Here is a 271,815-nt window from a genome sequence, read left to right as displayed (position 1 = left end):
ACACTTGTCTGCTGTATAACCTTGGGCAAATAATAATAATAATGACATTTATTAAGCGCATACTATGTGCAAAGCACTGTTCTAAGCGCTGGGGAGGTTACAAAGTGATCAGGTCGTCCCATGGGGGCTCACAGTCTTAATCCCCATTTTTCCAGATGAGGTAACTGAAGCCCAGAGAAGTCAAGTGACTTGCCCAAAGTCACACAGCTGACAATTGGTGGGGCTGGGATTTGAACCCATGCCCTCTGACGCCAAAGCCCGTGCTCTTCCCACTGAACCTCGCTGCTTCTCATTTGCAATGAGATGCAAATCATTTCACTTCCCTCATCTGTAAAATGGGGGCTGAGACTGCGAGCCCCACTTGGGACGGGGTCTGTGTCCAACCCGACCGGCATGTATCCACCCTAGCGCTTAGTCAATCAATCAATCGTATTTATTGAGCGCTTACTGTGTGCAGAGCACTGTACTAAGCGCTTGGGAAGTACAAGTTGGCAGCATATAGAGACAGTCCCTACCCAACAGCGGGCTCACAGTCTAAAAGGGGGAGACAGAGAACAAAACCAAACAGACTAACAAAATAAAATAAATAGAATAGATACGTACAAGTAAAATAGAGTAATAAATATGTACAAACATCTATACATATATACAGGTGCTGTGGGGAAGGGAAGGAGGTAAGATGGGGGGCATGGAGAGGGGGATGAGGGGGAGAGGAAGGAAGGGGCTCAGTCTGGGAAGGCCTCCTGGAGGAAGTGAGCTCTCAGTAGGACCTTGAAGGGAGGAAGAGAGCTAGCTTGGTGGATGGGCAGAGAGAGGGCATTCCAGGCCCGGGGGATGACATGGGCCGGGGGACAATGGCAGGACAGGCGAGTGCCCTGGCACATAATAAACGCTTAACCACTACCACGACTATTATTACTAAGCCGGACCCCTCTGCCCAGCACACATACACGCAGCATAGTCGCTCCCCGTGCCAGCCACCTCCACGTGAGGTCGCGGCCGAGTGACGGCTCTCCCAGCCCGGGAGGCCAAACGAGACCTCCCGCGGACGGTCACGGCGTCTGGCCCCCAAACTCCGGGTGACCAACTCCCGGGCCAGTAGGACTGGGCCCACCGTGGGCCCCGGACGACTGAGGCCGCCCCCGCCTTCCTCCATCTGCCGGCGGGTGGAAGGGAGGGAGGGAGGCGCCCCGCACCCTGAATCAATCAATCAATCAATCAGAAGCAGATGGCCGCAATGGAAGCAGAGAAGCAGCGTGGCTCAGTGGAAAGAGCTCGGGCTTTGGAGTCAGAGGTCATGGGTTCAAATCCCGGCTCCGCCACTTGTCAGCTGTGTGTGACTTTGGGCAAGTCACTTCACTTCTCTGGGCCTCAGTTCCCTCGGCTGGAAAACGGGGATTAAGTCTGTGAGCCCCACGTGGGACAACTTGATTACCTTGTATCTACCCCAGCGCTTAGAACAGTGCTCTGCACATAGTAAGCACTTAATGAATGCCATTATTATTGTTATTATTATTATCAATCGTATTTATTGAGCGCTTACTGTGTGCAGAGCACTGTACTAAGGCTCCAACTTCCCACCCGACGCTGCTTCACCGAGGCCCCACACTCCGCCCCACGGCTCTCCGACCAAGTCGCTACAGCGGGGGATCCCACTCACCCACACAGCGACCCCCAACAGAGACAGGAGTGGGGGTTGGTGAAGAGGGCTCGCTTCAGCCAATGCCAGCGACGACTACTTTTAGACTGTGAGCCCACTCTTTTAGACTGTGAGCCCACTCTTTTAGACTGTGAGCCCACTGTTGGGTAGGGACTGTCTCTATGTGATGCCAATTTGTACTTCCCAAGCGCTTAGTACAGTGCTCTGCACATAGTAAGCGCTCAATAAATACGATTGATTGATTGACTACTGTTTACATGCCCAGACCGCCAGGGGAACCGACGAATGAACGCAGCGTGGCTCAGTGGAAAGAGCCCGGGCTTTGGAGTCAGAGGTCATGGGTTCGAATCCTGCCTCCGCCACTTGTTAGCTGTGTGACTTTGAGCAAGTCACTTAACTTCTCTGGGCCTCAGTTGCCTCAACTGTAAAATGGGGATAAAGACTGTGAGCCCCCCGTGGGACAACCCGATCACCTTGTAACCTCCCCAGCGCTTAGTACGGTGCTTTGCACAGGGAAGCAGCGTGGCTCAGTGCAAAGAGCCCGGGCTTTGGAGTCAGAGGTCATGGGTTCGAATCCCGGCTCCGCCACTTTTCAGCTGTGCGTGACTTTGGGCAAGTCGCTTCACTTCTCCGTGCCTCAGTTCCCTAATCTGTAAAATGGGGATTGACTGTGAGCCCCCCGCCGTGGGACAACCTGATCACCTTGTAACCTCCCCAGCGCTTAGAACAGTGCTTTAAGTAAGCACATAGTAAGCGCTTAATAAATGCCACTATTATTATCAAATGAATAAATAAATTATTGATAATAACATTATTAATAAATTAATAAATTTGTTATTGATAAATTAATCAATCATCAATCGCATTTATTGAGCGCTTACTGTGTGCAGAGCACTGTACTAAGCGCTTGGGAAGTACAAATTGGCAACACATAGAGACAGTACCTACCCACCAGTGGGCTCACAGTCTAAAAGGGGGAGACAGAGAACAAAACCAAACATATTAACAAAATAAAATAAATAGAATAGATATGTTCAAGTAAAATAAATAAATAAATAAATAGAGTAATAAATATGTACAAACATATATACATATATACAGGTGCTGTGGGGAAGGGAAGGAGGGAAGATGGGGGGATGGAGAGTAAGCTTTAAGTAAGCACATAGTAAGCGCTTAATAAATCTCATTATTATTATTAATAAATGCGATCGTTATTGTTATTATTATTATGAACGCCGCGTCCCTCTTCACGTGGGACGGGCGGGCGAGTCCAGCCCCGCCCCGCCCCTTGGGACGGCGGGGGGGGGGGAGGGGGTCCGGGACACCCAATGGGACGGACGGACTCTGCAGTCACGTGCGCTGGCTGCCCGGGCTCCGCGCGCATCACGTGGAGGGGGTCGGCGGGGCGCCTCCGCCAATCGTAGAGCGGGCGGACGAGCAGGGGCGGGGAGACCCGGCCAATGGGGTGTGAGCGGGGGGGGGGGGGGGAGAGGCGGGCTCTCTGGTCACGTGCGCCACCGGAGAGGGGCGGGGCGGGGAGGGATGTCACACGACGGGGAGGCCGGGGGCCGCGGCGCGCAGGCGCACTGGAGACCCGGTGGCGGCGGCGGCGGCGGCGGCTTTGGCGTTGGCTTTGGCGTTGGCGTTGAGCGGGGCCGGGGTTGGGCCTGGGCATGGCGGCGGACGGGGAGCGGTCCCCTCTGCTGGCCGAACCCGGCGAGGGCGGCGGCGGGGGCGGGGGCGGCGGCCTGGCCGGTGGCGGCGGCGGCGGCGGCGGCGGCGGCGGCGGCGGGAACGGGCTGGTGGGGCCCGGAGGGGGCGGGCCCGGCGGGGGCCTGCTGCCTTCCGCGCCTCCCTACGGGGCTGGAAAGCTGGCCCCGCCCCAAGGTGAGCGGCCGGGCCCGGGCCGGGAAGGGGAGCAGCCCGGGGGCGGGGGGCGGGGCTTGGAGGGAAAAGCCGCCTTCCCCCTCCCGCATCCCGGCGGGCCCCCATCCCACCCCACCCCATCCCACCCCATCCCATCCCCTTCCCTTCCCTTCCTTTCCGCCAGCGTTCCCCCCTTTCCCAGAGGGGCACCCGGCCGTGCTGCCCGGGGAAGACCCTCCCCCGTACTCGCCCCTGACCAGCCCGGACAGCGGCAGCGCCCCCATGATCACCTGCCGCGTCTGCCAGTCTCTCATCAACGTGGAGGGCAAGATGCACCAGCACGTGGTCAAGTGTGGCGTCTGCAACGAGGCCACCGTGAGTCCCCGGATCCGCCCGGCCACCCGAGGCCCTCCCTCACCACCGGCCTCTTCTCCGGGCTCGATCGTCATCATCAGTCCTATTTATTGCGCGCTTACTGTGTGCAGAGCACTCTACTGAGCGCTTAATGACTCGATCCAAGCCCTCGGTGCCCTCAGTCCCACCCCCATCTCACTCTTCTCTTGAATCCCGCGATTCATTCAATCGTATTCATTGAGCGCTCACCGCGTGCAGAGCACCGTACTGAGCGCTTGGGAAGTACAAGTTGGCAACATAGAGAGACGGTCCCTACCCAACAGTGGGCTCACAGTCTAGAAGAACAGTTCATCATTTAATCGGTAGCACCCATCATGGACAAGCCCTGCACGTAATAATGTGGCATTTATTAAGTGCTTACCATGTGCAAAGCACTGTTCTAAGCGCTGGGGAGGTTGCAAGGTCATCAGGTTGTCCCACAGAGGGCTCACAGTCTTTATCCCCATTTTACAGATGAGGTCACTGAGGCCCAGAGAAGTTAAGCGGCTTGCCCAGAGTCACACAGCTGACAGTTGGCAGAGCTGGGATTTGAACCCCTGACCTCTGACTCCAAAGCCCGTGCTCCTTCCACTGAGCCACGCTGCTTCTCTAGTAGTAAGCACTGAATAAATACCATTAATTTAGTGATGTGCCGAGCACTTTGCTAAGGTCCTTGGAAAGTATAAGAGTTTGTAGACATGATCCTTATAGTCGAGTTTAGCAGAGGAGACGACGCTGCCGTAGGTAAGAAGTAATAAGGCATAAAGATATATACGCAGTCACCGAGCGCTTAGGAAGTGCTATATGGAGGGGCAGTTGGTGGAATCGGAGGTGCGGAGAGTGAGTTAATGGGGGAAGGCCTCCTGGAGGAGGCCGGATCTCAGAAGAACTTTGAAAGTGGGGAGGGATGTTGTTTTTCCAGGGTGACGAGGGAAGGGAGGGAGGTCCGGGCAGGAGGGAAGATGAACTCTATCCGAAGTACCCAAAGTGGTTCCTGTTCTGTCCCTTGAAAATCGAAATCCCCCCATTCCCCTGCAGCGCTTACTTACTGATCGCACGGGGCGGAAGGGGAGCCCCGGGTCCTCGATCAGCCCCGTCCTTCCGTTCCCCCTTCCCCAGCCAATTAAGAATGCCCCCCCCGGGAAGAAGTATGTGCGCTGCCCCTGCAATTGCCTCCTCATCTGCAAAGTGACATCCCAGCGCATCGCCTGCCCCCGGCCTTACTGGTGAGTCCCGGGGAGGAGCGAGCTGTGGGTGCCAAGGTGGGGGCTACGGTGGGCGTGGGCATCCCCCTGAATGGTCTTGGGGTTGGGGTCGGATCCAGTCTGAGCCTCCCTGTTCTCTCCTGGGCAGTAAAAGAATCATCAACCTGGGCCCCGTGCACCCGGGCCCCCTGAGCCCAGAACCGCAGCCTCTAGGTGTCAGGGTCATCTGTGGCCACTGCAAGAACTCCTTCCTGGTGAGCACCGGGGACGGGGAACTGGGCAGGGAGCGGGGCTGGGCCGCTGCTGAAAGGAATTGGGGACCAGGGGTGGGTGGGGCATCGCTGCCACGGGATACTCGGTCTTGCCCTCCTCCCTCCTCCTCCATCCCTTCCCTCAGTTGCCTTGGGGGACTGACCCACCCTCTCCCTCCCCAGTGGACAGAGTTCACCGACCGCACTCTGGCTCGTTGTCCGCACTGCAGGAAAGTGTAAGTGGTCCGAGGGCAGAGGTCTGGGGAGGTGGGCAGCGATGGGCTGGCTGCAGGTGGGCCTGGGGTCGGGGGAGGGAAGGGGAAAAGGGGTGCGTGGGATGGAGTTGCGATAGACCCAGGCCTCCCTGTCCCCCTCACAGCTCATCCATTGGGCGCCGCTACCCCCGCAAGAGGTGCATCTGCTGCTTCCTCCTGGGGCTGCTGCTGGCCATCACGGCCACGGGCCTTGCCGTGAGTGACCCCACACCCAGGCACCCCATCCCTCTGGCCCCTTTTCCTGCTCCCCTGCCTGAGGGAGGGAAGGGCAGCAAAGGAGCAAGGTACGGGGGACAGACAAACCCCAACAACCGGACTGGGAGCCTCAGTGTTCTAAAACGGCAGCAGGAAGGATGGTGGAAGGCACCCGGAAAGGGCTGGGAGAGAAACACTGACCTAGGCATTCTGGGAGGCCAGCCCTGATTCAGATGCTCCTCTGGTGCTTCTCCAGGGGTCAAGGCTCTGGCTCCGGGCATCTGAAACTGGGGGCGGTGGGGGCCTAGGTGCCCCCACGTGCACAGTGTTCTCTGGTCAAGAAGTACCCAGGCTGGGGCCTCTCAAAGAGTCCCTGAAGGGGCTGGGGGAGGATGTGGGCATAGTGGGGGTAGTCAGTGCTGAGGGAACTCTTCTCCTCCCCCCCCCCCCCCCTCCCCCTACCCGTCCCCTTCCCCCAGTTTGGGACATGGCAGCATGCACAACGGTACGGGGGCATCTACGCGTCCTGGGCCCTGGTCATCCTGCTGGCCGTGCTCTGCCTGGGCCGGGCCTTCTACTGGGCCTGCGTGAAGGTCAGCCACCCCGTCCAGAGCTTCTCCTGAGTTTGCCGCCCCGGCCCACGCCCGCAGACTCCCTGTGGGCCACGGAAACACTACAGCCCCCCCCGGGGTGTGGGGGGCCGGAAGCTCTCCGCTCCCCAGGGGGCCGGGGGGCAGGAGCCAGGAGGCTTCCACTGGTGAGCGGGGAAGGGAGGGGCCTAGGGCCCGGAACCACTAAAACTGTGGTGGGAGTGGGGGATTCCTAGCTGTCCAACCCCTGCTCTGCCCCACCTCATCCCTCACACATTCCCAGCTGGAGGGGGGCTTGGGGTTCACCACCCTCCCCTTCTCTCCCCCCCCCCCCCCCCCCCCCCCGGCCCTTACTGCTGCTATTGCACTTGTTTGGACGGTGACCTCCCCCTGCCCCCTCCACCCCCCATTCTGGTGTGGGGCCGGCTACCGCTTTGTACAGAATCACAGGAATTAATGTGTGTATATAGCTATTTAAAATGGGGTTTCCCCACCCCAGCTTTCTGTGCTTTCCTTACCCCACCTGCCCTGGGGTTGACACCCCGGTCCTATGCTTGTAAATAAATGAAGTTGTGATTCCATCCTACACTGCCCTGCCTCAGTCATCTGTGGAGCGGAAAAGCTGGGAGAATCGCAGCCTGGTGCCGTCTGCCCTTGACAGTTTGCGTGCGCACGCATACACACAGCAGGATCCTAGTATTCTGGCTTTTTATTCGGATCCCGCGCGTGGGCGCTAGCAACTCTTGCTTTAAAAAATACATCATCAAGAAACCAACACACAAACTGCAGGGGGTCGGGGTCAGAGGGCAAGGTAGAGCGTGATGGGGCAGTGGTCGCTGCCCAGGGCCGCCGAGCGGATCTTGCTGTCGCACAGGGAGGGGAGCAGGGCCCGGGACAGCAGGAAGTAGTCGAGGCGCCAGCCCACGTTCTTGCTCCGTGCGTTCATCATGTACGTCCAGAAGGTGTAAGCGTAGGCGGCCGCAGGGTACAGGTGTCGGAAGCTGTCGGCCAGGTCCACGGCCCCCAGCAGCTCCCCGAAGCCCTGCCGCTCCTGCGCCGTGAAGCCCGCGTTCTTCTTGTTGCCCTTGGGGTTGCGCAGATCGATCTCTTCGTGCGCCACGTTCAGGTCTCCGCACAGCACCAGGGGCTTGCGGGCCGCCTGCGCCTGAAGGAAGCGGCGGAAGGCCTGGTCCCAGCGCTGACGGTAGTCCAGCCGCACCAGGCCCCGGCCCGAGTTGGGCACGTAGACGGTCACCAGCACGAAGGCCTCGAACTCCGCCACGATCACTCGGCCCTCCTGATCGTGCTCCTCCTCACCTGGGGGGTGGGGAGAGGGTGACGGAGGGAGGTGGGGGGTGGGGGAGAAAGATGCCTGGAACTCCCTCCCGGCCAATCAATCAAGCAGTCGTATTTATTGAGCGCTTACTGTGTGCAGAGCACTGCACTAAGCGCTTGGGAAGTACAAGTTGGCAACATGTAGAGACGGTCCCTACCCAACAGTGGGCTCACCGCCACGGCCCCCAGGCAAGGAGCGGGAAGGGGGATCGCGGACCAGACGGACGGCTCCTACCGATGCCGTAGGAAACAGTGAGCGGGCGCTGGCGGGACAGCAGGCCCACGCCGCTATAGCCTTCCTTGTCGTTGGGAGCCGCCCAGTACCGGTGGGGGAAATCCGACAGGTCCTTCAGCTCGGGCGGCAGCTTGCCCTCGGCGCACTTGGTCTCCTGGAGGCAGAGGATGTCCGGGGCCTCCTCACGCACCCACTGGCCGGGAGAGAGGAGGCGGTCGAGTCAGCGAGGGGTGGGGCCGCCGGCTGGGCCGTGGCGGGCCCGGGCCCCCGCTCCCCCGCTCCCCCGGGCCCCCGCTCCCCCGCTCCCCCGGGCCCCCGCTCCCCCGCTCCCTGCTCACGTCCAGCCCCTTCTTCTTGACCCAAGCGCGGAGCCCGTCCACATTCCAGGAGCAGATTTTGAGGGTGGCGGGCCGCCCGCTGGCGGAGCTGCGCCGGTCGGGGGGGTCCTCGTACAGGCCCGCAGCCTCACCCGACGCCGCCGCCGCCGCCGCCGCCGGTTTCTCCTTCGGCTCCTTTGGCTCCTTGGCTCCCTTCTTCCCCTTCTTGGCCTTGGGTTCTGTGGGGGACACGGGCCTCGGGGCTAGGGGGCCCCCGTCCACCCACCCCACCCACCCTACCCCCCACTTGGGCCCGGCCCCGGGCGCTGCCTTCCCCCGCCCCCCTCCTGTCGTTCCTGCCCCTACCTGGGGCGGCCACCTCCTCCCCGCCGCCTCCGGCCTCCTCCTCCGCCGCCGCCGCCGCCGCCGCCTTCGCCTCCTTCTTCCCACGCTTCGGCATGGCCGCCGCCGCCGCCGCCGCCCGGCCCAGGCCCAGACCCCGCGCCGCCCAACGCAGCACGATCCCCCCGGCCCTAAAGCCGGAGGGGGACACGGGGAGGAAGGGGAAGGGGAAGAAGAAGGGGCTGATGTCCGCAAGCTGGAGCCCCGGGGCCTCTCCCCCCGCCCCCCCCCCGCCCCCGATCGATCGATCGATCGATCGACCGATCGGCCGCCTCGGGCTGGTCCCTTCCAGCCGGGCGGACCCGCCGGTCGCGACCCCCGACCCTGAGGCGGGGGAGGGGCAGGCGGGGTGCGCACCTGTCCCCTCCGGCTGCAAGGGCTCCCCGGCACAAAGACGGCGGCGCGCTCGGCTCCACCACGTGGGCGGCGGGGGGACCCGTCACGTGGTACAAGCACGCCTCCCGTGGCGCCGCCGGCCCCGGCGATTGGGGAGCAGCGGGCCCGATCACGTGGCGGGGGAGAGCGGCGACTGGCTGTCGCTGTCACGTGACGGGGGTCGTTCCTCCGGCGCGGTGGGGGAGCGGGGGCTGCAAAGTCCCGGCCTGTGGGTTGCGCTGCCCCGGCCCGCCACGCGGTGGGGCTGTCGGCGCCTGTCCCCGACGCGCCTGCCTCTAAGGGGCCGCGCGCAGCGAGCGGGAGAGGAGGGGGCGGAGGAGCGAGAGTGCGAGCGCGGGGAGCGCGGGCCGCCGAGGCCGAGGGGCGAGGGGCGCTGTGGAAGGCGCGGGTCTTGTGGCCCCCGACTCCTTGCCGCCCCCCGACCCCTTGCCGCCCCCCGAGGCCGGAGCCTTCCCCGCTCCCCGGAGGGTCCCGGCCATGCCCACCGTGCTGGGGCTGGAGGGCAGCGCCAACAAGATCGGCGTCGGCGTCGTCCGGGACGGGGTGGTGCTGGCCAACCCGCGGCGGACCTATCTCACGGCCCCGGGCACCGGTAACGGACCCCGAGCCCCCCGAGCCCCCCCCGGGCCCCGGGCCCACCGTGGCCCCCCCCACCTCTGACCCGTGACCCGTGACCCGTGACCCCTGACCCCGTCCGCAGGCTTCCTTCCCGGAGACACCGCCCGGCACCACCGGGCCTGCGTGTTGGACCTGCTGCAGGAGGCCCTGACCGAGGCCGGACTGGCGCCGCGGGACATCGACTGCGTCGCCTACACCAAAGGTGAGACCAGGCGGTTGCGGGGGGGGGCGGGGGAGACCCCTTGGCCCCCTCCCTCCCTCCCTCCCTCCGGCCCCCTCCTCCCCATCCTGGCGCCATTCCTCACCCCTCGATCCCCAGCCCGCGTTGCCCGGGGCCGCCCCCTGACCGCTGCCCACGTATCCCGGCCCCGACTTGACCCCAGGCCCCGGGATGGGCGCCCCGCTGGTGTCGGTGGCCGTAGTAGCCCGGACGGTGGCCCAGCTGTGGAACAAGCCGCTGCTGGGGGTGAACCACTGCGTGGGGCACATCGAAATGGGCAGACTGATCACCGGAGCCCACAGCCCCACCGTTCTGTACGTCAGTGGCGGAAACACTCAGGTACCACGGCCCCGAGGGCAGCCCACGGGGCCGCCAGGGACGGGGGTCTAGCCCTGGGTTTTGCAGCTTTTGGCGGAGGCCGGTGGCCTTGGCCTCAGAGCCGGAGACAAGCGGGAGACCCATTCCCCTGGTCCCCGAGCTCGGCGTGGCTGGGCCCGGTGCGGACGTGGGGAACAAGGAGAAGGATGAAGAGACTGTGAGCCCACTGTTGGGTAGGGACTGTCTCTATATGTTGCCAACTTGTACTCCCCAAGCGCTTAGTACGGTGCTCTGCACACAGTAAGCACTCAATAAGTACGATTGATGGTTATACAGTGCCTCATAACCGCTGGATTGCACGGGACTGGGAGGCGGGAGGGCCTCTTGCTAGACTCACAGACTGAGCACGGTGTCCGCCCGCCGGTTCTCCCCAGCAGCACTTCTTCTCCCCCACCCCTTCTCTCTTTCCTAGGTGATTGCGTACTCTGAGCGTCGCTACCGCATCTTTGGGGAAACCATCGACATTGCTGTGGGCAACTGTTTGGACCGTTTTGCCCGGGTACTCAAGGTGAGAATGTCTGAGAGTGGAGGCAGGGAGAGGGAACCATTTGCAACCCACCCCCGCCTTTTCCCCTCTCTCAGGACTGAGTTCCGATCCCCCTCTCCCAGATCTCCAATGATCCCAGCCCTGGCTACAATATCGAGCAGATGGCCAAGCGGTGAGGGATGTAGGGGATGGCAGGGGGAGGTGCTGAGTATTAGAGACGGTGGGGAGGGGGAGGATGGGAAGGACAAGAGGGGAGGACCTGGGAGCAGCGAGAGATGATGGGTACCCCTCCTTAGGTTATTTCTCTAACCCCGCAGGGGTCAGAAACTGGTGGAGCTGCCCTATACTGTGAAGGGAATGGACGTGTCTTTCTCTGGGATCCTCTCATACATTGAGGTGAGGACGTGGTTCGGGGCCGATCCTCTGTGGTCCTGCAGGTCTTGAGGGGAGTGAGGCATGACAGGGGAAGTGCTGGCCCTGGGGCTCCCCGGACGTATGATCTCTCCTTGTGCCGTCACTCTGTTCATTTGGACCAATTAGTCTCTGACTACCCCCCAGTTAACCCTTCTCCTGCTCTGTCCTTCTGTCCAATCCCCCGCAGGAAGCTGCTCACCGGATGCTCGATGCCGGCCAATGTAGCGCGGAAGATCTTTGCTTCTCCCTTCAGGTGGGGGTGGGGAAAGGGCGAGAGTGGGTGAAGGTGGGCAGGGGGATTCGTCCGGGACTACTTCTGATAATGGACCCTGATGCCCTCCAGGAGACGGTGTTTGCAATGCTGGTGGAGATCACCGAACGGGCTATGGCGCACTGTGGCTCACGGGAAGCCCTCATCGTCGGCGGTGTAGGCTGTGAGTGTCATGGAGAGGGTGGGGGCCACCGCCTGGACTCAGCTTCCCTCCCCTTGCCCCGGGGGTGAGTGAACCCCAGCTGGAGTGGAGGGAGGGAGAGCCAAACTGATCTGTCATCTCTCTCCTCCCACTCCTGCCCTGGGCCAGGTAACATGCGGCTGCAGGAAATGATGGGGACGATGTGTCAGGAGCGCGGGGCACGGCTTTTTGCAACGGACGAGAGGTGAGGACCAGGGTCTGTCTCCCAGGCTCCCCCTTCCTCCTGCCCTCTACCCTGAATGGGATACTCCCAAGCTCCCCCTACCCTCCTTGACCTACCCCATCCTGCATCCTGAGTATGGTATTGATGAGCTGGTCTCCCCGCCCTGGGCTCCAGGTTCTGCATTGACAACGGGGCCATGATTGCCCAGGCCGGCTGGGAGATGTTCCGTGCAGGACAACAGACGCCACTCAGTGACTCCGGGATCACCCAGAGGTGGGGACACTTCCTTGGTGGGGAGGAGGGGCCTAATGGCAAAGCCGAGTTTTAGGGACCTGCCCCCATCACCCCCTTGCTCTCATCTCCCTGCAGGTACCGCACAGATGAGGTCGAGGTGACATGGAGAGACTGACCGGCCGGGAATGGACAGGGCCCCGGGGCACTCCCCCATTCCAGCCAGGCTGGACAGGACAATAAATGGGATTTTGGTTTTGTACATTTGTCTCCTCAGCTTCCTCTGGAGGAGCCACTTGGTCCCTCCCAACTCAGGCGTGGAAGAGACTGGGCTTGTCTGGCCTGGGGAGGAACAGCCTGAAGGCTGCCTCTTTCCGGGAAGGCATCTCCTGCTGCTGCTGCTGCTCTTCTTCCCTGGGCAGTCCCAGGGGAAGGGAGTGGAGGCTGCAGCGGGAAGGAGAGAGGTTACCCAGCTGGAAGAACTTCTTAGTAGCACAGGTAGAAGAGGCTGAAGAAGGAGGAGAAGAGGTGAGGGTGTTCGGGACACAGCCCACAGTGGGGTTTAAATAGTTTATTATGAGGGCCATGGGGCAGCCCCTCTGGATGAGTGGAGACCAGAGTGCAACCAGGCAGAATAATCGAGCAGGCATCCCCTGTCTCCTTCCATCTGACCCAAAAGTGCAGGCCTTAGCAGGAGAGGGTCAGTGAGTATGAGGTTCAGGAGACAGAAGCCAGGATAGTGACATTGACGGTGGAGAATAATGATGATGGTATCTGTTAAGTGCTTACTATGTGCAAAGCACTGTTCTAACTGCTGGGATAGATTCCAGGCAATCACATTGTCGCACATGGGGCTCACAGTCTGAATCCCCATTTTACAGATGAGGTAAGTGAGGCCCAGAGAAGTGAAGTGACTTGCCCAAAGTCACACAGCTGACAAGCGGCGGAGGGGGGATTAGAACCCACGACCTCTGACTCCCAAGCCTGGGCTCTTGCCACTGAGCCACGCTGCTTGAGAATCACAGCGTACAACAACTGCAGTACAGTTGCTGGTGGTGGAGAGTCAGGGTGTTTGCAGGACAGTCACTGGCAGTGGAGAGTCACGGCGTCTGCGGGGCCGTCACTGGCAGTGGACAGTCATGGAGTCCGTGAGACCTTCACTGGCAGTAGAGGGTCAGTGTGTCCTGCTGGTTCCCTCGGATAAAGGCCACAGGGGGGGCGAGGCCCCGGGACAGCATCTCCAGCCAGGCCATGTATAGGGCTCCCGGGCAGGCAGTGCGTGGGGCCACAGGCAGGCTCCTGGGGGAATATTGGGTCAGGGGCTGCAGGACCTTCACCCTCCCCTGTCTAACGGCCCTCACCCGCCTCCTGACACTCACAGCACGATGAGGGCTGCTTCCCCCGAGTGCTGCTGCAGGACCTCATGGAGCCTCATCTGGCGCTCCGACTGCAGGAGGATGGGAGGGGGGAGGTGAAGTGGGGGGCACAGGGAGAGAGGAAGCTGAGTGTACTGTGCTGGGGTGGGGGTGGGGGGCTGTCAGCAGTGAGGACCGGAAGGAGGGGAGCCAATGGGGAGCTGTAAGCTGCCCCCCGCTGCCCCCTGACCCAGCTCCTTACCTTCCTCTGGTTGAACTGCAGCTCCTGGTCCGAGATGCTCCCGGCAGGGGGTGGAGGGGGAGGAGGGGGGGCAGGCTCTCCCTCCCTCTCCCCTTGCTCCTCCAACTCTTCAGGTGGCTCTTGGCAGCGGTGTGGGGCAACCAGGTCTTCAAAGGCTTTCTGGCTGCAGAGGCGGGGCGGTCAAAGCTCTATCTGACCCTTAGTCCCTCTGGGCCTGTCCATTCCGGAACAGTCCTGTCCACCCCACCCCCCGCCCAGCCAGGCTCGCAGGGACTCCCCCCGACCTCTTCTCCTGGGGCCTCCCACTGAGGTCGGGCAGTACCGCCACATCCTGGAAGCCGAGGCGGAACCTGGTCAGGAGGGAGCGGATCCTGGGTGGGGGGGAAGGGGGAGAGAGGGTCAGAGGGGAGTAGGACCCCTGCCTTGACCCTGGTCCCTGGCTCCCAGCCTTCTATGCCCTAGCAGCCGGTGCCCTTCTCCACTCACTCGTTGCGTTTTTCCTCCAACTGACCGGGGGTGCTGCTCACAAACACCCGCACGGGGCAGCGGGCCCACTTGTTCCGCCGTGTCAGCAAGTAGGGGATGAGGACGGTCAGCCCTGGGCAAAGGGGGTGAGGATGGTCAGCCCTGGGCAAGGGGGGTGAGGACGGTCAGCCCTGGGCAAGGGGGGTGAGGGCGGTCAGCCCTGGGCAAGGGGGGTGGGAACAGCTCTGGGCAACGGGGGTGAGGATGGTCAGCCCTGGGCAAGGGGGGTGGGAACGGTCAGCTCTGGGCAACGGGGGTGAGGATGGTCAGCCCTGGGCAAGGAGGGTGGGAATGGTCAGCCTTGGGCAACGGGGCTGAGGACGGTCAGCCCTGGGCAAGGGGGGTGAGGACGGTCAGCCCTGGGCAAGGGGGGTGAGGACGGTCAGCCCCGGGTGGGTGGGATAGGGCCAATGAGGATCGGGATTGTCAGTCGAGGGCTGGAGAGAAGCAGACCGGGGATGGGGTGGTCAGCCTTGGGGAAGGGAGGAGGAACAGCCGGTGTCTGGAGGAGACAAAGCTGCTGAGTGGAGGGGGAGGTCTTTACCCCCGTCATCGCTCAGCCAATAGACGTCCACTGTCCGACGACCCTGCTTGAACTGGAACGGAGTGCGAGGCTGCTGGTCGGGGGGCACTTCGGGGGCGGGGCAGGACAGACGGCAGACTGAGATTTCCCCCGCCCCTCCCGGACCATTTCCAGTTCCGTGTCCGCCCCCCCCGCGCCTTCCCGCCCGGTGAGCCGCCCCCCTCCACACACACACCCACCCCCACCTAGCCCGTACCTGTCCTGCGCTCCGGGCCCCCCTCCCCTCGCTCCCGGCTCACAGCGCGGTCCGAGTCCAAGAAAAGCGGGTTCACTGCGGGCGGAGGCGGCTGTAACGCGCGCTGACCGCCAGGGGGCAGCCCCGGCCCCGGCCCCGGCCCCAGCCACTCGCCCTGGTCGGAGCCCCTGCCCCGCGGCCCGTGGCCCTTGTCCCGTGGCCCTTGTCCCGTGGCCCGTGGCCCTTGTCCCGTCCCCAACCGAGCACCCCCCCGCACGCACCGTGGGCGCGGGGTCTCAGGGCGCGGCTCAGGCCCCCCGGCATCCTCAGCACGCACACGCCGTAGTTGGAGTCCAGGGCGTCACTGGGCAGGAGAGAGGGATGGGGCTGGAAGAACTGCCCCCTCCCTCCGTGCTCCCTCGCCCCGGACCGCCTCGCCCCTCGTCCCCACTCACTGGATCACGCCCACATACTCCTCCACGGCCACCGACGGCTCCTCCTGCCAATCGTGCTTGTAGCCCAGGACCAGCACGTTGGGCTTCAGCCGGCCCAAGCCGGACACCTGGGGGGGGGAGGAGGGGGGGGGTCGTGGGAGGCGGCGAGGCTGGAGGGCTAGAGAAAGGGCGGGGAGAGGGCAGGGCCCCGTCGAGGGAGGGGCCAGGGGGCAAGGGGCTTGGTCGGGTCTGCACCACCGTCCGCAGGATTTGGGGGCGGGGGGGGGGGAGGGAGAGGGGGGTGCGGAGCGGGATGCTCTTCCCCTTTTGCGCGCCCCGTCCTGACTGACAGGTCCCGCAGGTCGAGCCGAGGGGGGCGGGCAGAGCACCACCTGCATGAGGCTCTGGGCGCCGGCGCGAAGTGTCGGGGCGGAGATGACCGTGTAGAAGGAGCGGATCTTGCGACTGTTGAGCCACTTGACGTGGTCCTCGGAGTCCCGCACGCCCTGGGGCTCCTGGGGGCAGAGGAGTGGGCGGGAGGAGGCGGGGGCGCGGGGGGGGAATCAGTCCCGTCACCCTTCCTCTTCTCCCCTCACTTCCCTTCACCTCCTGGCCCACCCCCACGCCCACCCTTTTAGAGAGAGAATGAGCTCACCGCGGTCACGTTTCCACAGATCATGAGGCTGATGTGTTTGGTGAAAGCCCCCACAAAGTCCACCAGGGCGGGGCGCTGGACGGGCGGCCCGGTCAACACCAGACACTGGGGTCTAAGACGGAGGTGGATGGGGGCAATGGGGAGGACTGGGGGGTGGAGGGGCTCAGAGCCCGGCCTGGGCCGGACCAGCACGGGAACCCCGGCTCCGGGCCCTGGGGGTCTCACCGGAAGTTCTTGACGTGGTCCTGGACGCTGGTCAGACTGACCGAATAGGACAGCGCCATGTGATAGGAGCTGGCCTGGACGGAGGAGCCCCAGTTGACGTCTGGGAAGGGGGTGGGAGGGGAGGGTAGAGTTGGGCCGGCCCCATCGCCCCCGGCCCAGCTCCAGGGTCTCCTCCACAGTTGCCCTCACCCCCTTGCCCCCCGGCCCAGCTCCAGGGTCTCCTCCTCCACCGCCGCCCTCACCCCCTTGCTCCCCAGCCCAGCTCCAGGGTCCCCTCCACCGCCGCCCTCACCCCCTTGCTCCCCAGCCCAGCTCCAGGGTCCCCTCCACCGCCGCCCTCACCCCCTTGCCCCCAGGCCCAGCTCCAGGGTCTCCCCCACCGCCGCCCTCCTCCCCTTGCCCCCCGGCCCGGCTCCAGGGTCCCCTCCACCGCCGCCCTCACCCCCTTAACCCCAGGCCCAGCTCCAGAGTCCCCTCCACCGCCGCCCTCCCCCCCTTGCCCCCCGCCCCCCGGACCGGGCTTCCGGTAGGAGCTGTAGAGCAGCAAGAGCAGCACGAGCAGCACCGCGGCCAGGGCCGCCCACCAGGTGAGCAGGAACATGATGAGGAGACACAGGAGCGAGCCGGCCAGGGACAGCCACGGGCTGAACCAGCGGAACGACGGGCGCCAGCCTGCGGGGGCCACGCGGGGCCGGTCAGGGGGGCTCGGGACCCCCTCCCCGAGCCCGTGCCCGGGGGCTGGCCTCACCCCACCCCCACCCCCACCGCCAGCCTGGCCGCCCCGCTGACCGGGAGAGTGGGTGAGCGACGCGTGGAAGCAGCTGAAGTTGACGAGCGCGTAGGAGCAGAGGAAGAAGTTGGAAATGATCGGGGCGATGGAGTTGAGCTCCGCTGCGGGCAGAGCGCAGCCAGGCCTGAGGCCCCGCGGGCGGAAAAAGCGGGGGAAGGTGGGGCGGGGGGCGGGAAGGGCGCGACCGAAGGAGCCATGGTCGCGACGTTGAGGGGGGCGGGGGCGGGGGCGGGCGGGGTCCCCACCGATGAGGATGAAGCCGATGGCGATGAGGAAGGTGAGCAGGTACCCGCGCAGGGGCTCCTGGTTCCGGCCGTAGCCTTTGCCGAAGAAGCCGATGAGTGGATACAGCTTGTCCTGGCACAGGCACTGGAGGCCGGACACCGGTGTCTGTCAGGGGCGCGCGGAGGGCCCGGGGGGCTCGCGGAGGGCCCGGGGGGCCCGGCCAGGGCGGGGGATGGAGAGAAAAGGGCCGGGAGGGAGGCTCGGGGACAGGGAAGGAGGAGGGGTTCGTGGCGTGGGCCGAAGGGGTGGAGAGAAGGGGCCGGGTCAGAGGCCCGACAGGCGGATCCAAGGCACGGCAAGGAGGACGGGACCCCTGGGCGGCCCCCGCCCCGGCCGCGGACGGACCTGGAAAACCTTAGGGGCGGACACGAAGCAGGACAGCGCAGAGGACAGCGAGGCGCTGAAGATGCCGGCGAACAGCAGCGGGCTGAAGGCGGACACCAGGCTCATGGTCTGGGGGGACAGAGGGGCCCTTCACTGAAGGCGGACACCAGGCTCATGGTCTGGGGGGACAGAGGGGCCCTTCACCGGGTGTCCCGAGGCCCCCAGGCCCCAAACCGGCCTCCCCGCTCCTCCGGACCCCCCAGGCTCCCGGCCCCGTACCTGGTAGTGGTTGGCCAGGCCGAAAGCGCAGGCCCCTCGCTCCCGGCAAGCGCTGAAGTCCCAGCCGTAGGGGCATTCGGGACCCGAGCAGCTCCAGTTGCCGACACCCATGTCCGTCCGGTTCCCCGACGCATCGCGGACCACGCAGGAACCTGGGAGAGGGACGGGGAAGACGGGAGGGGACCTGAGGAGTCCGGGACAAGGGGACATGGCCCTTCTCCCCCGCCCCCGAAGTTGGGGGAGGTGACTGGTGGGACCAGGGGAGGGGACACCCGGACCCCGCCAGGTGCCCGCCTCGCCCACGGGACGGACGAGGGAGGTAACAGTCGGACGCCCGGCCCGGCATCTGTCTCCGCCCTCTGAGAGGAGGGGGGAAGACGAATGCGTGAGCCGTACCGATGGTGGCGGAAACGACCAGGTAAGACAGGGTGGTCCAGAAGATGGCGAGCAGAGTCCCCTTGGGGATGGCCGTGGCAGGGTCCTGGGGAGGGGGTGACATGGGAGAGGACGGTTAGCGCGCTGCAGCTGACCCGCCCCTGCCCCGGCCCGAGCCCCTCCTCACCTTGAGATCCCCGGAAATGTTGGCTCCGGCCAGGACCCCGGTGGCCGAGGGGAAGAAGATGGAGAACATGGTGAAGAAAGTGCCTTCAGAGCCTCGCCACTGCGGGCTCAGGTTCTCCAGGAAGATGTTCCCTGCGGGCGGCGGGAGAGGGGGATGGAGGAGGAGAGGGGGGATGGAGGAGAGGGGGTGAGACCCTCTCCCAACTTCCCTCCGCATCAGCCCCCCGCGCCCGACTGGGCCCGTCCCCTTCCCCCTAAAAGAGCAGGGGACAAACCTAGGGCTCACAACAGGCACGCGAGCGTTCCCGGGTCGGCAGCCTGGGCACAGGGAGAAGGGGGCTATCCGCCGCCGCCCTCGCCCCCGCCCCCGCCCCCGCTCACCCCGGTAGCCGAAGAAGCCCATAGCCTGGCGGGTGGGGTTCGCGGGGAGCAGCGTCCCCACCAAGAAGTTGAGAAAGGAGACGAGGATGAGGCAGAAGAAGACGATCTGGGCCTGGGTGGGAGGGGAGGGAGAAGGGACTCGGCTCTTCGGCCCCTTCTTCGAGCTAGACACCCCCAACCCCACCACTACCCCGCTCCAGCGCGTTGGCGATACCTTGGATTCCCACTCCATGCCGGCCATGGCCACGCCCAGCAGGACGGTCACAGTCACGACGCCCACGACCCGCAGCTCGTTCTGGGGCTCCATCTGCTGCAGCTGCACCCCGTACTCCTGGGGGGACCCGGGCGGCTTAGAGCGACTACACGGGGAAGGGGGCCGGGGGCCTAGAGCCGGAGGAAGGGGAAGGAGGCACGGGGCGGGGGAAAGGGGAGCGGTCCGCACCCGGAGCAGCTCGCACAGCGTCTCCGAGAAGCCCACTGTGTGCATGGCCACGGCCACGGCGTTGGCGAAGGCGAAGATGAGCCCGATGGAGCCGCCTAGCTCGGGCCCAAGGCTGCGGGAGATCAAGAAATAGGTCCCCCCTGGGAGGGGGAGGTTAGGCCAAACCAAGCCCCGTTTCCCGGGGAAGGGGACTGGAAGAAAAAGAGAGTGGGGGGTGGGAGCAATCAATCAATCAATCAATCAATCGTATTTATTGAGGGCTTACTGTGTGCAGAGCACTGTACTAAGCGCTTGGGAAGTACAAGCAAGGAGAGGAGGGATTTAGAAGTGGGGGGTAGGGCGGGCCAGGAGTCCGGGGAAGAGGTCAGAGGCTACAACGGGAACTTTCCGTGCTCCCCAGCAGATGGTCAGCCTTGGCCGTTGGCGGGGGGGCGACGCGAGGCGACCTCACCGGCTTTGACCTTGCCGTTTGTGGAAATGGCCGAGATGGACAGGCCGGTAATGGTGGTGACCACGGCAGAGAGCAGGACGATGGCCCACGTGAGTCCTGGGAGGGAGGGAGGGAGGGAAGGAAAGAGGGAGGAAGAGAGGGAACGGGGTGGGGGGGGGAGAAGGGAGAAGGGACGGGGGAGCGGGGGTGGGACGTAGTCAGGGTCCCTGGCCTGGTCCGCCCCGCTCCGCCTCCGGGCCATGCCCCGCCCCCGGCCCCCTGGCCCCGCTCACCTATGCCCGCCTGGGCGGTGATCCAAGGCAGCCGCAGGTAGAGAATGACGCCCCAGATGTTGAGCATGCAGCGCACCTGGCGGGACGGAGGGAGGGAGGGAGGGAGGTGGGAGCCGTGAGTTGGGGGGAGGAGGGGTCAGCCCCTTCGAGCTCGCCCGCGGCCCCCCGACCCCACCGTCCTCCGTTACCATGACTCCCATGACCCAGCCAAAGCGCACGGGGGCCTGGCCGCCCCCGGCCTTCTCCGGGTCCTCCTCGCTTCTGGGGTCCGGGTCCCCGCAGCCCTCCTCGGGGCTGCCGGGGGCCGCCGCCGCCGTCACCTCCGCCTGCAAAGACACGGCCCCGCTGACGGGGAGACACCGCCGGGCCCGGGCCGGGGGTTGGGGTGGAGGCAGAGGCGTTGGAGCCGGGGAGGGGGCCCGGCGGGGCTCCTGGGGCAGGGAGCTGGGGAGGGTCTCACCGCGCCGGGGCTGCGCAGGGCTTCCAGGGACGGGCGGCTGCGGCGGAGCCGACCGGGGGCGGCCGAGTTGGCGTAAAACTCGTAGCGGGGCCCGGTGTCCTGCGCCTCATAAGCCGGGGGCGCTCGGGGCCGGGCCGGCCGGGGAGGGGCTTCTTCCAGGGGACCCAGGACCAAGGGGGGGCTGAGGCGCCGAGGAGAGGCCATGGGCGGGGATCCGGGCTCCCTGGGGGCCGAGAGGTCCAGTCAATGTCCCGCGGGGGTCAGCCACTGGCAGACCGAACGGTCCTCGAAACCGGGAGAGGGAGGGGGCTGGGGGAAGCGGCGTGCGAGGGAGGGGACGACGGCTCTGGGAGCCGAGCCTCCTGACCGCCTCGGCCGCCACCTTCACCTGAATGGGAGGCGCCGGACGCTCCCGTCTCCCCCGGCCAACCGCCTGCCCGTCGGGCTATCGGTCCGTCTATCCGGTCTACCTGCGCAGCCCAACCTTGTCCGTCGGTCCGAGCGACCCTCCGGCCCAGCCTGGCCCTATCCGCCGCCTGCCTGGCGGGCTATCGGTCAGTCTATCCGGTCTACCTGTACAGCCCAACGTTGTCCGTCGGTCCGAGTGGCCCTCCGGCCGAGCCTGGCCCTGTCCGCCCGCGCCTGGCCCTGTCCACCCTCGCCTGGCCCTGTCCGCCCGCCTTCTTGGTCCACCTGCCCAGCCCAGCCCAGCCCCGTCCCTTTAGGCTTTATAAGGCAGAGTGTCCGGTCCCGGCAGCCCCCGGCCGGTCCAGCAGAGCCGCAGACACGGGGAGGGGCGTCCCCGTCTCCCTCCCTCCCTCCCTTCTTCCCCCTCCGCCTCCCGCAGGGACGGCCTCCGAGGGCGATGAGGCTCACGAGGGTGGGGGAGGGGGCTGACCCCTGGAGTCCTGGGCCCAGCTGACCGCTCCCCCCCGCCCGGGGGAGAGGGGCAGCGACTCTGTAGGGAGGACAGCTCTGGGTCACCTTGGGTCTCCAGCTCCAGCTCCAGCCCCCACCCCACCGCCCCCCGCCCCCCGGCAGAGATAGTGGTCGCCCTCCCTCATTCTCGTCTCCTTCCCCTCGGCTTTATCGGGACAGGAAAAGTCAACAGTCGGGTGGGGGCTGAGCTGAATTGTCCAGCCCACGCCCCCCTCCCCTAGTCCCCTTCCTCGGCCACCTTCCGTGGCCCTCCTCGCCCAGCCGGGGACTCCTCACAGTCTCAATCCTCTCAATCTTGTCCCGCCCGAGACAAGCCCCCCGCCCGCTCCCCAGCTCCTAGCCTGAGGCCCATGTCTTCCCTGACGGGGTACTACTTTGTTCTCTGTCTCCCCCTTTTAGACTGTGAGCCCACTGTTGGGTAGGGACTGTCTCTATGTGTTGCCAACTTGGACTTCCCAAGCGCTTAGTACAGTGCTCTGCACACAGTAAGCGCTCAATAAATACGATTGATGATGATGAGGATTATAGGGAGGGGAGGTCTCGGATTGGAGGCGGGGGGCGGGGGGCTCCACAGGTGCCGCCCGGACGAGGCGCTGCAGCTGCATAACTTGAGCGCCTGCACTGTGGGACTCCTGCTTCGGGCCTGGGCAGGGGGCGCGGCTCAGGGGGCGGGGCTCGGAGGCGGAGGACCCGGGCTTTCGTCGGGGGAACCGGGGCGGGGCGGGGCGGGCCGGTACCGAGCTCGGGCCCTGGAGCCCACCCTCGCCTCCGGGGGGCCGGGGAGGTCCCGCCTGGACCGAGGCTCCGCGCGAAGTCATCATCATCATCATCAATCGTATTTAGTGAGCGCTTACTATGTGCAGAGCACTGTACTAAGCGCTTGGGAAGTACAAATTGGCAACATATAGAGACAGTCCCTACCCAACAGTGGGCTCACAGTCTAAAAGGGGGAGACAGAGAACAAACCCAAACATACTAACAAAATAAAATAAATAGGATGGATATGTACAAGTAAAATAAATAAATAAATAAATAGAGTAATAAATATGTACAAACATATATACATATATACAGGTGCTGTGGGGAACGGAAGGAGGTAAGATGGGGGCCACGGCCCAGTCCCGCGGCCCAGGTCGGTGGGACGAGGCCTGGCCGGGGAGCGGAGCGAGAACCCGCCAGTCGCCGAAGCAGGTGGGCGCAGGCCGAGCCAAGGGGCTGGAAGAGGAGTCCCGCGCGCCGCTCGGGATTTGCGTGCGCCCCCAAAATGCCTTCACGGACAGAGAGCGCTCGGCGCACAGAGGACACCCAGTAATTAGCTAATCTCGCTTCTCGGACGCCAACCTGCTCCCTGTACCTCGATCTCGTCCGTCTCACCGCCCATCTCTTGCCCGCATCCCCACTCTGACCTACAACTCCCTCCCCCTTCATCTATTCGTTAATCCGGTCGTATTTATTGAGCGCTTACTGTGTGCGGAGCACCGCTCTCCCCACCGTCAAAACCTTATTTAAAATCACATCTTCAAGAGGCTTTCCCCGTATGGAGAAGCAACATGGCGTAGGGGCCTGGGAATCCGAAGGTCATTGGTTCTAATCCCGCTTCGCCACTTGTCTGTTGTGTGACCTTGGGTAAGTCACTTTACTTCTCCGTACCTGTAAAGTGGGGATTGAGACTGTGAGCCCCACATGGGATAAAGGACTGTGTCCAGTGAGATTTGCATGTATCTACCCCGGCGCTCAGTACAGTGCCTGGCCCGTAGTAAGCACCTAATAAATACCATCATAATTTCCCCTACGCCCTCCCCCTTCTGTGTCGCCTATGCACTTGGATCGGTATCCCTTAAGCACGTGAAAGTCACCGCACCTTCAGCGTCAGAGAACATATGTCCATAGCCCTAATTTATTTTAATGCCCGTCTTCCCCTCTAAACTGCAGGCTCCTTGTGGGCAGGAAACGTGTTTACCAATTGTGTTGTACTCTCCCAAGTGCTTAATACAGCGCTCTGCACAGAGCAAATGCTCGGAAAATACCGATTGATCGATCAACCCTAGAGATTGGCACATAGCCAGTGCTTAACAAAGACCACGATGATGATGATGATTAGAGTGCCTGACACAGAATACGGGGTTAACAAGTACTATTATAAAAAAAAAAAAAAGACGAGATTAGTCACCGTCCCTGCCTCCCTCTCCCGGCAGAGCGCAGCGGCTCCGGCCCCGCCCCACTACTTCCTCGTCCTCCCGGCCCACGGCGGCTCCTGCGCCTGCGTCCCCGGTTTCCAGCCTCACTTTCCCCCCCCGCGACCGGTCTTGCCGCCCGACCCCGCCGCCAGGTAGCCCCGGCCCGGCCCCACGAGCCCCCTGGGCGGCTTTGCAGGCGACGGGAGGGGGCTTCCCCGCTCCTGGGCCTGGACATTCCGGGACGGCCCCTTCCCTGCTCCTCTCCCTCGGGGCGGCCCTGGGGGGTGGGGTGGGGGGGGCGGTGTCAGCCCCCTGGCCCCGCATTCGGGCACCGGGAAGCCCCGCTCCCCGCCCCGTCGCCCCCTCCCTCCGGCCCCTTAATCCGTTGCTCCCCGCAGGAGCGAGCCGAGCCGAGGCTCCGACCATGAAGGCGCTGTCGCCTCCCGTGGGGCCGGACCGCCCGGCCGTCCTGTCCCTGGAGAACCGCCTCCTGCCCCCGGGTCCTCGCCTGTTGCCCTCCAGCCTGGCCAGCGCCGACGGCGGCCGGCCCCTGCCCCTGCCCGCCTTGGTCCAGGCCGCCCTGCGCGGGCCCGACACGCGCAACTCTCTTCTCCCGCGGAGCGGAGCGACGGCTCCCCTCTGGTGCCGCTCCGCAGGCCCCTCCAGCATCCCACCCCCCGGCGCCCCCATTCAGGTACTGACTGTGAGTCCACTGTTGGGTAGGGACTGTCTCTATATGTTGCCAATTTTGTACTTCCCAAGCGCTTAGTACAGTGCTCTGCAAACAGTAAGCGCTCAATAAATACGATTGATGATGATGATGACCCGGAGCCCCCATTCGGGCGGGGGGCCCGGAGGGAGGGTCGTCTAGACTGTGAGCCCACTGTTGGGCTCCCCCTCGTCCCCCTCTCCATCCCCCCATCTTACCTCCTTCCCTTCCCCACAGCACCTGTATATATGTATATATGTTTGTACATATTTATTACTCTATTTATTTTACCTGTACGTATCTATTCTATTTATTTTATTTTGTTAGTATGTTTGGTTTTGTTCTCTGTCTCCCCTTTTTAGACTGTGAGCCCACTGTTGGGTAGGGACTGTCTCTATATGTTGCCAACTTGTAACTTCCCAAGCGCTTAGTACAGTGCTCTGCACACAGTAAGCGCTCAATAAATACGATTGATTGATTGATTGTTGGGTAGGGACCGTCTCTATGTGTTGCCAACTTGTACTTCCCAAGCGCTTAGTACAGTGCTCTGCACACAGTAAGCGCTCAATAAATACGATTGATTGATTGATTGATTGATTGATTTGCCCCTCTCCTGGAGGAGAGGGTGCCGGGGTTCTTGCATGGGCAGTATTGGCCGGGCGGGGCCGGGCGGGGCCGGACTCCGGACCCGGATCATCCAGGCCGGTACCCGCTCGGTGTCCTCCAGCCGGCGGGCACATTCACCGCCATATGGGCGCTCGTGCCTGTGCCCGGGCACCCTGGAAGGCGGAGAATGGGTCTTGCAAGATTCATTCAATCGTATTTATTGAGTGCTTACTGAGTGCTGAGCACTGGACTAAGCGCTTGGGAAGTACAAGTCGGCAACAGAGACGGTCCCTACCCAACAACTGGCTCAAAGCCTAGAAGGGGGAGACAGACAACAAAACAAAACATGTAGACGGGTTTCAAAATCGTCAGAACAAATAGAATTAAAGCTTTTCGCACATCATTAGCAAAATAAACAGAATAGTAAATAGATAAGTAGCGTGGCTCAGTGGAAAGAGCGTGGGCTTCGGAGTTAGAGGTCATGGGTTCAAATCCTGGCTCTGCCAATTGTCAGCTGTGTGACTCTGGGCAAGTCACTTAACTTCTCTGGGCCTCAGTTACCTCATCTGTAAAATGGGGATTCAGACTGCGAGCCCCCCGTGGGACAACCTGATCACCTTGTAACCCTCCCAGCTCTTAGAACAGTGCTTTGCACATAGTAAGTTCTTAAAAAATGCCATGTAGTAGTAGTAGTAGTAGTAGTAGTAGTAGTAGTAGTAGTAGTAGTAAATATGTACAAGTAAAGTAAATAGAGTAATAAATCTATACAAATACATATACAAGTGCTGTGGGGAGGGGGAAGATCCTCGTGTCGTGCAGGGAATCGCGTTATAGAAACCACGAAGGGTTCCACTATCCCACCATGACTGACATTTCTCCGTACAGATCCCTGCATTGTATTGTGTTCGCCACAAACGGAATGCTTTATAGCCCCCTACTTCCTCATTGCTGTTTTCTGCACTAAATAATGTAAAACTGCCGAACTCCAGAGTTCTTGACAGTGTAGTAGGTTCAGGCTGAGGCAAACACTGGGAAGCGTAGCTCCATCTCGCCTAGACCTACGCCACCCTCCTGGGTTCACGTGTTTTCTCCCGCACTGAATCTACTCGCGCCAATATGTAGATTGTACTGAGGGAAGAGCGGTCTCCTAGTCCACCATCGTGTTATATAATAATAATAATGTTGGCATTTGTTAAGCGCTTACTATGTGCCAGGCACTGTGCTAAGCATGAATTGAAAACACATTATTGCAGTTTGAGGTGCATGTACCCATGCGCATAGGACCCTGTGCCCGCCAGTGCACATATCCAAAGGCCCAGACAGGGTGGACTAGTTGCACTGATCTCGGAGTTCGCGTCTGATTTCTTCAGTCTGGGAATGCTTCCTGGAGGAGGAGCGAGAGGGGGCCCAGGGGGTGTCCCAGGGAGGGGGCTGGCAGTCTTCCCCCTACGTGGGAGATGGGGAGGGCAGGGAGCAGCCTCAGCCCCTCCACCTTGCACCTCCAGTAGAGTCATCCTGGTGAGGGACTGCCCCCTCCCCCCTCAATGGCTGTCACCCCTTCTCAGGACCCTGGAGTCCACCCTGTTGCAGAGGAGACAGCGGCATCTGGCGAGTCGCTGCCTCGATACAGTCTCAGTCTGGAGGAGGAGGAGGAGGAGAAGGAAGAGGAGGAGGGAGAGGAAGGAGTTGAAGGGGAGCGGCAGCCCGAAGCGCCGACTGAGGACTCGGACCAGACCCTTCAGAAGCAGAAGGTGAAGGGCTACGGAGAGCAGAGGGGATCCGGGGGCTGTTTGGAGAGGGGCAGGGGTCTCGAAGCGATGGGGATGCTGCCCCCTCCCGCAAGGCCTCAAGGTCCTGAGTCCTCTGCTTCTCCATGTTCCCTGCAGCTGGCCCTGCTGACCCTCCTGTGCAGCTCTCTGGTCTCGGGGGGCACCCTGGGAACTGCGGGGGACCCCACGCGGGAAGCTTTGCTGCGTGTCTGCACTGACCTTGCCCTGAAGGAACCCGAGTTCATCCTCAAGGTACCTGGGGGAGCTGGGGACTGGCTTCCCGGACTCGGGGGTGGAGGGCGGCAGTCGGGGCCTCTCCCCCAGTGACCGCCCCCCACCCCCGCCCCCCACCATTCCAGGCAGCCTTGTACACCAGGCAGGAGCTGAATGTCCGTGTCTCGGCGAACCTACTGTTGGCCATTGCCGCCTTCCTGCCCGCCTGCCGCCCCCACGTGCGCCGCTATTTCTCCGCCAGCGTCAGATTGCCCTCCGACTGGATCCAGGTGGCCCGGCTCTTCCAGGTATGCAGGGTGCAGCCGTGCCCTCCCCGCCTCCCCCCGGGGCACCCGGGGCTGAGGACTCAGGAAGGAGCCATTGTGGGCTCCTTCCATCCCACTCCTTCTGCCCCAACTCGCATTTCCCACCCCGTCCTACCTAACCTTGCTCCCTCCCACTGCAAACTCAGCCCATTTCCCCGCATTCTGCTCTCAGGGGGCTCAAAGGGCGAGCTCTCCCTATCCCCCCTTGCCCCAGTGAAATGGGGAGGGGGCTGCTGCCATCTGTCCACAGTCTGACAACCCTTCCCCTTGCCCTGCAGAGTTTGGCAGGCGACCCTCGGGGCAAGCTGGTCCCCCTGCCAGCCTGTCTCCGAGCTGCGATGGCCGACAAGTTCACCCAGTTTGATCAGTACCAGCTGCGCAAATACCTGCCCCGCGCCCACTGTGCCAAAAGCCGCCATCGGGCCCCCCGCCACTTGGTCAGTGATCCTTTCTCATCCCTTCCCTGGGCTCGGGGCATCTTTCCTTGGGGGAGTGCATCTGGGAGAAAGTCCCCAGGGGCTGGGGGGTGGGGGAGTTAAAGGGGGAGGGAACCTTGGCTGAGAGGAGGACCTGCTATTTCTCCCCCTCATTGCCCCCCCTCCCCAGCATTGTCCCCCTCTCCCGCCTTGATTTCTGTATCGGCCTCCTGCTGACCTCCCTGCCTCCTGTCTCTCCCCACTCCAGTCCTTACTTCACCCTGCTGCCCAGATCATTTTTCTATAAAAAAGTTCTGGTCATGTTTCCTCACTCCTCAGGAACCTCCAGCGGTGGCCCAACCACCTCCGCATCAAACAGAAGTTCCTTACCATCGGCTTTAAAGCACTCAATCACCTTGCCCCTCCTACCTCACCTTGCTTCTCTCCTACTATGACCCAGCCCGCGCACTTCACTCCTGTAATGCTTACTTTCTCCCTGTACCTCCATCTCGTCTATCTCACCGCCGATCCCTCGCCCGAGTCCTGCCTGTGGGCTGGAACCCCCACCCTCTTCATATCCGACAGACAATTACTCTCCCTCCCTTCCAAGCCTTATTGAAGGCACATCTCTTCCAAGGGGCCTTCCCTGACTCAACCCTTTTTTCCTCTTCTCCTATTACCTTCTGCGTCGCCCAGACTTGCTCCATGTATTCATCACCCATTCCGCCCCTCAGAACTTACGTGCATATTTATTTATTTATGGTCTGACTCCCCCTCTAGACTGGAAGCTCCTTGTGGGCAGGGAATGTGTCTATTGTTACATTGTACTCTCCCAAGTGCTTAGTACAGAGCTCTGCACACAATAAGTACTCAAGTAAATGCGATTGACTGACCGACTCTCCCCGCTCAGAAATCTAAGCCACCATCCGCTCAGGCCTGGAGGAAGGTGGGGTTTCTGATGCAGAAGTTCGGGAAAAAGCAGAGCGAGGTGAGCGCTCCCCGCCCGTCTTAGCGAGGGTGGGAGTGGCCACGGGGTCTCTGGAGGTGTGCGGGGCTCCGGGCTTTTAGGGGCGGGGGTGGGTGGCGGTGGCACCGTCTGACAGCGCGGGGCCGGTGTCTGTGTCCAGTTCGAGGCGACGGCGGGTGGCCCAGGCGTGCGGAAGAAAGCGCCTCGGGAGCAGTTCACCCTGAAGAAGCTGGTGCAGCGCCTGCACCTCCGGGAGCCGGCAGAGCATGTTTGGGCATTGCTGGGCTACAGGTGCCAGATGGGGAGCCCCTCCCCCAGTCCACCCCCACCCCATCCTCTAATCCCACTCCATCCTTGTTGGACTCTTCCCACCCTGCGCTCTGCCCCCCCGCCGACCCCTGGAACCGTCCAACCTCTCACCCTCCCAGGTACCCCTTGGATCTGCAGTCCTTCTCCCGCAGCCGCCTGCCGGGCCCCTGGGACCCCCACCGTGCTGGGACTCGCATGAAGCTGCCTCCGCTGGACACATGGGAGCGGGAGCTGAGCTGCCACGGGAACACGGGGTCCTCCTGGGAGCGGATCATCGGTACAGAGTGCTCCCCATCCCTTTGAGCGTGAAACCCGCCCCCTGGGTCAGCGCGGCCCCTCAGACCCTCCCGGTCACCGCCCCTCGGACCCCCTGTGAGCGATGGAAAGGTCCAGCGGTGGGGATCTCATGGCTCCTTCCCCCACAGACAGTGGACAGCTGCCCTACATGGCCCTGCTGAGAAATCTGCGGAACGTGCTTCGGGCTGGGGTCAGCGCTGGACACCACGAGCTCCTCCTGAGGCGGCTAGGACACGCGGTGAGGGGCCGGGGCAGCGGGGAGCCACGGGATGTGTGGGGCTGGCTCCCTGGATCGCTGGGGAAGGGGATGGAGGAAAAGGAACGGGAGGGAGGAGGAGGAAGGGGAGGGGGACGGCGGAGTGGCGCCTTGTCTCAGGCCTCCGCTCTGGCCCCTCAGGAGTCTGTGATCCGGAGTCGCCAGTTCCCCTTCCGCTTCCTGTCAGCTTACAAAGTGATCACCGACCTGGAGAGCCAGCTGGAGCTGAATGGTAGCAATCAATAGTATTTATGGAGCGCTTACTGTGGACAGAACGCTGTGCTAAGCCCTTGGGAGAGTACAGTATAACAGCCGGGATACACGTTCTCTGCTATCGCCCCGCGACCTCCTCGAGTCCCCCATGCTCCCCCGTAGACCCCCATGTCCCCCGACGCCTCCTCCAGCCCCCAATCCAGTGGTTGTGGGGAGCTGGTGGATCTCTGAAGAAAAAGCAAGTTTACATCTTCTCTTTCCCCCACTGACCCCAGAAAAGCCGCCCCCCTCCAATGCGGCCCTGCTGCGGAAGCTCTTCCCCGTCCATTTCCGGTGGGTCCGAAACCGTCGAAAACTGCGGGCCGCCCTGGCGATGCCGGTGCTGTTCGAGCAACTGCAGCGAGAGAAAGCGCGCCTGCGCAAGGCCAGGTGCCGGGGAAGGGGGCAAGGGGGGAGGGGCCCGTCCATCCATCCGTCCGTCTATCCGTCCGTCTACACTGAGGTGGAGCGGGAAGAGACAGAGAGATCCTCATTTCTGGGCCTTTTTCTCCCCTCTCTGGCCGAACGTGTCTCTGTCCATTTGTCCGTGTCTAGGCAGAGAGTACGGCCCTATGGGCTGCTGCTGCGGGAAAGGGGATGCCGGGTCTGGGGATGTATGTGACCCCCGGGTCTTCCGCCTTGTTTCTTCCCCCTCCCGGTCCCCAGGCTGCTACGGAGCGACAAAGCCACACTGGCACGGTACCGCGACACCCTCCAGGCGGCCATGGAGCTGTCCGTGCGGCACACGCTACCCCCACTGCTGGGCCGGACTTTGGTCATCTGCTGGACAGGCTACAGCTCGCTCTTGGCCCTCCCCAAGGGGGCCGAGGTCTGCTGCCCCAGACCGGAGGGAAACCGGTCTGAACCCATTACAGTGAGGACCGGGGGGACGGGGGACTGGTTCCCTCCCTACACCCTCCAAGACAGACGCCACCAGCCCAAATACAAACCCCAGGGAATTCGGGGAGGACCCTGGCTCTCTTCTGCCACCCCTCCCCACCCTACCACTGCCCCCTCCCCACTCTTACCGGGCGTTGATGCCTCTCTCCTCCCTCCTCCCCCCGCAGATCCTGGAAGCCGGACTGCTGCTGGCCGTGATGGTGACGGCCCGGGCGGAGTGGGCCCGAGTTTTGCTCTGTGCAGAGTGTGCCTTCAGCGAGGAAGAGGTCGGGCCAGGGAAGTCTGTCCTGGACTCGGTACTCCAGCTCCAAGCCAAGGCTCAGGTGAGCCCCCCTGCCGAGGAGGGGCGGAGGGGCTCGGGTGGGTCCTGGCGGGAGTGGATGGAGTGATCAGATGCTCCTTACCCAGGCCTTGCCGAACGGAAACGAGCCGGGCCCCAGACAGGCCGCCTCCTACCTGATGGATTTAGTCACGCAGCAGATGCAGGTGAGTCCGGCTGTGGCCTGGGGCCCTGATCTGCCCTGAGCCAAGTGGGGGGTTCCTGCTCACGGGGGCCCCTCCCCTCTCCCCAGGTGAACACAGTCCTCTCCTTCGGGCTCCTCCAAGACCCGGAGTTTGAGGCCGCGCAGCAGCTGGTGTGGCAGCGGTTGAATCCATCCTGTCTGTTCGTCAGTGTGGACTTGGCTGGGAAGGGCCAGAGGTGTGTGTGTGGGGGCGAGCTCTGGTAGAGACGCGGGTGGCAGGGGCCAGCCAGAAACGGTGGGCAGGGGGGGAGGGGGTCCCCCGTCCGTCTTCCTTTCCATCTGCATACACCCTCATTCATTTCCCTCCCTTCCATGTCCCCATCGATCAAGTGCAATTAATCGTATTTATTGAATACTTACCGCATGCAGAGCGCTATACTAAACACTTGGGAGAGTACAGTATAACAGAGTTGATAGATACATTCCCTGCCTTCAACAAGCTTACAGTCTAGAGAGCGGAGGCAGACTTTAATATAACTGAATTAGGGATATGTACTTAAGTGCTGTGGGGCTGAGGGAGGGATGAATAAAGTGCAAAAGCCTCCTCTGCGGCCTCTTCCTCTGAACTCCAGAATGCACCCCCAGTCCCTTGTTGTCACTCCCCTCCCCTTACAGTATCTTCCCCGACAGGTCACCCAGCGACAATCCCAATGACGTGAGACTGAACGGCTGTAGTGACCAACTACTCAAGTAAGGGGGCTAGGGAGGAGGTTTGCTGGGGCCCTGGGGGAAATCAAGACACGATTGATTCATCAATCAATAGCATTGACTGGCACCTAATGTGTGCAGAATACTGATCTGAGCACTTGGGAGAGTGCCATAATAATAATAATAATAACGTCATTTGTCAAGCGCGGCGTACTATGTGCCAAGCACTGTTCTAAGCGCTGGAGTGAGTAGGCATAATCCTTGCCCTCATGGAGTTTATAATTTAGCGAGAGAATTTAGCGAATAGAACATATCTATTCTATTTATTTTATTTTGTTAATATGTTTGGTTTTGTTCTCTGTCTTCCCCTTCTAGACTGTGAGCCCACTGTTGGGCAGGGACTGTCTCTATATGTTGCCAACTTGTACTTCCCAAGCGCTTACTACAGTGCTGTGCGCACAGTAAGTGCTCAATAAATACGATTGATTGATTGAGAGCCTGTCTCCTCTTCTTCCCTGTGATCCTGGAGCCTTCACCCAGGTACACCTCTTGCTCAGGGAAGCCCTCCAGCACTGAGCAGCGCAGGGATGCTAATTACTTGACCCTTGCCAGAGCCTCCCGAGATTTGTCAAGCCTCAGGAGAGGCAAAGGGAGGGAGGAAGGAAGTTTGCATCTTGGGCCCCTCTGATTCTCCTGGAAGTCCATTCCTTTAGAGCCGGCAGCCCCAGCCTTCTCCCCTAATCCTGGCGCGCACCCCCGATGCCCAGCTCTGCTGCCCGCGCTCCCAGGGAAGTCCCTCCCGAGATCTGACTTCACTCCGTCCTGCCGCGGCCGGTTTGTTTCAGGTTCATTGCAGAGCGCGGGGCCTCCCGCCTGCTGGACCACGTGGGCCATATAGACGAGGCCTTCCAACTTCCTTCGCCCCGTAGTGGGGACCAGCGCCGCCCCCGCCCGCCCCTGGAGGACAGCATTCCGGGGCCCCTGCCCCCCGCCGGCCAGCACAGGTTGGGGGGGGGGGCGTGTGTGTGTGTGTGTGTGTGTGTGTGTGTGCGGCCTGGGGTCCCCGGACTCTCAGGGTTTCACGAGGAGCTGGCCTTCCCTGTGTCCGACGGGCTGACCCTCGCCCTGCCCTCGCAGCTGGCGCAGTGTCCGGCTCTTCGTCTCATCCACGTTCCGGGACATGCAAGCTGAGCGGGATCTTCTGCTGCGCGCCGTGCTCCCCGCCCTGCAGGCCCGAGCCGCCGCCCACCGCCTGCGCCTGCGGCTCATCGACCTGCGTTGGGGGGTTCCGGAGGAGGAGCAGCTGCGGGGCAGGTGGGGCTGGGCAGGTGGGCGGACTGGACGTGCCCTGGGGAGGGATGGGGACCCTTCCCACCTCCCAATCTCCACTCCGGGAGCCTCCCAGCCTCTGGGAGCTGCCCTACTCGCTGGACCTTGGCCACCCCTATGCGGCCCCCAAGGCGCGTCCTTCCTCCCGTGACCCCGACACTTGCTGTCCTTGCTGCATGCCCGGCAGGGCCCAACCCTGACTCTGTGCCCTGCAGGCAGCTGGAGCTGTGCCTGGGCGAGGTGCACAACTCTCAGCTGCTTGTGGCGATGCTCGGCACCCGCTACGGCCACGTCCCCAGCACCTACAGCCTCCCGGCCCTGCCGCATTTCCACTGGGTGAGGGGCTGGGAAGTCGAGGGGACTGGGGAGCCGAGGGGGCGGGACCGGGAGGAAGAGGGTGTGAACGGGGACTGAAGCCAGACCCTGGCTGGGTGGGGGGCGTGGAGTGCAAACACCCAACTCCAGGGATCTCTGGTTCTTTTGTTTTTAAATGGTATTTGGTAAGCACTTGCTATGTGTCAAACAGTGTTCTAAGCGCAGGGGTAGATATGAGGGAATTAGGTTGGACACAGCCCCAGTCCCGCTCACGGTCTAAGTAGGAGGGAGAACAAAAGAACTGAGGTATGGGGAAGTTAAATGCAAGCATTTGACAGATTAGAACCCAGTTCCTCTGACTCCCAAGCCTGTACTCTTTCCACTAGGCCACACTGTTGGTTCCTTCGGAGGACTGTAGTGGAGTGGGCTCCTTGGCTGAGATTCTCTGCCCCCTCCCCATCTTTCCTCCCCTCCCCTCTGCCCAGGCTCAGGATTACCCCGCCGGGCGCTCGGTGACGGAGATGGAGGTGATGCAGTTCCTGAGTGTCCCCCAGCGGGCCCCCGCCGCCTTCGTCTACCTGCGGGATCCAGACTTCCTCAGGTTCTCTGCCCCCAGGTCTTGGGCCTGTCCCCTTGTTCTGGCCCCGGGCCCTGGCCCTGGCCCCGGCCCCACCTCCTTGTCTGGCTCCCGGACCCATGCTCTGACCTAGCCCCCGTGACCTGGCCCCATCCGTCCCTCTCGTTGTGGGTTTCCCCCCGGTGTCAAAGCTGAAGCTCCTGGCGGATGGGGATGGAGGAAGGGAGGGGGACTCGGCCTTACCGGACAGTGTCCGGGGGTCAGCTTGGTGCCAGATGCTTGGAGAGAAGACTTTGCTCCCGAATCGGAGGAGGCGGCGCGTCGGGTCTCCGAGCTGAAGAGTCACCTGGAGAGGCGGAAAGGGGTGACCTGCCGCAGGTGAGGGGGTTGGGCCAGAGGGCAGATTGAGGTCTGTGGGCAGGGCGGGGATAGTCTCTGAGCACGTGGTCATGTCCACCCCTTGTGTCCACATGTTACACAGGTACCCGTGCATGTGGGGTGGCACGGCTGGGGGGCGACCAGTCGTGTCCGGCCTGGAGCAGTTCGGGCAGATGATCCTGAGGGACATGTGGATGGCCCTTCAACGGCTCTTCCTGCAGGTTCAGAAGCACCACAGGATCGTGGGGGTGGGGGATCCTTGGCTCCTTGGATGGGGGGTTGCCTTAGTGTTAGGGTTCACTTGAACCCCTTCCTCTCCCTTCTGTACATTCCCTTCACCTCTCATACCATTCCCCTCTCCTCCTACCATTCCCTTCTCCTCCTACCATTTCCTTCTCCTTTCTCTCCCCCAATCACGACCCCCTCTCTAGCACAACTTCCACCCGGAAGCCCCCTTCCGCACTATCAGTCAACCCCCCTACTTGCCCTCCTCCCTGCCACCCCACTCTGAGCATGGTCCCTCCCTGCAGCCAGAGTCAGGGTTGGATGGCCAGCGCCCAGCCGACACTGACCCCGTCAAAGCCGAGGACACCTTGCAGAATGCCTTCCAGCAGCTGCAGAGTCCGCCCAGCCCAGCCCGGCCCGGCCTCCTCCAGGACACTGTCCGGCGGCTGCGGCGCCATAAGGGGGTGCTGAGTGTGGTCAGCGGAGAGCCCGGCCAGGGCAAGACAGCCTTCCTGGTACAGCTGGGGAGCACGGGGAGGTCCAGAGGGATCGGAGGAGTCACATGGGGGTTGATCCTGAGTGGTGACGATTGCCTTCCCAGGCATCTCTGGTGTCGGCGCTGCAGGCCCCAAGGCAGGGGGATGCTGCCCCACCGCTCCCCATTTTCTTCCATTTTGCGGGAGCCCGGCCTGACCACCGTCGCCTATCTGTGATGCTGCGCCGGCTCCATGCCCACCTGAGCCGCCTGCTGGGCCGCACTGTTCCGCCCCCCTCGGGCTACCGGTGAGGAAACCCTGAACTCCGGGTGGGAGGGGGCAAGGCTGTTGGTAGCTACTACTGCTACTAATAAAAATTGTGGGATTTGTTAGTGCTTAGGCACTGTAATAAGAGCTGGGGTGATAGATACAAGCTAATCAGGTTGGACCCAGGCAGGCACCGCCTCCAGAAATTTTTCCCTACTACTGCCCCCACCATACAAACTGCCATCCTACAGGCACCCTCCACTCGTGAGGGTTTCTGTGTTCATTTTTGCTCCCTCCAGGGTTTGTGGGTTGCATCTATGTTTCTGTTTTATCCTCCTGTGAGTTCCCATTTGGAATTTCTTGTCGCCATTAGGCTGCGAGCTCCTCGAGGCCCGGGTCCCCAGGGTCCCCTGGGCCGTGGTCACTGTGACGCTGCCTCCCCTTTCTTCCCCCCTCACCCCCCCCCCCCCGCCCCCAACCCCTGCAGGGCCCTGCTGTGGTCAGTCCAGATGCTGTTGCCGGAGGCTGCCGAGGCTCTGCCCCCAGGCCAGACTCTGGTCTTGGTCATCGATGGGGCCGATCGACTGGAAGAACGGAGTGGTCGACTGAGTGCAGACTGGATTCCTGAGACCCTGCCCCAGGTTGGGGGCACCAGAGGGACGGTGGGGGCCAAGGGGTTGCGGGAGGGGCCTGGGTGGGGCATGGCCTCTTTGGAGGCTCGCAGATCCATCCCTCAGCCTCTCCCCACTCCCCCTTGAAGCGGGTGCACGTGGTGCTGAGCCTGGCGGCCCCAGACCCAGAAGACTCAGCACTCGGAGTGACCCTGCTGCGCCGCCTGGACGCTCATGCTGTGGCCTTGGGGCCTCTGGAGCCGGCAGCCCGGGCGCGCCTCGTCAGGGAGGAGCTTTCACTGTATGGAAAGCGGCTCGAGGAGTCGCCTTTCAACAACCAGGTGTGTGTCTTTGGGGAACGGGCACAGATTTGGCCCACTCACTGTTTCACATGGGCTGACATTGTGGGGTGAGCATGGGTTTGGCCCACTCGCTGTTTGGCATGGGCTGGCCCTGTGGGGTGGGCACAGGTTTGGCCCGCTCATCATTCCATACGGGTCGACACTGCAGGTCAGCCTTGTGAGCTTTCAGACTGTGAGCCCACTGTTGGGTAGGGACTGTCTCTATATGTTGCCAACTTGTACTTCCCAAGTGCTTAGTACAGTGCTCTGCACACAGTAAGCGCTCAATAAATACGATTGATTGATTGAGGCGGTCATGGGTTTGGTCTGGTTGGCACTGTGGGGTGGAGGTGAGGAGCAATCGGCAGGACTCTAGGGTCCCCACACCCCACATGGGACTTTATGACCAGGGTGGTTGCCTGCGTTAGTGTCCCAGATTTTGGGGTCCCCCGATGGACACCCTCGCTTCCACTAACCTTTCTGCAGATGCGGCTGCTGCTACTGAAGCGTGGGGCGGGGCTGCCTCTCTACCTGACTCTGGCTGCCGACCATCTTCGGCTGCATGCCGTGTTTGAGCAGGTGAGCCCTGCCCTGCTCCCCTGCAGCCCACCTCTCCTATCTGCCTTGTACCCCCGTCCTCCCTGCCAACCCACTTCTCTGCTCTTCCTCACCACCCTCTCTCAGCACATCCCAATCCCCTTCCCCATCCCTCAACACTGGGTCTGAGAGGCCTAGCACCCCCAAACCCGACCCCCAACTCAGCTCTGGTGCTGGGCGTGATTGGTGCCCTCACCCCCCTGCCCACGGTCCAGGTGTCCGAACGCCTCCGGACTCTGCCGGCCACGCTGCCCCTGCTGCTGCAGCACCTGCTGGGAGACCTGGAGCGGGAACTGGGGCCAGTGGTGCACCGTGCCTTGGCTGCTCTCCGGATCACCCGCAGTGGTCAGTGTGGCCTGGGGCCCTGCGGAGAGGGGTGGCGGGGGCGGTGTCCAGCCGACCAGAATTTGGGGCACTCGAGGCTAGGGGGCTTCCTTAGGGCGGGAGCTTGGGGTCTTGGGGTTGCTGTCTGAGACCCCATGTGCTTTCAGGGCTGACGGTGGAGGAGCTGCATGGAATCCTAAGCGCCTGGGCCGCGCTGCCCCAGGGGGCCGGGGGCTGGGCTGAGGCCATGGCTGCGGGCAGCAATGGGGAGCCCCTCCCTCTGGGTCCCTTCACCTATCTCGTCCGCAGCTTGCGCAGGTGACTTGTGGCCCTGCTTCGGGTCTGGGGGTTGGGGTGGGCTTAGCCCTTAGAGCTGGGAAACTGGGTGTGGGGAGGGGCCTTGTCCCTGGGAATTCAGCAGGACCCCTGCCCCCGTCCTTCTCCCACTTGGCCGCTTCATCTCGATGCCGCCACCCCCTGCCTCCCACGCCCACTAATTGCCAGCTCAGCCTGCAGGGCACGGGGCTGCTGGAGGCCCCCGGGACCCGGCTGTGTCTGCCACCCGGACCGCTCAGAACGGCAGCTGAGCAACGGGCCCGCAGGGAGACTGGGCTGGATCGCACCGCACACACAGTCATTGCGGGTGAGTGGCCCATAGCCCCGGGGGTGGGAACACCAGGGTCAGTTTGGAGTGCTGATACCCCTCTATACACCCCCCCATCCCCCCGCAGCTCAGCTCTGGGCCGCTTGTGACCCGGACGCCTCGGACACGTTCCAGGGCCGCCGACCCGAAGCCCTGGTGGACCTGCCTTACCACTTGGTGAGCCCCAACCCTCCCCACCGCCCCCTCCTCATTCTTTTCCACCCCCTCTTGGGCTCCCCCCTCCCTCATCTTAGGAGGCAGTGCCCATTACCCTCTGCCTTCGTCTCTTGTCTGGAAGATGGATCAGATGGTCAGGGCTTCCCCTTCACCACTCACCCCGCAGGTACAGGGAGGCAACCGTGCCCTCCTTGCCCGGCTCCTCACCAACCTGTACGTCTTGGCGGCGCACGCGGAGCTGGGTCTTCTGCCAGCCCTCGGGGAGGCATACGCGCTCTATGGTGAGGAGGGTAGGAGGCAGGGGGGTTTTCTCTGGGCTCTAAGGGGCCGTAGGGTGGGGAACACCACAACTTAGGTGACCCTGACTCCCTGTGTGCCCCCGGACAGAAGGCTCAGAGCCCCCAGAGTCCCCAGAGCCCCCGGATTCGACGCTGGTGGCTTTCCGCAGCTTTATGCAGTCCGAGGCGGCGCTTCTGGCCCGGCACCCTGCGCTCCTGGTGCAGCAGACAGCCAACCAGCCCCCAGACTCGCCCCTGTGCCTCCAGGCTTCCGGGCTGGCCTCCTCCCGGGACTCCCGGGAGCCCCGCCCCAGGCCCGGGCGCCAGTTCCGCTGGATCAACAAACCTCGTAGTCTGAAGGCCCAGAGGAGGTACCAGAGCCTGGATCCCCCACCCCCTTGAGCCCCAGGCCCCCTGTCTTCCTGTCTCCTCCACCTTCCTCATCCCCAACCCCATCCATGTCCCTGTTTATGGTCACAGCTCCACGTGCTATCCTCTTCCATACTCAACTCCTCCATCCATGAAAACCGTGTGTGTGTGTGTGTGTGTGTGTGTGTGTTCACAGCTCACCCCTGACGCTGGCGCTGCCCTCCCCTGCCACAGCCCTGGGCATCTCCCCCAACGGGCGCTGCGCGGCTGTGGGGACTGCTGACGGAGTCCTTCGTCTGCTGGACCTGCGCTCCTGGCAGGTGCGGGCCGGGCAGTGGGATGGGGCAGCTAGCTGAGTAGCTGGGCAGGGGCCTGGGTCGCCATCTAGGCTGACTCTCCCTTCCCACTACAGGAAGAACAGTCATTGGTCAGCGGCTGTGATGGCATCTCCGCCTGCATCTTCCTCTCAGATTCCACCATTTACATTGCTGCCTTCGATGGCGTCTTGGAGCTGTGGGACCTGCAGGGCAGCGGCTGCCGGTAGCCCCGTCCCCACACCCTATCCAGGGACCCAACCCTTAGGCCGGTTACCCATTTTCAATTCACTTCTCGGGGACCCCTCCTCGATAACACTGCTGATTCACTAGTGTCCAATAGGCCCTTTGGTCTCCCACTTCAGCCCTTGCCATTCCCTGTGGGGAAGGGGACAAGGGAGGGGCGAATCTGACAGGTAGGGTCTCTGGGGCCAGGATCCAGAGGACCCAAGCCCACCAGCTGCACATCACCGGCTGTGGCCTGAGCCTTGACCGCAAACTGCTGGCCACTGTGTCCCTGGATGGAGCCCTGAAGGTGAGGAGAAAGATGGGAGTGAAGAAGGGAAAAATCAAGGGATCTGAGTGGACTCCAGAAAAACCCTGGTCTCTGGGGGAACCCCCTCCATGGTTGGGGGTAATGAGAACCTGGCAGAGGGTGGGAGCAGGAGAGTGTTGGGTAAGGGGTTGAACAGCTCGGAGTCAGGGGAATGGACAGATCGAGCTGGGGTACAGGTTGGGGTAGATCTGTTGCTCAGGCTCCATGGTCTCTTGCCACTTCTTCTCTCTCTCCTTCTCTCCCTTTTCCTTTCCCTGTCCTTCTCCCCGCCTCTCCTTCCAGCTATGGGACACCACAGGCGGGCGCCCGGGCCTCCAGCACACTGCCCCCGGACCCCTCAGCTGTGTGACTTTTCACTCCAAAGAGCAGCTGGTGGCCACAGGAGGCTGGGATGGGAGCACCAGTGTTCTTCGGCTGGATGACCTGACCGTTTACTCGGTCAGCACCGGCCGGGGGTGGAGGGGCAGGAACTGGGGGTTGGGATTGGGGAGGGGCTGGGGGCAGGGTGGCAAGGAGATTTTGTCACTGGTGGTCATTGTTGTGCAGGTGCTGGGTGCCCCTGGTCCATCGGTCCAGGCTGTGACCTTTGCCCCTTCTGGACTGGGGCTGGTGGTCGGCCGTCTGGATGGAGCCGTGGAGCTGTGGGCCTGGAGGGAGGGGGTTCAGCTGGCCACCTTCTCTGCCCACTGTGGTGGCATAACAGCTGCCCTCTTTCTGCATGCTGGACGCTGCCTGCTGACCACCGGAGAGGATGGCAAGGTCAGAGCAGAGGGTGGAGGGAGGAGTGGGTTTGGGATTCCAGAGGAAGGAACATAAAGGGGACCCCTGGGGGATGGGCAGGGGTCTCCACCTCTGGTCCAGCTTTCCCTCCTGGTTTTACAGGTTCAGGTGTGGTCAGGATCCCTGGGCAAACCCCGGGGGTCCCTGGGGTCCACCCACCTGTCACCTGCCCTCGCTGTGGCGCTCAGTCCGGATGGAGCACATGTGGCTGTGGGACACCAGGCTGATGGGATCAGAGTCTACACTGTCTCAGGTAACTGTCTAACTATGGTACTTGTTAAGCACTTACTTTGTGACAAGCACTGTACTAAGTCCTGGGGTAGATAGAAGATCATCCGCTTCTACAGTCCCTGTCCCAGAGTCTACACTGTCTCAGGTAACTGTCTAACTATGGTACTTGTTAAGCACTTACTTTGTGACAAGCACTGTACTAAGTCCTGGGGTAGATAGAAGATCATCAGCTTCGACAGTCCCTGTCCCACAAAGGGCTCACAATCTAAGGAGGAAGGAGTAGGATTTAATCCCCATTTTACAGATGATGATGATGGTGGTGGTATTTGTTAAGCGCTCACTATGTGCCAAGTGCTGTTCTAGGCGCTGGGGTGTTCATTCATTCAATCGTATTTATTGAGCGCTTACTTTGTGCAGAGCATTGTACTAAGTGCTTGGGAAGTACAAGTTGGCAACATATAGAGACGGTCCCTACCCAACAGTGGGCTCACAGTGTAGAAGGGGGAGGCAGACAACAAAACAAAAACACATTAACAAAATAAAATAAATAGAATAAATATATACAAGTAAAATAAATAGAGTAATAAATATGTACAAGCATGTACAGGTGCTGTGGGGAGGGGAAGGAGGTAAGGCGGGGGGATGGGGAGGGGGAAGAGGGGGAGATGAAGGAGGGGGCTCAGTCTGGGAAGGCCTCCTGGAGGAGGTGAGCTCTCAGTAGGACTTTGAAGGGAGGAAGAGAGCTAGCTTGGCGGATGTGCGGAGGGAGGGCATTCCAGGCCAGGGGGAGGACGTGGGCCGGGGGTCGATGGCGGGACAGGCGAGAACGAGGCACAGTGAGGAGGTTAGCAGCAGAGGAGTGGAGGGTGCGGGCTGGGCTGTAGAAGGAGAGAAGAGAGGTGAGGTAGGAGGGGGGCGGGGTGATGGAGAGCCTTGAAGCCGAGAGTGAAGAGTTTTTGCGTGATGCGTAGGTTGATTGGTAGCCACTGGAGATTTTTGAGATACAAGGTTATCAGGTTGTCCCACGTGGGGCTCACGGCCTTAATCCCCATTTTACAGATGAAGTAACTGAGGCACAGAGAAGTGCAGTGCCTTGCCCAAAGTCAAACAGCTGACAAGTGGCGGAGCCGGGATTAGAACCCATGACCTTTGACTCCCAAGCCCTTGCTCTTGCCTCTAAGCCATGCTGCTTCTCAGACAAGTGGCAGAATTGGCCATGCTGCTTCTGGTACTGAGTCTGAGGGGCGTGGGGTCTCCCCACTCCCACATATCTCCCTCTCTCCTGCCAGGCACGGAGGTGGTGCGATGTGCGGTGTCGGATGTGTCCTTGGAAGCTCTGGGCTGGCTGAGCCCCTCCGTGCTGGTCGCTGGGGGGTCGGACGGAGCCCTGCGTGGCTGGAGTCTTGGTGGTGGGAAGCTCCAGGCCCTCTGGCTGCTGCATGGACATCAGGGGCCAGTTCTGGGCCTGGCCACTTCCTCCCAGCTCCTCGCCTCAGCCTCAGGTACAGTTCTGGGGTGGGGGGGGGGTCGTCTCACACCCCCACCCCGTAGACCCGCTTCCATCCCTCGGCCTGCCCAAGGCTCTCCACCTCCCCACTCACCAGGGCTCTGCCTTGGCCCCTTTAGACCCACCCAGCTCCATTGCTGACCCCCAGCCCCCACCCTCACTTCTCAGGGACTCCGCCTTCTCCACGCAGGCGACTTCACGGTTCGCCTGTGGCCAGTGGGCGGGCTGCTGGAGGCCCAGGGGGCTGCAGAGCTCCCCACCGGCTTGGTACTCCGCTGCCACACGGGCCCGGTCACCTGCTGCAGCTTCAGTCCCGACGGGCAGTACCTGGCCAGTGGAAGCCGTGATTGGGTGAGTGCCCGGCCCGGACGCCAGACGGGCTGCCCTTCCCTCCCCTGCCTCTGGGTCTGTCCCCTCCTCCCTGACCGTGTCCTATGCCCCCCATGGATGCAGAGCCTCCTTTGCTGGAAAGTGGACAGTACCGGAACCGCCAGCCTGACCCACTCCTTCCCTGCCTGCCACCGCGATTGGATCACCGGCTGTGCCTGGACCCCTGATTACCTGCTGGTGAGCGACCTTGGTGTGGGGGGGAGCGGAAGAAGGTGGGGAAGGGTGATGAAGCCCCCACCTTCTTCAAGGGCCTAGAATTCCCTCCTCTCTGGAATGGGGAAGGGTTAGTATGACCCTAAGAGCAGAGAGGTAATCAGTCCTGGGTCTCAGCTCAGGGCCACCAGAACCCTCAAGGATGAGTCTGGGGCAGGAGGTTCCCGCTGCTGCCATCACTATTTGCCTCCCTAGACCGACGCAGGTTGGGGTAGAGGGCGTTGGAGGGCTGAACCTGGGCTGTCTCAGCAGGGGCTCTTGCCCTTGGTTCCCTGACCCCATGCTCCCCCAACCCCAGCTCTCCTGCTCCAATGATGGCTTGGTCCAGCTGTGGTCACCCACATCTGGTCAGCGGCTCGGCCAGTTCCAGGGGCATCAGGGTGCCGTGAGCGCCGTGCTATCTGTGGTGAGGCATGGGGTGGGAGGGGCAGTTTGGGCTCTGGCCTTCTGGGGAGGGGAGTGGGGGCTGGGGAAGGGTTGAAGTGGACAATGTGGGTAAAGGGTCTGGGGGAGGAGGAGGGAGGGTAAGGGGGTGATCGTGGGTCATGGTGGAGTTAAGGAGGACCCATAGATGGCCAAGTGGTGAGTAGAAGAGGGAGGATCGGGGGTCTAATGCCAGTTTTGGGGTTGGGGGGGCAGGAGGACCATGTGGTTTCTGTGGACCGGGATGGAATCTTGAAGGTGTGGAACAGGATGGGGGTGGAGCTGACCAGCATCCCTGCCCACCCCGGGCCCATCAGCCAGTGTGTAGCGGCCCTGAAGTCCCACTCGGGTGAGGATCTCCCCCACCTCCCATCTCCCCTCCCCCATCCGTAACCCTGACTCTGCCCTCCTCGGGCCCATCAGCCAATGGGCAGTGCTCTGGAGCCCTGGTAGAGGAAGGCTTGTCCTTCTACCCCCCCATTTCCCGGCCCCAAATCTCTTCAATGACCATGAGAGGGAATGGAGATACCGGAAATCTAACCTTGGGGGTACCACCGGTCGGTGGTCGGGGCCTCTCATCTATGTGTGATGGGCAGCAGATGGTCAGACTGGGTCGGAGCTGCTGGTAGTGACTGCTGGGTTGGATGGAACTGCCCGACTCTGGTGTCCACTGCTGGTGAGTGCCGTGGGGAGGGGGTTCAGCCTGGAGCCGGGCAGGGCCCCCGCTGACTGGCCCTCCTCCCACCCCTCCATAGGTGTCCCAGACCCAGACCCTGCTGGGCCACAGTGGCTCAGTTGTCGCTGCAGCTGTGTCCGAGGCTTCGGGCAGCCTGCTGACCACCTCGCGGGATGGGTCCGTGCGCCTCTGGACGGTGCCAGAGGAGACAGGTTGGCCAGGGGAAGGGGAGGTGGGCAGAGAGCAAAGGTGGGTGGAGGCTTGTACCTCTACCAGAAGCCATGGCCTGAAGCCCTGTCCATGTCTGCAGAGCAACCGAGTGAAGCCAGGCAGCCCCCACGGCCAATCACGGCTGTGTCCTGGGCCCCCGATGGGGCCCTGGCTGTATCCGGCAACGAGGCTGGGGAGCTGATCCTGTGGCGGGAAGCAAGCCCTGTGGCCTCAGCCCAAGTGAGTGGGGAGTCTGGGGCTGGAGGTGGGACCCTCAGCTGTCTGCCCCCACTAGGGAGGGAGGAGGGGGAGTGAAACCTTAAAGCGGGGAGCCTGACCCCCTTGCTCCGCCTGGGCCTGCCAGGCCCCTGGCCGTGTCTGCTCGCTGAGCTGGGTCTCCAGGCGAAGCTTCGTGCTGCTGAGCGATGACCATGATGTCAGCGAGTGGGAGGTGGCGGAGGAGGCTGCTGCTGAAGGGAGTCTCAGGTGAGGGGACCCGGTCCTTGGATCACCATCTTGTCAGTCCCCTCGGCGGGGGTGGGGGATAGGGTGTGTGTTTGGGGGTGGGGTGTGTGTGTGGGTGTGTTGGGGGGGGTGGCGGTCTGCCCCGGATGCAGGAGGGAAGGGTGGCAGGAGGGGATGCGAGGCCATTATGTTACCATCACTATTGGTTCATCCCATCTGGGCCCAAAGCCTACAGCTCTGCCACAGCCGACAGCGCCCAGCTCCCTTCATCTCCGGACTGGAGCTGACCCCCGATGGCCGGACCCTGCTCTTGGGGAAACCTCCTGATCAGCTGCTGCTGCTGGAGCCGGGGACCACCTCCAGCAAGACGTTCCAGTGAGGCCCCCCTCAGGAGCCAGGAACTGGCCCTAAAACTCCATCTATCAGTGGCATTTACTGAATGCTGTGTGCAGAGCACTATCCCAGTGGTTGGGAAAGTATCTTTAGTCCAGACTGCCCGCTGCCTCTGGTGGGGGCGCCGGGAGGACGTGGGGGAGAGGGAAGCAGGCTGGGGGCGGGGGGGGGTGGCGGCAGGGGGAGCGTGGACACGACCTTGTCTGGACCAGAGGGGTGGGAAGCTGTTCCAGGAAGAAAGCCTGCCACTTCCCTGTCCAGAGCGCTGTGGGCCAACGTCAGGCTGGGCTGATCCCCAAGGGCCTAGTTCACCCTTCTCCTACTTGGCTCCCCCAGGCTCCCATGCCAGCACAACGGGCTCAGTGGCTTTTCCACACACAAGGAACACGGTGTCTTTCTTCTGAAGTCCCTGTCCCCCTGCCTTCTATCGGTCCTGGTAGGCCCTGTTGGGAGAGTGGGGATGGGGTGGGAAAGGGACATGGAGCTCGTGGCCCTTGGGGGTGGGGCCAGTGGTGGGGGAGCGCTTGACCCCATCTTTCTTGCAACCCCCCTAGACTGTAAGCTCATTGTGGGCAGGGAGTCTGTTGTTATATTGGACTCTCCCAAGCGCTTAGTACAGTGCTCTGCACACAGTAAGTGCTCAATAAATAAGATTGAATGAATGAATGAAGGAAGGAGCCCAGGGCCAACAGGCTGAGTCCCATCTGTGCTGCCTGTGTCCATGCAGAAGCAGAGTGAGTCCGGGGAGATGGATTCAGGCCTGGAGTTTGAGCTGGAGTTGGAGCGGCCCCAGCCGCCGGTGCTGTGGGTGACCCAGGCGGTGCCCGAGTCTGGTGAGCTGGGGCCGATGGAGGTGGGCACTGCTGGGCTGAGGGGACTGCTGGGCGAGGGTGCCCCTGGGGGGCACAGCCTCTGACCGTCCTCTCTCCCTGTGGCTGGCAGGCTGCTCCTTCCTGTGTGCCAGCTCCGAGGGTCTGCTGTGGCGCTTGGGGGAGCGAGACCCTGATGGGGAATGGGCTGAAGGTGACATCTGGCAGCAGCGGCAGGACTGTGGCAAGAGGAAACTGGAGCCGTGTCTGCGCAGGAAGGTGGGGGTGGGGGCTGGGTGGGTGTGTGTGTGTGTGTGGGGGGGAGATGGGATGCAAAAGGTGGGGAAGGGGAAAGATAGAAAAGGGAAAGAGCATGGGCTAGGGAGTCAAGAGGACCTGGGTTCTAATTCCGGTTTTGCCGTGTGGCTGCTGAGTGACCTTGGGCAAGTCATTTAACTTTTCTGTCCTCAGTTTTCTCATCTGTAAAATGGGGACTAAATCCTATTCCCTCCTACTTAGAGGGAGTGCCATCAATCAGTGGTATTTACTGAGTGTTTTCTATGTGGAAAGCACTGTACTAAATACTTGAAAGAGTACAATACAACAGTTAGAAGATATGTTCCCTGTCCCAGGGACTGTCCAGTCTGATTACCTTGTATCTTCCCCCATGCTTAGTACGGTGCTTGGCCCACTGTAAGCGCTTCAGAGGTACAATAATTAATTAAGTGAGGGGGAGCACAGGCTGGGAACCCCAGTGGAGAAAGGCCATGCAAACCCACCCCCTACGGCCCCCCAACCCAGATTCACGCAGGAGCAGTCACAGCCCTCCACGTGCTGCCTGGCCTCCTGCTGACTGCTGCAAAGGATCGCGATGTGAAGCTGTGGGAGCGGCCCAGCCTGAGGCTGGTGAGACGTGGGGCCGGGCTGATGGGGGGTGGGCAGGGGAAGGGAGCCAGGCAGGACAGCCCTCACCCGGTCCTTCCCGTCTCCCTCTGACCTTTGCAGCGGGGCCTGTTCCGCTGCGAGGGGGCTGTCAGCTGCCTGGCACCCCGTCCTGGCCCTGCGCACGGGCTACAGCTGGCCGTGGGGGACGCGATGGGCAACATCTACTTCCTGGCCTGGGAGTGAGGAGCAGAGCGTCCAGCTGTGGGGCCCGGGTGCCGGGAACAGAGGTGTGGGGCAGGGGGGTGTTTACTACATTAAAACTTAGAGAGAGTCCCAGTGTGGTCTCCGTGTTTCCAATGCAGCCCTCACCCGCATCATCATAATCATCGATAGCCTTTATTGAGAACTTCCTGGGGGCACAGCACTGTACTGAGCGCTCAGGAGAATAAAAATCGAAGGAACACCTGCCTGTCCCTGCGTAGCTTCTGGTCTCACCAGAGCTGGGTGAAGCTGAAGTGGACCTGGAGAAGATATCGCATGCGGACCTGGCTGGGGTCGTAGACGACGAACTCATTGTAGTTAAGGGTGTAGCCTTGGGGATTCTGCACCCCCGTGTCAGCCGGCGGTCCCAGTGGCACGGCCGCTCCATTCCTGCCAGGGAGGGAGACGTCAGTGCCTCTCCCGGGTCCTGCCTCCCCAACCAGCCCCTGACGGGCAGAGTGGCCAATCGGTACTCACAGAGAGATGCAGCGGCTGGGCTCGGGGGCCTTCCTGCCGAGCCCCTTGGTGCTGTGCCGCCCCTGCAGCAGCCCCTGGGCCTCAGGGTTGGCTTCCAGCAGCTCATTCCACTCCCCCAGGGCCACCTGCAGGATGAAAAGAGCTGGCACTGGGGCCCCTCCCTGGTCCCTAGCCCCCCACCCCTGCCGCCCTCCTCACCTCTGCCAGCAGCAGCAGTCCTGTGTCATGGAGGCGGGAGGCGAAGCAGTAGTTGGCACTCTTGGAAGACATATCGGCAAAGTAGATGCCTTTCCCAAACTGGCATGGGCACAGACTCAGGCTCAGGCACTAGCATCCAGGTACCCCCCAACCTTCACTCCCCCGAGTCCCAGGGGTAATGCCACTGCAGTCCTAGCCTCGTGCCTCCCGGGGCAGGAGCAAGCCAAGGGCGCTCTTGGAGGGCTGGGGAACCCAGGGAGAGGCAGGGACTCTTGCCCACAGGCCAGACTGGGGGATGGGGAGCTCACCCTTTAGTTAATAATAATAATAATAATGATGATGGCATTTATTAAGTGCTTACTATGTGCAAAGCACTGTTCTAAGCCCTGGGGAGATTACAGGGTGATCAGGTTGTCCCACAGGGGGCTCACAGTCTTAATCCCCATTTTTACTGAGGCACAGAGAAGTTAAGTGACTTGGCTGAAGTCACAGCTGACAATTGGCAGAGTGACTTGCCCGAAGTCACAGCTGACAATTGGCAGAGCCCATGACCCATGACCTCTGACTCCAAAGCCCATGCTCTTTCCACTGAGCAACGCTGCTTCTCAGTTCACCCCACTTGTGGGATTCTCAGTCTGGGCCCCCAGGCCTCCTGGCAAGGAGACTTGCACTTCCATGCCCCGCCACTCACCATGTAGCCTGTGATGGGAGCCTCGGGTGGGGCAATGCGGAGCCCCTGGCTCAGGATCCCTGCCCAGTTGCCCAGCCGGGAGCCATGCCACAGCAGCATCCTGAAGGAAGCCCAGGGGTCATTAGAATGGGGGCCAGCCGGGCCCAGGAGCCCTGCTCAGCGCCCCCAGCTCTTCCCTCCTCTCCGACCCAAGACCGTACCTGTTGCTCAGTTCTTCCCTGAAGGCCATTGTCTCACCCTCCTTCTCCACCTCGAAGACCTCCAGCAAGGTCATGGTGTAGTCATTGTGCGTGGGCGCGTGTGTAGACTGCAAATACTGGGAGATGACCTGGGCAAGAGGCGGGAGGCGGTGAACTGGGCTCAGCTCCCGGCCCCTCTATTCCGGTCTCCCCCAGGGTGGCCCTGACAGCCCCTCACCTTGAACTCATGGCAGGAGTGGTCCAGCGGGCGCAGGGCACAGTGCAGGTTGCGATAGTGCTGGTCCAGGGGGTGCTCCAGGCTATCCTGTTCTGATTTTACCAGCTTGATGGCAATTTCAATGTCTCCCAAGGCCTGGATGGAACCACAAGCACCACAGCTGGGCTCGGACAGTGCCGGGGTGTGAGGGTGCCCGGTCCCTGCTGCTCCCTCCCCCCCAGCCTCCTTGGCCCCCTCACCTCCAAGAGCTGCACTTTGGCACTCAGCTCTGCCTCTGTCCGGATGAGTGGTGGGGGGCGGAGCCTGCAGAAGGTGCCACCAGATTTGGGGGCCCGGTAAGAGGGGGGAAAGTGGGGGACACAGAGTGAGTGAGCCCAGGGGTGAAAGGACTGGGAACAGGAATCACAATTTTAGCTTGGAGAAGGGCAGGCTTGAGGGACAGTGTGGTATGGGAAGATATGGTGACACACTGCAGCTGGTTAGACTTGAGGCAGGCTCTCCTGGTGAAGTAGCTGGTACAGGCAAGGTGGTTGTAGAACTTTTTTCCTTTGCCAGAGGCAGGGGGCTGGCCCAGCTGATCAGGATCCCAGGGTGCAGTGGGAGGGGGGTCAGGGATGAGCACCAAGTTAGGGCTGGTGGGCTCTAGATTTTGGGCCGAGCCACGGTATCAAGCAGCAAAGGTCACGGCAGGCCCACAGAAAGCCCCAGGCTGGCCTCTAAGGGCACAAACAACAGCAGAAGCCTCTTTGAGATGCCCAGTGAGAGTGTGGGCAGGAGGACAGGTGGAAAGGCAGGGGGCAGAGAGGGAAGCAAGCAGGAAGCAGCTCTGTGCCTTCTGGAGTGCCCTGGCTCAGAGATGGGGGCGACGGGGGCAGGACATACCCAAAGCAGAAGAGGCGGGAGGCTCCCGGCGTTCCAGTAGCAGGGACCAGAGAACATGGACATTATGCCCTCTCCCAGCATTACAGATGCCCTGATGAGCACACCCCATGGGCAGTCCCCCACCCATCCCCGAGGCCTGGAGGACAAGACTGACAGTAAAAGGCCAAAGGAACTGGGCCCTGTCCTCACCCGAAGTCGTGTGGGATCTTGGTGTAGAACTCATTGCACGCCTCCACAAGGGCACGCCCACCCATCCTGGCTTGGATACAGGCTTCAATCTTCTTCAGGGATTCGTATCCTGCCCGGATCTGTGCCACTGTCAGCTTCCCTGTGGGCAGCCCGAGTGGAGAATAGTGTACATAGGTAGGCACACCCTATCTGGGCACTCACCCCTGCCCCCCCTATTCAGGAAAGCCCCGTCCAGAGCCACAGAGTCAGAGCAGGTATGGGGACCGGGGGAAAGGGCAGGGCTGGGAGGGGGCCATACCCAGCGGGGCCTTCTTGGTGTCGTATTTCATCTCCACCACCATCTCCTCCATGGCCTGCACGTTGCAGATCAGCCTGAGCAATGCCTGCACACGGGGGTCCAGCTGCGACTCTGGCAGGGGCCGGGGTGTGGGTGTGGGGAGTTCCTCTAGGCCCTGATGCAGAGGGAGACCCCCGTGAGCTCCAGGAAACCCAACACCCTACTCGTCCTTATCCTTCCAGCTCATCTCCCTCTGCTCCAGGGTCCCTCCTGCCTGGCCACCATGGTTTGGAAGAGCTAGTCCCAAGTTCCCACAGCAGCCAGACCTGGCTTTGGCTGGTGTAGTCTGTCTGAAGCAGATCGTATTTGCCCGCGACCTTCTGAAAGCAGCTCCGGTCCTCCCAGTGGTTCTTTGTCTTGTCAAGAAACCTGCAGAGCCCCAGGACAGTGGCCTCAGGGGACAGTGGCCTCGGGGGTGGGGTGGGGACCAGGCCTCAGGGGATGAGGCACCTCCTTCCGGGCCCCCTCCTGCCTCACCCTTTTCTAGCTCAGCATTTCACACATACTTTACCCACAGCCCCTCCCGGCATTCCAGAATACTAATAAAGACACTCCCTTTGGTTTCTGGGCTCTATCCCTAGTAACACAGAATTCCCTGCCAAAGAGCGCTCTCTCCCCTCCTTCCATCCCCTCATCCTCCCCCTACACACACACACACACACACACACACACACACACACACACATATTCATTCAATCGTATTTATTGGACGCTTACTTTGTGCAGAGCACCCACCCTCTCCCTACCCAAGTCCCCCAGGTCTGGAAGAGACTGAGGCCTCCCTTGGGCCAAGTCCAGCAATGTAGAGAAGTAATAATAATAATAATAACAATGATGGTATTTGTTAAGTGCTTACTATGTGTAAAGCACTGTTCTAAGCGCTGGGGGGGGATACAAGGTGATCAGGTTGTCCCACGTGGGGCTCACAGTCTTAATCCCCATTTTACAGATGAGGTAACTGAGGCACGGAGAAGTTAAGTGGCTTGTCCAAGGTCACACTGCTGACAAGTGGCGGAGCCAGGATTCAAACCCATGACCTCTGACTCCCAAGCCCGCGCCCTTTCCACTGAGCCACGCTGCTTCTCTAAGTAGTGTGGCCTAGTGGATAGAGCATGGGTCCAGGAGTCAGGAGAACCTGGGTTCTAATCCCAGCTTTGCCACTTGTTTGCTGTGTGACCTTGGGCAAGTCACTTAATTTTACTGCACCTCAGTTACCTCATCTGTAAAATGGGGATCTGTGAGCCCCTTGTGGGACATGGACTGTGTCCAATCTGATGAACTTGTACCTTTCCCAGTGCTTAGTATAGTGCCTGGTACAGAGTAAGTGCTTAACAAATACTACATATATACTACTATATATATATGCAGAGCCCCTGGCTCTTCCTGGCTGCAGCAGGCTGTGCCTCCTTCCCCAGCCCCACCTCCCAACCCAAAGCACTCAATCCAGGATCCATTTGAATTCTGTGGTCAGCTCTGTGGTGGACTTGACAGGCAGAAGGCAGAGTTGAACTGAGAGGGAAACTCCTGGGCTGAAAGGAGAGCCTGGATATGTTCAGCCCTGCCCAACCCAGTGCTGCTCTGCCTAGCTCTTCCCTGCCATGCCCTGCTCTATCCAACCGGACACTCACTTCTTGTGGAATATCTCCTTGGCCTTGCTGAGATCCCCGGCACAGGCCATGAGGCAGCGCTGTCCAGACTTCCCCACTGAAAAGGAAATGAAACAGCCTTATGAGACACCCCTCCTCGGGGGAGGGGCAGTCCCCGGTCATCCCCTAGAAATGGTCATCATTCGATCCGCTGGAAGAGGCAGGAAACAGGCTTAGGTTATGTCTGGGATGAGAGGAGCGGGGGCTGACCAGCCAGGGACGATGCCCTCTCAGGTTGTCCAGAGCCTAACTGCAGTGCCGCTTGGCCAGTCCCTGCCCTGTACCCACTTGGAGGGTGCCAGAGTCAGCCTTGACTCACCTCAGGTGAACTGCCTCTGGGCCCTGCTACAGTTCTCTTCCTGCCCCCTCCGCAGAGATCCCACCCTTTCCAGGGGAGGGAGGTGGTGGGGGTGGTCCAGCTCCTCAGAAAATCCAGCCTGAGCCCTGGGTTCCTCCGTTCTCAACCAGCCCCCACAGAGAGCTGGACTGGGCCCTCCCCAGCTCCCGGTAGCCCCTGTCACCTCGCCCCCATCTCATCCAGACACTGAAGATTTTTTGGCTGTCGTCTTCCAGCAGCTGGATGAGGTAGTACTTGTTGTTGTTGAACTGGAGATTGGTCTGCAGCAGGGCGAGAGAGCAGGAAGGGGTGATCAATCCCAATTTGGGGTCTGGGGCCTTGGGCCTAGGAAGGTGCACTGGCCCCCCCAGCTCCTGGTCCCAGGGCAGTGGGTGTTGACCCCAAAGGAGCTGGTGGAAATGAGGCCAGCAGCTAACTGGCTCTTGCAGGGCCCCTGGAGCCCAGGAAATCCATTTCTGGCTCCACTCTCACCCTTATCCCAACACAGAGCTTCAGAACAGACCCTGAGCTCCAGCTCTGGCCCCAGGACTGGGACCCCCATTGTGTTTCTGTAACAAAGAAAAGAGTGTCCCCCACCCCAGGCTCCAGGGTCACCGCCGGGAAATTCTTCCCTCCACCTTTGGTCTGTGCGGCCTGGGCCCCTGGCCCATTGCTGCAGCAGAGAACAATGTGAGGAGAGGGCAAAGGGCAGGGTTTCTCTAGATGGAGGTGGGGCCCAGGCAGGCCGGCCAGCCAGCCGGATCTGCCCAAGAAACAGGACTGGAGTAAAGGTGGCTGAGAGGTCCTGGGAGCAGAAAGGGGTCGGGGAATGGGGAGGGGAGGGAGAAGACAGGAGAAAACATGGTTTGGGGTACTGGGAAGATGGATTTCTGGGGGTGCCTGCAGCAGGCGTTAAGCATCGTGGTAAGGAGGGTGGATGGGCCCCAGCCTCCTTTCACCCTCCTGCTCCCTCCAGCCCCCCTGCTCAGCTTACCTGGCTCAGCATGACATCATACACGTCGTCCCCTTCACAGTACACATGGGCCTATAGAGAGAGAGACAGCAAAGGCCAAGAACAGTCAGGGCTGCAGTTCTCGTGAACCCACAGGGAAGGAACGAGAGCCTGGCTAGGCCAGCTCCTCCTTGAGGGGCCCCGGCTTTGGCAGCAGCTCTGGCCGGTACCTGGCCACCCCAGCCTACGGCCTCAGGCCTGAGAATGCCGTGTGGTGGGGAAGCTCTGGGATTGATAGACTGGCTCTCCTTTTCCTGCATTCTGTGCACCCTGCCCCTAGCCCCGTCTGGATGGTCAGTGCCCCAGCTCCCACTTCTCCCTTCAGAACCAAGGGAAGATGAAGAAGTGCTCTAGGCAGAGGGGATTTCTTTGGAGGCCACACACTATTAGGGAGTCCTACTAGGGGAGGCATGACCCTGGAGGGTTCTGTGAGAAAACCAGGATGGTGAACCTTCCGGCTACAGCCTGATGCCACGCCCATGGCTGAATCTCACCAGGGTAAGGAGTCATTCCCGGAAGCTTTGGGAGAGAGGTAAGGGAAACCCCAGTGGGCATCCCCAAGGAGTCAGAAGACTGTGACTGCTCACCCTGCCTAGTTTGGCTGTGCACTCTGGATCCACTGGAGCCTTCCCCTTCAGAAGCAAGGTCTTCACAGCCTCTGTGCTCATGTACACGTTTGCGCGCACACACACACACACACACACACACACACACACACAAAAAAAAAAAAAAAATCATGTCAGCAGCTGCTCTTGACAGGGTACCACCCACATGGCAGTCCTGCCCTTGGCCCATGACCCGATCTGCCCAGCCCAGGAATCTTGCCCATGATACAGCCCTAGATTAACCCTGACCAGGCTGGGGCCACGGGCCACTTCTGGCCATTTCAGAGTCAGCAGGCATCCCTGGTACCTCGCAGTGAACTACCCTCGGCAACTCCCTGTCTGCCGGCTGGAGGTTCCAGATCAGTTTGTCCCTTGCCCATCCACACTTGGATAGGGCAAGGTGTTGCCCCTCTCCACCTGTTCCCATCACTAGTGCTCGAAGATACCCCTGGTGGCTGCTGGGCTAAGCTTAGCTGCCATTTCCAGAGTGGCACTCTGTGGGGCCCAGGAGGCCAATGCCAGCCTCATCACCCCTTATCTACCTCTTTCTCCCCAACCCACTTCCCGAGGCTCTCACCATTGCTCTCTCCTTCTCTGGCATCTCCTTTTGCATCTGCTTCTGACCCTGCCTCTTGTTTCCTACCGCTGGCATCCACGGGCGTTCTTGGCTGCTGGCACCCACGGGCCCTCTTGACCACAGGAGGCCCGTCCGATGAGATTTCACAGGAACCGCCGGCTCCATTTAGTTCCACAGCAACTGAGCAAAAGAGGAAACAGAAAGCAGAGAAGGGAGGTCACAGGGAGCATTTGTTCAGAGAGAACCTGGGGTGGGGGTGGGGGTGGGGGGATGGACCAAGGAGAGTTTGAGAAAGAGGGAACACAGACACCAGGATCTACTCTAGAGGTGCTTATCAACATAACTGGTCACCCCTGGCTGGCCCTGTCCAGCCCACGGTGGACCTCGGTCCATTACAGAACCACGGCCATGGCTGTCCATTTTGACTTTGACTTTGCCCGGTTTAGACCAGGATTCCATTCACGGTGATGCTCAAACACAGAGCTGGCAGCCTTTACCCTAGCCTACCCAAACCGTGACCCGGTCCACCTCTCCCCTCCCTCAACACAAATGAGTTTTCTCTGGATCCCCGGAACCCTACTTAACCCCCAAATCTATCTCTCCCTTCTCCCTCACTCTTACTACGCCCACTGGGTTGTGGTCCCTTCGGCCTGCTTTCGCCCACCCCCAGCCCCCGGAGGGGCCATACCCGAGGGCCGGCGCTCCATCTGGCGCTGGAAGCCGCTCCTGCGGTTGGTTTGAAGCATGTTGTCTGGGTCCAGGCTGTAGCGGGTGCGGCCAACTGCTAGGTCCACCTTCGGTTTGCTGCCACCCCCTCCTTCCCGGGCTGCTTCCAGAGCCAGGCAGGTTTCGGGTGGGTATGGGATCCACTCCTCCTCTTCCTGCCACTGCCAGACATAATCTGTGGGCCAACAGGGATCGAGAGGGGAGGTTGTCGGAGCAGGGAGGGGCTCTGTACCACACATCTCCCCTCCTGAACCCGCCCTTCAGGAGGCCGAGGGAAGACGAGAGATTCATGGCCTCTCGGTGTCCCTCCAGTCCAAAGAACTCCAGATGCCCAACACCAGGCCTGGGGCCCACGCCTCGATTCCCTGGAAGGGTCAAATCCCACCTAGGCTTAGCCCTCTTGGCCTTAGCTGGCTACCAGGCTGAGGGCTGGGGTTGTTGCTTCGGGTAGGGAAGTTAGGAGTCTGCCCCTAGGAGGAAGGCCCACCCACGCCCACAGGGACACTGCTGGGCCCTCACAGGAGCCGGGCCCTCCGACTGCAGCGGCGACCCGCTGCTCCACTCCGGTCTGCACGTTTCTCTGGACCATCCTCTTCAGGTCCACTTGCAGCTTAGTGTCTCCCCCGTCAGGTGAGATGTTCACCAGAATGTCTCCTGCCCTGAAATACAATTCCCAAAGTCAGTAAGAGAACAGAACTTGCCCAGTCCTGCCTAGTCCAGCCCACCGGCCACAGTGGAAGCAGCTCCACTGAGCCAGCCGGGCAGAGGTCAGAGGAAATGACCTTGTATCTTGCCCTTGAAGAGCTCATATTCTAATGGGGGAAGGTGAAGTAAACATAAAGATATAATGGATACAGGGGAAATTCCTTACAATATGGACTCCTGAGAAATGTAACATTCTTAAAAGACTTACACGGAGAAACATATCACACATCTCTCCACTCCTTAACACTCTTCGTTGGATTTCCATTTCTTTCCACAACAAAGAATTCTAGCAATCAGCTTCAACTCTTAGTGCTTAGCACAGTGCCTAGCCTATAGGAGGCACACAACAAAATATAATTTAAAAAATTCTTCCCATCCTTACCTACGCGCTCCCTCCGCCTGCTACTTCTTATCTGCTCTCTCTCTTCACTTCTCCGAAGCTCACCTTCTCATTGTAACCTCCCTTTTGGCTCTCCTACTTCCATTTCCTTGCTCACTCTGTTCCCCAGGAACTCCCTAGAACGCCCTCCCTTCCTCCCCAAATCTGTCAGACCATCCATCAGGAAGCAGTGTAGCCTAGTGGAAAGACCATGGGCTGTGGAGCCAGAAGATTTGGGTTCTAATTCTGACACTGCCACTCTCCTGCTGTATGACTTTGGGCAAATCACTTAACTTCTCTGTGCCTCAGTTTCCTCATCTGTAAAATGGGGATTCAATACCTGCCCAATGCCTGTGAGCTCTATGTGGGACAGTTACTGTGTCCAACCTTATCTTATAAATACCCCACTGCTTATTTCAGTGCTTGGCATATAGTAAGCACTTGGATACCACAATTATTATTTTTATCAGCTAATACCTCTCCTCTTCTTCAAAGTTCTCCTGAAGTTCCTCCTCCCCCGGAAGTCCTCCCAGATTTGTTTTGTTCTCTGTCTCCCCCGTTTAGACTGTGAGCCCACTGTTGGGTAGGGACTGTCTCTATATGTTGCCAACTTGTACTTCCCAAGTGCTTAGTACAGTGCTCTGCACACAGTAAGCGCTCAATAAATACGACTGATGATGATGATGATGATGATGATGATTAATTTCCAACCACCCACACAGTACAAACCCACTGGTCACTACTAGCAGTTAAACATTTTTTTACACCCATCCTCAGCACTGGTTTATTAAATGGCACATTACTGATTAGACTACTCTGTTGGTAAATACCTTTATGTTTGGGGAGTCCCTATTAAGAATGCAAATTTCTTGTGATCAGGGAACCTATCTCTTTGTGTTGCTTCATTTGATGCACTGCATCCATTGAGAGCTCAATAAATATTACTGTCCTCCATCACAGGTCCCTTCAGTTTCGTTTACTGTACATGGAAAATTCAAACAAGAATTTTGCAACAGAAGGAAAGAAATAACTGAAACACACAGGCCTGGACTAAATGTTACAAGGGCTGAGGATTAGGGAAACCACTGGGTCTCACCAAATACACAGGAAGATTTTGCTCCTTGAGGGCACAGATTACCATTATTATTATTATTGTATTTGTTAAGCACTTACTATGTGTCAAGCACTAACCTAAACCCTGGGGCATATACAAGCTAATCAGGTTGGACGTAGTCCCTGTTCTACATGAGGTCACAGTCTAAGTAGGAGGAGAACAGGTATTTATAATTCCCATTTTACAGATGAGGAAACTGAGGCACATGACTTGCCCAGGGTCACAAGGTAAGCAACTTACAGAGCTGGGTTCAGCACCCAGGTCCCCTAACTTCCAGGCCCTTGCTCGTTCCATGAGGCCACGCTGCTTCTACAGAAGATTATATCTGCTAGAGTTAGAACAGTTCTCTGCCCACAGTAGACGCTCAGGAAACACCACTATCTGAAGAGGTAAGTCCCCAAGAGGGAACTGTGGAGTGAAGGGGAGCCAAGGAAATAAAATAAAGTGTGCAAAGGCACAAGGGAGAGAGTGCGGGACGGGGACAGACTGCTGGGTGCCGTCACTCGCATCAGCAGCAGGTACACTCAGGGAACAGTTTCTGGCTGTCGTGGTCAGAACTTCCCTACTTCACCTCCCTTCTTTCCTTCTGCAGCCCAGCCAGCACCCTCCGCTCCTCTGCTGCTGACCTCCTCTCAATGTGCCTCGTTCTCGCCTGTTCCACTGTCGACCCCCAGCCCACGTCCTCCCCCTGGGCCAGAATGCCCTCCCTCCGCACATCTGCCAAGCTCGCTCTCTTCCTCCCTTCCAGGCCCTACTGAAAGCTCACCTCCTCCAGGAGGCCTTCCCAGACTGAGTCCCCTCCTTCCTCTCCCCCTCCTCATCCCCCCCGCCTTACCTCCTTCTTCTCCCCACAGCACCTGAATATCAATCAATCAATCAACCGTATTTATTGAGCGCTTACTGTGTGCAGAGCACTGTACTAAGCGCTTGGGAAGTACAAGATGGCAACACATAGAGACAGCCCCTACCCAACAGTGGGCTCACAGTCTAAAAGGGGGAGACAGAGAACAAAACCAAACATACTAACAAAATAAAATAAATAGTATATGTACAAGTAAAATAGATAGAGTAATAAATATGTACAAACATATATACATATATACAGGTGCTGTGGGGAAGGGAAGGAGGGAAGATGGTGGGATGGAGAGGGGGGCGAGGGGGAGAGGATATGTTTGTACATATTTATTACTTTATTTATTTTACTTGTACATACTTACTATTCTATTTATTTTATTCTGTTGTCTCTCTCCCCCTTCTAGACTGTGAGCCCACTGTTGGGTAGGCTCCGTCTCTATATGTTGCCAACTTGTGCTTCCCAAGCGCTTAGTACAGTGCTCTGCACACAGTAAGCGCTCAATAAACACGATTGAATGAATGAAAACGAACGAACTTCTCCTTGGACGGGGTGGGGGGGGCGGGGGGGGAAGGAGAGGCAGGGTGGGTTTTTCAGCAGGAAGAGAGGTAGTAATCAAAAAACAAAATCGAGCTGCAGTGGCCAGGGTGGGTGGCCCGGAGCGGGAAATCAATCAATCAATCAATTGTATTTATTGAGCACTTATTGTGTGCAGAGCACTGTACTAAGCGCTTGGGAAGTACAAGCTGGCAACAGACAGAGACAGTCCCTACCCAACAGTGGGCTCACAGTCTAGAAGGGGGAGACAGAGAACAAAACCAAACATACTAACAAAATAAAATAAATAGAATAGATACATACAAGTAAAATGAATAAATAGAGAAATAAATATGTACAGGCATATATACATATATACAGGTGCTGTGGGGAAGGGAAAGGACAGGTGGCAGGGGACTTGGAGTGCGTGGGGAGGAGGTGGGAGCAGAAATCATCATCATCAATTGTATTTATTGAGTGCTTACTATGTGCAGAGCACTGTACTAAGCGCTTCGGAAGTACAAATTGGCAACATATAGAGACAGTCCCTACCCAACAGTGGGCTCACAGTCTAAAAGGGGGAGACAGAGAACAAAACCAAACATACTAACAAAATAAAATAAATAGAATAGATATGTACAAGTAGAATAAATAGAGTAATAAATATATACAAACACATATACATATATACAGGTGCTGTGCAGAAGGGAAGGAGGTAAGATGGGGGGATGGAGAGGGGGACGAGGGGGAGAGGAAGGAAGGGGCTCAGTCTGGGAAGGCCTCCTGGAGGAGGTGAACAGAAATGTGAAATGTGCAGAAATGAGCAGAGGTGTGCTCACACCCTTAGACCACCATCTGCGGGTCGCCTGAGGGGCCACGCCGCCGCCGAGGGAAATCATTTCGGCTTTCCTCCTCTTCTACGGGCCTCGTCCTGCCACCCTGTCAGTGAGCGGAGGGCTCCAGGTTTGTTTGTTTGTTTTGTTCTCTGTCTCCCCCTTCTAGACTGTGAGTCCACCGTTGGGTAGGGACCGTCTCTAGATGTTGCCAACTTGGACTTCCCAAGCGCTTAGTACAGTGCTCTGCACACAGTAATTGCTCAATAAATACAATTGATTGATTGATTGAGCGAGGGGGGCGGGCTGGGTCTTCGCCCTCAGGCCGAGCTGCCGAGGGGGTCGGGGTACGTACCTGAAGGCTTGGGAGATGTCCATGTCCAGCGGTGGGGGGTAAAGGTGCCAGGAGCCGCCTTGGTCCTGCCATTCCCAGCGCATCCCGCCCGTGGAATTCGCTCCCTCGCTGCTTCCCGGCTCCGGGGGCCTGCGGGCCGGGCGCTGCGGCCGCCTGCTCCCTGCGTCGGGGGAAAACGGCCTGGGTCGTCACCGGGCCTGGACCGCCTCCTGCTCGCTGGAGCCACCACCCCCCTCTCCGACGGGGGCCAATCAATCAATCAATCGTATTTATTGAGCGCTTACTGTGTGCAGAGCACTGTACTAAGCGCTTGGGAAGTACAAGTTGGCAACATATAGAGACAGTCCCTACCCAACAGTGGGCTCACAGCCACTGGCCTGCTGTGCATCATCATCATCATCAATCGTATTTATTGAGCGCTTACTGTGTGCAGAGCACTGTACTAAGCGCTTGGGAAGTACAAGTTGGCAACATATAGAGACGGTCCCTACCCAATAGTGGGCTCACAGTCTAAAAGGGGGAGACGGAGAGCAAAACCAAACATGCTAACAAAATAAAATAAATAGAATAGATATGTACAAGTAAAATAAATAAATAAATAAATATTTATGACAGGGCGAGGGGTGCGTGGTTGGGGAGAGCGGGGAGCTGGCGGGAATTACGGGTGAGAAGGAATGGAGGGGAGGGTTGAGGGGAGCCGGCGGGACGAAGGGATGCGGGCGGGGGAAGTGGGGAACCCCCCTAATTCATCATCATCAATCGTATTTATTGAGCGCTTACTATGTGCAGGGCACTGTACTAAGCGCTTGGGAAGTACAAATTGGCAACATCTAGAGACAGTCCCTACCCAACATTGGGCTCACAGTCTAAAAGGGGGAGACAGAGAACAAAACCAAACATACTAACAAAATAAAATAAATAGAATAGATATGTACAAGTAAAATAAATAAACAAATAGAGTAATAAATATGTACAAACATATATTCCGCACCTCGAGAGGCCCCGTGACTCCTCGTCCGCCCGCGAGCCGCCATGGACTTCCCAAGCGCTTAGTACAGTGCTCTGCACACAGTAAGCGCTCAATAAATACGATTGATTGATTGATTGGAGTAGGGCTGGAGACGGCCGGGCGGAAGCCGAAGCAGGACTCCCCGATGGACAAAAGGGAGGAGCTCTGGAGACCGTCGTCACGACCTAACGGACGTAATTTGCATCTCGCTCCGCCACTGTACCTCATGGGAAGTCGTCATAAGGTAAAGGCAGGGATGTTTTCGGACCTTATATAAGGAACCGCAGAGGCGCTTGGACACGTGGCAGTGGGAAGCTCAGCGGAGGGGCCACGGGCGGAGTGCGCATGCGTCACTCTCTGGCCAGCCCTTGGGAAGGTCTGAGACGGGGGCCAGGAGCGGCCCTAGCAGGGCCCTCCCTGAGAGGCGGGGAGGTGAGTTCCCAGAGAAGGGGGCCTCGTGCGGGGGTAGACCGGGCAGGAGAAGCCGCCCCCCCGCCCGCGGGAGGGTGGCGGATGCCCCTCCCAACGGGCTTTGGAACAGACTCACGGCCGGCTCACTGAGTGCAATGGCTGAGGCGGGGCACGGATCCACCGGCGGCCGGCCCCGTAACCCAATTCAGACTACTCTTCCCTGCCACTTTTCATTTTTATTCATCCCTGCTCCCCGGATGAGGATCCCTGTTCCGGTTAGGGGGCGGGGCTTTATCTTCCTAGCCAATCAGACTCTTTCTTGCCCCCAAAAGCATTGGCCGCCGCCCCACCGACCCTCTTTTCCTGCAGCGGGGGGTCGCCGAGTAGGTCGTGGGCATTCCATTCCATTCCATCCGCCGCCATCTGGGATTCCAGGCATTCATTCAATCATTTTTTTTAGACTGTGAGCCCAGTTGGGTAAGGACTGTCTCTACATGTTGCCAGTTTGCACTTCCCAAGCGCTTAGTACAGTGCTCTGCACACAGTAAGCGCTCAATAAATACGATTGATGATGATGATTTATTGAGTGCTTACTGTGTGCAGAGCACTGTACTAAGCGCTTGGGAAGTACAAGTTGGCAACAGAGACAGTCGCTACCCAACAGTGGGCTCACAGTCTAGAAGGGGGAGACAGAGAACAAAACAAAACATATTAACAAATGAAATAAATAGAGTAAATATGTACAAATAAAATAGAGTAATAAATATTAAGAGCTTACTGTTAGCCAAGCACCACAGTGGATACAAGCGAATCAGGTTGGACACAGGCTGTCATTCATTCAATCGTATTTATTGAGTGCTTACTGTATGCAGAGCACTGGACTAAGCGCTTGGGAAGTACAAGTCGGCAACATACAGAGACGGTCCCTACCCGACAACGGGCTCACAGTCTAGAAGGGGGAGACAGACAACAAAACAAAACATGTAGACAGGCAGCCTGGAGGAACAAGGATGGGTTGAGCCCTTTCCATCCCCCCCATCTTACCTCCTTCCCTTCCCCACAGCACCTGTGTATATATGTTTGTACATATTTATTACTCTATTTTACTTGTACATATCTATCCTATTTATTTTATTTTGTTAGTATGTTTGGTTTTGCTCTGTCTCCCCCTTTTAGACTGTGAGCCCACTGTTGGGTAGGGACTGTTTCTATATGTTGCCAATTTGTACTTCCCAAGCGCTTAGTACAGTGCTCTGCCCATAGTAAGCGCTCAATAAATACGATTGATGATGATGATGATGAGCCTGCAAACTTCCCTGCCACTTTTAACTTTTAATTCATCCCTGTTCCCCGGATGAGGATCCCTGTTTCCGGTTAGGGGGCGGGGCTTGGCCTTCCTAGCCAATCAGACTCTTCCTTGCCCCCAAAAATCACTGGCCGCCGCCCCACCGACTCTCTTTTCCTGCAGCGGGGTCGCCGAGTGGGTGGTGTGTATTTCATCCGCCACCATCTGGGACTCCAGGCAGGCTGGAGGAACAAGGATGGGTCGAGTCTGCAACCTTCCCAAGGTCTCTAACAGCCGAGTCGAGTTGGATCTGGGTCGCCCCCCGCGGGACCGTAAGAATGTAGGGGGCAGGTACCGTGTTTCCGTTTACATTCCCAAACGCTTAATATTGCGCCGAATGGGTGTTAAATTTTAGGTCTCTTTATCACTGTTACTTTGCCTGGCCTGATTGTGAAGGAAGGGTGGGAGTTTCTCCTTCGGCCACGTGTGTGGGTTGAGGGGAGAGGGAATTTCGCACTGGTATTGCTCCCAGTTCCCAAACCGGTCCAATCTCTTGTGATTTTTGACGGCAGAGGCTGGGGGTGGGAGCAGTGATCTGCACTTATACCCTTCACCGCAGAACTCATTGTTAAATAATAATGGCATTTATTAAGCGCTTACTATGTGCAAAGCACTGTTCTAAGCGCTGGAGAGGTTACAAGGTGATCAGGTTGTCCCACGGGGGGCTCAGAGTCGCAGTCCCCATTTTCCAGATGAGGTCACTGAGGCCCAGAGAAGTGAAGTGACTTGCCCAAGGTCACACAGCTGACAAGTGGCGGAGCCGGGATTTGAACCCATGACCTCTGACTCCAAAGCCCGGGCTCTTTCCACTGACCTACGCTGCTTATTAAAATAATCCCTTGCCGGTTCCTGGGAACTAGAGTTACCCCCTCCTGCCCCTTTGGACAAAATGGCACCGCCACAGTCTAGTCCAGGCTTCTCTTGGTCTAATTCTCCCCGGAGCAAGACACTTCCCCCTCCCCCTCCAACTTGCTCAGAGAAAGGGGCTACCGCAGACGGCGTCTAACACGTTCCTGGGCTTCTGTGTATTTTCAGCTTTTTCGGTGTATTTTCCGGTACCCTGATGCTTCACCAGCTCCAGCCCGGTGAAGGAGCCACGAGGGTCTTCAGTATTCTCTCTGGCGGCCAGAACAAGCTGCCCAACATGGAATGGGGACCAGCGTCAGGACGCGCCTATTTGGGAGAAGGTATAAGTCAGGCAATCAGTCGTATTTATTGAGCGCTTACTGTGTGCAGAGCCCTGCACCTAAGCTTGGGAGAGGTATAAGCCAAGGAAGGAACCGTAACTTGTCTGGGAATGTAGCCCGCCCAACCCATAGTGGGGGTGGGAGATTTGTGCCCTGCCCCTTCGACTGGTTCACCTGGAACCAGCCGTCAGTGACCAGGACGAAGTGGCCGAGCCGTTTGGGTCCGGGGGGTGAGACAGGAGTAAGCGAGTGGAGCAGGCGGAGAGATGGTTAAGATGGTGGGTTCGTTGCCACTCTTGCCTGTTCACGTATGGTTGATGGAGATCCAGGGCCAGTGGCTGTCTGCTGGGATGAACTGCATGTTCAGTCCGTGTTTCACCTGATTCCTGATTACACACATGCACTGAGCAGGGCCCCAACTCCGTGACTTTTCTGAAATGGGATTGCTGGGGGAGAGGGGACGGGGAAACAGGGTCTTCCAGCTTTCATGTGGATCTTGTTCCTTAGAGACTTGAGGTGGTGGCAAGGACCCCGTGATACCTGTTGTTTGGCCATGCCCAGGCTGGAGCTGCCTTGGAATCGGCGATGAGGGTAAGGTTCAACTGGCTGCATCCATGCCGCCTGTGGGTGTTAAGGGTAGAGCTTGAACAAGTGAGGCACCCTCAGTCAATCTGGAGGAGCCCACTTAATGGGAGCAGTCCATGATGTACCAACTTGGGCTGCCCCTTAAGGATCACATGCCCCCCTTCCCCCTGCCTTGATGAAATGCATGTTTAGTCCGTGTTTCAGCTGACCACCCTGATTATACACATGCGCTGAGCAGGAGGGCAGGGGTCCCTTGTCTGAGACCTACTTCCGGCCCATGGATGGAACTGGGCATGTTTGGTCACTGGGGCTGAGTAGGGAACAGTCTGTAGGACCAATCCATACATGTGTTGCACAGTAGACATACAGTAGCATGCTGGCTAGGAGTTCTGGTCCCCACTGACAGTTCCTGAAAGAGGGCTGGATTTAGGTGGGGCCCAGGGGTTTTCAGGCCTGATCCCAGCAACCCTAAGGGAGCATCATTGTCTCCTTGCAGGGAGCCCCAGAGAGACCCTTCCTCAGGAGGAGCAAAACCCCAGCTGAAGTTCATCTTGTCTTTTTCAGCCAGCACTTCAGGATGGTAGAAGTCTCAGGGGTAAGTTCTTCTGGGAGAGTGGCAGTCTGAGTTCTGAAGTCTTCGATAAGGCTCCCAAAATGCTATTATAATTATCTAGTTACTATGGTAAATGTGGACAAGCAAGCCAGGTAGATTTTTAAATGGATTCAGGTACTTAGTATAATGATCTGCACACAGTAATTAATCAATCAATCAATCAATCGTATTTATTGAGCGCTTACTATGTGCAGAGCACTGTACTAAGCGCTTGGGAAGTACAAATTGGCATCAATAATTATACCTTTGATTCAAGTTATAACTTCCTTTGGATTGACATAGCCTAGAATAGCTGTGCCTAATGGAAAAATCAGCTGCTTGCCTGTTGTCCCCGTCATCTGGAGCAGTGCCAGCACAGCCCAAGCACTGCTAATGGGGAGTGTCCAGTCCAGTGTCCAGCTATTAACAAGGCTACAGCACCTGCCTCTTGCCCATCTCCTTGCTCTGTGGTTTGTGTACGTGTCTGTGTGCATGCCCGTACCTCCCAACCTCCTGATGGCTGTTCCTCCTGCTGTCTGGAGCTGTGGCAGTGGGATTTTAGTCCATCACAGAGAAAAGTGGCCTGTCTTCACTCGGGGCACCATGAGATGGGTCGGCCATCTATTCGTGCCTCCGAACTTTGCGGGGTCAGACAAGCATAGTTTTTTTAAAATAAAGCGTCCCCCTGTATATAGCATTAGAATGACTCTTCCTATCTGTTCACAGGCCCTGGTCTTTGCTCGAAGAGGTCAATGAGGCTGGAGAAGTGGGTCTGGGACCCAACCCCTGAAGTCTGGAATTAGAACAAACCCCAGCAATATTTAATCCCTTTAATAAAGTGAGCCTGAGTTAATCTCATCTCTTTGCACAAGGGCATTGAAACTGCACATGGCATAGGGGGAGGAGTTATTACTTTAAGTGGCTGCCAGCAATCTAGGGCAGTTTCAATCAAAGGGTATTTCATAAGTGCTCATTGACTGCAGAGCCCTATGGGAAAGTTTCCAGAAGAAAATCCCACATTCTCTGTCTTCAAGGTGCTTACAAAATATTTGAGTGAATGAATATGTAAGGTTGAATAAAGAACTTAAGATATAAACCTGTCTGGTTCCTTTGTGTAATTATAATTGTCCTGGGTTCTTGGGTTGATGTAAATAAATCAGACTCCCAAGAGGAGGGGAGAAGTTCAGGCAAGGGAGAGAGGACCCTCATCTGTTAAATGGGGGTTAAGGTTGTGACTGGTAGGGGCTGTCTATATGTTGCCAACTTATACTTCCCAAGTGCTTAGTACAGTGCTCAATAAATACGATTGATTGTGAGCCACATGTGGGATGGACTGTCGAACTCTGCTTTGATCCACCCTGGTCCTTAGAACGGTGCCTGGCATATAGTAAGAATTTAACAATACCACCAAAAAAGGCAGTTGCAGGCTTGGGGAGCAGGGCTTGGCGGTGGGACTATAAACTCATTGGGTAAGGATTGTGACACATTGTTGAATTTTCCCAAGTGCTTAGTATGGTGTGCACGCATTAAGGCCTCAATAAATTCGGTTGATTGTGAGAGGGTCGAGAGTGATAGTTCATCAATCGTATTGAGCGCTTACTGTGTGCAGAGCACTGTACTAAGCACTTGAAGTACAAGTTGGCAACATATAGAGACAGTCCCTACCCAACAGTGGGCTCACAATCTAAAAGGGGGAGACAGAGAACAAAACCAAACATACTAACAAAATAAAATGAATAGATAGGTACAAGTAAAATAGTAATAAATATGTACAAATATATACAGGTGCTGTGGGGAAGGGAAGGAGGTAAGATGGGGGGATGGAGAGGGGGAGAGGAAGGAATGGGGCTCAGTCTGGGAAGGCCTCCTGGAGGAGGTGAGCTCTCAGTAGGGCCTCGAAGGGAGGAAGAGAGTTAGCTTCGTGCACACATTGAGGCCTCAATAAATTCGGTTGCTTGTGAGGGTCGAGAGTGATAGTTAAGGGAGGCAGGGGGAGCATGAAGTCACTGGTAGGGTGGTTATTTTTCCGAGGCGGAGGGAAGCTTTGTGAGAGGGAAGGCCGGCGGAGGGCTGCGTTGGGGGCCCCCGCGGATGTTCCGCGCAGCCTCCGTTTCCCCCTTGGCCGTTGTCTGTGCGGGGGCCGCGGGGGGGGGGGGGGGGGGGGGGGGGAAGGAGGTGGGCCGAGGGCGCGCGAGGAGCAACGACTTCAGAGAAAGGAGGGGCTACGGCGCCTGCGCGGTGGAAGGGTCGCGCATGCGCAGGGAGGCAGCGCCGCTTTCCCGCGTTTTCTCCTCGCTCCGCTCTGGCCGTGGGCACTGAGGCGGCCTCAGGCCCCGGCTCCGTGGCGCAAGTGAAGGCCTGAGGCTCCCCGGAACGGACCCAAAGAGGTCTCTGAGGCGGGGGCCCCTACAAAATCAGCACGGGGTTTTCTTTCTTTCAATCGTATTTATTGAGCGCTTACTGCGTGCAGAGCACTGTACTAAGCGCTTGGGAAGCCCAAGTCGGCAACATAGAGAGACGGTCCCTACCCAACGATGGGCTCACAGTCTTGAAGGGGGAGACAGACAACCAAAGGAAACACGTGGACGGGTGTCGAGCCGTCTCCCTCGGCCCCCGTCCCGATGGTTTTTCTCGGGGAGTTTCTGCTCAAGTGCGGTGATGGGGGGAGTAGGACAGGAGCGGGTAGTGCTGAGGGTCAGTCTTGTTTGGTGGGGGCCGAATCCCCACCTCCGCAATAGTGCCCCACCACAGCTGCCCAGACACGGTGTTTTGGGGGCCTGCCAGGTCCACAGGCAGGACGAATGCCCAATTCTGGGCTGAAGCAGTCCAGGTGCCCACCCTAAGTTTGCCCAAGAAATGCCACTTGGGGAACCTTGAGGAACCCGGATTTCTGCATTCCACAATCTGGCCTCCAGCCTTCCAGTCTACAAGGACGGGCCTCAGGCGGCAGATGTGAACACGTAGGGAAGCACATTTGTCCGCCGTGAGACCTCGTCCCGACGACCTGCCTATTGGAACTCCCACGTGGGGTTCGCAACCTGCCAAGGTTGTGAGCCCCATGTGGGACAGGTATTATAATAATAACCATGGCATTTGTTAAGCGTTTGCTATGTGCAAAGCGCCGTTCTAAGCACTGGAGAGGATACAAGGTGATCAGGTTGTCCCACGTGGGGCTCACAATCTAAATCCCCATTTTACAGATGAACTGAGGCACAGAGAAGTTAAGTGACTTGCCCAAAGTCACACAGCCGACAAGTGGCGGAGCCGGGATTAGAACCCACGACCTCTGACTCCCAAGCCCGTGCTCTTTCCACTGAGCCATGCTGCTTATGTCGTACTTATGTCATTCAGGTGCTTAGTACAGTGCTCAAGCGCTTAGTACAGTGCTCTGCACACAGTAAGCGCTCAATAAATATGATTGATTGATTACTTGACTATCTCGCACCTTCCCCAGTGCTACGGGCGTGGGAGTCAGAAGGTCATGCGTTCTAATCCTGAATCCGCCACTTGTCTGCTGTGTGGCCTTGGGCAAGTCACTTCACTTCTCTGTGCCCGAGTTACCTCATTCGTCCATAAAATGGGGATTAAGACTGTGAGCCCTATGTGGGACAGGGGCTATACCTAACCCAATTTGCTTGTGTCCACCCTAGTGCTTATTACAGTGCCTGGCACATAGTGAGTGTTTAACAAATACCACTATTATTATTATTGTTATTAATAATAAAATAACAATAATAATAATAATAATAGAGCAAAACTTGTAGTCCTTTCGAGCCTAGAGTGATTCCAAGTGGCTCCCTGAGTAAATGGAATAGGCAATTTGTGCTTTGCTTAACTACCTGAGCCCTGACACCCTTCTGATCAGCAACCGAACTTAATCAGAGTCCCCTTTATTTCCCCAACTTTTAGGCTTCCCACTGGGCCGGATGCCCCCTTCTCTGGACCATGTCTTTGTGTGAAGACATGCTGCTCTGCAATTACCGCAAGTGCCGCGCCAAGCTCTCGGGCTATGCCTGGGTCACCGCCTGCTCCCACATCTTCTGCGACCAGCACGGCAGTGGGGAGTTCAGTCGCTCCCCGGCCGTCTGCCCTGCTTGTAGCAGCACCCTTTCCGGCAAGCTAGACATCGTCCGCACGGAGCTCAGCCCTTCAGAGGAGTACAAGGCCATGGTTCTGGCCGGGCTGCGACCAGAGATCGTGCTGGACATCAGCTCCAGGGCCCTGGCCTTCTGGACGTATCAGGTATCCTTCCTCCCCGTGGGCTGGTTTCTTAGATTGGGAGCTCCTGGAGGGATTGGCCGGGCTTTTTGAAAAAGTTGAGCATCCTGTGCCTTAGGTAGCTGGGTGGGGTGGTGCTGCTGCAACACTGAACTGTGGGGGGCATTTGCTATCTGATGACACATCCGAGTGGCAGTTGAATTGATGCCCCATTAGAACCAAAAGGGTAGTGGTCTAGTGAGCCTTCCTTTCGAGTCCATGAATTTTTGTTTCGCTGCTCATCTATTTTTATTTATTTATTACGTTACAATGTGCCAAGCACTACTGAGCACCGAGGAAAGGTATGCTACAAGGATATGGGTTTAGACACAGCCCTGGCCCACGGGGGGTGCAAATCTAAAGAGGGGAGAGGACCGGACCGACACCCTGGGGCAGAAAACAACCAGGTAAGTTCAAGAGAAACCATAGGAGAAGTAGCAGGACTTCCCTACTCGAGGGAACTGCTCTCAGACTTGTCCCTACTCCAGCCAGAGCCCTCCAGAGCTTAGTACAGTTCCTGAGACAGCGTTTTTATTATTATTGCTATTGTTATTCTTAACTGTAAAAGCCTTCCCAGTGGCCAAGATATTGTCAAAGAGGGCTTGTTTCACCCACTTGTTCTAGTAGGATGGGCTTTCTGTTCAGCAACGTAGCCTAGTGGCAAGAGCTTGCTTCTGGAAGACAGAGGATCTGAGTTCTAATTCCAGTTCCACCACTTCCCTGCTGTGTGACCTAGGGCAGGTCACTTAACTTCTCTGTGCCTCAGCTTCCTCATCAGCAAAATGGGGATTATGTACCTGTTAATAATAATAATAATAAAATAATAATAATAATAATGGCATTTATTAAGCGCTTACTATGTGCAAAGCACTGTTCTAAGCGCTGGGGAGGTTACAAGGTGATCATGTTGTCCCATGGGGGGCTTACAGTCTTAATCCCCATTTTACAGATGAGGTAACTGAGGCACAGAGAAGTTAAGTGACTTGCCCAAAGTCATACAGCTGACAATTGGCGGAGCCGGGATTTGAACCCAAGACCTCTGACTCTAAAGCCCATATTCTTTCCACTGAGCAACGCTGCTTCTCTCAGGATGGGGAGCGTAGTAGTCTATCATATGAAGGGGGAGGGAGTTCCAGGCCAGAAGTAATAAGAAAATATTGCTTCAAAGATGCCTATCATGGTGGTAACTTTGAACTGTTTAACCCAATTTTCCCAAACCATAATTTTTAAAGAGCAGTGTCCCTGCATTTTAGGACCACTCCCTGAATTCAGTTTCATCACAACTTGGGATAAAATCCAACCTGAGGTTTATGACAACTTGTGATGAACCTGTTCTCCCCCCTACTTAGACTATAAGCTCTATGTGGGACAGGGAAAGTATAAGACCTGATTAACTTGTATCTAGCCCAGCACTTTGTTCAGTGGTTGGCACACAAAACAATGCCACAATTATTATTATAAATAAGAGCAATAATAATGATTTTTGTGATGATGGGTGGTGAAGGAGGAGGAGGCGGCACCGGCGGCCCCTGAAGCCAGATGGCTGGGGTGCTGCAAGCCCTGGGAGTCTCATACCGCTACGGCTCCCACCCTCTCAATCTTGAACCTGAGTCCCTGTGCACTCCCCGCTCCCAAGCTTTCCAGTCCTCTTTCTTGGGCTTGGTTTTCCAAGGACCAGAGGGTCCTGCTCCCAGGACCGTCAAGTCTCCTTTCATGCTCCTCTGGACCAGGTGCACCAGGAACACCTCTATCAGGAGTACAACTTCAGCAGGGCCGAGAGTCATCTGAAGCAGATGGAGAAGGTGTACACGCAGCAGATCCAGAGTAAGGATGTGGAGCTGACTTCCATGAAAGGGGAGGTCACTTCCCTGAAGAGAGTGCTGGAAGAGTACAAGAAAAAGTTCAGCGACATCTCTGAGAAGCTCATGGAGCGCAACCGCCAGTACCAGAAGCTGCAAGGCCTCTACGACGGCCTCAGGTTACGCAACATCGCTCTCGCCAACCACGAGGGCAGCGTGGAGCCCGCCATGCCCTCCCAGCCACCTGCTTTGGCCTTCTCTCTGGGTAAGAATAAAGTAGAGTGGTAAGGCAGCAAGAAGAGCGAGTGGGGCAGATAGAGCGAGGCAGAGTGGCAGAGTGAGCAGGGCAGGCGGAACCTGGTGGAGTGTGAGCAGAGCAGGCAGGGCCAACTGGAAAGAATAGGGAAAGCGAGGTGTAGCCATGACCAAACCTGTGCTGCCCTCCTGGGGATACCAGGAAGGAGCTATGTGCCATTAGTGGGGGGCCTGGTGGAGGGCCCTGCGTAGCGGTTCCTCGGTGGGGAGTTCCACTCAGTGAGATTCCCATTTTTTTTTCCTATGGTATTAGTGAAGCGCTGACTATGTGCCAGGCAGTGTAAGAAGCGCTGGGATAGATATAAGATAATCGGGTTGGACACAGTCCCTGTCCCACATAGGGCTCACAGTATTAATTCCCAATTTACAGACGAGGAAACAGGCACAGAGTAGTTAAATTGACTTGTCCTAGGTGACGTAGCAGACAGGTGATGAAGTTGGGATAAGAACCCAGGTCCCTCTGATTCCCAGGTCCATGCTCTATCTGCTAGGCCACGCAGCTTCTCATTTCAGAAATTTTGGTCCTACAGACATCATTATTATTGTTATTGTTACCTGCTCCCTGCCACTCACTGCTTTGGCTCTCTCTCCCTTCTCCCCAGGGAATGCCCCCAGATTTCCTGCGGACGTGTCACCGGCTCAGAACCGGGCTGCTGGGGACGGAGACTTCCTCTTCAGGCCACTCTTTGTGGGGTCCTCTCCCGCAGCAGAGCCCAGCAACACCTTCTTCAGTTTTGCCTCCCCCCGCCACGCTCAGGAGCCCCAGCTCGGCCTCAGCAAGCCCTTCAAAGGGAAGAGGCTGTAACTGGCGTGGAGCCAGGGGCCCTGGGGGAGGGTTGGGCAGGCTGCCCCTCACAACCACCTCTTCCTGGAATTCAGCCCGTGTCCAGAGGTTTGCGGGCTTGGGCCAGGCTGTCCGGTTTGGACACCATGCAGTCAGTGGCCTCCCCGTCCTGCTCCTGTTCCCCTTCCCACGCCCTCCTTCCCTCGAACTCCTCTCTTGCTCTCTCTCCCTCTCTTTTTCTAACTCCCACTTCCCCTCCCACTTCTCCTGGGACTTGGGGCGGAGAGAGAATCAGCACTGAGGTGACCCGGTGCCATTGCAGGCTGCAAGCAGGCCATCACCGACAGCAGCATGCAGGCGTCACCCATCCTGTCGGCTTCTGTCTGATGGGGTGGGGGGAGTGTGTGATTGGCCACAAGTTTTGGGAAGTGAGAGCTGGGCGGGCTTGGGTTAATGTTTAGATAAGCAGCTTGGATGTGTGGGCAGGGTGGTGGAGTGTGTTTTCCTCTTAGGAGTGGAGGGTGTTTTTCTCTTAAGGGTGGGTCTCAGGATTTGGGGGCCGGAAGCTGGTGCAGACATTTTCTAGATGGGCACCATGGGCCTTTTTGTGTGTCTGCCTGACAGGCCATGGGGTGTGGGGTTTAGGGCCCATCTGTCTCCAGAGGGGAATCTGTTGAGTCTTCATGCACTTGTCTGTTTTGGTGTTTCATTTAGTGTGTAGGTGAGTGTTCAGAAGAGGCAAGAGTTGGTGTATTTCTTGTTGCATTTTTTTTTTCCCTCAGCGGGTGCCCCTCCTTTAGACAGTGCAGTAGCAAGGAGAGGGTGGAGGGAAAGGGAGGGAGGGAGGGGCCTGCAGCATGATTGCATCCCGGGCTAAGGTTGTTTATGAGAAATTTCCAGGGGTTTCTGGGCAATTGTCACCTGTCCCATCTTCCTTTGCGGAGGATCAGGCGGGCCTTGGAGAAGCCATCCTGGAGAAATCCCAGCGGTGAAGTTGGAGAGATTTGGCCTAGGGATTCGGACTGCTCACGGCCTAGGGACTCTGGACTCTGGACTGCTCACGGCCTAGGAACTCCGGATTGCTCACGACCAGGGCTCTCTCATTGCTCCCAGCCGACCAAGTCCTTTTCTGCTCCCTAACCCTGCCCACTCACACCCTGGTCATTATCTTAGTCCTAGTTATTTATTGGAGTTACACAGAGGAGAGCCCTGAAACCAGCCTTCCCCTTGGGTGGGGGAAAGGGGATGATCTGGGCATTCAGACTGTTATTTGTACCAAGTTTCCATCCTCAATACAGTGTTGAAATCAGGGATTGGTCTGTGTTTGTGTTTCTTATTTCCCAAGAACCTTGCAGAACCTCAGCAGGAGGCCATCATTTCTGCTGCCAATGAGCAATACCATCCTGGAGAGTGACTGGAAGGCCAAAATTGCAGAGGCTTTCCAACAGTTTGGGGAGGGTGGATTTTCCCAATGCCAAATGCACCAAAGCCGGCAATTATTTATGCCACCCTGGGGGTGGTCAGTCAGGGTAGATTCCGAGGCAGAGAAGAGGCTGAAGGGGGGTTAGCTCCCAGGGGACCCATTGCTAGCTATTGACTGTCTGGCTAACCCACTGCCTCAGCCCCCCAGTGACTGACCAAAGCACAGAATAATCATATTTACAGTGCATGTTAAGTGCTTGCTGTGTGTCAAGCACTGTTCTAAACTCTTGGGTAATTACAAGTTAATCGGGTTGGACACAGTCCCTGTCCCATATGGGTCTTACAGTCTAAATTGGAGGGAGTAGGATTTAATCCCTATTTTACAGATGAGGTAACTGAGGCACAGAGAAGTTAAGTGACTTGCCTGAGGTCACACAGCAGAACCCGGGACCTCTGACTGTGGGCAGTAAATTTATTATGGGAAGGGAACATGTCCACTAATTCTGTCGTATTGAGCTCTCCCAAGAACTTAATACAGTGCTCTGCACATAGTACATGCTCCATAAATACCACTGATCGACTGATTGATTAGAACAGTGGGCGTCAGATGACCTGGGTTCTAATCCAGCTCCACCACTTGTCTGCTGTATGATTTTGGGCAAGTCGCTTAACTTCTCTGTGCCTCAGTTACCTCATATGTAAAATGGGGATTAAGACTGCGAGCCCTTTGTGGGACAGGGACTGTGTTCAACCTGGCTATATTGAATGTACCTTAGCGCTTAGTACGGTGCCTGGCACATAGTAAGTGCTTAACAAATACCTTATTTTTTTTAAAGGAGAAGCAGCGTGGCTCAGTGGAAAAAGCACGGGCTTTGGAGTCAGAGGTCATGGGTTCAAGTCCCGGCTCCACCAACTGACAGCTGTGTGTCTTTGGGCAAGTCACTTAACTTCTCTGTGCCTCAGTTACCTCATCTGTGAAGTGGGGATTAAAACTGTTAGCCCCCCCAAGGGACAACCTGATCACCTTGTAACCTCTCCAGCGCTTAGAACAGTGATTTGCACATAGTAAATGCTTAACCATCATTATGATACCATCATTATGATTAAAGGTGGAGGACCATTTGGCTGTGGAAGGCCCTGGGGCCAGGGGTGGTGGGGGGGGGGCTTAGAGAAGCAGCATAGCACAGTGGAAAGAGCACGGGCTTTGGAGTCAGAGGTCATGGGTTCAAATCCCTTCTCTGCCAATTGTCAGCTGTGTGACTTTAGGCAAGTCACTTAACTTCTCTGGGCCTCAGTTAGCTCATCTGTAAAATGGGGGTAAAGACTGTAAGCTCCCTGTGGGACAACCTGATCACCTTGTAACCTCCCCAGTGCTCAGAACAGTGCTTTGCACATAGTGAGTGCTTAATTCATTCATTCAATCGTATTTATTCCTCCCTTCTCTCGTTCTACATCCCAGCCTGCACCCTACGCTCCTCTGCTGCTAATCTCCTCACCGTGCCTCGTTATCGCCTGTCCCGCCGTCGACCCCCGGCCCACCTCATCCCCCTGGCCTGGAATGCCCTCCCTCCCCACATCCGCCAAGCTAGCTCTCTTCCTCCCTTCAAGGCCCTACTGAGAGCGTGTCACCTCCTCCAGGAGGCCTTCCCAGACTGAACCCCCTCCTCCCCCTCTCCATCCCCCCAGCCTTACCTCCTTCTCTTCCCCACAGCACCTGTATATATGTATATATGTTTGTACGTATTTATTACTCTATTTATTTATTTATTTTACTTGTACATATCTATTCTATTTATTTTATTTTGTTAGTATGTTTGGTTTTGTTCTCCGTCTCCCCCTTTTAGACTGTGAGCCCACTGGTGGGTAGGGACTGTCTCTGTATGTTGCCAACTTGTACTTCCCAAGTGCTTAGTACAGCGCTCTGCACACAGTAAGCGCTCAATAAATACGACTGATTGATTGATTTTTACATATTTATTACTCTATTTATTTATTTTACTTGTACATATCTATTCTATTTATTTTATTTTGTTAGTATGTTCGGTTTTGTTCTCTGTCTCCTCCCATTAGACTGTGAGCCCACTGTTGGGTAGGGACCGTCTCTGTATGTTGCCAACTTGGACTTCCCAAGCGCTTGGTCCAGTGCTCTGCGCACAGTAAGCGCTCAATAAATACGATTGACTGATTAATTGATTGATGTATATATGTTTGTACGTATTTATTACTCTATTTATTTTACTTGTACATATCTATTCTATTTATTTTATTTCGTTAATATGTTCGGTTCTCTGTCTCCCCCTTCTAGACGGTGAGCCCGCCGTTGGGTAGGGACCGTCTCTAGATGTTGCCAACTTGGACTTCCCAAGCGCTCGGTCCAGTGCTCCGCACACGGTGAGCGCTCAATAAATACGATTGAATGAATGAATGAATGATGGGAGGCCGCCGCCGCCGCCGCCGCCGCCGCCGCGAGACCTCCAGGCCGCGGGGGGGCGCTGTGGCCCGGCTCCGGCTCCGGCTTCAGGTTGCCCAGGGCGAGCGTCGGGACCGCGGCCTGGGCCGGGGGCGAGGGCCGGGGGCGATGGCCGGCGGGTCCGGCGAGCCCGAGGGGCCTTTGCGGATGCTGCAGGTCGGCCTGGCCGCGGGGCACGAGGAGGAGGAAGGAGGAGGAAGGAGGAGGAAGGAGGGTGGGCTCCCCGGCGGAGGCGCGGGACGGAGAGGGGCCTCAACACACCCGTTTCCATGTGTGTGTCTGTGTGTGTCTGTGTGTAGTGAGCATTTCGGACTGTGGGAGTTGGTCACCGGGTGCCCGGACGGTTAGTTGTAGGTGTTTTTTGTTTTTAATGACATTTATTAAGCGCTTACTATCATCATCATCAATCGTATTTACTGAGCGCTTACTGTGTGCGGAGCACTGTACCAAGCGCTTGGGAAGTCCAAGTTGGCAACTCAAAGAGACAGTCCCTACCCACCAGTGGGCTCACGGTCTTAAAGGGGGAGACAGAGAACAAAACCAAACATACTAACAAAGTGAAATAAATAGAATAGATAGGTACAAGTAAAATAAATAAATAGAGTAACAAATATGTACAAACATATATATATATGGACAAACATATATACAGGTGTTGTGGGGAAGGGAAGGAGGTACGATGGGGGGATGGAGAGGGGGACGAGGGGGAGAGGAAGGAAGGGGCTCAGTGTGGGAAGGCCTCCTGGAGGAGGTGAGCTCTCATCATCATCATCAATCGTATTTATTGAGCGCTTACTACGTGTAGAGCGCTGTACTATCAATCAGTCAATCGTGTTTTTTGTTTTTAATGACATTTATTAAGCGCTTACTATCATCATCATCATCAATCGTATTTACTGAGCGCTTACTGTGTGCGGAGCACTGTACTAAGCGCTTGGGAAGTACAAATTGGCAACATATAGAGACAGTCCCTACCCAACAGTGGGCTCACAGTCTAAAAGGGGGAGACGGAGAACAAAACCAAACATACTAACAAAATAAAATAAATAGAATAGATATGTACAAGTAAAATAAATAGAGTAATAAATATGTACAAACATATATACAGGTGCTGTGGGGAAGGGAAGGAGGTAAGATGGGATGGAGAGGGGGACGAGGGGGAGAGGAAGGAAGGGGCTCAGTCTGGGAAGGCCTCCTGGAGGAGGTGAGCTCTCAGTAGGGCCTTGAAGGGAGGAAGAGAGCTAGGTTGGCGGGTGGGCAGAGGGAGGGCATTCCAGGCCCGGGGGAGGACGTGGGCCGGGGGTCGATGGCGGGACAGGCGAGAACGAGGCCTAACGGTGAGAAGATTAGCGGCGGAGGAGCGGAGGGTGCGGGCTGGGCTGGAGAAGGAGAGAAGGGAGGTGAGGTAGGAGGGGGCGAGGTGATGGACAGCCTTGAAACCCAGGGTGAGGAGTTTCTGCCTGATGTGCAGATTGATTGGTAGCCATTGAAGGTTTTTGAGGAGGGGAGTAACATGCCCAGAGCGTTTCTGGACAAACTATGTGCAAAGCACTGTTCTAAGCGCCGGGGAGATTACAAGGTGATCAGGTTGTCCCACGGGGGGGCTCACAGCCTTAATCCCCATTTTACAGATGCGGTCACTGAGGCCCAGAGAAGCGAAGTGACTTGCCCAAAGTCACACAGCTGACAGTTGGCAGGGCCGGGATTTGAACCCATGACCTCTGACTCCAAAGCCCTGGCTCTTTCCATTGAGCCAGGCCGCTTCTGTGTCTGAAGTCAGGCAGGGGGTATAGTTGTGTGAAACGGTCTGCAGTCGTCCATACTTCTCTATAATCGCGTATCCTTCTGAACCCCTTTCCGCGTGATTGCACTTAACTGTAGGTGTAGCAGCAACAATAGTTACATTCATTAATGCAGTCATATTTATTGAGCGCTTACTGTGTGCAGAGCACTGTACTATCAATCAATCAATCGTATTGAGCGCTTACTGTGTGCAGAAAACTGTACTATCAATCAATTGAATTTATTGAGCGCTTACTGTGTGCAGAGCACTGTACTATCAATCGAATTTATTGAGTGCTTACTGTGTGCAGAGCGCTGTACTATCAATCAGTCAATCGTATTGAGCGCTTACTGTGTGCAGAGCACTGTACTATCAATCAATCAATCATATTTATTGAGTGCTTACTGTGTGCAGAGCACTGCACTAAGCGCTTGGGAAGTACAAGTTGGCAACATATAGAGACAGTCCCTACCCAACAGTGGGCTCACAGTGTAGAAGGCTACTAAGCGCTTGGAAAGTACAAAATGGCAATAAAGAGAGACAATCCCTGTCCACAGTGGGCTTGCAGTCTAGAGAGTGGGAGACATACATCAAAACAAGTAAACAGGCATCAATATAAATAAGTAGAATTACGGATTTATACATATATACGTAAGTGCTGTGGTGGGGCGGAGGGCAAAGGGAGCGAGTCGAGGAAAAGGGGCCTTAGTCTGGGAAGGCTTCTTGGAGGAGGTGTGCCTTCAGTAGGGCTTTGAAGGGGGGGAGAGTGATTGTTTGGCGGATTTGAGGAGGGAGGGCATTCCAGGCCAGAGGTAGGACGTGGGCCAGGGTCAGTGGCGAGACAGGCAAGAACAAGGCACGGTGAGAAGGTTAGGTAGGATTTACACATTAAGGATGTACACAGCTCCATCATTCGTATTTATTGAGCACTCACTGTGTTTAGAGCACTAGATTAAACGCTTGGGAGAGTAAACTATAAGAGAGTGATAGGCGGTTTCTTGAAGGGTTTACAGGCTGGAAACACTCTGCTGAATGCTGCTTCTCCCCCAGCTCCTGCCAGGACTGACCCAGCCGCTCAGGGTTTTCAGTCAAAAAGGCGATCAGTCGTATTCAAGTGCATCAGGATGAAATAAGTAATTGTCCTACAAATAAAAATATATATTGTGCAAAGGTGCTGAGGATAAGAATGCAACTTCAGAGGGCCAAGAGTGGGATTGGGTTGACACATTTGGGGTGTTGGGAGTTAATCCCAAATTCATTCATTCAGTTGTATTTATTGAGCGCTTACTGTGTGCAGAGCACTGTAAAAATGAGAAGCAGCATGGCTTAGTGGCTACAGCCCGGGCCTGGGAGTCAGAAGGTCATGGGTTCTAATCCCAGCACGGCCACTTGTCTGCTGTGTGGCCTTGGACAAGTCACTTCACTTCTCTGGGCCTCAGTGACCTTGTCTGTAAAATGAGGATTGAGGCTGTGAGCCCCACATGGGACAGGGACTGTGTCCAACCCGATTTGCTTGGATCCACCCGAGCGTTTAGTACAGTGCTTGGCACATAGGTGCTTAACAAATACCGTTATTATTATCATCATTATTATTAATCAAAGAAGGCTTCCTGGAGGAGGTGGGGAATTTTTAGGAGAACCTTAAAGTTGAGGAAAGTTGTCATCTGGCAGATTTTGGTTGGGAGGGAAGAATTTCCAGGTCGGGGAGTTGCAGGTGAAGAGAAATTTGAAGTCAGTAGGCAGGAGTTCCTTTTTGATGTGACGGGAGATAGGTGTCATTGAGGGGTTTTGAGAAGTGGCAAGACACGTGCTGAGAGACATTTCCAGAGGAAGATCCGTTTGGCGTCATGGTGTATAGCTTAGAGGAGGGAGAGGCTGGAGGCAGAAAGACCAGTGGAGGGTCTCACACAGTAGCGTAATCATGATATGACGAGAGAGTGGAGCAGTTTGGTAGTTATTTGGGTGGAGAGGAAGGGGCAGAATCAGGTCATGTTGTGGAGGAAGAACTGGCAGAATTTAGCAATTAAATGAATGTGAGAACTGAAAGGGTCAAGGATGGCACCAAAGTTGCAGGCTTCTGGAAAAGGGAAAATGGAGGTGTTACTGAGAGAGGTGTAAAAGTTAGGAGGAGGAAGTAGGTTCAGTTTTAACCTTGTCGAGTTTGAGGTGTCAGTGGGGCTTTCAAGAAGAAATGTCTTAGAGACAAGAGGAGATTCCAGACTGTAGGTTAGGTGAGAAGACTGGAGAAATTATTTGGGGAGTTGGTTGATAGAGGTATCTGAAGCCAAGTGGGAGAATGAGCTTCCAGAGAGGCTGAGAGTAAAGGGAGAAAAGAAGGGGACCTGGAACAGAGCCTTGTGGGATGGTCATGATTAGGGGATGAGAGATGGAAGAGAAGAGGTCAGTGAGGTAGGGGTAGAACCAGGAGAGTACCATGTCGACAGAGCACTGGTTCTCAGGATTGAAGGCAGCACAGAGGTCTCGCTCAGCCCCAGCTCCTTCTCCCGGTCTTAAATTAGGGGTCCTGATTGAAGGCAGCAAGGTGGACTAGTTGATCTCTAACTCTGGGATCCTCCCTCCAGAGGGATAATAATAATAATTATGACATTTGTTAAGCACCTACTATGTACCAGGCACTGTACTAAACATTGGGATGGATACAGGCAAATTGAGTTGGAGACAGTTCCTTGTCCCATGTAAGGCTCACAGTCTCAATCCCCATTTTAAAGATGAGGTAACTGAGGCACAGAGAAGTGAAGTGACTTGCTCAAGGACATACAGCAGACAAGTGCTGGAGCCGGGATTAGAACCCATGACCTTCTGATTCCCGGGCCCGTGCTGTATCTGCTATGCCATGAGGATGGGAAGAAACCCTTCCTGGGCTCCCTGACTCCCGCCCAGGCTCCCCCAGCCCCTGACATCCCTCTTGCCCCCTTGCCGTGGCCCCCAGGAGCTGGTGGACCATCTGTACGCCTTCCGGGATCACTACTTGGAGACGCACGGTGTGGAGGCGGCCGGCCGCAAAGCCCAAGATGTGCGGAAGGAGATGGAGTTGGCCCTGCAGCAGATTGAAGAGATGGGAAGTATGTTCTCTGGCAGTCCCCTCCAGTCAGGACCAACCACCCTCCCCTTGACCCCAGTTAGCCTCTCCCCAAAGTCCTGCTGGGGTATCACCTTTGAATCCCAGCTGGGCAGCCTGGAGGGATCCTGTTCTCTGCCCCCACCCTCTGACTCTCTGTGCCCCCACCCAGGGCCAGGGCTGTAGGGTGGAAAAGATCCCATCCTATTGTTCCGTCCTAATCCAGCTTTGGGCTGGTTGGAGGCCAGCCTATCACCCCAGTCTATAACCCCAGCCTCTATAACCCCAGCCCCAATCCTGGCCCCTGCTCCGGGCCTAGCCCTGGCTGCAGCCTGTGCTCCTGGGCTGGATCCCAGCCCCAATCCTGGCCCCTGCTCAGGGCCTAGTTGTAGCTCCAGCCTGCACTCCTGGCCCCAGTTCCTCTCTGCATCCCTCCCAGGCTCTGTCCAGGTCCAACCACTGGCCCTGCTGCTGACCGGGAAGGCCTTGAATGTCACTCCCGACTACAGCCCCCGGGCTGAGGAGCTGCTGTCTAAGGCCGTGAAGCTGGAGCCCGGGTTGGTGGAGGCCTGGAACCAGCTGGGCGAGGTCTACTGGAAGAAAGGGGACTTGACTGCAGCCCACACCTGCTTCTCTGGAGCCCTCACCCACGTGAGCCCCTTCCCTTGGCGAATGCAGGGAGAGGGTCCCAGTGGCCTGGGCCCCAGGCCCTGAGGCTCTCCCATCCGGTCTCAGTCCATGGGACTGGGGTGTTCGGGGGGGGCACAACTGGAAATAAGGGAGGGAGGGAGGAAGGAGGGACTGACTGTCTCTATCTTTTTCTGTCTCTCTCTTGTCTCTTCCTTTCCCCTCTTGCCTTCCTTCCCTCTGTGTGCAGTGCAAGAACAAGGTCTCCTTGCAGAACCTTTCCATGGTCCTGCGGCAGCTGCGGGCTGAGAGTGGGGATGAGCACACCCGCCACGTGGTGGACAGTGTCCGGCAAGCCAAGCTGGCCGTGCAGATGGATGTCCACGATGGCCGCTCCTGGTGTGAGTGTCTCCTCCGGCCTGGGTCTACTAGGCCAGCTGGGGGTTCCCCATCTCCTTTGGGGGCTTGTTGGAAACTAGGGGTTCTCGTGTGTGTGTGTGTGTGTGTGAGAGAGAGAGAGAGAGAGAGAGAGTGTGTGTGTGTGTGTGTGTGTGTGATCATGTGTGTGAATATCCACCATTACTGTGTGGCTGGCACTCCATTGCCCTTTTCCACCCGCTACCTCGTTTTTGCGTTCCTACCCCTCTTGAGGGCAGGAAGGGGCAGAGCTTTCTCTCTCCAGTTTACAGATGGGGAAACTGGGTCCCAGAGAAGTTCATTAATAATAATAGCAATAATTATGGTGTTCGTTAAGCGCTCACTATGTGCCAAGCACTGTTCTAAGCACTCGGGTAGATACAAGGTAGTCAGCTTGTCCCCACGTGGGGCTCACAGTCTTAATCCCCATTTTACAGATGGGGTAACTGAGGCCCAGAGAAGTTAAGTGACTTGCCCACGGTCCCACAGCAGACAAGTGGTGGAGTCAGGATTAGAACCCATGACCTACTGACTCCCAGGCCTGTGCTCTATCCACTATGTCATGCTGCTTCCCCTATGCTTCATTCATTCAGTCATATTTATTGAGCACGTACTGTGTGCGGAGCACTGTTCTAAGCGCTTGAGAGTACAGAGCAACAATAAACAGACACATTCCCTGTCCGCAACGAGCATACAGTCTAGAGTAGGGGAGATAGACATTAATATAAATAAATAAACTACAGATATTGTACACAAGTGCTGTGGGGCTGGGGAGGGGGATGAATAAAGGGAGCAAGTCAGGGCGACGCAGAAGGGAGTGGGAGAAGAGGAAATGGGGGGCTTAGTCAGGAAAGGCCTTTTAGAGGAGTTGTGCCTTCAGTAAGGCTTTGTAGTTGGATAGAGTAACTAGGATTTGAGGCGGGAGGGCATTCCAGGTCAGAGGCAGGATGTGGGTAGTGAGATGGATGAGATCAAGGTACAGTGAGAAGGTTAGCATTAGAGTAGCAAAATATACAGGCTGGGTTGTAGTAGGAGAGTAGCAGGATGAGGTAGGAGCGGGCAAGGTGATTGAATGCTTTAAAACCGATAGTAAAGGAGTTTCTGTTTGATGTGGAGGTGATTGGGCAACCAATGGAGGTTCTTTAGGAGTGGAGAAACATAGAACATTTTTGAAGAAAAATGATCCAGGCAGCAGAGTGAAGTCTGCACTGTTGTGGGATGAGACAGGAGGCTGGGAGGTCAGCAAGGAGGCTGATGCAGTAATCTGGGTGGGATAGGATGAGTGATTGTATTAACATGGTAGCAGTTTGGTTAGAGGTGGTGGATTTTAGCGATGTTGTGAAGGTGGGGCCGACAGGATTTAGTGCTGGCTGGAATATGTGGCTTGAATGAGAGAGAGGAGTCAAGGATAATGCCAAGGTTACGGGCTTATGAGACAGGGAGGATGGTGGCTCCATCTACAGTGATGGGAAAGTCAGGGAGAGGACAGGGTTTGGGTGGGAAGATGAGGAGTTCTGTTTTGGACATGTTAAGCTTGAGGTGACGTGAGTACATCCAAGTGGTGATGTCTTGAAGGCAAGGGGAGTTGTGAAACTGCAGAGAGGGAGAGAGGTTAGGGTTGGAGATGCAGATTTGGGTATCTTTTTCAGAGGTAGTAGTTGAAGACTGTGAGCCCTTCTAGACTGTGAGCCGGTTGTTGGGTAGGGACCGTCTCTATATGTTGCCGACTTGTACTTCCCAAGCGCTTAGTACAGTGCTCTGCACACAGTAAGCGCTCAATAAATATGGTTGAATGAATGAATGAATGATTTCTCCAAGGGAGCAGTTGTAGTGGAGAATAGAAGTTCTGGGGCGTGCCCGAGTCACCCAGCCTGTGGGCAGAATCAGTCCCCCCCAGTCCCAGCTCCGTTGAGCACCTCCGTGCTGACTGCCGAGGGGGTGAGCCCACCCCGCCTGTCCCACTATACCCACAGGTACCAGCCTGGGGCAGAAGAGGCCCCCTCCCCCACCCTCAGGGGAGGAGGGGGCAGGTTATCAGAAACAGAGCCGAGAGGTTGAATGTCCTGGGTGGGGCAGGGGCGGCGGCAGGTGGGCAGGTGCTGAGGACCAGCAGTAAGCCCAGAGACTCAGCGGACCTGGGGGCTCGGAACCCAGCACCAGCTGAGCCCCCAGGCAGCGAACCCTGGATGTGGGATTTGCGATTTGGCGGTGGCGGTAGCGGCCGGGGTCCTGGAGGGATCCTGCTGCTAGCTGAGTAGCTTGTGGCGCTTCTCTGGCCGCACACGCTGGCCCCACCCGGGACTCTCCGGCCTCCTTCGCTTCTTCTGACCACTCCTGCCTCTCCTGCAAAGCAGTTGGGAGCCGCTGGACAGCACTGGGGGCAGCGGGAATACCGGCTTGTTTTTTCTAGACTCAAGCAATATGTAGAGCCCTAGACCCGGCGAGGGTCGGCGGGAAAGATGGGACTTTCTGATTTCCGTGTGTACTCGTGTCTTTCTTAGATATCCTGGGCAACGCCTATCTCTCCCTCTTCTTCAACTCAGGCCAGAACCCCAAGGTCTCCCAGCAGGCCCTAAGTGCCTATGCACACGCGGTGGGTACTGGCCACCCCTAAGGGGATGCTTGAGGGAGGAGAGGAGGGAGGTGACAGGAACCATCCCGTCCTCTGGGCCCTTCTTCTGGGACCACTCCTCCTAAGACGCCCCTCTTCCCTCCCCTGACCCCTCTCCCTGGGGCCACTACCCCTGAGGACCCCTAGCTGATGGCTCTTGCCTTCCCATGGGGCCCTCGGTCCCCTTTGCCTTCCCCCTGGTCCACTGCACCCTGAGTCTGTTTTCAAAGCCCCAGAGGCAGAGACCAGCCTCTGGCTCCATCTCCCTCCGCGCAACCTAGCCCTCCCTCCCAGCTGCCCAGGACATTGGCCTGGCCCCTCTGAGTGGCCGTGTTCCTGCTGCCCTTTTAGGAGAAGGTGGACAGGACAGCCTCCTGCAACCCTGACCTCCACCTGAACAGGGCCACGGTGAGGCTGGGCGTGGGGCAAGTGGAGGGGGACCGAGGTGGAGGTGGACAGGTTGGGGATGTTTCTGTCCACTTTGGACTGCATATTGAGGAGGCTCCTGGTAGCTCCTGGTCCAGGAGTTGGTGGGGTGAGTATGGAATGCAGAGCAGGAGAGTGGAATATAGTCATGCATGGGGAGAAGCTACTGTGCCGAGCTGGGACCAGCCTCCTCCCCTGCTTCCCCCTCCGCCTCCCCCGCTTCCCCTTCCCCACAGCTGTACAAGTATGAGGAGAATTACGCCGAGGCCCTGCAAGGTTTCTCTCAGGCAGCAGTGCTGGACCCAGCCTGGCCCGAGCCCCAGCGGCGGGAGCAGCAGCTGCTGGACTTCCTGGACAGGCTGACCAGCCTGCTGGACAGCAAGGTATCGGGGCCCAATGCCTCAGGGAATGGGCTTGGGGCAGAGTGGAAGGGGTGAGTAGTGGGGGTGGGTGACCAGCTCCTTGCCCCCTTCCTGCATTCCCTCACCTCCCTTCCCTGGCCTCCGTTTCCTATGCTGCAGGGCAAGGTAAAGACCAAGAAGCTGCAGAATATGCTGGGAAGCCTGCGGCCGGCCCAGCTGGGCCCCTGTGGGGATGGGCGCTACCAGGCGGCCTCTGGGCAGAAGATGACGCTGGAGCGGACGGCTCTGAGTGCCCTGAGGCCTGGAGCCAACAGCGGCACCGTCGTGCTTGGGAAGGTGCTGTTCAGCCTCACGACCGAGGAGAAGGTGCCCTTGTAAGTGCAGACCCCAGCCCCGATACAGACTCCCAGCCTGGACACCCCCAACCCGGCCTCAGCACAGACTTCCTCCCCGCTCTCTCCTCCCGGCTCCCAAGCCTGACTCAATCAGTCGATCCTATCTGTTGAGCACGCACTGTGTGCAGTGCACGGTACTAAGCATTTGGGAGAGTAGGCCTTCCCCGACTAAGCTCTCCCTTTTCTCTTCTCCCACTCCCTTCTGCATTGTCCTGACTTGCTCCCTTTGTTCTTCCACCCTCCCAGCCCCACAGCACGTACATATCTGTAATTTATTTATTTGTATTGATGTCTGTCTTCTCCACTCTAGATTGTAGCTTGTTGTGGGCAGGGAATGTGTCTGATTATTGTTATATTATTCTCTCCCAAACACGTAGTACAGTACTCTGCACGCAGTAAGCACTCAATAAATATGATTGAATGAATGAATGAATAAATGCAATATAGCAATATAACAGGCACGTTCTCTGCCTGCAGCAAGCTAACAGCCTAGAGACTTCAGCCAGCACAGACCACCACCCCCGACAGCTAAAACAATCCTGTCTGGCTCAAATTGAATAAATTGGATCATTTTGGGAGTAGGAATTTTCCGGAGGGGTAGGGGTGGGGTGCCTGTACCCAACTCAGGGCTTGGAGAACCCCAAGGAGAATTGGGAATTGGATGCTGGGGAGGGGGTGACCCAGTTTCTTCCTCTTTGTCCCACCTTTCCCATGCTAACAGCACATTTGGGCTCGCGGACTCTGAGGGGCCATGCTACGCAGTGACTGTGTACAATATGGCACAGAGCTGGGGGGTCCTCATCGGCGACTCTGTGGCCATCCCGGAGCCCCACCTCCGGCTGCATCACATCCAGCACAAGGGCAAGGTACGTGTGCCTGTGCAGGTCTGAGGTGGGGGTGGGGGGGAGGGAAGAGAGAGAGAGAGAGAGAGAGAGAAAGTGTGTGTGTGTGTGTGTGTGTGTGTGTGCGCGCGTGCGCACGCGTGCTAGCATGGGCTGAAGGGCCTGTGCTGAGCAGCTGACTTCCTCTCTCTCCAGGCCTTCTCCTTCCCCAGCCTGCGTGTGGAGACGCCCCTCCTCCTCGTGGTGAATGGGAAACTGCAGGGCTGCAGCAGCCAGGCCGCGGCCACCGTGGCCTACCGGCCGCAGAGCGAGTAGCCCCAGGCCCACCTATGGGCGGGCAGGGGGCCCAGGTGGCTGGGCCTGCCGGCGTGTAGATTTCCTATTTATTACCAGACCAGTGATGGCTGGACTTTTACAGTTGTTTTTGGACAGACCCGCCTGTTTGTGTTGAACCAGCCTCGCCACCCCTGGGGGAAGCGTTTAGCCTGCAGGCATCTGCTCCAGCCCCACTCACTCACGTACCCTCCCCCTGCTCCGGGTCGCTGCAGAGCTAGCGTCTTCTTGGTGCCAGCCCCCCAGCCCCCAGGTCCCCCAGGCACCCTTAGCCTGTGGGGGGCTTCAGCTGGGGCCCAGGGCCTCCCCCACTTCGCTGCCCCCTTTCCTTCCACCCCATGATGACTCCCACCCTGCCCCAGGGATTGGTCCCCTGGGCTCCATCCATTAGGGTGGTTCTGGGCCAGGATTGTGGTAGGGGAGCCCAAGGCACTGACAGTGGCTGACTGGTGGGTGGGGAGCCCGAGGCACTGACTGGCAGGAGGGTAGCCCAAGGCGCTGACTGCGGCTGACTGGTGGGAGGGGAGTCTGAGGCACTGACTGGTAGGAGGGGAGGTGGAGACACTGACAGCAGCTGGCTGGCGAGGGGGGAGCCTATGGCGTGGACAGCAGCCGACCCAGTTGGCCCTAGAGGCTGACCCCAGGGAATTGTCATGTGGCTAATATAGCAAGGTTTCAGAGAGCCCCAGGAGAATAGCCAAGTAAATCAATCAATTCATTTTATTTATTGAGTACTTAACTGTGTGCAGAGCACTGTAGTAAGCACTTGGGAGAATACAATGTAACAAAGCTGGTAATCACATTCCCTGCCAACAATGAGCTTACAATCTGGAAGGGGAGGCAGGCATTAATATAAAGTGATTTAAGTACATAAATGCTGTAGGACTGAGGGAGTGGTGAATAATCTCCCCGCTAATTGGCTCCCCAGGGTGACCAGCTTGGGAAACAGAGTTGGGGACAAGGGATGCTCTGCCTTTGTTTGTCTTATTTCCATTGATTTTGTCTCAGCGGGCTGGGCTCCAGAAGGAGGATCCCGGGGGGCCTCATTGAGCAGCCCCTGTGCCTCTCTGCTTCTCACCTTGCCAGTCCCACCAAATCTGCTGGGGAGGGAGGGCCATCTTGATGTCTTTGACACCTCATTGTTCAGTCCTAATCTTTGGCTCCCCACTGTTCCCACCTTCAGGCCCATATTTTTACCCCTTGTGTGACATGGGGGAGTCGGTAGACCAGGCTGGCCCTTCCTCAACTCAGAAAACTCAGAAACCAGGAGAGCTGGGCTGAGCTGATGCTTGGGCTGGGCTGGGGGTGGTCACTTGTAGCCCTGCCAGTGCTGAGTCCAAGAGAAACATTTGGGTTCTGGGGTTGGTATAATGTCTGGTAGGAATGGGGAGACTCATAGGAGGCCTTGTGGGTCCCGTGCTTGGTCCCAGGAAGGACCAAGACCACAAGAACCCCTGGGCCCCCTCCCCCTGCAACCTACCCTCACACAAACCCTTTCCCTGCCCCGGGGGTTTCCTGCAATATTTGCTGAGTTTAGTGCACAGTACTGAGCACTTGGGGAAGGCCAGCAATCAGAGAAGCAGAGTGGCATAGTAGGTAAAGCATGGGCCTGGGAGTTAGAAGGTCATGGGTTCTAATCCCAGCTCTGCTGCCACTTGTCTGTTTTGTGATCGTAGGTAAATCACTTCACTTCTCTGGGCCTCAGTTACCGCAACTGGAAAGTGGAGATTGAGACAGTGAGTCCCATGTGGGACAGGGACTGTGCCCAACCTAATTAACTTGGATTTACCCCAGGGCTTAGAACAGTGTTGGCACATAGTAAGTGTTTAACAAGTGCCAGAATTATAATTAATAATAATACTAATAAGCAATAGTATTGCCTGAGTACCTACTGTCTGCAGAGCACTGACCTAAGCCCTTGGGCAATCAAAAGTATGGATTCAGCAGTGGAATAAGTAAGTGTATAATTGAATATGCATATGTACACGAGGACGGGAATATGTAACTGTAGGTGGTTTACATGCTACAATTTGGCGTGTGAGGAATTGGACAAGGCTTGGCCGAGGAAGGATTTTAGAAGGGCTTCGAAGGTGGGGAGAGCTGTGGTCTGGCAGAGCTGTGGGGAAGGAGATCCAAGCCTGGCGGCAATACGTTCTAGGTCGGAGGGAAGCAGGAATGGTAAAAAGGAGTGAAGAGTGGGAGCTAGGGAGTGGTAGGTGAGTACTGTACTAAGCGCTTGAGAGAGTACAATGTAACAGACACGTTCCCCACCCACACAAGCTTACAGTCTAGAGGGGGAGATGGACGGTTAATAATAATAATAGTATTTGTTAAGCGCTCACTCTATGCCAAGCACTGTTCTAAGCGTGGGGGTAGATACAAGGTTATCAGGTTGTCCCACGTGGGGCTCACAGTCTTAATCCCCATTTTACAGATGAGGTAATTGAGGCACAGAGAAAAGAAGTGATTTACCTAAAGTCACATAGATGACAAGCAGTGGAGCCGGAATTGAAACCCACAACCTCTGACTCCCAAGCCTGACTCTTTCCACTAACCCACGGAAATAAATTACAGATATGTACTTCAGTGCCTTTGGTCTGGGCGGGGTTGATGAATAAAGGGAGCAAGTCAGAGTGATGCAGAAGGGAGTTGAAAAGGAAAAGAGGACTTAGGAAAGTATCTTGGAGGAGATGTGCCTGCAATAAGGCTTTGAAGTGGGGGCGTTCCAGGCCCGAGGCAGAACGTGGGCAGGATGTCGGCTGCGGGATAGATGAGATTGAGGCTCAGTGAGAAGACCCTCAGAGTAACTCTGGAAGGGTTGTGGTGTTCTGAAAACCCAGTGTGAAGCACGGACTTATAACAAAGTAACCAACAATAGCAATAACAACCAAAAAAGTGCAGCTGGCCAGTGCCCAGCTATCCAGACCAGAGCAGGGAGATGGCAGACTGTCAGGGCAGAGCATGGGTGGGCTAGGGTGGCTGATTCAGGGGTGGCACAATCAGCCGTGACGCTCCCTTTTCATCTTCGGATGGATTTGAAAGTCGAATCATTTTCGCCGCAGTCCTCATCATCAAAACCACCACTCTGGTCTTCATCAACTCCTCCACCTCCCTCCCTCTCCATCATCGCCACTGCGATCCCCTCCATAAGCGTCTTCATGAACATAACCTTCAAGCCGAGGCAGTGGGTGGGTGGTGGGGCTGGACGGGCAATTCGTAGTTAATCTGACCAAGGTCCAGGAGTCCTGGGTGGGGCTGGGTGGGCAATTCGTAGTTAATATGACCAAGGTCCAGGAGCCCTGGGTGGGGCTGGAGAGGGGAAGAATGTTGAGGATTCGACCTGGAAGAGAGTGAGAAGGGGAGGGGGCAGTTCGCGTATGACAGAGCCTCCTTAGGGGCTGGGTTCCCCGAAGGTCAGCATCAAGGACGGCCCAGGACCCAGTAGGGTCAGCGGCATTTGCTCTGGTCGACCCCATCATTTCTGGCTCCTTGCCCTGCCCTTCCTGTGACCCCCGCCCCCGAGTCAACCTGGACAAGCCCCAGCCTCGCCCCAGCCCAGCCCAGCCCAGACCGGAGAGCGGCCTTCATCTCCTGGTTCCGGAGGCTGTAGATGAGCGGGTTGCAGAGCGGCGTCAGCACCGAGTAGAACAGGGTCACGACTTTCTGGCCTCCTCCCGAGCCCCCAGCCCCGGGGCTCACATAGGTGCCCATGACGGAGCCGTAGAACAACGCCACCACGGCCAGATGTGACCCGCAGGTAGAGAAGGCCTTGTGCCGGCCGGCGGCCGAGGGCACCCTCAGCACCGCCCGGAGCACCAGCGCGTAGGAGCCCAGGATGAAGAGCAAGCTGCCCAAGAGGAGGAGGAAGCTGAGCCCCGAACAGGTGAACTCCAAGCCAGGTGCTGGCGTGCAGGACAGGGCCAGCAAGGGCCCCGAGTCACAGAGGATATGGTCGATGACATTGGGGCCGCAGAAGGGCAGCTGGGCCACCAGGTAAACAGGAAGGAGGAACCAGAGGAAGCCGCCCGCCCAGCAGGAGATCACCAGGTGGGCACAGGACCGGTTGGTCATGATCGAGGGGTAGCGCAACGGCTGGCAGATGGCCAGGAACCGGTCAAACGCCATGACCGACAGGTGGAGGCACTCGGTGGTGCCCAGCGAGAAGAAGCAGTAGAACTGGAGGAAGCAGCCGGCGAGGGAGATGGCCTTGGTATCGGAGAGGATGTTGACCATCAAGTTGGGGACCGTGGAGGTGACGTAGCAGATCTCCACGAAGGAGAAACTCCCCAGGAGGAGGTACATGGGGGTGTGGAGGCGGCGGTCCCGGCGCACGGTGCAGACGATGGCCCCATTCCCCAGCAGGGTCAGGGCGAAGGACACGGAGAAGAAGGAGAAGAGGAGGGGCCGGATCTCCCGCCGGCACGGGAAGCCCAGGAGGACGAACCCGTTCCTGGAGCCGGTGAAGTTACTGCTGCCCGGAAGGGCCATCGTTCCGCAGCCTGGAAGGGGCTGAAGTGGAACAAGCAGTGGCTTGGGTGTCGGGGTTGCGGGAGCAGAGCAGGCGGGTGAAGGGGGGAGACCGGGATAGGAGACCGTTGGCATGGCGGGGCGGGGGTGAGGTGGATAACACGTTGGCATGGGCAGTGATTTCTGCCTAATTGGTGGGGGCAGGGCATGTGGTGACAAGAGCGAATACTGCAGCTACCATTGGGTTCAAGTTCTTAAATGCTGCTTCCCCCCTAGACCTCCTGCCCTGCAGTCTCACAACACCCCAGCTCACACTCTTTGCTCCTCCCCATCTAACCTCTTTACCCTTTCCTTCTCAACTCTCTTGCTTCCACCTCTTTTTGATGCCTTTCCTTCTACGGGGAACTTCCTTCGGCCTCCCCCACCGACTTTTTTAAAATGACATTTATTAAGCGCTTACTATGTGCAAAGCCCTCCTTTTGACAAACCCTCTTGAAATTCCACCTCCAGGAATCTTTCCTATGAGCCCCAATCTTTCCACTCTCACGACTCCCTCAGCTTTTGTCCGTATAGCAATCTGTGCATCTGCCGATGTTTACTCCGGTTTTCTCATCCATACCTACTGTATACTTGCAAGTCATAACCACTTGCCTTCCTCATTCGACGTTGAGCTAGTACAGTGCTCTGTATAGGGCAGATATTCAGTACAGTGCACTGAAAATACTGCAATTTTTGGACGACCTGTTGAGTACTAAGCTCTGAACTAATCAATCACTGGGAAGCAGCATGGAAAGAGTACAGGTCTGGGAATCAGAGGACCTAGGTTCTAATCCTGTCTTTGCCACTTGTCTACTGTGCGACCTTGGGCAAATCACTTATCTTTTCTGTGCCCCGGTTACCTCATCTTTAAAATTGGGATTAAATCCTACTCTTACTTGGACCGTGAGCCTCATGTAAGTGGGGACTGTGTCCACCTGATTACCTTGTTTCTTCCCCAGCCCTCAGCACAGTATTTGGCACATAGTAAGTGCTTATAGACCATTAAAAAATAAAAATAAATCAATGGTATTTATTGAGTGCTTACTGTGTGAAGAGCACTGTTTAAAGCACTTGGGAAAGTACATTACAACAGACTTGGTGGAGGTGATCACTTCCCACAAGGAGCTGAGAGTCAACAAACACTTGGTGAAGTTCAACAGAAGCAAGTCTCATGTTCCCTATCCTTAAGGAGGTTACAATCTCATGGGAGAGGTAGACAAAAATATTTACAAATCGTGAGAGCATTGTGACTTTGGGCAAGTCACTTTACTTCTCTGTGCCTCATTTTCCTCATCTAGAAAAATGAGGATTAAATAAGTATTCTCCCCACTGCTAGACTGTGAGCCCCGTGTGGGACAGGACTTTATCCGACCTGATTGTATTGTATCTACCCTAGAACTGAGAACAGTGCTTGGCACATCATCAAAGTGCTTAACAGATATCTTTATTATTATTGTTAGAAGGAAGAGCGAGGATATTACAGTCCCCTAGACTGTCAGTGCGTTATGGGCAGGGAACGTGTCTGCTAATTCTGATGAATTGCACTCTCCCCAGGTGGAGTTATGGGTGGAAGGGGGAATTTGGGGTCGGAGCCGCGGGTCTCGGGGCCGAGCGCGCTGGACGAACGCGGGCACGCACCTGCAGGACCGAGGTGGAAGCCGGCGGGAGCGGGGCGGCGGGCTGATGGCGAACGGTGGCGGCGGTACCGGCCCCCAAGGTCTCTCCACGCTCCGCCTGAGGCTTTTAATTCGTTCGCGGCGCAGCGCTCAGCCGCCCTCAGGCTCGATGGGACCCAGGGGTCCTGGTCCCGCGCGGCTCTGCGGGGGCTTCTCCCTGCGGCTGACACCGGCACGTGTTCTCCGCCGCGACGCTGCGTCCTCCCCGGACCCTTCCCGCCCCCCGGGCGCCCCGGGGCCGGGTCCCGTAGGGCAGAGGCATCAGGCTCAAGACGGGGGTGAGCCCTGCCGGGTGCCGGGAGCCCTGGGACCGATCGGGGCCCGCGGGGCGGAGGTTGAGGCACCTCCTGCCGGCGTGACGAAACGTGGATAGGCTGGATCTGAGTCCATAGTGGCTCTCCGGGGAAATCAATCAATCAATCAATCGTATTTATTGAGCGCTTACTGTGTGCAGAGCACTGTACTAAGCGCTTGGGAAGTACAAGTTGGCAACATATAGAGGCAGTCCCTACCCAACAGTGGGCTCACAGTCTAAAAGGGGAGACAGAGAACAAAACCAAACATACTAACAAAATAAAATAAATAGAATAGATATGTACAAGTAAAATAAATAAATAAATAAATAGAGTAATAAATATGTACAGACATATATACAGGTGCTGTGGGGAAGGGAAGGAGATAAGATGGGGGGATGGAAAGGGGGACGAGGGGGAGAGGAAGGAAGGGGCTCAGTCTGGGAAGGCCTCCTGGAGGAGGTGAGCTCTCAGTAGGGCCTTGAAGCGAGAAAGAGAGCTAGCTTGGCGGATGGGCAGAGGGAGGGCATTCCAGGCCCGAGGGATGACGTGGGCCGGGGGTCGATGGCGGGACAGGCGAGAACGAGGCACGGTGAGGAGATTAGTGGCAAAGGCTGGTCTACTGCAGGCTGGGCTGTAGAAGGAGAGAAGGGAGGTGAGGTAGGAGGGGGCGACGTGATGGAGAGCCTTGAAGCCGAGAGTGAGGAGTTTCTGCCTGATGCGCAGATTGATTGGTAGCCACTGGAGATTTTTGAGGAGGGGAGTAACATGCCCAGAGCGTTTCTGGACAAAGGAGGTTCCCAATACGGTATTCTGCACATAGTAGATGTCCAGTACAGTGCTGTGCACACAGGAGAATCTCATTGCGGTATGCTTTTTAAAAAAGGTATTTGTTAAGCGCTCACTATGTGCCAGGCACTGTACTAAGTGCCGGTGTAGATACAAGTTAATCAGGTTGGACACAGTCCCTGGCCCACCCACATGGGGTGCCCAGTTTTAATCCCCATTTTAGAGATGAGGTAACTGAGGCATGGAGAAGTGACGTGACTTGCCCAAGGTGACTCAGCCGACTAGTGATGGACCCCGTACTAGAATCCAGGTCCTTCTGACTCCTAGGCCTGTGCTCTGCCCATTATACCACACTCCATCCCCATGCCCAGTACAGTACTAGGCACACAGTAGGTTCCCAGAAGAAGCTTAGTAAATTTTGTTGAGATGGTTCAGAAATACAAAGAGTGATCCCTGCCTCCATGGACCTCAAAGTCTAAAAGAGGAGACAAGCCAACACAGTTTTGACCACCAAAGACTTAAGAGCAGAAGCGAAGCCCGAGCCACCCTTATGAGTTCCTTATTTCAGTCACTGGTTTCACTGAGCGCTTGCTGTGCACAGGACACTGTATAATAATAATGATGGCATTTATTAAGCGCTTACTATATGCAAAGCACTGTTCTAAGTGCTGGGGAGGTTACAAGGTAATCAGGTTGTCCCACGGAGGGCTCACAGTCTTAATCCCCATTTTACAGATGAGGTAACTGAGGCATAGAGAAGTTAAGTGACTGGCCCAAAGTCACACAGCTGACAATTGGCAGAGCCGGGGTTTGAACCCATGACTTCTGACTCCAAAGCCCGTGCTCTTTCCACTGAGCCACGCTGCTTCTCCCTGTATGTACTAAAGTTTTAGGTGAGTAGCCTATCATAGAGATGGTATTCCTGCCCGCTCACACCCCAACTCCCGCCCCAAGCCTAGCCTCTCTCTGAGCCACGATTGGCGAGATTTTCAGGGTGAGCAGTTGGGGACCGAGTGGTGTTTGTAGCATTTGCCCACCGAGGATCATTTCTGTGGTTCCCAGGGGCTGGTCGGGTCCCTCCAGCTCCTCCCCCGCCTCGGGCCCGCTCCCCTCACCCCAAACCCGGCCCAGAGGGCGGCCTTCATCTCCTGGTTCCGGAGGCTGTAGATGAGCGGGTTGCAGAGCGGCGTCAGCACAGAGTAGAACAGGGTCACGACTTTCTGGCCCCCACCCGAGCTCCCGGCCCCGGGGCTCACGTAGGTGCCCATGACGGAGCCGTAGAACAACGCCACCACGGCCAGGTGTGACCCGCAGGTAGAGAAGGCCTTGCGCCGGCCGGCGGCCGAGGGCACCCTCAGCACCGCCCGAAGCACCAGTGCGTAGGAGCCCAGGATGAAGATCAAGGTGCCCAAGAGGAGGAGGGTGCTGAGCCCCGCACAGATGAGCTCCACACCAGGTGCTGGTGTGCAGGACAGGGCCAGCAAGGGCCCCGGGTCACAGAGGAAGTGGTCGATGACATTGGGGCCGCAGAAGGGCAGCCGGGCCAACAGGTAAACAGGAAGGACGAAGCAGAGGAAGCCGCCCACCCAGCAGGTGACCACCAGGAGCCCGCAGAGCTGCGGGGTCATGATCGAGGGGTAGTGCAGAGGCCGGCAGATGGCCAGAAACCGGTCAAACGCCATGACCGATAGGTGGAAAGTCTCCGTGGTGCCCAGCGAGAAGAAGCAGTAGAATTGGAGGAAGCAGCCGGTGAGGGAGATGGCCTTGGTCTCGGAAAGGATGTTGGCCAGCATGTTGGGCACCGTGGAGGTGACGTAGCAGATCTCCAGGAAGGAGAAACTCCCCAGGAGGAGGTACATGGGGGTGTGGAGGCGGCGGTCCCGGCGCACGGCGCAGACGATGGCCCCGTTCCCCAGCAGGGTCAGGGCATAGGACGCGGAGAAGAAGGAGAAGAGGAGGGGCCGAATCTCCCGCCGGCACGGGAAGCCCAGGAGGATGAACCCGCTCACGGATCCAGAGTGGTTATTTCTTCCCAGGGTTTCCATTTGTCCTTAAAGGAGAAATGGAGTCATGCCATCAACAGGAACAAACTAGGGCAAGGCCTGGGTGGGGATCCATGCTGTATTGAGAAGTAGTGTGGCTCAGTGGAAAGAGCACGGGCTTTGGAGTCCGAGGTCATGGGTTCAAATCCTGGCTCTGCCAGCTGTGTGACTTTGGGTAAGTCACTTAACTTCTCTGTGCCTCAGTTACCTCATCTGTAAAAATGGGGATTAAGACTGTGAGCCCCACGTAGGACAACCTGATCACCTTGTAATATCTCTAGCGCTTAGAACAGTGCTTTGCACATAGTAAGTGCTTAATAAATGCCATTATTATTATTATTATTGGATGCCTACTGTGGGCAGAGCGGTCTACTGGGCATTAGAGTTCGGTTACTTAGCTTGTGAACCCCAGGTAGGACTGGGACTGTGACCAACCTAATTAACTTGTGCCTCCCCAAGCTCCTACAAGTGTTTGACACTGAGTAAGCACTTAACAAATATCATAATAAAGGGGGTAGAGGAACTCAAATCCAACAGGGAGGTAGCAGGCACAATTGGGTGAATTTCTCCTAGTTAGGAGCCAGAGACTAGGTATCCGCCCTAGTTCTGGACCTTTGACGCTGTGGACCACTCCCTCCTTCTGGAACGACTATGAGGTCCCGGGTTCTGCTGACCTGCTTCTAATCTAATCTGGCCGCTCCTTCTCAGTTTCCTTCATCAGTTCCTCTACTGCCTCTCATCTCTAACTGTGGGCTTTGTGCGTGGCTGTGCTAGGTCCCCTGCTTTTCTGACTCCACAACCACAGTCGTGGGGAGCCCATAAGTTCCCACAGCTTCACTTCCACCTCTGTGCAGACACTTCCCACATTTAACTCTCCAGCCCCGACTACTCATTTAAGTAGAGGTCCTCTGGCCTCCAGGACCTCTCCATCTCTATGTCACGTAGGTTCCTCAGACAAACTCAGAACGGCTAAAATGAAACTACTGATCTTCCTTCCTAAACCTGCTCCTCTTCACAACTCTCCCATCTCTGCCAATAACACTATCATCCTCCCCCTCCCCTGTTCTCTGTTCTTCCCCTCTCTTAGATTGAGAACCCCACGTGGGACAGGGGTTGTGTCCGACCTGATTATGTTATATCTACCCCAGCACTTAAAACAGTGCTTGGCACAAAATAAGCACGTAACAAATACCATTATTATTATTATTATTATTACTACCAGAATTTTAATTATTACCAGAAGTCCACAACCTAAGGGTCATCCTCTATGTGTCACCGTCTTCCAGCTCTCATAAATCATTCTGTCAGTAGATACTGTCTTTTAAGCCACTTTTTCTGTCTCTATATGTTGCCAACTTGTACTTCCCAAGCACTTAGCACAGTGCTCTGCACATAGTAAATGCTAAATAAATACGATTGATTGATTAAGCACGTACTTTGTGTGGGCATTGTAGTAAGCACTGGGGTAAATACAAGCTAACCAAGTTGGACACAATCCATGTCCCACAAGGAGCTCACAGTATTGATCCCCTTTTTAAAGGTGAGGTAACTGAAGTACGGAGAAGTGAAGTGACTTGCCCAAGGTCACACAGCAGATAAATGGTGGAGCTGGGATTAGAGTCCTTCTGACTAGGCCATACTACTTCTCGTGCCATTTCACTTTCCTGGGCCTCAGTTCCCTCATCTGCAAAATGGGGATTCAGTACTTGTTCTCCTCATCTTTAGGCTGTGAGCCCCGTGGGGGATCTAATTATCTCGTATCTCTCCCAGCACTTAGTACAGTACTTGACACATACCACTTAACAAACACCATTATTATTATTATTATTATTATTATTATTGTTATCGTAATTATTATTGTTGTCATCATTTTTCCTCTACAACATTGCCCAGATCCACTCTTTCCTCTCCAGCCAAACTGCTTCCACCATGGTCCGTCCACTTGGCATACATTAGTTAACTACTGGATTGGCCTCCTCACCTGTCTCCTGGCTGCCAGTTTCCCTCCACTCCCCCCAATCTATATTATGTGATGCTGCACAGATCACCTTCTTCAAACGTCAGTCATCCTCAAAACCCTCTACTGGCTTCCCATTTTCCTCCATATTAAAGATTCCTCACAGTAAGCTTCAAGGCTCTCCATCAATTCTTCCCATCTCTCATATCTGCTCTCTCCACACATTATTCCCCAGCTTATGCTCTTCATCCCTTCAAAGCAAACCCTCTAGCTGGACCTTGCTCATGTCATTACCATGACCTGGAACTTCCTCCTCAAATCCGACAGCCCATAGCTCTTACCATATTCAAAACCCTTTTGAAATCTCACCTCCTCCAGCAAACATGCCCTGATTAACTACCAGCACCCCGAGTTTATAAACCCATAGCCACCTCTAGCATTTTTGACTTTGTTTACCCCGACTCAACTACTGCATCAGCCTCGTCACTTGTTTATCCTGACTCAATTACTGCATCAGCCTCGTCACTGACCTCCCTATCTTCTGTCTCTCCCCTCTGCAGCTTCTACTTCACTTTGCTGCCTGGATTATTTTACTACGATATGATTTTACACCCATCTCACTTCTCTTCCAAAATCTCTAATGGTTGCCAGTTCCTGTCCACATCCACAGCAGAAACTCCTAACCATTGTCTTTAAGGCTTTCAATCAGCTCTCTCTTCCCTATTAGTCCTCACTTCTCTACCACTACAACCCAGTCCACCCACTTCACTCTCCAACCAGCCTACTCACTGGGCCTTATTCTTCGATTTTTCATTACCAACCTCTTATTCATTCATACCATCCCACCTGCCTGGAATTTCCTCCCCATTCACATCTGGCTGAGCATTATCCTCCCCATCTTCAAAGTCCTTCTGAAATCCCACCTCCTTTAGGAACCTTCTTTGACTAATTTCTCATTTCTCTACCCTACTTCTCCCACTATAACCACTGCATTATGTAAGCATTTGGGTATTCACTGCCTTCCCCAACCCTGTAGCCCTAAAATACACATCTTTATTCTGTATTGCTCTCTTCTATCTGTAATTTTAATTTCTGTCTCCCCTGATAGATTGTAAACCCCTAGGGATCAGGTCCACCAACTCCACTGCATGCTCCAAAGTGCTTAGTACTGTGATCTGGACATATCTTTCTTCAAAACTATTGTGACCAAAACAGAATTCTCACCTAAACCCTGTCCTTATCCCAACTTTTCCATCACCATCCTCCCTGTCTCACAAGCTGGTAACCTTAGTATTATCTCTGACTCATCCTTCTCATTCAACCCACATATTCAATGTCACCAAATCCTGTCTAGTCTACCTTCACAATACCTTTAGAATTCATCCTTTCCTCTCCATCCAAATTGCTACCACACTCAGCCAAGCACTTATCTCCTGCCTTGACTACTGGCATCAGCCTCCTCTCTGACCTCCCTGCCTCCTCTCCTTACCTACCTACCTCCTGCCCTGCAACCATACTTCATTCTGCTGTCTGGGTCATTTTTTGAAAAAGTTCAGTCCATATCTCCCCACTTAACAAAAATCACTCAATCTATCAAAGTATTTATGGAAAGCACTGTACTAAGCACTTGGGAGAGTACAATATACCAGGATTAGTAGACACCTTCGCTGCCCACAATGAGCTTACAGTCTAGAGCTTTTAAAAGTGTAAGGAGCCCGAAGTTGAATCCACTTAGTCTGTAAGCCATAGTAAGCACTTAACAAGTATCATTATTATTGTTATTACTATTATTGTTATTAACAGTCTAGAGGGGAAAGTGAATCATTAGGTCAGTTACTGCTCACGTGGGGCTCACATTCTAAGTAGGAAGGAGAACAGGTGTTGGATCTCCATTTTACAGTTGAGGAAATTGAGCCACAGAGAAGTTAATTGACTTGCCCAAGCAAGTGGTGGAGCTAGGATGAGAACACAGGTCCTCTGAGTTCCAGGCCCACGCTTTTTCAAATAGGCCCCACTGCTTCCTATAGATTATTTACACCTATCCTTAGCACTTATGTTTATTTGCTTGTTCAACTGTCTACCCCAATTTTTTTAAATTACTCTGTAAATAGTTTTATATTGTTGTCCCGTTAGAAGGCTATCTTCTTTTGGGAAGGGAATGCCTAATTTCTCTGTTTTATTTCCTAAGTGCTTAGTACAGTGCTTTGCACCCAATGGGCACCAGTAAATAATATTATTGCTACTACTATCAGTCGTAGACACAAATGAATGAATCTGTCAATTACCAATCAAAAGAGCATTTAGTGCCCAGGGTTTTGGCGGGTGTGGAGGAATGAGTCAGGGGCTTTCCAACCGTGAGTCCCCAGATTTTGAGTCAGGGAACCGGGCCCATACTGGCTTCACTTCACAACGACTTTGGAAGCTTTGATCTCCCCACAATGACCCAACACGGACCATTCAACAGCCCCGACTCTCTCTTCTCAACCCCTGACTCTTCCCCAGCGAACTAGCAGGGACATCCAACACCCCTGATTCTCCCCCCAATGACCCAGCATGGACTGTTCAACACCCCTGGCTCTCCCCTCTCCATCTCTGACTCTCCCCCAGTGACACTGAGTGGACACTCGTCCGTGGATCTGTCCAACCCACCCCCCCCACGCCCTCCCCCCGGACCCGCTGGTGCTTCTGGCTGCATGGCTCCCTGTGGGAACGTGTCCTGTGCTGGTCCCTCTCTGGATGCATGGGTTGGAGGCTGGATGGAGAGGGGTGGACTGCCTGAAGTTACATGTCTGCAGGGATGTAAATTGGTCGATGTGACCCAGGACCGGGAGGATTTGACCCTGTGCCTTTTTCCCAGGCTTTCCCGACCCCCGAGACCCCAAATCGTCCCCGACCTACTCTCTGCTGGTCAGTGATGAGACAGCCCCTCTCCGGACCTGCGACGGGTAGCGCCGGCCCAATTACTCCCCGAGACCCGGTTTGGGCCCTTCTGTACCACAGGAGTGGCCCTGCTTCCACCTCACTGCTGGGCTACCGGAATTCTCAGGTGTCAGTGGGGAAACCGAGGCACCCTTTTACCTCAAGCCGTTGGCCGCTTCCCCGAATCGAGCTGCAATCCCAGTCAGCGGGACCCATAGGCGGAGATTGAGTCCGGTACCACGACAGGGCCGAAATGCGGTCTGGCGTTCCGGGGGATTTGGAATTTATCCTGGCGGAAACGGTAGGAGCGGGTGGCCCCGACTCCGGTCCCCCGGGACAGCAGGAGGCCTCTTGGCAGTTGTGAGCGCTGCCTCTCCCTCCAACCGGCGGCTGCCCCTGGGGTCTGCTCGGGACTAGAGCGGAGAGACGCAGCCCCGGGGGAGAGGCCGAGGTCCTCCCTGGGATCTGGGCAGGCATGAAGGAGGCAGGTGCCGGAAGCCCCTCCGCCCCAAGCGCTTAGTACACTGCTCTGCATACGTAAGCGCTCAGTAAATACGGTCGATCGATTGACTGATTGACCCTTGCTGGGTCCGATCCCGGTGGAGAAGGAGCCGGTTTAAAGGCTGCCAAGTCCCGTCCTCTGAGCCGCCTCCCGGTCTCCTCTGAGGCCGCTCGGATCTGGAAGGACTGTGAGCCCACTGTTGGGTAGGGACTGTCTCTATATGTTGCCAACTTGCACTTCCCAAGCGCTTAGTACAGTGCTCTGCACACAGTAAGCGCACAATAAATACGATTGATTGATTGATTGATTGAAGGAGAGAGTGGGGAGGGGGGCAGGGGAGGAGAAGGGGGACGGGCAGGAGGCCAAGCCAGGCTGGGAGCGGAAAAATTCACGAACAAACAGTTTGTTCAATTTGCCGGACCGTCCTCCAACGAGAGTCCGGTAGCCTTAACCCCAGCGGAGGCTGTCTACACCGCCTCCAGGGCTCATAGCCGCCCCTGGTTCCACCCGTTGGACAACAGTGTCCCTCCCGTTCCTGGCCTCGGCCGCCCTTCCTCCTTCTCCTCCTCTTCCTTTTTCTCCGCTCCATCATGTCTACCCACTCTGTTAATTCGGATTCTCCCAAGCGTTTAGTACAGTGCTCTGGACACGGTAGGCGTTCAGCAAATGTCACTGAATGATTGATTGATTAATTGGTCATCATTATCATCATCCCCACCAGCAGCATTGTCTGAGCTCCCGCTGGGCGCAGAGCGCTGTGGCGGGCACCCGGAGGATAGAGGGACTGGAAGACGAGGTTCCTGATCTCGAGGCACTCAGAGTGGAAGCAGGAGCAGGCGGACACAAAGAAGTGACCGGGACGTGGACGCTGGAAACAGTAACCGTCTAAAGGGCCTAAAGAGATGCAGCTGGGGAGGGAAGGGGACGGTGACCGTAAAGCTTCCGACCCTGAGCTAATAATAATAATAATAATAATGATAATGGTGTTCGTTAAGCGCCAACTATGTGCCAAGCACTGTTCTAAGCGTTGGGGTAGATGCAAGGTAAACAGGTTGTTCCACGCGGGACTCACAGTCCTAATCCCCATTTTACAGATGAGGTAACTGAGGCACAGAGAAGTTTAGGACAGTGCCTGGCACCGAGTAAGTGCTCAACAAATACCGTCGAATACCGTTATTAAGCAGCGTGGCTCAGTGGAAAGAGCACGGGCTTTGGAGTCAGAGGTCGGGGGTTCAAATCCCGGCTTCGCCAATTGTCAGCTGTGTGACTTTGGGCAAGGCAAGTCACTTAACTTCTCTGTGCCTCAGTTACCTCATCTGTAAAATGGGGATTGACTGTGAGCCCCCGGTGGGACAACCTGATCACCTTGTAACCTCCCCAGCGCTTAGAACAGTGATTTGCACATAGTAAGCGCTTAATAAATGCCATTATTATTAAGCGCTTAGAACAGTGCTTTGCGCATAGTAAGCGCTTAATAAATGTTATTATCATTATTATTATTATTATTATTATTAAGCGGCTTGCCCAAGGTCACACAGCAGACAAGCGGCGGCGCCGGGATGAGAACCCCCGTCCTCTGACTCCCAAGCCCGGGCTCTTTCCACTGAGCTCCCCCCGACCCCGGCCGCCTCCAGCCGCTCCCTCAGCGTCTCCCAGAACGCGGCCCGTTCGGCCTCAGCCCCGGCCCCCAGCCCCGGCCCAGGCCAGCGCAGGATGGCCCCGGGGCCCAGTAGCCGGGCCAGGCCGGGGCAGCCGGGCAGCCGGCCGCGGCCCACGGGGTCCCGGACGAGCAGCAGCAGGCGGGGCGGGCCGGGGGCGTCCAGCAGGTGTTGCGTGGCGAGGCGCAGGGCCAGGGCGAGCCAGGGCCTGCGGAGGACGCACAGGGCGGCGCGGCTGGCCGCCAGCCCGGCCGCCACGCCGTCCGCCCGGGCCCGGCCCGGCACGTGGCTCAGTGGAACGAACCCGGGCTTTGGAGTCAGAGATCATAGGTTCAAATCCCGGCTCTGCCAACTGTCAGCTGTGTGACTTTGGGCAAGTCACTTCACTTCTCTGTGCCTCCGTTACCTCATCTGTGAAATGGGGATTTCAAAAAAAAACTGTGAGCCCCCTGTGGGACAACTTGATCACCTTGTAACCTCCCCCAGCGCTTAGAACAGTGCTTTGCACATAGTAAGCGCTTAACAAATGCCACCATCATCATCATCATCACGAAGTCCCGCTCGGGCAGACAGAGCCGCAGAGCCCGGCTCGGCCCGGACGCCTCCTCCAGGGCGGCCAGCAGCGCCCGCACCACCCAGTCCCGGTCAATCAATCAATCAATCGTATTTATTGAGCGCTTACTGTGTGCAGAGCACTGTACTAAGCGCTTGGGAAGTACAAGTTGGCAACATATAGAGACAGTCCCTACCCACAGTCTAAAAGGGAGAGACGGGCGCAGTGCCCCACGAAGGCGTCGTAGCGGTAGGGGCCACGCGGCCGCAGCAGCTGGAGGAGGAGGAGGGGGCAGCAGCCCCGCGGCGCGGAGCCCAAGGCCCGGGCGCGCAGGGCGGCCGCCGTCGGGGGCGGGAGCGGCAGGGGCAGCAGCAGCGCGGAGCTGGCCAGGAAGAGGAGCAGGCCGAGGCCCTCCGGCGGGCAGTGGGCGTGCAGGAAGGGGAGCAGCGGGGAGCGGCGGGGACCGGGCTCGGCGGCCTGGCTCTCGCACTCGACCCGCTCCAGGCCCGACACGTAGGAGGCGGGGGCCCGGGCCGCCCACGCGTCCAGCCAGGCGCCGTCGCAGCCGCAGGCGAAGAACACGTGTTGGAAGTCGACGAAGCCCGGCCGCCGCGGGATCCGCTCCTCCAGCCCCGGCTCCGGCGCCAGCGCCTCCTCGGAGCTGAGCCGCACCAGGAGAAGCCGGCCCCGGCCCGGCCCCGCCGGCTCCAGGGCTCCGGCCGGCAGGGCGCTCGGCCCCACGCGGCGCAGCAGCAGCACCCGCAGCGCGGGCAGCGGCCCCAGCAGGTGGGCCAGTCTAGAGGGGGAGACATATATTAATATAAATAAAAAAATTACAGATAGGTACATAAGTGCTGTGGGGCTGGAAAGGGAGATGAATAAAGGGAGCAAGTCAGGGCGACGCAGAAGTGGGTGGGAGAAGAGAAAGGACGGCTTAGTCCGGGAAAGCCTCTTGGAGGAGTTGTGCCTTCAATAAGGCTTTGAAGTTGGGTAGGGTAATTGTCTGTCTGATTTGAGAGGGAGGGCGTTCCAGGCCCCAGGCAGGATGTGAGCGAGGGATCGGCGGCGAGATAGACGAGATAGAGGTGCAGTGAGAAGATTAGCCCTGGAGGAGCAAAGTGTGCAGGCTGGGTTGTAGTAGAAGAGTAGCAAGGTGAGGTAGGAGGGGGCAAGGTGACTGAGTGCTTTAAAGCCAATAGCAGTTTTTGTTTGATGTGGAGGTGGTTGGGCAACCACCGGAGGTTCTTAAGGAGTGGGGAAACATGGACTGAACGTTTTCGTAGAAAAATGAACCGGCCAGCAGAGTGAAGTCTGGACTGGAGTGGGGTGAGACAGGAGGCAGGGAGATCAGCAAGGAGGCTGTTACAGTAATCGGGGAGGGATAGGATAAATGCTTAGATTAACGTGGTTGCAGTTTGGACGGAGAGGAAAGGACGGGTTTAAGTTAAGCCTCTCTGCCAAACTAGCTCTCTTCCTCCCTTCAAAGCCCTACTGAGAGCTCACCTCCTCCAGGAGGCCTTCCCAGGCTGAGCCTCCCCTTTTTCCTCTCTTCCTCCTCCTCCCCTCCCTCCCTCTGCCCTACCCTTTTCTCCTACCCCGCAGCACTTCTATATATTTGCACATATTTATTACTCTATTTTATTAATCATGTGTATATAGTTATAATTCTATTTATTCTGATGGTATTGACACCTGCCTACTTGTTTTGTTCTGTTATCTGTCTCCCCCTTTTAGACTGTGAGCCCGTTGTTGGGTAGGGACCGTCTCTGTATGTTGCCGATTTGTACTTCCCAAGCGCTTAGTACAGTGCTCTGCACACAGTAAGCGCTCAAAATATACGATTGAATGAAGGAATAAATGGCGACTTTACTGTTAGATTGAGCCGCGAGAAGCCCGAAACTCTGCTCTCCTACTCACAGCCCCGGCTTTTATTTTAGTGTCTTTTGGATTTATTCCTCTCCTGGCCTTTTAGGTTGTTTTTGTGTTCTTAGTTTTATTTTTTCCTTATGTGTTTGTCGCCAGTCCACCTCCCCCCTTTATTCTTAGATTGTGAATCCCTTAAATGCCAGGGACCCTGTCTAATTTTCACCCGTGTTTTCTTAACCTCGAGCTTTAGTGCAGGGCTACCTGCAAAGTGAGTGCTTAATAAACACTGGTAAACACTTATTGACCCCTCTCAGGATCGCACTTGGTGAGCTTCCAGTCCTCTACCAGTCTCGGCTACGGGAGGGAGAGTCAAGCAGAACGATACTCATTCCATTCCTAGCTTGGGCAGTGGCTAGCAAGTGGAAGGCAATCTGCTACAAGTCAAAACTCACCTGTGCTGAGCAGCAGCAGCATGGGAGAGAGTGGAGGGCCGAGACTCAAGCCCGTTGTTGGGTAGGGTTAGGGTTTATGTCTTTATGTGTTGTCGATTTGTACTTCTCAAGCGCTTAGTACAGTGCTCTGCATACAGTAAGCGCTCAATAAATACGATTGAATGAATGAATGACTGCGCAGAAGAAGGCAATGGTGAACCAGTTCCGTATTTTTACCAAGAAAACTCTATGGATACGCTACTAGAACGATTGTAGTTGGAGATGGGGCGTTGTAGGAGAAATATGTCCATGGAGTCGCTATGGATCGGAGACGACTCGACAGCACAAGACAAGACAAAGCACTTATCGAAGGCATATTTCCTCCAAGAGGCCTTCCCTAAATAAGCCCTCACATTCTATTCTCCCACTCCCTTCTGCTTCGCCCTAATTTGCTCCCTTTATTAACGCCCCCCCCCGCCCACCAGCCCCACAGCACTTATGTGCATATCTTTAATTAATTTGTTTATCAATCAGTCAATCGTATTTATTGAGCGCTTACTGTGTGCAGAGCACTGTACTAAGCGCTTGGGAAGTACAAGCTGGCAACATATAGAGACAGTCCCTACCCAACAGTGGGCTCACAGTCTAGTTTATATTGTCTGTCTCCCCCGTAGACTGTAAGCTCGCTATTAATAATAATAAAGATGGCATTTGTTAAGCGCTTACTATGTGCCAAGCACTGTTCTAAGCGCTGGGGTAGATACCAGGTAATCAGGTTGTCCCACGTGGGACTCACAGTCTTAATCCCCATTTTACAGAAGAGGTCACTGAGGCACAGAGAAGTTAAGCGACTTGCCCAAAGTCACACAGCTGACAAGTGGCGGAGCCGGGATTAGAACCCATGACCTCTAACTCCCAAGCCCGGGCTCTTTCCACTAAGCCAGGCTTCTTCAGAACCCACGTCCTCTGGAAGCAGAATCGGGTTGAGGGGGGTGGGGTGGAGGGTTTGGGAGAGCTGCGGCTCCATCATTAGCCCCAAACGGTCGTGAAGGGGGCAGGACGGTGGAAAGAGGAGCGAGATTAAACGCCACTGGAAATTCAGCCCTCCCCCCATCTAGGTTCCTCCAATCGCTCGGAGCGTCCCCTTGGGGCATCGCCTCCGGGCATCACCCCAGGGCATCTCCTCGGGGCACCTTCACCTCGGGACATCGTCTCCGGGCTCCCTCCAACCCTGAGCAGCTATGGAATTCACAGAGCTCGTTAATCTGGGTGAGTGAGTCGGCAAGGTCTTGGGAGGGCGGTGGAGAGGGAGGAGGGGGCAAGGGGAAGAGTATTCCCAAGACGGAAGACCCCACCCGCCATCTGTCTTCCTTCCCGCCCTGTGCCGCCCAGCTTTATAAGGGGATGAGGCCAGCGGAGCGCAGACTGGGGCAATGCTGGCCAGGAGCTCAGACCGGTAAAGGCCCCAGCACAGCCGCCCTCGCCCCCTCCGCTGGGGCCTCCGCTCCTCTACCCTCGCCCTCCTCCGCCTCCTTAGCCTCCCGCTCCTTCCACTCCGCGGGAACCGCTGTCCGCAGGCTGCCCTGCCTTTCGGAAAGGGCGGGGGAGGGGTGTGTGTGTGTGTGTGTGTGTGTGTGTGTGTGTGTGTGTGTGTGTGTGTGTGTGTGTGTGTGTCTCGGGGGCGCGGGAACGACGGGATCCTAGACCATCTTCTCCCTCCCCCTCCCACTAGCCCAGCCCCTGCCCTCAGTGGAGACGGGCACTGAGCTGGGGGGCAGACCGGAACGGCCCTTCCACCCGGCGGGCCTAAACCCACCCCTAATGCTCGCAGTTTCCCTAGGTCCTCTGGCTCCGGGCTCATGGGGAGGTGTTGACCTTTCCAGGGCCATCCCCCCCCAACCCCCCCGCCCAGCATTCTAGCGTGGTGTTGGGTGGCTCTGCATGGTGACAAATTTCTGCTTCCTGCTCTTTCTCTGCCCCGCAGATCGGAATAGCGGGGAAATCTCCAGCCTCACATCGAGTTACCACAGTTGCCCGGGATGGAAGGCGCTGAAGGACTAGTTAGATACCGAGAGGTCAAATACTTCAGATTCAGCTCCTGACGAGGAGATTTAAGGCCGAACCGAGATTCCTGCCCCGGCCCCTGGCAAGGTCTCGGGACCTTGGAGCTGGGTCGGATACTAACGTCTCATTTGGTCCATCCCGGTTTAGTTTAGTGCTCTGCACAAAGTAAGCGATCAATAAACACCATTGACGATAATTCCCCTGTCCCCAGGAAGAATGGCTGCTAAGCAAAAGGGACTCACACACTGACCTCTTTGCAGGACTCTCTGAACACAGAGATTTCGTTGTCTCCGCGAGCAGCAAGAATTATTACATTTTGCACGAAGGGTCTACCTGAAGTATTTCCTGCTGCAGAGTAAGTCCATTTCCGCGCAGCCCCCTGGAGCGAGAAAAGTCGTCATGGCTTCTCTGGTCTGGAACGCAGTTAGGAGACTGTTTCCTCAACTTTCTCTTGGGCATTCTGAATATCCAGGCCCATGCTTTCTCGTTCTCTGACCATCCCAGTTGTCTTACCCTTCTCTAATCCTCTCCTGTGGCATTTGCTAAGTGCTCACTAAGTGCCAGGCACTGCACTAAGCTCTGGGGTGGATACAAGCTAATCGTGTCGGACACAGTCTCGGTCCCACGTAGGGCTCACAGACTCAATCCCCATTTTACAGATGAGGTAACCGAGGCACAGAGAAGTGAAGTGACTTGCCCGGGTCACACAGCAGACCAGTGGCGGAGCCAGGATAAGAACCCATGACCTCCTAACACCCAGGCCCGTGCTTTATCCACTACTCCATGCTGCTTCTCTATCCTATCCCCTAAGTCTTTCTTACACCCAGACACAGGAGGCCTCACGCACAGGGAGCCGAGCCAAACCAATCATCAGTTCGAAAAGGCAAAACACGGTACTTGCAGATCTCTCAAAGACGGGTGCTTTTATTCATTCTTCTGCCCGCCCCCCCCCCCCCCCCCCCCCCCCCCAGAACAGAGCTAGGCCGAGGCCGTAGACACAATGGTTATTGTTCTGAGTGGATCCTTGGGCTACGTTCTCGTTGGCCCAAGAGCTCACCTGATTGACAGCTGCCCTCCTCACTCCTAGCCCAGACGTCATCTCTCAGGCTCCCCTGCCACTCTCTGCTTCTTTCTTTTCCTCTCTCCTCGTCCACTACTCCGGTGCTCATGTGCTCTGTTCCTCCCCAGATCCCCGTCTGACCGGACCTCGCTCTGATTCTCTCGCCTCGGAAACTTCGTTCAAACTCTTCCCCCGTCCCTGGTACTCCCTCCAGTAGGGAGGTCTAGAGGGGAAAAGGGAGCAGAGGAACTGTCCAGGTGAGCAGTGGGATGGGACGGTCCGGGGCGCGGGGGGGCGGAGGAAGCAGTGGGACTGTCCAATGTGCAGGGGGATGAGCAGTGGAGCGGAACGGACCAGGGGTCGGGGGAAGCAAGAGGGGACGGTGTCTGACAGTCTCTCCTGCCTGCGGAAAGAGCACCTGTACCTGTTTAGCTGCCTGAAGCCAACGTGGCCCCGATGACACCTAGCGCCTGCCACGGGCCGTCAGACAGGTAGCCCCCACCCCCACTCCACCGAGCCCCGCCCTACCCACCCGAGGGTCCCCGGAAGGCCGGTGCTGGTGTCCTGGTCTGAACGGATTCCTCGGGGCTGACCTGTCCGGCTCACAGTGGCCCCGCTGGCCTTGGTGGACTTCCCCCCGCCCCGCCCCCTGACTCATTCCCCTTCCCAATCCCAGGGACCCTACAGTCCGATTCCCGGGAAACAGTATCCCTGGAATCAAGCCCGACCCTCTCCTGCTCTCCCCGAGCCGTCCTTTCACTCTCTCTCCCTCTGCCGGCTCTGTCCTTTCCCAGGCAGAAAAACAAGGGGCCCGACGCTCGGGTCCCCCTTCCCCCCACCCCCCGCAGCGGCGACTCCTTCTCTCCAGGTTAAATCTACGCCGGCGGGGTTGGGGGGGTCTGCGCTCAGTGCCCCCTGCCTGAGCCAGACTCTCCCGTCTGCAGGGCCCTCAGGGCCGAGAAGGGGGTGAACAGCTCGGCCGTGACGGAGTTCGTCCTTCTGGGTCTGCCCTCTTCTTGGGCGCCGCGGCTGCTTCTCTCCTGCCTCTTCTCGGCGGCCTTGGCGGCCATCGTGCTGGGGAACCTCCTGATTGTGGTGTCCGTGCGCGCTGCCCGGCGCCTCCTGCAAGCGCCCATGTACTTCTTCCTGGCCCACCTGGCCTTCCTGGACCTAGGCCTAGGCTGCGTCACGGTGCCCAAGGTCCTGGAAGACCTCCTGCGGGGCCGAGACACCATCTCCTTCCCGGCCTGCCTGGCCCAGGTGTGCGCCCTCCACCTGCTGGGGGCCAGCGAGATGCTCCTGCTCACGGCCATGGCTTACGACCGCTACGTGGCCATATGCCGGCCCCTGCGCTATCTGGCCATCATGGACCGGCTCCTGCGCCGCCGCCTGGTAGCCGCCTGCTGGGCCGGGGGCTTCGTGCACTCGGCCACGCAGGCCGTGCTCTTGCTGCGCCTCCCGTTCTGCGGCCCCAACCGACTGGACAACTTCTACTGCGACGTCCCCCAGGTCGTCAAGCTGGCCTGCGCCGACACCGCTGTCGTGGAAGTGCTAATGGTGGCCAACAGCGGCCTGCTGTCCCTCGCCTGCTTCGTGGTCCTGCTCGCCTCCTACGCCGTCATCCTGGCCACGCTGAGGTCGCGCCTGCGCCACGGACGGGGTCTGGCCACCTGCGCCTCGCACCTGACCGTGGTCAGCCTGATCTTCGGGCCGTGCGTTTTCATCTACCTGCGGCCCTTCCGCAGCTTCCCGGCCGACAAGGTGGTCTCCGTCTTCTACACCGTAGTCACCCCGGGCCTGAACCCGCTCGTCTACACGCTGAGGAACGCCGAGGTGAAGGCGGCCACCCAAAGGCTGGGGCGGACGCTCGCTGTCTCCTGCCGCCGCCGGCCGGGAGAGTGACCTGCCCCTGCAGACGGAGCCCGGCTGGGCCGCCCCCTGTTCCCCCCCGCTCTCCCAGCCCCGGGGGACGCTGCTGTGCCTCGGGCCGGGATCGCAGTTTTCTGGGGCGGAGGGTGGGGTCGAAGAGCGCCAGAGGTCCCCGTTCAGTCCGTCATTAGGCTAGAAGCCCCAGGAAAGAGGGATGGGAAGAGTCCCCCCCACACACACCAGGCTGCCGAGCGCGAAGCAGTGGAGTCGTCTCCACTGACGCTCACCTGGAGGGGATCAGTACCCCCGATGCCACCACCCCAGAGGACCGTCCTCGGGCCCCTCCACGCCCTGTCCCGGGCTGCCGGAGGGGCTGCCTGGGCCGGGGGGACTGACCAAGTCCCCGGCTCAGCCCGGGGGAGAGGAGAGGAGCGGGTCTCCTGTGCCTGGAAGCGGCCTGGGCCTCTTCCTCTGTCCGAGCTCCGGCAGGGGGCTCAGCACGCCCCCCCCCCCCCCCGAGCTCTCCATTCCCAGCCGAGTCCCGCAGGCCCCCGGCTGCCGGTCTCAGAGAAGTCACGCGCCCTCCGGTTACCCCAAGTAAGGCCGCGGGGCTTGGGGCTCTGCGGATCTGAGGGTGTCCGGGAAGGGCCGGGAGAGTCCTGGCGGCCCACACCGGCGACCGGGTTCGGGGTGGAGGAAGCGGAAGCGCCATAAAACACATCCCCGAGCCTGTCCCTGTCAGCCCCCTCCCTCATATCTCACTAGGGCAGCCCCAGTCTCACTAGAGGCCTTCCCAGCTTCCCCGTGTCTCCCCCTCCCCATAATAATAATACTACTAATAAAACAATAATAATGATGATGATGGAATTTGTCAAGCGCTTACTATGTGCCGAGCACTGTTCTAAGAGCTGGGGTAGATAGAAGGTAATCAGGTTGCCCCACGTGGGGTTCACAGTCTTAATCCCCATTTGACAGATGAGGTAACTGAGGTACAGAGAAGTCAAGTGACTTGCCCGAAGTCACATAGCTGATCAGTGGCGGAGTGGGGATTAGAACCCACGACCTCTGACTCCCAAGCCCATGCTCTTTCCACTAAATCATGCTGCTTCACTATGAGAAGCATAGAGCATAGCTCCCCCACTTCCACCCAGCTGGGGTTGCTGGGGATATTTTTGGCAGGCCGCGGCCGGCCAGGCTGCAGTGTGATACAACCAGGAGGGAGTTCACTCAGAGCGATTCTGCTGCCCCTTCCTGCCGAAGGCGGGCTACCGCGCAGAACGCAGGTCCTCCTGCCGGCAGCCAGCCCTTCCTGGCATCCTAAACGACCCCACTCCTCTGTGGGACCCCAGCTGACCAGTCTTGTCCAGTGGGGCTGGCCTCAGAAGCTCTCCAGACCTTTGGGAGAGGCGCAGGGATAGGGACGTGGCCAATGAGAAGAGGTAATTATTAGTAATATTATTCCCATCAGGGATCCTCCCCTCCGTGCCTGCAGCAGAGGGCTGGCACTTCTAGTGCTCCCGGAAGGGGCGAGGGAGGAGGGCCGGGGGTTTGATGATGATGATGATGGTGGTGGTATTTGTTAAGCACTTACTATACGCCAAGCACTGTTCTAAGCGCTGGCGTAGATACGAACTAATCAAGTTGGACAGAGTCCCTATCCCACATTCATTCAATCGTATGTATTGAGTGCTTACTGTGTGCAGAGCACTGTACTAAGCCGGCAACATATAGAGACGGTCCCTACCCAGCATGGGACACACAGTCTTAATCCCCATTTTACAGAGATAACTGAGACACAGAGAAGTGAAGTGACTTGCCCAAGGGCACACAGCAGGCAGGTGGCAGAGTCAGGACCTGAACCCAGGTCTTTCTGACTCTTAGGCCTATGTTCTATTCACTAGGCCATGGTACTTCCAAAATGGTGTTTGTTAAGCGCTTACTATATGTCAAACATTCTTCTAAGCTCTGGGGTAGATAGGTAATTAGGTCGGACATAGTCCCTGTCCCACATGGGGCTCGGAAAGCGCTTCTCGTGGATGAAAGATCCAAGACCCCAGGAAGTGATGGGACTCCCCGGGACACAGAAGCGGGCCTCTTCCACCCCGGGCCACTGTGGCGCAGAAATCTGACAGGGGAGACGCTCCAGATCTGATCGACAAGAGACTGCAGACCTGACCGAGGAGAGATCGGGAGAAATTCCAGAACTGATCAGGAAAAACTCCAGACCTGATAGGATCGGAGCGACACCAAACCTGACCGAGAAGAGATTGGGAGAGACTCCAGACCTGATCCGGCAGCGACCTCGCGTTTCGTCCATCCCGTTCTAGGTGCTCTCCAGGGGCCGGTGCTGGCTCTGTTTCTGATCCCTCGGGGCTCTGTGTCCCGGAGACTGCGAACTCGGAGAATCCTCAAATTAATGGTATTTATTCATCAAGCAATGGTATTTATCGAGAGCTTCCTGTGTGCAGAGCACTCTACAAGGAGTTTACAATCTAGTGAGGAAGACAGACGTAAAAAATATATTACAAATCGGGGAATTAGCACAGTATAAGGACATGTTCATAACTTCTGAGCGGTGAAAGTGTCAAAGTGCTTGGGGATACAGACCCAACTGTATAGGTGGGGCAGAAGGGAGGGAGAATAGGATGGGGGAAATGAGAGGATAATCAGGGAAGTCCTCTTGGAGGAGATATGAGTTTAGTAGGGCTTTGAAGTGGGGAGCGTGGTGATCTACCGGATACGAAGGTGGGAGGGAGTTCCTGGCCAGAAGGAGGACGTTAGCAACGGGTCGACGACGACAGAGACGAGGTCTTGGCACAGTAAATAGGTTGGCGTTAGGGGGGCGAAGTATGTGAGCTGGGTTGTAGTGGGAGAGAAGCGAGATCAGATGTAGTAGAGGCACAGCTGATTGTGAGCTGATTGCTTTTCCGCAGGCCGAGAGGAGGGCTCCCTTAGCCTCCGTGCCCACCCGCCTGACGCCTGGTCTCCAGACGTCACTGAGTTGGTCGGTCCCCGCTCCTCTTTTTCCCTTCTTCTCCCGCTCCACCCGCGCCTGGTCAGGAAGCAATCAAAGCCTTAGAGCCTGCTCCTCTCCCCGCCCCGGCCAGCTTCTGCGGCCATTTGGCATTCTAGATGGTCAAGGACCTGCTGGTTAGCTCTTCCACAACCTCAACATCCCTGGCCCGCTGCCCGCTCCTCTCTGCTCCGCTCTGCAAAGCAACTAGAAAATAAGTTTTATTGGTAAGTGCATTTGGCTAAAACAGTCCCAAAATGTAGAACCAGGAAGTGACGGGACTCCCCGGGACGCAAAAGCGGGTTTCTTCCACCCAGGGCCACTGTGGTGCAGAAATGTGGCTGGGGAGATGCTCCGGATCTGATCGAGGCTTGAGGTTTGAGGTCCAGTTCTGCCCCTGGCCTGCTCTGCGACCTCAGACAAATTGCTTAGTCTCTCTCGGCCTCTATTTCCTAACTTGTAAAGTAGGGAGATGATGGTGGTTACAGGCTTGGGAGTCAGAGGACGTGGGTTCTAATCCCTGCTCCACCACTTGTCTGCTGTGTGACCTTGGGCAAGCCACTTAACTTCTCTGTGCCTCAGTTACCTCATCTGTAAAATGGGGATTAAGACTGTGAGGCCCACATGGGGCAACCTGATTACCTTGTATCTACTCCAGCGCTTTGAACAGTGCTTGGCACATAATAAGCATTCAACAAATACCACAATTATTATTATTATTATTATTGTGAGGATATTATTACCATGATTATTGTTTTATTTATTGTTTAGGTGCTTGTCAAGCACTGGTCTAAGCGCTGGGGTAGGTACAAATTAATCAAGTTGGACACAGTCCCCTGTCCCACTGGGGCTCACAGTCCAAGTAGGAGGGAGAACAGGCATTGAAACCCCGTTTTATAGATGAGGAAATTGAAACACAGATAAATTAAGTGACTAGCCGCATCTCACACATCAGGAAATTGGCAAAGGCAGGATTGGAACCCAGGTCCTCTGACCCCCCAGTCTTGGGTCACTGTTGCCAGAAGGCCTTGGAAAAAAAAAAGACCGGACAGATTCAAAGGGTCATTAGCTCTTTGTGGGCAGGGAACGTGCCTACCAATTCTGCTGTACTGTACTCTCCCAAGCGGTTAGTACAATGCATTGCCCACTGTGAGTACTCAATAATTTCCACTGATTGATTAATCCTGGCTTGCATCCGTGCCACCAAACTATTTCCTGCACCTCGCTTAGTTTCCGGAAATGGCCCGGCGGGGGTGGGGGTGGAGAACTGATCCAGCATGGTCAGAGGGGCAGAGCCCGAGGGTGGATGAGCATGGGCAGGTCTGTGGGTTTTGTGTTTGTGTGTTTGGGAGAGGCCTCTAGTGTGGCCGAGCCTGTGAGTGTCTATGAGCTCGTGTGTGGGCCAGAGTGAGTCGGGGCATTCTGAAGGGAAGTCCAGGAAGGAGGCCCGATGGGAAGAGAAAGAAGAAGCGGTGAGGCGCGAGACGGGAAGGGAAAGTCAGAAAAAGGGGAAGACGGCTCAGGGGCTGTGAGCATCTCAGGGTCTGAACCAGCAGTGAAACCGCACGGATCTGGTGCTGACAGAGTCGCCTTCAGTAAGCCTGGAGCCCTCCAGCTCTGTCGACAGTTTACCCTCCCTCCTCTCCCTTCCCCCAAACGATCAGTCAGTAGGTGCAGGAGCTGGAAGAGAAGCCAGTTCCCCTCACTCCCGGCCCCAATCCACGCCCTCCACACTGCTTCTGCAGGCCGCTCCACCCTCCTCGTCCCAGATGGGGCCTCTCACTATTCCCAGCCACCAGGAGCCAGAAGTCGGTCCTCCTCCTCCTCCTCTTCCTCCTCCTCCTTCCCCCGCCCTTTCCATCTCCCCCTGCACAGTGGCCATAGCACCTCCAGTTCGCTGTGGTAAATAACTTCTAAGAGGGGAGTCCCAAGGTGCTGGTGATAATGCTGACCCCTTTTCAGCCAACAGATCAGTTATCTTATATGTAAAATGGGGATTAAGACTGTGGGCCCCAGGTGGCACAGGGGCTGTAACTAACTCGATTTGCTTGTATTCATCACAGCTCTTAGTACAGTGCCTGAGCGCTTAGTACAGTGCCGCTAATCTCCTCACCGTACCTCGTTCTCGCCTGTCCCGCCATCGACCCCCGGCCCACGTCATCCCCCGGGCCTGGAATGCCCTCCCTCTGCCCATCCGCCAAGCTAGCTCTCTTCCTCCCTTCAAGGCCCTACTGAGAGCTCACCTCCTCCAGGAGGCCTTCCCAGACTGAGCCCCTTCCTTCCTCTTCCCCTCGTCCCCTTCTCCATCCCCCCATCTTACCTTCTTCCCTTCCTCACAGCATATGTATATATGTTTGTACAGATTTATTACTCTATTTATTTTACTTGTACATATCTATTCTATTTATTTTATTTTGTTAGTATGTTTGGTTTTGTTCTCTGTCTCCCCCTTTCAGACTGTGAGCCCACTGTTGGGTAGGGACTGTCTCTATATGTTGCCAACTTGTACTTCCCAAGCGCTTAGTACAGTGCTCTGCACACAGTAAGCGCTCAATAAATGCGATTGATTGATTGATTGATTGATACAGTGCCTGGCACATAGCTTGTTCGAGGGGCTCTGGAGTGAGCCTGGGGGCTGCTTTCCAGGTAACGCCTGAAAGGAGAACTTCTTCTAGCTTCCCCTCTCCCAGCCTTATCCCCGGCGGCCAGCAGGTTTGGGCCACGGCCGCCCACACGCTGCTAGACCCAAACTGAGGTTCGCTGGCAAGGAGCGCCCAGCCGGGAGTGGGGTGGGGGGTGAGGTGTCCAAGAGGGACCCTCCTGACCCTCGGGGCAGGGCGGGCCGAGCCTCCCTCTGGAGGCCTCGCACTCCCCTGACAAGGGAGGAAAAAGCCCGAGCTGCCGGCAGAGTCCAGGTGCTTCGGCCCCGCAAAACTGAGCCGCCTGTTCTGACGACCTGAGGCAGAAGCGGAGGCAAGGAGCCAGATCTTCTCCAGGACGCACCGCTGTCCAGGTTCGGTTTCTCGGCTGCCCGCCCTTCCCTGCCTTCCCTCTCCCCCTGCTCCTCATGCTCTTCACCCTCGACTTTATCTTCCTCCCGGTCCGCGGCCGGGGCTGCCCGGTCTCGGGAGTCGGGGGAATAATGTCCCGGCCGCCCAGCCGCACCCACCCGGGGCGGGAAGGGGAAACTGTCACCTCTTGGCTTCTCCGTGGGGTTCCCGGCTGGCTCAAGCTCGCCTGACAGGGTCAGGATCCCCCAGCTCCAACATTTCTTCCTCCCTTCTTCCCTCGGTCCTCGGGGCGGGGGTGGAAGTAGGGGTGAGTGCTCGGTCTGTCCGACCGTCAGTCCCTCCCTCCTTGCCTGGCCACACCGGTCGATATGCTTCCTTCCACTCGGGATAGTTGAAAGAAGGCTAGGGTAGTCTGGGCTGGACTGGTCCTCCGGAGGGTCGGTCGAGACCAGTCTCATCCTCTGTTCTGATGATGATGATATTTATTAAACAACTTCCCTGTGCTAAACGTTGGGGGAGTTATATAATATAATCAGATTATTCACAGTCCCTGGCCGATACTGGGTTCACTGTCTTACAGGGAAGAAGGACAGGCTTTTTATCCCCATTTGTGGACAAGAAAACTGAGGCACAGAGATGTGACTTGTCCGATGTCACACAATAGGCAAGTGGCAGAATGGAGACTAAAACCTGACTTCCAGGTTTCCTGACGTCCAGTTCCAGGCTGCACCCAAGTTTTCCCAGTTAGTTCCCCTGGCTGGGACTTGGGAATCAACTGCTTAGAGATTAGAAGCTGTGAGTCGTGGGGGTGGATGAGCTCCCCAAGAGAGGGGGTGTAAATTGAGGAGAGTGGGTGAACTCAGGCAAGTCAACCTCTCTGGACCTCCGTCTCCTCATCTGCAAAAATGGGGATCAGATACCCATTCTTCCTACCCCTTGGGCTGTGAGCCCCGAATGGAGCATGGGATGCATCCAATCTTATTATCTTGTATCGACCCCAACGTTTGGCATAATGTTTTGGCTCAAAGTAAGGACTAAATCACTATTGTCCTTATTAAAGACACCAGACCATCCACTGGCCACTAAAGTGGGAGAAAGTGATATGTGTGTGACCGGTCAGAACTCCTTCCTAGACCAGTAGACAGTAGACCACTGACCAATGCCTACTCTGCGGTGGGGCTTTGAGTCGTGGGGAGAGAAAGGGAAAGGGTAAGGAAAGGGTAAGGAAAGGAAAAGGAAAAGGTGTGACTTTGGACAAGTCACTTAACTTATCTGTGCCTCAGTTCCCTCATCTGTAAAATGGGAATGAAGACTGTGAGCCCCCCGTGGGACAACCTGACCTCCTTATAACCTCCCCAGCGCTTAGAACAGTGCTTTGCACATAGTAAGCGCTGAATAAATGCTATTATTATTATTATTATTATTATTATTATTATTATTATTATTAAAAAGGTAGCAGCCCCGGGAGTCTTTGTAAGGAAACTGTGTCTCTTGCTTCTGCTGTAGTATTACAAGTAATGGACATTTATTGAGAATGTCCTTTACTGGGGGCAATTCACTGCACTCAACCTTGGGAAAATAAAACAGAAATGCAAGTTGAGACAGACATAAATATTTTCTAATAGAATAACCAGAAATATTGGTTATGTAATTGATTACACATAGATACACGAGTGCTTAGGAAGGGTAAAAATAAATACATGAGGTTTGGAGATGGCTGTGTACTCTCCCAAGTGCCTAACACAGCTAGTACTCAGTAAGTACTCCTGACTCATCCAGCTGATTAAGTCTCTTCAGGTTGCAAAGTCTTCGTGTCCTTGGGGTCTTGTCTGGTTAACAGTGAAACTTTAGTATTGATCTGTGCTTGCCTTATGCAGTACTAGAAACAACACCCTTTACTGAACATCCACTTGATGTGATGTACTGTATTAGGTCCTTAGGAATGAACAGTCAGTGGTATTTATTGAATGCTTACAATATGTGAAGCCCCCTACAGAATATCAAAATGACATATTCCCTTCCCACAAGGAACTTCCACTCTAACAGGGAAGTCAAACATTAGCATATTTACAACTAGTGTGGTCAAAATAAATATAATAGAATGCATATGTATACATATATGAGCGCTGAGGGGATATAAATAAGTTCTTAAGTGTTGGAGTTGGCTGAAGAGATGATCTGACTCAGAGTGCTGGGAAATAAATCAGGATCTGTGGAATTTGTGTGCTTACAGGCTGTTTCATCACATTCGAGACAGAGAGAATGCATTTTGCCCTCAGCTCCCTGGAATCCTGGGAGACGGCTTCTCGCCATGCACCAACATTCATTTTCAGCCATACTTGAAAGGGTTTCAAGCAAGCTGGTTTATTTTGGGATTGGCTGAAAGTCAATACACACTGAGAAGAAGCGTGGCCTAGTGGATAGAGTGCAAGCCTGGGAGTCAGAAGGACCTGGGCTCTAATCTTGGCTCCTCCACTTGTCTGCTGTGTGACTTTGGGTAAGTCACTTCTCTTTGCCTCAGTTGTCTCATCTGTATAGTGGGGATTAAGGCTGTGAGCCCCAAGTGGGACATGGACTGTGTCCAACCTTATTAGCTTGCATCTACCCCAGTGCTTAGTACAGTACTTGGCACATAGTAAGCGCTTAACAAATTCATTTATTCATTCATTCAATCGTATTTATTGAGCACTTACTGTGTGCAGAGCACTGAACTAAGCGCTTGGGAAGTACAAGTCGGCAACATATAGAGACGGTACCTACCCAACAATGGGCTCACAGTCTAGAAGGGGGAGACAGACAACAAAACAAAACATATAGACAGATGTCAAAATCATCAGAGCAAATAGAATTAAAGCTATATGCACATCATTAACAAAATAAATAGAATATTAAATATGTACAAGTAAAATAAATAGAGTAATAAATCTGTACAAATGTATACAAGTGCTGTGGGGAGGAGAAGGAGGTAGGACGGAGGGCGATGGGGAGGAGGAGAGGAAAAAGGGGGCTCAGTCTGGGAAGGTCTCCTGGAGGAGGTGAGCTCTCAGTAGGGCTTTGAAGGGAGGAAGAGAGCTAGCTTGGTGGATGTGTGGAGGGAGGGCATTCCAGGCCAGGGGAAGGACGTGGGCAGAGGTCGACAACAGGACAGGCTAGAACGAGGCACAGTGAGGAGGTTAGCGGCAGAGGAGTGGAGGGTGCGGGCTGGGCTGGAGAAGGAGAGAAGGGAGGTGAGGTAGGAGGGGGCGAGGTGATGGACAGCCTTGAAGCCTAGAGTGAGGAGTTTTTGCTTAATTCGTAGGTTGACAGGCAGCCACTGGAGATTTTTGAGGAGGGTAGTAACATGTCCAGAGCGTTTCTGTACAAAGATAACCCGGGCAGCAGAGTGAAGTATAGACTCAAGCGGGGAGAGACAGGAGGATGGGAGACGATAGAGGAGGCTAATGCAGTAATCCAGTGGGGATAGTATGAGAGATTGAACCAGCAAGGTAGCGGTTTGGATGGAGAGGAAAGGGCGGGTCTTGGCGATGTTGTGTTGGTGAGACCGGCAGGTTTTGTTAACGGATTGGTTGTGTGGGGTGAACGAGAGATCGGAGTCGAGGATGCCACCAAGGTTGCGGGCTTGTGAGACGGGAAGGATGGTAGTGACGTCAACAGTGATGGGAAAGACAGGGAGAGGGCAGGGTTTGGGAGGGAAGATAAGGAGTTCAGTCTTGGACATACTGAGTTTTAGATTGGCAAGCAGACATGAGGCAAAAACTCCTTACTCTCGGCTTCAAGGCTCTCCATCATCTCGTCCCCTCCTACCTCACCTCCCTTCTTTCCTTCTACAACCCAGCCCACACCCTTCTGCCGCTAACCTCCTCACTTGTGCCTCGTTCTCGCCTGTCCCGCCGTCGACTCCCGGTCCAAGTCCTCCCCCGGCCTGGAATGCCCTCCCTCCGCACATCCACCAAGCTAGCTCTCTTCCTCCCTTCAAAGCCCTACTGAGAGCTCACCTCCTCCAGGAAGCCTTCCCAGACAGAGCCCCCTCCTTCCTCTCCCCCTCCTCCCCCTTCCCATCCCCCGCCCTACCTCCTTCCCCTCCCCACAGCTCCTGTATATGTGTTTGTACAGATTTATTACTCTATTTATTTTACTTGTACATATTTACTATTCTATTTATTTTGTTTTGTTAATATGTGTTGTTTTGTTGTCTGTCTCCCCCTTCTAGTCTTTGAGCCCGCTATTGGGTAGGGACTTGTACAAGTTGGTTGCCAACTTGTACTTCCCAAGCGCTTAGTACAGTGCTCTGCACACATTAAGTGCTCAATAAATGCGGTTGAATGAATGAATGAATGAATCCAGGTGGAGATGTCTTTAAGGCAGAAGGAGACACGAGCCTGAAGGGAGGGAGAGAGAGCAGGGACAGAGATGTAGATTTGTGTGTCATCAGTGTAGAGATGATAGTTGAAGCCGTGGGAGAGAATGAGTTCACCAAGGAAGTGAGTGTAGATAGAGAACAGAAGGGGACCCAGAACTGACCCTTTAGGAACCCCTACAGTAAGGGGATGGGAGGGGGAGGAGGAGCCCGCAGAGGAGACTGAGAATGAACGGCCGGAGAGATGAGGAGAACCAGGAGAGGACGGAGTCTGTGAAGCCAAGTTTGGATAGCATATTGAGGAGAAGGGGGTGATCCGCAGTGTCGAAGGCAGCTGAGAGGTGGAGGAGGACTAGGATAGAGTATGAGCCATTTGATTTGGCAAGAAGGAGGTCATTGGTGACCTTTGAGAGGGCAGTTTCAGTGGAGTGTGGGGGACAGAAGCCAGATTGGAGGGGGTCGAGGAGAGAGTTGGCGTTGAGGAATTCGAGGCAGCGAGTGTAGACGACTAGTTCAAGGAGTTTGGAAAGGAATAGTAGGAGGGAGATAGGGCAATAACTAGAAGGGGAGGTGGGGTCAAGAGAGGATTTTTTTAGGATGGGGGAGACGTGGGCATATTTGAAGACAGAGGGGAAGGAACCAGTGGAGAGTTTGCAGTTGAAGATGGAAGTTAAGGAGGGGAGGAGGGATGGGGCGAGAGATTTCATAAGGTGAGAGGGAATGGGGTCAGAAGCATAGGTGGCCGGAGTGGCACTTGAGAGGAGGGAGGAGATCTCATCTGAAGTTACGTCTGGGAAGGATGGGAGAGTAGCGGAGAGGGTTGAGAGCAGGGGGGTTGGAGAAGGGGAAGGAGCGACTTTGCGGAGCTCAGACCTGATGGAGTTGGTGTTTAGACTTTCACCATCAGTGTTCAGCAGCTCAAGCATAAGAGCGGAGGTGGACAGTGGCAGTGATCCAAGGCTGTGGATTAGTGGTACGAGAGAGGCGAAGAGAGAAGGAGCGAATGAGTTGAGTTGAGTAGAGAGGGTGGAGTTAAGAGCAGTAATCTGGTCATCAAGATTGGGTAGAGAGGATAGGCAGGCAAGGTGGGGAGTGATGCACGGAGAAAGATGGATGGGGTCGAGAGAGCGGAGGTCTCTGTGGGGTAGTAATATAGATTTACAGGTCGGGGGTAGTGTGAGTGAGGAGGCAGGTGAGAAGGTTATGATCAAGGAGAGGGATTTCAGAGTTGGTGAGGGTGGAGATAGTGCAGTGGTAGTAGATGATAAGGTCGAGGGTGTGACCAAGTTGGTGAGTGGGTGAGGTGGGGTGGAGCAGGAGGTTGGCAGCATCAAGGAGAGTTAGAGGGCGGGTGGCAGAGGAGTCCGGGGACATCCATGTGGATGTTGACATCTCTGAGGATCAGAGTGGGCATGTTGAGCAGACTACTGAAATACTGTCACCATCTCAAATACTACAAAAAAGTCAGTAGTCTGGGTCCAGTTGGCCTATAAGTTTTGATGGGGTCAGTGCTTTCCACTTTGGGTGCCGCCTGATTGTTCTGGGGTCTATCTGATTGATTGACAGCTGCTGCCTGGGCGTTCAGAGACTGCTTTGTGTGACCTTTTGCCAATCTGCCCCTTGACTGGGATTGCTCACCCTGCTTGGACTGGGAGTAGGGAAGGTGCTTCTCCACTCCCACTGGGTCCCAGGAATTGTTTTTTTTTACCCCCACCATGTTGGGATTTAAGACTCTGACTCTGGGTAATGGGCTGCTCACACCTTGGGGAGGGGTAAGGTATTGTAGGAGGGGCTCAGCACATTTGGGCACCAGGAGCAAGCAGTTCAAGATGATTAAGTTTCTGGCCCCCCTTCAAAGGAGGGCTGAAAGCCTTGAGTTTTCCTGACTAATCGATTGACTCACTGTGAGTTTATCAGCCGGTATTATTGGAGTCAGGTTCACGGACGCTGTGCTCCCTGTTTTAGCGGCCGATTCCCCATTCCTTCTGCTTTCCCACCCTCTCAGGGCAGGTCCGAGGAGGCTGGAGACTGAGCCAATGGCTGGGGAAAATCGCTCCACCGTATCCGAGTTTGTCCTGCTGGGACTCGCCGACTCCCGTGAACTGCAGCTGGGCTTCTTCGTGGTCTTCTCCACATTCTATGTAGCCATCGTGCTGGGCAACCTCCTTGTCATCCTAGTCGTGACCACCGACCCTCGCCTGCATTCACCTATGTACTTTCTGCTCGCCAATCTCTCGTTCTTTGATGTGTGCCAGGCCTCCTTCGCCACCCCAAAGATGATCGCCGACTTCCTCTCGGAGCACAAGACCATCTCGTACAATGGGTGCATCAGTCAGATCTTCTTCATCCACCTCTTCACTGGTGGGGAGATGGTGCTGCTGGTGGCCATGGCCTATGACCGCTACGTGGCCATCTGCCAGCCCCTGCGCTACGTGACCATCATGAGCCGACAATTCTGCACCATCCTGGTGCTGATTTCTTGGGCTGTTGGCTTTGTGCACACCCTGATCCAGTTGTCCTTCACAATCCACCTGCCCTTTTGTGGCCCCAATGTGCTAGACAGCTTCTTCTGTGACCTCCCTCGGGTGAGCCAGTTGGCCTGCATGGATACCTATGTCACGGAGCTGTTGATCGTGGCCAATAGCGGGCTTCTCTCTCTGAGCAGCTTCCTCCTCTTGTTCATCTCATATGCGGTCATCCTGGCCACTCTCCGGCTCAAGTCGTCGGCTGCAATGGCCAAGGCCCTCTCCACTCTGGCCGCCCACATCACCGTGGTGATCCTGTTCTTCGGGCCGTGTGTTTTCATCTACGTGTGGCCCTTCAGCACCTACCCTGTGGACAAGGTACTGGCCGTGTTCTACACTGTGGCCACCCCCATCTTGAATCCCGTCATCTACACGCTAAGGAACAAGGACATGAAGGCAGCTCTGAGACACCTGAGGACCCGATGTCTATGGACTAGGATAGTAGTTGAGACCTCCCAGGTCACGAGGATCGTCTCTTATTGAGACTAAAATCTCCCCCATCTCCTCCCCTACTACCACCTCCCGCCAAGAACCTTGTAACATCTTCAGCTGGAAACATTTCTATTTGCTGTTGCCACATGGTTCAGGGGCAGGAGGCTGGGGAAATCCTGCCAGTAACGTAGGCCGGATCTGGTGTAATAATAATAATCATGGTGACATTTGTTAAGCACTTATTTTGTGTCAATCACTTTACTAAGCACCTGGATATGTACAGGATCATCAGGTCAGACACAGTCAGTTTTCTGGGACCGCCCTTTTCCTGGGCTTGTCAGCCCCAACAGACTTTCATTCATTCATTCAATCGTATTTATTGAGCACTTACTGTGTGCAGAGCACTGTACTAAGCGCTTGGGAAGTACAAGTTGGCAATATATGGAGACGGGCCCTACCCAACAATGGGCTCACAGTCTAGAAGGGGGAGACAGACAACAAAACAAAACATGTGGACAGGTGGCAAGTCGTCAGAACAAACAGAATTAAAGCTAGACACACATCATTAACAAAATAAATAGAATAGTAAATATGTACAAGTAAAATAAATAGAGTAATAAATCTGTAAAAACATACACAGGTGCTGTGGGGAGGGGAAGGAGGTAGGGCTGGGGATGGGGAGGAGGAGAGGAAAAAGGGGGCTCAGTCTGGGAAGGCCTCTTGGAGGAGGTGAGCTCTCAGTAGGGCTTTGAAGGGAGGAAGAGAGCTAGCTTGTCGGATGTGCGGAGGGAGGACATTCCAGGCCAGGGGGAGGATGTGGGCCTGGGGTCGACGGCGGGACAGATCATCCCACTTCCCCGCCGACACCCACTGTTCCCAAGGCCACAGAAGAGGCAACCGCCGCCCCCAGGAGAGAGAGAGAGAGAGAGAGAGAGAGAGAGAAAGAGAGAGAAAGAGAGAGAGAGAGAGAGAGAGAGAGAGAGAGAGAGAGAGAGAGAGAGAATGGGGGAATCCAGATTTTGTTCTCCGCAGGCCAGGTGCTTCCCGATGAAAGACAGAGTGCACTTGAAGAATGTGGATAACTTTGCCCAAAGTGTATTGGGTGGAAATGATTGTGTTCAGTAGTGTTGCCCTAACCTTATTCTCCAAAATCTGTCAGTGCAGAGGGATCAGTCGATTAATAATATTTCCTGAAAGCCTTCTATGTGCACTTGGGAGATCACGATAGTAGATGTGAGCCCTGCCTTTAAGGGGCTTACTGTCTAGAGGAATAAATAGATGTAGAAATAAACTGCAGCTAAGAGGAAGTAATAAGAGTGTAAAGATATGCACGCAAGTGATTTGGGGTGGAGGGAAGAGGGTGAATACTTAAGTGCTCAGGTGACAAGGAAGTGCTGAAGTGGCAATGGAGAGCTGAAGTGGGGAGATGAAAAATCTCAGGGAAAGCCTTCAGGGATTTCAGTTGGTTTGACCCCTCCTGACCATGATAACTTGTCAAAATGGAGCCCAAAGAAAGACAAATGTCCGGTCAAATGCAGGGCAGACTGGGATGTGGGCAAGGGGCTGCAGATAATAATAATAATAATGGTATTTGTTGAGCACTTACTATGTGCCAAACACCGTTCTAAGCGCTGGGGGGGGGGGATACAAGGTAATTAGCTTTTCCCAGGTGGGGCTCACAGTCTTAACCCCCATTTTACAGTTGAGGTACCTGAGGCACAGAGAAGTTAAATGATTTGCCCAAAGTCACACAGCTTTAGTACCTCTGAAAGCCTGCCCCCCCCCCACCCCCCAAATCCAACTGTTTGTTGCATCTGGAGTTTGTGCTTACTCTCTTGGTGCCAGACAATGGGAACAAGTTGTCTTAATTTGTTTTGTTATGAATTGGAGTTATTGATGGTAATGTCGAAATGTATGGCCCAATCAGCACGGAGGCCCTCACCTTCCCGGGGACGGAGCCATCAGAACCCCGACCCCTGAGCTGGTAGGACTAGAGATCTGACTGAGTAACGATGGTGTTGGTGGTCTTGGGTTCTTCAATATATAGAAAGTGACGAATGCAAAGATTGTGGTCAACACTGTTGTCATCATCCTCCTCATCCGAATGATTGTTGCTGTTTTCACAATTCTCTTTCCCCTCTTTTCCCTTCCCATCTGCCTTTGTAGACTATTTTTGTCTCCCCACCCCTTACATGCACACTTCCACAGGACAGGTAATGAGAACAGGTTCCTGCTGCTCAGCATCTTTGGCACACTCTAAAGCGGATCCGTCCAACCGTGCATCTGTGGGCTAGCACGTGTGCATGCAGAGTTGCCTGCCATTCCCTTTGGGAAGGGCCCTGCCCATTTCGGATGGGTAGCACCACAGGCCCACGCAGAGCAAATTAGCTCTTCCAGTGAGCCCCAGTCCTGGCAGGGTTTGAGTCCTTGCCACAGTGGTCCCCAAAAGCAAGGCGTCTCAGATGAAGACACTACGGACCTGCCATCTTCTGGCCTCTCGCGGCACAGACTTGGCTCAGAGCCAAGAAGGTGGGCCACTGTCATCGGCAACGGATAGGTGGCCTTGGCCTTCTCACCGTCCTCCGGGTCACCCAGGAGACGTGGACTCTTTCTCCCCAGCGGCTGAGAAACGGAACATCTGTAATTACTCCTCTGACACAGAGACTCCAGGCCGACCCCTGGGGGACCCAGAACGTGGCTCAGTCACTAAGGCCCAGTGGAATAAACGGTTGCGGGAAGGAGTTGATATAACTCTCATCTGAGGCCCGTTCTGCCCTACAGCTGGTGGGGAACTCCGGGTGTCCTGGCTTGGCCCGACGATTCCTCCGTCCCCATTAGGCTTTGGAAAAAGTAGGTGGGGGAGAGAGGGGATCCGGAAAAGGCAGGGTGGGGACGGAGACCCAGGCAGCGAAGCAGAAGGGAAGAAACCAGGGGAGCTTGGATCCCCTAAAGGCGAAATTGGAGGGGCACGAGAGTCCGAGTTCAGAGAATTTGTAGTAACCCCTGGGAAAGGTAAGGATAGAGTGGTACCAGCCGAGAGACAGGAGTGGTCAAAGCTCCTGGAGGAGCAGAGTTTTATCAATTAACTCGTGATAATGAGGGCACGATTGGAGGGACACGATAGTCCGAATTCAGAGAAGTTGTAGTAACCCCTGGGAAAGGTAAGGGTAGAGTGGTACCAGCCGAGAGACAGGAGTGATCAGAGCTCCTGGAGGGGCAGAGTTTTATCAATTAACTCGTGATAATGTGGGCACGATCACTATTCTAATTTCTAACAGGAATTATTAGTGTTGGTGCCCAGGGAGGAAGAGAATGGAGCCGGTCGCCGAGGGGTGAGCATAGCGGGGGAGGTTCTGGAGGAGTTAGATGATTCAGAGACCTGGAATCGGGGAATAACCAACAGAGGCGGGATAAGGTAAGGTATGGATTTTTCAGATGAAAAAGATCCGTGTACGTGAGTGTGACTGTGCATGGCTTTGGCTCTGGAAGAGGAAAACCTTGATGGCAAAACCACGGATGCGAGTGTGGCCGGAGATTGATGCTGACCGCCAGCCCTTACGTCCAGACATAAACATGGACTGGCCCCAGGTTTAATAAACCAAACTATTTTGAAGAGGTAATTATTGAATTTTATTATTGAAGTCAGGCAAAATGTTTTGGAGTTGCTTTCGATTTTATTTTTTCTGATCACCACCGAACAGCCTCTGACCAGAAAACGTTTCTTGGGAAATATGGCTTAAGCGAAAGATCCAGGTGGTTCACTGGCTCCGTGTTGTTTTTTAGTACAGTGCTCTACACACAGTAAGCGCTCAATAAGTACGATTGAATGAATGGGGGGGAGGGGACCTCCAGGCGACATCTACTGGGTCAGACCCCGGGTCCGGACACGGTGGGTCTGCTAAACAGCGGGGAAGGGAAAGACGGTTGGAGCAGGGTCTCCCCTGCTGCCCTTTTCTTACCTACTCACTGTCCGAATTCCGGGGGGTGGGGGGGGAGCGGGGGCAGGGTATTGGGGAAAGGGCAGCAGCTTCGGGACGGAGGAGGAAACCGTGGAAGCGGCTCTTACCCCGTGCTCCAGGGTCCGGTCAGGGCTGGGCTTGGGCCGGCTGGGAGGGAGGTGAAGAGGACAACCGTGGCCGAGAAGGAGGGGCAACAGGGCGGGCGGGGTGGGTGAGAGGAATTGTAAACACAGTGCGGTCCCAGGCAGAAATGATATACAAACTGAGGAAACAGAAGGAAGAAGGCGGCTGTAGCAGGGAGTAACAGGAATTCATCCGGATAAAAATGGTCAAATCAAGGACTGATTATACCCACGTACCAGACTGTTGGCCCCAGCAGATGCTTGCCTAGGATTTGGGGAATTTCTTCAAACTTGAGGGGTGTTGTGTGAGGAGGGGGCCCTGGAGGAAGGGAGGGCTATGGAGAAGCTAGCCGGGATGGCAGAAACGACCTCAGTTCACCCTGCGGTGCTTTCAAGTCATTGACTCTCTCCAGACCGAGGTAGCCTGGAGTTTAGCCTGGATGTGGGGTAAAATCTCTACTCCTCCTGACACATGGTCCAGGAGGTTTCAAGGGGAAGGGCAGGGTAATCAGGGGGTCCTGGTTAAGTTGATCTGGGGTATTAGGGAAGAGGGCCGTATGGATGGGCTGACCCCCAGGGAGATGGCAGAGACAAGAGAGGCAAGAGCTGAATAAGGGTAGGTGGGTAGACGGCGCTTCTTGGAGAGTTGGGAGAAGACAAGCAGGCGGGGACTGGTGGCTTAACTCAGGAAATTCAGATCTGTGGACAGGAAGACAAACCAATCAATCATATTTATTGAGCACTTACTCTGTGCAGAGTATTGTACTAAGCACTTGGGAGAGTACAATATAACAAAATTGGTAGACACGTTTCCTCCCCCTAAGGAGCTTACAGTCTAGAGGGGGAGACAGACATTAATATAAATAAATTACGGATATGTACCTGAACTCGTTGCGGGTGGGAAACGTGGCTGCTTGTTGTTCTGTTGTTCTCTCCCAAGCATTTAGTACAGTGCTCTGCACAAAGTAAGCCCTCAATAAATACGAGTGAATGAATGAATGAATAAATGCTGTGGGGCTGACTAGAGGAGCAAATCCCAGTGCAAGGGCAGCGTAGAAGGGAGTGGAGAAGAGAAAAGGAGGGCTTAGTCAGGGAAGGACTCTTGGAGGTGATGTGCCTTCAATAAGGCTTTGAAGTCACTCTCCATTTTGTGTTCACCGGGAAACGTACACCCGGGGCCCCTGTATGACCCTCTCTTCTCCTTGGGACAATCGCAGGACAAACGGCAAGGCAAGTGATGGACGGAACCAACACATCTATGGTGACCATGTTTGTGCTGCTGGGACTCACCAGTTCCCACGAGCTGCAGCTGACCTTCTTTGTGATTTTCTCTGCGTTCTACTTGGCCATTGTGCTGGGCAACCTCCTTGTCATCCTGGCCGTGACCTCCGACCCCCACCTACACTCGCCCATGTACTTTCTTCTGGCCAACCTCTCCTTCATCGACGTGTGCCAGGCCTCCTTCGCCACCCCCAAGATGATTGTCGACTTCCTTTCGGAGCACAAGACCATCTCGTACAATGGGTGCATCACTCAGATCTTCTTCAGCCACCTCTTCACTGGCGGGGAGATGGTGTTGCTGGTGGCCATGGCCTATGACCGTTACGTGGCCATCTGCCGGCCCCTGCGCTATGTGACCATCATGAGCCGACAATTCTGCACCATCTTGGTGCTGACGTCTTGGGCGGCTGGCATCGTGCACACCCTGAGCCAGTTGGCCTTCACCTTCCACCTGCCCTTTTGTGGCCCCAATGTGGTGGACAGCTTCTTCTGTGACCTTCCTCGGGTGACCCAGTTGGCCTGCGTGGATACCTATGTCACAGAGCTGTTGATCATGGCTAATAGCGGGCTTCTCTCTCTCAGTAGCTTCCTCTTCTTGCTCACCTCATATGCGGTCATCCTGGCCACTCTCTGGCTCAAGTCGTCGGCTGCAATGGCCAAGGCCCTCTCCACTCTGGCCGCCCACATCACCGTGGTGATCCTGTTCTTCGGGCCGTGTGTCTTCATCTACATGTGGCCCTTCACCACCTACCCTGTGGACAAGGTGCTGGCCGTTTTCTATACTGTGGCCAATCCCATCCTGAATCCCGTCATCTACACACTAAGGAACAAGGACATGAAGGCAGCTCTGAAACACCTGAGGACCAGATGCCTATGGACTGGGACGGTAGCTGAGACCTCACAAGTCACGAGGAGCGTCTTTTATTGACGCTCACATCTCCACCTCCTCCCGCCAAGAACTTTGCAACATCTTCGGCTGGAAGCATTTCTATTTGCTGTTGCCACATGGTTCAGGGGCAGGAGGCAGGGGAAAGCCTGCCAGTGATGTGGCTGGATATGGTGTAATAATAATAATGGTGGCATTTATTAAGCACTTATTTTGTGTCAATCACTTTACTAAGCACCTGAATAGGTACGGGATCATCAGGTCAGACACAGTCAGCTTTCTGGGCTCGCCCTTTTCCTGGGTCTGTCAGCCCCAACAGACTTTGTTCGCCACAAGCCAGGTGTTTCCAGATGAAAGCCAGGGTGCACTTGAAGTATCCAGATAATTTTGCCCAAAGTGAATTGGGTGGAAATGATTGTGTTCAGTAGTGTTGCCCTAATCTAATTCTCCAAAATCTTTCCATACAGAGGCATCAATCGATTAATAATATTTCCTGAAAGACTTCTATGTGCAGAGCATTGTTATATTCACTTGGAAGATCATGATAGTAGATGCGAGCCCTGCCTTTAAGGGGCTTACTGTCTAGAGGAAGAGATAGATGCAGAAATAAACTGCAGCTAAGAGGAAGTAATGAGAGTGTAAAGATATGCACACAAGTGATTTGGGGTGGAGGGATGAGGATGAATACTTAAGTGCTCAGGTGACAAGAAAGTGCTGACGAGGCAGTTGGAGCGCTAAAGTGGGGGAATGAAGAATCTCAGGGAAGGCTTTCAGTGGGTTTGACCATGATAACTGGTCGAAATGGAGCCCAAAGAAAGACACATGTCTTGTCAAATGCAGGGCAGACTGCGATGTGGGCAAGGGGCTGCAGATCAGTTAGGACCCCTGGAAGCCTGCCTACCCCAAATCCAACTGTTTGTTAGACCTGGAATTTGTGTTCACTCTCTGGGTGCAAGACAATGGGAACAAGTTGTGTTAATTTGTTACGCTATGAATTGGAGTAATTGATGTGAATGTCGAAATGTATGGCCCCATCAGTATGGAGGCCTTCACCTCCCCGGAGTCAGAGCCATCAGAAGCCAGAACACTGAGCTGGGAGGACTAGAGATCTGCTTGAGTAATGATGGCATTGGTGGTTTTGGGTTCTTCAATAATTGGTAGATGACGAATGCAAAGACTCTGGTCAACACTAATGCAAAGACTCTGGTCAACACTGTTGTTGCCACCCTCTTCATCCGAATGATTGTTGTTGTTTTCACTATTCTCTTTCCCCTCTTCTCCCTCGCCATCTGCCTTTGTATGGCGAGACATACAAAGACAGATGGTCTTTGTAGAGTATTCTTGTCCCCCCACCCCTTACATGCACACTTCCACAGGACAGGTAATGAGAACAGGTTCCTGCCGCTCGACACCCTTGGCACAGACTAAAGTGGATCTACCCGACCGTGTATCTGTGGGCTGCCACGTGTGGACGAGGGGCTGCCTGCCATTCCCTTTGGGAAGGGCCCTGCCCGTTTCAGATGGATGGGACCACAGGTCTACGCAGAGCAGATTAGCTCTTCCATTGAGCCCCATTCCTGGCAGGGTTTGGGTTCCTGCCCCAGTGGTCCCCAAGAGCAAAGGCGTCTCAGATGAAGACACTACGGACCTGACATCGTCTGGGTTCTAGAGACACAGAATTGGCTCAGAGCCAAACAGGTGGGTCACTGTCATCGGCAATGGATAGGTGGCCTTGGTTCTTCTCATCGTCCTCTGGGTCACCCAGTAGACGTGGACTCTTTCTCCCCAGCTGCTGAGAAACGAAACATCTGTAATTATTCCTCTGGCACAGAAACTCCAGGCCGAGCCCTGTGGGACCCAGGACTTGGCTCGATCACTAAGGCCCAGTGGAATTAGCGGTTGCGTGAAGGAGTTGATATAACTCTCGTTTGAGGCCCGTCCTAGCCTGCAGCTGGTGGGGAGCCCCGGGGGTCTTGGCTTGGCCTGACGATTCCTCCCTCCCCACTGGGATTCGGAAGAAGTAAGTGGGGGAGAGAGGGGATCCGGAAATGGCAGTGCGGGGACAGAGATCCAGGCACCGAATCAGAAGGCAAGAAACCAGCGGAACCTGGGTCCCCTGAAGGCGAATTTGGAGGGGCACGAGAGTCCTAGTTCAGAGACGTTGTAGTAGCCCCTGGGAAAGGTGGGGATAGAGAGGCATCAGCCAAGAGACAAGAGTGGGCAGAGCTTCTGGAGGGGCAGTTTTATCAATTAACTCGTGAATATGGGGGCACGAACACTATTCTAATTTCTAACAGGAACTATTAATGTTGGTGCTCAGGGAAGAGGAGAATGCAGACAGTCTCCGAGGGGTGAGCGTAGTGGGGAGGTTCGGGAGGAGTTAGATTCATTCATTCAATCGTATTTATTGAGCGCTTACTGTGTGCAGAGCACTGTACTAAGCGCTTGGGAAGTCCAAGTTGGCAACATATAGAGACGGTCCCTACCCAACAGTGGGCTCACAGTCTAGAAGTCAGACCACTCGCTTGGCTTGTTGGAGCGCCGGAGGCGGCGGCCCCCAGGGCCGGACGGTCTGAGCGACGAACGGGGCCGGGCACGCGCGCAAGTTTTTATCCATTTTCCTTTAATCGCCCAGTTCCCCCGGATCGGGCGGGTAAGAGGTCGGGGCTGGCTGCGCCCCTGGGGACTGGCAACATATAGAGACGGTCCCTACCCAACAGAAACCTGAAATCGGGGAATAACCAACAGAGGTTGGATAAGGTAAGGTATGGATTTTTCAGAGGAAAAAGATCCGTGCACGTTAGGGTGAATGTGCATGGCTTTGACCCTGGAAGAGGACGACCTTGATGGCGAAACCATGGCTGCGAGTGCAGCTGGAGACTGATGCTCACCGCCAGCCCCTACCTCCGGACGTAAACACGGACTGGCCCTTTCTGGTCTAATAAACCAAACAAGTTTGAAAAGGTAATTATTGAATTTTATTATTGAAGTCAGGCAAAATGTTTTGACGTTGCTTTCGATTTTATTTTTTCTGATCACGACCGAACAGCCTCTGTCCAGAAAACGATTCTTGGGAAATATGGCTTAAGCGAAAGATCCAGGTGGTTCACTGGCTCCGTGTTGTTTCTTAGTACAGTGCTCTGCACACAGTAAGCGCTCAATAAGTACGATTGAATGAATGAATGAATGAATGGGGGGGAGGGGACCTCCAGGCGATATCTCCTGGGTCAGACCTCGGGTCCGGACACGGCGGGTCTGCTAAACAGCGGGGAAGAGAAAGACGCATAGAACAGGGTCTCCCCTGCCGCCCTTTTCTTACCTGGCCACTGTCCAAGTTTCGGGAGAGGGGCGGGGGCAGGGTCTTGGGGGCAGGGTCTTGGGGAAAGGGCAGCAGCTCCGGGGTGGAGGGGGAAACCGTGGGAGCGGCTCTTATCCCATGCGCCAAGGTCCGGGCAGGGCTGGGCTCGGGCCGGCAGGAAGACCGAGGTAAAGATGTACCTTCAATAAGGCATTGAAATCACTCTCCATGGTTAGTTCACCGGGGAACATACCCCCAGGGCCCCTGTCCGACCCTCTCTTCTCTTTAGGGCAATCTCAGGACAAACTGCAAAGCCAGTGATGAATGGAACGAACACATCTGTGGTGACCGAGTTCGTGCTGCTGGGACTCACCAGTTCCCACGAGCTGCAGCTGACCTTCTTTGTGATTTTCTCTGTGTTCTACTTGGCCATCGTTCTGGGCAACCTCCTTGTCATCCTGGCTGTGACCTCCAACCCCCACCTACACTCGCCCATGTACTTTCTTCTGGCCAACCTCTCCTTCATCGACGTGTGCCAGGCCTCCTTCGCCACCCCCAAGATGATTGTCGACTTCCTTTCGGAGCACAAGACCATCTCGTACAATGGGTGCATCACTCAGATCTTCTTCAGCCACCTCTTCACTGGTGGGGAGATGGTGCTGCTGGTGGCCATGGCCTATGACCGCTACGTGGCTATCTGCCGGCCCCTGCGCTATGTGACCATCATGAGCCGACAATTCTGCATCATCCTCGTTCTGACTCCTTGGGCGGCTGGCTTCGTGCACACCCTAAGCCAATTGGCCTTCACCTTCCACCTGCCCTTTTGTGGCCCCAATGTGGTGGATAGCTTCTTCTGTGACCTCCCTCGGGTAACCCATTTGGCCTGCGTAGATACTGATGTCACGGAGCTGTTGATCATGGCCAATAGCGGGCTTCTCTCTCTGAGCAGCTTCCTCTTCTTGCTCACCTCATATGCGGTCATCCTGGCCACTCTCTGGCTCAAGTCATCGGCTGCAATGGCCAAGGCCCTCTCCACTCTGGCTGCCCACATCACCGTGGTGATCCTGTTCTTTGGGCCGTGTGTCTTCATCTACATGTGGCCCTTCAACACCTACCCTGTGGACAAGGTACTGGCCGTTTTCTACACTGTGGCCAACCCCATCCTGAATCCCGTCATCTACACGCTAAGGAACAAGGACATGAAGGCAGCTCTGAGACACCTGAGGACCAGATGCCTATGGACTGAGATGGTAGCTGAGACCTTCCAGGTCACGAGGAGTGTCTCTTATTGAGGCTCAAGTCTTTCCTTATTCCCCTACCACCACCTCCCGCCAAGAACCTTGCAACATCATCGGTTGGAAACATTTCTATTTGTGTTGCCACATGGTTCAGGGGCAGGAGGCATGCGGAAGCCTGCCAGTAACATAGACTGGATCTGGTATAATAACAATGGTGGCATTTGTTCAGCACTTATTATTTGTCAACCACTTTACTAAGTACCTGGACAGGTATAGGACCATCAGGTCAGACACTGTCAGCTTTCTGGGCTCGCCCATTTCCTGGGCCTGTCAGCCCCAACAGGATTTGCTCTCCATAAGCCAGATGCTTCCAGATGAAAGCCAGGGTGCACTTGAAGTATATGGATCATTTTACTCAAAGTGTATTGGATGGAAATGATTGTGTTCAGTAGTGTAGCCCAGTCAGTGCAGAAGGATTAGTCGAATAATAATATTTCCTGAAAGCCTTCTATGTGCAGAGCATTGTTGTATTAACTTCGAAGATCACGATAGTAGAAGCAAGTCCTGCCTTTAAGGGGCTTACTGTCTAGTGGAAGAGATAGATGCAGAAATAAACTGCAGCTAAGATGATGTAATGAGTGTAAAGATATGCACACAAGTGATTTGGGGTGGAGGGATGAAGGTGAATACTCAAGTACTCAGGTGACAAGGAAGTACTGAAGTGGCTGTTGGAGCACTAAAGTGGGGAGATGAAGAATCTCAGGGAAGGCCTTCAGTGGGTTGGACCACGATAATTGGGTTGAAATGGAGCCCAAAGAAAGACACATGTCTTGCCAAATCCCAGACTGCGATGTGGGCAAGGGGCTGCACATCAATCAGGACCCCTGGAAACCTGCCTACCCCAAATCCAACTGTTTGTTGAGCCTGGAGTTTGTGCTCACTCTCTGGGTGCAAGACAATGGGAACAAGTTGCGTTAATTTGTTACGTTATGAATTGGAGTTATTGCTGAGAACGTCAAAATGTTTGGCCCCATCAGTACGGTGGCCCTCACCTTCCCGGGGTCAGAGCCATCAGAACCCAGAACCCTGAGCTGGGAGGACTAGAGATCTGACTGAGTAACGATGGTGTTAGTGGTCTTGGGTTCTTCAACATATAGAAAGTGACGAATGCAGTTTGTGGTTTTGTTTTGTTGTCTGTCTCCCCCTTCTAGACTGTGAGCCCGTTTGTGGGTATTGACTGTCTCTATATGTTGGCGACTTGTACTTCCCAAGTGCTTAGTACAGTGCTCTGCACACAGTAAGCACTGAATACAGTAAGCAATAAATACGATTGAATGAATGAATGGTCAACACTGTTGTCGTCATCCTCCTCATCTAAATGATTGTTGCTGTTTTCACAATTCTCTTTCCCCTCTTCTCCCTCCCCGTCTGCCTTTGTAGACTGTTCTTGGCCCCCACCCCTTACACGCACACTTCCACAGGACAGGTAATGAGAACAGGTTTCTGCTTCTGGGCACCTTTGGCACCGATTAAAGTGGATCCACCCGACCGTGCATCTGTGGGCTGCCACGTGCGGAAGGGAGAGCTGCCTACCATTCCCTTTGGGAAGGGCCCTGCGCATTTCGGATGGGTAGGACCACAGGTCCATGCAGAGCAAATTAGCTCTCTCAGTGAGACCCAGTCCTGGCAGGGTTTGGGTTTCTGCCCCAGTGGTCCCCAAGAGCAAAGACGTCTCAGATGAAGACACTACGGACCTGACGTCTTCTCGCCTCTCGTGGCACAGACTTGGCTCAGAGCCAAGAAGGTGGGTCCCTGTCATCGGCAACGGATAGGTGGCCTTGGGCCTTCTCACCGTCCTCCGGGTCACCCAGGAGACGTGGACTCCTTCTCCCCAGCGGCTGAGAAACAGAACATCTGTAATTACTCCTCTGACACGGTGACTCCAGGCCGACCCCTGGGGGACCCAGGATGTGGCTCAGTCACTAAGGCTCAGTGGAATCAGCGGTTGCGGGGAGGAGTTGATATAACTCTCGTCTGAGGCCCGTCCTGCCCTGCAGCAGGTGGGGAGCCCCGGGGCTCCTGGCTTGACCTGACGACTCCTCCCTCTCCACTGCGATTCGGAAGAAGTAAGTGTGGTAGAGAGGGGATCCGGAAAAGGCGAGGTGGGGACAGAAACCCAGGCAGCGAAGCAGAAGGCAAGAAACCAGCGGAACCTGGGACCCCTGAAGGCGAATTAAGAGGGGCTAGAGAGTCCGAGTTCAGAGAAGTTGTAGTATCCCCTGGGAAAGGTGAGGATAGAGAGGCATCAGCTGAGAGACAGGTGTGGGCAGAGCCCCTGGGGGGTGGGGGCAACAGAGTTTTATCAATTAACTCATGAATATGTGGGCACGGACACTAGTCTGATTTCTAACAGGAACTATTAATGTTGGTGCCCAGGGAAGAGGAGAATGGACCCGGTCGCCGAGGAGTGAGCATAGGGAGCATGTTCTGGAGGAGTTAGATGATTTAGAGACCTGAAATCAGGGGAAAACCAACAGAGGTGGGATAAGGTAAGGTATGGATTTTTCACATGAAAAAGATGCGTGCACGTGTAGGTGAATGTGCATGGCTTTGGCCCTGGAAGAGGACGACCTTGATGGTGAAACCACGGATGCGGCTGGATAATAATGATAATAATAATGATGGCATTTATTAAGCGCTTACTATGTGCAAAGCACTGTTCTAAGCGCTGGGGAGGTTACAAGGTGATCAGGTTGTCCCACGGGGGGCTCACAGTCTTAATCCCCATTTTACAGATGAGGTAACGGAGGCAAAGAGAAGTGAAGTGACTTGCCCAAAGGCACACAGCTGACAATTGGCGGAGCCGGGATTTGAGCCCATGACCTTCTGACTCCAAAGCCTGGGTTCTTTCCACTGAGTCACGCTGCTTCTCAAATCAAAGGCACGAGTCTCTAGGACCCCCCGAGGGTTTAGGATGGGGCGACCATCCCCTCCCCGCACCCCCAGACGACTACGTCGGCTCCACTTGGGCACTTTCCCCAAGTAGGCGTTCGATAAATAAAAGAGGCAGCCTCAAAAACCAGCGGTGGGTCATTCTGAAACCCCAGGCAGACTGATATTGACCACCAGCCCCTACTTCCGGATGTAAACACGGACTGGCCCTTTCTGATCTAATAAACCAAACAATTTTGAAGAGGTAATTATTTAATTTTATTTTAGAAGTCAGGCAAACGGGTTTGGAGTTGCTTTCGCTTTGACCCAACAGCCTCTGTCTAGAAAACGTTTCTTGGGAAATATCCGTAGGCGAAAGATCCAGGTGGCTTACTGGCTCCGTGAAGCAGCGTGGCTCAGTGGAAAGAGCCCGGGCTTGGGAGTCAGAGGTCATGGGTTCGAATCCCTACTCCGCTACTTGTCTGCGGTGTGATTTTGGGCAAGTCTCTTAACTTCTCTGGGCCTCAGTTCCCTCACCTGTAAAATGGGGATTAAGACTGTGAGCCCCATGTGGGACAACGTGATCACCTTGTATCGTCCCCAGGGCTTAGAAAAGTGCTTCGAACATAGTAAGTGCTTAACAAATGTCATTATTATCCGACTGGATTACTGCATCACCCTCCTGTTTGATCTCCCATCCTCCTGTCTCTCCCCACTTCAGTTTATAGTTCACTCTGCTGCCCGGGTTATCTTTGTGCAGAAACGGTCTGGGCACGTTACTCCCCTCCTCAAAAATCTCCAGTGGCTGCCTGTCAGCCTACGAATCAAGCAAAAACTCCTCACTCTAGGCTTCAAGGCTCTCCATCACTTCACCCCCTCCTACCTCACCTCCCTTCTCTCCTTCTCCAGCCCAGCCCGCACCCTCCGCTCCTCTGCCGCTAACCTCTTCACCGTGCCTCGTTCTCGCCTGTCCCGTTGTCGACCCCCGCCCACGTCCTTCCCCTGGCCTGGAATGCCCTCCCTCCATACATCCGCCAAGCTAGCTCTCTTCATCCCTTCAAAGCCCGACTGAGAGCTCACCTCTTCCAGGAGGCCTTCCCAGACTGAGCCCCCTTTTTCCTCTCCTCCTCCCCATCCCCCCTGCCCTACCTCCTTCCCCTCCCCACTGCACTTGTATATATTTGTACAGATTTATTATTCTATTTATTTTACTTGTACATATTTACTATTCTATTTATTTTGTTAATGATGTGCATATAGCTTTAATTCTATTTGTTCTGACGATTTTGACACCTGTCTACATGTTTTGTTTTGTTGTCTGTCTCCCCCTTCTAGACTGTGAGCCCATTGTTGGGTAGGTACCGTCTCTATATGTTGCCGACTTGTACTTCCCAAGCTCTTCGTACAGTGCTCTGCACACAGTAAGCACCCAATAAATACGATTGAATGAATGATGTTTTTAGTACAATGCTCTGCACACAGTAAGCGCTCAATAAATACGAATGAATGAATGAATGAATGAATGAGGGGGAGGGGACCTCCAGGCAACATCTCCTGGGTCAGACCCTGGGTCCGGACACGGCGTGTCTGCGAAACAGCGGGGGAGGGAAAGACGCGTAGAACAGGGTCTCCCCTGCTGCCCTTTTCTTACCTGCCCACTGTCCGAGTTCCGGAGGGGGGAGAAGACAGGGTCTTAGGGAAAGGGCAGCAGCGAAGGGGCGGAGGGGGAAACCGTGGGAGCGGCTCTTATCCCGTGCTCCAGGGTCCGGACAGGGCTGGGCTCGGGCCTCGGGGAGACCGAGGTAAAGAGGACAACCTTTGCCGAAAAGGAGGGGCAGAAGTGCGGGCGCGGTGGGTGGGAGGAATTGTAAACACAGTGGGGTCCCAGGCAGAAATGATATACAAACTGAGGAAACAGGAGAAAGAAGGGGGCTGTAGCAGGGAGTAACAGGAATTCATCCGGATAAAAATGGTCAAATCAAGGACTGATTGTACCCTTATATCAGGATAGAATGGCAGACTGCTGGCCCCAGCAGATGCTTTTCTAGGATTTGGGGAAGGAAATTAATTTCCCCAAACCTGAGGCTTTGGATGAGGAGAGGGCACTGGAGGAGGGGAGGGCTATGGAGAAGCCAGCCGGGATGGCAGAGATTACCTAAATTCACCCGGCGGTACTTTTAAGTCATTGGCTCTCTCCAGACCGAGGTAGCCCGGAGTTTGGCCTGGATGTGGGGTAAAATCTCTACTCCTCCTGACTCACGGTCCAGGAGGTTTCAAGGGGAAGGGCAGGGTAATCAGGGTCCTGGTTAAGTTGGTCTGGGGTATTAGGAAAGAGGGTCATTTGGATGAGCTGATCCCCAGGGAGATGGCAGAGACAAGAAAGGCAGAAGCTGAATAGGGATAGGTGGATAGACGGCACTTCTTGGAGACTTGAGAGAAGAAAAGCGGGCGGGGGCTGGTGGCCGAGCTCAGCAAATTCAGATCTGTGGGCAGCAAGAGTCACCAATCAATCCATCAATCATATTTATTGAGCTCTTACTCTGTGCAGAGCATTGTACTAAGCACTTGGGAGAGTACAATATAACAAAGTGGAAGACACGTTTCCTGCCTGCAAGGAGTTTATAATCTAGAGGGGGAGACAGACACTAATATTAATAAAGAAATTGTGGTTATGTATCTGAGCTCGTTGTGGGTGGGAAATGTGTCTGCTTTTTGTTGTATTGTTCTCTCCCAAGCGCTTAGTACAGTGCTTTGCACAAAGTAAACGCTCAATATATATGAGTGAATGAATGAATGAATAAATGTTGTGGGGCTGAGGGAAGGCTGACTAGAGGGAGCAAATCCCAGTGCAAGGGCAGCACAGAAGGGAGTGGAGAAGAGGAAAGGAGGGCTTAATCAGAAAAGGCCTCTTGGAGGCGACGTGCCTTCAATAGGCTTTGAACTCACTCTCCACTGTGAGTTCAACAGGAAACCTACCCCCCCGGGGCTCCTGTCTGACCCTCTCTTCTCTTTGGGGCAATCTCAGGACAAATGGCAAGACCAGTGATGGACAGAACCAACGCATCTGTGGTGACCGAGTTTGTGCTGCTGGGACTCACCAGCTCCCGTGAGCTGCAGCTGACTTTCTTTGTGATCTTCTCTGCATTCTACCTGGCCATCGTGCTGGGCAACTTCCTTGTCATTCTGGCCGTGGCCTCCGACCCCCACCTACATTTGCCCATGTATTTCCTGCTGGCCAACCTCTCCTTCATCGATGTGTGCCAGGCCTCCTTCGCCACCCCCAAGATGATAGCCGACTTTCTTTTGGAGCACAAGACCATCTCGTACAATGGGTGCATCAGTCAGATCTTCTTCATCCACCTCTTCACTGGTGGGGAGATGGTGCTGCTGGTGGCCATGGCCTATGACCGCTACGTGGCCATCTGCCGGCCCCTGCGCTATGTGACCATCATGAGCCGACAATTCTGCACCATCCTGGTGCTGACATCTTGGGCGGCTGGCTTCGTGCACACCCTGAGCCAACTGTCCTTCACCGTCCATCTGTCCTTTTGTGGCCCCAATGTGGTGGACAGCTTCTTCTGTGACCTCCCTCGGGTGACCCAGTTGGCCTGCGTGGATACCTATGTCACGGAGCTGTTGATCGTGGCCAATAGCGGGCTTATCTCGCTGAGCAGTTTCCTCTTCTTGCTCACCTCATATGCGGTCATCCTGGCCACTCTCTGGCTCAAGTCGTCGGCTGCAATGGCCAAGGCCCTCTCCACTCTGGCCGCCCACATCACCGTGGTGATCCTGTTCTTTGGGCCATGTGTCTTCATCTACATATGGCCCTTCAACACCTACTCTGTGGACAAGGTGCTGGCCGTATTCTACACTGTGGCCAACCCCATCCTGAATCCCGTCATCTACACGCTAAGGAACAAAGACATGAAGGCAGCTCTGAGACACCTGAGGACCCGATGCCTATGGACTAGGATGGTAGCTGGGACCTCCCAGGTCACGAGGATCATCTCTTATTGAGGCTAAAGTCTACCCCTTCCCCCTACCACCACCTCCCGCCAAAAACCTTGCAACATCTTCGGTTGGAAACATTTCTATTTGCTGTTGCCACGTGGATCAGGGACAGGAGGCAGGGGGAAGCCTGCCAGTAACGTAGACTGGATCTGGTATAATAATAATCATGGTGGCATTTGTTAAAGCACTTATTATGTGTCAAACACTTTACTAAGCACCTCGATAGGTACAGGATCATCAGGTCAGACACAGTCAGCTTTCTGAGCTCGCCCATTTCCTGGGCCTGTCAGCCCCAACAGGCTTTGCTCTCCAAAAGCCAGATGCTTCCAGATGAAAACCAGAGTGAACTTGAAGTATCCGGATAATTTTGCCCAAAGTGTATTGGGTGGAAATGATTGTGTTCAGTAGTGTTGCCCTAACCTAATTCTCCAAAATCTGTCGGTGCAGAGGGATCAGTCGATTAATAATATTTCCTGAAAATCTTCTATGTGCACTTGGGAGATCATGATAGTAGATGCGAGCCCTGCCTTTAAGGGGCTTACTGTCTAGAGGAAGAGATGGATGCAGAAATAAACTGCAGGTAAGAGGAAGTAATAAGAGTGTAAAGATATGCACACAAGGGATTTGGGGCAGAGGGATGAAGGTGAATGCTTAAGTGCTCAGGTGACAAGGAAGTGCTGAAGTGGCAGTTGGAGCGCTAAAGTGGGGAGATGAAGAATCTCAGGGAAGGCCTTCAGTGGGTTTGACCATGATAACTGGTCGAGATGGAGCCCAAAGAATGGAGCCCAAAGCATGTCTTGTCAAATGCAGGGCAGACTGCAATGTGGGCAAGGGGCTGCACATCAATTAGGACCCTACTGAGAGCTCACCTCCCCCAGGAGGCCTTCCCAGACTGAGCCCACTCCTTCCTCTCCCCCTCCTCCCCATCCCCCCCGCCTTACATCCTTCCCCTCCCCACAGCACCTGTATATATGTATATATGTTTGTACATATTTATTACTCTATTTTATTTGTACATATTTATTCTATTTATTTTATTTTGTTAATATGTTTTGTTTTGTTCTCTGTCTCCCCCTTCTAGACTGTGAGCCCGCTGTTGGGTAGGGACCGTCTCTATACGTTGCCAACTTGTACTTCCCAAGCGCTTAGTACAGTGCTCTGCACACAGTAAGCGCTCAGTAAATACGATTGAATGAATGAATGAATGACCCCTGGAAACCTGCTTTTCCCAAATCCAACTGTGGGACCTGGAGTTTGTGCTCACTCTCTGGGTGCAAGACATTGGGAACAAGTTGTGTTAATTTGTTATGTTATGAATTGGAGTTATTGATGGGAATGTCGAAATGTATGGCTCCATCAGCACGGTGACCCTCACCTTTCCGGGGTCAGAGCCATTAAAGCCCAGAACTCTGAGCTGGGAGGACTAGAGTTCTGACTGAATAGCGATGGTGTTGGTGGTCTTGGGTTCTTCAATATATAGAATCGACCCTTCATCTTCAGAGGTGACAGGACTGATGGTGTGGTGTTGCACACGGGGGTGTTGGGTGTGTCTGAAAGGTGTGACCTGCTCACAATGCACATACAATCCTGCCCTTGGCTGGGTCGATTGGCGGGTGCTGAGGAAAGAGAGAGGCTGAGAAATTCGTGCTTCAGTCACTCCATGGACAAAGGGCCAGCCTGAAAGTAGGGAAAGAAGACGTAAGCAAAAGGTTGGGTGCCGTGCTAAGAGACGAATGCAAAGATTATGGTTAACACTGTTGTCGTCATCCTCCTCATCCGAATGATTGTTGCTGTTCTCACTATTCTCTTTCCCCTCTTCTTCCTCCCCGTCTGCCTTTGTAGACTGCTCTTGTCCCCCCACCCCTTACAAGCACACTTCCACAGGACAGGTAATGAGAACAGGTTCCTGCTGCTCGGCACCTTTGGCATCGACTAAAGTGGATCCACCTGACTGTCCATCTGTGGGCTGGCACGCGTGGACGCGGGGCTGCCTGCCATTCCCTTCAAAGCCCCACTGAGAGCTCACCTCCTCCAGGAGGCCTTCCCATACTGAGCCCCCTCCTTCCTCTCCCCTCCTCCCCCTCCCCATCCCCCCGCCTTACCTCCTTCCCCTCCCCACAGCACCTGTATATGTGTATATATGTTTGTACATACTTATTACTCTATTTTACTTGTACATATTTATTCTATTTATTTTATTTTGTTACTATGTTTTGTTTTATTGTCTGTCTCCCCCTTTTAGACTGTGAGCCCGCTGTTGGGTAGGGACCGTCTCAATATGTTGCCAGCTTGTACTTCCCAAGCGCTTAGTACAGTGCTCTGCACACAGTAAACGCCCAATAAATACGATTGAATGAATGAATTGAATTCCCTTTGGGAAGGGCCCTACCCGTAACGGATTGATGGGACCACAGGTCCACGCAGAGCAAATTAGCCCTTCCAGTGAGCCCCAGTCCTGGCAGGGTTTGGGTTCCTGCCCCAGTGGTCCCCAAAAGCAAAGGCGTCTCAGATGAAGACACTACGGATCTGACATCTTCTGGCCTCTCGCGGTACAGGCTTGGCTCAGAGCTAAGAATATGGGTCACTGTCATCGGCAACGGATAGGTGGCCTTAGGCCTTCTCACCATCCCCCAGGTAACCCAGAAGACGTGGGCTCTTTCTCCCCAGGGGCTGAGAAATGGAACTTCTAATGTAATTTAATCTAATGATGGTATTTGTTAAGCGCTTACTATGCGCAAAGCATTCGTTCATTCATTCAATCGTATTTATTGAGCGCTTACTGTGTGCAGAGCACTGTACTAAGCGCTTGGGAAGTACAAGTTGGCAACATATAGAGACGGTCCCTACTCAACAGTGGGCTCACAGTCTAGAAGGGGGAGACAGAGAACAAAACAAAACATATTAACAGAATAAAATAAATAGAATAAATATGTACAAATAAAATAGAGTAATAAATACGTACAAACATATATACATATATACAGGTGCTGTGGGGAGAGGAAGGAGATAAGGCGGGGGGGATGGGGAGGGGAGGAGGGAGGCGGAGGAGGGGGAGGGGAGAAGGGGGATCAGTCTGGGAAGGCCTCCTGGAGGAGGTGAGCTCTCAGTAGGGCTTTGAAAGGAAGAAGAGAGCTAGCTTGGTGGATGTGCGGAGGGAGGGCATTCCAGGCCAGGGGGATGACGTAGGCCGGGGGTCGACGGCGGGACAGGCGAGAACGAGGCACTGTGAGGAGATTAGCGGCAGAGGAGTGGAGGGTGCGGGCTGGGCTGTAGAAGGAGAGAAGGGAGGTGAGGTAGAAGCGGGCGAGGTGATGGAGAGTCTTGAAGCCGACGGTGATGAGTTTTTGCCTGATGCGTTGGTTGATTGGTAGCCACTGGATATTTTTGAGGAGGGGAGTAACATGCCCAGAGCGTTTCTGGACAAAGACAATCCGGGCAGCGGCGTGAAGTATGGATTGAAGTGGGGAGAGACAGGAGGATGGGCGATAGGAGAGGAGGCTTATACAGTAATCCAGACGGGATAGGATGAGAACCTGAACGAGCAGGGCAGCGGTTTGGATGGAGAGGAAAGGGCTGATCTTGGCAATGTTGCGGAGGTGAGACCGGCAGGTTTTGGTGATGGATTGGATGTGAGGGGTGAACGAAAGAGCAGAGTCGAGGATGACAACAAGGTTGCGGGCTTGTGAGACGGAAAGGATGGTAGTGCCTTCAACAGTGATGGGAAAGTCAGGGAGAGAGCAGGGTTTGGGAGGGAAGATAAGAAGTTCAGTCTTGGACATGTTCTAACCACTGTTCTAAGCGCTGGGGGTGATACAAGGTAATCAGGTTGTCCCACGTGGGGCTCACAGTCTTAATCCCCATTTTACAGTTGAGGTAACTGAGGCACAGAGAAGTTAAGTGATTTACCCAAAGTCACACAGCTGACAAGTGGCAGAGCCGGGATTAGAACCCATTACCTCTGACTCCCAAGCCCATGCTCTTTCCAATGAGCCACGCTGCTTCTCTGTAATTACTGTAACTCCTGTAATTACTCCTCTGGCACAGAGACTCCAGGCCGACCCCTGTGGGACCCTGGACGTGGCTCGGTCACTAAGGCCCAGTGGAATCAGCGGCTGTGGGAAGGAGTTGATATAACTCTCATCTGAGGCTCGTCCTGCCCTGCAGCTGGTGGGGAGCCACGGGGGTCCTGGCTTGGAATGACTACTCCTCCCTCCCCAGTGGGCTTCGGAAAAAGTAGGTGGGGGAAAGAGAGATCCGGAAAAGGCGGGGTGGGGACGGAGACCTAGGCAGCGAAGCAGAAGACAAGAAACCAGCGGAATTTGGGACCCCAGAAGGCGAATTTGCAGGGGCACGAGAGTCCGAGTTCTGAGAAGTTGTAGTAACCCCTGGGACAGATGGGGGTAGAGGGGTACCAGCCGAGAGACAGGAGTGGGCAGAGCTCCTGGGGGGACAGAGTTTTATGAATTAACTCGTGATAACGTGGGCACGAACACTATTCTAATTTCTAACAGGAATTATTAGTGTTGGTGCCCAGGGAGGAAGAGAATGGAGCCGGTGGTCGAGGGGTGAGCGTAGGGGGGAGGTTCTAGAGTAGGAAGATGATTCAGAGACCTGAAATCAGGGAAAAACCAACAGAGACGGGGTAAGGAAGACATGGATTTTTCAGATGAAAAAGATAGGTGTACGTGAAGGTGAATGTGCGTGGCTTTGGCTCTGGAAGCGGACGGTCCTGACGGCGAAACTACGGGCACGAGTGCGGCCGGAGGCTGATGTTGACCGCCAGCCCCTACGTCCGGTCGTAAACACGGACTGGCCCTTTCGGGTCTAATAAACCAAACAATTTTGAAGAGGTAATTATTGAATTTTATTATTGAAGTTAGGCAAAAAGTTTTGGAGTTGCTTTCTCCTTTATTTTTTCTGATCATCACCGAACAGCCTCTGTCCAGAAAACGTTTCTTGGGAAATATGACATGGGCGAAAGACCCAGGTGGCTCCCTGGCTCCGTGATATTTCTAGTGACCACATCGGGATTACTGACAGCTCGTCGCCCTGGCTCTCAGAAGGCTTCAGCCCCCGGCGGAATTAGGGTGGGAGATTGGACCGACCCCGGCCCGAGGGCGGGGACAGACTGCAGGGGCTCCGGACACAGGCCTGGGCAGTAATTAATTGCTTGTTTCAGCGGACAGTCTTTGCCTGTCCGTGATACCTGGAGCTGAGGGGCTCACTGGGGGCGAGAAGGCGGTGGGGGACTAGCACTACAGGCCTGGAAGACGCCCGGGGGTGGGGGCAGGAGATGGCAGAGGGGGCTAGCACTACGGGACGGAGGGAGGGGGCGGGAAGGCTTGGGGAGGAGGGAGAGGGATATAGCGACTCTGACTTCAGGCCCTGTTGGAGATGGGAGAAGCTCTTTCTGCCGTTCCCGGGGCTGTTTGGCGAGGTGGCAGACCTGCTCTGTCCAGCAAGGGAGAGTATCTCCACAGTCCGGGAGGAGGAAGCACTTTTTGGGTCACTAAAGATGTGTGTGTGTGTGTGTGTGTGTGTGTGTGTGTGTGTGTGTGTGTTTATGCATTCGCGGCTCTGAAAGTGACTCTGGGGGTCCCCCACCCCATTTTAGACTATCCCCCCTGTAGACTGTAAATCCGTTGTGGGCAGGGATTGTCTCTTCATTGTTGTATTGTACTTTTCAAGCGCTTAGTACAGTGCGCTGCACACGGCAAGCGCTCAGTAAATACGATTTATTGAATGAATGAATGAATGGTGGGGAGGGGACCTCCAAACGATATCTCCTGGGTCAGACCCCGGGTCCGGCCACGGCGGGTCTGCGAAACAGCGGGGGAGGGTAAGAAACTTGGAACAGGGTCTCCCCTGTTGCCCTTTTCTTACCTGCCCACTGTCCGAGTTCTGGAGGAGGGGGGGGGCAGGGTCTTGGGGAAAGGGCAGCAGCGCCGCGGCGGAGGGGAAAACCGTGGGAGCGACTTTTATCGCGTGCGCCAAGGTCCGGTCAGGGCTGGGCTCGGACCGGCGGGGAGACCGAGGTAAAGAGGACAACCGTGGCCGAGAAGGAGGGGCAGCAGGACGGGCGGGGTGGATGAGAGGAATTGTCAACAGAGTTGGGTCCCAGGCAGAAATGATATACAAACTGAGGAAACAGGAGGAAGAAGACGGTGGTAGCAAGGAGTAACAGGAATTCGTTTGGATAAAAATGGTCAAATCAAGGCCCGATTATACCCATGTGTCAGTATAGAATGGCAGATTGTTGGCCCCAGCAGATGCATTCCTAGGATTTGGGGAAGGACATTAATTTCCCCAAGCCTGATGCTTTGTTTGAGGAGGGGACACTGGAGGAGGGCAGGGCTATGGAGAAGCCAGCCGGGATGGCAGAGATTACCTCAGTTCACCCGGCGGTACTTTTAAGTCATTGGTTCTCTCCAGACCAAGGTAGCCCGTAGTTTGGCCTGGATGTGGGGTAAAATCTCTACTCCTCCTGACTCATGGTCCAGGAAGTTTCAAGGGCAAGGGCAGGGTAATCAGGGGGTCCTGGTTAAGTTTTTCTGGGGTATTAGGGAAGAGGATCATTTGGATGAGCTGCCCCCAGGAACATGGCAGAGACAAGAGAGGCAGAAGCTGAATAGGGAGAGGTGGGTGGATGGCACTTCTTGGAGACTTGGGAGAAGAAAAGCAGGCAGTGGCAGGTGGCTGAGCTCAGGAAATTCAGATCTGTGGGCAGGAAGAGTCACCAATCAATCCATCGATTATATTTATTGAGTTCTTACTCTGTGCAGAGCATTGTACTGAGCACTTGGGAGAGTACAATATAACAGAGTGGAAAACACGTTTCCTGCCCGCAAGGAGTTTATAATCTAGAGGGGGAGACAGACTTTGACATAAATAAATAAATTACGGATATGTAACCTGGCTCGTTGTGGGCGGGAAAATATGTCTGCTTGTTGCTGTACTGTTCTCTCCCAAGCTCTTAGTACAGTGCTTTGCACAAAGTAAACACTCATTATATACGAATGAATAAATGAATGAATGAATGAATGAATAAATGTTGCGGGGCTGAGGGAAGGCTGACTGGAGGGAGCAAATCCCGGTGCAAAGGCAGCGCAGAAGGGAGTGGAGAAGAAGAAAGGAGGGCTTAGTCAGGGAAGGCCTCTTGGAGGAGATGTACCTTCAGTAAGGCTTTGAACTCATTCTTCATTGTAAGTTCACCGGGAAACCTACCCCCGGGGCCCCTGTCTGACCCTCTTTTCTCTTTGGGACAATCTCAGGACTACAGCAAGGCCAGTGATGGACGGAACTAACACATCTATGGTGACCATGTTTGTGCTGCTGGGACTCACCAGTTCCCGCGAGGTGCAGCTGACCTTCTTTGTGATCTTCTCTGTGTTCTACTTGGCCATCGTGCTGGGCAACCTCCTTGTCATCCTGGCCGTGGCCTCTGACCCCCGCCTGCATTCGCCCATGTACTTCCTGCTGGCCAACCTCTCCTTCATCGACTTGTGCCAGGCCTCCTTTGCCACCCCCAAGATGATCGTCGACTTCCTCTCGGAGCCCAAGACCATCTCGTACAATGGGTGCATCACACAGATCTTCTTCCTCCACCTCTTCACTGGCAGCGAGCAGGTTTTCCTAGTGGCCATGGCTTATGACCGCTACGTGGCCATCTGCCAGCCCCTCCACTACATGACCATCATGAGTTGGCGGAAGTGCGTCGGGCTGTCCTTGATCTCGTGGGTCATCGGCTTCATACATTCCTCCAGCCAGCTGGCCTTCACCATCACCCTGCCTTTCTGCGGACCCAACGTGGTGGATAGCTTCTTATGTGACCTCCCTCGGGTAACCAAGCTGGCCTGTGTGGACTCCTACATACTGGGGCTGTTCATCATTGCTGACTCTGGCCTCCTTTCCACCAGTTGCTTTGTCCTCCTGCTGTTCTCCTACACGGTCATCCTGGGCTCTGTCTGGCGGCGGCGGTCTGCTGCCAGCATGGCCAAGGCCCGTGCTACCCTCTCTGCTCACATCACCGTGGTGGTCCTGTTCTTCGGTCCGTGCGTCTTCATCTACCTGTGGCCCTTCACCACCTACCCTGTGGACAAGGTACTGGCCGTGTTCTACACCGTGGCCACCCCTATCCTGAATCCCATCATCTACACGCTAAGGAACAAGGACATGAAGGCAGCTCTGAAGAAGCTGAGTTCTCACCATTTCAGCTCAAAGGCCTGCCAGGGGTCTCGGGGGAGGAAGACCTTCCCTTGGTAGGGTTTAGGCTCATTGCCCACCCACTCAAATGGTTGGGAGAGGGTATTCAGGCTGTGACTACAAAGCATTTCATGGCTCTGAGGAAGGAAGCAAAGTAGCCCATACTTTCTCTGACCCATCAGCAATGGCTGCCAATCCCCAGTCTGTTGACCCTCTTATCCTAAAGGGGCTTCCTCAGCCAAGACTCTATTTATTCATTCATTCACTCAATCGTATTTATTGAGTGCTTACTTTGTGGAGGACACTGTACTAAGCACTTGGGAGAGTACAGTACAACAATAAGCGGGTCTCCCTCTGGGCTACCACTTGGGAAGCCACCAGAAAGACAGTTTGGGTCTAGTGGGGAGGAACCCTGCCCTAGGGGAGAGAGAGACCTCTTGCAGGTGATGCTTCTGCCATGTTGGGGGTGGCAGTGTTGAAAAATATTCTGCAATTCCAAGATGAGGGAGGCAAAGGCGAAAGCATATTCATGAGTATGTTTTTCAGAGAATTTCTTGCACACTTTGCAGGGTGCACACACCAAGGCTGGAGCCCCCAACTCAGCCCCTTACCTTGTCTGCCAACATGGGCTCCTGAATTTGCCCTTTCAGACACCAGTGGCTGCCCGAATGCTGCCTCTCCACATGGGCAGTACTGAAATGAGGATGGGGAGGGGACAGGGGTGTGGTGTGGGATGTGATGTGGGGCAATCTGCTGGAGGATAAATGTCCACAAGAGCTTGTTTTCCTTTTGTCTTTGCCCCTCGCCCACCTTTTGAGCTTCTGGTTAAAATTCCTTTTCACTCACCTGCTACTTGTGCCCATTTTGGGAGATTTCATGACCTTTCTGGCTAAGAGAAACATCTAGTCCCAAACCTTGGCCACTTGCCTGCTCTGCCGCTGTCCAAAGTAGAAAACCCCAGCATTTCCTGTGGATTTTGATGCAGCTGTGTGTCTCCCAAAGCTACCTCCGTAGCTACCTGCCTGCTGTTTTTCTGGCTATCCAGACATGAGGACAGAACCATATCATTATACCACTAGGTCACTTGTTGCCGATTTCGTCTGGACCCTGGGCTCAGTGCAGCACTGGGGTTTCATGAGCCAGTGAGGCTGGGACCTGCTGGTGATCATCTGCTGGAGCTTGGGGCTTACCCACTTGGCCAGCCAGCAGGGCCTTCTCCACCAACCAGCCCTTCTGGGACCCCAGTATGGTGGACCACTCTTTCTGTGACTCTCTGATGACTAAGCTGGCCTGTGGGGACACCTCAGTAGTCAATTTGTTGATGGCCACAGACAGCAGTCTTTTCTCCCTGAGTTCCTTTCTTTACTTGGTCATGTCATTTGCAGTCATCTCGATCATCTTTCAGAACAGCTCTCCAGCTAGCATAACGAAGGTGCGGTCCATGTTATATGCCCACATCGCCATATTCACGGTCATCTGTGTGGGGCCGTCTACCTGGGTCATTCGGTCGCTAAACAATAAACAAGGCTCTGGTCATGTTAGAAGCAGCGTGGCTCAGTGGAAAGAGCACAGGCTTTGGAGTCAGAGGTCATGGGTTCAAATCCTGGCTCCACCAATTACCAGCTTTATGACTTTGGGCAAGTCATTTAACTTCTCTGTGCCTCAGTTACCTCATCTGTAAAATGGGGATTAAGAGTGTGAGCCTCCCGTGGGACCACCTGATCACCCTGTAACCTCCCCAGCGCTAACAGTGCTCTGCACATAGTAAGCGTTTAATAAATGTTATTATTATTATTATATGTTGTACACTGTCTTCACCCACTGTCTTCCTAAGTCCTGATATCTACACCTTGGAACGGGGAGGTGAAGGTGGCCTTGACCATGCTGAGGGAGAGATTCCAGAGACCTGCCTCTGTGTGCATTGCAGTGAGAGGTCAGAGTAGGCTTCTGTTACTTCTCCCAACCTGACTCTTCCCAGAGAAATCTCTGTATTTTTGTTAAGAAGAATGAAGAAATTCGTTAGGCAGTGAACAGTATGGGTGTTGATGGTTAAAACTCAGAGTATTCATCAATAAATTACTAGTATTTATTGAGCACCTATTGCATTTTAGTATGCTCTCAGGAGAGTGCACTAGTTATGTTATTATTATTATAGTTATCACACTAAGCTCTTATTCTGTGTCAAGCATTGTTCTAAGTAATGGAGTAGAAATAAGTTAATCAGGTTGGATACAGTTCCTGTCCCAGATGGGACTCACAGTTATGTGTTCTCAAGAGTGTACAATAGAAATAGGCACAATCCCTGTCTTCAAGGAGGTTACAATCTGGTGGAGGAAGACAGACACTAAAAATACAGAATGAAGAAGGCAAAGGGGCTATCTAGTAGGGCATTAAGGTATGTTCATAATTGTTAGGAGTTGTGAGTGCACAAGTGGATAGGTGGTGCGGAAGGGTTACCTAGGGAGACTAGCAATTAATTGGGGAAGACCCCCTAAAGAAGATATCATTTTAGAAGGGCTTTAAAGATAGGGAGAGCTATGACCAGGAAAGTTTGAATGGGGAGGGAATTCCAGGCAGTGAGAAGGTCATGAGCAGAGGGTCAATGGTAAGAGAGACAGGAGGAAGGAACCCTGAGTAGATTAACCTGAGGAGAAAGAGGAGTGCAAGCTGGTGTGTAAGTGTGAGAAGAGACAGAACTTAAAAATCAATTGAGTGTTTTAAAGTCAATGCTCAGGAGTTTCTGTTTGATATGCAGAGGAATGGGCAACCATCGGAGTTTCTAAGGCATGGGAAAATGTGTACTGAACAATATTTTAGAGATGTATTTGGGATAGTGGAGTTAGATGTGGACTGACTGGAAAGGGGAGAGACAGGAGCCAGGGAGATGAATGAGGATGCTGATGCAGTCGTCAAGATGGGATGTGATAAGCTTCTGGACCAGGGTGGTGGCTGTTTGGATGGAGAGGAAGGAGTAGATTCTGAAAGAGTTGGGAAGGAAAAGCCGACAGGATTTAGCAACAGAACCAGTACAGCGATTGAAAGATAGGGAGGTGTTGAGGTTCATGCCAAGGTTGCGTTCTTCAGAGATGGTGGTGATGTTAACTCTGGGAAAATTAAATGGAGGAGAGGATTTGGGACAGAAGATGAGTTCAGATTTGCAAGTATTCTTGTATCCTCTCTCTGTTTCTTCTTTCTGTCCTTCCTTCTTTCCTTCCCTGACACAGATAATTGACTTGCTGATGGTGTCTGCAACCAGGTTCCTGGCCTAATCCTAGGCCCCGAAATCCTGCTCGCAGTGGCTTCAGGAAGTGCTGAGTGATGGCTGTTTCAGAAGAATATCAAGGGAAATAGTCCCTTTATTGGACATTGATGGTGTGGAGCTGGCTACTGTAGCAGTTCTGGGATGAAATAAAACACGCTGCTCTCCTGAATGTCCTGTGTTCTTTTGGGGAAAAAAAGAAGGGGGAGCCAGGGTCTGGTCATAAAATCTCCCCTGGTCCCCGGTCTGGGAGACACAGCTCCCCACTTGCCTGGCTCCACAGCCCTTGAGGGCTTCTTCTCACCAGACAGCCTATTGTGACTCCTGAATGACACTGGATTGCTGCTTACAAGCATTACTGGGGCCCACCAGACTCATGGCAGTCCAGTTGATGCTGACCCTCTTAATCAGCCTGAAGGAATGAAGAACAATGGTGATGACAGGGTCATCAACCTTTCCTCTCCACTCCACTTCCCCAAGACACTGATTGAACGTGCTCTTGGGTGTCTCAACTGATTGCTAAAAATGTGGTTTCTGCCTCTGTTTCTCCCCTCATTCTCTTCAGGTGGGATGAATGGTTGGGAGAAGACCCGTTGGGACCTGGGTGCACCACGATCTCCCTTGGACCACACTCCTCTGCCCCCTGGGGACCAGCCCACCCTGACCCTCCCCTGTCCACTTCCCCAGCCTGTCCCTTCTCCAGCTCTCCCTCTTGTCCACAGGCCTTAGGTATTAAAACTAAACCCCCAGGAACTGCACTGTTCAGGCCAGATGGCCTCAGTCTCCCTAACCTTGAAAGAAATAGTAAATAAAGCTGCTTGCCCCGGGGGAATGAGAGGTACAGATTCTGCCCACACTCACTCAGCGCCAGACACAAGTCTGTCTCCCGTTCAGGCAGCTTACATCGCTCGTGTCTGACCTAATAAACCACCTTGTCCTAGATGGCTTCTCTTTGAAGCAAGGACATATGGCCTAGAAGCAGCGTGGTCTAGTGGATAGAGCACAGGCTGCGGAGTCGCAGGACTTGAGTTATAATCCTGTTATTATACTTATCTTCCCCACAACCTTAGGCAAGTCATGGAATTAACTTCACTATGCTTCAGTTTCTTCATCTGTAAAATGGGGAGTCACAACCTATTCTCCTTATTATTCAGAGTGTAACCCCTATGTTGAACAAGATAAGCAGGTCGGTACAGTCCCTGTATCTACTGCAGTGCTTAGCACATAGTAAGCACTTAACAAGTACCATTATTATTAAGATGGAGGTAACTGGTCACTCTGAACTTGTCATTGCCCTCTACTCCAATCTGGCTGCACTTTGAGTTCTTGGAGTCTGGGGACATGGTTCCTGACTTTGATTCTGATTTGATTTTGCTCTCAATTCATTAGCAGGAGCAGCTGACAAGATAGGTGAGATTCAATATTTTACCACAGGTAACCAGAAAATGACCAATTTTATCCATGGAACTCTGTTTCTCTGTAGCTGTGCTAGTGGGTTTCAGAGAGTACCATAATAATAATAGTAATAGTGGCATTTGTTATTATGCTTATTATGTACCTAGCACTGGGGTACATACAAGATAATCAGATTAGGCACAGTCCCTGTCCCCCACTGGGCTCACAGTATATGGAGAGGGAACATATCGAATCCCCATTTTGTGGATGAGGAAACTGAGGCACCAAGAAGTAAAAATAACTTGCCTAAAGTCACAAAGTGGCAGAATAGGAATCCTCTGATTCCCAGGCCCATGCTCTTTCCTCTTGGCCATGCAGGTGCTCACCATCATCGACACTGTCCCATTATTCACGTAGGATGACCCATGTATGAAGGAGCCCTTTGAAGCAGGCTGTAAATCTCCCCAAACCCATTGCTGAACAGGGTACTTGTTTCCCTGAGACTAAATCCCAGAGCATCTTGGGATCCAGCTTGAATTAGACCAACGGCCCAGGAAATCATGGCAACTGCATGTCACCACGGCAATGCCTGGGGGTGGGTCTGCATGGGGCTATGGGTGGGGATGGGTTCGATCTACACGCACTCCCTTGGTGACCTCATTCGCTCCCACGGCTTCAACTATCATCTCTACGCTGATGACACCCAGATCTACATCTCTGCCCCTGCTCTCTCCCCCTCTCTCCAGGCTCGCATCTCCTCCTGCCTTCAGGACATCTCCATCTGGATGTCTGCCCGCCACCTAAAGCTCAACATGTCGAAGACTGAACTCCTTGTCTTCCCTCCCAAATCTTGCCCTCTCCCTGACTTTCCCATCTCTGTTGACGGCACTACCATCCTTCCCTTCTCACAAGCCCGCAACCTTGGTGTCATCCTCGACTCCGCTCTCTCATTCACCCCTCACATCCAAGCCGTCACCGAAACCTGCCGGTCTCAGCTCCGCAACATTGCCAAGATCTGCCCTTTCCTCTCCATTCATACCGCTACCCTGCTCATTCAAGCTCTCATCCTATCCCGTCTGGACTACTGCATCAGCCTTCTCTCTGATCTCCCATCCTCGTGTCTCTCTCCACTTCAATCCATACTTAATGCTGCTGCCCGGATTATCTTTGTCCAGAAACGCTCTGGGCATATTACTCCTTTCCTCAAAAATCTCCAGTGGCTACCAATCAATCTGCGCATCAGGCAGAAACTCCTCACCCTGGGCTTCAAGGCTGTCCATCACCTCGCCCCCTCCAACCTCACCTCCCTTCACTCCTTCTACAGCCCAGCCCACACCCTCCGCTCCTCCGCCGCTAATCTCCTCACCGTACCTCGTTCTCGCCTGTCCCGCCATCGACCCCCGGCCCACGTCATCCCCCGGGACTGGAATGCCCTCCCTCTGCCCATCCGCCAAGCTAGCTCTCTTCCTCCCTTCAAGGCCCTACTGAGAGCTCACCTCCTCCAGGAGGCCTTCCCAGACTGAGCCTCTTCCTTCCTCTCCTCCTCGTCCCCCTCTCCATGCCCCCCATCTTACCTCCTTCCCTTCCCCACAGCACCTGTATATATGTATATATGTTTGTACATATTTATTACTCTATTTATTTATTTATTTATTTTACTTGTACATATCTATTCTATTTATTTTATTTTGTTAGTATGTTTGGTTTTGTTCTCTGTCTCCCCCTTTTAGACTGTGAGCCCACTGTTGGGTAGGGACTGTCTCTATATGTTGCCAATTTGTACTTTCCAAGCGCTTAGTACAGTGCTCTGCACATAGTAAGCGCTCAATAAATACGATTGATGATGATGATGATGATGATGGGCAGGACTGGGATGGGCTGGGCGTTGTGGGCTGGGCTGGACTTGACTGGCATAGACAGGGCTTTGTTGGGCCGGGCTGGGTGGGGCCCCAAAACTTGAGCCAGGCTAGGGCTGCAACTAACAGGCCCCAGACCAGCATTCCATCCTAGAAAACAGGCAATCAGTACATCAAGGAAAACAGATCACACTAGCATTTCCGGGACCAGTGCTACCACCATCAGGAAGCGGTTTTTCCCTTTCCTGCCCACTCTTCTCCCACCTGTGCTCAGAGGTTAGTCGGAGCTCCACCATGACTCCAACAGTCTTTCCAAGAAGAGACCCTGTCTCCCACTGCTGGAGGTTTATTCCACTATTTTAAAACCGTTCTGTGTTTTCTTTCTCACATCTTTTCCCTTGCAGGATCACCACCCCCTCAACCTTTACCCTCCCGTTGACACCCCCTGCCGGGTTTGAGAAGAAGAAGCAAGGTCGGGTGTCATGTGTCACGTTTGGCAGTAATCACCCTGGAGCATTGTGCAGCCGAGAAGAGTTTTGCTCTGAGTTCTAGGGAAGCCTGCCTGCGAGGCCATGTTCATTGGAAGCTTACACGTTCTCTCCTCAGCCTCCATATGGCTCCTGTACCTTCTGGTTCCTCACCGTATAGGTGAAGGGGTTCGGGAGGGGTGTTAAGACAGTGTAGAATACCGAGAAGACCTTGTCTGCGGAGAATCTGCTGGATGGCCACGCATAGATAAAAACACACAACATGGAGAAGAGAGTGACCTCCATGCCGTGGACCTAGCTGGTGGATGGTGCCTTGCCCAAACCAGCTCCTGATCAGCCCCTGAAGGTGAGCAGGCTGACAGTGTAGGAGGTGAGCAAGATGAGAAACAGTGCTTGGCACACAGTACCATAAGTACTATAATTATTAATTATCTGTTGCTAAGTACAGTGCTTGGCACTTAGTATGTCCTTTCAAATACCATTAAAAAGCAAACCAAAAAAATCCAAACAGCTATCCACCTTGTTGTGACTGAAATAAGACAGGGTCACCATGAAGGTCAATGTACGCCAGAGAAGTTAAGTGACTTACACGAGGTCATACAGTAGAAAAGTGGGGGAGCTGGAATTAGAACCCAGGTCCTCTGACTCCTAGGACCATGATGATGATGATGATGGCATTTATTAAGTGCTTACTATGTGCAAAGCACTGTTCTAAGCGCTAGGGAGGTTACAAGGTGATCAGGTTGTCCCACGGGGGGCTCACAGTCTTAACCCCCATTTTACAGATGAGGTCACTGAGGCACAGAGAAGGTAAGTGGCTCGCCCAAAGTCACACAGCTGACAGGTGGCAGAGCCGGGATTTGAACCCCTGACCTCTGACTCCAAAGCCCGGCTCTTTCCACTGAGCCACGCTGCTTCTAATAGTGTGCTTTTTACACTAAATCACACTGCACTTGGGAAAGTACAATACAATAGAGTTGATAGACATGATTCCTGCCCAAAAGGAGTTTTCAGTCTAGAAGTGGAAGTTTGTCCTGCTGATTTGTGGTAGTTAATAATAATAATAATAATAGCATTTGTTTAGTGCTTACTATGTGTGAAGCACTGTTCTAAGCGCTGGGGGGATACAAGGTGATCAGGTTGTCCCACGTGGGGCTCACAGTCGTAATACCCATTTTACAGATGAGGTAATTGAGGCACAGAGAAATTAAGTAACTTGCCCAAAGTCACACAGCTGACAAGCGGCAGAGCCGGGATTAGAACACTTAACCTCTGACTCCCGAGCCCATGCTCTTTCCACTGAACCATGCTGCTTCTCTGTAATTACTGTAACTCCTGTAATTACTCTTCTGGCACAGAGACTCCAGGCCGACCCCTATGGGACCCAGGACGTGGCTCGGTCACTAAGGCCCAGTGGAATCAGCGGCTGCGGGAAGGAGTTGATATAACTCTCGTCTGAGGCCCGTCCTGCCCTGCAGCTGGTGGGAGCCGCCGGGGTCCTGACGTCGTGACGACTCCTCCCACCCCAATGGGCTTTGGAAAAAGTAGGTGGGGGAGAGAGGGGATCCGGAAAAGACAGGGTGGGGACAGAGACCCAGGCAGCGAAGCAGAAGACAAGAAATCAGCGAAGCTTGGCTCCCCTAAAGGCTAATTTGGAGGGGCACGAGAGTCCGAGTTCAGAGATGTTGTAGCAACCCCTGGGAAAGGTAAGGGTAGAGTGGTCAGCCGAGAGACAGGAGTGGGCAGAGTTCCTGGGGGGACAGAATTTTATGAATTAACTGGTGATAATGTGAGCACAAACACTATTCTAATTTCTAACAGGAACTATTAGTGTTGGTGCCCAGGGAGGAGGAGATTGGGGCCGGTGGTCGAGGGGTGAGCATACGGGGGAGGTTCTAGAGGAGGAAGATGATTCAGAGATCTGAAATCAGGGAAAAACCAACAGAGGCGGGGTAAGGAAGACATGAATTTTTCAGATGAAAACGATAGGTGTCCGTGAAGGTGAATGTGCGTGGATTTGACCCTGGAAGCGGACGGACCTGACGGCGAAACTACGGGCACGAGTGCGGCCAGAGACTGATGCTGACCTCCAGCCCCTACGTCCGGACGTAAACACGGGCTGGCCCTTTCGGGTCTAATAAACCAAACAATTTTGAAGAGGTAATTATTGAATTTTATTATTGAAGTTAGGCAAAAAGTTTTGGAGTTGCTTTCGCCTATATTTTTTCTGATCATCACCGAAGAGCCTCTGTCCAGAAAACGTTTCTTGGGAAATATGGCATAGGCGAAAGACCCAGGTGGCTCCCTGGCTCCGTGATATTTCTAGTGACCACATCGGGGCTACTGACAGCTCGTCTCCCTGGCGTTCAGCAGGTTTCAGCCCCTGGCGGAATTAGCGTCGGAGATTGGACCGAACCCGGACCGAGGGCGGGGCCAGACTGCAGGGGCTCCGGCCACAGGCCTGGACAGTAATTAATTGCCTGTTTCAGCGGACAGTCTTTGCCTGTCCGCGATACCTGGAGCTGAGGGGCTCACTGGGGGTGGGAAGGCGGTGCGGGACTAGCACCACAGGCCTGGAAGACGTCCGGGGTGGGGGCAGGAGATGGCAGAGGGGGTTAGCACTACAGGACGGAGAGAGGGGGCGCGAAGGGTTGGGGAGGAGGGACGGGGATATAGCGACTCTGACTTCAGGCCCTGTTGGAGATGGGGGAAGCTCTTCCTGCCGTTCCCGGGGCAGTTTGGCGAGGGGACAGACCTGCTCTGTCCAGCAAGGGAGAGTATCTCCACAGTCCGGGAGGAGGAAGCACTTTTTGGGTCACTAAAGATGTGTGTGTGTGTGTGTGTGTGTGTGTGTGTGTGTTTGCATGTGCTCGCGGCTCTGAAACTGACTTGGGGGTCGTCCCCCCCCCAACACTTTAGACTATTCCCCCTGTAGACTGTAAGCCCGTTGTGGGCAGGGACTGTCTCTTCATTGTTGTGTTGTACTTTCTAAGCGCTAAGTACAGTGCTCTCCACACAATAAGCGCTCAATAAGTACGATTAAATGATTGAATGAATGAATGAATGAATGAATTGGGGGGAGAGGACCTCCAGGAGACATCTCCTGGGTCAGACCCTGGGTCCGGACACGACGGGTCTGCGAAACAGCCGGGGAGGGAAAGACGCTTGGAGCAGGGTCTCCCCTGCTGCTCTTTTCTTACCGGCCCACCGTCCGAGTTCCGGAGTCGGGGGGACAGGGTCTGCCAAGATCCGCCCTACATTGCCAAGATCCGCCCTTTCCTCTCCATCCACACCGCTACCCTTCTCATTCAAGCTCTCATCCTATCCCGTTTGGACTACTGCATCAGCCTTCTCTCTGTTCTCCCATCCTCGTGTCTCTCCCCACTTCAATCCATACTTCATGCTGCTGCCCGGATTGTCTTTGTCCAGAAACGCTCTGGGCATGTTACTCCCCTCCTCAAAAATCTCCAGTGGCTACCAATCAATCTGTGCATCAGGCAGAAACTCCTCACCCTGGGCTTCAAGGCTCTCCATCACCTCGCCCCCTCCTACCGCACCTCCCTTCTCTGCTTCTACAGCCCACCCCGCACCCTCCGCTCCTCTGCCGCTAATCTCCTCACCGTACCTCGTTCTCGCCTGTCCCGCCATCGACCCCCGGCCCACGTCATCCCCCGGGCCTGGAATGCCCTCCCTCTGCCCATCCGCCAAGCTAGCTCTCTTCCTCCCTTCAAGGCCCTACTGAGAGCTCACCTCCTCCAGGAGGCCTTCCCAGACTGAGCCCCCTCCTTCCTCTCCCCATCCTCCCCCTCATCTTACCTCCTTCCCTTCCCCACGGCAGCTGTATATATATATATATATATATGTTTGTACATATTTATTACTCTATTTATTTATTTATTTATTTATTTTACTTGTACATATCTATTCTATTTATTTTATTTTGTTAATATGTTTGGTTTTGTTCTCTGTCTCCCCCTTCCAGACTGTGAGCCCACTGTTGGGTAGGGACTGTCTCTATATGTTGCCAACTTGTACTTCCCAAGCGCTTAGTACAGTGCTCTGCACACAGTAAGCGCTCAATAAATACGATTGATGATGATGGGGGAAAAGGCAGCAGCGCCGGGGGGTTGGGGGGGAACCGTGGGAGCGGCTCTTATCCCGTGTGCCAGGATCCGGTTGGGGCTGGGCTCGGGGCGGCGGGGAGACCGAGGTAAAGAGGACTACCGTGTCCAAGAAGGAGAGGCAGCAGGGCGGGCGAGGTGGGTGGAAGGGATTGTAAGCACAGTGGGGTCCCAGGCAGAAATGATATACAAGCTGAGGAAACAGGAGGAAGAATGCGTCTGAAGCAGGGAGTAACAGGAATTCATCCGGATAAGGATGGTCAAATTAAGGATTGATTATACCCTTCTATTAGGATAGAATGGCAGACTGTTGGCCTCAGCAGATGCCTTTCTGGGATTTGGGGAAGGACATTAACTTCCCCAAACCTGATACTTTGGGTGAGGAGGGGGCATTGGAGGAGGGCAAGTCTATGGAGGAGCCAGTCGGGATGGCAGAGATTACCTCAGTTCACCCGATGGTACTTTTAAGTCATTGGCTCTCTCCAGACAGAGATAGCCCGGATTTTGACCTGGATGTGGCATTAAATCTCTACTCCTCCTGACTTATAGTCCAGGAGGTTTCAAGGGTAAGTGCAGGGTAATCAGGGAGTCCTGGTTAAATTGGTCTGGGGTATTAGGAAAGAGGGTCATTTGGATGAGCTGATCCCCAGGGAGATGGCAGAGACAAGAGAGGCAGAAGCTGAATAGGGATAGGTGAGTAGACGGAGCTTCTTGGAGAGTTGGGAGAGTAATAATAATAATAATAATAATAATAATAATAATAATAATAATAACATTTGTTAAGCTCTTACTATGTGCAAAGCACTGTTCTAAGCGCTGAGGAGGATACAAGGTGTTCAGGTTGTCCCACGTGGGGCTCACAGTCTTAATTCCCTTTTTACAGATGAGGTAACTGAGGCCCAGAGCAGTTAAGTGTTGACCAAAGTCACACAGCAGACTATTGGCAGAGTCGGGATTTGAACCCATGACCTCAGACTTTCAAGCCCGGGCTCTTTCCATTGAGCAACACTGCTTCTCAAGAGGAGAAAAGCGCTCGGGGCTGGTGGCTGAGCTCAGCAAATTCAGATCTGTGGGCAGGAAGACTCACCAATCAATCCATCGATCAATCATATTTATTGAGCTTTTACTCTGTGCAGAGCATTGTACTAAGCTCTTGGGAGAGTACAATATAACAGAGTGGAAGACATGTTTTCTGCCCACAAGAAGTTTATAATCTAGAGGGGGAGGCAGACATTGATATAAATAAATAAATTACGGATATGCAACTGAGCTCGTTGTGGGCAGGAAATGTGTCTGCTTGTTGTTGTATTGTTCTCTCCCAAGCGCTTAGTACAGTGCTTTGCACAAAGTAAGCGCTCAATGTATACGAGTGAATGAATGAATGAATAAATATTGTGGGTTTCAGGGAAGGCTGACGAGAGGGAGCCAATCCCAGTTCCAAGGCAGCGTAGAAGGGAGTGGAGAAGAGAAAAGGTGGGCTTTATTCAGGGAAGACCTCTTGAAGGAGATGTGCCTTCAATAAGACTTTAAGTGGTGGCTGAATAGATGGGATGAGCCCCCCAAAACAGTGAGATTAGATAACCCAAAACATTTTCATTTAATATTACCGTGTAAAATGTGTCACAGCATGTCCTTTTATACTACTTTTTTTCCTCTTCTCATTGGAAAACATGAATTGTCACACATGAGAAACAACATGACCTAGTGGAGAGAGCAGGTGTCTTGGAGTTAGAACACCTAGGCTCTAAGCCCAGCTCCACCACTATTTTTTTTCTTATGGTATTTAAGCACTTATAGTGCTTACACGGAGCTAAGAACTGGGGTAGATCCAAAATAATCAGGTTGGACACAGTCTCTGTCCCACATACAGCCTCACAGTCTTAACCTTCAAGGCTCTCCATCACCTCACCCCCTCCTACCTCACCTCCCTTCTTTCCTCCTACAGCCCAGCCCGCACCCTCTGCTCCTCTGACGCTAACCTCCTCATTATGCCTCGTTCTCTCCTGTCCCGCCGTTGACCCCCTGCCCACGTCCTCCCCCTGGCCTGGAATGCCCTCCCTTCACACATCCGCCAAGCTAGCTCTCTTCCTCCCTACAAAGCTCACCTCCTCCAGGAGGCCTTCCCAGACTTAGCCCCCTCCTTCCTCTCCCCCTCCCCCACCCCCCATCCTCCCCACCTTACCTCCTTCCCCTCCCCACAGCACTTGTATATACGTATATATGTTTGTACATATTTATTACTCTATTTATTTACTTATTTTACTTGTACATATTTATTCTATTTATTTTATTTTGTTAATATGTTTTGTTTTGTTGTCTGTCTCCCCTTCTAGACTGTGAGCCCGCTGTTGGGTAGGGACCGTCTCTATATGTTGCCAACTTGTACTTCCCAAGCGCTAAATACAGTGCTCTGCACACAGTAAGTGCTCAATAAATACGATTGAATGAATGAACTCACTCTTCATTGTGAGTTCACCGGGAAACCTACCCCCGGGGCCCCTTTCTGACCCTCTCTTCTCTTTGGGGCAATCTCAGGACAAACGGCAAGGCCAGTGATGAACGGAACGAATACATCTATGGTGACCGAGTTTGTGCTGCTGGGACTTACGAGTTCCCGCGAGGTGCAGCTGACCTTCTTTGTGATCTTCTCTGCGTTCTACTTGGCCATCGTGCTGGGCAACCTCCTTGTCATCCTGGCCGTGGCCTCCGACCCCCACCTACATTCTCCCATGTACTTCCTGCTGGCCAACCTCTCCTTCATCGACGTGTGCCAGGCCTCCTTTGCTACCCCCAAGATGATCGTTGACTTCCTCTCAGAGCCCAAGACCATCTCGTACAATGGGTGCATCACACAGATCTTCTTTGTCCACCTCTTCACTGGCAGCGAGCAGGTTTTCCTAGTGGCCATGGCTTATGACCGCTACGTGGCCATCTGCCAGCCCCTCCACTACGTGACCATCATGAGTTGGCGGAAATGTGTGGGGCTGTCATTGATCTCGTGGGTCATCGGCTTCATACATTCCTCCAGCCAGCTGGCCTTCACCGTCAACCTGCCTTTCTGCGGACCCAACGTGGTGGATAGCTTCTTCTGTGACCTCCCTCGGGTGACCAAGCTGGCCTGTGTGGACACCTACGTACTGGGGCTGTTCATCATTGCTGACGCTGGCCTCATTTCCACCAGTTGCTTTGTCCTCCTACTGGCCTCCTACACGGTCATCCTGGGCTCTGTCTGGCGGCGGCGGTCTGCTGCCAGCATGGCCAAGGCCCGTGCTACCCTCTCTGCTCACATCACCGTGGTGGTCCTGTTCTTCGGCCCGTGCGTCTTCATCTACCTGTGGCCCTTCACCACCTACCCTGTGGACAAGGTACTGGCCGTGTTCTACACCGTGGCCACCCCTATCCTGAATCCCATCATCTACACGCTAAGGAACAAGGACATGAAGGCAGCTCTGAAGAAGCTGAGTTCTCACCATTTCAGCTCAAAGCCCTGCCAGGGGTCTCTGGGGAGGAAGACCTTCCCTTGGTAGGGTTTAGGCTCATTGCCCACCCACTCAAAGGGTTGGGAGAGGGTATTCAGGCTGTGACTGCAAAGCGTTTCATGGCTCTGAGGAAGGAAACAAAGTAGCCCATACTCTCTCTGACCCATCAGCAATGGCTGCCAATCCCCAGTCTGTTGACTCTCTTAACCTAAAGGGGATTCCTCAGCCAAAACTCTATTTATTCATTCATTCACTCAATCGTATTTATAGAGCGCTTACTGTGTGCAGAACACTGTACTAAGCACTTGGGAGAGTACAATACAACAATAAGTGGGTCTTCTTCTGGGCTACCACCATCAGAAGGAGAATATGGGTCTAGTGGGGAGGGGCCCTAGGGGAGAGAGAGAGACCTCTGGCAGGTGATGCTTCTGCCATGTTAGGGGTGGCAGTGTTGAAGCATGTTCTGCAATTCCAAGATGAGGCAGGCAAAGGCAAAAGCGTATCCATGAGTGTGTTTTTCAGAGAATTTCTTGTGCACTTTGCAGTGTGCACACACCAATGTGGGAGCCCCCATCTCAGCCCCTTACCTTGTCTGCCAACATGGGCTCCTGAATTGGGCCTCTCAGACACCAGCTGATGCCCAAACTGCTACCTCCCTTTCCACATGGCCAGGACTGAAATGAGGATGGGGAGGGGACAGGGGTGTGGTGTGGGATGTGATGTGGGGCAATCTGGTGAAGGATAACTGCCCACAAGAGCTTGTTTTTCCTTTGTCTTTGCCCCTCGTCCACCTTTTGAGCTTCTGGTTAAAATTCCTTTTCACTCACCTGCTGTTTGTGCCCATTTTGGGAGATTTCATGGCCTTTTCATCTAAAAGAAACGTCTATTCCTACCCATTGGCCACTTGCCTGCTCTGCTGCTGTCCAGAGTAGGAAACTCCAGCATTTCCTGTAGATTTTGATGCAGCTGTGTGTCTCCCAAAGCTACTTCCATAGCTACCTGCCTGCTGTTTTTCTGGCTATCCAGACATGAGGACAGAACCAGATCATTATATCACTAGGCCACTTGTTTCCGATTTCATTTGGACCCTGGGCTCAGTGCAGCCACTGGGGTTTCATGAGCCAGTGGGCCTGGGTCCTGCTGGTGATCATCTGCTGGAGCTTGGGACTTACCCACTTGGCCAGCCAGCAGGGCCTTCTCCACCAACCAGCCCTTCTGGGACTCCAGTAAGGTGGACCACTCTTTCTGTGACTCTCTAACTAAACTGACCTGTGGGACACCCCAATGGTCAATTTGTTGATGGTCACAGACAGCAGGCTTCTCTCCCTGAGTTCCTTTCTTTTCTTGGTCATGTCATTTGCAGTCATCTTGGTCATCTTGCAGAACGGCTCTCCAGCTAGCACGACAAAGGTTTGGTCCGTGTTATATGCCCACATCACCGTAGTCACGGTCATCTGTGTGGGGCCGTCTACCTGGGTCATTCAATCGCTACACAATAAACAAGGCTCTGGTCATGTTGTACACTGTCTTCACCCACTGTCTTCCTAAGGCCTGATATCTATGCCTTGGAATGGGGGGGTGAAGACAGCCTTGACCAGGCTGAGGGAGAGAGTCTTGAGACCTGCCTCTGTGTGCATTACAGTGAGAGATCAGAGTAGGTTTCTGTGACGTCTCCCAACCTGACTCTTCCCAGAGAAATCTCTGCATTTTTGTTAAGAAAAATGAAGAAATTCGGTAGGCAGTGAACAGTATGGGTGTTGATGGTTAAAATTCAGAGTATTCATCAATAAATTACTAGTATTTATTAAGCACCTATTGCATTTTAGTATGCTCTCAGGAGAGTGCACTGGTTATGTTATTATTATTATAGTTATCATACTAAGTTCTTATTTTGTGTCAAGCTTTGTTCTAAGTACTGGAGTAGAAATAAGTTAATCAGGTTGGATACAGTTCCTGTCCCAGATGGGACTCACAGTTATATGTTCTCAAGAGTGTAAAATAGAAATGGGCACAATCCCTGTCTTCAGGGATGTTACAATCTAGTGGAGGAAGACAGACACTAAAAATACAGAATGAAGAAGGCAAAGGGGCTACCTAGTAGGGCATTAAGGTAAGTTCATAATTGTTAGGGGTTGTGAGTACACAAGTGGATAGGTGGTGCAGAAGAGTTACCTAGGGAGCCTAGCAATTAATTGGGGAAGACCTCCTCAAGAAGATATCATTTTAGAAGGGCTTTGAAGATGGGGAGAGCTATGACCTGGAAGGTTTGAAGGGGGAGGGAATTCCAGGCAATGAGAAGGTCATGAGCAGAGGGTCAATGGTAAGAGAGACAGGAGGAAGAAACCCTGAATAGATTAACCTGAAGAGAATGAGGAGTGCAAGCTGGTGTGTAAGTTTGAGAAGAGACAGAGCTTTAAAAACAATTGAGTGCTTTAAAGTCAATGCTCAGGAGTTTCTGCTTGATGTCCAGAAGAATGGGCAACCATCAGAGGTTTCTAAGGCATGGGAAAATGTGTACTGAACAATATTTTAGAGAAGTATTTGGGATAGTGGAGTTAGAAGTGGACTGACTGGAAAGGGGAGAGACAGGAGCCAGGGAGATGAATGAGGATGCTGATGCAGTCGTCAAGATGGGATGTGATAAGTTTCTGGACCAGGGTTGTGGCTGTTTGGATGGAGAGGAAGGAGTGGATTCTGAAAGAGTTGTGGAGGAAAAGCCGACAGGATTTAGCAACAGAACCAGTAGAGCGATTGAAAGAGAGGGAGGTGTTGAAGTTCATGCCAAGTTTGCAGGCTTCAGAGATGGTGGTGATGTTAACTTTGGGAAAGTTAAATGGAGGAGAGGTTTTGGGACAGAAGATGAGTTCAGATTTGCAAGTATTCTTGCATCCTCTCTCTGTTTCTTCTTTCTGTCCTTCCTTCCTTTCCTTCCCTGACACAGATAATTGACTTGCTGATGGTGTCTGCAACCAGGTTCCTGGCCTAACCCTAGGCCCCAAAATCTTGCTCGCAGTGGCTTCAGGAAGTGCTGAGTGATGGCTGTTTCAGAAGAACATCAAGGGAAATAGTCCCTTTATTGGACATTGATGGTATGGAGTTGGCTACTGTAGCAGTTCTGGGATGAAATAAAACGCTCTGCTCTCCTGAATGTCCTGTGTTCTTTTGGGGAAAAAAAAGAAGGGGGAGCCAGGGTCTGGTCATAAAATCTCCCCTGGTCCCCGGCCTGGGAGACACAACTCCCCACTTTTCTGGCTCCACAGGCCATGAGGGCTTCTTCTCACCAGACAGCCTGTTGGGACTCCTGAATGGCATTGGATTAGTTTGCTTGCAAGCATTACTGGGGCCCACCAGGCTCATGTGAGTCCAGTTGATGCTGACCCTCTTAATCAGCCTGAAGGAATGAAGAACCATGGTGAGGACAAGGTTAATAATAATAATAATAATAATAATAATAATAATGACATTTATTAAGCGCTTACTATGTGCAAAGCACTGTTCTAAGCGCTGGGGAGGTTACAAGGTGACCGGGGTGTCCCACGGGGAGCTCGCAGTCTTCATCCCCATTTTACAGATGAGGTAACTGAGGCACAGGGAAGTTAAGTGACTTGCCCAAAGCCACACAGCTGACAAGTGGCAGAGCTGGGATTTGAACCCATGACCTCTTACTCCAAAGCCCGGGCTCTTTGCACTGAGCCACGCTGCTTCTCCACTCCAACCTTCCCTCTCCATTCTACTTCCTCAAGACACTGACTGAACTTGCTCTGGGGTGTCTCGAGTGATTGCTAAAAATGTGGTTTCTGCCCCCGTTTCTCCCCTCATTCTCTTGAATGGGATGAATGGCTGGGAGAAGACCCGTTGGGACCTGGGTGCACTACGATCTCCCTAGGACCACACTTCTCTGCCCCCTGGGGGCCAGCCCACCCTCACCCTCCCCTGTCCACTCCCCCAGCCGATCCCTTCTCCAGCTCTCCATCTTGTCCACAGGCCTTAGGTATTAAAGCTAAACCGCCAAGAACAGGACTGTTCAGACCGGATGGCCTCAGTCCCCCTAACCTTGAAAGAAATAGTAAATAAAGCTGCTTCCCCCGGGGGAATGAGAGTGACAGATTCTGCCCACACTCAGAGCCAGACACAAGTCTGTCTCCCGTTCAGGCAGCTTACATAGCTCTTGTCTGACCTAACAAACCACCTTGTTCTGGATGGCGTCTCTTTGAAGCAAGGACCTTTGGCCTAGAAGCAGCATGGCCTAGTGGAAAGAGCACAGGTTGGGGAGTTGGAGGACTTGGGTTATAATCCTGTTATTATACTTATCTGCCTCACAACCTTAGGCAAGTCACATAATTCACTTCACTGTGCTTCAGTTTGTTCATCTGTAAAATGGGGTTTCAAAACCTATTCTCCTTCTTATTCAGAGTATAACCCCTATGTTGAACAAGATGAGCAGGTAGGTACAGTCCCTGCATCTACTACAGTGCTTAGCACATAGTAAGCACTTAAGGAATGCCATTATTATTAAGATGGAGATAACTGGTCACTCTGAACTTGTCACTGCCCTCAACTCCAATCTGGCTGCACTTTGAGTTCTTGGAGCCTAGGGACATTGTTCCTGACTTTGATTCTGATTTGATTTTGCTCTCAATTCATTAGCAGGAGCAGCTGACAAGATAGGTGAGATTCAATATTTTGCCACAGGTACCCAGAAAATGACCAATTTTATCCATGGAACTCTGTTTCTCTGTAGCTGTGCTAGTGAGTTTCAGGGAGTGCCATAATAATAATAGTAAAAGTGGCATTTGTTATTATGCTTATTATATACCTAGCACTGGGGTACATACAAGATTATCAGATTAGGCACAGTCCCTGTCCCCCACTGGGCTCCCAGTATATGGAGAGGGAATATATCACATCCCCATTTTGTGGATGAGGAAACTGAGGCACTAAGAAGTAAAAATAACTTGCCTAAAGTCACAGAGTGGCAGAATCGGGATTAGGATCCAGATCCTCTGACTCCCAGGCCCATGCTCTTTCCTCTTGGCCATGCAGGTTCTCACCTTCATCCGCGCTGTCCCATTATTCACGTAGGATGACCCACATAAGAAGGAGCCCTTTGAAGCAGGCTGTCCATCTCCCCAAACCCATTGATGAACAGGATACTTGTTTCCCTAAGACTAAATCACAGAGCAGCAGGGGATCCAGCTTGAATTAGACCAAGGGCCCAGGAAAGCATGGCAACTGCATGTCACCACGGCAATGCCTGGGGGTGGGTCTGCATGGGGCTATGGGTGGGGATGGGCAGGACTGGGATGGGCTAGGGGGTTGTGGGCTGGGCTGGACTGGACTGGCATAGGCAGGGCTTTGTTGGGCCGGGCTAGACTGGGCCCCAAAACTTGAGCCAGGCTGGGGCTGCAGCTAACAGGCCCCAGACCAGCATTCCATCCTAGAAAACAGGTAATCAAGGAAAATAGATCACACTAGCGTTTCCGGGACCAGTGCTTCCACCATCAGGAAGTGGTTTTTCCCTTTCCTGCCCACTCTTCTTCCACCTCTGCTCACAGATTTGTCGGTGCTCCACCATGACTCCAACAGTCTTTCCTAGAAGAGGCCCCGTCTTCCACTGGTGGAAGTTTACTCCACTATTTTTAAACTGTTCTGTGTTTGCTTTCTCACATCTTTTCCCTTGCAGGATCTCCACCCCCTCACCCTTTACCCTCCCAGTGACACCCCCTGCCGGGTTTGAGGAGAAGGAGCAAGGCCGGGTGTCATGTGTCACGGTTGGCAGTAGTCACCCTGGAGCATTGTGCAGCCGAGAAGAGTTTTGCTCTGAGTCCCAGGGAAGCCTGCTTGTGAGGCCATGTTCATCGGAAGCTTACACGTTATCTCCTCAGCCTCCATATGGCTCCTGTCCCTTCTGATTTCTCACCTTGTAGATGAAGGGGTTCGGGATGAGGGGGTGTTAAGACAGTGTAGAATACCGAGAAGCCCTTCTCTGAGAAGAATCTGCTGGATGGCCACACATAGATAAAAACACACAGCATGGAGAAGAGAGTGACCTCTGTGCCCTGGGCCTAGCTGATGGATGGTGCCTTGCCCAACCCGGCTCCTGATCAGACCCTGAACGTGAGCAGGCTGATAGTGTAGGAGGTGAGCAAGACGAGAACCAGTGCTTAGCACACAGTAAGCACTTAATAAGTGCCACAATTATTAATTATCTGGCACTAAGTACAGTGCCTGGCACTTAGTACGTTCTTTACAAATACCATTAAGAAACAAACCAAAAAAATCCAAACAGTTATCCACCTCATTGTGACTGAAGTAAGACAGGGTCACCATGAAGGCCAACGTATGCCAGAGAAGTTAAGTGACTTGTGCAAGGTCACACAGTAGAAAAGTGGGGGAGCTGGAATTAGAACCCCGGTCCTCTGACTCCCAAGCCTGTGCTTTTTACACTAAATCACACTGCACTTAGGAAAGTACAAGACAATAGAGTTGATGGACATGATTCCTGCGCAAAAGGAGTTTTCAGTCTAGAAGTGCAGGCGTGTTCTGCTGACTTGTGGTTTTTCAACTTCAGTGAAAAATTTTTCCCCCATAACTTGAACCATTTTCTTTTCATCTCTATAAAGCGTCTTGTAATAAGACAACTGATTCTGAACACCTCTACAACATCTGTGAACACCCTTCTCCTTACCTTTGTCAAACTTTTTAATAAATTCACCCCCTTTCTTGAAAATTAATACCAAGCCTTCTTGATTCCCCCAATTTTAGCTGGTCGTTTGCTTTCTCTTCATCTGTTCTAGCATCTTTTGCAGGGAATGGTTGAAGTTGGATGAGGTCCTCGTTGGTTAATTATTCCTTTGAATGAGATGCAGATAATAATAACAATAATGATAATAATTTGGTATGCTTATGGTTAGCTAACCCACCTCTGCATCGTCCATTTCCAAACTGTTCAAGAGTCTGTCCTACATCTTGATGATCTGATTCAAACTGTAGACAGAGCTACCTCCAAGATGCAGTCATTGCTGGGGAAAAGGTGGTAAAGCATTCGTTTGCCTATAACATTCAGCTCAAACGTCAGGGCTTCTGGGTTTTAGCAGAAGGTAAGGCAATAAGCGATGTATCCCTGGGGTGGTGGTATCATGGGGTGGTTTAGTTTGGTATAAGTCATCTGATAATAGCGATATAACTCTGGGGTTTTGGTTGTGTCTTGGAGAGGTTTAATTTGGGTTAAGGCATCCGACAATATCGATGCATCCCTAGAGTGGTTGAATCATGGAGTGGTTTATTTTGGGTTAAGGTAGTCAGTAGCGATGTTTCCCTCGGGGTATCTGGAACCTGGGGCCTGCCTGTAAACTACTTTTGCCATTAGCCACTCAGTGTTTCACCTGTTCCCTTCCCTAGCGCCTTGGGAAAAACAACCGACTGCTGAGATTCTTGCCTCCACTGGTGGAGTCCCAGGGCTCCCACCCATCACTGCTCTGGTTGGCACCCCAACAGCTCCCACAGAGACAGGGAAGAGGAACTGCTCCACAACTCTGTGGCGAGGTCTGGCAGGTCACAGCATGACGAGAAAACATCTTGTAGCCCTAACCTCACTGCCCAGATCTTTCTCTAGAGCAGGCAGAAGGGCAGGGAAAGAGTCAGGAAACAGCAGGAGTCAGAGAAGCAGCATGGCCTAGTGGATAGACCACGGGCCTGGAAGTCAGAAGGTCATGAGTTCTAATCTTGGCTCCCCCACTTGTCTGCTGTGGGACCTTGGCAAGTCACTTAACTAAACTTAAGCATCAGTTTACCTCATCCTGTCCCAGCTAGGCGGGGCCCAGCTCCAGGTGAGAATAATAATAATAATAATGGCATTTATTAAGCGCTTACTATGTGCAAAGCACTGTTCTAAGCTCTGGGGAGGTTACGAGGTGATCAGGTTGTCCCACGGGGGGCTCACAGTCTTCACCCCTTTTTACAGATGTGGTAACTGAGCTACAGAGAAGTTAAGTGACTTGCCCACAGTCATAGGTCTGGCCATTTCCCTTCCCCTCCTTCCAAGCAGCAGAGGTTGAGTGGAAGCCTTTCTCACCTTGGCAGAGACAGAGCCTGAGACGATGTCAGAGACAATGTCCAAGAAGCTTCCCCGTGTCTGAGTGCTCCACTCCGTGGCAAGAAATCACAGATTCATGGAAGGAAACACGCAGCCCTTCCCTTGAGGAGCTTCCTCTCTCATGAGCTTGCTAATAACTTTGCTGTAAATAGAAACCAACAGTCAATCAATCAATTGCATTTATTGAGTACTTACTGTGTACAGAGCACTGTACTAAGTGCTTGGGAAAGTACAATATAGCAATACAATAGTGTTGGTAGACACATTCCTTACCCACAATGAACTTACATAAGTGTTTTGGAATAAACACTTATGTTTATTCCACATAAAGGGGGGAATAAAGGGAGTAATAACTAAATCAGGCAGGAACTTCCCAAAGTGTCTCTGTTGCCTTCTATTCCTTCATCCTCATCACCATTCTCCTCCTCCTTCCCAGCCGACTCAAAAGGTGGTCTTCTGCCGGCTCTGTAAATCCAACTCTCTACCTGTGCCTCTGACCTCATCCCTTCTCACCTCTTAAAAACATTCCCACTCCTCTCCACCCTCACTGCTTCCAAATGCCCCAGGCTATAGCTCTCCCCCTCTTCAAAGCCCCCCTACAATCCCACCTCCTCCAGGAGATCGTCTCTGATCTAGTACTAACACCCCAAGACACATCAAGCCTTAGCACTTAGGGTTTTATCTCCATCCTAGGCCCTTATGAACATATGCATAATGAATTATATATTCAATTATTTATCCAGCTGTTCCTTCCTGGTTATACTAAGGCTACATGTTCTGTCCTTGTTCCTTCTCATGCTCCCACAATTTGTTAGTAATTTATGTCTGCTTGCCAGCCTCCTTTCTTAGATTGTAAATTCCTGTAAGACAGGGAGAGTGACTTTTAACTCTGTTGTACATACCAAGTGTTCAGAACAGCACTCTACACCCAGGGAGTGCTCAGCAAATGCCACTCATTGGTTGATTGCATTAGTTGATTGGCACATGGCCGCTGGCACCTGGGCAAGAGAAGCAAAGGATTAGTCACAAAGAGACACCCCTTTCCTCCCCCTTCGTCCCCTTGGAGCTGGAACAAACGGAGGCTTTGAAACTAGAAGAAGCAGCGCGGCTCAGTGGAAAGAGCCCGGGCTTTGGAGTCAGAGGTCATGGGTTCAAATCCCGACTCTGCCAATTATCAGCTGTGTGGCTTTGGGCAAGTCACTTAACTTCTCTGGGCCTCAGTTACCTCATCTGTAAAATGGGGATTAAGACTGTGAGCCCCCCCCGGGACAACCTCATCACTTTGTAACCTCCCCAGCGCTTAGAACAGTGCTTTGCACATAGTAAGCGCTTAATAAATGCCATTGTTATTATTATTTTTATTATAGTAGCCAAAAGGGTTGGACTGTGAGCCCACTGTTGGGTAGGGACTGTCTCTTCATGTTGCCAATTTGTACTTCCCAAGCGCTTAGTACAGTGCTCTGCACATAGTAAGCGCTCAATAAATACGATTGATGATGACTGGAGAGCCTACCAGACAGACGCCCACCCCAATGAGTACCCCACCCCCCAGCGTCCCTCCCAACCCAACTCTTCTGCGTTCACACTGCAGCTCCATTTCCATGTCCCCAAGGCAGACTCCTGGGCACCCTGGCACTGGTGCCAGGTTTCCCCACTCATCCCCTCTCCCTGTCTCTCCTCCTCCTTCCCTCCCTTTCTGCTCCGCCCCGGGGTCAGCCATGTGGGAGCCCAGGGGGCTGTGGGAGCCCAAGAGGTAAGGCCACTAATGCCTAAGACCGACTGAAGAGCAGCGGGAGCCAGTAATTGGCCTTTTCCCCAGGTGACATTCCTTGGCTGTTAATAAGGACAGTGCATGGGTGATGGTTGCTGCGACTCCTGGGACAAGAAGGTGGGGTGTTAATTGGCCCCTTGGGGTCCCCATGCACCATTTCTCATTAGCCTTAAAAAACCCTAGTCACTGACTGACAAAACTTTCCCTGACTGGATGAGACTTTGTTCTGCTGACCCTGGATTCTATGTGAACACAAGATGCCAGAAGATCTGCTCAATCATAGGCACAGGTGCGCGCGCGCGCGCACACACACACACACACACACACACACACACAGAAGCACACGCACACCCATGCCTGCACATATGCACACTCTCTTGGGGCCTGTAGCTAAAGATTATGGCAATTAAAAAAATGCCTAAAACTGTTGGCCGTGACCACGAACTCCAGCTGGTACGTGTCTGTGCAGGCCAGCTGGATGGCATGAGGAAAGTCACAGAAGAAACTGTCCACTTCATTGGGGCCGCAGAAGGGCAGGTTCACGACAAACGCTGCCAGGCTCGTGGCTTGGCGATCCAGTCCACCACCACGAACCACACACACAGCGGAAAGGTGACAACAGCCATGTAGTGGAGGGGTCGACAGATGGCAACGTAGTGGTCATAGGCCATGGCCACCAGCAGCACCATCTCAGAACCCCCAATGACATGAATAAAGATCGTCTGAGTGAAGCAGCCCACAAAGGAGATGACTTTGGTTTCCCTTAAGATGTCATAAATCATCTTGGGGGTGACGCTGGAGGAAACACAGGTGTCAGTGAAGAAGAGGTTGGCCAGCAGGAAGTACATGGGGAAGTGCAGGCGTGGGTCGGCAACCACCGTGAGCACAATGAGCGTGTTCCCCAGCACAATCGCCACATAGAACACGGAGAAGAGCACGCACAGAAGTTGCATGGCCCTGTAGTCTGAGAGTCCGAGCGGCACGAATTCGGTCACCACCGAGCAATTCTCCCCACCCATTGGCTCCGTGCTCAGAGCTGGCTCCAGATCCCCTGCAGCAGGGACGGGGAGGGACCTGGTTTACTGAGGATCAAGTGTTTCTGTGTTAGAGACGGGCCCCAGGTAAACATGAGGGAGGACTGGGAGGACTGGGAGGACTGGAGAGCAAGGAGAGGGCGGGCAACAACGCATAAGGGGACACACGGAAGACCCTTAAAGGGCATGCCCTTAAACAATGCTGGCCTGAAGGATGACTCCTCCCTCCTGCGAGGCTCCATAGACCCTGAGCCCATGGGAGCTTCTCCTCCGCGTTATGATGTGGGGAGGGGTGGGTGTGGGGTCCCGCTTGAATATGGCCCAATTGGAATGGCAATCACTGCAGCTGGCATCAGCCACAATATCATTAATAGGGATCGATCGGACCCTCTTCTTTAGGATCCAATTTTGCGGACTCAGCCAGGATCAATCCAAGGTGGAAAACTGCCAGGTGTTTTGAGAGTGAGGTAACACATGGACTGGGAGTGAGCGACTGGGAGTGAGCCTTCCCTCCCTCCCAGGAAGCCAACGGAACAGAGGAATGGGCAGATTCTCCAAAACCAGATCCCCAACGCCATCTCGTTGGGCACCTTTGTAAAGCGAATTCACCCTTCCTGTCTACCAGGGGGTGGTTTGGTCCCTGCTGGACGACCCCAAACAACTCGAAAAATGGCTTAAGGGGAGAGACTCCAAAAAGGGAGATTTTGCGGGAAGCAGGGGCCCGAAGTTTGGAGGATTTTAAGATTCTGTATTTCAGTTGCACAGCCGAGTTTGAAACGAAGGCGAAAGAACAGAGGCCTCTCCATCTCTTGGAATGACTCTAGAATAGTAATTATGGTATGGATAAGAGTTTACTATGTGCCGACTACTGTTCTAAGCGCTGGGATAGATAGAAGGCAATCAGATTGTCCCACGTGGGGCTAACAGTCTTAATCCCCATTTTACAGATGAGGAAACTGAGGCACCGAGAAATTAAGTAGCTTGCCCAAGGTCACACAGTAGGTAAGTGGCAGAGCCGGGATTAGAACTCCAGTCCTCTGATTCCCAAGCCCGTGCTCTTCCCACTGAGCCATGCTGCTTCTCTAGAATGCCCAGCCTGCTGATGAATTGATTAACTGACTGCCCGCCTCCCGCTCCCACTGCTGGTTCTTCCCTGAGTTAAGACCGGAGATCACGGTCCATAAGGTGCTCCTTGGCTCCAGGCACCACCACTGGTCAGTCCGGTGGTTGCATTCCACACAGGGCTGTCCTGGAGTCACTTGTAGGCATCATCTGCAGAGAAGAACCTGAGTAAGGGAATGGAAAGGGCCCTCATCAAATCTGAAGTCGGCCCTGAGTTTCAGGGCTGTTATACAGTGAGAGGGATCTGGGTCGGAGCTCATGGTTAGACAGAAAAATAAGGAAAGGATGGGCAAAACCAGAGTGTGAGGCTCAGCAGCGACGAGGGCAAAGTGGCCCTTAGAAAAACAAACACGAGTAGGGAGGGAACACAAATACAGGAGCCCGAATCAGCAGTTATAGGCCTATTGGAAATAACCAACATGTTTTCAAGGTGGATCAACAGATTGTCAATTTATGGAGGGCAGGGGCCTCGGTTTTTTTTTTTTGTTGTTGTTGTTGTTGTTTGACACTGAATGCATGTCCTTAAGACAGGGCTCTGCAAACAGAATGATCTAAAACATCATTTTGAGCACATCTTCCCACTTCTCAAAACTTCCAGTGTGTCAAGTAAAAATACCTTATATTTGCTTTAAGGCTATCAGTTCTCTCCCCCCTAATAATAATGATGGCATTTTAACAGTGCTTACTATGTGCAAAACACTATTCTAAGTGCTGGTACCCACACCCTTCTCTCACTACATCCTAGCTTACATTCTTCATTCCCCTCAAGCCAACCTACTCAATGTGCCTGCTTTTCATATCTTCCACCACTAACCTCTTGTTCATGCCCTTTCTCCTTGCTGAAACTCCCTCCCCTTCAGCTCCATCTAACCACTGCTCTCCCCCATCTTCAAAGTCCTTCTGAATCCTATCTTCTCCAAGAGGCCTTCCCTCATCTCCTTCCCTACTTCTTCCCACAAACAACTGTCACTGCAGCACTTCCTCATCACCAACCTCATCACTCAGGTATTCACAACCTCTCGTCACATGTGTCCATATCATACTCCATCACTTCCTCCTACCTAGAATGAATTTTAGTGCCTACCTCCCCAATTAAATAATATGCTCCTTGACAGAAAGAATCATGTCTGTTCATTCTGTTGTACTCTCCCAAGTGTTTAGTACCATGTTATGCCCGCTGTAGGAACTTAATTAATACGATTGATTGATTGATTGATGCGTCACCATATACAGTGTTCTGCTCACTGTAGGTTCTTAGTAAATGTTGCTGCTGCTGATGATGATGATTGATGATGGTGGGTATAACATGAAAAAATTGGTAAATCATTTTTCCTTTCCCCCTGGCCCTGGCCAGATGCTGGGAGCAGTATTGTGCAATTTAGCCCCGACCTAAAAGGATAGCGAGCTCTTTGCCAACAACGGTTGCAGCGACAGACCCTCCCCACCCCCTACACCTCTAAGAGAAGCAGGGAGGGGGGCACCTTGGGAAGCTCCCTGGAGCGGTAGGTGGCTCGGATCCAAGGCGGGGCCGCAAAGCAGGGCCGTGCCCTCCCACTTTGACCCCGCTTGCCGCTTCTGTCAAGGGGCCAAGAGTTTGGGGACGCCTTTCCGCTCCATTCCAAGTCCGGCTAAAGCTGTCGTCCTGGCCTGGCGGCCACCCTGCTGTAAGCCTCCCTCAGACCCTCCTCCTCGCTAACGAGCACCGCTCACTCTCTCCCTCCGTGACCTTCCCTTTCCCAGCCCGCAGGAGCTCCCAAGGTCTTCGAGTCCTGGGGAGAAGCGGGAGCGGAGGAGGGGATCCTGCGAAGTTGAGAAGCCCGAATTGGACCAAGGGCTGGACTGGAGGTCCGCTTGAGGCGAGGAACCCCTATGGATCCTTCGTGCTGTACTCCTCCTGCCCCTCGCCCCCGCCCGTGGCCTCGCCCAGCCCTGGGCCGGGATTCTGAGTCCCCGGAGACACCCCTCACTACTGCGCTTAGAACAGTGCTTTGCACATAGTAAGCGCTTAACAAATACCGAGACAGGGCCGGTCCATCATCCCCACCCGAGCCCGCACAGGTTTCCAGGACAACACCCTGCTCTCGTTACGCATGAACAATTTGGATTCTGAGCCTAGTCACCGAAGTCCCAAGCAGTCTGTTCACTCTCATCTTTTACCTAGGACTGTTGGGGAACAGGTGAGTCTGTAAACCGGAGAGGTCACTGAGCGCATCTCTGGACAGGAGAGAGCCCCAGCCCACCCCTACCCTGTTTCAGCCTAGCTCCAGCCCAAACCCCAGCCCAGCCCCAGCCCTGGCTCAGCCCCAGCCCAGCTACAGGTCCAGCACAGCGTCAGTGTCTTAGTGAAAAAAAACACAGCCTTGGGGGTCAGAGGACATGGGTTCTAATCCTGGCTCTTCGATTTATCTGCTGTGTGACCTGGACCAAGCCACTTAACTTCTCGGTGCCTCAGTTACCTCCTCTGTAAAATGGGGATTAAGACTGTGAGTCCCACATGGGGCAACCTGATTACCTTGTATCTACCCCTGTGCTTAGAACAGTGCTTGGCACATAGTAAGCCCTTAAAAAATACCATTATTATTATTATTCCCTTTTCTAAACGGGTCCAGGGAAAGGGTCTCCACCTCCTGGGGTCCCAGGCAAGAGGCTGGAGAGGAGAGAAGTTGGTGCCCAGACGCCTCCAGCAGCCCTGCGCTCTGATCTATTGCCCAACTCTTTTCTGTTTTTGAGTTCTGGGTATACTCCATCTCGGCCCCTACTCGGCCCCGGGATATTCCCTGGGAGCAAATGCTGAGCAAGGGACTGAGAGATCGAGGCTGTGATGAGCAGAGTGAAGAGGGAAGACCTCTTTGGCCCTCAACTCGCCAGGCTCCCTCACCATCCTGGCTGCAACATGGTTGGGGTGAATGGACGAGGCCGGACACTCCGGGCTCCAGGGCCCATCGGAGGGACCTGAAGTGTTAGCAGAGATGGAGCCCAGGGCTGGGAGGCGTGAGAGTCTCCAGATTTAGCTCAGCGGAGTTAGAAGGGAAGGGTATAAGGAGGGGAACACCAGCAGGGGAAAGAGCGGGAAGGAAGAGGAAGGGGATGCTGTCCCACCTCCCCTCTCCCACCCACCTGGTCTACTCGTTGATTGCGGCAGCAGGGCCCACCTGGGCCGGAGCAGCTCACCTCCACCCCTTCTCCCGGGATGCCACCGCCCAGGGCACGCTTATATCTCAGAAGCAGAAAGGCGGCCAGTGAACAGCCCCGGGTGCTGGTGGCCAAAGGCGGAGCTGCATCATGAGCGCAGGGTCCCCGGGAAGGCGACTCCGAGTCCATCGGTGTGTCCCAAGGGGAGTGCTTTGGCAACGTTGCCTGGCAATTATGGGGAGGGAATAGAGAGGGGAGAGTCAAGGACCTCCCGACACTGGGGGAGTCATGGCACTGATCAGAGCGGCAGGACGAAGGTAGAGTGGAATGGTCCTTAGGGAGCTGCTTGGGGGACAGAGCTTTCTCACTATTTGATCAGATAATTTATACATTTATATACGTAAGAGTGGGTGATTCCTCCAAACCCAAAGATAGTGCTTATGAAAGTGAGAGTTTATCTGGGCATGTGACTGGGATGAAAGGTTTGGTGTGAGAGACCCCAACCCTCTCCACAGAGTTCCACCACTATCAGCTAATGTTCCTGATCCATCTACATGTCCCCAGCACAAGGCTATGTATCCTGAGTGCTATTAATAAAGTCTTGATGATGGTGAAGGTGACGATGATGATGATGATGATGGTCATATCTTCCAGTGGCCCATCTGGGCAGTGGCCTTCACAGGGGAAAAGGAGATGCTCAGGGAGTCCTAGAATGGGGAATCTGCTCCACCTACTAGTTCTTTACCAGCTGGAGGGACTGTGCAGAATGTCCAACTCTGGTGACAGTAGTGGGAACAAAACCAATCACGGGGGAAGGATTGGACAAGGAGGCAGGGCTAAGAAATTGGGGGAAAATTCTAGAGCTGCAAGGAGAATCAGTCCCTGCCAGGCTTCTGCTAAGAAAGGCAGAGGGAAAAAGTGTGGCCAGGAGACCCCGTGGGCACCTTTCCCACAGAAAAGCTGCTGGAGACAGCAGAGCTGTGTGCCTGGGGCGGGGGCAGGGGCTGGAACCCCTGGGTAGAAGTGAAGAACAAGTTCAAATGTCTCAGACTGTGACAGACCACTTCTAAACAAAGAGAGATCCAGAGTGACCCGTGGGCAGAACTTACTCATTTGGAGACTTGCTGTCACGGGGGGCAGGAGCAGGTAACATTTCCCCAATTTCACATGCCCATTCGCGAGGAGCACGACTGCCCAGCTGAATCAGATATTTCCAAATATCAAGGCCACGGGATGGTGGGAGCAAACTCCTGCAACCATCTCAGGAGGTACTAATGTGGAGGTTGTCCCCACTCTGCCTTTAAATCCCAGGGGGCACTGTGACCTCGGCAGAAGAAACTGGCAATCTGACAGCAAAAGTGACCATAGTCATTTTTTATGGAATTTGCATAAGCAAATTTACATTATGCACCTTCTGCATATTTATAACTCACCAATCAGAAAGAGTCCATCCCCGTTACACCAGGTAAAAATATCGTGGGTGGAGGAGAAAAGGCAGGGTAGGAAGGTATAGAGGGAATCCAACAAAACCATGGGGCAGATCAATAGCCATGTGTGTTTAATTGCAGTAGGACGGAAAGGGAACTTGAGACCGTTTAGATTTGCACCTTTTATTCACCCCTCCTTCAGCCCCACAGCACTTATGTACATATCCATAATTTATTTCTTTATATTCATGTCTGTCTCCCCCTCTAGATTGCAAGCTCGTTGTGGGCATGGAACATGTCTACTAATTCTGTTATACTGTACTCTTCCAAAAGCTTAGTGCAGTGCTCTGCACACAGTTAGGGCTCAATAAATGGGATCGATTGATTGATTGAGATCAGACAGCAGGCCACTGACCTGCACAGGAAGGAAACAGCATGGGCAGCCTCTGGCAATGACGCCATCATGCTACCAACACCCCTGAGAAACAGTTCTCCCGGGCCAGGACTCTGTCCTAGGGTTGGGTTGCTGGAAACGGGGGCTGGAGTGGACATCGGCCGAGGTTTGTAAGTTAATTCAAAGCTAACAGAGCTCAAAGGAGACCACTGCCTCCTCAGTTGTTGGTTTGGCCAGTGCATCTAGTAATAATAATAATAATAATGACAATAATAATAATTGTGGTATTTGTTAAGTGCTTACTATGTGCCAGGCACTGTACTAAGCGCTGGGGCGGGTACAAGCAAATCGGGTTGGACACAGTTCTCGTGCCTAGAGGGGCTCACATTTGCAATCCTCATTTTACAGGCAACTGAGGCACAGAGAAGTAAAGTGATTTGTCCAAGGTCACACAGCAGACGAGAGACGGGGCCGGGATTGGGACTCATAACCTTCTGATTCCCAAGCCCATGTTCTATCCACTACACCATGCTACTTCTCAATGCCCAATGCATGCCCACTGCCCAAGGCATTCTTGATGACCAGTGCACCATGCATGCCCACTGAGTGTCCAATGCAAACCCGATGCCCAGTGCATGCCTAATGAATGATGCAATTAAAGACCTTAGAAGCGATACAGCCACTACAGGATACTCAAGGTGTCCCGATTACCAGATTAATGATATTCATGATGCTATTTGTGACCACAGACGTAGAGGCTCAGAAGTCCTCATATTTCTTATTAACAAAGTCTTCTATGAGGTTTTCTCCGAACCAGCAAAATGGCTGCCCAATCCCTTCATCACCATATTCATATCTTTGTTCCAGAAGGTGTAGATGATGGGATTCAGGACAGGGGTGACAACCGCATCGAACAGGAGGAGAAATTTATCGAAGGTCAAAGTGGGGAAGAGTCATATATATACCGAGATGTAAGGACTGAAGAACAAAACCACCACCGAGATGTGAGTGGACAGAGTGGAGACGCCTTGGACAGCCCAGCAGAAGAGTGTTGCCGAACACTGACCAGGATCCTTCCACTAGTCCACACTGCTTCTCTGCATTGAATCTCACTAGGTTGAGAGTGGTCGGGGAAGAAGCAGGAAAGTGAAGGATGAGGGGGCTTGGGCGGGGCATGGCTTTGGGGAGGACCCCAATTCCCAGAGGCCAGGCCACACAGAGAGGTTACTGGGAAAAGAAGCAGGGAGGGAAAGCTGTGATGTGACCAGGGAAGGAGTCTTTAGACTGACAGGGCTAAGCACCGGAGCACAGAGGGATGAAATTTAGTGGGGCTCCCAGGTTGGGTCTTTGTCTCCACCATGGGTCAAAGGAGTTTGTCGTCCTCGAGCTCTTGAACTGCAACTAGCTCTGGCAGATTTCCCTGTTCTCCCCAGAAGAATGGTCAGTTTCATCATCGCCACCTTCATGTCCTTGTTCCGGATGGTGTAGATGAGGGGATTCAGGAAAGGGATGATGACCGCATCGAAGATGGCCAGGTACTTATCCACGGCCAAGTTAGGGAACGGCCAGATGTAGACAAAGATGCAAGGTCCGAATAACAAAACCACCACCGATATGTGAGCCGACAGGGTGGAGAATGCCTTGGACAGCCCAAAGGAAGAACGTTGCCGGACACTGACTAGGATGAAGATGTAGGAGAAGATCAGGAGGAGGAAGATCACCATGGAGATGAGTCCACTGTTGGCCGTGACCACGAATTCCAGCAGGTACGTGTCTGTGCAGGCCAGTTGGATGACACGAGGAAAGTCACAGTAGAAGCTGTCCACTTCATTGGGGCCGCAGAAGGGCAAGTCCACAACAAAAACTAACTGGATGACTGAGTGGACGAGGCCAATGGCCCAGGCTGCCACCACTAGCCAAGCACACAGTGGAAGGGTCACAGTGGCCATGTAGTGGAGGGGTCGACAGATGGCAACATAGCGGTCATAGGCCATGACCACCAGCAGCACCATCTCAGAACCCCCAAAGAAGTGAATGAAGAACATCTGAGTGAAGCAGCCCCCGAAGGAAATGACTTTGGTGTCCTTCAAGGCATCGGAAATCATTTTGGTGGCAGCAATGAAGGGAGCACAGAAGTCAATGAAGGAGAGGTTGGCCAGCAGGAAATACATGGGGGAGTGCAGGCGGGGGTCGGCGACGACTGCGAGCATAATGAGCGTGTTACCCAACACAGTAGCCACGTAGAACACAGAGAAGAGCACGATGAAGAGAAGCTGCATCGACCAGGAATCCGAGAGCCCAAGCAACACGAACTCGGCGACCACCGAGTGATTCTCCCCACCCTTCGGCTCCATGCGTACATCTGGCACGGGACCCCCTGCACTAGGAGCGGGGGAGGAGCTGCGATTACTGGGGCTTCGGTGCTGCTGAGTGAGAGAGGGACTCCGGGGAAGGATTAAAGCCAGGAGGACTCGGGGGCGAGGGGATGGTGGGCAGGAGAAGACAGGCAATCATGCAGGGGCGCTATCGCTTTGCCGTTTTTGGAAACAGAACTATATGAAGGACTGGAGAGAGGGCCTGCCCGGGCGGGGTCCCCGGTGTGAATCACCATGGTTGCTCTGTACTGCGCTCATTCATTCATTCATTCATTCAATCGTATTTATTGAGCGCTTACTGTATGCAGAGCACTGTACTAAGCGCTTGGGAAGTAAAAGTTGGCAACATATAGAGGCGGACCCTACCCAACGGTGGGCTCATAGTCTAGAAGGGGGAGACAGAGAACAAAACAAAACATATTAACAAAATAAAATAAATAGAATAAATATGAGCAAATAAAATAAAGAAATAGAGTAATAAATACATACAAACATATATACATACACACAGGTGCTGTGGGGAGGGGAAGGAGGTAAGGCGGGGGGGGAGAGGAAGGAGGGGGCTCAGTCTGGGAAGGCCTCCTTCAGCCCCTGACGCCCTGGCCACGGACTCACCCAGCAGCCATGCATTCTGGCCCGAGTGGAGACTCCTCTGGCTCCTCCTTCCGCTCAGCTGAGTTCACATACGTGGGCCCAAGTGGTCAATATCCACCCCTCCCCCCTCTCCATCCACCCCTTGCTCTTCAGGCCATCCCATTCCCACCATACCGTCCATTCATACTCTGTTCCTGTTATTACATCCACCAAGTGCTGCCCTGCATTTTTTTCCTCTGGTTTTCCCAGACCACTGTGGGTCTGATTAATCTCGGAGGTCCTGGCCACCTGCTCACATTCACCTCCCGTCCAGTGTGCTACTCCCTGGCTCACCCCTGGCTCACCTCGGTCCAGCGATTTTAGATTTGCTTTCCAAGCACTATGGACACTCTAGTGCCCTGGTACAGTGCTCCATACACAGACGGTACTCAGTAAGTATCATTCATTGCTTGAACAAATCCGAGGAATCAGAAGGCAAAATTAGTGGGTCCTAGGCTGGTAGCAGTTTGTAGCCCTACAGTATCCCTGCCCAACTGATTTGCTTGGCTGCTCGCATTGTAAGAAATCCACGTTCCTGGTCCCAACCTGCGGACTCCAGGGGTCAGCAGAGGGGAATTTTGGTCAGCAGTGCTAGGATCAGGCGTGGTCACTGAGTCCAGCTGTGATCTCTGGTCAACGGTCCCGGGACCCAGCTGAGGTCACCTATTTCAATGCTCAATTTTCCCAGCACAGAATCACTGGACTGAGAAGACCCCTGGAAGTCACCTGTTCCCTCCCCAACATTGAACAGGGGCCACTTAACGCTCCAGGCAGGTCCCCATCTTCCATTCTTAAATAAGAGGCTCCACCTCTCAGGGCCCTGAGAAAGAAGCAGAGAAGACGACTGAAATCTGTCACTGGTGTGGACAAAGATGTGGACACCAATGGGGCAAGTAGTTGGACCAGAGTCTCTGCTTCGGCCCAGCCACCAGCCCAAGCCCCAGCCACTGGGGTGGCCCCAGGTGGCATGAAGGACGACATGGGGGCCAAAGGAATAGGAAAATGATGGGGAACCACAGGGAGGGTCTGGCTTTGTCTAGGGTAGGAGGGGAGCAGGCTGGCTGATGCTGGGCTTTCTCAGCGAATGCTCCTGGAGTTTGCCCTCCCAGGTCCAAGGTGCCAGCGGGACCTGGGGGCTTTCTCCATTGGCCATTCGGAGTCAAGGGCCTGGAGGAGCCCAGGAAACTCCCTCTCGAACAGAAAATCCCTGAGAGGTGCTAGTCTATCACGAAGCTCAGCGAAGTTGGAAGTAACAGGGGAAGAGAGGGGAGCATCAGCAGGGTTAAAAGCAATAAGAAGCATGATGGAGGAAGGGGAAGAGAAGCACTTCCTCACCTCCCCTTCCTACCAGGTCCACCCATCGCTGAGGCAGCAGGGATTGTGGTCCTGAGCAGCTCACCTTGGCCCCTTCCCAGCGCCCTGCTATATCTCAGATTCAGAAAGGAGCCAATTAGCAGGCCTGGATCCTGGTGGCCAGAGGCGGGGCCCGCAGGGCCCTGGGACTGCAGCCTGAGCCCAAGGTCCCCAGGAAGACGTCTTCAAGTCCCACCACAGGTCCCGAAGAAGATACACTGACAATGTTGCCTGGTGACGGCAGGGAGGGGTTGGGGAAAAGGCATAGAGGGTAGCAGGAGGTGGTTTAAGGTTTGGGAGCTCCCAATCAATTAGTCGTTTGTATTGATCATACTGAGCTCTTAAAGTGTGGGGAGCACTGTACTAGGCGCTTGGGAGAGTACAATACAACAGAATTACTAGTCACGTTCCCTGTCCACAACGAGCTTACAGTCTAGAGTCTACTAATATCAATCAATCATTCAATTAATCAATAGTACTTACTGAGGACTCACTATGTGCAGAACACTGTACTAAGCACTTAGAAGAGTACAGTATGTCAGAACGAGATAATAGTCTAGAAGGGAAGACATCAATATAAATAAATTACAGATATGCACATAATTGCTGTGGGGTTGAGGGAGGGGTGAATAAAGAGTGCACATCCAAGTGCAAAGTGATGCAGAAGGGAGTGGGAGAAGAGGAAATGAGGGGTTGGTCAGGGAAAGTCCCTTGGACGAGATATACTTTCAATAAGGCTATGAAGGTGGGAAGAGTGATCATTTGTAGAATACGAAGAGGGAGGGCAGTCCAGACCAGAAATAGGATGTGGGCAAGGGGTCAGCAGTGACATAGATGAAATTGATATAGTGAACAGTAGAGGAGCTAAGTGTGTATGCTGGGTTGTAGGAAAATCAGGAAACTATGGTAAGAGGAGGCAAGGTAACTGAGTGCTTTAAAGCCAAAAGGAGTAAGGAGTTTCTGTCCCAGCTCTTAGAACAGTGCTCCAGTGCTAAGAACAGTGCTTGGCACATTGTAAGCGCTTAACAAATGCCATCATTATTATGTGGAGGTGGATCAATAAATTAGTCATTTTTAGTTATTGAGCGTTTACTATGTGAAGAACACTCTGCTAAGAATTTGGGAGAGTACAATATAACAGAGTTGGTAGACAAGTTCCCTGCCCTCAATGAGCTTACATAGGAAAACACTGGAGGTTCTTGAGGAGTGGGGAAACATGGACTTCTTTTATAGTACTTGTTAAGCGCTTACTATGTGCTAGGCACTATACTAAGCACTGGGGTAGATACAAGCTTATCCTGCTGGACACAGCCCATGTCCCACAGGGGCTCACAGGGGCTCATTTACAAATGAGGTTATGAAGGCATGGAGAAATTACAGATTTATTACTCTATTTATTTTACTTGTACATATTTACTATTCTATTTATTTTGCTAATAATGTGCACGATGTGCATCTAGCTTTATTTCTATTTATTGTGATGACACCTGTCCACATGTTTTGTTTGTTTGTCTGTCTCCCCCTTCTAGACTGTGAGCCCATTGTTGGGTAGGGACTGTCTCTATATGTTGCCAACTTGTACTTCCCAAGCGCTTAGTACAGTGCTCTGCAAACAGTAAGCGCTCAAAAAATACGATTGAATGAATGAAATTAAGTGACTTGCCCAAGGTCACAAAGCAGAGAAGTGGTGGAGCTGGGATTAGAACCAGGTCCTTCTGACTCTCAAACCCGGGCTCTATTCACTAGGCTACACTGGACTGAACGTTTTTGTAGAACAATGAACCAGGCAGCAGAGTGAAGTGTGGACTGGAGTGGGGAGAGACAGAAGGCAGGGAGGTCAGGAAGGAAGCTGATGTAATAATCAAGGTGTCATAGGATAAGTGCTTGGATTAACGAGGTAGCAGTTTGGGTGGAGAGGAAAAGGTGGATTTTAGTGATGTTGTGGCTGTTGAAAAGACAGGATTTGATGACAATGAATATGTGGGTTGAATGAGAGCGATAAGTCGAGGGTGATGCCAAGGTTTTGGTGAGACAGGGAGGATGGAGGTCTACAGTTTCTACAGTGATGGGGAGGACAGGGTTTCGGTGGGAAGATAAGAGGTTCTGTTTTGAACAACTTAAATTTGAAGCGTCGGTGGGACATCCAAGTAGAGATGTCCTGAAGGCAGGAAGAAATGCGAGATTGCAGAGAAAGAGAGATCAGGCCTGGAGATGTAGATTTGGGAATCATGCACATAGCGATGGTAGTCGAACCCAGTGGGAAGCCAGTCCTTCCAGCGAGTATTCGAGGTTTGATCTGTCAAGAGAGTCTGAAGGAGAAATTTCGCAGTAGCCCCTTGGGGAAAACCTTCCTATTTGTATGTCTTCCCTCTGGACCTGAGACCTCTCTCCCTCTGGGCCATGAATCAATCGGTTAATCTCTTGTATATCCTGTAGGTCTCCTGACAACTAGGCACTGTACTAAATGTTTGAAGAATAAGGAGGTAGCCACACATACGTTCCTTGTCCTCAAGGAGTTCCAGTCTAAAGGGGGAGACAGACAAAAATTATTTCCAGATTGTCAAAGTGGTAGAAGAACAAGGATAACATGGGGCAAGTAACAAATACATCAGGCCCAAAAAATGGAACTAACAACTGCATGTATAGTTAGATAGAGGAATGACACACATGAAAATATGTACAAGTGTAGAGGGATACACTTCTCTAAATCTGGGGAGAGACATATCTCTCGCAGAGACAGAGAGATCTCTCCCACTGGGCCAGAGACTTCTTATCACGGGGGTCACAGTTGCTGGCCCTTTTCCAGAGAGTGTAGGGCCAAGCTTGCTGGAATTCTGCCCGTCACAAACTTTTTTTGCTTTTCCCAGTTTTCACCTTCACCAAAGAAGTAAGAAGGAGGAAAAGCCAATTACATGATTTACTGCTTTAGATCTTCTCTGGTGATCTCTGCTTCTGCTGCAGGGCAGAGCTCCTGGAGGCGAGTGGGTGAGAAAGGAGGGCTGGAGAGCTGACTCTACCCGAAGGGACCCCACTGGGACCCAGATTAAAGATCCGCGCCCACCATTCAACAAATTCAGCATTCCCCTGGTGTGGAGCTGAAGCCCAGAGCGTCCCAGAAGCCCCAAATTGGGTTTCCATGCAAGTGGACCCATAGTTGCCAGAGCGTCCAAGCCAGCTGGCCAGGAGCTGAAGTCTTCTCCCATGCCAGACCTGCAGCGAGTGAACCCAGATTTTGCCGTGTTCAGTGGAGCCCTCTGACCAGTTCTTTCTATGGAGACTCTGGGGAAATAGGTGACCCCAAGAGGACAATGCATTTTACTGCCTCCAATTGCCTAACACACACTGCCCTGCTTCCCAACGGACGCTTCCTTGGTTCTAGAGTGTGGAAGTCTTTCCTTGGATGCGGGAGTATGTTATGAAGAGAGTATGCTAGCCTTGGAGTGAGGGAGCAGACTCTGGAATATCCCAGGACTACTCTCTCTTTCTTGCTTCCCAACACTCCTTTCTCCTTTTTCCACTCCATCCCTTCCCCCTGGGGTAACTCTCTGACCAGGCCCCGGGAGACTGCATTCTGTAACAGGACCGCCTGTCCCCTGTCCCCAGCACCGTGCCTCCTGACATCCTGGCTTGCCCCTTGCCCGCCTTCACCAGGCAGTAACACCAATGGGTCCCTTACTGAAACCCCGGGGGACGCGAAGCCGGGAACCCAGGGACGCCAGGACGGTCGCCGCCGCACGGGCTCTGCAGGAGCTGCCCCTGGCCCGGGGGCCGAGATATAGCGCTCGGCTCGGGGTGGACACTGCGCCAGCGGAGTGACCAGAGAACATTCCTCACGCTGCCGCTCAGAGTCTGGGATGGAAGAAGAAGGAGCGAGGGGTGAGGTAACTGCACCCGCCTCCCTCCTTCTCCTCATCCTCGCGCTCCCCTTTCCCGTTTCCCACTCAGTCCTTCCTGCCATCCCTCACTCCGGCCCCGCGTCTAGCGGGCGCTAAAGGAGAGAGAACACGAAGTCGAAAACTATTGTTTTTCCAATGCTTCCCTCTCTCTGCCGCCCGCCCCGGCCCTGCTCTCCCCAACTTCCCGCCCCGGCCCGCTGTCCGCCCTCCACGTCTCCCCGCGCCGCTCCCGCCCCGCTCTTCCCGCCGCCTGGGCGGAGAGCGGCAGGGCTGGGCGGGGTTGGGGCTGCCCGGCAGAACGCCGCAATCTTTCAGTTTACAGGGAACATTTGGTCCCACTGAGGGAAAAGTTGAAATAAAAAACAACAACAATATGGTGCCCTTATAATCAGCCAGAGGACGTCGCCCTTCAAAGTCTAAGCGTGAACACGTTGTCAGAAAAGAAAGGAAAAAGACATTCCTGGCTTTCCTATGGAGACTTGTCCAGAACAATGACAGGAGATCAACTGGGACAGCTACTCTAGACCCCAGCCGGGCTTTAGGCGTGAAAGCAAACCGCTCCGTTCTTCTAAGTTTAGCAATCAATCAAAGGTATATCATGATCGCTAACTATGTGCAGAGGACCGTACTAAGTGCTTGCGAGCGTGCAATACGCTCCTAGGTCGGAGGGCTGTTGGGAGCTGTTGGATCGCGGGCGCGACGGCGGGCTGGGCGGCCGGGCGGCTGGGCTCAGAGCGTCGCTGTCTACCGTCCGTGGTTCTGGAGGCTATCGGGAGACTCCTCTCTCGCCTCTCCTGGGAATGAGAGCTGCTCTCGGCTGGCGGCTGCGGGACCCTCGGCAATCCGATGACCGCCGAAAATTCCTCTGCGGTTCGTGATTTTCCGTCCTCTGCTTCCTCAATGCGCCACTCGTTCCTGACGCCCCTCCCCACTCCCGAAGCCCCGCGTTTCTTTCCAGTGAATCAGAACCTCCAATCTCTCCCCTGGGGACTGTCCAGGCAGGACCAACGGGATGTTCGCGCGGACCCTGGCTATTCCCTTCCCCTCCCTTCTCCTGCTGCAGGTGGGACCCCGTCCCGGCCCTACGTACGGAGCCGATGGGCTGGGACAACCGCTCGATGGTGACCGAATTCGTGCTGCTCGGACTCTCAGACTACTGGGCCATGCAGTGTCTCCTGTGCGTGCTCTTCTCCGTGTTCTACGTGGCGATTGTGCTGGGGAACACGCTGATTGTGCTCACGGTGGTCGCCGACCCTCACCTGCACTCCCCTATGTACTTCCTGCTAGCCCACCTCTCCTTCATTGACTTCTGCATATCTTCCATCGCCACCCCGAATTTGATTTACGATGCCTTAAGGGAAACCGAAGTCATCTCCGTCGGGGGCTGCTTCACTCAGATGTTCTTCATTCACTTCGTTGGGGGTTCTGAGATGGTGCTGCTGGTGGCCATGGCCTATGACCGCTATGTTGCCATCTGTCGACCCCTCCACTACATGGCCACTGTGACCCTTCCACTGTGCGCTTGGCTAGTGGCGGCGGCCTGGGCCATTGGCCTTATCCACTCAGTCAGCCAGTTAGTTTTTGTTGTGGACTTGCCCTTTTGTGGCCCCAACGAAGTGGGCAGCTTCTATTGTGACTTTCCTCGCGTCATCCAACTGGCCTGCACGGACACGTACCGGTTGGAGTTCGTGGTCACGGCCAACAGTGGGCTCATCTCCATGGGGACATTCATCCTCTTGATCTTCTCCTACATCTTCATGCTGGTCAGTGTCCGGCAACGCTCTTCCATCGGGCTGTCCAAGGCGTTCTCCACCCTGTCCGCTCACATCTCGGTGGTGGTTCTGTTCTTCGGTCCTTGCATCTTTGTCTATATCTGGCCGTTCCCTAAGTTGGCCGTGGATAAGTACCTGGCCATCTTCGATGCAGTCATCACCCCTTTCCTGAATCCCCTCATCTACACCTTCAGGAACAAGGACATGAAGATGGCGGTGGTGAGATTGACCATCCATCTGAGGAGACCAGGGAAATCTGCCAGAGCTGGTTGCAGGTGAAGAGCTCAAAGATGACAAATTCCCTTTGCCCTTGGTGGAGACAGAGGTGCAACCTGGGAGAACCACTGAATTTCACCCTTCTAGCAGTGGCTGCTATTCTGCTCCACTCTCCAGGGTGGTGGCCAGAGGTTGCACAATATCAGTTTACAGTGGCCGTGTACATCCGAGCTGTTGCCCACCCAAACTCACTATTCCAGCGTACCGAGTCCCATGCCCATGGAGGCCTCGGAACCTTTTTCGTCCCCCCGTCCGTTGGAGTCTCTTAAGCGTTCAGTCCAGTGCTCTGCGCAGTAGGTGCTACCGATCAATTGATGGATTGTCATTTGGCTGACTGTTGATGTAATGATGGTGTTGTCTGCTGCTCACACTCTCCCCTCCCCCCCCCCCCAAGACGGTCAAGTCTGCGACTCCCTGTTCCTGCTCCTTACTTATTTCCGATATGTATTAATACTGATCTGTTCTGGGCTTCACTGCTTAGTCTTGTCACTCTGACCACTGCTTCCCAGTCCACATCATAGTGCTCCCTCCTTGCTTCCTTTTCCCAATTATCTCTCCGTGTGGTCTGGCCGTTGGGAACCGCTGGGACCCGGGGTCCTTCCCACAGCCAAGCCCTGGCCTGTGAGCCACCACCCTCAGCCTGTTCTGTCGTGCTTCTCCTCCGATCACACTCAACCCAGTAGGACTCAACGCAGAGAAGCAGCGCCGCCTAGTGGAAAGATCTGCGTCTAAGACCCAGGAGATCTGAGTTCTAATCCCCCTTCCACCGTTTGTCTGTGTGACCTTGGGCAAGTCACTTTACTTTTCGGTACCTCATTTTCCTCATCTGTAAAAGTGGGAGTCAATACCCGCTATCCCTCTTCCTTAGAGTGTGAGCCGCTGTGGGACAGTGACAGTGTCTGTCCTAATTATCTTGTATCTACCCTGACCTTTAGTAGAGTGCACAGTAACTGCTTAGCGAATACCGCTATGATAGCTAGGGCAAGCCAGGCACAGCCGTTGACCACGCCCAGAAAGCAGTTGGCTCCGGCTCGGAAGGGTCAGCGGCCGTGCCAGAGGTTCCAGTGTCCCCAGACCAACGTGAGGGAGAGAAGCGCTCTGCGCATGTCACTCCCCTCCTCAGAAATCTCCAGTGGCTTCACTTGGCTTCAAATCTCCTCACTTGGCTTCAAATCTCTCCATCACCTTGTCCCCTCCTACCTCACCTCCCTTCTCTCCTTCTACAGCCCAGCCCGCACACTCCGCTCCTCTGCCGCTAACCTCCTCACTGTGCTTCGTACTCGCCTGTCCCGCCTGTCGACCCCTGGCCCACGTCCTACCTCTGGCCTGGAATGCCCTCCCTCCACACATCCGCCAAACTAGTTCTCTTCCGCCCTTCAAAGCCCTACTGAGAACTCAGGTCCTCCAGTTGGCCTTCTCATACTGAGCCCCCCTTATCCTCTCCTCCTCCACCCCTCCTCATCGCCCCCACTCCCTCCCTCTGCCCTACCCCCTTCCCCTATCCACAGCACTTGTGTATATTTGTACATATTTATTACTCTATTTTATTAATGATGTGTATATATTTATAATTCCATTTATTTTGATGGTATTGACACCTGCCCACTTGTTTTGTTTTGCTCTCAGTCTCCCCATTCTAGACTGTGAGCCCGTTGTTGGGTAGGGACTGTCTCTATGTGTTACCGAATTGTACTTTCCAAGCACTTAGTACAGTGTTCTGCACACAATAAGTGCTCAATAAATACGATTGAATGAACGAATGAAAGAGCAGGGGAGAGGCCGGAGGCCCCTGGTGGAGGTAGTTTCGGGAGGGCATCGGGAGAACAGTCGGGAATTTGGAGCGGACATGCGGGGCAGTGCCAGTGACCCTTAGCCCCTTGGGGTAGGGGTGTGTGTAATAATAATAATAATAATAATAATAATAATAATAATAATAATGGTAATGGTAATGGAATTTGTTAAGAGCTTTCTATGTTCCAAGCATTGTTCTTAGTGCTGGAGTAGATACAAGGTAATCAGGTTGTCGTACGTGGGGCTTACAGTCTTAATCCCCATTTTATGGATAAGGCAACTGAAGCACAGAGAAGTTAAATGATTTGCCCAAAGTCACAGAGCTGATAAGTGGCGGAGCTGGGATTAGAACCCACAACCTCTGACTTCCAAGCCCGGGCTCTTGCCACTAAACCACGCTGGTAACCTGAGCATGGATCGTGGGCGACCCAGCAATTTCGCTTGTTGGCTTTGGGAGGCTCCAAGAGAGAAGGAGGCTCGAAGTAAGTTCGAGGGAAGTTCGAAGGAGCTTTAGAATGGAAAAAACGGGAAAGAGTATCGAGACCCTCCTGCGTGCGGAACTGATCTGCTCACATGGGCTGCAATTGCTGAAACCCTCCGAGAGAGAAAGAGAGGAACAGGGGAGGAAGTGGTCTGCATCCGCAACCTCCTCCTCAGTCCATACTTCCAGGTCAGTTTCAGCAACGCCTTCCCCACCCTCCTGGATCTCCCCGGAAGACCGTGTGGGTGGAGGAAGCAGGACTCAAGGATGAGATTCTTTCCCCAAAAAACACTTCCTGGGTGGAGAGAAGACCAAGGGCTTGAAAATTAGAATGAAACGTTCAGAGAATTCCACTAACACCCTCAGAGAGTTGGACAGGTCGAGCTGTCAGAGATAGACCCACAAGGAAGCCCCTCAAAGGCAGGGACGCTCAGAAAGAGAATCAGATCCCAGGTCTCAGTTATCAGCGATGCCCAATGGGGCCTTTGACGAGAGCTTTGATCAGATGCCAGGACACTGTGGGGTTAGAAGGACTGTGTCCTGAAAGCGCTGAGGTGCCTGAGGGCTGTTTAGGACCGGGGGTTTCGTAGAGGATTCTGCACATCAAAGGTTCCCAATAAATACTCTTGATTTTCCCCTCTCACTCCTACTTTAGCTTCTCGTCAAATGTCTTCCACGGGAATCTTTCGTGTGCAGAGTGGTTTGCAATGTACTGCTGTCCTCTGTGTCTGTCCATCTCTACTTGGGCTGGAATGCCTGGATGGGAAGATACCAGATTGGCACTGATGGTCTCTGAGTGGGAAGTCTCTGAGCAAGTGGGCGGGTTTCTGACCCACGCCTAGCCCCGGGTTTGGCTTGTAGGGAGCACCTGAGAAATACCATCCAGAATTAATGAATCATCTAATCCCGGCTCTACTCCTTGTTTGCTGTGTGACCTTGGGCAAATCACTTCACTTCTCCGTGCCTCGGTGACCTCATCTGCAAAATGAGGAGATTGAGACCGTGAGCCCCACTTGGGACAGGAACTGTGTCCAACCCGTTTTGCTTGTATCCACCCCAGCACTTAGAACAGTGCCTGGCAGATAGTAGATGCTTAATAAATACCCTACCTACTACTACTACTACTACTACTACTACTACTACTACTACTACTACTACTACTACGATTCCTGCCCTCACAGAGCTACATTGTATCTGGCTGAACGGCCAGAGGACCGAGTCGTTGGTGCTGATATTTGCTGCTTCCATTAAAGCAGGCTAGGAGGAAAGGTGACTGGGAATGGAGAAGGGAAGACGGTCAGGAAGGGACACAGGGAAACTGATGAAAATGCAAGGCAGGTTAGTGGCAATGTGTAATGGTGACTGGAGGGAAAGGGAGCTAGGTACAGATGCAGTCAGAAAACTGCATAGGGGGGTAACATTCATTCATTCATTCAATCGTATTTATTGAGCGCTTAATGTATGCAAAGCACTATACTAAGCGCTTGGTAGAGTACATTATAACAGCAAATAGACACACTCCTGCCCACAACGAGCTCACAGTCTAGAGGGAAAGACTGGCATTAATAGAAAGAAAGAAATAGATCAATAAAGTACAGTATAAGCATACATATGTGCTTTGGGGATGGGAGGGAAGATGAATGAGGAGCATGGATCGTGGCATGGATGAGTCCGACGATCCAGGCTACCACCACGAACCACAGGCACAGCAGAAAGGTGACCACGGCCATGTAGTGGAGGGGCCGACAGATGGCAACGTAGCAGTCATAGGCCATGGCCAACAGCAGCACCATCTCAGAACCCCCAATGACATGAATTAAGATCGTCTGAGCGAAGCAGCCCACAAAGGAGATGACGTTGGGTTCCTTTAAGATATCGTAAATTATCTTGGTGGTGACGCTGGAGGAAACGTAGATGTCAATGAAGGAGAGGTTGGCCAGCAGAAAGTACTTGGGGGCGTGCAGGCGAGGGTCGGAGACCACCGTGAGCACAATCAGCGTGTTCTCCAACACAATCGCCACGGAGAACACGGAGAAGAGCACGGACAGGAGACGCTGCATGGCCCAGTAGTCTGAGAGTCCGAGCAGCACGAACTCGGTCACTCCCGAGCGATTGTCCCCGCCCATCGGCTCGGTGAGCAGGGCCGGGGCCGGGTCCCCCCTGCAGAAAGGGGAGGGGAGCAGGCGGGGATCGCCGGGGTCCGCGCGAACGTCCCGTTAGTCCTGCCAGGACGGGCCCCCGGGGAGCGGGCGGAGGTTCTGATTCACGGGAGAGAAACGCGGGGTTTCGGGAATGGGGAGGGGCGTCAGTAGCGAGCGGCGCGTTGGGGAAGCAGAGGAAGGAAAATCACGGACCGCAGAGGAATTTTCGGCGGTCATCGGATTGCCGAGGAGCCCGCAGTCGCCAGTCGAGAGAGGAGTCTCCCGATAGCCTCCAGAACCAAGGACAGCAGACAGCGACGGTGTCGGCAACTGCGCCCTGCCCCGAACCCAGCCGTCCGGCCGCCCAGCCCTGCGCCGCGCCCGCGGGAGAGACCGGTCGCCCTCCAGGGTGGCTCCGTGCCGAGCGCTCAGGGCTCCGTGCCCGCCGCTCCCAACAGCCACGGGAGAACTGCGTGGGAAAAGCAGCGTGGCTCAGTGGAAAAGAGCACGGGCTTTGGAGTCAGAGGTCATGGGTTCAAATCCCAGCTCTGCCCATTGTCAGCTGTGTAACTTTGGACAAGTCATTTAACTTCTCTGTTACCTCATCTGTAAAATAGGGATTAAGACTGTGAGCCCCCCGTGGGACAACCTGATCACCTTGTAACCTCCCCAGCGCTTAGCACAGTGCTTTGCACATAGTAAGCCTTAATAAGTACCATTATTAGTGTTATTATTTAGGAGCGTAGTGCAGGCCCCCAAGTGTTTAGTACAGTGCTCTGCATATAGTTAGAGATCACGATATACTTTTGATTGATTGTTTAACTTAGAAGAACGGAGCGGTTTGCTTTCACGCCTAAGGTCCGGCTGGGGTCTTGAGCAGCTGTCCCAGTTGATCTCCTCTCATTGTTCTGGACAAGTCTCCATAAGAAAGCCAGGAATGTCTTTTTCCTTTCTTGTCTGACAACGTGTTCACGCATAGACTTTGAAGGGCTACAGCCTCTGGCTGATTATAAGGGCACCACATTGTTGTTGTTTTTTATTCCAACTTTTCCCTCAGTGGGACCAAATGTTTCCTATAAACTGAAAGTTTGCGGCGTTCTGCCGGGCAGCCCCAACCCCGCCCAGCTCTGCCGCTCCCCGCCCAGGAGGCGGGAAGAGCGGGGCGGGGGCGGGGCGGCGAGAGGTGGAGGGCGGGCGGCGGGCCGGGGTGGGGGGCTGGGGAGAGCAGGGCTGGGGCGGGAGGCAAAGGGAGGGGAGCATTGGAAAAACAATAGTTTTCGACTTCGTGTTCTCTCTCCTTTAGCGCCCGCTAGACGCGGGGCCGGAGTGGGGGATGGCAGGAAGGACGGAGAAGGAAACGGGAAAGGAGAGCGTGAGAATGAGGAGGAGGAGGGAGGCGGGTGCAGTTACCTCACCCCTTGCTCCTTCTTCTTCCATCCCAGACTCTGGGCAGCAGCGTGAGGAATGTCCTCTGGTCACTCCGCTGGCGCAGTGTCCACCCCGAGCCGAGTGCTATATCTCGGCCTCCGGGCCAGGGGCAGCTCCTGCAGAGCCCTGGTGCGGTGGCAGCCGCCTGGTCCTGGTGTCCCTGGGTTCCCAGCTTCGCATTCCCCGGGGTTTCAGCAGGGGACCCATTGGTGTTGTTCCCTGGCGAAAGCGGGCAAGGGGCCCTCCAGGATGCTAGGAAGCACGGTGCTGGGCCCAGAGGACAGACGGTCCTGTTGCAGAATGCAGTCTCCCGGGGCCTGGTCAGAGAGTGACCCCAGAGGGAATGGTTGGGGTGGAGAAAGGAGAGAGGAGAATGACAGCTTTGCTGGACCCTTAGGGACCGGCCACGATTGCTGGTTGTGGACTCCAGGAAGGAGGCGAGAGGAGAAAAGAAAACTGATTAGATCTGTTTCAGCCGTGGTGGCCAGCAGGGAGAGGGTAGGAAGTAGTGGCCTAGCCGGGCCAGGGCCACGGCAGCTCTCCTAGGTTGCTTTCGTTTGGAACTTTGGAAAGTGAAGAAGAGAGAGCAGTCCTGGGATACTCCAGAGTCAGCTGCCTCACACTAGGGCTGGCATCTTCCCTCCAGAACACAATCCCTCATCCAAGAGTAGACTTCCACACTCCAGAACCAACTCCCTCACTCCAGGACTAACTCCCACACTCCAGTACCAGCTACCTCACTCCAGAACTGACACCATCACTGCAGAACTGACACCTTCACTCCAGAACCGAGACCCTCACTCCAGGGCTGACATCCTTACTCCAGAGCCACTTCCAACATTCGGGGCCTGACTCCTTTATTCCCGGATTCAGCTCATTCAATCCAGATCTATCTCAGTCCAGAATTGATACCTTCTCTCCAGAACTGATTCCCTCATTCCAGTTGGGAGGGGAAGCAAGAATGGTTTGTTTCAGGCAACTGGAGGCAGTAAAATGCATTGTCCTCTGGGGATCACCTGCACCTCAGGAGTCTCCATAGAAAGAATTGGTCAGAGGGCTCCACTGAGCAGGGCAGAATCTGGGGTCTTTTGATGCAGGCCTGGCATGGGGGACGACTTCAGCTCCTGGCCAGCTGGCTTGGATCCATAGGAAACTGTGGGACCCGATTCGGGATGTCTGAGATGTTCCGGGCTTCAGCTCCACATCCAGGGTGTGCTGAACTGGCTGAATGGTGGGAGCGAGCTTCAGTTTAGGTCCTAGTGGGGGTTTTCAATCCCTTCGGGTCGAGTCAGCTCTCCAACCCTCCCTTCATACCTGCACAGCTCCAGGATCTCTGCCCTCCAGCAGAAGCAGAGATTACCAGAGCTCCTGGAGCTGTGCACCAGAGCTCCTGGAGCTGTGCACCAGAGCTGATCTGGAACAGTAAATCATGGAATCTGCTTCTCCTCCTGTTTCCTTCCTTCATGAAGAAAACATCTACCGCCATCCCCCCCCCCTCCCCCCTATCTACACCCACCCCCTTGGAGAACTCATTCACTCCCATGGCTTCGACTACCATAACTATAAGGATGATTCTCAAATCTACATCTTCACCTCAGATCTTTTTCCTTCTCTTCAGTCTCATATTTCCTCCTTCCTTCAGGATATCTTTACTTGGATGTCCCACTAACATCTCAAGAACCTCATTTCCAAAACAAAACTCCTTCATAGCTAAACCATGTCCTCCCCTCTGTCTTTCCCATTCCCAGCACCACCATCCTCCTTTTTTAAATGGTATTTATTAAGCGCTTACTATTTGCCAGGCACTATGCTAAACATCGGGGTAGATAGAAGCTAATCAGGTTGGACACAGTCCCTGTCCCTCATGGTGCTCACAACCTTAATTCCCATTCATCAGATGAGGTCACTGAGGCAAAGAGAAGTTATGTGACTTGCCCAAGGTCACAGAGCAGACAAGTGGCACAACCAGAATTAGAACTCAGGTCCTTCTTACTCCAAGACCTGGGTTCTTTTCACTTGGTCATGCTCTTCCCTGCCTCAGAAGCCAGTATTCTTGGCATTATCCTTGACTTATTGCTCTCATTCAACCCACATATCCAATCTGTCACCCAAACCTATCAGTTCAACCATCACAATATCGCTAAAATTCACCCATTCCTCCCCATCCAAATGGGTACTACGTTGATCCAAACACTTATCCTATTTTGCCTTGATTACTGCATCAGGCCCCTTGCTGACCTCCTTGCCTTCTCCCTCTCCAGTCCAGTCCATACTTCACTCTGCTGCCCAGATCATTTTTCTAAAAAGCTGCCCAGTCCATGTTTACCCACTTCTCAAGACCTCCAGTGGTTGCCCCTCCATCTCCCTATCAAACAGAACCTCCACACCATCAGTTTAAAGTGCTCATTCACCTTGTCCCCTATCTTACCTAGATGATTTCCTACTGCAACCCAGCCTGCTCACCTGGCTTCTCTAACGCCAACCTACTCACTGTACCACAGTCTCATCTATATTATCACCGACCCCTCGCCCACGTCCTGCTTCTATCCTGGAACTCCCTCCCCTTTCCTATCTACTAGAGGATCACATGGCCCACCTTCAAAGTCTTATTAAAATCACATCTCCTCCAAGGGGTCTTCCCTGACAGCCCTTATTTCCCCTATTCCCTCTCCCTTCTGCATCACCCTGGCACTTGGATTTGCATCCTTAATTCACCCCACCCTCAGCCTTACAGCATTTATGTACATATCTGTAATTTACTATAATACCTGTTTCCCCGCTAGAATGTAAGCTCGTTGTACACAGGGACTATGTCTGTTATATTGTACTCTTCCAGGTATTGAGTACAGTGCTCTGCACACAGTAAGCAGTCAATAAATGCCACTGATTGAAGGAAGGGAAGTGGGAAAGGTACAAAAGATTGTGATGGGACAGGATCACAGCAAGGTTGGGACTGCACTCTCTGGGCAAGGACCAGCATCTGTGATCCCAAGGGAGATAAGTTGCTGGCCCAGTGGGAGAGATATCTCTGCCTCTGAGAGTGATATGTCTCTCCCTAGAGGCAGGGAAGTTTAGCCCTATACACATGTGCATATTTTCATGTATTTCATTTTTCTATCTACATGCAGCTGTTTGTTCCATTGTTTGGGCCTGTTTTGTTTGTTACTTGCCCCGCTTTATTTTTCCTTGCTCTTCTACCACTTTGACAATCTGTAAATAATTTTTGTCTGTCTCCCCCTTTAGCCTGGAACTCCTTGAGAACAGGAAACGAGGGTGTGGCTAATCTTGTGTTTTTCAAGCATTTAGTACAGTGCCTAGTTGCCAGGAGACCTTCAAGACATTTGCGTGATTGACTGATTAATGGCCCAGAGGAAGAGAGGTCTCAAGTCTCAGGGAAAACTTACAGATAGATAGGTTCTTCCCAAGGCGCTGCTGCAGAATTTCTCCCCCCTTTCCTTCAGACTCTCCCGAGGGATCAAACCCTGGATTCTCACTGGAAGGACTGGTTTCCCACTGAGAGCTTCCAACCCTCCAACCACCCCCTGCTACTCTCTCTACCCTCTGCCCAACCCCTCCCCACTATCACCAGGCCACGTTGCCAGCACATCCCCTTTGGGACCCGTAGTGGGACTCAAAGATGTCTTTCCAGGGGCCTTGGGCTCAGCCTGCAGTCCCAGGGCCCTGCGGGCACCACCCTTAGCCACCAAGATCCGGGCCTACTAATTGGCTCCTTTCCGCAACTGATATATAGCCGTGTGCTGGGAAGGGGCCGAGGTGAGCTGCTCAGGACCACTGTCCCTGCTGTCTTGGCAATGGATGGACCGGGTAGGGAGGGGCCCTTGACCCCGAATGGACAATGGAGAAAGCCCTCAGTTCCCGCTGGCACCTTCGATTCAACCTGGGAGGGCAAACTACAGGAGCATCAGCTGAAAAAGCCCAGCATCAGCTAGCCTGCTCCCCCTCCCCCAGGCAAGACCAAACCCTGCCTGCCGTTCTCCAAACATTTCTGCATCCTTCTGGTCCCCATGCCCTCCACCATGCCACCTGGGACCACCCCAGCGGTTGGGGCTTGTCCCTTTTCAGGGTCCTGGCCAGCTCTGCCTTGATCCTCAATCTGCTGCAACTGGACCCAAGTTAAGTGACTTGTGTGACTTGGGCAACATAAGTGACTCATCCTATCCTGCTAATCTCCTCACTGTGCCTCATTCTCACCTGTCCCACCATCGATCCCTGGCCCACGGCCTACCTCTGGCCTGGAATGCCCTCCCTCCTAATATCCACCAAACTTACTCTCTTCCCCCCTTCAAAGCCCTACTGAGAGCTCACCTCCTCCAGGAGGCCTTCCCAGACTGAGCCCCCCTTTTCCTCTGCTCCTCCTTCCCTCCACATCATCCCTACTTCCTCCCCCTGCTCTACCACCTTCCCTGCCCCACAGCAGTTGTGTATATTTGTATATATTTATTATTCCATTTATTTTATTAATGATGTGTATATTTCTATAATTCTCTTTACTATTTTGATGCTGTGGATACCTGTCTACTTCTTTTGTTTTGTTGTCTGTCTCCTCTTTATAGACTGTGAGCTTGTAGTTGGGTAGGGATTGTCTTTATCTGTTGCCGAATTATACTTTAGAAGCACTTAGTACAGTGCTCAGCACACAGTAAGCATTCAATAAATACGATTGAATGAATGAATGAATGAATGAATGAATGAATGAATGAATGAATGAATGAAAAGGCCTAGTGTCTCCTCAGTAGTGGTAAATCACACTGGAGGACTAATTGAATTGACCTGATGTGGCACAATTCAGGTAGTGGTATATTCCACGGCAAGATTACTATGAGACGCCCAGGGCTTAAAACTGTTTACCATCAACTAGTCCTAGCAGATTTTGCTGGTCTCCCCAGATGAACGCTCAGTCTCATCATTGCCAACTTCATGTCCTTGTTTCTGAAGGTGTAAATGATGGGATTCAGGAAAGGGGTGATGATTGCATCGACGATGGCCAGGGACTTATCCACGGGCAACTTGGGAAATGGCCAGATATAGACGAAGATACAAGGACCGAAGAACAAAACCACCACCGAGATGTGAGCGGACAGGGTGGAGAAAGCCTTAGACAACCCAACTGAAGAGCGTTTCCGAACACTGACCAGGATGAAGATGTAGGAAAAGATCAGGAGGAGGAAAGTTCCCATGGAGAGGAACCCACTATTTGCCATGACCATTAACTCCAACCAGTACGTGTCCGTGCAGGCCAGTTGGATGGACTGCCCTGGAAACAAGGGGCTACCCCTACGGTGTGGTCAGTTTTCTGCCTGCCTGATCTCTAGCTCCCTTTCCCTCCAGCCACCATTACATGTTGCCACTAATCTGCCTGTGGTTTTATTGGTTTCCCTGTGTACCTTTATGCCCGTCTTCCCTTCTCCAACCCCAGTCACCTTTCCTCCTAGCCTGGTTTATTGGGAGTAGCAAAAACCAGTACCCAAATATCTGTCCTCTTGCTGTTTACCCCAGCAGACTCTAGGCTTGTGGGCAGGGGACTTGTCAACCAATTCTGCTTTATCGGAGTATCCCAAGTGCTTAGGACAGTGCTCTGCACAATAAGAGCTTAATAAAAGTATCATTAATTGATAGTAGAGTAGTAGTAGTAGAAGTAGTAGTAGTAGTAGTAGTAGTACGGACAGCATCAGTTTTTGAGCGTCCCTTGGGTGCAATGCTGTATTAAGGCCTTAGAAGTTCAAAACAAGTAAATGTCACATTCTTCCTAATTCTATCTACTGACCGACACAAACATTAAAGTTCTCTACAAATTGGATCATCAAAACGAATGTGAATGTGTGATTGAATAAATGTATATACAAAAGTGCTGAGGATGGTTATAATTACATGACCTTGTCTATTAATTCTATTTTCTCTTCCAAGTGCTTAGTAAAGTGCTCTGCCTACAGTAGAGAAGCAGTGTGGTTCAGTGGAAAGAGCACGGGCTTTGGAATCAGAGGTCATGGGTTCAAACCTCGGCTCCACCAATTGTCAGCTGTGTGACTTTGGGCAACTCACTTAACTTCTTTGGGCCTCAGTTACCTCATCTGTAAAATGGGGATTAAGACTGTGAGCCCTTTATGGGGCAACCTCATCACCTCGTAACCTCCCCAGTGCTTAGAACAGTGCTGTGCACATAGTAAGCACTTAATAAATGCCATCGTTATTATTATTACTACAACAGGTGCTCAATAAGTACAATCGATTGACTGATTCTGATCTGAGCCTTCCAGCTGCCCCCTTGTCCTGCTCACTCCTGTATCCTCCCGAACACCCTTGACCAGGCAGAATTCCCTCACCGTCAGCTTCATCCTCCCCGACTCTCGTCCCCCCCCTCACAGTTTCACTCTCATCTACAGTGGTCCTTCCTTCTCCCCAGCCCCTTCCCCTCCAGCGTTTCCTCTACATTCCCAGCTCTGCTGCATCCCTGCTCTGGAATCGCCCCCATCCATCTCCCTATAGACTTTCACTTACTTTTCCCTTTTCCCAAACCTTCTCTGCACTCTTTTGCCTCTCCGGGTTCCTTCCCGTCCAGCTCAAGGCTCCCCCTGCCCTGGAATTTCCCTCAACGCAGCAACTCAGCCTGAGCCGGGAAGCCACTGAGAAAAGCTCCAGGAACGAAAAGAGCAGAGTCATTTAGTGGGCTAGTGAGAGGGACACAGGTCCAGCCTGCACAGAGACACACAGAAACCAGACACAGTCACACTCACAGTATCAGTCAAAAAGAGGAGGCCGGCAATGAATTACAGAAGCAGTTAACCCAATTCTTCACCTGAGGGCGCTGCGGCAAAAGCTTCTGCGATGATTTGTACTGTGCGTATTTGGATTTGACTCTAAGTCTCTGTGTGTGTGTGGGGTGTGTGTGTGTGTGTGTGTGTGTGTGTGTGTGTGTGTGTGTGTGTGTGTGTGTGTGTGTGTGTGTGTGTGTTTTAGCCTTCTGAGTAGTGCCTGGGCCAGGCTAGAGGTGATGGCAACGAGCCTCCTCCGAGAGCAATAACGGAAGGTTTTGTTTCAGAAGAAGAGTCAGGGATGGAGAGAAATGGAAGTCAGGGGTATTGGACATTTCATTCTATCCATGATGTCCTGGTGCTGTGTGTGTGTGTGTGTGTGTGTGTGAGAGAGAGAGAGAGAGAGAGAGAGAGAGAGAGAGATGCTAGGGCATCCTAGGGTTCCCGATGTGGGAAGACCCCAAATATGGGAGCCCCAGTGGGGAGCTCTTGGTGACAAACAAATGATTTGCTGCCAGGCTGACAGGGTGGCTCTAGGTGTTAGAGCTCAGGCCGCGGATGGCGGTGGTGGCTTGAGGGGGGCTCTCACATACAGTACCTAGGAAGGAGGAGCTTCTAAATTGGGAAGGGACCCAACACGGGGCGGATGTTTGCGCAGGGGTTGGTGGAGGGAGAGTAAAATTGGCTAGGGAAAATTCCTCTCTTCCTCCAGCGCAGAGGCCCCCAGCTGCCCCTCCTGGAGAGAGCTAATTCTGCCAGCCCCTCCAAGGTGACCCCCATATTCTTTTTCGTTCCCTGGTCCCTGGGCCGGTGTAAAATTGAGAACTGGGACTGGGGGACCCGGCTGAGCCATCGGGCAATCTGGGTCTGAGACCTCCTGGGAAAGGGTCACTCTAACCAGCCTTCGATGAAGGAGGAACGTGCAGGGAAGGGCTCCCCCTCCAGATAGTTCCTATCTGGGACCCCCAAGTCTATCTAGCGCTCCCCCCCCCCCGTCCATGCCCTCCGTTCCTCCCCACGCCGTGGGGGCAAAGACATGGGGGGTGACTTCAAGCTGGGGGCTGGGGGCCGGACGTCTGAGGTCTAGGAGAGGTCGGGTCGCTTTTTTCCTGCCATCTGGAGCTGGGGGTGGGGGGCGCGGAGGTGGGGCCGGTGGGAAGCGGAGAAGGAGGGTGCGAGATGGGAGGGCGGGGGGGGGCGGGGGGAGCATCCGGGGAGTCCAGGCTGGGGGGGCGGGGGGCGGGGTCTTGGGTTCGGAAGGTAGGAAGCCCCGCCCCAGGTCCCCTTCTTCTCCTCCTCCTTTCCTCCTCCTCCTCCTCCTCCTCCTCCTCCTCAGCATCAGGCCGGGCCCGGGGCCAGAGCCCGCCGCAGCCGCTCCGCAGAGCCGGGCCCGGGGCCGCCGCCGCTGCCATGAGCCGGGGGAACCCGGGCCCCTGGGCCCCCTCCGATCTCTCCCCCAGCCCCCTCCCGGCCCCCAACCCCTTCGTGCACGAGCTCCGTCTCTCCCGCCTGCAGAGGATCAAGGTGAGGCCTGGGGCCCGGGGAGGGGGCTCCGGGATACTGGGCCGGCCCTGGGATTTGAGGAGGTGGTCTGACAGAGCAAACGAGGAGAGACGGGGGAGGTGTGGAGGAGGAGGCAGAAAGCCCGGGGTGGGAAGGGACGGCTGGGGGCCACCGACCGAACTCGAGGAGGGGGCTGGGGGCGGTGGCGGGGGGCTGCGGGGGCTGCGGGGGCTGGAGGCTTCATCCCCGCCTGCCGGGCTCATGCCCCTCCACGCCCCCTCGCCCCCACCTCGTCCTGCATTGCAGCATCCGCAGGGCCTGGACGCGGTAAGGGCGTGGGGGGGGGGGGGGGGCGGGAGAAGGGAGGGAAAGGGGCGGGAAGAGGAGGGGCCGAGAGGGCATGGGATGGCCCCCTCCCCCGTCTCTGCTCCCCCTTGTTTATCCGCGGTCTCCTTGGGGCCGGACGCGACCCAGTATCCGGGCTTCTGGCAGTCCCGCCCCACCCTGTCCTGTTTTCCCTCTTCCGCTCCTCACCCTGGTTACTGGCGAACACTCCAGGGTCTTGTGCGTGTGTGTTTATGTGTGTGTGTGCCCGTGCGCGTGCACGTGTGACTCTATGTGTGTGTGGGTGTGTCGGGGGGGCGGTGTATATAGCTATAATTCTATTTATTCTGATGGCTTTGACACCTGGCTACTTGTTTTGTTTTGTTGTCTGTCTCCCCCTTCTAGACTGTGAGCCCGTTGTTGGGTAGGGACCGTCTCTATGCGTTGCCGATTTGTACTTCCCGAGCGTTTGGTCCAGTGCTGTGCACACAGTCAGCGCTCAATAAATACGATTGAATGAATGAACGAACGAATGTGCGCGCGCGTGCCTCGTTCCAGGCCCGCAGAGAAAGAGCCCGGGAACCCTCCTCCATCCCCCGCTGCTCGCATCTCCATCGGCCCGCCCCTGGCCCGCCCCTTGGCCGCGGGGCCTTGGCCGGAGCCCTGACCTTGGCCTCCCCTGTGCCCAGTTCTGCCTTCTGGGGGCGCTACTGGCCCCGGTCCGCGTGCTCCTGGCCTTCCTCGTCCTGTTCCTGCTGTGGCCCTTCGCCCGGCTGCAGGTGGCGGGGCTCTCCGAGGACCAGCTGCGCCGGGAGCCCGTCACCGGGTGGAGGAGGTGAGGGCACCCCCAAGCCCACCCCGCCTCGCCCCGCAGACACACAGGGGCACAGAGAGACAGACAGAGAGAGCGTGGGCGGGTGGGGGCCCGCGGGTGCGGGAGGGGAGGCACCGGGGACCGCGTCCTTGACCCCGCCGCCCATCCCAACAGGACGCTGTGCCACGGCGGCGTCCTGGGCCTGAGCCGGCTGCTCTTCTTCCTGCTGGGCTTCCTGCGGATCCGGGTGCGGGGCCGGCGCGCCTCCCGCCTCCAGGCCCCCGTCCTCGTGGCCGCCCCCCACTCCACCTTTTTCGACCCCATCGTGTTGCTGCCCTGCGACCTGCCCAAGGTCGTGTCCCGGGCGGAGAACCTCTCCGTGCCGGTCATCGGAGGTCCGGCTGGGTGGAGAGGAAGGGGGCAGCGATCGGGCCGGGAGGGGCCAGGTGGGGGGCGCCGGGGTGGGGAGGAAAGGGAGAGATGTGGAAAATGGAGGGGGGGAGGATAGGAGGAGAATGAGAAGGGGAGGCCTCAGGCCCCGAGCTGACCGACCCTCCCGCCGTCCCCTCCCCTCCAGCGCTTCTCCGCTTCAACCAGGCCATTTTGGTGAACCGCCACGACCCCGCCTCTCGCCGCAACGTGGTGGAGGAAGTGCGGCGGCGGGCGACCTCAGGAGGCAGGTGGCCCCAGGTGAGGGTCGATCTCACAGGATTTCCCCTGCACCCATAGGCCCAGGTCCCATGGAAGAGAGTTGAGGAGGGTCACTTTGTCCAGCCCATTGGTTCCCAGGCCCGTCAAGGGGTCCCCCTCATGGCCCCACCATTTGGCCTTCCAGGTGCTGTTCTTCCCCGAGGGCACCTGCTCTAACAAACAGGCTCTCCTCAAATTCAAACCAGGTAGGAGTGTGGTCCAGAGGGCTCTTGCTGAGAGCAACCAAATGGGGGTAGAGACCCCCAACACCACCACCAGGAGAGAGTGGGTTGGGAAAGAGGTGGGGGCGTAGGGGTGGGGAGGCAGCCAGTCCCCTGTCTGTCCCCCTCAGCTAACCTCTCCCTGGGGGGGTGGGGGGACGGGGGCATGCAGGAGCCTTCATCGCGGGGGTCCCGGTGCAGCCAGTTCTGATCCGCTACCCCAACAGTGTGGTGAGTTCCAGTTGGGTGAGGGCCGGGAGGGGAGAGCTGTGGGGCGGGTCTCTAGGGAGAGGGTGAGCCTCGCCCATTTCTGCTTCTCTCCAGGACACCACCAGCTGGGCATGGAGAGGCCCCGGAGTGTGAGTCCTACAGACACCCTCAGGGTGGGTGGGGCAGGGTCACAGGTGGAGGTCAACCTGTCCACCCCCTGTCCCTGGACAAGCTGACCTATTCCCTTCCCCTCCTCCTCAGCTCAGGAAGGTGATCTCACAACCCCCCCTCCACCCTGTCTCACACCCCTTCCTCCTTCCCTGTGTGGAAGTCCTTCCTGCTATCTGCCCTCGGTCTCTCCTGCTGAAACTCGAGTCCTGACTTAAGTGGCGATTTCTTCTCAGACCTCGACTCTCAGCCGTCTCTTCTCTGGACTAAAGAATCCTTTCCCTTGGACCTTTTCACCCAGTGTCTGCCTCCCAAAGTCCCCTCCTCGTTCAGGAGGCTCATTTCCAGTCCCTTGCCCATGCCTCTCCCATTCCCTACCAGATTCTAGGGGCAGGGCCAGCAGAGGCCCAGGCTAGGGCCTGACTGGGGCTGAGTGTGACCACTGGGCAAAGGAAACACTATCTCCCCCTGGGATCTTCCCCATTCCCCAAGCGGGTCAGGGGTGCCCTGACCCCGGACTGACGTGATCCCCTGCTTCTCCCTCAGGCTCAAGGTGCTCTGGCTCACGGCTTCACAGCCTTGCAGCATCGTGGAAGTTGAGGTGAGACCCTGGACGGCTGGGAGAGGGGAAAACTGGTGGCGAGGGAGGCCCCGGATCAGGGCTCTGACTTGGGGGTGGGATCTGGGCTCTGACTTGGGGGTTGGAGGGGCAGGATCAGGGCTTTAACTGGGGGGTGGGAGAGTGGGATGAGAGATCTGCCTGCAGGGTGGGAGTGATGGGATCAGGGCTCTGGGTGGTGAGAGGGACAGGATCAGGACTCTGACTCGGTTGGAGCTGGGATCAAGGCTCTGATATGGATGGGTAATCCTGTTCCAGTTCCTCCCCGTGTATCAGCCGAGCCCCGAGGAGAGTGCAAACCCTACCCTGTACGCCAGCAATGTCCAGCGGGTCATGGCCCAGTGAGTGTGCCGAGCCCTTGCAACTGACCACACCTAGGCCGGAGGGTGGAGGCGGAGGGACCAGAGGCCTGGGGCTGGGGGGGCGGTCTGGAGATCGGTGAGTGAGGACCTGGGGTCCCGGAGAGTGTGGGGGTGTCATGGGCTGCTCACTGAGCACCCCCATCCCTCCCCCTGCCAGGGCCCTGGGCATCCCAGCCACGGAATGTGAGTTTATAGGGAATCTTCCGGTCACTGTGGTGGGGCAGCTGAAGGTGGCACTGGAGCCACGGCTCTGGGAGCTGGAAAAGGTGCTCAGGAGAGCCGGGTCAGTGAGGGGCCATGGGGGCTGTGGGGGCTAAGGGGAGAGGGGCCCAGGGCTCGTGCATGGGAGCCAGGGCTGGGGGCCTGGGAGGGGAGTAGAGGAGCAGAGGGAGAGCCCAAGTCTGGGTGACTCAGTTGAAGACAGAAAGGGAGACTAGAAGAAAATCTGGGCAGAGGGAGGGACACAGAGGGGCTGGGGAGTGGTCCAGTCAGGGTTACTGATCGGCCTCAGGGATCAAGGGAACTGACCTCTGACCCCATGACCCCGGACTCCCTGCCCCTGCTGCAGGCTGTCCCCTGGCAGGGTAGATGCTGGGGCAGAGCCAGGCAGCAGCCGCATGGTCAGTCGTGAGGAGTTTGCCCAGCAGCTGCAGCTCTCGGACCCACACACAGTCGCTGGCGCTTTCAGCTTCTTTCAGCAGGTAGGGGACCGGGGGAACGAGGGCACTGGGGAGGCCTGGGTCCCACTCCCTCTCCCGGGTCACGCCAGGGTGACCAGAGGCCCCAGCTGGGCAGCTACCCCAGAGGGCGGAGGTGTCAGCACAACCTGGGAGGGAGGTGAGGTGGCCAAACCTAGCTGGAGAAGGAGACTACTAGAGGATTTAGCGAGCAAGAACTAGGCCTCAAGGTGACCCCAGCCAACACAAGATGGTCAACTGGGCCCGTCCCCTGGGGAGTAGACTCGGAGCTGGAGAGTCAGCGTCCTCCCTGCTCTCCCTCCCCTGACGACCGCCCACCCTTTCTCTCTCTGGGCCCTGCAGGATGCTGATGGCTGTGTGGATTTCCGTGATGTGGCCCTGGCCCTCACCGCCCTGGACGGTGCGGGGCGGCGCCTGGAGGAACTCACCCGCCTGGCCTTCGAGGTACCGCAGGCTGCGGCTCCGGCCCCCCACTCCACCCTCACACCCATCCGGGCCTAGGGGCTGGGAAGCCAGCTCCCCTCCCCTCCCCTATTCTTGGGACTCGGTTTCCCCTCCCCACCCCCGGAAAGGAGTTAAGTGTGAAGGGACCAGACTTGTAAGATGCTCTGAAGTCACACAGAAGGAGGGGCCTTGATGCCTCTAGTCTACAGAGGAGAAGGCTCCATTGCCCAGGCAGGAGCAGCTGAAGGGAGCAGGGTGGGCCCGGGAAGTGCTAGGTTGGGGCAGCTGGACCAGGATCCCGGACCTGAAGGCCCCTCCTGCCCCCCAGCTCTTTGCCGAAGAGCACCCTGGGGTACTTGGTCGCCGCCTGTACGCTCGTGGGTTTGGGGCGATCCTGCATCTGCTACTGGGCTCCCCGCCGTCCGCGGCCACGGCCCTCCACGCCGAGCTCTGCCAGCTCGCCCCCACCCCCGCCCCGCCCCTGACACCTGCACCTACAACGGCTCCTCCCCCGGCACCTGCCTCTGCACCGGCACCTGCACCTGGCCTCTCTCTGGGTGAGTCTCCCCCACTCCAGGGACAGCCCAGGGAATTTGGGGGCGAGGGGGTTGGGGGGTGTTTGAGGGTCAGGATGACTGGGCCCAAGGAGAGGAGGAGGCTGGGAAGTGGCAGCCTGGATTCTCCCCTGATCTGGGGAAGGAAGAGGTGGAGGTTCCTCTTATCAACTCCTCCTTTTCTTTCCTTCTTCCTTCCCTCTCTCTCTCTTCCCGCTTTCTCCTTCTCCCTCTTGCCCTCCCTTCTTCCTCTTCTGACTCTCCCTCCCTCGATCTCATCCCCAGACCAATTTCAAAATTTCTCCCTGCGTGACCCGCTCTATGGGAGGCTCTTCAGCACCTACCTGCATCCGCCCCGCCCAGCCCAGGCTGCACCTCCCATCCCGGCCCCAGCCTGCGGCCATGGGCCCCTGGCTCAAGGGACTGTGACCCCATCAAAGCCAAAGAGTGACTGAGGAGACGCCTACCCTCCACATCTCCTGCGCCCAGCTCGCTCAAGCCCCCAGACTCAGGGTCATGGCCCTTGCCCTCCGTTTGTTTTTTAAGTTGATTTTGTTTGTTTTTTGTAAAAAAGTATTTTGTATATAAATATAAATCTATATCTCTATCAGTTAAAAACTGGAAACTCTACAGTGGGCAATGCATCTGTGCAAGAACCTGGCTGGGGTCCGAGGGGACTGAGCTCTCTAAAGTTCATCCCAACCATCCCCCTGCTTCCAGATGGACAAACTGCTCCTGCTCAGCCCCCGGAGATGGTGGGTAGGGGGTGCTCTGGGGAATGGAGTGAGAAATGTGTCCCTGGACAGCTCTCTGCCTTCCCTTCTACATGGAAACACCTTCACCCATCACTCGTTCCTTCTGGGGCCCTATTTCCCAAAACTCTCTCTATCCCTGCCCTAACTAGCCCCCTGCTGCGAGACTGTCTGGGAAGACTCACTGCCCTGCACAGGAAGGATGGCGGTCAGAAGAGAGGCACTTTCAGGTGACTGAGCCGGTTTACAGAAGGCAGATCACAAGTGCAGAGGCAGAGGGAAGAACGGCTTGATCTGAGAAGATGGGCAAGGAAGTGAAAATGGATCTCAGAGCCGGCCTGCTCCCACCGCCGGGGCCGGGGCGACTGCACAGGCAGGCCGCCTGCAGGACACTTGGGTCTGGCTCCGGCTGCCGGTGGGAAACATGAGGACATCCCAGCTCCTGCCTGGACCCCCGCACCTCAGACACTATATCCTTCTGGTGGAGGCTGATGAGGCCTACTCTAGTGAGAAATATCTTTATTTCATCAACACCCGAGGCACCACCTCCTGCATGGCTCATCCCGCATCCGGCCAATGAGGGGCCTCTCCCAACCCTTCAGCGAGCCAGCGGAGAGCAGCGATTAACTTGGGGGGAGCGGAAGGTGAAATAAGACTGCAGTGGGAAAACGGGGAGGAGGGGACCGGTTCCCCCCAGCCCCGCTATAGGCCTCTCCGCCGTTTCCTCCGCCGCCCGGGGCCGTTGCCGTCTCGGCATCTCTTGCGGGCACTTAGGCCCGGGGTTTCCGTGGGATGGGACCACGTGTCTAGGGAGTGTGGGGGTCCCCTCGGGGAGGGGTTCCCGATGCTGGACCCGGAGGCGGGGCCCCGGGGAGAGAGGCTGAGCTTGGCTGCTAGCAGGAAGGAGAAGACAGTCATGTCTGAGTCTTTGTCGCCCTCCACTCCCTTCGGCCCCACCGGAGGCCCGACCTGGGGATTGGAGGAGCCGCAGGCCGGGGAGAGGGCACTGCTGGACTCTCGGAGGAAGTCACCATCTTTGCCTTTGACGAGCTCAGAGTGATCCTGTGCCTCGGAGCTGGCCTCCGGAAGAGCCGCCTGGAATACCTGTCTGCCCGCTCGGGCCCCAGGAGGGCTGGGTCCTTCCTCCGATGGTGTGGACTGGGTGGGCCATTCCCATCCCCCTTCCCTCCTCAGGCTGAGGGTCACCCTCTCCTCCTTGGAGCCCCGATGGTCTCTGCACTGATGTTCCCAAGCCCCAGGGCCTTCTCGGGGGGCACCAGATAGGGTTGGACCCTGCCCCCAGGATAGAGGACTCAGAATCCTGGTCTCCATCCCAGAGGGAGGGGATAGGGAGGGCCCCTTCCTGGCGGGTGATCCGGCCATCTCAGGGTGGGGGTTGGGTCCCCTACTCCCCACCCTTGGGGCCCGGGACACCTGCTGAGGGTCCCAGGGATTGACGCTTAGTCCGGGGGTCCCACCCCTCCTGACCCCCCTAGGGACTCCTGCCCCTGTCTGCTCGAATCCCTGGCTGGGCCCCATCCATCCCAACCCCCTCCCCTGTTTGCCCAGAGATGTTGACTTGCCCCTCCAGGGTGGACCCCACACCTTCTCTTCCTCTTCTTCCTCCTCCTCCTCCCCCACCTCCTCCTCCTCAGAGGAGGGGCTGGAATTGGACATCTCCCTGCAGCTGGAGGGCTCCTGCTCCACCCCCCTCCTCCCGCAGGGCCAGGAACCGCTTCTGCACCAGCTGAGGGAGAGGGGAGAGGAAGAAGTGGGAGCATCAGGCTCTTTATCTCCTCTCCTCCAGTCTTGACACCTCAGTCCCTTTATCCCTCCCTCGGGCCTCCCCAAACCTTCCCCTGCTACCCTGTCCCCAGTCCTCACCCCCTCTTCCCCTCCGCGCTTGCAGATTCTCCTCCCTTCTCCCTTCCGACATGCCCCTAAGCTCCCCACTAACCTCCCAGCACCCCACTCGCCCGTCCCCCCTCTCCGCTCCAGGCGTCGAGGGCTGGGATTGTTCCCTCTTGACGGGCCGCCCCCCACCCCCCGGGCTCCCCTTCCCCCGCTGAAGGCACCTGGGCGGGGGTCAGCCCCTCCTCCTGCTCCAGCTCCTCACTCAGGGCCAGAGGGTCTCGCTGGAGTTCGGGGGACAGCACCTCTGCCAGGAAACGGGGGTGGATCACAGCCTCCACCTGGGGCAAGGTCGGGGTGTGGGGGAGAGATTAGGTCCCGGGGTCAAGACCCTCCTCATCCCACCCCTGCCAGTTGTCTGGGTCTCCGGCTCCAGAACCCGCGACCTACCCCCTGCCCCCACGGGACCCCGGCATTCAGCCTGAAGCCAGTGGGTCTTGGGGCTGTCTCATCAGGCTGCCAACAGGGGGCGCAGGGTCAGCTTGGCAGGGTGCCTGGAAACCGCATCATCGTAACAGGGAAGTCACCGGACTGACCAAGAATGGGGGCTTATGGGGTGCCTCTGTTGTTTTCATTTTGGTCCTAAATCCCAACCAGGAGTTGAGTCTCTGGCAGGCCGAGACGCCTCAGTGTCCGGCTCACCTTGGAGACAAAGGCATCCTGGGTGCAAAGCTCCTCCATGTAGCGCAACAGTCCAGGGTCCAGATAGACCTCTTCCTTGGCCTCCTCCGCCCCCTCCTCCGACTCTTCTGACTCCGCCATCTCTTCCACTTCCTCCACTTCTTCCACCTCCTCCTCCTCAGCTGACTCCTCCACCTCCTCCTCCTCAGCTGACTCCTCCGCCTCCTCTGCCTGCTCTGCCTCCTCCACTTCTTCAATCTCCACCACCTCCTTCACCTTCTCCACCTCCTCCTCCACCTTCTCCGCCTCCTCCGCCTCCTCTGGCTTTTCCTGCCACTGACCCAGGGCTGTGCCCTGCCGAGCTCCCGTCAGGCCCGCCATGACGTCAGCGCACTGCGTCACGGCCTCCTGAGGGCTCTCCTGGGGTAAAGGCGGGGGCAGGGGCCCCTGGTGGGCGTGGTGCTGGTGGTGGATCTGGAAAGCCACCTTTGGCGGGGTGCAAACTGGGAAGGAGGGGAAAGAAAGGCAGAGTGAGGGCCAGGAGTGTCTAGCCAAGATGGATTCCCACAACCCAATCCCTCATCGCCGACCCCCTTTGGAAGCAGGAGATGGAGGAGCTTCCCAAGCAGCGCAGAGCAGGGCAGCCAAGATGGTCTGGGGTATGGAGCAGTCTCTCTGGACAGGGAAAGACTGGAAGCATCAGGACTCTGCTGTCTAGACAGATGCGGGTGAGAGGGTGGAGCTGGGATGAGTCCCTAACTGCTCAGGGGGTGCAAACTCAGCTGTGGGTCATTTGTTAGAGAGTCAGGGATGGAGCCGGGAAAGTCAGGGTCTCTGGGTAGTCCTTACTGGGTCACTGGAGGGAGAGTCAGAGATGGAGAAGTGAGTGTCAGGGATGTTGGATAGTCTATCCCTGTCTATGAGGGTGGGTGTCCAGTGGGGTGACCAGAGCATGGTTCCTCCAAGGATCCCTGTGCCCCTGCTGATGACATAGTCCTGGGCTGGGTGGGCCATGGCAGGGCTCAGGCTGACGATTGAGGCCTAGCTGAGCTCCAGGTAGCCCAGGTCACAGCAGGGCTCAAGGACATGGGGTGGAGATGAAGGATCATGGGTGCCATTTTGGGGCCCAGAGTTCACAAGGGCCAGGGGGCCGCAGTCCCGGTCGCACTCCTCCTCCTCTTTCTCTTCCTCCTCATCCCCTCCTCATTCTTGGTGTCAGCATCCCCAGCGCAAAGGAGCCGGGTTTGCCAAGAGAGGGAGTCATCAACAGGATCCTGCCCCGGAGGGGTTGTTCCAGCTCCCCATTTACCTATGGCTCCAAGCCCACTAGCGGCTGGTACCTTGTTGTTGGCAGGCGTCAGGATCCGGAAGTCCTGAGGGGTCAACCTTCGGGAAAGCTTGGAGGATTGGATACAGACAGCCACCCGACAGCTGCATCCTCTGCATCTCCTCCTCGGCCTCAAACTCCATGAACCTAGGGGGGAGGTGGTGGGGGGTACGTCTCCACGGCCCCCTGCCCCCTGCCCCGGAGCAGCCCAGAGCTGGGGGAGACAGTGCCATTCCTGGCTTTCTATCCCCCAGCCAAGAGGGAGCCTGGACCCCACGGGGCAGCAGGGACATGATGGGGAGTGGGAGGGAAGCGGAAGGGAGTGGGGAGAGGGGGGAGTGGCAGACAGACTCACTTCTCCACCAGTGGCAGAGTGGTGGGTGGGAGCACTCACTTCTCGCCCATCTCATAGAAGATCATGCGCTCAAAATTGCTGTTTCGCTCCCACTCCTGCACAGCCCGGGCCAGAGCCTCCTCTATGGTCATGGTTGGCTTCAGCCGGGCCAGCGAACGCAGCACTGGGCTGCAAACAGTTATAGTGTGAGAGCAAATCGAGGGTGGGGACTGCATCTTCTACCACAGCTGAATGCTTCAGAGCACCCCATAGACTGCCCTGCACATAACCGACATCCAGTAGAGTACTCTGCACCCGGTAGATGCCCAGTACAGGGCTCTGCACATGACAGGCGCCCAGAACCGCTCCCCTTGCCTTCCATTCTCCCTGCCAGAGGTCCGGGCCCGCCCAGCCCCACTCCCCTCTCCTGGCTCAGCTCACATAAGGAAGCAGGCGAGGGCTTCGGTGTCGGGGCTGCAGGGCAGGTACATCCGCGCCAGGATCTTGTAGTGCTGCCAGCGGCGGAAGTTCTCATAGACACCCTTGGAGGTGCAGGACAAGTTGCCCAGTTCAGTCCTGGGGTTGGGGGGGCCTGAGGGCAGGCCCCACCCCCTGGGACCCCTCTCTGCTGCCCAGGCTTGGTTCTGGGGAACGGAACGGGGGAGGGGGGCCGGGGGAGCCTTTGCCAGCAGCATGGTGGTCTTGACATTGGAAGGAGCCGGGAAGTGGGGAGGAATCCCCTCCGGGTTTGGGAGAGCGTGGGGTCCTGGCGTGACGCAGTTCAGGGTGGTCTGGGTGAGGACGAATGTCTGAGTGTGTAGGGCTTCCTCTGGATGCCCATCCGCCTGGACCTTGAAGACGACTCTTCCAGGGGCAGAAACTCCTGCTGCCGCCCTGTGCCCTGGAAGCAGCATCATTCCAGGAAAAACAGGTTGAAGCAGGGGACTGGCCAGCGGGAACATAGTGAGGGGCTTCCAGGGGGGCTGAGCCGGTGGGATCAGGGTGTCGGGGAGGGCAGGACAGGGGGTGCAGCTGAGCTTCGTGGCCATCTTCTGCCCAACCAAGCCTGCAGAGAAAGTGGGTAGAAGGGTCGGGAGGGGGGTGGGGGGACTTGAACATCAGGTTCCTGGCAGAGGTCAGTGGCCCCGTCCAACCAGCCTGTATGGCTCTGGCCACCCTCAGGACATAGGCTGAGAGGGAGGTGACCCTGGAATTCCGGGAAGAAGGGGGGAAAGGGAAGATTTTTCAGCTTGGCTGCTCCCTCATCTAGTTTCTAGCTACTCTTGGAGTGGAAGAGAAAGTCTGGAGTTTTGGTGCCCTACCCTCCATCAGTCGATCGTATTTACTGAGTGCTCACCGTGTGCAGAGCATGGCACTGAGCACCTGGGAGAGCACAGTATACTAGAATTGGTAGACACGTTTCCTGCTCACAGGGAATAATAATATGTATATTATATAATAATAATAATAATAATATTAGTAATAAGTTTACAGTCTGCATCCTGTCTCCAGAAGGACCCTGAGTCCTTTAGGGTCAGATCTACCCCAGCTCTTAGAACAGTGCCTGGCACATAGGAAGCACTTAACAAATGCCATAATTATTAATATTATTATTATCATTATTATTATTATTACTATTATCTGCCGTGCAGAGCCCTGTCCCAGTTCACAGATGCTCAGAGCAGGCAGTTGCTGCGGGACCCTCTCTGCTCCTGTCCCAGCCCAGCCCACCCACACCTCTCTCCGGGGCGGGGGAGGGTGGGAGCGGAATATCTGAAAATTTTTCCACCCGACCCTCACCTCCATCCCGTTCTGTCTCCTTGGCCTTGGCCGCCAACGACGCGGCGCTGCTGGGCTCCAGTTTAGCACAGAGAAAGGGCTCCCGATCCCAGGAGCAGCCACGCAGGGGTCCGGGGCAACAGTGGGAAGAAGGGGGAGATTGAATCAAAACAGAATCAATCGGCGGGGCGGGGGGGTTGGGGGGGGAACGGTCCATGGGGACAGGGGTGGGGGGAGAGTGGGGTGGGACAGCCCATGGGGACCAGGAGGGTAGGGGGGAGGCGGAGAGGGTGACAATCCATGGAGACCAGAGGGAAAGGACAGTTCATGGGTGCTGAGGAAAGGGTGGAGAGGGGAATAGTCCATGGGGACCAGGCGGAGGGTGGGGACAGGGAGGGTGACAATTCACGGGGGTCAGGAGGGAGGGACAGGCAGTTCATGTGGGCCAGGCCAGAGTGGAGTGCCAAGCCTACCTCCCATCCCGCCCTCGGGTGGAGTCCTGGGAGGGGTGAGGGCGGTGGAAGCTCTCTTCTTCCCTTCAAAGCCCTACTGAGAGCTCACCTCCTCCAGGCTTCCTTCCCAGACTGAGCCCCCTCCTTCCTCTCCCCCTCCCCATCCCCCCCCGCCTTACCTCCTTCCCCTCCCCACACCACCTGTATATATGGTCGTACAGATTTATTACTCTATTTATTTTACTTGTACATATTTATTCCATTTATTTTATTTCGTTAATATGTTTTGTTCTCTGTCTCCCCCTTCTAGACTGTGAGCCCACTGTTGGTTAGGGACCCTCGCTATATGTTGCCAACTTGTACTTCCCAAGCGCTCAGTACAGTGCTCTGCACACAGTCAGCGCTCAATAAATACGATTGATTGATTGAGATAAGCGAGGGGCTCGGCGAGGCGGCGCGCCCCCTCTCGGCGGGCAGGGGCCGGAGGGACGAGGACTACAATTCCCGGGATGCTGCGGGGCGGCCCACAGGAAGTGACGTATGGGGGCGGGGCACACTCCCGGAAGTGCCTGAGCGGGGCGGGGCGGACAGGCTTACACGTGGGGGACCCGCTGCCGCCGTCACTGCGGGAGCCGGAGCCCGAGGGCGAAGGAGCCATGTTCCTGCAGTTTTACCTTAACGAGAAGGGAGATCGGGTCTACACCCTGAAGGTGAGGAGGGAGGCCGAGGCAAGGGGCCCGGCGGGCGTAACAGAGCACAGAAGTCAATCAATCAATCAATCGTATTTACTGAGCGCTTACCGTGTGCAGAGCACTGTACTAAGCGCTTGGGAAGTCCAAGTTGGCAACATCTAGAGACAGTCCCTACCCAACAGTGGGCTCACAGTCTTGAAGGGGGAGACAGAGAACAAAACCAAACATATTAACAGAATAAAATAAATAGATATGTACAAGTAAAATAACTAAGTAGAGTAATAAATATGTACAAACATATATACAGGTGCTGTGGGGAAGGGAAGGAGGTAAGACGGGGGGGGTCAGTCAATCGTATTTATTGAGCGCTTACTGTGTGCAGAGCGCTGTACCAAGCGCTTGGGAAGTACAAGGTGGCAACATAGAGAGACAGGCCCTACCCATCAGTGGGCTCACAGTCTAGAAGGGGGAGACAGAGAACAAAACCAAACATAGTAATAAAATAAATACAATAGATATGTACAAGTAAAATAAATAAAGTAATAAATATGTACAAACATATATACAGGTGCTGTGGGGAAGGGAAGGAGGTAAGACGGGGGGATGGAGAGGGGGGCGAGGGGGAGAGGAAGGAGGGGGCTCAGTCTGGGAAGGCTTCCTGGAGGAGGTGAGCTCTCAGTAGGGCCTTGAAGGGAGGAAGAGAGCTAGCTTGGCGGATGGGCCGCGGGAGGGCATTCCAGGCCTGGGGGATAATGTGGGCCGGGGGTCGACGGCGGGACAGGTGAGAACGAGGCCCCGTGAGGAGATTAGCAGCAGAGGAGCAGAGGGTGCGGGCTGGGCCGGGCAGGTGGCCGGAGGCTCCTGCTCTCACATTGGACACCCCCCCCCCCCCCCCCTCTAACTCCAAGAAACTGGACCCCGCGGGCCAGCAGACCTGCTCGGCGCACCCTGCCCGCTTCTCCCCGGACGACAAGTACTCCCGCCACCGTATCACCGTCAAGAAGCGCTTCGGGGTGCTCATGACCCAGCAGCCGCGCACCGTTCTCTGAGCCCGCACCCTGGGGCCCCCAGCCCAGCCCTGCCCCCGCCGGATCGCCCCCACTTCTAAGCCGGGACCCTGCAGACAACCGGACACGACCCCGTACTATTAAAGGCCGAAATTTCAAATGTCTGTACTCTCTTGTGGGCTGTTTGTGTGCCTTTTCCACGGACTCGCTGGGTAGAAGTAGTCTATGACCCTTGTTAAGCCTGAGGTTTTTTTAATAGCATTTATTAAGCGCTTACTTGTACAAAGCACTGTTCTAAGCGCTGGGGAGGTTACAAGGTGAACAAGTTGTCCCACGTGGGGCTCACAGTCTTCATCCCCACTTTACAGATGAGGTAACTGAGGCCCAGAGAAGTTAAGTGACTTGCCCAAAGTCACACAGCTGACAAGTGGCAGAGTAGGGATTTGAACCCATGACCTCTGACTCTAAAGCCCATGCTCTTTCCACTAAGCCACGCTCCGGGACCATGCTGCCTGGGGCCAGTTCATTAATTCATTCAATTGTATTGAGCGCTTGCTGTGTGCTGAGCACTGTACTGAGCGCCTGGGAAAGTACAATACAGCAATAAAGAGAGACAATCTCTGCTCACAACGAGCTCACGGTCTAGGGTCGGGGGAGAGATGTCAATATGGATAAATAAAATTGCAGATATATACATAAGTGCTGTGAAATGGGGAGACGGGGGAAGAGTAAAGGGGGCGAGTCAGGGTGATGCAAGCCCGGTGTGGGCAGGGGTAGTCTCTCTTTATTGATGAATTGTACTTTCTAAGTGCTTAGTACAGTGCTCTGCACACAGTGTTCAGTAAATACGATTGAATGAATGAATGCGGAAGGGAGTGGGAGTTGAGGAAAAGGGGGCTTAGTCTGGGAAGGCCTATGGAAGGAGATTTGCCTTCAATAAAGCTTCGAAGGGGAGGAGAGTAATTGCCTGGTGGATTTGAGGAGGGAGGGTTGTGGGCCAGGGGTCAGCAGCGAGACAGGCGAGAATGAGGCACGGTGAGAAGGTTAGCACCAGAGGATTGAAGTGTGCGGGCTGGGTCGTAGAGGAGAGAAGGGAGGTGAGGTAGGAGGGGGCAAGGTGATGGAGAGCTATAAAGTTGCGTGTCTGCTGCATAAATTTTGGAACTTCCTAAGCCTTAACCTTCGTCTAACCCCAACCAAGAAGGGGTTGTTGTTGCCCTTGTATTTATCGAATGCTCCCCACGGGAAGAGCCTGTACATACAACTTTCCCCGAGATCAGAGTTCCTGCAACCACTGTGTTTCATATATATATATATGTGTGTGTATGTATATGTACGTATATATATGTATAAAAAAGTTGTGACAACCATTTGTTTCAGTGGGCAATAAGGGGAAGGTGTTTAGAAAATAATCAAAATAGTAACTGGCTTCGGTTGCTCAGTGTGGAATTTAAGGTTATGGAAGTCAAAGAAGCTTTATAAAGCTTTCAGCACCTCTTCGGAACTGATCAGGAGATATTAGCACCTCTCAGAAACCAATTTACAATTGCTAACAATGACTTTCTAATGAATAGTGAATTTGTCACACTTGGTTCTCTTCGTGTAATGCTTGTGATCTACTCACAATGATAGCTACATGATTCTGTCATTTTGCTTGAGAGAGCTCCCCACCAGAGTTGCATCATGTTAGTCCTATTCTAATAACTTCTTCCACCACATTCTATTCACATCACGATTTAAAAAGTCGCGATCTAGCAGGAATGCCTGTCCTGGGTGCCCACTATGTTCATCATCAATCGTATTTATTGAGAGCTTACTATGTGCAGAGCACTGTACTAAGCGCTTAATGTTCAGTGCCCAGGAAGGATGGGGGTTCCCTTTTTTCCAACCCCTTCCCCCAGGATTGTGAGTATTGGATCTGGGTGCTGGACAGCCCAATCCTGGGGTGGGATAGGGGGTGCTGAAGTGGGAGTTGCTGACCTGAAGCAAACCAAACGTCTTCTGGGCAAGGTTGGGGGCAGCTTTGCTCAGCAGGAGGGGGAAGGGCAGTGTTGAGTTTGGAGTATACCAGGAGCCAGCGGGGGGGCTTTGGGGTAGCGTGGCATGCAGAGGTAGCCGCTGAGTTGGGAGAAGAAATCTGGAGAGAATTCCTGGTTATGCCAGGACTTCCTTGGACCTGTATTGGTGAAGGGACTCCTGGGGCCTGGGGACACGCTTCCCGATCCTGCACTGCAACACAGCGAGAGTGAACAGACCGGTGATGAGCCCCAGCTTGAACCCAGACCTCAGGTGAGTCTGCTGCCAGCCAGCAGCTCCAGAACAAGGATGGGTCAGGTTCCTGTCCCTGAGTAAAACCAATGAACCTGCCAACAACCCCTAAGTTGCACTGGCTTGGCTGGCCTATCTCAGGGTCCCCTCACCCCTGGCCACATACTGGGGAGGGTCAAGATGGTCTCATCATTATAATAAATTAATAATTGTGATATTAAATGTTTAGTGGGTGCCAAGTGCTGAGATAGTTAAAATACACTCAGATCAGTCACAATCCGTGCCCAAATGGGGCTCACATGTTAAAGGGGAGACAGCCAGACATTTAATCCTTATTTTATTGAGGCACAGAAATTGGAGTGCTATGCTCAAGGTCACACAGAACACAAAAGGTGGAGTCCAGATGAAAACGCTTGTCCCCTGACAACCAGGTCGGTGTCCTCTTTACTGGATCATGTTATAAATCAGTCAGTCAATCCTATTTATTGAGTGCTTACTGTGTGCAGAGCACTGTACTACACGCTATTGTCCCACTGTTGTCTGAGAGGGATTGTTGTGATGATGATGATGGCTTTTAGACTGTGAGCCCACTGTTGGGTAGGGACTGTCTCTATGTGATGCCAATTTGTACTTCCCAAGCGCTTAGTACAGTGCTCTGCACATAGTAAGCGCTCAATAAATACGATTGATTGATTGATTGATGGCATTTATTAAACGCTTACTAAGTGCAAAGCGCTGGGGAGGTTTTCGAGGGGGAATTTCTCATGCAGGAGTGACCTTTTTGGGTAATTTTCTTTCCTTTATTTCTCCTGCCCATAAGCAGGCATGCATGGAAGAGCAACAGAGAGGGTCCCACAGCACCCAGGAGGAAGAGTCGGTTCTGTGATGCACCAGTTAGGGGAGACCCCAGCTTTGAATCGCTGGGAGGAAGAGAGTATAATTTTCCCCCTTTAACTCTGTCCCAACCTTTACCAGAGAAGCAGCGAGGCTTAGTGGAAAGAGCACGGGCTTGGGAGTCAGAGGTCATGAGTTCTAATCCCGACTCCACAGCTTGTCTGCTGTGTGACCTTGGGCGAGTCACTTAACTTCTCTGTGCCTCAGTTACCTCATCTGTAAAATGGGGGTGAAGACTGTGAGCCCCCCGTGGGACAACCTGATCACCTTGTAACCTCCCCAACGTTTAGAACAGTGCTTTGCACACAGTAAGCGTTTAATAAATGCCATTATTATTATTATTATTATTATTATTATTATTATTATTATTATTACCGGCACGGCCGGCCTAGGGTGCTCGCGCAGGCGCAGTCATTGCCCGCCCTTACCCGCCCTCCCTCCGGGGGCAGTCTCGCGCTGTCCCTTACGGGCCGTTGTGCGCATGCTCAAGGAGAGGGCGGGGCTCCCTCCCCCGACCGTTAGCGCCGCGGAGAAAGGGGCGGGGCCAGTCATTCATTCAATCGTATTTATTGAGCGCTTACTGGGTGCAGAGCACTGTACTAAGCGCTTGGGAAGTACAAGTTGGCAACATATGGAGACAGTCCTTACCCAGCAGCGGGCTCGCAGTCTAGAAGGGGGCGACAGACAACAAAACAGAACATATTAACAAGATAAAATAAATAGAATAAATAGGTACAAATTCATTCATTCATTCAATCGTATTTATTGAGCGCTTACTGTGTGCAGAGCACTGTACTAAGCGCTTGGGAAGTACAAGTTGGCAACATATAGAGACGGCCCCTACCCAACTACGGGCTCACAGTTTAGAAGGGGGCAACAGACAACAAAACAGAACATATTAACAAAATAAAATAAATAGAATAACTATGTACAAATTCATTCATTCAGTCGTATTTATTGAGCACTTACTGTGTGCAGAGCACTGTACTAAGCGCTTGGGAAGTCCAAGTTGGCAACATATGGAGACGGACCCTACCCAACAGCGGGCTCACAGTCTAGAAGGGGGAGACAGACAACAAAACAGAACATATAAACAAAATAAAATAAATAGAATAAATATGTACAAATTCATTCATTCATTCAATCGTATTTATTGAGCACTTACTGTGTGCAGAGCACTGTACTAACTGCTTGGGAAGTACAAGGTGGCAACATATAGAGACAGTCCCTACCCAACAGCGGGCTCGCAGTCTAGAAGGGGGAGACAGACAACAAAACAGAACATATTAACAAAATAAAATAAATAGAAAAATATGTACAAATTCATCATCATCAATCGTATTTATTGAGCGCTTACTGTGTGCAGAGCACTGTACTAAGCGCTTGGGAAGTACAAGTTGGCAACATACAGAGACAGTCCCTACCCAACAGCGGGCTCACAGTCTAAAAGGGGGAGACGGAGAACAAAACCAAACATACTAACAAAATAAAATAAATAGAATAGATATGTACAAGTAAAATAAATAAATAGAGTAATAAATATGTACAAACATATGTACAGGTGCTGTGGGGAAGGGAAGGAGGTAAAATGGGGCGGATGGAGAGGGGGACGAGGGGGAGAGGAAGGAAGGGGCTCAGTTTGGGAAGGCCTCCTGGAGGAGGTGAGCTCTCAGTAGGGCCTTGAAGGGAGGAAGAGAGCAAGCTTGGCGGAGGGGCAGAGGGATTGGGGGCATTCCAGGCCCGGGGGAGGACGTGGGCCGGGGGTCGATGGCGGGACAGGTGAGAACGAGGCCTAACGGTGAGGAGATTATCGGCGGAGGAGCGGAGGGTGCGGGCTGGGCTGGAGAAGGACAGAAGGGAGGGGAGGTAGGAGGGGGCGAGGGGATGGATGGACAGCCTTGAAGCCCAGGCTGAGGAGTTTCTGCCTGATGCGTAGGTTGATTGGGAGCCACTGGAGATTTTTGAGGAGGGGAGTGATATGCCCGGAGCGTTTCTGGGCAAAGACGATCCGGGCAGCGGTCACTGCTCGGTGCGGACAGTCGCCTTTCCCGCCTAACCGAGGGGCGGGGGACGGCGTCGTTGTGGGCCGGCCCCCTCACCCCAACGCCTCCGCCTCCGCAGCAGCCGCCCGCGGGGGCAACAACAGCTGCTGCGCGCGCAGCTTCCCCAGCTGGGGCCCCTCGGTGCGTCTCCCCGCCCCGGCCCGGCCCGGCCCGGCCCGGGCATCACTGCGCGGGAGGCTCCGCCGACGCCCTGCTCCTCCTGCTCCTGCTCGGTGTGTAGGGCTGGAGGCGCCCCGGCCCCCCCGTCCCCCGCCACCCTCCCGGTTTGGAGCCGTGATGCCCGCAGCCCTCCCCGGTCGGAGCCCCCGGGAGTGTCCGCGCCTCCTCCGGGGGTCGGCGTCCACCTGAGCGCCGCCCGCGGCCCATGAGCCGGGGCCGCCGCGGCCCGCCCCCCGCTACCGTGAGCCGGGGGAGCGGGGAGAGCAGGAGGAGGAGGAGGAGGAGCGGGCTGCCCTGGGCGGCCGCCATGGCCGAGCCGCGCCGCCCCGGAGCCGGAGGGCACCGCTGAGTGTCCCCGGGGGCCGCCTGCCCGCCCGCTCGCCCGCTCGCCCGCCCGCCTTCCCCCTCCGCCCCGCATCCTCCGGAGAGCCCCGCCAAGATGGCTTCGGTGCGCTTCATGGTGACCCCGACCAAGATCGATGACATTCCGGGCCTGTCGGACACCAGCCCGGACCTCAGCTCGCGCTCCAGCTCCCGGGTCCGCTTCAGCTCCCGGGAGAGCGTCCCCGAGACCACCCGCAGCGAGCCCGGCAGCGACTTGTCCGGGGCCACCACTTCGCTGGCCACCATAGCCATGGACCCGCCCAGCGACCGGACCTCCAACCCGCCGGACACCGCAGAGGGTAAGTTGAGGAAGTGGGGGGCCGGGGCCCGCCCGGGATGCTCGACCTCGGGCCCGGACGGAGCTCTCCCGATCCGGGGGCCACGGCCAGGCTCAGTGCGGACGCCTTCGTCATCATCATCATCATCAATCGTATTTACAGTGCAGAGCACTGTACTAAGCGCTTGGGAAGTACAAATTGGCAACATGTAGAGACAGTCCCTACCCAACAGTGGGCTCACAGTCTAAAAGGAGAGACAGAGAACAAAACCAAACGTACTAACAAAATTAAATAGAATAGATATGTACAAGTAAAATAAATAGAGTAATAAATATGTACAAACATATATACATAGATACAGGTGTTGTGGGGAAGGGAAGGAGGTAAGATGGGGACGCCTTGGGACAAGTGTCCCCCTCCACCCCCCCATCCTCTCCCCCTGGGTCGACCAGTGGTGTTTAGGGGGTGTCCACCGCGCATCTGCGCAGAATCAATCAATCGTATTTATTGAGCGCTTACTGTGTGCAGTGCACTGTACTAAGCGCTTAAGAACACCACCCTAAGTGCTTTGGAGGGTAAAACAGACCCCCGTCTTGTTTCCGAGGATCGCACAATTCCCCCCACTCCACCTCCTCACCCCCCCGCCCCCCTTTCCCCTCTCTGCCTCTCCCTCATTTAGAAACTCTAATTAGCCGTCTGCCTTCCTGGGTGGTTGTGAGAAGGTAACTAGCTCTTAACTAAATTCGTATTTTGCCCCAAGAGTAAAGACTCTGGGGTGAAAACGTCTGCTTTGAAGCTTGGAGCGACAGCCATCCAAGTTTAAGGCCCGTTAGGAGATGTACAGATTATAATATCTTGGACTTGTCTGTACCATTCCTCCGAAGAGGTGCCCTCTTTTAATCATCACTCACCTCAAAGCCCCTGGACTATAGGCGGGAGTGAGAAGGCGTACCCCTGTTCTAGAGGTGGAGAGACGTATGGAAGACACTTGCCAAGGGCAGTAGTAGTAACAGCAGCAGCATTTATTGAGCATCCTTTTGGTGTCATGCATTCATTGTACTAGGTGCTTAGGAAATAGAAAACATTCCCTGCCCAGGAGGAGATGGCACTTCAGTGGAGGAGACAGACGTAAAAAAGGGAGCCACTCACACTAGCCAGAACCTGTGGAAGGTAGTCTTTTCCCTTAGACTGTGCTGCCTACCCTGTGTAGTATTTTTCTGGTGCATTGTTTTTAACTTTCTGGTGATGGGTGTTTTCTCTAGGTTTCCTGAAGACAGTAAATCTCCATTGCTCAACTGTGACCCGTTGTTTAATCCTTGGTCCCTGCTGCCACCCAAATAGGCGGCACGAGCTTCTGTTCTTGGGAGCCGGATTTGATCACTTTCCGGTGGCAGGAAATGCTGGTGCTCTGAACTGAGGGTGCAGAAAACCAGAATGTTTTTAGTTCTCTAATTTTTTTTTTATTGGTTTGCAAAATGTTAAGGTTGGTTGGTTCCGTACTAGGCTTTCCTTCTCCTTGTCTGCTGAACTTGACTTCAGTGGGGAAGTGTAGCTGGCCTGTAGGTATGATGCTTTGGAACTGCTGGGTGGAAACTTGGACACTAGTTACCTCTTACCGTGTTGGAAACTGGATACAGCTGGGAACCAGTAAACCATCTCTTCTCCTATGTGGCCACTTGGCTCTTCCCACTGTAATTTTCCTGGGAGGTTTTTGGGTGTGTGTGTTTTTTCTTTTAAGTGGTATTTGTTAAGCACTTACTATGTGCCAGGTACTCTACTAAGCACTGGGGTAGATACAAGCTAACCAGGTTGGATACAGTCTGTGCCCCCTGTGGGGCTCACAGTCGTAAACCCCATTTTACAGATAAGGTAACTCTGACACAGAGAAGTTAAGTGACTTGCCCAAGGTCGCACAGCAGGCAAGTGGTGGAGCTGGGATTAGAATCCAGGTCCTTCTGCCTCTCAGGTCCATGGTCTATCCAGTAGGCCATGCAGCTTCTCATTTTCTAATGTGTCTTTTGTCTGTCTCATGTAGCCTACTGGGCTTGGGCCATGAATAAATAGCACAGTATCGGTGTTCAATATTCAGGCCAGATCTTGGTAATTGTAGAAGGCAGTCATGGGCTGTACTGTGCTGCTGGGCTTGGAGTTACACTGATACCCACACTTCAGCTGCATAATAAAGACAGGCTTTCTACTAAGGAGGCAATAAGGCCTAGGAGAAAGAGCCCGGGGCTCGGAGTCCCATTTCTGCCTCTGGCCTGCTGTGGGACCTCGGTCAAGTCAAGCTTTCTGGGCTCCAGTTTTCCCTTTGGTAAAATGGGGATAAAGATGCCTGCTGTCCTTCTCTCTCAGATGTATGCCATGAAGGACCAAGCCTGGCCTCAATACATCAGTGGTGTTTGAGAACTTACTGTATGTAGACCACTATACTAAGCACTTGGGAGAGTACAATAAAGTGGTAGATAATCCCTGCCCACAAAGAGTTTACAATCTAATGGGGGAGATGAACAATAGAATAAATTCCAGGAAGGGGAAACAACAGAGTATAAGGATATGTACATAAATTCTCTGGGGATGGGTCTGGGGTGAATATTAAAGTGCTGGGTAGTATGAATGCAAGTGTATCAGTGATGCCGAAGAGAGACTTGGGTAGAGAGATGAAATGTTAGTCAGGGAAGGCCTCCTGAAGGAGATGTGATCTTAGTAGGTCTTTAAGAAGGGGAGAGTGGTGATCTTGCTGATATGCAGGAGGATGGAAGGCATGATCAAGGAGTATCTTGGCCTGGTTACCTTGTTTTGATCCCAGTGCCTAGCACAGAATAAGTGCCTTTATATGCACCACAACTAAGATAAAACGACACTAATTTATTGTTAATCATTTTGAACATGGCATCTTATGTGGTCTTCAGATTTAGGAGGAGTCCAATGGACTGTTCCGGGAGGAGAAATTTGGGAATGACCTCCAAGTTCTGGGGAGTATCGGGGGGTGGGGTGGGATGGGAGAAGGGGTTAAATCCTCCTCAGCCCCATGAGAATGCTTCAGAACCCCAGCTAGTTGTAAGTTTGAAGATTCAAAGGGCCAAGTCAGAGGTGCTCACAGTGGAAGCAGAGTGGATCTTTGTCCGTCCCCCCGCCCCACCCCACCCCCCGGAGCTCCTCCCCATCACAAACTCCCTCCACCTCGGGCTCAGATCCCTCCTTGCATGGGGCCATGTTTGAGGCCTGGGGTTTCCATTAAACACTGATTTGTGCGACCCCCAGGCTGGGGATGGGTGAAGGCCCGAGCGGCCTACTGCAGGCTCAAAGAAGCAGTGTGGCTCAGTGGAAGGAGCACGGGCTTTGGAGTCAGAGGTCATGAGTTCAAATCCCAGCTCCACCAACTGTCAGCTGTGTGACTTTGGGCAAGTCACTTAACTTCTCTGGGCCTCAGTTACCTCATTTGTAAAATGGGGATTAAAACTGTGAGTCCCCCTTGGGACAACCTGATCACCTTGTAACCTCCCCGGCGCTTAGAACAGTGCTTTGCACATAGTAAGCGCTTAACAAATACCATCATCATTATTATTATTGTTCCCCCCGTCCACAATCCCCATCACTGGCCAGAGAGATTCTTAGGTTGCTTTATGAATGATGGTATATGTTAAGCACTTACTATGTGCCGTTCTAAGTGCACCGTTCTAAGTGCTTTGGGGAGGGTTTCTCAGAGCTGCGGGCTAGCCCGCGATTGGGCAGAAACCCGGGGCTTGACATAGAAAGCAGCCTGCTTTTCTCCCCATTCCCTCCACCCTTGCCCCAAACCAGGATCTGGGCTGGGCCTGCCGCACCATCAGGGCTGCGGTGGAGTCCTGGCTCACTCTTCGCTTCCACGCTAGATCAGAAGGGGAGGAGCCATGTAATGAGACCAAGGGAAGGTGATGTGAGCCTGAAATTCCGAAAGCATTTTGGGATTTCAGAAGGGAAGTTTTCCGGAGTGGTAGTTTTAGGGACACCTTGAGCAGCCTTAGGAACAAGAAGTAACATCTCTCTGAGGTCGAACCACCCTACTTGCCTTCTGGCCCTGGCATGGAGCAGTTCTGTGTCGACAATTGCCCTTTAGTTTGGGGGAGATACCTGTGTGTTAAAAGACTAACTCCCAGTGGCTAGGAAGGGGAAAAATGCCTTACCTGTAATATTTATTTTCCCGTCAGAGAGGCTGGGGCCAACTCGACCTTGTTTTTCGCCTTTCCCATTGGGGAACCACAGCTAGAAATCCTAGCAACGGTTTCCATGTGCAGAGACCATCCCGTTTGATGTGTTTGCGTGAATGGATAAGGAGGTCGCAGTTCGTGGAGCCCAACAAGGCAATGTGTGTTTTGGTTTGGTCTGGCTGATTTCTCACTCTGACCCCCAGGCCCATCTTGGTCGTTCCCCTGTTTGGGAATTGATTGATAGGCAGTGGGACTCCCTGGCACTCTGGCTCCTGGTTGGCTCCCTCCTTCCAAATCATATGCTCTGCATTTTTCCACTAACGAGGATTTTCAAAATGATCAGCTCATGAAATTTCTTAACATGAAAGTACCATTCCTGAATTGGGCCAGTGGTCCATCCAGGATTCTGACTCTGACATCAGGTCACTTGGAGGAGCCGTGTGCTGGTGTCCCTTCAGGACACCACCCTCATGGTTAGGGATGGACCAACCAACACCCCTGACTCTTCCCAAGTGACCTAGCACCGACCATTGAACACCCGTGACTCCTCTGTCCAACCCCGATATGCAAAATTGCAGATTTGTTTAAGGTGCTTCTTGGCCTTGCTATTGGAACACAAAAGTGAAATCAAGTTGACTAGGCATTATGTAGGAACAAACCACAAACATTTGATTGCAACAGGAAAAGTACTGTTGATTCTCCTGAATTTGGAAGGTCAGTCATAGGAGTTGAGGGGAGTAGGGATAGTGCAAAAACAGATGAACCTTCCCTACCCCTTAATTGTGTACAACCCAGCCCCATTCGCCCCTGGAGACCTAAGGGCCTGAATCCTAACATCCTTCCCTTCAAGGGACCCTTTGAGACTGCCAGGAGTCTTGTCGAGTACTCCAGGTGGGCCTGGAATGTCGTGGAATTCAGGCCCCACGTCCTTAGAAGGCTTTATCGAGTTGGAGATTGTGTAAATGGCAACCAATCTCAAATTTTGCTATGGTTGTTCTGCTCTGCAGGCCGGATCCCTAGCTAGTGTCCCTGGGGGCCACCTGTTCCAATCTGCAGGCCAGTCCTGGTCACTGTGGTAGCTGAAAACTGAGAGCTGGATATCAGGCTTGGGTAGTGTACGGTCACGGGTGACGTGCCCAGCGCCCAGACTGCTGACCACAGTTCCGGCTCTCACTAGCCCAGAGAGCAGCTGCCTCATGACCTTAGCTGTCACAACCAGTCATGCTGGGAATCAATCAATCAGTCAATCAATCAATCGTATTTATTGAGCGCTTACTGTGTGCAGAGCACTGTACTAAGCGCTTGGGAAGTACAAGTTGGCAACATATAGAAACAGTCCCTACCCAACAGTGGGCTCACAGTCTAAAAGAAATCATTTTTTCTTGGGAAAAAAATCATTGGGAAATCATCACGCATTGTACCGGGCAGGCTGAGTAGCTGCGTTTCGAACCGAAGGAAGCCCTCTAAAAACTGGCATTCTTGAGAGAGAAATTTACCAGTCATTGTGGATTGTGTCTTTTGTGTTTCCCCTCCCACCCTCCCTCTCTTTTGAAGAAAAACAGTGAGCCCTCGGTTTTGAGTGTGTTTCCTAATCTTTGACACTGTATTTGCCACAAACGGACCTGTTCCTGTGTTCATTTGCTTTCTGCTTTATGCAGCAAATATTTTGTAATGGGGAAACCAGGCGGAGGAAATGGGCGGGGTGGGGAAGAGGGAAAAGGGAGTGGGGTGGGAGAGAGAGAGGATGGTAGGGGTGGGGGGAGGGCAAGAGGGGTTAATTTGTCCCTTTCCTTGTCCCTTTCCCCAGCTGCATTGACTAGGAGCTGGAGGCTCTGCTGAGCTGTGCTCAGGCCTTGCAGCCATTTAAAGGGGTCACACTGATCCCCGCTGTGGGCCCACCAATGAGCAGTGGGGCAGTTTGGGGGATGCTCATCAAGTTGTTGAAAACGGGGCTTCGATGCGCTGTCCAAGAACAGAGCTGAGATGCTCCGGTGGGCCAGCCCGGTAGTCCAGCCCAGGATCCTGTCTCCCAAGGCAGGAGACAGGGAGACAAATCTCCAGAGGAGGTTTGGAGGGAACAGGTACAGGTTGTTCTTATGGTTCACGCACCTATTTTCCCCTCAAGAGTTTCTCCAACCCTTCCAGATTCTTCCACTGACTCCAGCTTTGCCCTCTAGGAGTCCGTTTTGGACTTACCATTATCATCATCATTACTATTATACTTGTTAATCACTTATTATGTGCCAAGCACTGTACTTAGCACTGGGGTAGATACAATTACTTCTCATCCCTGACTTTATTCCAACACCAACATGCTCTTCTAGCTCTGGGGTTTGGGTGGAGGTGCTCCTGGGCCTCCAGGTAAGGCTGTGCCCCGCTCTCTTGCGAAATACCAGGAGTAGCTCCTCCAGCCTCCCGTGCCCTGCCACTTTTCAGTGCCCGGGTTTGGATTGCTGACATGAACAGCCTGTGATGCCCTCGTCCCAGGCCAACACTCAGCCTCCCTCCAGCTCAGGGGAGAATTGAGGCAGAGGCCTAGTGGTGGCAGCACCGCTGTCTCCTGCCATTGGTACCCTGGAGAGAGGAGAGACAGTGTGGCCTAATGGAAAGAGCATGGGCCTTAGCGTCAGAGGACCTGGGTTCTAATTCTGCCCCACCACTTGCCTGTGTAACCTTGGGCAAGTCACCTCACTCTCTGTGCCCCAGTTTCCTCATCTGTAAAATGAGGATTCAGTGTGCCTGTTCTCTCTCCTTCTTGGACTGTGAGCCCAGTGTGGGACAGGGACTGTATCTGACCTGATTATCTTCTCTCTACCCAACACTTGGTATAGTGCTTGGCACATAGTAAGCGCTTAACAAATACCACGATTATTATTATTTCAGGTGACACCCTAACATTGACCAAATTTCCCTACCAGCCTCCTCATCAAGGGTCTTGTCCCTCGGGCTCCGCCCCAGGCCCAGCCCCCCTGATTGGGTGGCCCCAGCAGCTGCTCCAGCCTTACTACCCCTCAGAACTGCAGGCCCATTTCCCGATCTGAGGCCCCTTTGCTTTTTAAATTCTCAGAGATCCAGCTTCCCTAAGGGGATTAAGTTAAGCAGTGTCATCTGCAGGAAGTACTCCCAAGCAGTTAAGTGTCGCTCCATTAAAATTTCACCCCTTGTCATTGTGGCTTATTCCAACTTATTCGCCATCTGTTTGTGTTCCCTTCTGGGATGGTGACTCTGAGGCTTCTCCTTTACCATTTCATCAGGAAACACGCCTTTTCTAACTTGGCATTTCTTGCACGTGATTAGCCATCATTAACTTCCTGGGAAGATATAGCATCCCCTTCCCGCCCTCCCGTCACCCAGAGAACCGGCAGGATAGTACTGGGGCCGGCAGCCCTTTCCTTTCCTCCTCCTCCTCCTCCACAGCTCAAGGCCCCACATTGGGAACAGAGTACAAGCAGAAGGAAGGGAGACAGCTGGGTTGACCTTGTTTGAGTCGGGGAGCCTTTCGGCTGCTCCTTGTATTTGCATTGCGATAGCTCCGCTGAATAAAAAAAAAATCCAGACTTTTAATCTGTATCAAGTTCGTGAAGTCATAGGGTGTAATAATATACGTTCACCTCCAGGCTGGTGCTAAAATCTCAGGATGATCCCATACATGTGATCTTTTGGTATTGGGCGCGTGCGCCCACACACACACACACACCCGACACACACACACACATCCCCCCCCCATCTTTCTGCTGGATCACATCCCATCACTGATGTTGCTAGTGAGGAAGCTGGTGGTGTTAGTGGCCGTCAGGGCCACTCTTCCCAGGGTAGTCCAAGCTGTTCAGCCTAGTTTTTTAGTGGTCGGGGAGGGCACGCTGGCCATCGGCTTGCACCATGTGCTCACAAACGCACGCATGCATGTACACACCTGTGTTCCTCTCCCCATCCCACGGCCCTACCGACCACAGGATGGAGTGGCAAGTGATGAAAGAGCTAGCCAATCCTGACCTGGTGCTTGCTGTTCAAAAAGAAAAGAAACATCTTTGGGGGAGTGTGGGTCAGGGCCTTGGGAAAGTACGGGAGCCGGGGCAAGCAAGTGTTTTTTTTGGAGGCAAGTCTGCATGGCGCGGAAGGATACCAGTGGGGTAGTGCCCACGTGCTGCTGTTCCCTGTATTCTGGAGAAGCTTCATTGCTTCCTGGACACATGGAGCTGGATTTTGCATTGCTGACCCCGGGAGTTCTGAAGAGGCTCCTGCCTGAGCATTCCATCCGGATAGAAGATCTCTCTCTGTGGAGCAGGGAACTTTTTGGCCTGTGAATTTTATCCTAAGAGTCTCATGATCCAAAATAAGTCCAACTTATTCCACTCGCTGCTTTGTTCCTCACTCTAACGAGCACTGGGGAGACTGGACTACTTTCAGTCAATCGGGCATTTATTGGGTGTGCAGGACTCTTGTGCTAAGGGCTTCAGAGACTAGTAGTAGGTAATGTACTAGGCATTTGGGAAGTACAAGATAACAAGGTGACACAAATATTTACAACTAGAGTAGTTAAGGTGAATAAAAATGTAGAGTCAATTGTATTGAGTGTTTACTGTATGCAGAAGACTGTATGAGGCACTTGGGAGAGTACAATACAACAGAAGTGGTAGACTGTGTATCCAGGAGTGCTGAGGATGGGTATGTTTACGTGTGTCCTCCCCTCACCCCTTCTTCTTCTTGGGGCAAGGAACTTTCCAAAAAGGATTCCCAGGCCTGACCCGCCCGGATCCCGCCCCTCCTGTGTTTCATCTGGGTGGCAGGGCCTTCCCGTGTCCCCCGGAAGGCAGGCCTATCTTAGGGGCAGGCCTTGCCCCACAAACTATCTTGGGGACGTTCCTGTTACCCTCCCGAGAAACCGAGAGCCCTTCTTAAGTAAGACCCAGCCACCGTCACAAAGCGGCTCACAGATCTAAGGGCACGGAAACAGATTAAACAGTGAAACCGGCCAAGAATCCGGCAGGAGCCAGCAGAGGCCCGGGGTCAGTCCCAGGCCCCGGGGCAAGCGGGTCCTCCTGCCAGGCCTTTCTCTCGGTGCCCCCTTGGCCGGGCCGGGAGCCGTGCTGTAATGGGGGTCCGGGAGCAGGCCGCAGGACCAGCCCCTTCCAAAGTTAGCCGGGGCCCAAGGGGGCGGAGGCGGGTGGAGCCCGGCCGGAGGGGAGCCAACCGGGCCGCGGTGCCCCGAGCACCTGCGGGCGGGAGGGCGGGGCGGGAGCGGACCGGACCGACCTCCCGGGGCCGGGTCACGTGGCGGGCGGGGGGCGGCCCCAGCCGCGCCCCATCCGCCTCCCCGGGACACAACCTTCCCCCAGCGGGCACGGCCCGGTCACGGGCACAGCCCGAGCGCACGGCATGCCCCACTTCACCGTGACCAAGGTGGAGGAGGCGGAGGGGCCGCGAGTCAACCCCGGGACCCCGGAGGAGGAGGAGCCGCCGGTGCCCTCGCCGCCGCCGGAGCGGGACGGGGCCCGGGGGCCCGAGCCCGGCCGGGCGGGAGCCAGAGCGAGGAGTCCGGGGCCCGGGGAACCAGGTGAGCCCCTGCCGGGGGCCGGGGGTTGGGGGAGGGGCCCCGGGGCAGCGGCCCAAACCCCGGGGGTGGGGGGCACGACGGTCTCCGCCGTCCCCGCCCAGAGGGGGCCTGCACAGGCAGCCCCGCCACCGACAGGCCCGGCTCGGCCCGGCCCGGCTCGGCCGCACCCGGTGGGTTGGTTCCCCAGGGAGCTGCGATGCCCACTGTTGGGTAGGGACTGTCTCTATATGTTGCCAACTTTACTTCCCAGGCGCTTAGTACAGTGCTTTGCACACAGTAAGCGCTCAATAAATACGATTGATTGATTGATTGATTGATGTTCTTCCTCCGCCTCCGGAGCGGAGGCCTGCCCGCCTTGACGGAGGGTCTGGGCCCCGGAGCGCAGGGACGGACGGACAGAGGGAGGGGACGGGGGCAGCAGCAGCTCCCGCCTCCAGGACTCTGGACTTTACCCCGCTACCCACTCAGAGCCAGACACTGCCTTTCCCAGGGAAACGGAACGGAGGAAACGTTTCTTGGGAAAGGGCCCTTCAAGGCCATCGATGAAGAGGTATGCTTCTTGTGGAGGCGGGCGAAGCCCCGGGGGCGGTTGCGGGAGGTTAGTCGGTACCGTTAGGGCAGAGCACCACTTGGGATCTTCACTTAACGGGACAGCTGCTAGAATTGATTGCCCGCCGGCTGCCTGACCTCCATCTTCCGCTGGAGAAACAACCCATCCGGGTTGGACTCTCCCTCCGGGAATCCCCGGGGAGCCTTGCTGCCGAGGCTTGAGGGCCCAAAACCCGAGTGGAGGATTGATCGTAATCGCTGGGGGTTTGCACGGTAGGACTCGCCCTCTCTGGCCCTTGCCCACGGTATCCACCCCCCACGGGCCAAGCAGCCTCAGCTGAATGCTGCCTCAATTTAGTTACTGACTGATTTGTCAAAGTTCTGCACCGTTTCCAAATACTGCGCTCTTGGAAGTGACGATGATGGATTTTACCAGTGTTAAAAGTGTCGGTCTGTCTCCAGACTGCCCCTGACCCTGTAGCTCAGGCAGCAGCAATCCCCGAGGCTGTCTCTGACCTTGTAGCTCAGACAGTGACAATCTCTCTCCAAGGCTGTCTCTGACCCTGGAGCTCACTCCCATCCCCGAATGTTTCCCTGATCCTATGGCTCTAGTAGCCGAGAAATATGCTGAAAATTAATGTTAGGAAGACTTGCTGTGAAGAGCCTAGAAAAGTCACAAAATGCACCGAGGTAGCAATTGCCACAGAAATACAAATTGTCAAGTCTGTGGTGTTTCTAGTGGTGTTTCCAGTGAGTGTGTGGATCCGAAAGCCGGACAGTGAAAAAACAGGATAGAAAGAATATCCATTCCTCTGAAACGTGATGTTGGAGAAGACTTTTGCGAATGCCATGGACTGACAGGAAAACAAACAAGTGGATTTTAGAACAAATTAAACCAAAGTGATCTTTGGAAGGCCAAATGACTCGACTTAGATTAGCATATTTTGGACACATAATCAGGAGGACTGATTCTCTGGAGAAGACACTAATGCTAGGAAAAGTGCAGGGAAAATGTGGAAGAGGGTGACCAGCAGCTAGATGGATAGAGACCATAACAACAATAGCAGAAGAACCATTAGAAAGGTTGTGGATTATAGCAGAGGACAGAATGTTCTGGAGAAAGTATATCCTTGGAGTCACTGTGAATCAGAAACTTCCCCTGAGGCAGTTTCTGACCCTGTAGGTCACACCCATCCCTGAGACTTTCCTCAGCATCTCCTGGGAAAGAAGACGTTTAGTCTCTGTGGCTTTCCCCATGCCCCAACTCTTCTGGGTCAGGCCTAGTGGGCTGGCAAGAGCGTTCTGCCCTTGGGCCTTGTTTTCTGAAGCATGGAGTTCCTTGCTTTCTGTGCTCCCCCCCCCCCCCCCCCCCGCCCCCAGAAGGCGGGCACTGCAAGGCCCTTCTGAGCCAAATTGGGGCAAGGAGGCAGGAACCCGTTCCTGGGATCCCAGGGGGAGCATATCTGCTCCTCAGGCCACGGTTGGAGAAGAGAGTGAGGGAGGAGCTTCGGTCGGGTACCCCCTCTTCCCCTCCCATTGACTGCCCCTCCACCAATTGAGGACCCTGAACCCTGAGTGGCCACAGTTCCAGGGAAGCCATAACTGGCTTTGCTGGAACCTGATTCTCTGGTATTTCATCTCAGAGCAAACCGGCAGCCTCATTTCTTAGGGGAGGTTTCCTCCTCCCGACCGTCCATCCTTCTGTCTGTCTGTCTGTGCCTGTGTGTTTGGGAGCCCAAACCGGCTCAGCCACTTGCTAGCCTGCCCCTGGATTTTAAGTGTTTGGAGTGGTGTTTCCCATTGCTCTGTGTCTGCTTTCACCGGTGTTCCGTGTTTGGAAAACCCCACACCCCATGGGCTTTTTCTTTCCTGGGTGGGGCCTCAGGGACCTGGAATTGGTGTTTCAGCATGTGGAGAACACTTATTTGGGGAGGGGCTGACGTTGGGGCTGGTGCTGCCTCCCCCTCCAGGCCCAGACAGGCCCAACTGCTTACTGGAGCTGGTGGCCCGCCAGGACACGCCTAGGGAGGTCTGCCAGAGGCCATCGGCCCCCACCCTGGCCCTGCTCTGCCCTAGGGTCCTCTTTGGACTCTGCTGTGGAGGCGGCTGCTTTCCGGGGCTTCTGTATCCATTGGGCCAAGAAGGTGGCGGCCCAGGTGACCCTTAACTGTTGGCCTTGACTTCTTTCAGTCAGTCCTCCCTCCCTTTTCCTGTTTAAAGCTGGGCCCTTGGGGCTCCCTGCTCCTAGCTTTGGGGTCCACCAAGCACAGAAGCATCAGGCCCGGTATTTCCAGGGGTTTGGGGGCTCAGGACCTGCTGTGAGTCACCCTGATGGATGACGGGAGACAACACTAGCACATTTTTTGGGCCAAGCCCCTTGTACGCTGCTGAGGCTGTAGTGCCAGGGAGAGTAATTTCCCCAGCTGAGTTTATGGGGAAGCCTTCGGAGAGAGCCAGAATATGATCCAGACTGTGTGTTTCCCGAATCTCCCTTTTGTTTTGTTTTAGGTAAGCCATGCTTTCCTGTTACTACCATCTAGGAGTCCCCCTCAAAGTCATTGTTCCCCTAGGCATTGCCCCAAAATTGTTCTTCACCTCCACGTCCTTAAGTGCCCTGTGGCTTCTAGACCTCCTACCCACCCACCCACCCAAGGTTTCTAGACCCATCTGTAGCTGAAGACCATGTGGTTTCTGGACATGCCTGGGGCTGGGTGGAGCATGGCTTCTCCTCCTCCATTGCCAGGTGCAGTGCCAGCTTGGTCCAGAACTATGATCCATGCAGCCCACTGTTCTGTCTTTGGCACAGCAACAGAGGATGCCTAGAGGACAATGAGATGTTGTCCCCTTTCCACTCATCCTCCTGGGTGGGGATGTGCCATCCAACACCCGGCCGGAACTGCTCACCCATGACTTTATCCAAACACTTTTGAGCCTTTTGACATTTTTTCCTGTTCCACTGCTGCGGTAATTAAGTCTATGCATTGACCATTGCTGGGATTCTGCCCCCTGGGATGGGCAGGGCTTCTGGGACCCCACCAGGTGGGGCGAGGGCAGGTTGGGACTGGTTAGGTGTGTTGCAGGCTCGTACTTGATCCAGAGACAAGTTGCACAACTTCCGTTCCCGATAAAATGCCCAAGGCAACCCTCCCACCGAGTCGGTCGGCCCCCAGGAAAAGGAAGGGCCGTCCGATTGTAGTGCCTGTCGGCAGCTCCTCCAGACACTCCCACATCCCCTGGCTCACAACGTCTCCCGCGAGAGATTGTCTCAGAAAAGATCGTAGGGGACTCGCTGTTCTGGCCATCTGTGGGAATAGGCCAAGCCACTCAGGATGGCGACTGTGGGCTTTGTCATGGTTGGGATCCGTCTTGGGGCCAACGTAATGGGCTAGAAATGCATGGGGAACAGTTGCCCACAGAGCTGCCAACACTGGCTAGGTGGGTTGGCATGTGGAACATCCAGATCAGGAGGCCAGGTTGTCGGGCACCTGTTCTTCTTGACCCCAAACTGGGAGGCCTAGGGAGGGTGGTTCCAAGCCGAGTGCCCCAGCCTTGGAAAACCCAGCAGAACCATTCTGGCCCCAAGCGTGTGACTCTTCTTGGACTTCTAGTCCCAGAGGGTCACCGCTGGTATGGCCTAGCATTTGTATGGCTGGGGAAAGTGAGCTTGGCTCCTTCCTGTTGCCAAAGGCATTTGGAACCTTCCCGGACCTTTCTGGTCCTTGAAGCTGCAATCTGAGCTCGGGTCAGGGTGGTTCCATTGGGTTTGCCAAGGTCGGGGCACTGGGTGTTAACGGGATTACAGTGGGACTGGCCCCAGTTGGATTTGCAGAGCGATTGGACAGGAACAGTCAGGAGGGCGGTAAGAGAGTCACTGGCCCTGCCTAAAGTGCAGGCTGCTCACTGCTGAGCAGGGCTGAGCCTCGGGGTGTGTTCTGAGGTGCAGAAGTGAGCGTCAGGAAGCTTCAGAAATTGTGCTTGCTCAGAGACGTGACCAAGCCCCTGGCAGTGGACATTCCATCCTCACTTGGTCTGGAAATGTCATTCAGTCCAGAGGAGTTCTGTGTTTGCTGCTGCTTATGCTAGTTGCTCCTGGCTCTGGCTTCTTTTAAAACCAGCCCCCGCTTGCCTCAGGAGTTACTTGAGCATCAGGAAGTCCAGCTGTGTTTGGCCCTACCTGTTTGGAAGGTCATTATCACTCAGGCCAGCCCTGGGGCTGAGCTGATCATGATTCATTTTTTTGTAATGTTATTTTTTAAGCGCTTACTGTGTACCAGGCACTCTACTAAGCGCTTGGGTAGACACAAGACAATCGGGTTAAAATACAGTCCCTGTCCCACCTAGCGCTCATAGGCTGATTCGCTGCCCAAGGCAGAAGCAAGTCCAGCCTGGACCTTTAGTGGTCAGTTGGGTTTGCACATGTGGCCTCGGGAGGAAACCCAATTAATCCCCTAATGAGAAGAGATGTCCAGTAGTCCGGACCACAGTTCTCCCAGCTGTCCGGCTTTAAAGCCTTCCCAAATTCGTTTCCTTCTCCTGGAAGCCCTCCTTCCCCATGTCATTTCCTTCTCAGATCACGTCCTCCCTACTCCCAGCTTTTGGCATTTGGCACCACTAGCCCCCGAGCCTCACCGAGGCCCTTTGGGACATAGTATCAGTGTTAAGTTCTCTACCGTTTAGCCCGGAGGCCTTCTTTCCATTCTCTGATTATAACAGAGCCTCCCATCAGTAAATTATTTATTATCTGCCCCTCCCTTTGGAATAAATGCTCCCAGAGGGCGGAATCCTGTCTCTTACTTCTCCTGAATATAGCTCCCAAGTGCTTAGTTCAATAGTAGGAGTAGTAGTCGTACGTACCGAACACCCACTAGGTGCCGTGCACTGCCCAGCTGTGTCTTCAGAGGACACTTAATAGTGTGGATCAGTTGAGGCACAATGGGGAACGTCAGTAAGGGAGGTGTCCTTTAAGTATCTCCTGGCTCTCAACAGTGAACCTGAGGCAGGAGCATTTGCAGCCCAGATTATATGTTGCCTGCCACCTTGCCTGCTGGTGTGCCTGCTGCCTGGGATGGGTGTGTGCCAGGCGCCAGCCCAGAAAATCAGTCTCGTAGTTGGGGAGTGGAGCGGTAAACCACTGGTCAGTGCTTCTTGGTGTTTGAATCCCATCTGGCCCTCTGCCAGTTAGCTGAATGCTTTTTGGCTGCCGCTCTGACCCGAATGGGCCTTAGCTCGACTCTACCCTCTTCAGTAACTCAGTAACTTCAGAGTCTGGGCAGGAGAGAGCTCAGAAAAGATTCTCAGCTTGCTTTTGCCCGGACTCTGGCAAAAGTGGTCCTTCCAGGCCTCTCTTGCATGACAATGGATGGTGAAGGTGAGGTCTGTCCTCATGAATACGTTTGGTCCTGTGACTTCCCCCCAGGAAGATTGGCATCAGGGGAGAAAGGGAGGCTGGGAGGGTGCTAGACTGGGAAGTTCTGCCTGCTGGCTGGTGTCATCAAGGAGAAGCAGGCGCTGTTTGTGGCCCAGGAATGTAGGCAAAGGCTGGGTGGCTTTTGTCAGCTGATTGAGAAGCCATTTTGTCTCTGCCTCCTGGGATGTGTTTCCCTTGAGTCACTGAAGACTCCTCAGTCACCGGGCAGGGATCCCTCCTCCCTCCTCTGCTATCTCCTCCTTGGGTTACCCTGACCTCTCCTCCCCTGCCCTGCCCTGTTCTGCTCTGCCTTGCCCTGTCCTGTCCAGCCAAGCCCTGTCCAGCCCTGACCTGCAGAATGGAGTGACTTTATTAGTGTTGACAATTGGCCAGGACTATTGGCTAATGGCCCATTTTCAAAAAGGCCTTAATTGAGCTCTCCCTGGGCCCCCGGAGTGTCTGTGACCCAGCAGAGCAGAATTCTGCCCTCTGGGCCCTCTGCCCAGAGTCCCCGATTGAGTTTTGAGTGCAGTTGGCTAATTGGCTCCCATGAAGTGGAGTGGTGAGTCAAGGACGTGCCTCCTGGTTCTGCGAGCATGTTAGTGGTTGTGGGTAGGGAGCCCAGTGACCACTCTAGCTTCAGACTCCAGAAGGGGCGGGGGGAACCTTTCTGTCCCCTGCCCCCATGGTGACCTACAACTTTGCAGTTTCATTTTCCCACGTACACAAATGTACAAAATTGGCCATTTAGATGAGAGAATCTCAAGTTTTGACATTCCCCCACCCCCCTGACCCCCAGCTTCCATGGCCCTCCAGGAAGCACATAGGTAGGAGGACCTTTGTGATGCTGCAAAGGGGGGATGGGGGCTGCTCATAGCTAGCAGGGGTTGACCAGGGATGGCTGAGGCCCACTTTGGGGGCTGACCAGGGATGGCTGGGGCCCACTGCAGGGTGGTCATGGGAGACTAACAGCATGACGATGTCACTGAAGCGAACTCTACTCCTTGGAGCTGGAGTGGGGGTCAGAGAGGCTGTGGGACAGTGTCAACTATACCCGAGTCCAGGAAAGTGCCCGATCAGACCAGGTAAGACCAGACATAAGATGTGGGACCAAAGCACAATGTTGAGGCTGACTGATTTGGGGCTGGCTCCGTGGCATACTTGCCCTCATCTGGGAAGGAGCAGGACCTGCATGACTACAGGCCTGGCCTGGCCCTGGCAGCTGAAAGGTGGGCCTGACTAGGGCTGGGGTTGGGTGCAGTGCACTCGGGGTCCTATGCCTGGGGGTGAGGCTAATGGCTTTAGTCAAGCATTGACTACTCGGTGGTTGAAGAGGCAACAGCTAAGCCAGTTGCCCCCTTGAAGTTTGAGCAGCCCATTTAGGAAAGTGTCGATCCTCCTGTATGAGGAGGGGGCCTAGGAAGGGGGCTCTAAAACTTGCCTACCTCCCCCAAAGACCCTGGCTAGTGAGCTGAGACCCTGCCCCCTGCCCTCCAGACGGCTCTCCCGTGGGCCTGGGCTGGCAGGGGAGACCCAGGCTCTCCTACAGACCGGGCCGGTGATCTGATACCTCGTGTGTCGCAACCTATCAGAAAACCCATAGCCACTCCATTGTCCTCACCAGTGAAAATCCCCACTTCTGGACCAAAGGGTACCTTTTTATTTCTCTGTACACACTTGAGTATAAATGAGATCTCTTTCATGTGGCAGAGTGCAGATGGGGGTTGTGAGGAGAGGTGTCTGCAGGATCGGGTGAGGCCTCTGAAGGAAAGACCCATCCTAGTCGTCCAGGCTATGTGCCAGGGACAGTTCTGAGCGCTCCAGTGAAACCCTTTTAGCAGATTCTGGAGGAAAGGAGTCAAAACAAACAACCCAGTGGGAGCAGAACTTGGCACAAAGCTCCCAAAGAGTTGGAGATTAGCGGCTACTGTCACCTCTCTGTCTGCTCAGAGCTCCTGCTCACTGTTGCTCTGGTTGCCACTGCCACCTGAACACCCCTGTCCCAGGCTTCTCTGGCTTTTTCACAGGTCTCCAGACTCTGTCCTTCTGTGAGTCTGGGGCCTGGGCCTGGAGACAGGCTTAGAATTGGTAATTGGGTACATATCCGAACAAGAACATAAGGCAAGCCTTCGGGATCAATGGGCTGGCAGCTGGCCAGGATTGGGCTGGCAGCTGGCCAGGATCGTGCCGTCCCTGCACTTGTTGAGGCAACAGTAGCCGGGGTCTTGAGTCTCTGGGGGCTGGCAGAGAGACATAGAACGGAGCCCTGAGATCCAGGCTGAGGACGGTTCCCTGGGGTTGGACTGCCCACTGGCCAAGCCGCCTGGACCCATTTTCCGGGTGGTCCAACTGCCCCTGGCCCATCTGCACCGAGCTCTCAGATCCCCGCCGTGTCTGCCCAAGGAGCCGAGGGGTTTCACTGTTCATCGCCTCGTTTCCCTGATGGAGCGATGTGAGTGGTTCAGGTTCTGGAGCTGGGACCAGAAGAAAAGCAGGAGGCGACTCTGTGGGCTCGGGGGGATCCTGGAGGAGCTGAAGGTTTTGCATCTGTCCCTTCGGTGACCAAGGTTAGCCCTCTTAGCCAGTGAGTCTGTGTGGCACAAGGACCGGGCCTGGCCCCATTATCGTCTATCTTCCTTGACGCTTAGCACAGGGCTTGGCACCCAGTAAGTGCTCAGTCACTCCTGCAATTGCGGGGCCATTTGGAACTTAATGGTGAGTTTTTCCCCACAGGTCCTGGGTCACAAACCTCATTTCCTCTTGCAGTGGCCAAGCAGAAGGAGGGCCTCATCGGGCCCAGAGCCAGCCACAGCCCAGAACTTCCGCTCATTCCTCCTTCCGACCAAACTGGGCCTCCTTTTGCTGGCCAAGTGGCGTTGCTGTGAAAATCAGGGCAGAGGCAAAAGGCAGGATGCTCTTATTGGGTCTTAAAATTAGCTATAAACATGCCCCTGGAAAGGGGTGAACAGCATAACGGCCTTATAAATACATTCCCAAACATTACCAGCTCGTAAACTCCTTTATGGTCCCTCATGCCCCCCCTGCCACCCTAGGAGGCACAAGTGAATCATATCTCATAAACAAATGATAGTAGCAGTAGTAATAGTGGTAGTAGAAGTAGTAATAGTAGTAGGAAGATGTCAAAGGAAAACAGAATGGGCTAGGAGCCAGAAGACCTGGGTCCTAATCCCAGCTCTGCTACTTGCATGCTGTGTGGCCTTGGGGAAGTCACTTCACTTCTCTGTGCCTCAGTTTCCTCAACTGCAAAAGGGGGATTAATTACCTGTTCTCCCTCCTGCTTGACTGTGAGCCCCAATATGGGAAAGGGACTGTATCCAGCCTGCTTAGCTTGTAAGTACTCCAGCTCTTAGAATGGTGCTAGGCACATAGTAAGCACTTAATAAATACCGTAAAATTAAACGAGAGAATCTGAAATGGATTCTTTCTGTTTGTGGCAATGCAAAGCATATTGGGATTTTTACCTGTTGGGCCTCTTTGTGGGGTTGTGGTGTTGCCCCCCTTGCCTCTCTTCCATCACAGGTGAAACAGCTCCAGGGCAAAAAAGGAGCAAGTAGCTAAGTGCCACCCCAACAAACCTGCCCTTGGGGAACCCAGAGGAGCTGGTTGGGGGTTAGAGCTTGCCCTTTTGGTGGGAAGTCCAAACCTAGGCAGAACGGAGTCAATGGTGGGCAAAGCTAGGGTGGCCGAGGGACTGTTCTAGACCCCAGGCCTAGAGGCCTAGATAAGCAGCATGGCTCAGTGGAAAGAGCACGGGCTTTGGAGTCAGAGGTCATGGGTTCAAATCCCGGCTCCACCAATTGTCAGCTGTGTGACTTTGGGCAAGTCACTTAACTTCTCTGTACCTCAGTTACCTCATCTGTAAAATGGGGATTAAGACTGTGAGCCCCCCCGTGGGACAACCTAATCACCTTATAACCTCCCCAGCGCTTAGAACAGTGCTTTGCACATAGTAAGCATTTAATAAATGCCATTATTATTATTATTCTTATAGAGGTGTTTTTTCTCTGCTCCCAGGTTGTAGTGCTCCCATCTCTAAAATCTAGCACCTTAGAGGCTTGGGCTGTGGAGACGACAGAGGCACTGGAGGCAGGCTTGGCAGCTTGAACTTTAGACTCCTCAGTCTCAGTTGGAGTTGAAGAGCTTATTTTGTGTGACGTTCTGGGAAAGGGAGGGAGTGCCTCTATTAGCCCTCTTTGGCTCATCTGGAGCCAAACCTTAGGCAGCCTCGAGGCCACGTTGGTCAGCAAGGAGCCGGGGCCCCTCTTTTCCAGCCTGAACTGGCCACCCCCTGGGGAGAAAGCCCAGTCTGAGCTTGCTCCCTGGAGGCTACCGGTTCCTCTGTCGGCACACTACTGACCAGTTGTCCAGTTAAGTGATGCACGGACGGAATGACCTCAGTCCCCACCATGAAATATAGTGCTTTTTGAGCCAACTGAGCCTCAGCCAGCCAGTTCTAATGAAACTGCCGGGTCCTACCAGATCTGGTCAGGTTCCCGCGGTTCCACCTTCCTTGTGTTGCTGCTCATTGTCCTTTCTCTTTGTTTTGGTCACCACCAGGGTCTGCCATGCTACTTGTCCCGAATTTGCGGACCGGTTTGGGAGTGTCTGAGCACCAGCTTGTTTCATCATTTTCTTTTGCTCATTTGTATTTCCCTTTCTTTTTGGTTATTTGTTTTTCAGACACAAGTCAGCACTCCATCACGGGAGAGCACAGCCAGCTGCTAGGTATAGTATTGCTGAGAGCTCTCCTCCCGGGCTTTCCTCCTGGGATCTTTTCTGGTCTCTGTTCCTGGGCTCTCCTCCCGGGCTTTTTTTCTGGGCTGTCCTCCCAGCCTCTCCTCTCATTCACCCTCTGCCTAAACTCAGGGAGATAGATGAATATGCCAACCTGTTACCGTGTCATCTTTTTCTTCTATCCTCCTGCCTTATAACGTTTTCCCCACTTTTTGTACCACAAGTTGGGGATTCCTGGAGGCCCTTTTACAGTTGGCTACCAAACTCAATCTGGCTCCATGAGAATCTAACTTTCTTCTCCTCCTTTTCCGCCTTTCTTCTTTCCTCCCTTCATTCCTTCTCCCCCACCCCACCATCCCACCACCTCCTCTTTGCCCACTTCTTTAGTTTCCCCCATTCCCCCTCTCCTTCCCTCTCCTCTTCCCCCCTCCCCTCTCTCCCTTTTCCCTTTCTTTCCATTTGCTCTCTCCAGTCCCTCCCTCTTCTTCCTTTCCCTCCCCACTCCTCTGGGGTTTCCAGGTCTCTGGCCAAATGCCACTGGTTAGGGTCTGCTTTCTCTCTGGGAAGGCAGTGGCTGCCCATGTGCCGCTGGCCACAGGGGAAGAGGCTGCTAGGTCAAGACCTCTCCTCTTCCCCAGGAGCCAGGCTTCTCTCTCTCACCCAGAGCACTTTGTTCTGTGACCTGGCACAGAGGAAGTGAGGTGACACTTTGGGCCTGTGCCTCAGCCAAGAAACTAGGTATTTTATGTGGGCATGGAAAGGCAAGCCCACGGGTCCCCTGAGAGCCAGCCTATTTGTTCCTGTGGGACTGTAGTCGGAGGGATCCTAGCAAATCTGGGTACCAGCAGCTTTCTTGGTTCCTAAGTGGAGAGGATACAGATACCTTTGTCTTCTGTACTCTAAAGGTCTATAGGGTTGCAGGTCGCACCCAGGATATAGGCTCTCGGCCCCTGGTTGTTGTCAGGGAGCAACCCTGTCCAGGAAGTAAGTCTGTCTTTGGCCCATCTCTGGACCAATCCTTTACCTGTCTCTGGCCTGTCTCTGTGTCTGTCTCTGGCTTGTCTCTGGGCCTCTCTGTGTTCCATCTGTGTGCCTGTCTCTATGCTCATCTCTGGCCCCATCTTTTTTCTGTCTTTGGGGCCATCTCTGCCCTGTCTGTATCCCATCTATGGCTTGTCTCTGGTCCCATCTCTGGGTCACCTCTGGGCCCGTTCTTCTGTGTTCCATTTCTGGCTCGTCTCAGGGCTTATCTCTGGCCTGCCCTTATTCTGTCTCCGACTCATCCCTGGCTCTATCTCTCTCTTCCATCTCTGGCTCGTCTCGGGGCCCATCCCTAGCCCTGTTTCTAGGCTCCTCTCTGTTCTGTCTCTGGCCCATCCCTATTTCATCTCTGGCTTACCTCTGAGCCCCACCTCAAGCCTCATTTCTGGCGCCACCACTGACCCCTTTCCTGGCTCTCTCTCGGCCCTGTCTCTGGCCCGTTTCTAAACTTATCTCTGTGGTTTGTCTCTGCCCCGGACAGAATTGGCGATAGCATGTTGATCTCTCTGTTGCCATACAAAGGCTGGCTTACATGATCACCTTTTCTCCCCTTGCTCTCGATAGGCATAGAGTGGCATTTGCTTCTTCACTGACCATCTCGGGCGTTGGGTCTTGCCGCCCCGAGCTGGCCTTCCCGCAGTGTGGTCCTTGCTCCACTGTGGGCCAGGTGGATCAGAATCCCAGGGCATGAGGAGGGGGTATGGACAGCTCCGGAACGCAGGACCTGGAATTGCCCATGCCACCTTTTGAGAGTCCTGAATGGGAATAAGTATGAGGGGCCTGGGTCAGGCTGGGCCCAGAACCTAAAGTCTGGAGCAGCACCCCTGGGGTGGAGGAGGCCCCATCTCAGACAGTCTGGTTGGGGTGGAGGGTGGGGAGTGTGAAAACCCATCCCACCACCACTCCACTCCTTCTGCTGAATTGTGTTGGTAACTGAACTTTCTTTTAGACTGCAGCCAACGGTGGCTTTCTGCCAGCAAGGGATAGACCTTCATTCCAAATGCCCTTCCCATTGACTCCTCGATCTCCTCCAAAAGTCTCCTTACCAATCTGGGGAGAAACATAAGCCGCTGTGGGAGGGAAACTGCTGTTGCAAGGTCTGGGATCTCGAGCTGGACTGGGCCAGGCCAGGAGACATCTGCCCAGATCGAGCAGTCAAGAGCTGGGGTCAGCTCTGGCTCAGTCAGGGTTCCCAGGTTCGGGAAGATCCTTAACCGTTCCTCCTCAGGTTAAGTGGTGAAGTAGCAGGGGAGAGAGCTGGGTGAGCGCTTTAAAGAACAGTCAGGAGTTTCTGCTTGATGTGAAGAGGGATGGACAACCTCTGGAGGGTTTTGAGGAGTGGGGAGATGTTTTGTGGAATGACATTTTAGAAAAATGATTCAGGCGTCGGAGTGAAAGCGGAGCTGGAGAGGGGAGAGACAAGAGGAAGGGAGGTCAGCAAGGAGGCTAATGCAGTAGGGGTATACCTAGTGCCTGGACCAGCATGGTGGCTGTTTGGATGAAGGGGGAGGTGAGGATTCTGGAAATGTTGCGGAAGAAGAAACGACAGGATTTGGAGCTGGGCTGACTATGCTGGTAGAACGAGTAAGAGGAGTCGAGGGTAATGCCAAGGCATCAGCCTTGAGAGGCAGTGGGGATAGCAGTATTGTCAGCTGTGATGGGAAAGTCAGGTCGGGGAGAGGGTTTGGGAGGGAGGTTGCAAGGGGTCCAGCAGCACCACTCTGAGTGAAGGTCCTAGGTGTTGAGAGGGCACAACTGCAGCTGGCCTGGGCTTTTCAAGCTGGGTACAAGCTTTGTTTTTCTTGGCTGACCTGTTGTCTCAAATCCTATGGGGTGGTGAGCTGTGATAAAGTGTGTGGCTCAGTCCTGGCCAGCCATCCAGGGCACTGTGGTGTTAGTGACCATGAGTGAGGTCTCATTGCCACCTCCAGGGTGAGGGCACCCAGCTGGCAGAAGGTGGGAAGAGCTGGGCTCCATGGAGGGACCACCGAACTGTCCCCAAGCTGGATGACCGGTGCTCAGTTCTGTTCAGGACCTGCTCCAGCTCTCTTCCCCTGGGCTATAGCTGGTCACACTGGTGCCAGTGGACAGTTCCCATCCTGACCACCCTGAGCCTCCCTCCACCGCTCCTCTTTCTTTTCTCCCCTGCGTCCTTCTCCAGTGCTTCCTCCCTCTCCTCTGCCTCTTCCTCCCTTTCTCTATCTCCTAAATACCCTCCACCCTTTCTCCTTCTTCCTTTGCTTCCCTGCCTTCTTCCTCCACCTTTCCTCCATCTCCCTCCTCCTTTCCATCTCCTCCTCCTTCTCGTCTTCTTCCTCCCCCTCCCCACCTCCAAGTAAAAACATCGCCCAACAGTTTGTCCTCCTTTTTTTTTCCTTTTTTTTTTTTTTTTTAGATGAGGGGCACAAGAAAGCCCGCAATGCTTATCTCAACAACTCCAGCTACGAGGAGGGGGATGAATACTTTGACCGGAACCTGGCTCTCTTCGAGGTACCATTTAGGAGAAAGCGGAGCAGGGGTGTAAAGGGCAAGGGGCTCTGGGGTATAGCAAGTTGTGGGTCCCTCCTCAGAAGAGGGGAAAGGAAATGCCCATTTGTCCCCACTCTTTCCACCCGACTCAGGAGCCAAGTGGCTCAGAAATGAACTGTGCAGTTAGATCGTTTAGTGATAATTAGGCTTGTAGGTTGCCTTAGTAATTAATTATGAATCATAGCAAGCAATAAATGTGAATGAAGTGAATTTATAGCCTATTTAGAGCCATGGAGAAGAGAGGAGAGCAGAAGGCTCAGGGGAAACCCTCCTGATTTTGCTCAACCAGAGAAAAGCAGACTCCACGCCTCCTCCCAGCCACCCAGACCATCCGTTCTGACAAAGAGAGGCAGCATGGCTGACTGGTTGTGCCTAGGCTTCATTTATGCCAGCGGGCATAGCCCTGGCATTTCTGGACTCAACTGTCTAGGCCCCGGCATGTCCAACCTCGATGGTTCTGGGCCCCAACAACTCCCTAATGTCTTAGCTGTTGAAAATCTCTGCTTCACACATTGCGGTATTAGCAGACCACTCTTGTATTAGGGCTGACTGTGACATTGGCAAAAATGGTAACCTTCCCACAGCACATACTCAAAGGAATTGAAAATTTAGGGTGGAAAATTGGGTAGTTGCTTGAGCCCTGGGTCTTCAGTGACACCCCGCCCCCACTGCAGCTAAACCCTGGGTGGAACACCTGGAGACCTGGAGTCGCGGGGCCAGGTGCCCTGGGCTCATTTGCCTGCCCACCCTGAGTAGTTTGGGCCCGGTGGCTTCTGCTTCCCCTTCTGCCTAGAGCCGATTGTGGAGCCTGGGCAAAGTGTGAGGAAACCTGGGAAGCCGTTTTCTAGCAACTACACTGAGTAGGTGCCCTGTCCCTGATGTCAGAGATGCTATGCATCTAGCAACCACAAAGGTCCCTGGCTTGGAGAGGGACCTGATGGCACCTGCTGGGGCTGATGGAGGCAGATGTGGTGGTGCAGCCTGGCCCCAAGAGGCCCAAGGCAAGTATCTCAGCTCCTATTAAGCACGTTTGGCTTCTTGACAAAGGATTCTGTGCCATTTGGAGTTGTGCCCTCAAGGCAGACTCCTCGCATCTTCTTGTAGTGGCTATCAGTGGCTATGAGAAGCAGCGTGGCTCAGTAGAAAGAGCACGGGCTTTGGAGTCAGAGGTCATGGGTTCAAATCCCGACTCCGCCAATTGTCAACTGTGTGACTTTGGGCAAGTCACTTAACTTCTCTGGGCCTCAGTTACCTCATCTGTAAAATGGGGATTAAGACTGTGGGACAACCCCCTGTGGGACAACCTGATCACCTTGTAACCTCCACAGCGCTTAGAACAGTGCTTTGCACATAGTAAGCAATTAGTAAGCTTAATAAATGCTATTATTATTATCAGGGGTGGCAGGGGTGGCAGGGGTGGGCCCTCCCTCCCAAGTGGCTCTGCCAGGTTGCATTGTCTCAAGCTTTGAGTAGCCAAATCCAGCAGGCCTTCCTCATATGACCCTTGTGTTTCTGGATCTGAAGGAGGAGATGGATACCAGGCCAAAAGTGTCTTCCCTCCTCAACCGCATGGCCAACTACACCAACCTGACCCAGGGGGTGAAGGAGCACGAGGAGGCAGAGAGCATCACAGAGGGAAAAAAGAAGCCCACCAAGGTGAGGTCCTAGGAGCACTGGCACTGAGAAAGAGAGGGGGGCCGGACCCAGCGACCATGGTGGCTGAGGCTGGGCAAAGGACCAGGCCCCTCTCTGTGGTGCCCTCACCCTGAATCACACATTCCCGGCGCAAAGTATAGATCTCTGCACACAGTAAGTGCCTAATAAATACTACTACTGCAACAATATGTGGCTTTCCCACATTAGATTTCTCCCTTGCTCTTTGGCTGGGGACTCTGGAGGCTGTATGATCCTGTTCCCACTGCCTTTCAGCCTCAGATCCCTCCTCCCCGTGCTGAGCTGGGGCCTGGCTGAGGGGAGAGACGAGCCCCCCCTGCCCCCGCCTCCCACCAGCCCCATGATCCTATCTCTTCAACTCCCCAGATCCTTGGGTGGTGGAGTCGCCCAGCTGTGGATAAAGGATTGGGCAGTGGGAGGGCCCGACGGTCGGGAGCAATTGCTGTCGGCCCAGTGGGGCACTGAATCTTTTTCTGCCAGATGGGCGTTCTGCCTTGAACCTGACCCTTTGGGGACCCCCACATCCTGCCATCTCTGCTAGCAGATCCTACGGGAGCTGGGCAGAAGGGAGGGTGCCTGTGGGTGGTCGCGTGACTGCTAACTTTGTCCCTCTTGGTCTGTTTCTTTCCAGGTCCCCCAGATGGGCACAGTCATGGGTGTGTACCTCCCGTGCCTGCAGAACATTTTTGGGGTGATCCTGTTCCTACGCCTCACTTGGGTGGTGGGCACAGCTGGAGTGCTGCAGGCCTTTGCCATCGTCCTCATCTGCTGCTGCTGTGTAGGTGTCAGGGTTGGGGGTGAGAGTCCTAGCCCAACCCCCCTGATCCAGCTACTGTGCTGACCCCAGAGGCCAGGGGGACCACCACCCGGGAGCCAGCTCCCAGCAGAGACTGGCTGGGGTAGGGGCCCATCTGGTCCTGGGGAACTGCGGGAGCTTCAGGGAGTTCGTTGGAAATTGGGGACCCTCCCCCCAGCCAACATGCTATGGACAGCCCCCTGGAACACCTGCTATGGAACTTACCTGCTTCCCAGGAACTTATCTAGACTGCCCACAGACTGCCCAGCTTGTGTTCTGCTTCCTTGGAGCTCCACTTCTCCTTCTCCTTCTTCTCCCCAGGCTTCTCACCTTTCTCTGCCAGCCCTCTGTGGGAGGGATTCAGGTGATGAAATGCCTTCATCAGCAAAATCCAAAACCCCAAGTGCTCACTCCACTACTGCCCCCGCCAGATCTGGGCTAGGCTGAACCTGTAGACTGGGCCTAGGACTAGCACTCTGAAGTCTTAGTCTGAAAATGGGTGTGGAGAGGCTTGTAAGGATAAAGGGTCTGTGGACAAGGGGCTGGTCAGGACTGGGGGCTGCAAATAAAGGGAATATTATGAGGAGCCATCTTAGACAAGGATTGGACCTGTCAGGGAGAGGCCAGTGAGCGTCTTCCTGAGAGTTGGGGGCTGATTTCCAAGCAGGTCCATCTAGATTGGGAAGGCCAGTATCAGGTTGACTTATTTCTGGCCCAGAGCAAGCAGGTGGTGACCAATCCCCATGGCCACGTCCCAAGGCAGAGACCCCCAGTGACGGGGCCCTCAGGGCCAGAGGCAGGATCTGCCTGATGCTGGGAATGATACGGGGATTCTCGCTGAAGAGCAGCCTTCCTGGGCAACCCAGGACAGTCCCTGCCCCTGCAGAAAGACCTTTCGACCCCACCCACGGCCACTATGGGGTCAGTGTCCAACAGGGTCCTGGAGCAGGGACCCAGCTAAAGACACAGGAAGAAGTACTCAGCAGATATCGGGGGACCAGGGGAGGTTGCACCCCTCATCCATGGTCCTAGGAGTAACTCCCATCTCCTCATCTCCGTAGACCTTGCTGACTGCCATCTCCATGAGCGCCATTGCCACTAATGGAGTGGTGCCAGGTGAGAGGCTCCAGGGACCCCAGCTCTTCCTCGGAGGGAGGGTGAGAGCCCTGCATCTGCAGCCCCTTCCGTGATTTCCCCTCCTCTCCATGCTTCCCTCCTCTGGCCACCCTCTCCCTTCCACACACCCCTCCTCTGCCTTGCACCACCAGGATGTTGGAGCAAAGAGTTGGGTGGTTTCCTCCATTAGTTCCCTCGGGGTCGGGCTGACCAGCTCTTGCATGTGACTCATTCTCTCCCCCGCCCTTGCCTTGATTCTCTCCAGCTGGGGGCTCGTACTTCATGATTTCTCGAGCACTGGGGCCCGAATTTGGTGGGGCCGTGGGCCTCTGCTTCTACCTAGGCACCACCTTCGCAGCTGCCATGTACATCCTTGGGGCCATCGAAATATTCCTGGTGAGTGGCCCCGGTGGGGACTGTGGCAGACTCCACCTATTTTTTTTTCCAAATGGTATTTGTTACGCATTTACTATGTGCCAGTCACTGCACTAAGTGCTAGGGTAGATACAAGACACCTGGGGAGATTGGCTTCACTTGGGCCAGGGAGACCAATAGGCAGGACCACTCTTGGCCTGCTGCTGACTCTGGGGACCAGTGTGGGAATAGCAGGCAGAGAAACCACATCTGGTTGAAGGAGAATCAGGCTCTGGCTCTGGCCATGGAGCTGGGCAAGGGCTTTTTTTCCATGCTTTTCAGAGTGCAAGAGGGGTTCCTGCCCTGCCCTCCTGCCCCCCATCCCCTTTGGGTGTTAATGAGTTGTCATTACTGGGACCTTGGAACAAGAACCCTCAGGCCCCTCACGAACAGCTGGGGACCTCTGCCTGCTGGTCCTTCCTTCCCCTGGAAGTAACTATGCTTCCCAACCCTGTCCCCAGTCTGGGTCCAGTGGGGAGATAGGGACTTCAGCAGCACCTGGCTCAGGGGTCCCAGCTCCGGGGTCCAGTCTCCCAGGATTCAGCCCTGGTTCCCAATCCCTGGCCTTTTCTCCTGTGTCCCTTGGCTCAACATGGCCCTGTAGGGACCCTTTGCTCCCAGTCTGTGCCTGGGGTGATTAAGCGGCTGGATGGCAACAAGCTAACATGGCCCTTCTTTACTCCCCCGGCCCTGGCAGATTTACATCGTGCCCCAGGCCGCCATCTTCCACAGTGACGATGCACTCAAGGAGTCAGCAGCCATGTTGAACAACATGCGTGTCTACGGCTCAGCCTTCCTGGTGCTCATGGTGCTGGTGGTGTTTGTTGGTGTGCGCTACGTGAACAAGTTTGCCTCGCTCTTCCTGGCCTGTGTCATTGTCTCCATCCTGGCCATATACGCTGGGGCCATCAAGTCCGCCTTCGCCCCACCTAACTTCCCGTAAGTCCATCTCTGACCCCTCCCTCCCTCCCTCTATTTCTCCTTCACCATCTACCTCGGTACCTCCCCACTGAAACCTGCTGGACAGTCCCTGCAGATATCCATCCCCGGGCTGGATCCCCTCACCGCCTCCACCCCATTCCTCTGATATTGCCCTTCAGGTCAACATCCAGTAGTTGGACTCTATTGACCCTTCTGGCTGGCAGGGTCTGCATTCTGAGTGACCGGACCCTCTCGGGCCCCCCCCGACCAGCCAGCAGGGTCTGCAGGCCGGTAACTGGACCCTGTTGACCCTTTCGGCCAGGGTCTGCTTGCTGGGTAACCGGACTCTCTCGAGCCGGCGCATCGACGCCTGTTCCAAGGTGAAGGAGGTGAGCAACCTGACCGTCCCCTCCAAGCTGTGGGACTTCTTCTGCAACTCCAGCCACACTCTCAACGCCACCTGTGACGAATACTTTGTCCACAACAACGTCACCTCTGTCCAAGGCATCCCTGGTCTGGCCAGTGGTGTGATTACCGGTGAGCGGGTTTCGGGTTTTGTGGTGTCTTCCTCGGACGTCAGATTGGTGGGTCCGCCCTTGGCCCGCCTCCCCCTTGCCCTTTCTCCATGCAGAACAGTGCTTTGCACGTAGTAAGCACTTAACAAATGCCATCATCATCATCAGACCCTCTGTGCAGTCGCTCCCTCATCACCCTTGGCCTGAAGGGGTTGAGGCTGGTCTCACTCCTAGATGGAGTATGTGCCGGAAGCCCTGGCCCTGGGCCCGGGCCGAGCTGCTGCTGGCAGCCCCAGGAAATGAGGGCATTTTTCAGGGCGAGCCCCCTTCGAGGGGCAACTCTTCCTGTTGAAGCGGTTGTAGCCGTGGCCCTGGAGATCCTAGGGCTGCAGGGTGCCAGTCTGGGACCACCTTCCTCCCACCGTCTGTCCCCCCACGCACAGTGACAGAAGAACTGGGATCCCTAAGCCAGGCCTTAGCTCGCAGCTCTTGTGGCCTGAAAGTAGTTTTGCCTCTGAGAGGTGACCGTGGACTGCACAGCCCCAGGGAGTCATCAGGAAATGATTCGCTCGGCCCTGTCTGGTTTAGACTACCCATCCCCTCTACCCCCTGTTCCCTCCCAGGGTGCTGAGCCAGAACACCCCCTCTGTTCCCCCTGGAGTGGGTGCTGAGCCAGCCTGTCCTGTTCTCTCTTGAGCAGGGGCTGAGTTAGCCCATTCTACCTTCCACCCTGGGCACTGAGCAAGCTTGTCCCATGACTTCTGGAGTAAGCTCTGAGCCAGCCCTGCCCATCCCTTGCTCCCCAGAGTGGGTGGGCCAGAGCTCTCTCTCAGGCTAGCATGCTGGAGCCATGCCAAACTGCGGGTCCCATTCTATTCCCTCAAAAGCAGACCAGCCTAGAGCCTGGCTTTGCAGCACCGAGAGCGATTGGCAGGACTGCTGCTCTGGTGCTAAGCCTCATTCTCACTTTTCTCATCCTTCCGCTGCCCCTTGCCCCACCCTCCACTGCAGAAAATCTTTGGAGTAACTATCTGCTGAAGGGCGAGATCATCGAGAAGCCCTCTGCTAAGTCAGCTGATGTCCTGGGCAGTTTGAACCAAGAGTATGTGCTCGCTGACATCACCACCTCTTTCACCCTGCTGGTGGGGATCTTCTTCCCCTCGGTTACAGGCAAGCTGACGGCCCTGCTGGGGGTGGGTGGGGGACTGGGAAGGGGGCTGACTGCAGACTTGCTGATGGAGCCACGGATGGTGCTGGGACCTCGGACTTCCTCTCCTGGCCCACCTCGGCAAGCGGGCGGCTCTCATAAATTGCCAGTGGCGTTCAGAGCCGCCCAGCTCTGGGCTCTGAAGGAGCGCCTTTGCTGCTTCCTCTCTACAGGCATCATGGCTGGATCGAACCGGTCTGGGGATCTCAAGGATGCTCAGAAGTCCATTCCCATCGGCACGATCCTGGCCATCCTGACCACCTCCTTTGTCTGTATCCTTGCCATGGGGCCCATTGGGCCCAGCTGTTGGGTGGGAAGGGAGTCAGGGCCCACCAGGGGTCAGGCCCTTAGGGTTTCAACTTTATTTCCCTCCCAAAGAAAGGGGAAACCAAATGGGAAATCACCTAGGTAATTGCTGGGATCAGACCAGAGCTTTGCCTGGGGAGGGATGGTTGGACTGGGTAAATATTCTGCCCTTCCCTCTTCCCCCCAACCCCTGTTTCCTCAATTTCCCCTCTCTCCCCTTTCTCCCTTCCTCCTCGCATGGAGTAGCAACATCTCCTTAACTCATGGGGCCCTAGATTTAAGCAATGTCGTCCTCTTTGGGGCCTGTGTTGAAGGAGTCGTCCTCAGAGACAAGTGAGGATTCTGCCACCTGCCAACCAAGGGCCCATCCCCTGAGCCCCCCCACGAGCTCTCCCTGTGCTGCTAGCCCCCACGCATCATGGGCGTCCCCTTCACCCATTCCCTGTCCGCCCTTGGAAGTGGCCAGTACACACCCTCTCTGGGCTTCCCTCTGACCACAGGCCTCTCTGCTTCCCCTCAGGTTTGGGGATGCTGTGAAGGGAAACTTGGTGGTGGGCACCTTATCATGGCCGTCCCCGTGGGTCATCGTCATCGGCTCCTTCTTCTCCACGTGTGGGGCGGGGCTGCAGAGCCTCACTGGGGCCCCCCGACTGCTGCAGGCCATCGCCAAGGACGGCATCATCCCCTTCCTGCGGGTCAGTGACCTTACCCTTGGATTGACCCGCCAGCTGTGGTCGGGGAGAGCCCTGCCACCCCTCAGGGACACAAACCTAACCCTCGGTCGGGGGTGAGGTGGCTGAGGATGCGTGCCCCACCAGACTGTGGAGGGGATTCTCGGGGAAGATCGCTGCCCTCTGCCTTGGCGGGGGCTGGGGAGATCCTTCCTTTCTGCTGCTCCCTCTCGACCCAGTTGTCATCTCTCCCCTTCCTTCCATGATGTTATCCGTTTAGTGTCTGTCTTTCCTGCTATGCTGTAAGCTTCTGGAGTCCAGGGAGTGCATCTGGTACACTCTCCCAAGTGCTCAGTGCACAGTATGTGCTCAGCACATGCTTGCTCTACACCCAGAAAGCGCTCAGTCGGTGCTGCCGGTGGAATGGTTAACATTCAGTTTCCTCCTGTAGGTGTTTGGACACAGTAAAGCCAATGGAGAGCCCACATGGGCCTTGCTGCTGACAGCGGCCATCGCTGAGCTGGGGATCCTCATCGCCTCCCTGGACCTCGTGGCCCCGATCCTCTCCATGTGAGAACCCTGCCTTCTCCCCGGGGCTTTTCTGCTCCAGCTGCTGTGCTGCCGGGGGGGGACCCCTTCCCTCCTCTCTTCTCCTTCTACCACCGTTCCAGGGATTGAGCGGGGCTGCTGGGATCTGCCCCATCAAGACACATATGCACATGTGTGCAGAGCTGCTTGGAACTGCTCCCCCTGCGTGAATGCTGGTCTGCTGTGACCCAGCCAGACTTCTAGGCCTGGGTTGGTGTCCTCCTGGGTGACAGCCCTCCCTCTTCCTCTCTTCCACCCTCCTGCTCTCCTCTTCCTCTAGGTTCTTCCTGATGTGTTACCTGTTTGTGAACTTGGCGTGTGCCCTGCAGACACTGCTGCGCTCCCCCAACTGGAGGCCCCGTTTCCGCTACTACCACTGGTGGGTCTGCCTCCCCCGGACCCTTAGAGGTTGAAACGGGCCTCCTGTCCCGACACAGAAAAGATGCTGGCTTATGGGCCCCGAACAAGCCCCTCCCACTGCTCTGTTCCAAGAGCCTCTGAATGTTTCCCTGGAGCCCAAGTCTGGTATCCCCACAGAGGCTCTGGGGTGACTGAGCTAACTTTCCTGGGCTCGGAAGAGTCTCCGAGGAGCCAAAGGAGGAAAGGTGCAGTGTGGAGTTAATGCCAGATAGCTTTTTTTTTTTTAATGTATTTAGGTCCTTACTATGGGTAAAGCACTGTCCTGGCGTAGAGACAGATTTATCAGGTTGGACAAAGTCTCTGTCCCACAGGGAGTTAAGTCAAAGTGGGAGGGAGGAGGAGTTAATTCCCAATTTACAGATGAGGTAACTGAGGCACAGAGAAGTTCTGTGACTTGCCCAAAGTCACATAGCAAACAGTTGGCAGATCAGGATTAGAATCCAGGTCCCCTGACTCCCAGACGCATGCTGTTTCCACTAGGCCATGCTGTTTCACCTCTTCTCTGCCCAGAGCTCTGACCTGATCCAAGCTCATCTTGGGGTGCCCAGGCCTCAGAGGTAGTCCAGCTCCTCCTGAGGATTGCAGAGTGCTGACCTGGCCCTTCCCCCATGCCCTGCCCTGGGGCACCTCCCACCCACATGATTTTAGATGGTGGTTAAATGCCAGCATGGGTCACCCGAGAGCCACTCGGGAAGATGATGGTGTTGGTTCCTCCCCTAGGGCCCTGTCTTTCATGGGCATGAGCATCTGCGTGGCCCTGATGTTCATTTCCTCATGGTACTATGCCATCGTGGCCATGGTGATCGCTGGCATGATCTACAAGTACATCGAGTACCAAGGGTGAGTAGTCCTAGCTGCGGTGCTGACGCTGCCCCTCCTCCCTCTGGGGCCACTCAGACTCAGTGGTCTCTGTGGGGGACCCCAACCCCCTCCCCTTCCCATCTCCAGCCCATCCCTGCTGTCCTGAGTTCTCTCCCAGCCCCAGACCTGATTAATAAAAATAATAATAATAATAATGGCATTTATTAGGTGCTTACTATGTGCAAAACACTGTTCTAAGCGCTGGGGAGGGTACAAGGTGATCAGGTTGTCCCACGGGAGGCTCATGGTCTTAATACCCATTTTACAGATGAGGTGACTGAGGCACAGAGAAGTTAAGTGACTTGCCCAAAGTCACACAGCTGACAATTGGTGGAGCCGGGATTTGAACCTCCTGACCTCTGACTCCAAAGCCCGTGCTCTTTCCACTGAGCCACGCTGCTTCTCCAAGCAGTCTGCCCTGTGGCTGTACGTGACTGCCATCCCCCGAGGCTGCCCCGCTGTGGGGACCGTTCTCCAGTCCTGCCACATGCCACTGGGGTCTGAAACGCGGGTGGGCTGCATAGAAGGGCTGGGGGTGCTGCTCCTGCCTCCCAGATGCCTGGCACTGCTGGGGGCTTACGTGTTGGCACCAGGCCGATGGCAGGGAGAGGGAGCTCCGGGACTGGGGCTAAGTGAACCCTTGCTTTTTCATCCCTTCCTCCTTCCCTCCCTCCACCCCGCAACAGAGCTGAGAAGGAATGGGGTGATGGGATCCGAGGGCTCTCCCTGAGTGCGGCCCGCTTCGCCCTGCTGCGACTGGAGGAGGGGCCCCCGCACACCAAGAACTGGAGGTGAGGAGAGAGGGAGATTGGGTTGGGACCAAATTGAATCTTCAAGGAGCTGCTGCCCCTGCCCCTCCTCCCAGGCCTCCCGCCCAGCATCCTCAATGTCAGTGTTAGTGTTGTCACCGTTGTCTACATCAGTGTCAACATGGCATTTACTAGACGCTTTGTACCCAGCACCAGAGTAGATCAATCAGTCAATCGTATTTATTGAGCGCTTACTGTGTGCAGAGCACTGTACTAAGCCCTTGGGAAGTACAAGTTGGCAACATATAGAGATGGTCCCTACCCAACAGTGGGCTCACAGTCTAGAAGATGCAGGCTCATGACAGCAAACATGGTCGCCGTTCCATGGCTGGGCTCATGGTCCTAGAGAGAGGGAGACCAAGGGATTTGATTTCCATCAGACAGAGGAGAACACCGAGGTCCAGAGAGTTTATGTGATTTGGCTCCAGTGACACAGCGGGCCGGGACAGAGCTGGGATCCGAACCTGTCTCCCGCCTCCCAGCCCTGCACTCTTTCCCCTGGGCAACAAGGCAATCTGTGACCCGGCTTCTTCCCTGATCTGATTCCCTTTGCTGCGCTGATCGGACTGTGGGCCAGGCTGGAAGGTTCGGGATGACTCCACTTCCATCCTGGGCTCCTGCTGATTCCTGAGCTGTTGGTAGGGAGGGGTGGTGGTTCGGAGTAGAGGGGGTGGTGGGGACGGTTGGAGGGGGCCCACTGCAGTTTTTCTGGCCACCCTGGCCCCGGGGCTTTACTCACAGCAAGCTGACCCATGCTACTGTGTCCAGGCCCCAGCTGCTGGTGATGTTGAAACTGGATGAAGACTTACATGTCAAGCACCCTCGCCTGCTGACCTTCGCATCCCAGCTGAAAGCCGGCAAAGGCCTCACCATTGTGGGCTCCGTCCTGGTGGGGAATTTCCTGGAGAACTACGGCGAGGCCCTGGCTGCTGAGCAGGTGTGGGAGGGACAGTGAGGGTCAGGGGAGACAGGGCTGTGGGGGTAGGAATGAGCGGTGCTTGCAGTCCTGAGGCCTGGGCGGCTGGGCACTGCCTCACCCAGGAATGACCTGTGGCTCAAGGGAAAATGGGGGCACCAGAGTCCGACTTCAGGTTTCAAAGCCCTGTGTACATTGGAGACGGGACAGGGAAGGGGGCAGGGATGAGGGATTGTGGGCAGGGGACAGTTGGAGCGATGGGGCCATTCCAGTGACCTGTGCTTCTTCCAGACAATCAAACACCTGATGGAGGCTGAGAAGGTGAAGGGTTTTTGCCAGCTCGTGGTGGCAGCCAAACTGCGGGAGGGCATTTCCCACCTCATCCAGTCGTGCGGCCTTGGGGGCATGAAGCACAATACCGTGGTCATGGGTTGGCCCAATGGCTGGCGCCAGAGCGAGGATGCCCGCGCCTGGAAGACCTTCATCGGTATGGGGCATCCTTGACCTCCCTTGGGTTCCAGGAAGGGTTGTGGGCATGGTGCCCTTCTGCCATCCAGTCCCTGAATTGGGGAGCCCAGGGCTGCTGAGGCAGCGGGGAGCCGGGTTGTCCCTTAAGAGGAATTGGATGGTGATTATGTAACAGGGCCACAGGGGAGGACTGAATTCTTGCCTTTCTACCTGCACCTCTTGTTCCTTCCTGTCCACCTTCCCAGTCTCCCTTGTCCCTCTCCTCTTCTCCTTCACCTCCTTCCCTCCCTCTCCAGGAAGGGATTTGGAAGCAGGGTGAGAAGCAGTGTGGCCTGATGGAAAGAGCACAGGACTGGAAGTTAAAGATCTGGCTTCTGATCCTGGCTCTGCCACCTGCCTGCTATGTGACCGTGGGCAAAACACTTAATCTCTTTCTGCCTCAGTTTCCTCATCTTTAATCTGTAGGGATTCAATACCTGTTCCTCTTTGTACTTAGACTGAGAATCCTATGGAGGGTAGGGACCATGTCCTGTCTACCTCAGTCCTTAATACAGTGCTTGGCCTATAGTAAAAAAAAAGGCTTGGCAAATGCTACAGGGACTTACTCTGCAGAACGCTGAGGTGGGATGGGGTGGGGTGGGCTCAGGGGGAAGCCCAGGGCCAATCCTGTGCGGGCCCTCAGCCCCCTGTCTCTCCCTTCCCCGCTCCATAGGCACAGTACGGGTGACGACAGCAGCCCACCTCGCCCTGCTGGTGGCCAAGAACGTCTCCTTCTTCCCCAGCAATGTGGAGCCCTTCGTCGAGGGCAACGTGGATGTGTGGTGGATCGTGCACGACGGGGGCATGCTCATGTTGCTGCCGTTCTTGCTCAAACAGCACAAGGTGCCTCGTGCCCACTGCGTCCAGTGGCTGAACCCCTGGTGCCTCCCTCAGCGTCCACCACAGCCCTCTCACCGCCCTAGGCCTCAGTATCCCCATCAGGGGAATGAGGCCGTCTTGCCACTTCCTCCCTCTGGACCAAGGGGTGGGGGTTCAAGGATCCTGGAAGGCTTCATAACAATCCGACGACTCTGGGCAGATGGGGCATGCTGAGAGTTGGCTACCTCGAAGGCAGGGTGCTTCACAGGGGGTATGGATTGGCCGGGGGCAGAGCCTGCCACCTGGGAAGTGTGGCTCCTTGAGCACCTCGTCCTCGGTCGATCCAAGAGCTTGGGTCCCCGAGGCTGTGACTTACTGTGGCTCCAGTTGTGGGAGGCGAGAGCTGGGTCCTGGCAGATGGCCTAGGCCGGGCAAGGCCGTTCTTCGGTGTTTTGGTCTTCCTAATTGTGGGTGTGTGTGTGTGTTGATGTCAGGTGTGGCGGAAGTGTGGCATCCGCATCTTCACAGTGGCACAGCTGGAGGACAACAGCATTCAGATGAAGAAGGACCTGGCCACCTTCCTATACCACTTACGCATTGAAGCAGAAGTGGAGGTGGTGGAGATGGTGAGAGGCCTGGCTCTGCGGGGGAGGGGAGTTCTTGGAGGCTGTCGATGTCTCATTTCTGACTAACTCCTGGGAACTGTGGCTCAATTCCCTGGCTCCCCCTCTAGCCTTTGGGCCTCGGCCGCTTCTCCCAGGGGGCTGGAGCCGTCATTGGCTGCACTCACTTCGTGGTGGAGCCTGACAGCGAGAAGGGGCCCGCTTTCACCCTGCTGGGCAGGGGAGAGAGAGTTGTGTGACAGGCTGGGGGCCGGGGTGAGGTGCAGGAGCAGGGCCAGGGGCAGAGCAGGCCAGGCCGAGATTGAGATTGTTCCAGCTGCCCAGTGCCTTATTCGTGGAGCTGTGGGTTCCTGCTCTCTGGACACAGTAGGGATCACTGGGCTGGGTGGGTGGAGTAAGGGAGATTCCTGGGCTGGGGTAGCCACCAGCGGGATGGTCCTTGTGTTGGGGGAATGGTCGGGCTGGGTGTGGCTGAGAAGTGGAGGGGCCCAGCCCAGGTCCTTCCGCTGACCAGGGGTCACGTCCCGGCAGCACGACAGCGACATCTCGGCTTACACGTACGAGCGCACGCTGATGATGGAGCAGAGGTCTCAGATGCTGCGGCACATGCGGCTCTCCAAAACGGAGCGGGAGCGGGAGGTGAGACCGTGGGGCCCCGGGACAGACCCTGAGGGGGGCGTCTCCCCCCGGGCTGGGTGGGAAAGGGCCGTGACAGCAGGAAGAAAAACCGGAGGTGGGGGGTGGGGTGTTGGCCGCCCCCCAGGCCCAGCTGGTGAAGGACCGGAACTCCATGCTGCGCCTGACCAGCATCGGCTCTGACGAGGACGAGGAGACAGAGACCTACCAGGAGAAGGTGCACATGACCTGGACCAAGGACAAGTACATGGCGGCCCGCGGCCACCGTCCCAAGACCCTGGAGGGCTTCCAGGACCTGCTCAACATGAGGCCGTGAGTGTCCCCCACCTGACTCCGCCCAACCGACCCCAGTACAGCCCTTCTCCATGGGGGAAGGGCTTAGGAGCAGCTTTCTTCCAGTCCACCTACCTGGGATCCATCTTCTCACACCCCTCCTCTGGGACCCCCAGTTCATCAACCCCTAGTGTTAGCCAGATGCCTGCCGTGGGCAGAGCGTTTGACTGAGCACTTGGGCGAGCCAGTAGAGTTAGGAGACACAATCCCTGCCCAAGAAGAGCTTCCGACTTGGCAGGGGAGACACGTTTTAGACAGAAGGAAGCAATAGTGTTTAAAGACATGGGTGTAGGTGCTGAGAGTCCCCAAGTGCTTAGGGGAGGTAGAAGGTAGTCAAGGAAGGACTCCTGGAGGAAACAGGAGCTCAGGAGGGCTTTGAAAATCGGTAGAGCGGTGGTAATAATAATTACTTGATGGTATTTAAGCACTTACTGTGGGTCAAGCACTGTTCTAAGCGCTGGGTTATCACTGGACTGGCAGATGTGAAGGGAGAGGGTGTTTCAGTCAGGCAGTGTGGGGAGAGGGGTGGGAACGAGAGGTCGGGATAGGACCTCTCCCCTCCTCTACTCCCTGGCAGGGACCAGTCCAATGTGCGGCGCATGCATACAGCTGTTAAGCTCAACGAGGTGATCGTCAACAAGTCCCATGATGCCAAGCTGGTCCTGCTGAACATGCCAGGCCCCCCCCGGAACCCCGAAGGAGATGAGAACTGTATCCTTTGCCGAGGACCTCAGCCCTGGCCGGTCAGAGCCCCTCAGGGTCCACCCCCAGGCAACAGAGGCCAGAGGCCCTGAATCCCTTTTCTCTGGGGGGAGCCGGGGCAGGGGACAAGGCTGGGGGATGCCCTTGCCAGCAGCACCCTCGGGGGAGTTGGCACCACTGGTGGGCCAGTCCTGCAGCCCCACCTGCGCCTGGCTCCAACTAGGACTGGCTGTGGGAGTAGGACACGGCCTTCCCCAGCCTGCTCCTTGACCCTACCACACTAGATATGGAGTTCCTGGAGGTGTTGACTGAGGGGCTGGAGCGAGTCCTACTGGTGAGGGGCGGGGGCAGTGAAGTGATCACCATCTACTCCTAGACGACTGCACCCCCTGCGCCCACCCATCCTCCGTGCCAGCTCCCACCACCGGCACATACCTCGGCTCCCTTCCCCTCCCAGCAGGGCCTGGCACGGCCCCCTCGGACCGAGCTGCCTCTGCTGGAGCCAGGGAGGGGCCGGGGACAGCCCCGCTCCCGCAACCCCCTCCCCGCCCGGACCCACCACCTCAGGAGGGGAATGAGCCTTCGGCGGGTGCTCAGGCCTGGGGGGTGCCCGGCTGGGAGGGGACTGGGGCAGAGGGAGCGCAGCGGGGAGGGGAGTGGTCGAGAACCAAAGCAAAGCCCCCTTTCTGGCCCTGCAGCCCTCAGGGATGGATCCCACAAGCCCTTGCTTCTACACTGTGTCTTTGGTGCCAGTCCACCAGCCTGGCCCATAAGGAAGGAGCCAGCGAGGGCTTGTCTGGGCTGAGAAGCCACAGCGGAAGCAAATGTGCCCTACTGCTGAGCCGCTCACCTCAGGTGGCGCCCTGGGCCGGGACCAGTTCCTGCTGCGCCTTAATGGTGGCCCCTTCCCTCACCTCCAGCTCCTTCCAATGAGGCGGCTGCACCTTTTCTTCCCTCCTTGTCCCCTGGCCGGGAGCTAGTGGCAACTAGGTTAGCGTGTATTACCTGTTACATGTGTCTGTGTGTGTGCCTGTGTGCGCGCGCGCGCGAGAGGGTTGTTTCTCACCAGTCCTGTCCCACCCTCCCCCTCCTAGATGCTCATTGCGCTGGTCCACGTGGCAGGTCCCATTCAAGGGTTTGACTCAAGTCCTGTGGAGGAGTAGACCCCACCCCAAGCTAAGGTCTTGAGCAGGAAGATGGATGCACTGGCCTCAGACCTATATGAGCCCCTCCCGATTTCCAAACTAGGTCAAGTCCAGGGGCCTGTGGGAGTCCCTCAGGCTGGGGTCAGTTCACATTGTCTATCCCAGTCCCTTACTCAGAGCCAAGTCCCCAGGCTACTCCCCATGTCCCTGGATCAACCAGGTGTCATTCCCTGGGCCATTGGCCATGGAAATAAAGACAAATGTTGAGTTCTTATTTGGGAATTGGTCAACACCCCTCCCCACCACGCAAGGAGCAGAGAGCCCAGGGCTCCTGTTCCCCAGGCCAAGCCTGAGCCTCCCCACCTGCAGCAAGGAAGGGGTAGGCGAAGCAAAGGCTTAGAGACTTTGCTTCCAGCCTAGCTGGCTGATATGTCGTTGACTGGGGTGCAGCTGACCCCGTAGACCTGAAGAGGAGCAGACTGGGCCGGGACTGCACCTCACTTCTTTGTAGAGTGGATGGAGCCCAACACAGTGATGTTTGGAACTCCTCCCAATCCTTCCCCATCACTGCTCCCTCCCCTGTGCTAGGAGCCCGAGTCCTGTCCGACTGCTGCTGGGCTTGCCTGGGCCTGGTGAGTCAGAGGCATGGGGCCTGGGAGATTCCCTGCTCCCCAGATATGAAATGGGGAACAGAGAAGGGCTCCTTCCCTCTGTCGGCGTGCTGCTTGTCGTGTGTGTGTGTGTGTATGGGTGTGAAGTGTCTCGTCTTGAATTTACTCTCATCACTTCAAAACAGAGCAATAGGCAAATTGAAGGGAGGAAGCACTTTAGGGGAAGGGCTGTGAGTAGGCCACAGCAAGGAAGGTTTCTGGCCGGCTGGCAGAGACCACACTCAGCTCATGTTTGTTCAGTGTCATCGGTGGCTGGGCTCTGAGGCCAAGAGGAGTCTTGGCTTCCTGCAGGCCCCTCAACGGTGCTCGTGCCCTGCCGCCTCCTTCCCGAAGCCCAGTCTTTCTCCTCCTCCTTTCCAGGACCCAGGCCAAGCAGTTTAATTTATTGAGGGGAGCGGGCAGGGCCGCCCACTGTACACAGTCTGAAGCTTGTTTGTTGCTTTACTGGAAACATAAAGTTTTCTACATTATTTTTAGCCCGGGGCTGCGGCTGTTTCTGGGGTGGGCAGCGAGGGTCTTCCTGGGCCAGGAAACGGCAGGATGGGAAGGGTGGCTCCTGGTCCCAGCTCACAGGAGCAATCCCCCGCCGCTGAGCTCCATTCTCTGTCCCAAGAGAAAAGGAGAGGGGGGGGTGAAACCACCTGGGGGACAAAGGAGGTCCCATCCCCTCCCGCCCAGCCCGCTCCCTGCAGACAGCAGCCTCACCTCGGGGGGCTCGATGAAGGCCAGCCAGTCAGAAGCATGAGTGGGCAGCAGGCCCATGGACTGGCACTTGTAGACGGCCAGGGCCAGGCCCAGGAGGTTGCCAATGAGGTAGACCAAGCCCTGGAGCAACTTCTGGCTCGAACTCTCCAACATCTTGAATGCTGACGGAAAGAAGCGGCAGGGGGACGCGAGTCAATTGGGGTGGGCTCCCTGCAGGGGAAGGACTGGGGGCCACCTGGGATGCTGGGGGAGGGAGAAGGGAGGGGCTTGGGGCCCAACTCACATGAGACCAGGCAGGCACTGAACTGCTAGGGTCCCATGGAAGCAGCCCCCACCTGTCTGTGCCACCCACCCACCCCCAGCCTGAAACGGCCATAAATGCCGATCAAGACTGGCTCTCTACCACCCTGGCCCAGCCCCACATGGTAGGTAGGCAGGCACTGTCGGGCCAGCCTCGGTTATTCCGCTCTGCCTCTCCCGCTTCCCTCCCTCCCTCCTCCTCCCCAGGCTCCCCGGCATACGCACTGGCAGAGATGGCCATGAGGGCCTGGATGGGCCTCCAAGCCATCATGCACACCATCATGGTGGGGAAGATGGAGATGGTGTTGCCGGCCATGTACATGATGAACAGGTTCATGGGGATCTGTTTGAGGGGTCCCAGGGCAATGTCCCAGCAGCGCTAGAAGAAGATGGCAGTTATCAGGATGCCACCCCCTCCGTCACCGCCGTCTTGATCGCCATCTCTCGAGCCCAAGACAACTCCATCCTCTCAATTTGCTGACCCTTGGGCCCCCGCTCCACATTACTTCTGCTCTCGGGGGGTGTCACTGTTCACAGGCTTCGCGGGGCGGTGGAGGCGGGAGCCGGACCGCCTGGGGGTCCCTCCGTCCTCCCCTCCATCCCCCCGGCGTTGTACCTTCTCCACCAGGATGCGGTCCGTCTCCTGCACGCTGGTGTCTGGCACCTGCTTGTCCAGGTAGCCCACGGGATACAGGCAGTCTCCCTGGCCGCTGCCTCGGTCACTGCGACCCCTTGGGGAAGTGGACAGGTGCGAGGGCCGGGGATGGGGCTGAGGTGACCCACACCTCTCCGCCACCCACCCCCGGGAGTCACTGACACCCAATCAATCAATCAACCGTATTTATTGAGTGCTTACTGTGTGCAGAGCACTGTACTAAGCGCTTGGGAAGTACAAGTTGGCAACATATAGAGACAGTCCCTACCCAACAGTGGGCTCACAGTCTAGAAGGGGGAGACAGATAAGAAAACCAAACATATTAACAAAATAAAATAAATAGAATAGGTATGTACAAGCAAAATAGAGTAATAAGTATGTACGGACATATATACATATATACAGGTGCTGTGGGGAAGGGAAGGAAGTAATCAATCAATCAATCATATTTATTGAGCGCTTACTGTGTGCAGAGCACTGTACTAAGCGCTTGGGAAGTACAAGTTGGCAACATATCGAGACAGTCCCTACCCAACAGTGGGCTCACAGTCTAGAAGGGGGAGACAGAGAACAAAACCAAACATATTAACAAAATAAAATAAATAGAATAGATATTCAGGTAAAATAAAAAAATAGAGTAACAAATATGTACAAACATATATACAGGTGTTGTGAGGAAGGGAAGGAGGTAAGACGGGGGGGGATGGAGAGGGGGACGATGTACAAACATATATACATATTTTATTTTGTTAGTATGTTTTGTTTTGTTCTCTGTCTCCCCCTTTTAGACTGTGAGCCCACTGTTGGGTAGGGACTGTCTCTATATGTTGCCAATTTGTACTTCCCAAGCGCTTAGTACAGCGCTCTGCACATAGTAAGCGCTCATTAAACACGATTAATGATGATACATATATACAGGTGCTGTGGGGAAGGGAAGGAGGTAGGACGGGGGGGATGGAGAGGAGGACGAGGGGGAGAGGAAGGAGGGGGCTCAGTGTGGGAAGGCCTCCCGGAGGAGGTGAGCTCTCAGTAGGGCCTTGTCCGGGCCCCTGCCTCCGCTTGGGCTGGCAGCATCCCAGCCGCCTGGGCCGCGAGGACCCGACGGGGAGATGGGACTCGTGTGTGTTGGGGAGGAAGGAGCGTCCTCAATCGTATTTATTGAGCGCTTCCTGTGTGCAGAGCACTGTACTAAGCGCTTGGGAAGTCCAAGTTGGCAACCTCTAGAGCCGGTCCCTCCCCAACGGTGGGCTCCCTGCCCCCGGCCCCCGATGAGTGAGCTGTGAGCCGTTCTTCCCCCAGCCCGGTCCCCCGCCCGCTGACCTTCCGCCCCCGCTGGGCCCGCTCAGCTCGATGGCCCACTTGAAGCGCCGGCCCCGGCTCGCCACCAGGCCCGCCTGGGTCGCCATGGAAACGCCGCAGCCTCGGCTCGGGGGGCCGATCCGAAGCCCAAGTCCCAAAGCCCCACGGTGCGCGCGCACCCGCCCGCCCACCCGCCCCCACTTCCGACTCCCGCCCCGAGAGGGCAGCACTTCCGGCTCCGGGGCGGAGGAAACGGGGCCCACCGTCTTAAAGGGGCCCGCCTCAGCCTGCCCTTCCCTTCGATCAATCAATCAATCGTATTTACTGAGCGCTCACTGTGTGCAGAGCACTGTACTAAGCGCTTGGGAAGTACAAGTTGGCAACATATAGAGACGGTCCCTACCCAACAGTGGGCTCATCATCATCATCATCAATCGTATTTATTGAGCGCTTACTATGTGCAGAGCACTGTACTAAGCGCTTGGGAAGTACAAATTGGCAACATGTAGAGACAGTCCCTACCCAACAGTGGGCTCACAGTCTAAAAGGGGGGAGACTGAGTCTAAAGACTGAGCCCCCTCCTTCGATCGATCCCTCTTCCTCCCTTCAAAGCCCTACTGAGAGCTCCCCTCCTCCAGGAGGCCTTCCCAGGCCTTCCTCTCCCCCTCCCCATCCCCCCCCACCTTACCTCCTTCCCCTCCCCACAGCACCTGTATATATGTATATATGTTTGTATGGATTTATTACACTATTTTATTGGTACATATTTATTCTATTTATTTTATTTTGTTAATATGTTCGGTTCTCTGTCTCCCCCTTCTAGACTGTGAGCCCACTGTTGGGTAGGGACTGTCTCTATATGTTGCCAACTTGTACTTACCAAGCGCTCAGTGCAGTGCTCTACACACAGTAAGCGCTCAATAAATATGATTGATGATGCCAACTTGGACTTCCCAAGCGCTTAGTACAGTGCTCTGCACACAGTAAGCGCTCAATAAATACGATTGATTGATTGACTTCCCAAGCACTTAGTACAGTGCTCTGCACACAGTAAGCGCTCAATAAATACGATTGAATGAATGAATGAATATTTATTTTATTTGTACATATTCTATTTATTTTATTTTGTTAATATGTTTTCTTCTTTGTCTCCCCCTTCTAGACTGTGAACCCACTGTTGGGTAGGGACCGTCTCTATTATTATACTTATACTTATTGAGCGTTTACTGTGGGCAGAGGACTGTACTGAGCGCTTGGGAGCGTAAAATACAACGGAGTTGGTAGACCACAGGAACATCCGGGGGAGAGGGGGAGGGAGATAGTAGAAAGGTATTTGGTGGGGAGCGCTAGTTAACAACGTGCGTACCTTAATTTGGGTGCATGTATGAGGCTCTTTGTGAATCCTCTTCCCTGCAGCTGCCCACCCACCTAGAGTAGCAGTAGCAGTAATGGTATTTATTGAACACCCAATGCATTGTACTAAAGCACTTGGGAAGTACAACGCAATGAAAAAACATGGTCTCTGTCCACACTCCAATGGGGGACACAGACCTAAAGATATTTACAGAATAGCCAGCGTAAATAATTGACTGTACAAATGATTATCCCTGTATACAAGTGCAGAGGAGGGGTACAAATGAATACTAGAGCTGATTAATGAGATCTATACACCTTGAGGTCTTGGGAATTAATTGGGGAAGGCTTATTGGAAGGAGTAGGATTTTAGGCGAGTTTTGAACATTGGGAGAGCTGTTATCTACGTGTCTGCTTATTTTTGTATTCTCCTAAGCGATAAATACAGTGCTCTGCACACCGTAAGCGCTCAATAAATACGATTGAATGAATGACCGTCTCTATATGTTGCCAACTTCCACTTCCCAAGCGCTTAGTACAGTGCTCTG

General features: G+C 54.9%; 23 protein-coding genes, 4 non-coding genes and 1 pseudogene across 34 annotated transcripts; 19 read left to right on the top strand and 9 right to left on the bottom strand.

The window, feature by feature from the left end:
* Window positions 1–3,432: 3,432 nt before the first annotated feature.
* PIP4P1 (phosphatidylinositol-4,5-bisphosphate 4-phosphatase 1) lies at window positions 3,433–6,761 on the top strand (the record flags this gene model as incomplete). Its single annotated transcript, XM_038741109.1, has 7 exons — window positions 3,433–3,547; window positions 3,711–3,901; window positions 5,039–5,145; window positions 5,273–5,378; window positions 5,559–5,611; window positions 5,755–5,845; window positions 6,325–6,761. Coding segments are annotated over 7 exons (807 nt in total), but the record flags the coding sequence as incomplete, so codon positions are not given.
* Window positions 6,762–7,128: 367 nt separating this feature from the next.
* APEX1 (apurinic/apyrimidinic endodeoxyribonuclease 1) lies at window positions 7,129–8,863 on the bottom strand. Its single transcript, XM_038741319.1, has 4 exons — window positions 8,689–8,863; window positions 8,344–8,561; window positions 8,006–8,198; window positions 7,129–7,752 (listed from the first exon to the last, which is right to left on the bottom strand). The coding sequence occupies exons 1-4, from the start codon at window positions 8,780–8,782 to the stop codon at window positions 7,235–7,237; spliced, it is 1,023 nt and encodes a 340-aa protein (XP_038597247.1). The 5' UTR covers window positions 8,783–8,863; the 3' UTR covers window positions 7,129–7,234.
* Window positions 8,864–9,370: 507 nt separating this feature from the next.
* Window positions 9,371–12,366, top strand: LOC119921032 (O-sialoglycoprotein endopeptidase). The gene is made up of 11 exons (XM_038741356.1): window positions 9,371–9,712; window positions 9,821–9,940; window positions 10,122–10,297; window positions 10,749–10,844; window positions 10,946–10,995; window positions 11,141–11,219; window positions 11,425–11,490; window positions 11,581–11,671; window positions 11,819–11,894; window positions 12,048–12,146; window positions 12,243–12,366. Exons 1-11 carry the CDS (start codon window positions 9,598–9,600, stop codon window positions 12,280–12,282), a joined length of 1,008 nt encoding a protein of 335 aa, XP_038597284.1. The 5' UTR covers window positions 9,371–9,597; the 3' UTR covers window positions 12,283–12,366.
* A 693-nt stretch (window positions 12,367–13,059) lies between these two features.
* LOC119920887 (solute carrier family 12 member 3-like) lies at window positions 13,060–22,320 on the bottom strand. Its single transcript, XM_038741108.1, has 28 exons — window positions 22,075–22,320; window positions 20,952–20,996; window positions 20,292–20,429; window positions 20,104–20,179; window positions 19,832–19,927; window positions 19,381–19,520; window positions 19,153–19,269; window positions 18,939–19,050; window positions 18,559–18,689; window positions 18,393–18,477; window positions 17,997–18,148; window positions 17,739–17,846; window positions 17,354–17,477; window positions 17,108–17,209; window positions 16,835–16,990; window positions 16,319–16,418; window positions 16,094–16,205; window positions 15,831–15,953; window positions 15,460–15,566; window positions 15,286–15,368; window positions 15,026–15,100; window positions 14,791–14,877; window positions 14,208–14,319; window positions 14,006–14,092; window positions 13,828–13,884; window positions 13,722–13,785; window positions 13,484–13,551; window positions 13,060–13,403 (listed from the first exon to the last, which is right to left on the bottom strand). The coding sequence occupies exons 1-28, from the start codon at window positions 22,318–22,320 to the stop codon at window positions 13,262–13,264; spliced, it is 3,045 nt and encodes a 1,014-aa protein (XP_038597036.1). The 3' UTR covers window positions 13,060–13,261.
* Window positions 22,321–23,749: 1,429 nt separating this feature from the next.
* On the top strand, window positions 23,750–46,955 carry TEP1 (telomerase associated protein 1). The gene is made up of 55 exons (XM_038741011.1): window positions 23,750–23,831; window positions 24,078–24,373; window positions 26,560–26,745; window positions 26,881–27,015; window positions 27,123–27,284; window positions 27,581–27,739; window positions 28,629–28,706; window positions 28,846–28,976; window positions 29,114–29,271; window positions 29,420–29,529; window positions 29,689–29,779; window positions 30,036–30,189; window positions 30,466–30,673; window positions 30,867–31,022; window positions 31,108–31,185; window positions 31,272–31,399; window positions 31,854–31,913; window positions 32,717–32,875; window positions 33,009–33,185; window positions 33,416–33,536; window positions 34,001–34,116; window positions 34,357–34,470; window positions 34,574–34,691; window positions 35,001–35,210; window positions 35,297–35,478; window positions 35,926–36,079; window positions 36,199–36,390; window positions 36,877–36,969; window positions 37,203–37,332; window positions 37,479–37,629; window positions 37,821–37,954; window positions 38,043–38,131; window positions 38,298–38,412; window positions 38,519–38,780; window positions 38,975–39,098; window positions 39,191–39,318; window positions 39,528–39,627; window positions 39,931–40,086; window positions 40,195–40,407; window positions 40,531–40,681; window positions 41,949–42,161; window positions 42,357–42,517; window positions 42,620–42,733; window positions 43,068–43,175; window positions 43,409–43,541; window positions 43,789–43,868; window positions 43,948–44,080; window positions 44,179–44,318; window positions 44,443–44,564; window positions 44,772–44,918; window positions 45,273–45,372; window positions 45,664–45,769; window positions 45,879–46,024; window positions 46,547–46,651; window positions 46,751–46,955. Exons 2-55 carry the CDS (start codon window positions 24,104–24,106, stop codon window positions 46,871–46,873), a joined length of 7,584 nt encoding a protein of 2,527 aa, XP_038596939.1. The 5' UTR covers window positions 23,750–23,831; window positions 24,078–24,103; the 3' UTR covers window positions 46,874–46,955.
* A 233-nt stretch (window positions 46,956–47,188) lies between these two features.
* Window positions 47,189–60,860, bottom strand: PARP2 (poly(ADP-ribose) polymerase 2). Its single transcript, XM_038741012.1, is given in 20 exon segments — window positions 47,189–47,281; window positions 47,369–47,493; window positions 47,567–47,631; window positions 47,633–47,665; window positions 48,258–48,357; window positions 48,458–48,585; window positions 48,675–48,809; window positions 48,914–48,977; window positions 49,746–49,884; window positions 50,044–50,197; window positions 50,349–50,451; window positions 51,711–51,786; window positions 52,250–52,346; window positions 53,060–53,110; window positions 53,665–53,735; window positions 54,260–54,439; window positions 54,948–55,160; window positions 55,505–55,644; window positions 59,762–59,921; window positions 60,753–60,860. Coding segments are annotated over 20 exon segments (2,079 nt in total). The 5' UTR covers window positions 60,796–60,860; the 3' UTR covers window positions 47,189–47,279.
* Window positions 60,861–64,052: 3,192 nt separating this feature from the next.
* LOC119921203 lies at window positions 64,053–64,127 on the top strand. Its single transcript, XR_005448507.1, has one exon. It is a non-coding gene; the product is annotated as a small nucleolar RNA SNORD126 (small nucleolar RNA).
* A 335-nt stretch (window positions 64,128–64,462) lies between these two features.
* Window positions 64,463–64,539, top strand: LOC119921202. The gene has a single exon (XR_005448506.1). It is a non-coding gene; the product is annotated as a small nucleolar RNA SNORD126 (small nucleolar RNA).
* An 865-nt stretch (window positions 64,540–65,404) lies between these two features.
* On the top strand, window positions 65,405–65,548 carry LOC119921200. The gene has a single exon (XR_005448505.1). It is a non-coding gene; the product is annotated as a small nucleolar RNA SNORA79 (small nucleolar RNA).
* A 1,650-nt stretch (window positions 65,549–67,198) lies between these two features.
* Window positions 67,199–72,929, top strand: CCNB1IP1 (cyclin B1 interacting protein 1). Its single transcript, XM_038741405.1, has 4 exons — window positions 67,199–67,277; window positions 68,800–69,132; window positions 70,878–71,211; window positions 71,864–72,929. Exons 2-4 carry the CDS (start codon window positions 68,836–68,838, stop codon window positions 72,064–72,066), a joined length of 834 nt encoding a protein of 277 aa, XP_038597333.1. The 5' UTR covers window positions 67,199–67,277; window positions 68,800–68,835; the 3' UTR covers window positions 72,067–72,929.
* Window positions 72,930–76,019: 3,090 nt separating this feature from the next.
* TTC5 (tetratricopeptide repeat domain 5) lies at window positions 76,020–86,899 on the top strand. 2 transcript variants are annotated; one of them, XM_038741267.1, is made up of 10 exons: window positions 76,020–76,093; window positions 80,671–80,803; window positions 81,239–81,450; window positions 81,677–81,827; window positions 84,345–84,436; window positions 84,806–84,862; window positions 85,117–85,263; window positions 85,402–85,616; window positions 86,359–86,503; window positions 86,675–86,899. In XM_038741267.1, the coding sequence occupies exons 1-10, from the start codon at window positions 76,046–76,048 to the stop codon at window positions 86,792–86,794; spliced, it is 1,320 nt and encodes a 439-aa protein (XP_038597195.1). In that variant the 5' UTR covers window positions 76,020–76,045; the 3' UTR covers window positions 86,795–86,899. The 2 variants fall into 2 exon arrangements, with proteins under 2 accessions (XP_038597195.1, XP_038597196.1); XM_038741268.1 differs by lacking the exon at window positions 84,806–84,862.
* A 3,084-nt stretch (window positions 86,900–89,983) lies between these two features.
* Window positions 89,984–91,300, bottom strand: LOC119920886 (olfactory receptor 11H6-like). The gene is made up of 2 exons (XM_038741107.1): window positions 90,362–91,300; window positions 89,984–90,121 (listed from the first exon to the last, which is right to left on the bottom strand). Exons 1-2 carry the CDS (start codon window positions 91,298–91,300, stop codon window positions 89,984–89,986), a joined length of 1,077 nt encoding a protein of 358 aa, XP_038597035.1.
* Window positions 91,301–95,119: 3,819 nt separating this feature from the next.
* LOC119920885 (olfactory receptor 11H6-like) lies at window positions 95,120–96,121 on the bottom strand. Its single transcript, XM_038741106.1, has one exon. The coding sequence runs from the start codon at window positions 96,119–96,121 to the stop codon at window positions 95,120–95,122; it is 1,002 nt and encodes a 333-aa protein (XP_038597034.1).
* Window positions 96,122–105,877: 9,756 nt separating this feature from the next.
* On the top strand, window positions 105,878–106,015 carry LOC119921188. The gene has a single exon (XR_005448493.1). It is a non-coding gene; the product is annotated as a small nucleolar RNA SNORA7 (small nucleolar RNA).
* A 130-nt stretch (window positions 106,016–106,145) lies between these two features.
* LOC119920884 (olfactory receptor 4Q3-like) lies at window positions 106,146–111,030 on the top strand (the record flags this gene model as incomplete). Its single annotated transcript, XM_038741105.1, has 2 exons — window positions 106,146–106,185; window positions 110,081–111,030. Coding segments are annotated over 2 exons (990 nt in total), but the record flags the coding sequence as incomplete, so codon positions are not given.
* A 12,384-nt stretch (window positions 111,031–123,414) lies between these two features.
* LOC119920883 (olfactory receptor 4K5-like) lies at window positions 123,415–124,386 on the top strand. The gene has a single exon (XM_038741104.1). It carries the CDS (start codon window positions 123,415–123,417, stop codon window positions 124,384–124,386), a length of 972 nt encoding a protein of 323 aa, XP_038597032.1.
* Window positions 124,387–129,653: 5,267 nt separating this feature from the next.
* On the top strand, window positions 129,654–167,989 carry LOC119920907 (olfactory receptor 4K5-like). Of its 2 annotated transcripts, none has more exons than XM_038741137.1 (2): window positions 129,654–130,460; window positions 167,803–167,989. In XM_038741137.1, exons 1-2 carry the CDS (start codon window positions 129,654–129,656, stop codon window positions 167,845–167,847), a joined length of 852 nt encoding a protein of 283 aa, XP_038597065.1. In that variant the 3' UTR covers window positions 167,848–167,989. The 2 variants fall into 2 exon arrangements, with proteins under 2 accessions (XP_038597065.1, XP_038597064.1); XM_038741136.1 differs by lacking the exon at window positions 129,654–130,460 and adding an exon at window positions 163,938–164,747.
* Window positions 134,202–141,096, top strand: LOC119920740 (olfactory receptor 4K5-like). The gene is made up of 7 exons (XM_038740891.1): window positions 134,202–135,149; window positions 136,560–136,605; window positions 136,830–136,923; window positions 137,177–137,179; window positions 139,813–139,852; window positions 140,250–140,255; window positions 141,076–141,096. Exons 1-7 carry the CDS (start codon window positions 134,202–134,204, stop codon window positions 141,094–141,096), a joined length of 1,158 nt encoding a protein of 385 aa, XP_038596819.1.
* Window positions 141,096–142,067, top strand: LOC119920739 (olfactory receptor 4K5-like). Its single transcript, XM_038740890.1, has one exon. It carries the CDS (start codon window positions 141,096–141,098, stop codon window positions 142,065–142,067), a length of 972 nt encoding a protein of 323 aa, XP_038596818.1.
* LOC119920738 (olfactory receptor 4K15-like) lies at window positions 149,352–150,323 on the top strand. Its single transcript, XM_038740889.1, has one exon. It carries the CDS (start codon window positions 149,352–149,354, stop codon window positions 150,321–150,323), a length of 972 nt encoding a protein of 323 aa, XP_038596817.1.
* Window positions 167,990–174,725: 6,736 nt separating the features above from the next.
* On the bottom strand, window positions 174,726–175,746 carry LOC119920882 (annotated as a pseudogene).
* Window positions 175,747–183,158: 7,412 nt separating this feature from the next.
* LOC119920881 (olfactory receptor 4F6-like) lies at window positions 183,159–184,190 on the bottom strand. Its single transcript, XM_038741103.1, has one exon. It carries the CDS (start codon window positions 184,188–184,190, stop codon window positions 183,159–183,161), a length of 1,032 nt encoding a protein of 343 aa, XP_038597031.1.
* A 7,000-nt stretch (window positions 184,191–191,190) lies between these two features.
* On the top strand, window positions 191,191–199,395 carry LOC119920880 (olfactory receptor 4F17-like). The gene is made up of 3 exons (XM_038741101.1): window positions 191,191–192,096; window positions 199,005–199,213; window positions 199,305–199,395. Exons 1-3 carry the CDS (start codon window positions 191,191–191,193, stop codon window positions 199,393–199,395), a joined length of 1,206 nt encoding a protein of 401 aa, XP_038597029.1.
* Window positions 199,396–206,162: 6,767 nt separating this feature from the next.
* On the top strand, window positions 206,163–211,961 carry LPCAT4 (lysophosphatidylcholine acyltransferase 4). Its single transcript, XM_038741258.1, has 14 exons — window positions 206,163–206,276; window positions 207,269–207,414; window positions 207,568–207,788; window positions 207,971–208,083; window positions 208,229–208,289; window positions 208,477–208,535; window positions 208,629–208,663; window positions 209,229–209,283; window positions 209,560–209,642; window positions 209,821–209,946; window positions 210,232–210,364; window positions 210,704–210,805; window positions 211,134–211,362; window positions 211,645–211,961. Exons 1-14 carry the CDS (start codon window positions 206,163–206,165, stop codon window positions 211,812–211,814), a joined length of 1,647 nt encoding a protein of 548 aa, XP_038597186.1. The 3' UTR covers window positions 211,815–211,961.
* Window positions 211,962–213,762: 1,801 nt separating this feature from the next.
* NUTM1 (NUT midline carcinoma family member 1) lies at window positions 213,763–219,193 on the bottom strand. Its single transcript, XM_038741100.1, has 9 exons — window positions 219,035–219,193; window positions 218,105–218,159; window positions 216,746–217,370; window positions 216,365–216,493; window positions 215,984–216,117; window positions 214,938–215,146; window positions 214,665–214,805; window positions 214,187–214,303; window positions 213,763–213,858 (listed from the first exon to the last, which is right to left on the bottom strand). Exons 1-9 carry the CDS (start codon window positions 219,191–219,193, stop codon window positions 213,763–213,765), a joined length of 1,665 nt encoding a protein of 554 aa, XP_038597028.1.
* Window positions 219,133–220,398, top strand: NOP10 (NOP10 ribonucleoprotein). Its single transcript, XM_038741457.1, has 2 exons — window positions 219,133–219,245; window positions 220,136–220,398. Exons 1-2 carry the CDS (start codon window positions 219,192–219,194, stop codon window positions 220,274–220,276), a joined length of 195 nt encoding a protein of 64 aa, XP_038597385.1. The 5' UTR covers window positions 219,133–219,191; the 3' UTR covers window positions 220,277–220,398.
* Window positions 220,399–225,987: 5,589 nt separating this feature from the next.
* Window positions 225,988–267,431, top strand: SLC12A6 (solute carrier family 12 member 6). Of its 6 annotated transcripts, none has more exons than XM_038740932.1 (25): window positions 225,988–226,301; window positions 246,682–246,726; window positions 250,172–250,266; window positions 251,830–251,961; window positions 252,611–252,757; window positions 253,837–253,891; window positions 254,157–254,287; window positions 255,003–255,244; window positions 255,549–255,763; window positions 256,753–256,911; window positions 257,122–257,220; window positions 257,530–257,587; window positions 257,775–257,949; window positions 258,377–258,495; window positions 258,794–258,892; window positions 259,654–259,773; window positions 260,481–260,585; window positions 261,372–261,540; window positions 261,811–262,006; window positions 262,700–262,869; window positions 263,340–263,471; window positions 264,000–264,107; window positions 264,220–264,416; window positions 265,015–265,148; window positions 265,424–267,431. In XM_038740932.1, exons 1-25 carry the CDS (start codon window positions 226,058–226,060, stop codon window positions 265,513–265,515), a joined length of 3,438 nt encoding a protein of 1,145 aa, XP_038596860.1. In that variant the 5' UTR covers window positions 225,988–226,057; the 3' UTR covers window positions 265,516–267,431. The 6 variants fall into 6 exon arrangements, with proteins under 6 accessions (XP_038596860.1, XP_038596859.1, XP_038596862.1 ...); XM_038740931.1 differs by having other exon boundaries at window positions 264,202–264,416; XM_038740933.1 differs by having other exon boundaries at window positions 225,990–226,301; window positions 264,232–264,416.
* EMC4 (ER membrane protein complex subunit 4) lies at window positions 267,379–270,073 on the bottom strand. Its single transcript, XM_038740938.1, has 5 exons — window positions 269,936–270,073; window positions 268,577–268,691; window positions 268,186–268,339; window positions 267,661–267,821; window positions 267,379–267,558 (listed from the first exon to the last, which is right to left on the bottom strand). Exons 1-5 carry the CDS (start codon window positions 270,019–270,021, stop codon window positions 267,523–267,525), a joined length of 552 nt encoding a protein of 183 aa, XP_038596866.1. The 5' UTR covers window positions 270,022–270,073; the 3' UTR covers window positions 267,379–267,522.
* Between the last annotated feature and the right edge of the window lie 1,742 nt (window positions 270,074–271,815).

Source organism: Tachyglossus aculeatus, assembly GCF_015852505.1.
Source record: "Tachyglossus aculeatus isolate mTacAcu1 chromosome 12 unlocalized genomic scaffold, mTacAcu1.pri SUPER_6_unloc_1, whole genome shotgun sequence".
NCBI lineage: Eukaryota > Metazoa > Chordata > Mammalia > Monotremata > Tachyglossidae > Tachyglossus > Tachyglossus aculeatus.
This window is presented reverse-complemented; position numbering and strand designations above follow the sequence as displayed.

Coding starts and splice junctions, on each gene's coding strand:
- LOC119920880 (XM_038741101.1), top strand. CDS start 191,191: ATGGGCTGGGACAACCGCTCGATGGTGACCGAATTCGTGCTGCTCGGA. Junction 192,097..199,004: donor TGGCGGTGGTGAGATTGACC/ATCCATCTGAGG, acceptor GATCACCTGCAC/CTCAGGAGTCTCCATAGAAA. Junction 199,214..199,304: donor TGTGCTGAACTGGCTGAATG/GTGGGAGCGAGC, acceptor ATACCTGCACAG/CTCCAGGATCTCTGCCCTCC.
- LOC119920887 (XM_038741108.1), bottom strand. CDS start 22,320: ATGACTTCGCGCGGAGCCTCGGTCCAGGCGGGACCTCCCCGGCCCCCC. Junction 17,478..17,738: donor CCGCCCCTAAGGTTTTCCAG/GTCCGTCCGCGG, acceptor TCCGGCCTCCAG/TGCCTGTGCCAGGACAAGCT. Junction 16,206..16,318: donor GACCACGTCAAGAACTTCCG/GTGAGACCCCCA, acceptor CCTCCGTCTTAG/ACCCCAGTGTCTGGTGTTGA.
- CCNB1IP1 (XM_038741405.1), top strand. CDS start 68,836: ATGTCTTTGTGTGAAGACATGCTGCTCTGCAATTACCGCAAGTGCCGC. Junction 69,133..70,877: donor TGGCCTTCTGGACGTATCAG/GTATCCTTCCTC, acceptor CCTCTGGACCAG/GTGCACCAGGAACACCTCTA. Junction 71,212..71,863: donor TGCTTTGGCCTTCTCTCTGG/GTAAGAATAAAG, acceptor CCTTCTCCCCAG/GGAATGCCCCCAGATTTCCT.
- SLC12A6 (XM_038740931.1), top strand. CDS start 226,058: ATGGCTTCGGTGCGCTTCATGGTGACCCCGACCAAGATCGATGACATT. Junction 261,541..261,810: donor AGGCCCTGGCTGCTGAGCAG/GTGTGGGAGGGA, acceptor TGCTTCTTCCAG/ACAATCAAACACCTGATGGA. Junction 264,417..265,014: donor GACCTGCTCAACATGAGGCC/GTGAGTGTCCCC, acceptor ACTCCCTGGCAG/GGACCAGTCCAATGTGCGGC.
- LOC119920739 (XM_038740890.1), top strand. CDS start 141,096: ATGGACAGAACCAACGCATCTGTGGTGACCGAGTTTGTGCTGCTGGGA.
- EMC4 (XM_038740938.1), bottom strand. CDS start 270,021: ATGGCGACCCAGGCGGGCCTGGTGGCGAGCCGGGGCCGGCGCTTCAAG. Junction 268,340..268,576: donor ACCGCATCCTGGTGGAGAAG/GTACAACGCCGG, acceptor ATCTTCTTCTAG/CGCTGCTGGGACATTGCCCT. Junction 267,559..267,660: donor CCTTCATCGAGCCCCCCGAG/GTGAGGCTGCTG, acceptor CTCTTGGGACAG/AGAATGGAGCTCAGCGGCGG.
- NUTM1 (XM_038741100.1), bottom strand. CDS start 219,193: ATGGCTCCTTCGCCCTCGGGCTCCGGCTCCCGCAGTGACGGCGGCAGC. Junction 217,371..218,104: donor GGAGACAGAACGGGATGGAG/GTGAGGGTCGGG, acceptor CTTTCTCTGCAG/GCTTGGTTGGGCAGAAGATG. Junction 216,118..216,364: donor TTCTATGAGATGGGCGAGAA/GTGAGTGCTCCC, acceptor CCTCCCCCCTAG/GTTCATGGAGTTTGAGGCCG.
- APEX1 (XM_038741319.1), bottom strand. CDS start 8,782: ATGCCGAAGCGTGGGAAGAAGGAGGCGAAGGCGGCGGCGGCGGCGGCG. Junction 8,562..8,688: donor GGAGGAGGTGGCCGCCCCAG/GTAGGGGCAGGA, acceptor TGTCCCCCACAG/AACCCAAGGCCAAGAAGGGG. Junction 7,753..8,005: donor CACTGTTTCCTACGGCATCG/GTAGGAGCCGTC, acceptor CCCACCCCCCAG/GTGAGGAGGAGCACGATCAG.
- TTC5 (XM_038741267.1), top strand. CDS start 76,046: ATGGCCGGCGGGTCCGGCGAGCCCGAGGGGCCTTTGCGGATGCTGCAG. Junction 84,863..85,116: donor TCCACCTGAACAGGGCCACG/GTGAGGCTGGGC, acceptor CCTTCCCCACAG/CTGTACAAGTATGAGGAGAA. Junction 85,264..85,401: donor CCAGCCTGCTGGACAGCAAG/GTATCGGGGCCC, acceptor CCTATGCTGCAG/GGCAAGGTAAAGACCAAGAA.
- TEP1 (XM_038741011.1), top strand. CDS start 24,104: ATGAAGGCGCTGTCGCCTCCCGTGGGGCCGGACCGCCCGGCCGTCCTG. Junction 32,876..33,008: donor CCCCCCGCCGGCCAGCACAG/GTTGGGGGGGGG, acceptor CTGCCCTCGCAG/CTGGCGCAGTGTCCGGCTCT. Junction 42,518..42,619: donor CCAGTGGAAGCCGTGATTGG/GTGAGTGCCCGG, acceptor CCATGGATGCAG/AGCCTCCTTTGCTGGAAAGT.
- LOC119921032 (XM_038741356.1), top strand. CDS start 9,598: ATGCCCACCGTGCTGGGGCTGGAGGGCAGCGCCAACAAGATCGGCGTC. Junction 10,298..10,748: donor TCAGTGGCGGAAACACTCAG/GTACCACGGCCC, acceptor TCTCTTTCCTAG/GTGATTGCGTACTCTGAGCG. Junction 11,672..11,818: donor CATCGTCGGCGGTGTAGGCT/GTGAGTGTCATG, acceptor GCCCTGGGCCAG/GTAACATGCGGCTGCAGGAA.
- LPCAT4 (XM_038741258.1), top strand. CDS start 206,163: ATGAGCCGGGGGAACCCGGGCCCCTGGGCCCCCTCCGATCTCTCCCCC. Junction 208,084..208,228: donor CAGGAGGCAGGTGGCCCCAG/GTGAGGGTCGAT, acceptor TTGGCCTTCCAG/GTGCTGTTCTTCCCCGAGGG. Junction 210,365..210,703: donor CTTTCAGCTTCTTTCAGCAG/GTAGGGGACCGG, acceptor TGGGCCCTGCAG/GATGCTGATGGCTGTGTGGA.
- LOC119920886 (XM_038741107.1), bottom strand. CDS start 91,300: ATGGCCCTTCCGGGCAGCAGTAACTTCACCGGCTCCAGGAACGGGTTC. Junction 90,122..90,361: donor CTGGGCTGGGCTGGGCTGGG/GCGAGGCTGGGG, acceptor TCCCCTCTCCAG/CCCCACCCAGGGCTCCTGGA.
- NOP10 (XM_038741457.1), top strand. CDS start 219,192: ATGTTCCTGCAGTTTTACCTTAACGAGAAGGGAGATCGGGTCTACACC. Junction 219,246..220,135: donor ATCGGGTCTACACCCTGAAG/GTGAGGAGGGAG, acceptor TCTAACTCCAAG/AAACTGGACCCCGCGGGCCA.
- LOC119920885 (XM_038741106.1), bottom strand. CDS start 96,121: ATGGAAACCCTGGGAAGAAATAACCACTCTGGATCCGTGAGCGGGTTC.
- LOC119920738 (XM_038740889.1), top strand. CDS start 149,352: ATGGACGGAACTAACACATCTATGGTGACCATGTTTGTGCTGCTGGGA.
- LOC119920883 (XM_038741104.1), top strand. CDS start 123,415: ATGGCTGGGGAAAATCGCTCCACCGTATCCGAGTTTGTCCTGCTGGGA.
- LOC119920907 (XM_038741136.1), top strand. CDS start 163,938: ATGAACGGAACGAATACATCTATGGTGACCGAGTTTGTGCTGCTGGGA. Junction 164,748..167,802: donor CCACCTACCCTGTGGACAAG/GTACTGGCCGTG, acceptor TCCCTGACACAG/ATAATTGACTTGCTGATGGT.
- LOC119920740 (XM_038740891.1), top strand. CDS start 134,202: ATGAATGGAACGAACACATCTGTGGTGACCGAGTTCGTGCTGCTGGGA. Junction 135,150..136,559: donor TGGTAGCTGAGACCTTCCAG/GTCACGAGGAGT, acceptor CTGCCTTTGTAG/ACTGTTCTTGGCCCCCACCC. Junction 136,606..136,829: donor CGCACACTTCCACAGGACAG/GTAATGAGAACA, acceptor TTTCTGCCCCAG/TGGTCCCCAAGAGCAAAGAC.
- LOC119920881 (XM_038741103.1), bottom strand. CDS start 184,190: ATGGAGCCGAAGGGTGGGGAGAATCACTCGGTGGTCGCCGAGTTCGTG.